This window comes from Vulpes vulpes, chromosome 11 (genome assembly GCF_048418805.1).
Source record: "Vulpes vulpes isolate BD-2025 chromosome 11, VulVul3, whole genome shotgun sequence".
Lineage (NCBI taxonomy): Eukaryota > Metazoa > Chordata > Mammalia > Carnivora > Canidae > Vulpes > Vulpes vulpes.
Window position 1 is genome coordinate 54,168,389 of NC_132790.1, and position 268,536 is coordinate 54,436,924.

The 268,536-nt window shown below is 40.6% G+C and overlaps 3 protein-coding genes and 3 pseudogenes across 10 annotated transcripts; 5 read left to right on the forward strand and 1 right to left on the reverse strand.

The window, feature by feature from the left end:
• Window positions 1-17,171: 17,171 nt before the first annotated feature.
• On the forward strand, window positions 17,172-68,975 carry UBP1 (upstream binding protein 1). 3 transcript variants are annotated; one of them, XM_026016386.2, is made up of 16 exons: window positions 17,172-17,518; window positions 31,780-31,931; window positions 40,615-40,691; window positions 46,364-46,469; window positions 47,144-47,250; window positions 48,762-48,914; window positions 49,016-49,126; window positions 49,560-49,667; window positions 54,511-54,614; window positions 56,510-56,564; window positions 56,842-56,935; window positions 59,715-59,805; window positions 60,568-60,683; window positions 62,556-62,698; window positions 63,408-63,459; window positions 65,920-68,975. In XM_026016386.2, exons 1-16 carry the CDS (start codon window positions 17,406-17,408, stop codon window positions 65,955-65,957), a joined length of 1,620 nt encoding a protein of 539 aa, XP_025872171.1. In that variant the 5' UTR covers window positions 17,172-17,405; the 3' UTR covers window positions 65,958-68,975. The 3 variants fall into 3 exon arrangements, with proteins under 3 accessions (XP_025872171.1, XP_025872172.1, XP_025872174.1); XM_026016387.2 differs by lacking the exon at window positions 49,560-49,667 and having other exon boundaries at window positions 17,185-17,518; XM_026016389.2 differs by lacking the exon at window positions 31,780-31,931 and having other exon boundaries at window positions 17,219-17,518.
• A 15-nt stretch (window positions 68,976-68,990) lies between these two features.
• Window positions 68,991-176,538, reverse strand: FBXL2 (F-box and leucine rich repeat protein 2). 6 transcript variants are annotated; one of them, XM_072726349.1, is made up of 17 exons: window positions 176,386-176,505; window positions 154,612-154,673; window positions 154,379-154,472; window positions 143,685-143,758; window positions 109,528-109,582; window positions 108,955-109,029; window positions 104,587-104,681; window positions 97,366-97,434; window positions 97,170-97,265; window positions 96,823-96,949; window positions 96,617-96,691; window positions 94,757-94,887; window positions 93,193-93,253; window positions 92,385-92,429; window positions 91,780-91,836; window positions 70,615-70,827; window positions 68,991-69,952 (listed from the first exon to the last, which is right to left on the reverse strand). In XM_072726349.1, exons 1-17 carry the CDS (start codon window positions 176,386-176,388, stop codon window positions 69,845-69,847), a joined length of 1,440 nt encoding a protein of 479 aa, XP_072582450.1. In that variant the 5' UTR covers window positions 176,389-176,505; the 3' UTR covers window positions 68,991-69,844. The 6 variants fall into 6 exon arrangements, with proteins under 6 accessions (XP_072582450.1, XP_025872176.1, XP_072582449.1 ...); XM_026016391.2 differs by lacking the exon at window positions 143,685-143,758 and having other exon boundaries at window positions 97,170-97,284; window positions 176,386-176,513; XM_072726348.1 differs by lacking the exons at window positions 143,685-143,758; window positions 154,379-154,472 and having other exon boundaries at window positions 97,170-97,284; window positions 176,386-176,538.
• LOC112933229 (eukaryotic translation initiation factor 1 pseudogene) lies at window positions 138,175-138,533 on the forward strand (annotated as a pseudogene).
• A 10,024-nt stretch (window positions 176,539-186,562) lies between the features above and the next one.
• On the forward strand, window positions 186,563-187,390 carry LOC112933237 (aminoacyl tRNA synthase complex-interacting multifunctional protein 2 pseudogene; annotated as a pseudogene).
• A 4,697-nt stretch (window positions 187,391-192,087) lies between these two features.
• On the forward strand, window positions 192,088-196,400 carry LOC112933256 (epithelial splicing regulatory protein 1 pseudogene; annotated as a pseudogene).
• Window positions 196,401-207,932: 11,532 nt separating this feature from the next.
• SUSD5 (sushi domain containing 5) lies at window positions 207,933-260,914 on the forward strand. Its single transcript, XM_072726342.1, has 5 exons — window positions 207,933-208,098; window positions 215,859-216,036; window positions 221,574-221,692; window positions 240,283-240,471; window positions 258,979-260,914. Exons 1-5 carry the CDS (start codon window positions 208,008-208,010, stop codon window positions 260,280-260,282), a joined length of 1,881 nt encoding a protein of 626 aa, XP_072582443.1. The 5' UTR covers window positions 207,933-208,007; the 3' UTR covers window positions 260,283-260,914.
• The last annotated feature ends 7,622 nt before the right edge of the window (window positions 260,915-268,536 follow it).

A 268,536-nucleotide genomic window follows, 5' to 3' on the forward strand; every position in this document is an offset into this window, starting at 1 on the left:
GGAAAAACTCTTTTCCCCTAAAGGTCAGGAACGAGACAAGGATGTCCCCTCTCACCACTTTTATTCAACATAGTACTGGAAGTCCTAACCATGGCAGTCAGACAACAAAAAGAATCAAAAGAATACAAATCAGTAAGGAAAAAGTAAAACTTTCACTATTTGCAGATGACATGATACTACATATACAGAACCTAAAAGACTCCACCCCAAAACTGCTACAACTGATAAACAAATTCAGTAATGTCACAGGATGCAAAATCATGTACAGAAATCTGTGCATTTCTATCCACCAATAATGAAGCAGCAGAAAAAGAAATTAAGAAAACAATCCTATTTACAATTGCACCAAAAATGATAAGATACCTAGGAATAAACCTAGCCAAAGAGGTAAAAGATACATACTCTGAAAACTAAAGAAGACTATGAAAGAAATTGAAGATGGCACAAAGAAATGGAAAGACATTCCATACTCGTGGATTAGAAGAACAAACATTTTTAAAGCAATCTACAGGTTTAGTGCAATCCCTATCAAAATGCCAATTAGCATTTTTCCAGAGCTAGAACAAACAATCCTAAAATGTATATAGAACCTTTACAAAAGACCCCAAATAGACAAAGCAATCTTGAAAAAGAAAAGCAAACCTGGAGGCATCACTATTCCAGACTTCAAGTAATATTACAAAGCTATAGTGATCAACACAGTGTGGTACTGGCACAAAAATAGGCACATAGATCAATAGAGCTGAATGGAAAATTCAGAAATAAACCCATAATTATACGGTCAATTAACTTTCAACAAAGCAGGAAAGAATATCCAATGGGAAAGAGTCTCTTCAGCAAATGGTGTTAGAGAAACTAGACCACTTCCTTAAACCATATACAAAAATAAATTCAAACTGGCTTAAAGACCTAAATGTGGACCGCCTGGGTGGTTCAGTCAGTTGGGCTTCGGGCTTTGGCTCAGGTCATGATCCTGGGGTCCTGTTATTGAGCCCATGTGGGCCTCCCTGTTCATTGGGGAGCCTGCTTCTCCCTTTCCCTCTGCCTACCCCCCCCCTCATGCTCTCTCTCTAATGAATAAATAATAATAATAATAATAATAATAATAATAATAATTTAACATTGGCTATAGCAACATCTTTCTAGATATGTCTCCTGAGGCAATGGAAACAAAAGCAAAAATAAACTATTGGGACCACATCAAAATAAAAATCTGCACAGCAAAGGAAACAATCACCAAAACTAAAAGACAACATACAGAATGGGAGAAGATATTTGCACTACTGAGTGTTTACCCAGAGAATACAAAAACACTAATTCAAAGGAATACATACATCCCATGTACAGCAGCATTGTTTACAATAGCCACATTATGGAAGCAGTCCAAGTATCCATCAATTGATGAAGAAAAGGTGCCATACATATACAATGGAATATTATTTAGCCATAAAAAAGAATGAAAGCTTGCCATTTGCAGCCACATGGATGGAGCTAGAAAGTATAATGCTACGTGAAATAAGTCAGAAAAGAGAAATACCATGTGATTTCACTCATCTGTGGAATTCAAGAAACAAAACAAGCAAAGGGGAAACAGTAAGAGAGAGAGAGAGAGAGAGAGAGACAAATTTAATCATAGAGAACAAACTCATTGTTACCAGAGGGGAGGTCAGTGAGGAGTTTGGTGAAATAGGTGATGCAGATCAAAGAGGCCACTTGCTGTGATGAGCACCGGGTATGTATGGAAGGGTTGAATCAGGTGTATATTATACACCTGAAACCAATATAACAGTATATGTTAACTAACTGGAATTTCAATAAAAAATATAAATTTACCTATCTCTATTGTAAGCAATAGAGATTGCTTAAGTAAACTTTAAAAAAAATCTCTTTAAAAAAAAAGGGAGCTCTACTATTTTTTTAATATTTTATTTTTTTTAAAGTAATCTCCACACTCAACATGGAGCTTGAACTCACACCTCTGAGATCAAGGGTCTTCATGCTCTACCGACTGAGCCATCCAGGTGCCCCAGGAAGAGCTTACTTTTAAAACCAAAAAAATTCAAGAAATCTTGGGTATGACTTCTTTCGGTAGTTTTATTTCAAAAGTTTTATTCTTTCCTTATTAAGTTATAATATTGAGTTAGCTCTCCTAACTGAACAAATCACTTGGGTGCCCCCAGCTGGCCACCATTATACAATTTAGTCTAATTTAGCTGGAGCAAGGGATACCAGTGGAGGAAGGACCCCAGATGGAGTATTAGATATCCTTAGGTATGTATTCTAAGATAAAACCTAATTGAATTAGAGTTCAAGACTTATGCAGAAGAATAACGTGATTAAAATCAACATCACAAACATGACTTAATGATCATTCAATGAGGTCACAATATAACAGTGATTAGAACTCTGTTCACCACCTGATTGCTGTGAATGGCTACACGCGAAGGTCAGGTAGATGATATATATCATGCTGTCTGTGTATACATACGGAGTCTATATTAGAACAGAGCAGGAGGTCTGACAATGTGCGCTCCATCTAGATACATGGAAGATGAGCAGTGAAGTCAGACCACTGCCACCGTCGAAGACTAGAGCACCGAAGGCCATCACTTGCGGGATGTCAGGCTAGGCCTAATAATCAGGCAGGATTTCATGGAGACCCCACAGCCATCTCATGTGATGGGTGCTATTATTCCCGCTGTTCTGGAGATGAGGAAGTGAAGCTTTGAAGGATTAAGTAACTCGCCCAAGTGGTGGAAATAGTGATTTTTACATGAGCAGTCTCACGGCATAATCTGTTCTCTGAACCACACTGCGGCTCTACTTCTCTCGGAAAGGTGAGGAAAGCTGTGAGCGAGGTGCTAGTAGTCAGCATCACAGCAAAATGGACCCTCGTAACCTCTTTTAAGTGTAATTTCAGTAACGTTCAGTACAGTCACATTGCTGTATGACAGATCTCTAGAACTCCATCTTGCAAGACTGAAATTCTGTACCCATCAAAGACTAACCCCCCCTCCACCAGCCCTTGGCATCCACCTCCCCACTTTCTACTTCTGTGATTCTGATCATTTTACATATGTCATAAGAGTGGGAATCATAGAGTATTGTCCTTTCGTGCCTGGCTTATTCACTTAACATAAGGTCCTCGAGGTTCATCTATTTGGTAGCATGCAACAAGGTTTCCTTCTTTATGAAGGCTGAATAATATTCCATTGTATGAATATACCACGTTTCTTCATCCATTCATCTGTCAATGGACAGTGGGTTGCTTCTACCTCTTGCCTATGATAATGCTACACAGTCTTTTTTAAAAACCATTTATGCATTTCTAGCACTGTTCACAATAATTGGAACATAGCAATACTATTATAGCAAGTCTCTTTTTTTTAACATTTTATTTATTTATTTATTTATTCCTGAGAGACACAGAGAGAACCAGAGACGTAGAGGGAGAAGCAGACTCCCCATAGGGAGCCCAATGTGGGACTCAATCCCCAAACCGGGATCATGCCTTGAGCCAAAGGCAGATGCTCAACCGCTGAGCCACCCAGGCATCCCATATTATAGGAAGTCTTACTATTTGTTTTATAAATGAATACACAAAAGAATTAGTTCAGGGAATCTTTAGAATATCCAAATCTCTTAAAAACAATAAGTCATTGTGAGCATTTTCACATTCAGAGTTTTACTGGTGTTTTACATTTTAGTTTGAAAAATATATATTTGAAAAATATATAAATATATATGAAAATACATAATAAATACTGTATACTGATTGTTCTTTCTTGCGAGTCAAGACAAAACCTCTTGTGAAGTTTTGTGCTCAGCACATGAGATCTGTTAACTCTTCATTCCAATCCTATGGGTTGGGTATTATCATCATCCTCAATTGACAGAAGACACTGAGACATGGAGAAATTAATTGATTTGCCCAAGGTCTTGTAGCTCATAAGCTTGCAACTAAGTTTCAAACCAAGATTATCTGAGGCCAGAGATAGAAAACTCAATCCCTGTGCTAGAAGTGTTCTAGTTATTGTACATGAACATTTGTAAGGTTCTACCCCAACTTTGTGACTATTGGCACCCTTTAAGATCTAAAAAAAAAAAAAAAAAAACAAAAACAAAAAAACAGGGCAGCCCCGGTGGCGCAGCGGTTTGGCGTTGCCTGCAGCCTGGGGTGTGATCCTGGAGACCTGGGATCAAGTCCCACATCGGGCTCCCTGCATGGAGCCTGCTTCTCCCTCTGCCTGTGTCTCTGCCTCTCTCTCTGTGTCTATGAATAAATAAATAAAATCTTTTAAAAAAATAAATAAAATAAAAAACAAACAAAAAACTATGGCATTTTAAAACTGTTGTTTATATATTTTGAATAACTGGGGCAAAAAAAAAATAACTGGGGCATAAAAAACACTGAGTTTCTAAAAATGCACATATCTAACCTAGGGAAGTAATCAAAATAAGTAAAAATAATAGTCATAGTAGTTAAGAAGAGGATCCAATTTCCATATCCTTTATCATACTGGAAGCACTGATAAAATGATAACACAAACATTTGTCTTGGAGATGCCTAATAACCCAAAGTGTGCTAGGTGTGGCAGCAGGAGCTCCAGCTCTCCCGTCTCACAGACACTAATAATTCTGATTACATCACCTTTTCCAATTGTCCTGCCTCCCTTTGCTTGCCTGTCTTCAAACCTGGATGGTGAAGAGAGGTCTCTTGAAGACACCATTCAACAGCCTGAAGGAGGAGTAGCCAGCCCTGACTGGAACGCAGGAATAGCAGGCTCCCAGTGGAACATCTCCAAAGGGGGAGAACAGAAAGAAAGGGGGACAAAAGAAGAGGACTCACCTGATGAGTGCATATATTGAAGGGATTTTCTCAGATTTGGGGAAGGAATTAATGTGGGTAACTTGACAAGCACATAGAAAGCAAAGTGTGTATCACAATATATTATGTCTTTATCTGTCAATAATATTTAGACATAATGATATGGAAGTTGACTTAATCAAAGAACTGTGACAATTTTGATGAGGCAGGAGGCATACAGATCATTGGATCGTCATCTGCCATTGTAAAAAGTAGATACTACCTAGAAACGAGTACGGAAAGAAATTGATGAAGTTTGGAAGTGGCTGGTTTGGAAAGTACCAATCTCCTGAGAAGGGAGACTGGAGCAGGGGACTGAATTTTGTTATAAACTCAGCAGCATTAGTGGCTGTTTTCAGATATGTACGTTTACCACTTTGATTTTCTTTAAAAATACATAAATTACACCAGCACTTACAGATGTGTTCTGTTCATGGTGACAAAAACAGTAACAAAAAAAAAAGGAAAAGAAGAAAGAAAGAGAAAGGAAGAAAGAAGAAAGAAAGAAAGAAAGAAAGAAAGAAAGAAAGAAAGAAAGAAAGAAAGAAAGAAAGAAAGCAGGCAGCCCTGGTGGCTCAGTGGTTTGGCGCCGCCTTCAGTCCAGGGCGTGATCCTGGAGACCCGGGATCAAGTCCCACATCAGGTTCCCTGCATGGAGCCTGCTCCTCCCTCTGCCTACATCTCTGCCTCTCTCTCTCTCTGTGTGTGTGTCTCTCATGAACAAATGAAAGAAAGAAAGAAAGAAAGAAAGAAAGAAAGAAAGAAAGAAAGAAAGAAAGAAAGAAAGAAAGAAAGAAAGAAAAGAGAATGTGTGCATAACATAGGATTTTAAAGTTTGGGGAAAACAAAGAATACATTCCAGATTGCAAACTGGGATGTGAAGGTAGGGGATTCACCTGAGGAAGAGAGAAGAAAGAGGATTTGTGATGTGACATATGATTTCATTTGTGGAAATTTAATGTTTGTTTCATGAAAGTCTTACCTCTACAAAAAAAAATAATAATAATAATAAGTTTTCCAGTCTTTCCCACTGCTTCCTTGGCCCAGTGTACCTTTTCTCCTACCTCCACATTTAAACCAGCATTTTTATATGACAAACACAGTCTTTGGAGCATGCTCTTTGGCAAAGGAAAGTGGTATTTCAGTTCAGAAAACCCCTTAGCACATCAATGATCCGTGGGTAATTGGGGCAGATTGATTCCCATTTTTCTAGGTCTCCAGATCTAAGCTTTTATTTATTTATTTATTTTTAGCTCTCTCTCTCTTTTTAAAGATTTTATTTATTTATTCATGAGAGACAGAGAGAGGCAGAGGCACAGGCAGAGGGAGAAGCAGGCTCCATGCAGGGAGCCCAATGTGGGACTCAATCCCAGGACCCCAGGATCACGACCTGGGCCGAAAGCAGAAGCTCAACTGCTGAGCCACCCAGGCTTCCCAGACCTAAGCTTATAACATCTTTTCTGCAAGAGAAAACTTCTTACTTTTTCTGTTTTTAATATCATATGACATGTTGCTATTCTGTGGATCAATCATGAACATCATTCAGACCTACTGCATTTGTAACAAACTCTCCAGGTGACTCATATGATTTGTGACTCATATGCACGTTCATATGTGAGAAGCACTGATGGAGAGGTGTTTTGTGGTAAACAACACTGATGTTATTTATGTTGTATAGTCCTTTTACTTTAGCAATTGTTAAGCAATTTATGGACTCCACTTTGAATGCTTTCCAGTTAGCAGCTATTTCTTTTCATGACACATTCTCATAGGAAATCTATTAACAAATTTATTAACTACAATACTGGGAATTCCAGGACTACATCACCAAGATCACACAGCTTCTGGCAACAAAAGGTACACTGTATCATGGTGAAATAACAAGTAGCCTGATTCAAGTTACCAAATGTATTGTTTGAGCAATAAATACTACAACAGAAATGTAATTCAATTCTATTTTAAAAAGTGCTGGAGCACCTGGGCAGCTCAGCCGGGCAAGCATCCATCTGCCTTTGGCTCAGGTCCTGATCCCAGGGTCCTGGGATTGAGACCCACATTGGGCTCTCTGCAGGGAGCCTGCTTCTCCCTCTGACTATGTCTCTGCTTCTTTCTATGTGTCTCTCATGAATAAATAAGTAAAATCTTTAAAAAATCATTTATTGGCTCACTTGGGTGACTCAGTTGGTTAAGCATCTGACTCTTGGTTTCATTTCACGTCACCGTCTCAGGGTCCTGGGATCCAGCCACCACATCAGGGTCTGTGCTTAACAAGGAGTCTGCTTGAGATCCTCTCCCTCTCTCGCTCTCTCTCAAATAAATAAATACATTTTTTTAAAAAAAATCACTTATTCGGGAACCCTGGGTGGCGCAGCGGTTTGGCGCCTGCCTTTGGCCCAGGGCGCGATCCTGGAGACCCGGGATCGAATCCCACGTCGGGCTCCCGGTGCATGGAGCCTGCTTCTCCCTCTGCCTGTGTCTCTGCCCCTCTCTCTCTCTGTGTGTGACTATCATAAATAAATAAATTAAAAAAATCACTTATTCAACAAGTACTTGTGATGTAGGAAAGATGTTGGGGTATGGAGCCAAAAGCCAAGAAAGAATTCTTGAGACATCTTTGGTGCAAAAAAAGGTGCTTTTAAAGCATGAGGGCAGAAAGAGCTGCGCTGGGGTCATGAGGAGTGGCCCATTATATACTTTCCAGTTGGGAGGGGGTCAGGAACAGCATAAGCCCCCCCAGGTATTTTGGAAACAAGGTTTCCAGGACCTTGAGGGGGCTAGCTATTGTTAGGAAAAGGTCACTTATTACTGTATAACAAAACCTGAGTCATGAGACCCTTCAGATGTATATCGGTAGGCCATGTGCTTGGAGGATGATCGCCAAAATGCATCTTGGGGAGGGGAGAGATAAAGGAAGTTTCCAAATGAATTTTTATATGTTGAAGTAGACTTACAGGATCCTGGGGATCTATTGCCTTTTGCCCTTAGCAAAGTATTAACATTAAGGCAGCTGAGTCCCTAAAGGAAGGTCACTCTGCTTATTTCAAGGACTTCCAATGGGTTCTAAGTAGTATGGAAATTTAATTTTTCTTTTGCCCCTGCTTCCCACATCACTTGGATGCCCATTCAAATGTCAGACACCATTCGAGGCACTAGGAATATCCTACTGAAAAAAAGCAGACAAAATCTCTTTCCTCGTGGAACTTACATTCTAGTCAAAGAGAAAAGATAAATAAGAAAAATGTAGCATACCTGAGATAATGACAAGGACTAAGGACAAAAAATCAAGGAAGGAGGATTTTAAAAGATGAGGATATGATAGAATCTTACAAAGACTGGCCAGGGAAGCCCTCCCTGAGAAGGGTGTGGCGCAGAGGTGAAGGAAGTGGATTGTGTTGGCAGCAGAACGGCTCCCAAACACGTCTGCGTCCTTAGTCCCGGGACTGTGGACATCTTACCCTACGTGGCAAAAGGAACTTCCAGGTGTTATTAATTTAAGGGCCTTGCGATGGGAAGCTTAGCCTGGGTTAGCCAGGTGGGCCCAATGTCATCACAGCGTCCTTCTAAGTGGAAGAGGGAGGCGGGAGGGTCAGGTGAGGAGGAGGCTGCCGGGGAAGCAGGGGTCCGAGCAGTGTGGGAACCCAGGAACGCAAGCTGCCTCCAGAGACTGGACAAGGCAAGGCAACAGGTTCTTCCCTAGATCCTCCAAAAGGAATGCAGCCTGCTGACAGCTCCACTTTAGTCCAGTGAAGTTGATTTTGGACATGTGACCTCCAGAACTGTGAGATAATACTTTTTTGTTGCTGTAATCCACCCGGTGGTTGGTTAGAGTGCGCTGGGAAGCTCAGACACCGAGTCAGGCTGCGGTGGTGCCCGAATGTGACCGCTTTAGCAAACGTCCTCCAAAGCACGGTGGCTTCATGAAACCAACATGCACTCCTCATTTACAGGACAGCCTGATGCAGGAGGGCCAGGTACTCTGCTCCCAGGGCCCCATCAGTGGCTCCCCCTCAACCTGGGCCTCACAGTTGGTTGAATCTTGGATTTGAAAAAAAGCTGTAATAAACAATTTAGGGACAAATGGAGAGATTTGGAAATGAAATGATCATTATATAATGTTACTGAATTTCTTTAGTTGAATCATTAAATTTCTTGATATAATAATGACATTAGAATCATGATGGATTGTTTCCGTTCTCTTAGAATACATTGTAAATAGGGTGCCTGTGTGTCTCAGTGGGTTAAGTGTGTGACTCTTGATTTCAGCTCAGGCCCTGATTTCAGGGTCGTGGGGTCCAGCCCTTCATCGGGCCTCGCATCGGGCCCCACATCGGGCTCCTTGCTCAGTGGGAAGTCTGCTTTTGCTTCTCCCTCTGCCCCTCCTTCTGCCTGCTGGCGATATTCTCTCCCCCCCCCCCCTCTCTCTCTCTTGCTCAAATAATAAAATCTTAAAAAAATACATTGTGAAGAATTTAGGCATGGGTTATCAGGAAAGCTGCAACTTAATCACATGATTAAACAGACAAATGAACAGAAGTAGAGAAATTAGCAAGAGTGAAATATATGACTAAATATATAGCTGATCGTTTTCTTTTAGCTTTTCTGTACGTTTACAAAAACATAGTTGAAACAAATTACCTTTCTTGGAGAAGCACTTTATTTTTATTTCTTAAAGATTTTATTTATTTGAGAGAGACAGACTGAGCGAACAAGAGACAGAACACAGGCGAGGAGGGAGCGATGAAGAGAGGGGGAGAGAGAAGCAGACTCCCCGCTGAGCAGGGAGCCCGACAACAGGGGCTGGATCCCGGGACCCCAGGACCAAGACCTGAGCCAAAGGCAGATGCCCAACTGGCTGAGCTACCCAAGGCTCCGAGAAGCATAATTTTATATTAAATGTGCTTAGGAGAAAAAAAATTACCTGTTCTGTTTTCAAGATAAAGGGCATTTGGAAGCATACTTGAATTTTCTGGTCTATAGTTCTCCAGAGTCAAACTTGTCTCAGTTATTGCTGAGTGAAATATCTAAAAAACTCCCAAGTGGCTCAGAGTATTGGTAAATGACTATAAGCTGGAGACTGTCCACATTTGCATATGGTCAAGTAACATTTTGTCCTTTGTCGGATTTTATGACACTGTCAAAAACACCATGAATGATGACAGCAAGGGCACTGGCACATGAAATGTCTGTCCTTGAGCTGCCTGCTTATCCAGGACCTGGTAGTCCACTCCTTCTTGTTGATGAGGTGGGTCAGAGGTTACACACAATAGCAAACACAGGATGCTTACTCTGAACCAGGACAAGTTCTAAGCTAGACAACATATTAACTTATTTAATTCTCACAACTCCATGAGGGAGATAAACTATTATCTCCATTTATAGATGGGGAAACTGAGGTAATGTCCTAGATCACACACTCCTAATTGGCAGAGATAGAATTTGAATCCAGGCAATTTAGCTACAGAATCTAACTCCTATCTATATTCAAAAGAGTATATGGCCTATATTTGTGGTCACATAGTTTATACGATGTTCACATTCTTTTGGACACCATTCCAGTTCTCAAAATCTGAATGCAGGGCATTCTCCCCATGCACACAGAGCCAGGAAGGTAATATTCTCATTTTAAAAGCAAAGAGACTTTTATCAAATCCCACCTAACGGTGTTGTTATCCACCAACCTCAGACTGAGCCTATTTGTTAACTGTTTCAGGGACAAATTTTGCTGGTGTTAAGTCCAGTTGACTTGAAGCTTTTCAAAGATCCTGCTGCCTGACTGTATGTGCTGTTTACAAGAATAGCCACAATTTTCCATTCCATCTCCCATTTCTCTCAAAGAGAAAATCTGAAAAATATGCATTTTATAATGGTGAAGCATTTTAAGAACCACCAGACAAAAAGCATCTTTGCTCCTTGAGCATTTACACCAAATAATTTTTGTGATTTTGTGCCTCCTTTCACCAAGAGATGGAGTCTGTTTCTCCACCCCCTGGGGCTAGACTGGTTTTGTGACTTGCTTTGGTCAAGAGATTTCAGCAGAGGTGATGGCATTCCAGTGCTGGATTAGGGTTTCCTGTTGTCTCTCAGAACCCATCCAACCACCATGAAAACAAGGCAGGGCTAGTCTGCAGGAGAGTGGAGACCATGTAGTGTGACTCAAGCAAACTCAGATGTCCTGGGGAAACCCCAGACATATGAGAAAGCCAGCCAAGATCAGCAGAACCATCGCTGGCTACGGATGCATGAGGAAGCCTAGCTGGGCTCAGAAGAACTGCACAACTGAGCCCAGCAAAAGTTCTGATACACAGAATCAAGAACTAAAGGAAGCCTGGGTGGCTCAGCAGTTGAGCATCTGCCTTTGACTCAGGGCCTGATCCCAGGGTCTGGGATCTAGTCCCACATCAGGCTCCTGCAGAGAGCCTGCTTCTCTCTCTCTCATGAATGAATAAATAAAATCTTTAAATAAATAAATGGGTGTTGTTTTAGATCACAACATTTTGAATGTCAAAAAGTTAATTGACCTTCTGGCTCACTGGATACTTAGCACTGGCTTTCCCAAAACTTCAACATGCCTCGGAGGCATCCCTAGTACTCTGCTGTCTTAGTCTTTTCAGGCTGCTGTAACAACAAACAGCAGACTGGTGGCTTTTAAACAATAGCAATTTGTTTTTCATGGCTCTGGAGGCCGGAAGTCTGAGATCTGGGTGCCAGCATGATCAGGTGGGTCTTCCTCCAGGGTGCAGACTTCACAGTATATCCTCACATGGCAGAGGGGGAGTGGGAGAGCTCTGTGGGTCTTTCTTTGTAAGAGCACTAATCCCATTCTTGGGGGCATAGCCCCTCCCAAAGGCCCCACCTCCTCCAATACTATCACCTTGGGGAGGGGGTAGATTTCAGCGTCTGAATTTTGAAGAGACACAAGCATTCAGACGCTGGCACCCATGAACATCTTAACAAAGACAGAATCTGAAAGGGGCGCCTGGGTGGCCCACTGGTTGAGCGTCTGCCTTCAGCTCAGGTCATGATCGTTGAGTCTCGGGATCAAGTCCTGAATCAGGCTCCTCACAGGGAGCCTGCTTCTCCCTCTATCTGTGTCTCTGCCCCTCTCTCTCTCTCTCTCTCTCTCTCTCTCTCTCTCTCTCTGTCTCTCATGAATAAATAAACTATTTAAAAAAAAATCTGAAAGGATACATATTTTGAAATAGTTAAGCAGCCAAGAGCCATCACGCAGAAAGTGTGTTTGCTACTTCTTAGCATTTGAAAATTTTATCATTTATCACTGATTTTTCTTAAGGAAAAACTAATTGCTGTGCAGAAGTCCAAGCAGGTAGGTCTTTTTATTCCCAGCAGTCAAACGTGAACACTTCTAAAAGACTTGATTTGCTCCATCAAGAGCTTGTTCTTCCTGTTTCCCAGCTGTATCTTCCTGTTCATTAGCTGTTACTAAGTATTGAGTGGATAAAACCTGTGTAAGGAGAGCAGTTGTTCCTTTGATCCCCAGGGTCACATTTAATTGGGAGAAAATGGTAGGTATGGGATCATTGACCATGGCTATAGCAGCCTTTCTGTTGAGAGCTGATCAGCTGCTTTCACAATTTTGCAAAACAGCAAGAACTGTGTTCTTCAGATGCTGCTAATCTTTGCCCATTACTGGCAATATAAAATTCGAGTGACCAGGTTTTAGATTGTGTTGCAGGAGGCAGCTCTTAGTTGCTGTCTTCAATGAAAGTTTCTCTGTGCATGTATCTCAAACGGATGTATTCCAACTTGCATATTCTTTGGAGTACGAATGCCATTTTCACCATACTTTGATTTATTTGCAGGAACTTATTTTTTTTTTTTAAGACTTATTTATTTGAGAGACAGAGAACATGAGCAGAGGGAGAGGGAGAAGCAGACTCCCTACAGACCTGGGAGCCAGACTTAGGGCTCTATCCCAGGACTGTGGGATTATGACCTGAACTGAAGGCAGATACTTAATTGACTGAGCCACCCAGGTAAGCCAGCAACTTTAAATGTGTTAGGGAAACACAGCTTTTATTCATGATCTAAGTCCTAAATAGTTTTTTCCCCTGTTCTTTTGATTTTGCTTATGGTGGTTTACTATAGAGAAATATTTTTGTTTACTATGTTTCTTTACTATTAAGAAATATGTTGTCAAGTGCATCAATCTCTTAAAATTTCTGGATTTTGTATCATAGTTACAGATGCCTTTTCCTGAGTTTCTAAAGTTATTCTCCCACGTTTTCTTTTTTTTTTCCCATGTTTTCTTCTAGTGTTTTATAATTTTTTTTAAAAGATTTTATTTATTTATTCATGAGAGACAGAGAGAGAGAGGCAGAGACAAAGGCAGAGGGAGAAGCAGGCCCCATGCAGGGAGCCCGATGTGGGACTTGATCCCGGGTCTCCAGGATCATGCCCTGAGCCAAAGGCAGGCGCTCAACCCCTGAGCCACCTAGGCATCCCTATAATTTTGTTTTTAAACATTTTTAAAGAAAAAGAAATTTGAGCCATTTGGAATTTATTCTGGTATAAGCTTTTTCAGGTCCTTTAAAGTTGATCCCCAAACCAGTTATTGAATAGTCCATTTTCTTTCACTGATTTGAGACTCAAATTTACTCAATGACAATTATTTATTGCATAATAAATTTCCATATGCATATTGATCTGTTCCTGGATTTTTCATTCTCTTCCTTTGTTCATTCATTCATCAATGCATACTGGTTTTAAATATTTAGGTTTTATAATGTTTTAATATCTAAACTTAAAAAACTTTTGACTATTTTTGCTCATTTACTTTTCCATGTTAGTCTTAGAATCATTTTGTCCAATTAAAAAAATTCTGTTAGTATTTTTATTGGAATCACATTAAATTTACTGCTTAGGTTAAGCGGAACCATTATAATACTCGATGTAGTATTTATGTTCAGTGTTTTTTTATGTTCATTTTGAGAATTTAAAAATTTTACTTATATGGTTCTTGACATTTCCTATTAGTTTTGAGGCATTTTTATCTTCTTAAATCCTGTTACAAATTGATCCTTTTCTTTCATTATATCCTCAAAACTCTTTTATAAAACTATTGATCTATGAATATTCATGCTCTATGTCACTGTTATTAAATTTTTACTTGTTTTCCATGAGATCTTCATGTATATGAACATATAATCTATAAGTAGTGACAACTTTCACCTCCTTTTCCCACTTTTATATCTCTAGTCTCTTTTTCTGACTTGTGTTGTTTAGTGCCTTCAAAACCTATTAAGTATAATAATGAACATTACTGTTCTGGATAAAAATCTGTCAAGTTCTTTGATATTCATCCTTCAAAAGATAAGAGACAAATTATCTTCTTGAATGGAGGCTAGCTGGAGTGACTTGCTTCTGTGGAATAGCAATAAAGTGGAAGGGATAATGTATGACTTTGGAGAACAGGTCATAAAAGGTGGCTTCCTTTCTCTATCTTGGTTTATTTACTGTGAGGGGAGAGGTGCCAGATTCATGTTTTGAGGACATGCAGGCATTGAGGCTTCTGCCAACAGTCGTCCAAGTGAGCTAGAAAATAGATCCTCCTGCTTCGGTTAAGCCCTCAGATAACTGCAGCTCCAGCTGATATCTTGACTGTAACCAAGAAATAAGAAATCGGAACCAGAACAACAGAGCCAAGCTGCCCCCCAGATAGGTGTTAGTAACGTTTTTTGTTCATTGGAGCAGATTATAAGATAAATTTTTTTTAAATTTTTATTTATTTATGATAGTCACACCACAGAGAGAGAGAGAAAGAGAGAGAGAGAGAGAGAGAGAGAGAGAGAGAGAGAGAGAGAGGCAGAGACACAGGCAGAGGGAGAAGCAGGCTCCATGCACCGGGAGCCGATCCCGGGATCACGCCCTGGGCCAAAGGCAGGCTCTAAACCGCTGCGCCACCCAGGGCGATTCACAGAAAACCCATGAAGCTTAGAAGTGAATTGTATCAGTTTGGCCTGAAAAGGACAACTCGAATACCACCTGAAGAGAGTACTTCAGACCCCTGCACAACAATGGTTAGGAAACGGCTCAGATAACTACTGAGTTGTAAATATAGGCTAGTTTTTAAGGCACTGGAAGGATAACCCAGAGGGCAGAATCAAGAGTCCAGTGGATGGAGACAAGGACCACTGGGTATTCCCAGAAAGTACGACGAAGTTCTAAGCAAGGAACTGTCAACATTTACCGAACTGGATTTCAGAATGTCAATGCTCTAGCGACTGCTGTGTGCCTTCTGTTCCCCTTTGAAGAAAAATGTCTACAGAGTAAGTTTCCTGTGCCTCTCCCATGATGGCGTGTGAAGTATGAGGTAGTGGTTGGGGTAGATCACTTGTCTCTTTAACTCACAGATCTTCATACAGAGGAGCCACTTAATGCACACCCAGGGACCTGCATCCAAAGAGCCTCATCTGTTCCAGGACCTCACAAAATCCTGAACCTCAATGTTGTAACGGGATGAGAACTTTGCAGGGGCCTGGGAGGAGGTGAGTGCTTACTGCATGTGGAAAAGGGTATACCACCTTTGTGGCCAGAGGATGGATTTCGGTTGTTTTTATTTAGCTCTCTTCCCATCAGTATGATTCTATGGCGGCTACACTAATACAGAATAAAGAGTGTGTCAGTTCCCGCTCCCAGGCCTTCAGTGTTAAGAGAAAAAATATTCAGTTGTTAAAATGGTGAAGGCAGACTTTACTCAGGACCGTCACAACAGGTATTAAGGACCATACCGACAGAGTTTTGCAGTGGAGATTAGGCTCAACTCCAGGCAGAGCAGGGCTAAGTGAGGGTTTGGGGCCAGGAGCAGGTTGGGGTGAGCGGATATAAAGTTACTATGAAGACATTACCAGGAGGGAAGGCAGGGAGGTTCTGGCAGGAACGACCTAACAGGACTCTCTAAAGGCCCCACCTGGGAGGCGGCAGGGGCCAGGGGGCCTGAGATAAGGACCGAGAGGGTCTTGCTAGGGCTGCTTTACAATCAGGGCACAGACCGGCCGAGGGGGTGTGGTCAAGCAAAGAATCTTTGTCCTTAAGCCACTGATTTCCACTTCCCGTCGTGAGACGCTTGCTTCAGAGGCAGCGGCCACGCCGAGCGGACGTCAGGAGCACGCAGAGGCCGGGGCGCGGCAGCGGCCCCAACCCCCCGAGGCCCAGCCCGTGCCACGTGAGCGGGGAAGCCCGTAGGATGACGTTAGCCCAGCCCTGCCACTCCACCCACAGGGGGGCCCTGAGCGAGGGTCACCCGGCTAAGCCCAGCGAACCTCCAGAACCACGAGCGACAACCATAACCCGAGTGCGAGCTACTCCTGCGACCGAGGCACGAAGTCAACTCGGGCTTGCCATCCTGTTCACTGCAATCTGCAACTGGGAGACTTCCGGAGCCCTCTTAGCAGCGCTGATTGGCTGACATGCACGTCAATCAGGGTTTTCTACCCAATAGGCTTTTCAGTCCCCAGGCACCTATCCCGCCCCAACCCCCCACTCTCTCCGAAGTAGTCTGGGCAAAACGCAGAGACTACCCGGAAAGACCACAGAGGAGCAAGGCACCTCCAGGAGAGGTTTCGGGGGCTTCCTCCGGCGCGGGCCAATGAACTCTTTCTTCCGGCAGCCAATTCCGTTATCGAGACCGCCCAAGAGGAAGGACGTTTTGATTGGCTGTTCGGTACAGACGCACAGAGACTCACGGGAGCCTCGACCAAGCCCTTGCCATTGTTGTCCAGTTGGCCTGTCAATCAGCCCGCCTCTCTGGGTGGGCGGAACTGGACGGCCCGCGGGCCCCGCCTCTTCCGGGGCTGGCGTGCGGAGCTGGCGTGCGGGGGCGGGGGCTGCGGGAGCCGCGGGGGCGGGGCGCGCTGCTCGGCGGGGACGCTCGGGGGTGCAGCGCCAGGCGTGCTCCCGAAGCGGAGCCGGGCGGACCCGGGCGGGGCGGGGCGGGGCGGGGCGAGGGCAGACCGCGCGGGGCGGGGCGGGGCCGGGGCGGGGCCGGGGCGGGGCCGGAGGAGGCGGAAGCGGGAGAGAGCTCGGGCCGCAGCCATATAGGAGCCAGCGTCCCGGCCGGCGGAGCGGCGGCGGCGGCGGGGTTGGCCCGGGCGGCGGGGCGGGCGGGCCGAGGGCCGGGGTCGAGACCGGGGGTCGGGTGACGGGCGGGCCGAGCTCCCGCCCCATCGCAGAGCCGGGGAGGATGCGGCCGGGGGCTCCGGGGCGGGGCGGGCGGCCGCGGCTGCAGCGCTAGCGGCGCAGGGGGTGGGCGGCGGCGGCATGAGGCGCGGGGCCGGCGCCCGCGGGAGGGAGGCGCTGCCGGCGGCCCGGCCGCTCCCGCTGCAGCTGCTCGCCGGGCTCGCCGTGCCCTGCGTGCGGGGCCCCGGTCGCTCTGGTCCCGGCCGCCGCCCGGGCCGCCCGTGGTGACCGTCCGCCGCGCCGCCCGACGCTTCACCCGCGCCCTCCCTCAGGGCGCGCCCGCGGAGCTTCGGCCCCATCGCCTGCTCGCGGAGGCCGCGCCGGGCGGCGGCGAGGCCGGAAGATGGCCTGGGTCCTCAAGATGGACGAGGTGATCGAGTCCGGGCTGGTGCACGACTTCGACGCCAGCCTCTCGGGCATCGGGCAGGAGCTGGGCGCCGGCGCCTACAGCATGAGGTACTGGGGCCCCGTGGGAAGGGCCTGCACGACTTCCCGGCCGCGGGGTGCGGGCCGCGTGGCCTCTGCCCAGCCGGGTGGCGGGCGTGCGCGGGCGGCCCCGGGAGCTGCGCCTCGGGGCTTATTTCTGCGGAGGAGCAGGCCGGCAGCTGGGGGAAGGGGCTTCCTTTCCTTGCGGGCGGGCGGCTGGCTGCTCGGAGCTGGCGTACGCGGCACGAAGCAGTGGAACTGGTGCTGGGCAAGCACTCTCCAAGGTTTCGGTTATCAGTTCCTATTCTCTTCTACATTGTAGTCTTTCCTGGTGGCAAATTTTAATCACTTGCTGTTACAATAGTAATTCTTTCATAAGTGAAAGTAGACGCCGGGGAATAAAAGCACCTTAGTGATTGATGCTTTTTGATGGTTTCAAAGTAAAGGTTTTCATTTTGGGGACCATCCTCCTGAGCCATTTTTTTTTTTCCTTTTTGAAAAGGGCTTTAAGATGCAGCGATTGCACAACAAACACTAGTTTGTTTAGTCCCTGCTGCCTGTACCAGCAGCCATTCATTTTGTTTAATTTTGAAGGTTGAAACAGATCGGAGCTTAGTCTCTGGCCTTTATCCTAGAGAATGCTGTGTTGTGTTTTGTGTTTAACTTCTATCAGTTCGGTGGTTCTTTGTTTTTGTTTTTAGCAGCGTTATTGAAATATAGCTAATGCACTGTAAGTTCATTTTTATCAAAGTGTACAGTTCCATGGTTTGGCAGTTTTCTGTTGAGATTTTCTGACTGTTCTTTAAATGATGCCTGATGTCTCTGAAGTGCTGTCCGGTCTCCCAGTAGCTTACATACATTTCACTGCAGCTCTGAGGGAGGCTGGAGCATACCTGTCCTGAAGAGAACTTCACCGTCAGGGCAGGCCTGGGCAGTGGGGGCTGCACCCTGCAGACTCAGCTTTTATAGCTTGCAGGGAAAGCCATGGGCAATCAAGAACTCTCAGAAAGGACGAGGTGTTTCTTAGAGTGTGGAAGTGTGTGGAGGTCACCGGACTCTGGCCCTGATAAGGTATGCGCTCCTCTCCCTGAACTTGGCACTTGCTCTCCGCGGTTGTGCAGCTTGAGGGCTTCGGACGAGCTGTCTTATTTTCTAGAACAACCATCTCAGTTGAAGAAATTGATCTATTGAAAGTCATAGGGTCACCCCACATAGCACTAGAAACCGTGATTTCCCTAGTGTAAAACAGGCCTGAAGAGCCGTGCTGCTCCTTGAGACCAGGTAAGGCGCATGAAGGGAATTGAGTATTTTCAACTCAAAGGTTGCTTCGCACTTCTCAGTTATGGTAAAATGAAAGTTTGCTGCCAAGAACTTCGCTTATTACGGTTATTTTGAGCTTTTACTTTTTTCCTAGAGTTTTATTTAAGTGACTCAGCCAGCTAATGAACTTTTGTCTTTGGTTTATTCTATGAAAAGGAAAGAAAATCATGATTTTAACCTTTCTCTGACCTTGTTCTTAAAATAATGCCTGACATCTTAATGATTATGGGTCTTTTACAACACTTCCCATGGGGAAACTTTCCATTGAATGTTTCGTGTTATTGCTTACATGGTGTGTCATTTAATCTAAAATTTCAGGTATTTTTGAAGGCAATTAGTAGTTTATAAGGAGTTTTTGTTTGTTTTTTAAATATTGAATTGGATCCTCAAAACTGAGGAGCTGATGAGAGTACTTGCCTCTTGCAAATTCAGGGCCCTTATGTGAAATTCAAACTTGGGCAGTACCAAATTGGACTTGACATGGACTAAGTCTGAAGAATGCTTTAGGCTGTTGCCGGCCTCCTTGGATTGAACTGCCCCGGCCTGGGCCTGGAGCCCTGAGAAGGCTGGATCCTAGGAGTGCCTAATACCTATTTTCTGCATGGGCAGAAAATGGGAATCAAATGGGAAGTAAGGCTATTGATGCTTATCTTTCTCTTTGATTTGTTCTCTCTTAAGTTCAAGAAGTAAACTGAGGTGCTAAATTTGAAATTATTGGAAAAGTGACTTCTTAAATGAAAAGGTGCCTACAAAGTAAACTTTTTTTTTTTTTTTTTGAGTCCAAAGTGAAATATGCTTACTATATTTGCTCCCTGGATGGCTTAAACCATCTATTTTTAAGGACTTTTAAAGAAATCATTTCCTCAGATTTGGGGGAAGATGGCTTGTAAGAAAGATGGTTTTTCTTTCAGTAGTCTGACTTAATTTTAAAAACTGCATCAGGGCACCTGGCTGCTTCTGTCTCTAGAGCATGCAGCTCTTGATCTCAGGGTCGTGAGTTCAAGCCCCGTGTTAGGCACAGAACCTACCTTAGAAAAAAATCTATTTGCATTAAACAATGCTGGCTGATGGTATTGGGGTATGTGGTGGCAAATTTCTGATATTATCTTTGCTTCTTCCCGTCCTCTTTGTGCTCTTGGCTCTTTCATTTTCTCTGTCTCTGTCTCTATCTTTCTCTTTCTCCGCCCCCCCCCCCCACCCCTTTTCGTCCCTCCCCTCTTCTGTGTGTATTGCTGTATCACGTTTGTATGTGAGATATGAGCTGCTGGAGATTCTGTTTGAAATGAGGCAGGTCGGGCAGCGCAGGTGGCGCAGCGGTTTAGCGCCGCCTTCGGCCTGGGCTGTGATCCTGGAGACTCGCCCGCGATCAAGTCCCACGTCCCACGTCGGGTTTCCTGCATGGAGCCTGCTTCTCCCTCTGCCTGTGTCTGTCTGTCTCTCTCTCTCTCTCACACACGAATAAACAAATAAAATCTTAAAAAAAAAAAAAAAGAAATGAGGTAGGTTATAAACAATCTTCTCAAGATTCTAGAAATGGATGAAGAGACCTTAGGAACTTCTAAACCGATCTTTTTCTTTTAAGTGAGTAAACTGAAGCCCATAGATGTTACAGTGCGAGTCCCGGTGACCTGTTAGTGGCACTACCATTCCAAATGAAGGCTAAGCTTCCCCTCACTGAAGGAAGGCTGAAACCCATTGTAACCTGAAATCTGGGTCATTGATGTTTTTTGAAGTGACAACCAAATGACCTTTAGAAAGTAGCTCATTAAAACTCTTTGAGAGGGTCTTTTGGGCCCTTGTTAATTTTTTTTTCCATCTTACTATTCACATGAAATGTATAATCTGTAGCAATTTAATTTTAAGGACTTAGGAAATAATGTGACCACTTTAGATTACACATAAAATTTTTAATTGTTACCTTACAGAGGGCATTGGTCTTGTTGTCAAGTAGACTGGGGAGACCTTGGGTCGTGAGGCTCTTGACCCAGCTTGTCCAAAAGATGTCACTGGAGGCTCTTGATCTCATCAGGAGAAAGACTTCAAGGACAGACACAACACAGCAGTACAAGTAGGAAAGTTTGTTAAAACAGAAGTATGCTCTCAAGATTGGGAATGCTGGTGGGCTCCAGGGAGAGTGGCACCCACTAGATCTGGGTTTCTATCCACACCCAGCATGGAGCCCAACACTGGGCTTGAATTCACAAGCCTAAGCTTAAGACCTGAGCTGAGATCAAGAGTTGGATGCTTAACCAACTGAGCCACCCAAGTGCCCCTGGTTTTCAGTCTTAACAGCTGTTAACAAGAGGTTGGAATATTCACTACTTGAGGCAGGGATTTCTTGGAAGCCAAGCCTTCTCTCCCATATTTGGTCAGGGGTTTCTTGTCCTGGCACTGGTAGGGAGGAGATTTAGAATGCTAATGTAGTATAATGAAGGAATAATGTGAACCTTGGCCTACTTTGTCAGCCATCTTGGGCCTGTCTGGTTTGATCCGGTTTCTTGTGGTTTTTGTTTTGGAGTGCTGCCAGGACAAACCTCTGACTTCCTCTTGGTTGGCTGAGACTTCCTCTGTGCTGGCCTCCAGGCATCCTATTAGAACCTAACTAACTGTCACAGTTCTTTTCTGGGAAATGATAGGCTCACTTTGTTCATTTTTGAGGAAATTTCTGCCCTATACCCAGATCTGAATAATCATAGTTTGCTAGTTTTTCTTTCAAGTTAAAATGATATTCTGTGAGAGAAACTGCTCAGTCGGCCTGCAGATCAAATAAATGGTGGCATAAAAGCTTTCCTTGAGACAACCATTGCACTTTGGTGTGCCTCAGAAATACATTACACATACCCAAGAGCCAACATATACTAAAATTAATAATTTTTATGCAGTGACTACCAGTGCCTTGATTTTGCTACCATTTGGTGCCACTCTCTTGGTTCATGCTAAGGCACCAGCAGTTTTAATCACCTTTGGTTGCATGCAAATGTCATCAAAATGAAAAGCAAATAATGTTAGTATTCTGAAAATAGGTTTGACCTCTCAAGCCTCCTGAAAGAGTCTGTTTCCTCAGGATTCCACAGATCATACTTTTGAGAATCTCTGGTTTAATGTATGCCTACAGTTTAAATACTTAAAATGTTTCCCTCTAAATTAAAGCAAACCCATTATTAGAGCTCAGAGAAGTTAAGTAGCCTGCCAGAGTGTCACTCAACAAATGGTGGAGTTAGTAGGATTTGAAACTCCAGAGCTGGGGTATGGCTTCTACTTCTTTCCATTGTGCTCTTTGGCTGCCTACCGATTAATAATTGAGAGGTCTTCTCAAGATAATAGAGCAAGATCTTTCTGGATAGGAGGAAAATCAGCCAAGAAGGCTATATATATATTTTTTCTTTTTATTTATTTATTTATTTATTTATTTTTTCTTTTTTTTTTTTTTAATTAATTTTTATTGGTGTTCAATTTACCAACATACAGAAAAACACCCAGTGCTCATCCCGTCAAGTGTCCACCTCAGTGCCCGTCACCCATTCCCCTCCAACACCCGCCCTCCTCCCCCCTTCCACCACCCCTAGTTCGTTTCCCCGAGTTAGGAGTCTTTATGTTCTGTCTCCCTTCCTGATATTTCCCAACATTTCTTCTCCCTTCCTTTATATTCCCTTTCACTATTATTTATATTCCCCAAATGAATGAGAACATACACTGCTTGTCCTTCTCCGATTGACTTATTTCACTCAGCATAATACCCTCCAGTTCCATCCACGTTGAAGCAAATGGTGGGTATTTGTCGTTTCTAATCGCTGAGTTATATTTTTTCTTTATCTTGTATCATGTCTTTTTTTTTTTTTTCCCTCCAGGACTTTGCTGAACTTCATAGTTCTAATAATTTGTAGGATCTTAGACTTTCTAGTTACACAACTTCTTTATTTTTTTTTTTAATTTAATTTTATTTATTTATGATAGGCACACAGTGAGAGAGAGAGAGAAGCAGAGACATAGGCAGAGGGAGAAGCAGGCTCCATGCACCGGGAGCCTGACGTGGGATTCGATCCCAAGTCTCCAGGATCGCACCCTGGGCCAAAGGCAGGCGCCAAACCGCTGCACCACCCAGGGATCCCTACACAACTTCTTTAAATAATGGTAGATTTGTTTCTTCCTGATGACCTTTACATTTCATTTTCTTGCCTTAGTATGTCAGCTAGGGCTTCACAGCAGTGTTATTTAGAACCACTAAACACTTGAGTTTTTAGTCTTACTGACTTTAGAGAATGTTCCCAGAGTTTCATAAATAGGTTACCTTTACGAAACTCTGGTCCTCAATTTTCTTTTCTTGCAAACCTATTACTCACTTTTTTTAAACATCAAGGCTGTATCAGTTTCAAGTGAGTTGAATACTTTCTCTTTCTATGGGCTGAAAGCTTTATTTATGTATTTATGTATGTATGTATGTAGGCTCTGTGCCCAACATGGGGCTTGAACTCCTAACTCTGCATTCAAGAGTTGTGTGCTCTACAGTCAGGTTCCCCTAAGTGTTTTTTAATGAGATGAGACTTACCTATTTGTCCAAATTTTGTAAAGCTCACTTGGAATCTAGCCTGGATTTGGTGACTTTTTTTTTTTTGCACAAGTAGATATTTGCCCCTGTAATTGATTTAATGGACATAGGAATATTCTGAATTTATGAATGTTAGTTGGTTGTGGTAATTTTAATTTTCATAGAAAATTGTCTGCTCTAAGTTTTTAGATATTTTTTAAAAAAGATCTCTACAGTATTTGTGATTATTCCCTTCTTTTGTATGACTTGTGTCTTTTCTTTCTTTTGTGACCTCTTTGAGAGGTCATTTTCAATGCTTTACAAGAAGCCAAATGTTGGCTTTTTCTTTTCTGTTGCGTTTTCTATTTTACTTTTGTGGTTATTTTCTTCGTTTTCTTTGCTTGCTCTTGTTATTTTCCAACTTCATTGGTTGATGTTTTTTCCTCCTTAGTTTTTGGTGTTTTCTAATAGATGCATTTAAGGCTATATATTTGTCTAAGTCTTGTAGGATTTGAAGGCAACACCTTTTTCTTTGTTCAGTTCTGTTGTTTTCTTTTTTCTTTTCTTTGTTGTTGTAGTTCCTCCTATGTCCTGGATGCTAGCCTTTGGTTATATAAAGAAGTCAGAAATACCTCACCTCCATGACTTGCCTTTCCGTTCTCTCAGGTGGCTTTTGAATGTTCTTGATTTTGATGTGGTCAAACAGAATAATCTTCTCACTTATACCCTTTCCTTCCTGTGAGGATATAAGATATTCTTACAATCTTTTCTGAAGATTAGTTACTTTAATCTCATATCTAAGTTAACAATCTATATGGAATAATTTTTTTCTTTTGTTTTTGGTATGGTATGAAGTAGGAGGCCAGTTGTACTTTTCCCTGCTTGACAAGACTTTTTACTCGAACCTCTTCACAATGCCATTCTGTTCTAAATCAATTGTCCAGAAATGTGGTGTTGTGTTTCCAGATTCTGTATTCTGTCCTTGTGTTCCTGGGGAATGCTCAACTAGATCATGCTTTGTCATTATATTCTTGGATTTGGTTTGTTAATACTTAATTTGGGATTTTTACCTCTATGTTTGTGGTTTAAACAAACTTTTAATTTTCTTTTTTAGTTCTGTTCATAGCTAGTTTTGACTTCAAAATTACAGTAGGCTCATAAAATGAATTAGAAAGTGTTTCTTCTCTTTCTTTTCTGTTGAAGACTTTCTGCAAAACTGCCTTTGAAAGTTTGATAGAACTTGCCTATAAAACCATTCTAGGGCAGGAATTTTCTTTGGGGGAAAATTTTTAACTACAATATCAGTCTTTGTAAGATTATTTTAAAATGATTTTTGTGTCTTGAATTTTTTTTTTTTTTTTAAGTTTTAACTTTTTAAAAGTTATCTCTACACCTAGTTCAGGGCTCGAATATACAATCCCAAGATCAAGAGTCACATGCTCCACCAACTGAGCTAGCCAGGGTGCCCTTGTGTCTTGAAGAAAGTTTTGATAAGTTATCTTTCCAGGAAATTGTTCATCTATCCATATTTTCAAACGTATTGGCATGAAGTTGCTAGAGATATTCTCATCTTTTTAGGTTTTTTTTTTTTTTTTTTTTTTTAAGGTTTTACTTATTTGAGAGAGTGGAGAGAAAGAATGGAAATGTGGGGGTAGGGGCAGAGGGAGAGGGAGAATCAGACTCCCCACTGAGCAGGGAGCCTCATTTGGGGCTCTATCCCAGGACCCAGGGATCATGATCTGAGCAGAAGGCAGATGCTTAACCAACTGAGCCACCCCGGTGCCCTGCACCTCCTCAGTTCTTCGCCATCTCCCCTTTCTTACCAATTCCTAACCCGCTTTCACCTTGCCCTCTGGAATCCTCAGTCTGCCGTTACATAGATTGAATTGTGTCCCCCAAAAAGAATATATTGGAAGTCCTAACCTTCAGCACCTCAGAATGTGACCTTATTTGGAAATAAGGTCTTTATAGAGATTATGAGTTAAAATGATATAATGAGAATAGGCACTGATGTCTTTATAAAAAGAGGACATTCGGGCACAGGGGGAAGACTTAAGTCAAGACACATGGAGGGGTGTGGGGAGGTGGGAAGCTGGCCATGTGATTGGAGGGCTGTGTCTGCAAGCCTTGGAAGGCAGCTCACTTCACCAAAAGCTGGGAGAGAGGCCGGGGGCAGAACATGCACACAGCCCTTGAAGGGAACCAGCTCTGCCAGCACTGGTATTTCAGACTTCTGGCCTTCAGAGCTGAGAGGCAGTGCATTTTCTGTTGTTTGAAGCCACCCCGGTTGTGACAGGCTGAAGAAACTGACACAGGCAACTTTGTCTCATAATGATGTCTTCACCTTGTTCTTTTGGAAAGCTGGCAGTCCTCTCAGTATATACCTTTACCCTGAAGCCCTTGCAAGCAGTGGTAGTTTATTTCCACAGGCCACTGCCCTGAACAGTAGGGAAGGATCCTTCTTACTTACTTTCAAGCTATGCTCCCTTTCTCCTTCCTTGTAAGACCCCTCCCCCACAACTTTGAATTTCATATTACCAAATAGCCAATCAGTCGCCCGGTTATTGCAGTCATCTTAGTGATTTCTGGATCAGACCTCATTATTTTAAAAATTTTAGGTCCTGGTCCGTTGTCACCATCTGACACTACTACTTGATTCTTGGTGATTTCAGAAGATATTTAAACGGGCCTTCAGTAGCCTGACATTTCTGTTCCTTGTATCTTTTTTACAGTAGTGTTATCTTCAGCTATTCAGTCCTGTGGTCATATGTTAGACCTTGACATTTCCAATCATAGAGCCACATATATAATCTCAAATTCAGAGTTAACTATCACCTTCTACCCTTTGAGCTCACTTCCACAGTCCCTTCTTTCTCCTGTCATTTGGCCCCTGTTTTGCTTTATTTCTTTTTTAAAGATTTATTTATTTATTTATTTATTTATTTATTTATTTATTTATTTATTATTTAGAGAGAGAGAATGAGCTGGGGGAGGGGCAGAGGGAAAGAAGCAGACTCCCCACTGATTGCATAGCCTGATTCAGGGCTCCATCTCCCCACCCTGAGATCTTGACCTGAGCTAAAATCAAGAGTCAGACACTTAACTGAGCCACCCAGGTGCTCCATCACCCTCTTGAACACCTCTTTTTTTTTTTTTTTTTTTTTTAATCTTCAGCCAGTTTTAATTTCCATGGTCAATCGCTGTATTGTTTCCTTGCATATATCCTGGTCTCTCTTGCCCCCTCTTGCTTTATTCACTCTCTCATCTTTTTTATTTTAGCAAAACTGTAACCCTGGTTAAACGTGACCCTTCACCTACCTTAACCCACCTAAGCAGCTGAATGCGGTCTAGAAAAGCATTGAATGCCTCTTGCCTGAAATTCACAGCCTCAACATTCAAGTATATCCTTCAGTGGCTGTGCCCTGTTGTTCCCATAGTGGCCTCATCTACTGCTCCCCACCCCCAGCACTGGAGGACCCCAGGACTCCTCTTTGGAATTCTGGCCAGTTTTTCCCCAAGCCTGCTTTTCATTCATTGAGTCCCTTTCTTGGTACTTCCTTCCACAGACTGTACTGGCTGAGATGTTTTTCTTGATGAATTTAGGGGTGGATATCTTATATTTATCCTGTTTTGGTTATTTGGCTTCTTGAACCAATGGATTGGTATGCTTTATCACTTCTGGAACTTGCTCAGCCTTTATCTCAATAAAAATATTGCCTCCACAATATCTTTCCCTCTTATGGGGTTTCAATTCCATGTAAAATGTTCTCACTTTGTCCTTTCTCTTTTGCATTTTCCATTATTTCCCTCTCTGCTGCCTTTTGAATAACTTCTTTTTTACGTATATTCCAGTCTCCTTATTTACTCTACTCTGCATTTCTATCTGAGCTACTATTAAAGCTAAGTTCTTAATTTTAACAATTTTATTTTCCAGTTCTAAAAGTTCTGTTTGTTCCTTCTCAGCTTTGTTGGCCCTTAAAATTTCCTCTTCCTTACAGATCTTTTTGGGCTAGTCTTTTATTTCTTTATAAAGTTAATAAGCATAATTTTATAGTATGAGTCCTAATCTAGCATCTGAATTTTTTGAGGGTATCAGTCTGTATCCAATTAGGAAAATAGAAACTGTTTAGATCTTTCAAGCAGAGAAAGATGTGATGAAGTATTTGAATGCAAAAGTGCTAGAAGGATTTGAGGGGTGAGGAGGCTTGTTACCTGGTTGCCCCTGGGCTAGCTGCTGGAGGCATGGCTGCTGCTGCCCAGAAATTTCCTGTAGCTGCAATCTGCAGTTTCCTGCTTCTGTCTTTTCCGACTCCCTTTTAATTTCCCACCAGCACTTCCCTTGTACAATTTAGCTAGCCTCCAGCTGGCAAGAAGTCTTGTTATGTAGTTTCAGACATTGAACCCTCTGCAACAGAGGCAGAAAAGAACTGAATACCAACAGACAGATCTGGAACTGGGAGTATGCCATCTGTTGTTTTTGCTGTTGGTTCTTGCTCCCAGAGTCTTGTTTGTCTTTGTGTGCCTGGTTATTTTTGGGTACTGGCATTTCAAAATTACTTGTAATAATTTGAAGCCTTGAGAAGCTTTTCATTTGCTTGTCAGATCCCTGGGAGCTCTACCTGTCGGGCATATGGTATTACAAAAACAACTGAATACTAGAACTTTCTTCAGGTTCAGCCCAGCAGAAATGATGATCTTAAATTACCTAGACACCTGGTTTTTCATTTTAGCAATAATTGATTATTAGTGCTGCAGTTGGTTTATTGGTTCAGCAGGCATTTGAGACCCTTTGTGATAAATGCTGGGGTAAGTCAGTGAAGTGAAATAAATTTGGGGCATTGGTTATATACTTCTGGGTGATACAAACTTAAGTCCTGTGTGCTGTGGGGAGGTTATGAGCTTTGTGGGTAGATAGAGCAGCACAAGGGAATTGGGAACATGGATGAGAGGACTGCATTTGTCATGCTGTCTCTGTGAAGGTGATGTTTAAATGAAGTGAACAAGATGGACGTCAGAAGAATAGAGTTAAACCCAGTGCCAGGGCAGATGCCTTGAAAAATGCAGGATGGGAGGCTGATGTGGGGGACAAGGACAGTGAGGGCAAGTAGTGGGAAGAAGAACAGAATGAGTGGGGCCTGGAAGGGATCCTAGGAGAAGGTGATCGGAGGGAGAGTTCAGAGGAATGAACTGATCTGGCTTCTGTTTGAGGAGGGTCACTGACTGCTGTGTTGATTGGAATATATTTTCTCGTGAAGTACAAAAGTAATTGGAATTTCAATAGCAATGATCTTTTTTTTAAGATCTTATTTTTAAGTAATCTCTACACCTGACTTGGGGCTCAGACTTAACAACCCAGAGATCAAGAGTTGCATGCTCTACTGACAGAGCCAGTCAGGCACCTCTTTTTCTTGTCCTTTAAATGCTTACATATATATGACATAAGAATATATATGTTTTCATCTACTGTGAAACCATTTTTGACTGTTGTTTTTCATGAAGAGAGCTGTTCTAAGTCTTAAAGTACCATTTTATTTTATATTATTTTTAAGATTTTATTTATGTGGAGGGGAGGGAGAGAGCACAAGCAGAGGAAGAGGGAGACGTAGACTCCTCACTCAGTGGGGAGCCTGATGAGGGGCTTGATCCCAGGGCCGTGAGATCATGACCTGAGCCCAAAGGCAGATGCTTAACTAACTGAGCCACTAGGCACTGCTTAAACTACCATTTTAAAGTCACCTAAGAAAAAATAAAAAATAAAGTCACCTAAGAAGTTTCTATATCTGTCACAGGGTTTTATACATATGCCACCTAGGTGACCTCTAGGTTGTAGTGCTGAGAAGAGCTCTAGAGGAGGGTTGGGCACCGTCGCTGACTGTGTGTTTATACTTGTTTTAGTAGCGTTTGAGTTTCCAAGTATAAAGAGAACTAGTGGGTCATTAATCTGAATAATCAGTCCGGTGCTTTAATAGAGTATATTCAGGGAGGAGGGAATGCAATGCATGCTTTCTCTCTCATCTCATTCATTTCAACATTTTGTTTTAAATTGATTAATTCAAATGGGCTAGCCAAATATCTTAGTTAATGGTTTTGTAGAAATAAAAAAGGAAAATAAGTAATTCAGACAAACCCTTGGTCTTCGTGTTGATGTAGTATTCATTTAGATTTATTTATTATTATTTTAAAAGGTTTTATTTATTTATTAGAGCAAGAAAGAGCATAAGTAGGGGGTGGGGAGAGGGAGAAGGAGGCTCCCTCCCCACTGGGCAGAGAGCCTGATATGGGGCTCAATCCTACACCCCAGGATCATGACCTGAGCCGAAGGCAGATGCTTAACTGAGCCACCCAAGTGCCACTGGATATATATATTTATTTTTAAAGATTTTATTTATTTATTCATGAGAGACACAGAATGAGAGAGACAGACAGAGGCAGAGGGAGAAGCAGATTCCCTGCAGGGAGCCTGATGTGGGACTCGATCCCAGGACCCCAGGATCTCGACACCAGCCAAAGGCAGATGCTAAACTGCTGAGCCACCCAGGCATCCCTGGATATATTTTTTAAAAGATTTATTTATTTATTTATTCATTTTAGAATGATCAAGTGAGCAAGCATGGGGAGGGGGGGTGGCAGAGAGAGAAAATGTGGAGCAGACTCCCTGCTGACATAAGGTTCAGTCTCTGCTGAGATGACCTGAGACAAAATCAAGAGTCAGTTGCTTAATCACCTGAGCCACCTAGGCACCCCTCATTTGGATACTTTGTTATTTTACTTTTTATTGAGGAATGAACATAGAAACATTATCAAGACACAGATGTAAGGCCAGTGATTTATCTCAAAAACAAATACCGAGGGCAGCCCAGGTGGCTCAGTGGTTTAGCGCCACCTTCAGCCCAGGGCCTGATCCTGGGGACCTGGGATCGAGTCCCACATCAGGGGGACTGCATGGAACCTGCATGGAACCTGCTTCTCCCTCTGCCTGTGTCTCTGCCTCTCTCTCTGTCTTTCATGAATAAATAAATAAAATCTTAAAAATAAAAAAACAAATACCAATAAACTCATACATGGGAAAGTAAAAAGGTATAGCTGCTTTTGGAAAGCTGTTTGGCAATTCCTCAAAAAGTTAAATAGAGTAACCATATAACTTAGCAGTTCTACTCCTAGGTTTATATCCAAGGAAATTAAACACATGTCTACACAAAAAATAAGCAAGTGTTCATAGCAGCATTATTTATGGTAGCTAAAAAATGGAGATAACCCAGATGTCCCACAGTGGATAATCAGAATGCAATGTGTCCATACATAAGGGAATATCATTCACCTCCAAAAAGGAATAATGAAGTGCTAATAATGTTACAACAGGAGTGGACCTTGAAAACTTATTAGGTAAAAGAAGCCAGTCTCAAAAGGCCAGGTGATTCTATTTGCGTTACATGTTCAGAATAGGCAAATGCATAGAGACAAAGTAGATCACTGCCAGGACTAGGGGTAGGGTCAGGGGATACGGCTGAGGAGTGATTGCTAATGGGTATGAGAGTTCTGTTTGAGGTGATGAGAATCTTCTTGGATTAGATAGTTGTGGTAACTGCACAACTTTGTTCATATACCCAAACCCATTGAATTATACACTTTAAAAGGGTGAATTTTTCTGGAATATAAATTATATTCTCAGTTGTTTTTGTTACAAAACAAAATAAACACATCCATGTATGTTTGGGTTAACAGACAGTATAGACAATGCCCCAGAAGATCTCCCCCCACCATCCGCCCTCCCAGTCGGGGTTAAAAAAAATAGCAGCTGTTTCTACTGCTACTCTGTTTGCTGCTCAGAAGAAGCCATTGTTTTAGACTAAGCAAGAAGCTTTATGCTCTCTGCGTTTGCCAGGCTTTGCAGGGCACTTTTTGTAAAGTACCATTTTAATCAAATGCTTCTTTTTGACTTTATGGTACCAATGTGACCACCTTTCAAAACAGGTAGCTATGCACTCTTGACTTGCTCTTTTTTTAAGGTATATATATATTAGATCTTTTGCTTAATCAGTAGCATGGACTTTATTAAGTATTAAATACTTCTTTATCTGCCTCATCATAGCTGCTCCGCCCTTTTTCCCCATAGTCACACTAGAGGTATGGGTTATTAATACTATCTTTAGGGGAGCTAGAAAACATTAATAGTTCTTTTATTCTCCATGATGTTTTTGAGCTTAAATTTTATTTTATTTATTTATTTATTTATTTATTTATTTATTTATTTATTGCTTATAATCTTTACATCCAACATGGGGCTCGAACTCACAACCTCGAGTTCAAGAGTTGCACACTCCACTGACTTGAGACAGCCAGGCACCCCGAGCTTAAGTTTTAAAAGAAACTACCCTTATGTGTTTTTATATGCTTTTAAATATTTTAAACTCAAAGTAAGGTCAGTGTTGATTCTTTTGCCTTTCAGCGATGTCTTGGCATTGCCCATTTTTAAGCAGGAAGATTCCAGCCTTCCATTGGATGGTGAGACTAAACACCCACCCTTTCAGTATGTGATGTGTGCTGCAACCTCGCCAGCAGTAAAATTGCATGATGAGACACTCACTTACTTGAACCAAGGTGAGTATGGCTGTGTCATTTTTTTTTTAAGATTTTATTTATTTATTCATGAGAGATAAAGAGAAGCAGAGACATAGGCAGAGGAAGGAACTGGCGCCCCCCCCCCCCCCCCACAAGGGAACCAAATGTGGGACTGGATCCCGGGGCTCCGAGATCACACCCTGAGCTGAAGGCAGATGCTCAACCACTGAGCCGCCCAGGTGTCCCACCTGTGTCATGTTTTGATGTAAGAATTGAGACGTAGCTGGAGCATTTTGGCAGCTTAGTTTACGGGTTATAATTTGAAATTAGGTTATTTTTCTTAAATTTGGCCACTTTAGTTAACAAAACTTAATAAGCATTTACTGTCAATCAACAAAGTAATAGTTTGTGGAAACTGATTTGCATGAAGAGGGTCCATGGAACAAGATTTTTTTTCCTAAAGATTTTATTTATTTGAGAGAGAGAGAAAGAGAGTGTGTACAGGCATACACAAGATGAGGAAGGGGAGGAGCAGGCTTCCCACCAAACAGGGAGCCTGATGAAGCAGGGGCTTGAGCTAAAGGCAGCCACTTGATAGAATGAGACACCCAGGTGCTTCAGTGAAACAAGATTTCTTACAGGGTTTCTCAGACAAAATCCAAAGGAGAAGCAAGTAAGAAAGGATGTCAGTTATTTTTAGGAAGATTGGTTTTAATATGGAACTTGAGAATGAATCAGAAATCCAGTTAGCAAGGAACCTGGGTCTCAGGCTGAAGCAGGTTTGTGCTGAAAATAGACAAGCTGCATCAAGACGGTTGTGGCTAAAATAAACCGTGTTAGGTTTTGTCTACACTTTATGTCTATATATGTGTAGATTTTTTCTGTACTTTATGAGAATAGGATGTTTTGGCGATATGAAAATGAGAGCTGGCAGTGTGGAAAATAGAGATGGAGAATTTACTGTTGGAAATGAGAAGAGATTTTTTTTTTTGAGGTGCTCTTAGCAGTTTGGGCATAGGCCAATGTGACTGACCAAACCAGAAATACTTTGTTATATAGCTATAAATTTGTTGGACACACATAGTGAAAGCATATTGCACCCTTATATTTTAAAATAATCTGAATTTTTATTCTTATAGTACATTCTCTCAATGTAGAAAGATTGGGAGATATGCCAAGAGCTAAAGCTGGAAATTGACTACGGTTGCATTCCCACATGATAACTAATTTATGTTTTAGGTGTATTTTCCTATGTGTATATCTACTTTATTTCAACAAAATTGGAATTAACATCTGTTCACTTAAGAGCGTATTGTGATTATTCTTCTGTTAAATAGATCTTTAATTCCTTGAACTTTTGGAAAGAGCTATGGATTTTAGACTTGTGATTAGTTTTCTGAAATGTGGAAGGATAACTTATTATAGCTTTTCATTTAATATATAAATTTCAGATCTGGGCAGCCCAGGTGGCTCAGCAGTTTAGTGCCTGCCTTCGGCCCAGGGCATGATCCTAGAGTCCTGGGATTGAGTTCCGCGTTGGGCTCCCTGCATGGAGCCTGCTTCTCCCTTTGCCTCTCTCTCTCTCTTTCTCTCTCTCTGTGTCTCTCATGAATAAATAAATAAAATCTTAAAAAAAAAAATTCAAATCTGTGAGGTTTTACTTCAGGTTATTCTACCATAGCACCTATACAATACCCTAACCTTGTCAACATTGTTGGGTAGGCGTTCTGTGTCCTATTTGAAAGAACCTGAAGTTTGTAGGCCAAGACTTGTTTTAGATTTTAAAATATCTGAAGAAACAGTGTAGGGGCATGGATATTCACTGTAGCATAATTTCTAATGACAAGGAAATAACTTGCATTTCTCTTACTTAGGGCAGTTCTGTTATATGCATACCATGGGATAAATGAATGCACACACACACACACACACACGCTGTTTAAAGGAACGTGTTGGAGATATCTGTCCTTTGGCCTGGGGAAACACCCATAACTTATCACTGTTACTAAACTGGAAAAAGATATCTAATATTGGTAAAAGTTGCAGTCTACTATCTGTAGTAATGATGTATTAGACTGACGTTTGCTTAGTTCTTATGTATGAAGCATTATACTAAGTACTATACATGTGTTATATAGTTTCCACAGTAACTCTAGGAGAAGTTCAGGGGTACCTGGTGGGCTCAGTTGGTAAAACATGTGACTCTTTTTTTTTTTTCTTTTTCCGAGAGAGAGAGAGAGAGAGAGAGAGAGAGAGAGAGAGAGAGAATGCATGCAAGGTTGGGGGAGAAGGAGAGGAGGAGAGAATCCTAAGCAGGCTCCACATCTAGCACAAAGCCCTACAGGGGACTGATCTCATGACCCTGAGATCATGACCTGAGCCAAAATCAAGAGTTGAATGCTTAACAACTGACTACACAGGTGCCCCTGAGATAAAACATGTGACTCTTGATCTTGGGGTCATGAGTTCAGGCTTATTTAAAAAAAAAATCCATCTTACAGATTTATAAAATAGCTGACAGCAGTTGATTAACTTGCTCAGTTCATACTGAGCTTGGTCAAGCTTAGATTTGACAAAAAATTATTGATGCATATAGTAGTGTGCGCAAGTCTTAAGTGTGTAGCGCAGTGGATTTTTACATATATCATTCCCTCGAAACTACTATGTCCAGTATTTCTAGCACACCAGCAAGCTCCCTTGTATTCCCCTCCCAGATAATACTCGAAATTGACTGTAATTAGTATAAGTGCCGGTGATTTTGTTGCACTTGACTCTGGTCATTGCAGTATTAATGATGAATCTTTTCATCATTAAAAGATGAATCTTTTCATCATTTCTTTGTCTTTTAAGAAAAAAGTGGAAAAGTAAACTGCAAATGGAGAAATATTTTTTAATTTTTTTTTTTTATTTATTTATGATAGGCACACAGTGAGAGAGAGAGAGAGGCAGAGACACAGGCAGAGGGAGAAGCAGGCTCCATGCAGGGAGCCCGATGCAGGACTCGATCCTGGGTCTCCAGGACCATGCCCTGGGCCGAAGGCAGGCGCCAAATAGCTGAGCCACCCAGGGATCCCCAAACCTTTATTATAATACAGGAGTATCAAATATATGTATTACAATGTCTATAGTTCTTTCACAGACTTGGCTCCTAGCATTTTTCACTTTGACAAAGGTTCTGGACCCATGGTTTTTCATGAATCCACTAAAATTCTTTTCAGTAAGGCGTGGTTCCATAGCTCTCTCTAGAGCCAGGCAAGGTTTGGCCTGGGTGAGATGTGGGTTGAGTGTCTTTCATCCCACCTCTTAAGCTGCAGAAGCAAACAGATCCAGGCTCATTCAGCATGGTGTCTTCAGGTGATGGGACTCCCTTTTCAAAGGGAACATTCTCAGGAGTGCATATGTAGTTTTGATTAGAAACTAGAAACTTTTCCTGTAGTACATAATATAAAGAGAATCGGGTTAAGTATGGAAAATAATGAGATTTGATTAATTTTATCCAGGAATTCCAGCAAAACCCCACGAATATTTTTTCAGCTGGAGTGACATATCATGTCATGTCAAGTTCTTGTGAAGTATACCTCTGTGACACCATTTTAGTATTGATGGTTGGACTAAGTATTGACAAAATTTATTGCCTATGTTTTTAGGAATCCAATTGTCATTCACTTTTAAGGCTTATGAATCCATTTTCTTGCATTTATTCTAGCACATGAATGAACTGTAGTTCATTTTAGTTCTAGATGAACTCTTCATCTCCACCAAAGAAAATGACTTAACATGGCAGTATTGCCTTGTGTATTTAAAAAGGACACACCCTATAAAAAGGGATTAGACAGGGCTTTGGAGGTGTCATTGTCAGCATGAATTCTTACTCTTTTTTTAACTCACATGTGAGTTTATCTGCATTCATTTTAGTACATGAAGGAAAGTTGGAAATGATTAATGAAAGCACAGTTACCCCATTTTATGATTATATGATAACTTTGGAGGGATTAATTATCCATGCAGTTAACTTACTTAGATTATTGACCATACCACACTTTTTATAGATAAAGATTTAAACCCAGAGTGTTCTGATTCCACATCTAGTTTTCTTAACTACCAAATCTCTTTACTGGAGTAGTTCCAGTGTTTTCTAAGTTTTTAGTTAATTGTCACCATTTAAAACTTGACAGTTTAAATGGAGGATTATATACATGGTTCAAACTTTGAAAGGAATGAATAAATAAAGTCTTCTTTCCTTGTCTCCCAGTTATCAATTTCTGCTTGCCTCAGGCAGCCACTGAATTAGAACCATTTATAAACACCTAAGACAATTCTAATCATGTGTTATGACAGTCTTTGTGTAACAAAACTATTATACAGTTAATATTTTATTAAATTTATTCTAGTAAACTTGTTCACGTGATGGGTGAATTGTGTGCTTAAGTGTGGTTGTGGTGAATGTGATGGTCTTGTCACTCAAGGATGAAGTTTAAAAGAGAAGTTAAACTTAGTGTGTCTATAGTAAGGCCCGGTAGATGCTGTCATACATGGTTGCTGATTAAATAGCACTGCCTAGGCTATAAATTCCCCTGTTGCGCATTGGATGTCCTTAAGCACATTCTTCACATATCTTTTGGTTTCTTTAAGTGTTTCACCTGGGTACAATGAGTAGTGATCTAAATGTATCCTGTGTCTTTTCTACATGTGATGGGGTGTGAGGTGGAAAGGGCCATGGTGAGTAGTGGCTATCTGTGGTCTCTGGAATGGGGCTGCTTTTGTGTGGATCCCATTCCGTCACTTGCTGGCCTAGGCAAATTTCTTAATTGAATACTCCCCACATAAGTTAGTTGAGAATTAAGTTGAATTAATGTGTATAATGCACTTACAAGCCAGGCAGCACATAGAAAGTACAACATGAGCCTTGCTGCTGTTACTGTCATTTATAACTAAGTAGCTTGAATGGTTTCTGTGCTGGAAGACCAACTATTTAGACCTTGGTCGCTGTGTTAGTTTCTTGTTGCAGTTGGATAAGCAGTTTTTACAAATGGCTAGAACCCAACTTGGACTCCATACCTGTGTAACAACTCAGGAAGTTTGCAGGTTTGTTGTAAAGTATGTTGTTATAATCTTTTATTTTTTATATCATTTTTTGCACACACGCAGTATAGGAGGGGGCAGAGGGAGAGGCAGAAGCAGACTCTGCACTGAGCAGGGAGCAACATGGGGGGCCTCAATCCCAGGATCCTGAGATGGTGACCTGAGCCAAAGGCAGATGCTTAACCGACTGAGCCACCCAGACGCCCCACGGAGCCTTTTTTAAAAACAAACAAAACTTACCTTGATTTGAGAAAAATAAAAATCTAATATAGGAGCTTTAATGCTTTATAGGTGCTTTAATACAGGAGCAACAAATCCTAAGATGTGTTTGTGGAAACAGATTGAACTTTATATTGAGCACAGAAGTATCCTTGTTAGGTTGACTAGAAAACATAATACAAAGGAAGATAGGAACATTGAGATTTCGTCCTTTATTTGATTTTTTTTCGATCCTGAGAATTTAGAGATTTTGAGGATCATAAGATAATGCTGGTGGGACGAGTGGTCGTCGTCGTCCTCTTCCCCTCCCCCACCCCCAGGGGCAGGTTGCTGTACATCTCTTCCACTTCCCATCCCCCTGGCTGCACTTCTTTGAGTTACTGTCTATCCCAGAGAAGTCTCTTGACCCTCTTCTCTTTTTTCTGCACTCACTCTTTACATGATTGTGTCTTTAAATAGCCGTATCTAACAGCTGTACCTGAAAAGTCCTCTGTTAATCTCTCCAATCGACGTTTTTTTCCTCTTCACTCCAGATTTGTACATCAACTTGATTATCAATTTGGATGGTAGATATCTAAGACTTAATGTATTCAGTTGTGCTCTTGATTTTCTCTCCAGGTCTACTCCTGGTGGTCTTCATTATGTTCAGGACCTTCTGTGGCCAAAATTTGGAATAACCTTCAATTCTTCCCGCCCCCCCCCCCCCCCCCCCCTCAAATTGCACATCTGATACACCAGCAGATGCTTAGGCTCTTCCTTCAAAATAATCTCCAGTGACAATTTCTTACAGTCTCCACTCCTCCTGTTGTATTTGAGTGACTGTTTCAGACTGAGGGAGTTATGCTAACCTGATAAGTGAAAATTGATTTCAGTATGATTTTAATTTGCATTTCTCTGATGGAGATTAGATGTCCTTTAATATGTTTAAGAGTTGTTGGCATTTCCTTCTTTTGTGAACCACACATTCGTGTCATTTGTTCATTTTACTTCTTGTAGGGATGTTGGACATTAGTTTGTGATTTTGTAGAAGTTCTTTATGGATTAGGGAGATTAGCCTTTTGTGTCTAATATGAGTTGCAGATATTCCCCCTCTTGCATTTTTCCTGTTTGTGTTGACTAGCAGGAATCCACGAGTCAAAGAATATAGTATTTAATTTTAAAAAATACTTATTCATATGCTTTAAAATTTATTTTATTTTCTGAGTTTAGATCCATTGTTTATGTTGCAAATTTAACTTTTTAAAAATATCTTTTGGCATAGTATTATTTAGTGATAATCTCTCTCATTTTGTTGAATGACTTAAGGACTCTTCCTTAGTAACATACTCTATATAATGATTTTCCTTCACCAGCTTTGGAGTGGTTTGGTTGTATTTTGTGGCCATATGACCTAGTACCGTTTGTATATTTACCGTTTGTAAACCCCACTGGAGTATGGATGGATCATAAAGATCCTCAACTTCATTTGGTGCTAGAAGCACTCCTTTAATTACTTTTGATTTTCTCCATATCAAGTTATACTGTCATTTTTATTACTTATGGTAGGTAATCCAGAAATCATTTTTGTGGTTTGGAGTACCTTCTTAACTTTTGGCAGCAGCATATTTTCCTAATTACATAGCTGGTGTGTGAATATCTGTTTGTGTTTTCTTATGGACACTAAATGAACACTGAGAGAATGTGAGTTGGGCTCATTGGTCACAAGGAGGAAGGCTCTAGGATTAAAATTTGGTCTTCGCTCACACAAAATATGGTACACAGTGTTCATAATATCACTACTCATGGTAGCCAAGAAGGAGAAACAATCCAGATGTCCATCAGCTGATGAATGGATGAACAAGTTGTAGTATGTTTGTGCAGTGAAATAATATTTGCAACAAAAAGGAATGAAGTATAGACATAGCTTGTGGATGCTGCAGGTTCTGTTTCAGACCACCACAGTAAATACTGCAGAAAAGTGAGTGAGTTTTTTGGTGTCCCAGTGCATATAAAAGTTACTGTGACACCATCCTGTAGTCTATTGTATCATTAATGTCTAAGAAAACATGTATATACTTTAGTTAAAAAAATACTTTATTGCTAAAAACTGGGTTATAATGACTGTTCACAGTTCACCATAACAAAATAATGATGAAAAAGTTAGAAATCTTATGAGAATTACAAAATGTGACATAGAGACACAAAGTGAGCAGATGCTTTTGGAAGAAAGGCCCCATTTAGACTCATTTGATGTGGGATTGTCACATATAAGCCTTCACTTATAAAACTCACAATATCTGCAAAGTGTGATAAAGCGGAACGCAACAAAAGGAGATCTGCCTCTGGTAATACCTGCTACAACATGGGAGAACCTTAAAAATATGTTTTAGTTAAAGAAGCCAGTTAATCACATGTTGTGTGGTTACATTTGTATCAAATGTGTGAAGTAGGCAAGTTGCTAGACAAAGAAAGTAGATTGATGAATGGTTGACGGGGGCTGGAATGGATGAGGATGGGGAGTGATTGCTAAGGTAGACTTTTCCTTTTGGGGCCATGAAATCATCTAAAATTGGTAGTGGTGATGGTTACACAATTCTGAATATACTAAAAACTAGTTAATCATATACTTTAAAAGGGTGAGTTTTATTGTATCTAAGTTTTATCTCAATAACACTGATCAAGATTTGTTCTTGGGTTATGCAGGTATGCAGAATAAAAATTTAGTCTGGGGGCGCTTGGGTGGCTCAGCGGTTGAGCATCTGGCTCAGCGGTTGATGCCTTTGGCTCAGGGTATGATTCCTGAGTCCCAGGATGGAGTCCCGCATCAGGCTCCCTGCATGGAGCCTGCTTCTCCTCCCTCTTCCTGTGTCTCTGCCTCTCTCTGTGTGTGTCTCTCATGAATAAATAGATAAAATCTTAAAAAAAAAAAATCTCTCTCTCTAAAAAAAAAAAAAAAAAGTATGGGAGTATAGCAAATGAAAGTAATGCCAGAGAAACTCCTCAGTCTTCTGTGATTGTGCAAGAAGGAAAGGATGGTGGTATTTGCAGGGAAGAGAAAGATCAATCTGAATTTAATTCTCTAGTTGAGAGACAGTTGAATATTTTCTTTCAAAGATTTTATTACTTGAGAGAGAGCATGCATGTGTGCATACATGCAAGTGGTGGGGAAGAGCAGAGGGGGAGAGTGAGAGAATCCTAAGCAGACCCTGAACTGAGCATGGAGTCTAACACAAGACTCCATCCCATGACCCTGAGGTGGTCATGACCTGAGCCAAAATCAACAGTAAACCTACTGACTAACCTAATCACTTAACGTACTGAGCCAGCCACCCACATGCCCTGGGAGACTATTGAATTTTTTATGTTAAACAGAGTGATGTTCTTTATATGGATTGTTAATGATACACAATTTCTTTACCATCAAATAATTTCTTTAAAATAGGTCAGTCTTATGAAATTCGGATGCTGGATAATCGGAAAATGGGAGATATGCCTGAGATCACTGGAAAATTGGTAAAGGTAAGGATGATCCGTCATAATTCCTAACAGATACTGCAATGCTTAAAAAACAGTTTTGCTGTAAAAGTTTTGGGGGTTTTTTGCACAAGAGTTATTTACAAATTATTTAATTTCACTTTAAAAAGTAATAGCTGTATTGAAACTCGTAACTTTTATTTTTTTTAAAGATTTTATTTATTTATTCATGAGAGACAGAGAGAAAGAGAGGCAGAGACACAGGCAGAGGGAGAAGTAGGCTCCTTGCAAGGAGCCTGTTGTGGGACTCAATCCCGGGAACGGGATCACACCCTGAGTCAAAGGCAGACGCTCAACTGCTGAGCCACCCAGGCATCTCTGAAACTCTTAACTTTTTGAGCTATATTTTGTTTACTTATCTGTAAAACAGAAATGGTAGCAGTTATTGGGTGAAGTAAATGTGAAAGCCCTTTGGAAGCTAAGGTACTGTAGTTGTGGCTATGGGGGGAAAAAACCTACCACCACAACAAAGGCTTAAGGTTTTCTTTAAAAAGATAATGTGGGGGGTAATGTAAGTGTTAATATGAAACTCTTCAAAACCCTTTTATTTTACCTCTTATAATTTCTCTAAGTAAAATTCAAACTCTGTTCACTCTATTGATGTATTTGAAGGCAGTCATTCCAAGTATAGAAGGTGTGGCCCACCGCTTTTAGACTATATCGTCAGAACCATTTCTGCCCCCTCCAGTGTCATGCAGGGTGGGTCCTCTAGCCTCTACTTGTCACTCACCACGGTGTATTATAAATTCCATAGTATTACAAGGCAAGACTTCTAGAATAAGCTTAAGTGGAGGAAGGCAGAACTTTAGTTTGTCTAAGTGTTAGCAAGAGAAAAGCAGACATGAGTTCTCTTGATGCTTCCCTCTTCCTACAGAGAGGCATGTAGGGGCCTGGGTACTGCTGGGCCCTCAGTATGGAGAGGCATTCCATTGGAAAGACTCCCCTCTGTGGATCTGCCTTTTTAGAGGGTGAGTACAGGAAAGGCAGCCTTCACAGGGGAGTGGATACTAATATAAGGCTAACAAATTTGGTGTGTCTGGGAAAGCCAGTTGCCCAGCACCCAGAGGCCTGAGAGTCTTTGGGATGTTTTAGTGTTCTTCCCACTCCTGGGGGCAGGAAGCCTCCCCATCCTGTGAGAGGTTGAGGGAAAGATAGGGGCTTGCTCTCCACCGATCAGTGTCTTGCCAACTTGGAGTGAGCTCCCAGACTTCTTCTGACTCCTGGGACTCGCATCTTACCCAGAACAGAGGGGGAGAGATTATTTGCCCATTCTCACATTTGCCATTTGTTCTTTGAGTCTGTTGTGTCTGTGCTCAATTGATGGATTTGGTCATTTCCCTGGAGGGTAAGTCAGATGATTTTATTTTTTTTCATTCTCTCCATTGGCATTCTGACCTGTAGTGAATACTGACTGAGCTTACCGTTTTAAAAAGCCATCATCCTTCAGAGTGAGCAGACCCTACTTGGATTGGCTGTTCTCTGCTGGGCAGATAGCTACAGTCTAGTCAAGGGCCAGACTTAACAGCTCTCATTTTCCAGTGTGTAGGAAGCTTATTGTCAGGCCATTGGGCACCCTGACACCCCTTTAGACAGATCTGCCAATTGTGTCACACTTAATGTCTAACCAATAGAGGTTCCTGGGTGGCTCAGTGGTTGGGCTTCTGCCTTCCCCTCAGATCACGATCCCAGGGTCCAGGGATCGAGTCCTGCACTGGGCTCCCTGCTTAGCCAGGAGCCTCCTTCTCCCTCTCCCTCTGCCTGCTGTACCCCCTGCTTGTGTGTGTGCACACGTGCGCTCGCTCTCTATCAAATAAAATCCTTATATAAAGTAAAAAATAAAATCCAACCAGTATACATATTTTGAAGATGTGGGTGAACCCTTCTGTTTCTGTGAAAGTTGTATTTGGTGACTATTAGATGTGGTTTTGTTCTTTTTTAAATCAGTATAGAAGTATAGAAAAATTGTTTAAATTGTAGATTTCTCTGTAAATTGGAGTAAGACATTATGTGCCCCATATTGAGACCCTTAAAACTGGATCCAAAAATGTTAGAACACCACTGAAAAACTACTTCTATGCTAAAATTCAAACATAACCCAGAAGTAGAATGGTATGATGCATCCATATGTGTCTATCATGTGGTCGTTTATGATAAACTCTACATGTGTATCATTGATGCACATGAAAGTTCTCCCACCAACTTCCACAAGAATCGTCAGTTTGTCATGCTTGTTTTATCTCTTCCCGCTTGGGCTTTTTTTTCTTTTTTTCTCTCCCTCCCTTCCTTCCTTCTCTCCTTGCTAGACTATAGAATTTACTAACTCATAATTTTATTTTCTCTTTTAAACAGTAATTTTAACTAAGCTTATCATTTCATCATAGCTGTTCAGCATTCTGAGCAAAATAAAACAAACTTTGGCATGTGGATCAAATTCCAAATTTAGTTTTCAGTCAAAGCACTAGAGAAAGTCCCTTTGGAAGCTGTGAAGATAAGCTGGTTTTTCCCTGTAAAATAGGTGGTAAATTTAGAAATAACTCTACTAGAGGAGACTTAATGTTTAAAATACTTTTGGTAAGCTAGCTAAAAATATCTGTCAGAGTAACTTGGAATGGTAGGATTAATTAAGTTGTTGCATGACTGCTTTTTAAGTTCAGCTTCCTTGGACTTAGTTCCAAATTAAAATACATTAAAAACACTTAATATACAAAATTAATGCAAGTTAAGAAATTACAGCAAAAATGAGTCTGCATCATGAGATAGTGAACTGTTGACAGTAGAGAAACCATCCACCTATAAGCACAGAGTGGATATTTTGTTGACATTAAACCAGGATTCGTCTTTGGAAGCATCAGTTTCCTTAAACAGCTACGGATTGGAAAGGTTAATTTTTAAAAGGTCTTAAATCGGTTTTATCTTCCACTTGATAAAGCCCCTTTTCTGGTACTTGGTGGCTGTGCCAGAACACATCCAATTAAGTCTTGAGAGCTGGTCCAGGATTCAGAGCTACAGTCTGCTACAGCCAAAGACTGCAGGGTGAATTTCTTAAAAATTACATCCTTTTTTACCAAGAAGATCCCCAAAATATTCCATAGCAGTCTGTTATCTAATTCCTGGCCCCATGATCTTTGACTCTGCTACTGTGGGGGAGTCTGGGGAGCAAATGCTGGAGTGTCAGCGATGCTTTGGAACTCGCTGAGCATGCTTACTGTACTCAGTGAGGTGCTTATTCTGTTCGTCATATTGGTAGGGCCCTTTAGCTGTTGCTGGTTGTCTAGGTGTCTGAGTTAATGACTTTTTTTTTTCTCTTCCAATTGCATTTAAGAACATTTCTTATATATATTGCCACTTCTTAAGTATGGTTCTCCTTTCATATTCCTTACTTAGTCTGATCTAGAACGGGGTTTAGTAAAGCTCTCAAATGATACCCACATTCTCATACTGTTTCCATCTGAACTTGTGGATTCAGTCTGGGTCTTACTAAATATGGAAGAATCAAAATCATGACATTTCAGTGCTGCACTTTATTCTGAGTTCAGTGTGTTGGTAAGTGTGACCCAGGGGCCAATGCTAGCCTGTGTACCTTCCCCGTGAGGTTTTTGCTGCCAGTGGGTGGCAGCATGACATGGGTGTTGGTGGACTGCCTGGGCAGGCCCTGTTCACGTGGGTGCAGGTGGAGGAAGGCAGATGGACATGAATCAGAGCAGCAACTGTGCCTCTCTAGATTTCTACTTTGGTCCTGATGACTGACTTGGCCTCTTTTTAAACTACAGTTGACCCTTGAACAACACAGGTTTGAATGATATGGTTCCATTTACAGACAGTTTTTTTCAGTAAATAAGGTATAGTACTGTAAATGTATTTTATGATTTTCTTAGTAACCATTTCCTTTTCTCTAGCTTTATTGTAAGAATATGGTATATAATATATAACATACTAAATTATGTTCTTCAATTGTTGATGTTATCACTAAAGTATCTATCTAGTCAACAGTAAGCTGTTAAGTAGTTAAGTTTTGGGGGGATCAAAAGTTATATATGGATTTTTGTGTGGGAATTCACTCCTAATCTCCATCCTGTCAAGGGTCAACTGTATTTCAAATTAAGATATAGCTACTTTTAAATAGTTTGCTTCAAAATACTTATCTACTATGTTTTGAACAGTACTTGGTGGATAGGGAAGGCAGGCACACTAAAATAGTATTTGTATGTATTGCTAACAAATTATTTCCTATTTATACCAGAGCATCTGTTAGAAATACGATTATCTTATTGCATCATGAGAAAGTTATCTATAAATGTGTCACAATCATGAATTAGTGCAAATGTGGTATCTGAAGGCATTTGGATGACCTGTTTTCCTGTTCCTGGAATGGAACAATAGTTGGCACCCCAAACCTGTGGGAGGCGAAGGAGGGATGGGTGGAGAACAGAGAGCTGGCCTAGAGATTGTGGAGTAAAGTCTTCCCTGGGAACAAACCATCCTGTTTGGATAAAGTTTACCTGTAGGTTTTTTTTTTTTCCTTTCCCTTGCTTACCTCAGATAACCTCTTGCAAGTGAAATTGTAGAGATGACTTTTGCATATATGTTGTTCTTCCCTTTTTTTTTTTTTCCAGATTCCCCTACCTGTTCCTTGACAATCCTTTTGTTTTTTCATTTCATTAAAATATAGTTAACATGCCATGTTATTGGTTTCAGCTACAATATAATGATTCAGCATTTCTATATATTAGTACTCATCCTTGACTGTCTTTAAAGAAGTTCAGTTATCAACTATTATTTTTATTTTATTTTATTTTTTATTTTTTTATTTATTTTTATAAAGATTTATTCAGGAGAGACACACAGAGAGAGGTAGAGAGACACAGGCAGAGGGAGAAGCAGGCTCCACGCAAGGGAGCCCGACATAGGACTTGATCCCACGTCTCCAGGATCCCACCCCGGGCTGCAGGCGGCACCAAACTGCTGCGCCACCAGGGCTGCCCTCAACTATTATTTTAAATGAACAGTTTTACCACTGTACCTTGGTTTCTCTGTTTCTGTTTATACTGCCCTTTCATTTTAGTAATTCCTGTGTGCATCTGATGTTTTCTTCATAGAAATGGAGTTCTTGCTCACTGATTTTATGGGCATGTACTTTAACTTTGAATTGCACTATCAGATTTTAAATAAAAATTTTCCCTAAGTAACCATTTTATTTGCACCTTTTATTTCCGAGTTACAAATGTTGCACCAAATAATTATAATCCAGATATTATTCCAAGAAAGCAGTTCACTTAGAAAGTGTTTAAAGGGGGATCCCTGGATGGCTCAGCGGTTTAGCACCTGCCTTTGGCCCAGGGAACGATCTTGGAGTCCCGGGATCGAGTCCCATGTCAGGCTCCAGGCATGGATCCTGCTTCTCTCTCTGCCTGTGTCTCTGCCTCTCCCTCTCTCTCTCTCTCTCTCTCTCTCTCTTTCTGTGTGTGTGTCTATCATGAATAAATAAATAAATCTTTAAAAAAGTAATAGAAAGTTGTTTAAAGCAGGGTTTTTGTTTGTTTGTTTTTCGTTTTTTTGGCATGCTCCTCTATTAGAGGTTAATACATAACAAGTGAAAATGCTTCCGCATGTTAGCTGGAACAGTTTAAAAGTACTCATTTTCCCTACTTGTTCCATAGAGCATCATAAGAGTTGTATTCCATGACAGACGGCTACAATATACGGAGCATCAGCAGCTTGAAGGCTGGAAGTGGAATCGTCCAGGAGACAGACTTCTTGATTTAGGTACGAGTGGCTGTCAAAAGAGAGATGAAGGCAGTTGTTTAGGTGTGCCTGGTGGGTATGGAAGGCGCCATGTATATATACCTGCACCATGTATAATTGTGTGGAGAGAGTTTTGGTGTTAGCAGATCCTGTGTGCCTTGAGTTGTTCTATGGTTTAGAAATGAAGTGGGCTTTTAGTGCTAAAAGAACCTAAGCAAAGAATTTGGGGTTTAAAATCATTTATTTAATTCTCAATTGGCTCCATCCATTATATGTTGAATAAAATGAGGTAGAAACCATGGTGAAAGGGATGCCTGGGTGGCTCGTGGTTGAGCATCTGCCTTTGGCGCAGGGCGTGATCCCAGGGTCCTGGGATCAAGTCTTGCATCGGGCTCCCCTCAAGGAGCCTGCTGCTCCCTCTGCCTGTGTCTCTGCTTCTCTCTCTGTGTGCCTCTCATGAATAAATAAATAAAATCTTAAAGAAAAGAAACCACCAGCCATCCTGGGAGAAAGTCTGATAGGCATTAGGTGGGTTTCAGTGTTAGCACCTGTTGAGCCGTTGACAGGGAAAGCATTGAAGGGAAAGGTTCTGTGTGGAGCTGTAATAGCTTCATTTGAACATAATTATAGTAAGTTGTAAGCTTTTTAGTTACTCGTAGTGAATGAGTTTCTATGTAACTTTTTTTAAAATACAGATATCCCAATGTCTGTGGGAATAATTGACACAAGGACTAATCCAAGCCAGTTAAATGCGGTTGAATTTCTGTGGGACCCTGCAAAGCGCACGTCTGCTTTCATTCAGGTTTGGAGTTTTTATGTTATTAGAAGCATGCTAGCTGAGGCATTTAGAAGGCCATAGATGAGATTGAATTCTTGACACATGAATGTATCTTCTTTAAGTGCTTGTTTGTAAGCTCTTTTGTAATGTTTTCTATTTTACATACTTTTAAACTTAAATATGTATATGCTGTTAAATTGGACTTAATCTACTGACTCATTTATAGACTAACATATATAAAGACAGTCTGGTATGTAAAGCATTATTCAAATGTTACTTTTACCATTGATAGTGACAGTAATCAAAACTTTTATTGTTCATTATATACGTTTCTCTTGAACTTAAAAGCTGCTGTTTAAAATAGAATGGGAGTGGGGTACCTGGCTGGCTCAGTCTGTAGGATGTACGAATCTGATCCCTGGGTCGTAAGTTCAAACTCCACATTGGATGTAGAGTTTACTTAACAAAATAGAATAAAAGGGTGGGATTGAGAAAAGTGTACAGTTTCAAGATTTTCTCTCTAGTATAATTTAAAGACATTCTAATATTGAAAATTTCAAACCCCACAAAAGTAAGTAAGAGAATAATAATGATGAATCCTCAGGGTACCCATCATCTGGCTTCAGCAGTTAGTAGTAGTTTCCCTTGTTTTAGTTATTGATGGAATACTTTAAAGCGACTCCCAGGCATTTAATTTCACCTATAAATACTCAGTTTATATCTCTAAGAGATGAATTTTTAAAAAAACAATGTATGTAAAATGCAATCAGTAGTAGTTTTTATAGCTTGTATACAAGAAGGTAATCTTTATGTAGAAAGGGAAATTGCTTAATTGTTAATCAGCATAAGTCTGATTTGTGTGAACTGTAAAGAATATTTGTTTTTTAAGTATCTGTAGTATTTTGTGATTCTTGTGGTTTAGCAAATACTACCAATAATCACTAGGGGCATGGTACACGTTAGTTGACATCATGCTGGGATTGGGAGAGGGGCAGAAGTGGTGGGAAATGAGCGTTGTCCTCAGTGAACTTTGAAGGTTGACAGAAGAGTTTGGATTGATCCAAGCAGGGTGAATGGTGGCCCTGCTCCAGGCGGTCTCACAGCTGGTGTGTGTAGACACAGCAGTAAGCTGCTGGGCTGGCTAGAGTCCAGGTGGTGACAGAAGAGGGCAGACAACAGAAGCTCTCAGCAGTGAGGTGTTGGATGCTGTGGACTGAGCCAGGGAGTCCGGATCTGAGAGCATCATTCAGTCTGGAGTGGAGGGTAGGAGATGTACCTATGATCCAAACAAGTCCTGCATTAGATGAGGAGAGGCACTGGACTGGGGGAGAGCTCATTGCTAGAATGGTCAGAAAGGCCCAGTTGGATTTGTGAAAGCCGTACGGAAAAAATTCATGACAGCCATCTGGCTAATATGCAGGAGTTTGAAAGGATCTTGAATTTATGGCAGTGGAGGACATCTGAGAAGGAGCAAAATAGAAGGAGACTCAGCGGACGGTCCGTTGGGTCCCCTTTCAGCTTGAGTTGTTTTTCAGGTACACTGCATCAGCACAGAATTTACCCCAAGGAAGCACGGTGGTGAGAAGGGAGTGCCTTTCAGGATTCAGGTTGATACCTTTAAGCAGAATGAGAATGGAGAATACACGGATCATCTACACTCAGCTAGCTGCCAAATCAAAGTGTTTAAGGTGAGCCATAGAAACAAGGCTTTTAGTTACTGAAGCCCAGTTTTGCTTGGAAGTTGTCCATCTTCAGCCCAGTGGATGAAATCATCTGCTTTGTTTTCAAGCCTAAAGGTGCGGATAGGAAACAAAAAACCGACCGAGAGAAGATGGAGAAGAGAACGGCTCACGAGAAGGAAAAGTATCAGCCGTCCTATGACACCACCATCCTCACAGAGGTAGCGCACAATAGCGTTTGGTATCCGAGGAGGAGAGCGGTTTGCATATCAGCACTCTCTAAGGAGGAGTTGCGCTGTAGCGGGGTCGGGAAGGTGGGGTGGTAGAATGTTCTTGATGAAATTTGTGGGGAAAGGATTTTACTTAAATTTGGGGGTTTTAATAGATTAAGTTTCCTGGGTGGGGTTGAATGAAGATGCTGAAATCCCAATCAGGTCTCAGAAACAGACCTTCAAAACCTTGAAGTTGGTGAGAGATGAAGTCGGGACCTAGAATGTCTGACTTTTTTCACTGCTGGGGTTTTGCATTTTCTTTAACTTTGAATCCTGCTAGTCATACGTTTGTTTAATTGGACTGCAGAGACATAAAACAGGGTATTAGATCTTTCTTTGTATAATGAAAAGACATTGATCCCAATCTTTGGTGTTTGTCCAGATGAGGCTTGAGCCTATAATTGAAGATGCAGTTGAACATGAGCAGAAAAAGTCCAGCAAGCGGACTTTGCCAGCAGACTACGGTGATTCTCTGGCAAAGCGAGGCAGTGTAAGGGACTTCTGCTTCTCTTTTCATTGTGCAAGAAACCTTGTGCAGTGTTAGATATAGGATCAACTTCCACAGAAAAGTAAAGCCAAATTTGTTTTTGATGTCCTTGTCTTGATTTAATTTGCTTTTGTTTAGACTTCCTGCTTTCTGTTTGTTCCTCACTGAGGAAAATTTCCTAAATCTAACACTTTAAAACAAAGTTGACCATATTGGGTGGTTTTGGAGGGAGAAACGACACCCAGAAATGTGTTCCCTCCCCGTCTCCTTCCCCTTCTCCCTCCCTTCCTCTCTTTCCTTGGCACACACACTTCCTTCAAGAGCACTGAAATTAATTAAAAATACTTTCTTTAGTAAAATAGTTATCATTTTTGTGTAATTAAAGAAAAGTTTTGCTTTCTCATGTGTATAACTGATAAGAAAATTTCATGGATATTTAGAGAAATGATGGCAGCGAGCTTGACATTAACATGCAATACTTTGTGTCACAATTCCCTGCATGTAGTATAAGAGTGTGTGTCTGTGCTTTTAAAAGCCTGTTTGGCAGCACTGGTAGAAACCTTCGCATCAGTGTTTCCTCTTGGTTCCTGCAGTATGATCTAACGCTTCAGGCCAGTCTAGCGCACCTCACTACCCTCAGACCTGGTCCACCGAGCATGCAGTCAGTGGTTTTGGCTTCATCAGCTTCAGTGCAGCAGATCCTTATTTTATGACCCAGTTCTTCATTGAACAGTCTAGGAAGGTTTATTCTGTCCTTTAATCTTAGATCACCATGTCCCTACAATAAATGTAAACACAGAGCATTCTATAATTTTTTAAAGTAACCGTCATCATATATATCAATGGCCACTCTCTCCATCAAGGCAGTGTTTATGCTATCAAGGTGCCAGACAGGGATTTTCACTCTTACACATCTGTGTGATTCTCTGGAGGTTCTGCAAGTCACCGGCACTATCACAGGAACCTCATTTCCAAATTAAAGCACTGCATGAAAATAGGCAAGAACCATGCACATGTAGTCATCTGGATGGATGGGGAGCACACAGGATGCATTTTCTTTAACTGAGCTCTCTGGTTGTGTGGAACAACTGTCTGCTCCTTCCCGGGAATGCCCCCTCCAGTTTTATGTTTTTAATCTTCTCGTTTCCCAGCTGAAGACTCACAAATGGCTCTTGGTAAACTTTTCTGGGAGATCCTGGTAACTCAAATCAGTTTTCCTCTCTTGTTAGAAACTATTTAATTAAAAGGAATGGGTTCTGATAATTCATAAATTAAATAAATCTGTTATAATCCAGAGCTTATCTGGAGATGGTAGAATTGTTGGTAAATCATTAATGATTCTTAACTCAAGCCTAAAGTATGCAAAACGTCAGCAGTTCCCTGGCCTGGGATTTCACATCTTCCTGGAGCGTGTTGCTTACTGCCCTGGGCTGTGTTTGGTTTGGTAAGATACTTCTAGGGGGTGGTTAAAGCTCCTTTTTGAAACCTGTCTGAAAACAAAGTACAGATTAATACCTTAAAAAAGTCCACAGCATTTCCTCTATTTCTGTAAGTGTCTACAAAGAAAGGCCAGCGTTGCTCACAGCTCTTGGATAGTGACAGTGGCTTTCTTTAGGATGGGAGGTGAGGTTCACCTGTTAAAAGGTGCTATGAAATGGTCCCAACTGCATGGAGGCCCTGCTTTTGGTTCCGAAGAGCTGCTACCTGACAAACCCGTTAAGGATCTGCTAGCCTCTGTCTCCGAGCTGTATTTTACTGGCTCACAAGGGGGCCGCTATTGTCTACAGTCTAGGGTGGGTTGGCATTTTCCAATCTTAAGGGGGAGGGATTTTGTTCACATGCAGCAGAACGGTGCCCACATAAGTCCAAGCCAGCTGTTGCTGGAGCCATCACAAATTACAGACTCAGCACAGTGTAGCATTGCTCACATTGAAGACAGGGAGGCTGGGAGGCATGACAGGGTAGTAGAAACATTGTGAAAGTCTTCTTCAATCTGTCCTTGCCCTCCTGGGTGGAGACTGGAAGAGGCACCTGTGAGACGTGTGTAGGGGGGCCATTTCAGAACCTGCCACCCATTATTCCCTAGGAGCTGAGGCCTCCCAGGAGGACCAGTTTGGTGTTCAGTGAGTAGTCCTATTTATTGGACAAGTTTTAGATGTCAGCTGTTAGCAGCTGTGCTTTTCTACTGTTAAAGGAATCTCGGTGTATGCAAGTGAAATAGGTGTGTATATGGAGGTTCTGTACATTTGGTGGCTCTGCCATATTACTGTGCCGTGTTAACTTGAAGCCTTTTGATGGCTTCGTTTCCTCAGATAGCTGGTAGTGTTAACAGAGCAGATGTGGAGGGGGCCTGATATTATAAGGTTTAGCTCACTCAGATGTGCAAGTTAGGCTGCGTTGTAGTATTTTGTTTCGGTGGGGGATGATGTAGTAAGAAAATCATCTTCCAGCCAGTGGAGATGATGGTGAACATGTGACACCCAGAAAGCTATTAGATCTACCGGTTGGGTTCCTCAGATCGCACAAGCTAAGGAGGTACTGTTTTGTAAGATGAAGAGAGAAACAAGGCCCTAGTTTAAAAGGAGGAAGTACTACTGAAAGATCCTTTCTAGTGAAATTGGTATGTGTGCAGTGAGTTCACCAGTGCTATCCAGCTAGAGTAGATTGCTCTTTAAGAAAGTTGGTAGTTGAAACAACTCTAGTCACTTTTCCCATTTTTAAGGGGGCACATAATGGGTGGTTGTAAAGAATGGGAAGAGCTTGGGATTTCTATTTTATTTTCCTTCTGTCCATACTTCTGTTGGATGTCAGACATGTTGTAAGCACCTGTAACCATCGAGGAGACTAGTTTCTGCCCTCACAGTGCTTCACAGTTTCTTAGCTCATTCACACTGGGGTCTAGACCCTTCTATACTCAAAATAATTTTGAAAAAGTATATACTCCCTTACATATTTTGAGGTTGACATGAAACTTTTCATCATGAATGTAAACAGTTGCAAAGAAGACCATTTTCTTTCCCACTGCCTATAAATAATTTCATCCCAATATGACATACTTTTATGCCAAAAAACCCTTTTTTAAAAAAGATTTATTTATTTATTTATTTGAGAGAGAGAGACAATGCATGGGCAAGCAAGTGGGGGAAGGGGTCGGGGGGTAGAAGGAGAGAGGTGGGGGGAAAGAAGCAGATTGCCTGCTGAGTGCAGAGCCCAGCATGGGGTTCAATCTCATGACCCTGAAATCATGACCTGAGGTGAAATCAAAAGTCAGATGCAAAACTTAACTGAGCCACCCAGGTGCCCCTGCTTGAAAATCTTTAAATGATCACCCTAGTTACTTCTTTATGACAAACTTACAGAAATTTAAAATTTCCTCTGACCATAAGGCTCATTAGTCAGTTGAGATTTTTTTTTTTTAAAGTAAACTCTATAATCAACATGGGGCTTAAACTCATGATCCCAAGATCAAGCGTCACGTGCTCTGCTGACTGAGCCAGCGGGGCAGGTGTCCCAAGAAATTGAAAACTACTTATTGTGGTACCAGTTTATCAAAACAGCAAATCATATACATTTTGATAAATAGTTGTTAAAAGTAGAAATGTTATTGGAAATATATCAAGAATGAGGGTAGTAGTATGCACTCAAATTCTAGATGTTTTTGTAGGTAAGAGAAACTTGTTTAGATGTGCTTATTTTTTGTTGAGCTGTGTCATTCAAGTCTTGGAATTCCTTTTGAGTTATCTGCACAAGATCCCAGTGACCTATTTTTGTACAAACTGGTAGATCATTTCAGTCTGTCAGCTGACAGCAGGTCTCCTGAAGTTTTTGAAGGCAGGAAGTTTGAAGACACTCAGAAATGTTTGGGGGTATATATATTTTTGTTTATCCTAGTATCTTTGAACGGTCTTTTGCTTGGTTTGGGGAGTCTTCTCTGCCCTGTCCCTGGTGAGGTATGACAACTTTTTTGTATAAAACGGGAGAAGAGTGATTTCTGAAGGGTGCCTTGGAACTGTGGCCATCCTCACAGACTCACTCTAGATGGAACGTGAGGGAGGTGGACTCGCACTGTGTGTGGCTCAGGTTGAAAGGCTTGTACTTGGTTGCCCTGGCCGGCTCAGCCCGCTCAGCATGCTTTTGACTCTAGCTTCTTCACGTTTCCTGATGATAATAGTCAATGCGTCTTTGTATCTTTGTTCTACATTTGGTCGGAATGGTACCTGAAGTTAAAAACACCCTAGCTCACCATGCCCCTTTGAGAAACTGTAAATAATAAACCTGTGCAGATGGGTGGAAAGACATGAACAGCACGAAACATATTGATGTATGTTGATGCCAGGCCTGCCTCACTTTGCTTAGGGATTATTAATCTTAGAGGAATCAAGGAATCAGTTGGGTACTGGTGAGGCTGCTCCTTGGGTGAGAGGGCAAAGGCGAGCTAATGGGACAGAGCCACCATCCTGGTCACCGTTGGTCTCATGTCACCTGTGAACCCATTCCTGCCTCTGCTGTTCTAAACCTTGATAGGTGCCTGCTGCAGAACTCCTAAAGAGGAGAGTGAAAGTTCTTGAAAGCCAGTGGTGCAGATGTGTACATTAAAAATGCCTGCATACATTTTTGCTGTTCTTACCACTTCAGGTTTCCCTGAGGCTAATCAGTGTGTAGATGCAGGTGGCAGGTAAAGGCGCACAGAAGTAAATTTGCTATGTTTCTGTGAGGTTGCTTGATTGTCAGGTGTCTTGTGTTTGATAACCTTGCATTTGGCCAGACTAGAGAGTGACTTAGAAAAATATTTCTTCTATACACTTTTAAAACCATCTCATTAATTTGTTTTTGTTTCTGCCCTCAGTGTTCTCCATGGCCCGATACCCCCACAGCCTACGTGAATAGCAGCCCTTCCACGGCGCCCGCCTTCACGTCCCCACAGCAGGGCACTTGCAGCGTCCCTGACAGGTACCGCTTCGTGCCGCCGCTCCCCCGGGCCTGGCCATGCCAGGCTCCTGTGCTGTTCTTGTGCTCAGCTTCCAGCATCTCCTTTGCTGAGGTTTCCAGTCCTCAGTGTGAAAGGAGAAGACTTTTCTTTGCCCGCCAGCCATTTTGCTCTTATAAGGCCCTTTGTGCCTCACACATTCACAGCTGTGGAAATTGTAGAAAAGGAGGTGTTTTTAAGATACATCCTTTGTGAGAGAAAACATGAGTGGAGTCTGTGGGTGGAAAAGGGCAGTGAGTTGTTACAGTGCACTGTGATGTGGATGTGTTCAGGTTGCGTTCGAAGTATGCACCATATCAAACGAGAGCCGTTTTCTGCCCCACAACCCCCACAACACATGATTGATTGATTTAGGTAAGTCTTTAAATTTAAAGGAAAGGCTTTCAGTTTCTAAAAGTGCTGTGGCTTGAGAAATGGTGATGGTGGACTTGTTCTCTTTTGTTCTGCGGCTCTGATTGGCATCTGTGTAGCCCAGGGGCTCCGGGTGGGGGCCGGGGTCCTGTGGGGGCCGTGCGGTGCTGGGAGGGGGGGCCTTCCTGGGGCTTTTCTGAAAGGCCCAAGCAGGTCACCTCAGAAGTTCCCTGCAGTCAGGAAGTTTCCAGCTGGGAAGGAAGGCTTCTCTTTCTTACACTTAGCATCCTGTCTTGGTCAGCCCTGGCTGCCGTGACTGGGGCTGTAGAGCAACAGAAACTTGCTTCTTGCTATCGTGGAACTGGACATGTGAGGTCAGGGTAGGTTCTGGTGAGGGCCCCCTGGGTTGAAGATGCCGCCTGGGTCCTCACACGGTGGAGCGGACACCCCATCTCCGAGCGGCTCCGCCTCGTCACGCTGTCAGGTCGGGGGGGACAAGGTTGGTCAGCATGCATTTGGAGGGCACACAGGAATTCAGTCTGTAACAGAGTCTGATAAGAAAAACAAAAACCTGCTTTTCCCTGTGGAGATGAAGAGACTGGTAGGCAGTTCATCTGGTAGATGTTGGTACTTTACGAGGAGCAGGTGCTTGGACTCTGGTCCGGGAGACCAGGCCCTGGCACGTGCCCTCTGGGGGCGCCACTAGTCTCACAGCACAGGCTGGGATGTCTCGGGCGACGCTTATGACCCCAGAAGCGGGCTGTGGGCCCGCACTGTGTGGGAGCTGTGCTCCATGAGTGACACACACCCTCCTGTCCCAGAGGGTCAGGAAGGACAATCACCGGTCAGATCATAACTTAAGTCATTGAAGTACAGGTGCTAAGAAAGGAGTCTGAGCCCAGGACCAGGAAGGTGCCATGCTCCCCCATGGAGTTACCTTAAAAACTCAAGGGGGGGTGGCACCCTTTGTTCCTTTTGTTGCCCTGGATTTCCCCCTCTTTTATCATGGGTACATGTATTATTTAAAGGGATCTCACTTTCCATTTTTACTTAGGACCCTTTGTTAGAGCTCCTTATTTTCTTTCTTTCTTTCTTTTTTTTTAAGAGCTCCTTATTTTCTTAAAGTGTGTGTATGTGGCATTTTACTGTTAACTGTTTATCTTGATTCTTGTATTTTTCCTTACTAAAATGAATGAGTATCCATCATTTTCCTGGCACCCCTGGAGATAATTGGAATTCTTTTTTAATTGCAATTAAAACTTGCAATTCTTACTACACCTGCTGGAGAAGGAGTCACAAATCAAACAGTCATTTTCTTTGCCCTCACTCCCTTGACCAGGGGTGCCAGCATTCTTAAATCACAAATTTATACTCTCTGTCCTCCGATACTATGTTAAATTTACCCAGTTTGATAGCTTTTAAATCTTGATTTAAATATGTGTGTATATGTATACATATATATGTATATATGAAATAATTCTCTTTTCCTTCCCTCCATTCTCCCCAGCAATTCTTCTTCCCCAAATCATCAGGGAGATGGAGTTTCACAGGCCTGCAGTGAAGTAAGTATGTTCTCCCTGAAGCTGCCTGAAGCTCTAAGGGGCCTGCATTTGTAAGGCTCTTCCAGAGATCCAAGGCATTGTTGGGTCCCTGAGTAGTCAGACCTGTCTTCCTCTTGGGTGTTTTTTTTTACTTTAAACTTGGAGGATTTCTGTGTTTTGTGTGAATATTGTTCTTCATAACATGCCAGCCACTTGGGGTTTGGTTTTTTGGGGTTTTTTTGTTTTTGTACGTTTGAATAGTTTCTTGTGTTTCTGTTCAATTTTTCTTTGTTAATAGCAACTTCAGCCTTCAGCCACGATCCAGGAAACACAACAATGGCTGCTCAAAAACAGATTCTCTTCATACACAAGACTGTTTTCCAATTTTTCAGGTATGTTTGTGTTCGTGTTTGTGTACATGTGTGTTTTGTACTTGTTTCTGAACTTTTATTAACCTTAATTTTTAAAAAAATTGAAGTAATTATGGATTCATAAGAGGTTGTCAAAACACTTAGCAGGAAGTCCTATGTACCTGTTCTCCAGTTTCACCTGGTGGTAACATACCATGTGTCCCTCTTACACGAGGAAACTGACGTCAGTACGATCTACTGATTCACCAATTTAATGTACCTTCATTTTTGTACAGGTATATATAGTTCTATGCAATTTTTCTCATTTTATTCATTTTATTTTAACGTAATTTTTTGCTTTACAGTATGTTGCAAAGATAGTACAGAGATGTTTTGTGTACCCTTCACTCAGTTTCTCATATAATTGTTGTATCGTATCAAAACTGGGAAATAGACATTGGTGCAAAGTGTGTATATAGTTCTGTGTCATTTTATCACATGTATGGATTCGTATCACCACCACCAAAGTTAAGATACAGAATTATGCCATCACCACCTTTATACTACCCTGCTCCTTCCCCACCATACCTACTCCCTGGCAATCATTAATCTGTGTTCTGTCTCTTGGATTTTGTCATTTTGAGAATGTCAGATATATGGAATTACATAGTATGTGACCTTTTGAGGTTGGCTTTTTTCCCCCTCAACATAATGCCCTTGAGTCCATCCGAGTGATAATGTTTATCAATAGTTCTGTTTTATTGCTGGTGGAGTATGTGGTATGAATCTACTCAGGTATGGTGTTTGTATACTTAAGTTTTTTCTTGCAGAGTTAGCTAAGGGAGTATGTGGAATTTTTAAAAAAGATTTTATTTACTTATATAAGAGAAAGAGTTGGGGAAGGAGCAGAGAGAAAGAATATCCAAGCAGACTCCTGCCAAGTGTGGAGCCTGACTCGGGGCTTGATCTCACAACCCATGAGATCAAGTTGAAACCAGACATCAGATGCTTAATTGACTGAGCCACCCTGGTGCCCCTGTTGATGGAATTTTAAAAGGGACCAAGCAAGCTGCTTGCAGTGGTGCTGTAAGAAACCTGTTGAGAGGGACAGAGATAGAAACACCATGTGGGACAGAAGCAGCATTTCCCAAGTATATTTGGCTGTAGGACCCTTTGCCTAACACAGCCTGGCTAAACACCCCCTGAGAATTGCCAGGCCACAGTAAACTGGTAGTGAGCTTGCCTGGCCCGCAGTGCTGTCGGGCCAGGGAAATGCAGTGTGAGCCTTTGAAGAGGACAGAACTATGTGCACACATCTGACCTAGGGGTAAGTTTGATTTCACAAAGGACACAGTTTCTTATTCTGTCAGCCATTTATTGTGACGTTGTGCAATGAGTAGTCATTCCCTGTGTAGCTCTTTGTCTCTTCAGAATTAAAGTACTGGATAAAAGTGTTGCTAGCTTATAGCCACATTTTTATATGATTGTATTTTTATCTGGAAAATTGAAAATCTAAAAATTTCAGTGTGTAGGCAAGATGCATGTTCAACCCTCACAGGAAAGACACGGGAAGAGCAGAGCTATGAAGAGCTCTGGCGGTGGGAGCTGAGGGAGGTCCTGTTAGATGAGTCTGTGTTTCTGTCTGGAAAATGTGGAGCTGGCCTCTTGCATTTCTCGCTTGCAGGAGGTCCCAGCAGTAGAATGGGGAGGGGGCAGGGAGGCTGCCGCCCTGAACCTCTAGGCACTCACCTTCACAAAAGGTTGTGTGCAGGTCAAGGAGATGCACACACACATCTCTGGCCACAGCTCTGGGCCCTGGGGGAGATAGCCAGTCTTTGCTTCCCCAGCTCTGAAAACCGTCACCTTGAGTGTCTGCTTGATGGTGGTGGGCTTTCCTGGTCTTTTCTTTTACAAGTAGGAAGTCAGTAGGTTCTCCCCTGCAAGCCTTCAATCAAAAATAGAAAGATAACCCCATTATCTTGTTACATACCTAGTGGGTATTTATTACATGGAAGTCCTGTCATAATCCCAGACGGTACTTGAACTGTACCAGTAAACCACATCATGAGTGTTAATGAAGGGAAAGAGGAGATTATGGACACAATGAAGCATAAAAAGTAGGAAAGTGGGATGAACTTCATGTATCCAACCCCAGCCTTTGGTCAGTCTTGCTCTCTACCGTTCCCTCTCCTGCTTTTCTGTTGTATTTTAAAGCACATCCTAGTTACCAAGCGCTTACACTTAGCAGCGATTTGTGGGGGCAATCTTAAGGTGATATGCAGTTCTGTGTCATGCCTTCCCTTTCATATTAAAACTGGCTGCTGTGACAGAGTTATGTTGCAGAACGTTTACATGTTGAAGTGTAAAGAGGCCTGGTCCCAGCTCTGCTACCAACTTGGGCGAGTCCCCAAAACTCTAGACTTCCATATCCTCTTTTTGTAAACTAAAACATTATTATTGTGATCTCAAGGTTAAATGTCTGGGGTCAGATTTATGTTTATCCACACAACCTCCAGCCAGCCAAGACAAGGTGAAGTCATGTACTGGGAACAGGCAGTCCAGTAGGCCCCGCTCGCCATTCTGATTGACCTTCCTCTGGGCTTCTGAGCTCCTCCTCAGTACATAACATGGGAGTGCCAGCATGGGGGTGGGGGGAGGCTCTGTGGGTGCTCTTGTGTTTTGCGTGTATGAGCGTACATATGGGAGACCGTGATGGTTTTGAGGGACGGTTCACTGTGTGAAGACAGATGCTGTACAGCAGCCAGTTTTGCTTGTTCTTTTTCCATCTCTTTGAGAAGAATCTCTTTCTACTGTTCTCCAGGTGCCGACTTATTAAAACTGACAAAGGAAGATTTAGTACAAATTTGTGGTGCAGCCGATGGAATTCGGCTCTATAATTCACTGAAGTCAAGGTAAAATACTGTGTTTTAAAAGGAACCATTTGCTCGAGAAATTAGGTTGTACCTTTGTGTGGGGAATTGGGGCAGAATGTGTAACCGTGCTAGGTTGGCGTGCGCCTGTGCACTTGGGGCATGGCGGCATTGTGCTCACAAGAAGACTGTTTTGTGTGCACCTTCAGGGCAGGCCCAGATATGATGCAGGCACTGATGAGGGCAGAGGTAGACTGTAAGACTAGGAATGCACATGGGCAGTACTGATTTCTTGAAGACGACTGGGTTTGTTGCCAAGAAAACAAACTCCTCATTTAAGTGAGCGATACAAATCTCTGGTTTTTCAAGGTCATGTGACTACTACTAAACAGTTGTTAAAAATGTAAACTTCTAATTGTGAATGAAAATGATGGAATTGTAAACTTTTCTGGCTTTTAAGATCCATTTATTATCATTGCTATTTCTAGACTTGTGGTGTGAGAATTCCATTAAAATTGAATCTTACTAACTTTAAATTGCTGACTTAATCTTGAAACTTAAATTTACCAGCATCTGACAGACCCTCTCAATGGTTTAGAGTCTGGATCATCAGATTAGACCACCTGTGATAGTTGGTGTGAGGTGTGTGTTTTTATATTTTTATTAGTCAATTATTTTGTGTAATGAAATAATACTGTAAAGTTCTTTTAAGGAAATAGAACTTAGAGTCCTGTAGTTGTCATCTGTACCTACTGTGGGGCTGCATTCTCCCCTCAGCTCACATGTGGTGTCTTCTGATTGCAGGTCGGTCAGGCCCCGCTTAACCATCTATGTCTGCCAGGAGCAGCCGAGCAGCTCACCACTGCAAGGGCAGCAGCCTGCAGGCAGTGGAGGTGACAGTGGCAGCGGGACACCCTATGGTGGGTACCGACTCAGAGGCAGCAGCAGGGAGGCCGGGAGCCGGGCTCGGAAGGGCTGTCACCGCATGGGGACTGCTGAGTGGCTTGGGTGGGAGTATGGCCAGTGTTGAGGGTGGCCTGAGGGGCCATGGGGCTGGGCCGAGGCATTGGGGGAGAGGGATCTACTGCCTTTCTCGCTTCCCCCACCACACTGAATCTCCTTTGTCCGTGGCCCTTTGTGCCAGATATAGCTAACAAGGTGGAAGTAGCCTGAATGCTTTTTGGGAGTTTTGCTGGCTTTAATTCCCCACTTATATCTCAAAATTACTGAAATGATGAATATAAGATTGCCGTGTGCCAGGAAAGCAGGAGCGTTTTTGTTTTGTTTTGTTTTCCATTTTACAGACTGGGGGCACAAACTTAAAATATCACATGTGCAGAGATTGGTGCGTTTAACAGCACTGAGTGTGCAGCCTTGACTTGACAGGCAGCTGGCCAGCCCTGGGAGCAGTGTGCGGAGGGCGCCACATCCCAGGGGCACCACACGCACACTCCATGCCTATCCGTCTGCAGGTTGGGAGGGCTGCTCGGCCTATGGACTCTCCTTATTCTGTAATAGAGTGTTGGGTTAGGGCAGAGACAGGCCCTGGCCCTTCTGTCCTCTAAATATGGCCCTGAAAAAGAAAAGCAATCATGCTTTTCAAGGATGTGTTTCCTCATCTGGGAAGTTGAGTGTGTGGTAATAATATCTCCTTCTTCCCATATTCTGAAACAAAATAAGGGCAACACACTCAGAACTTTCCAGAGAGATGTGTTAAGGAATTAACAGAAACAGCCATTTACTCTAATTTTGGGGAAAGCTCTGTTCAGAATCACTTTGTGTTTGATAAATCCCAGGGAAAGCATCACTCTTGTGAGCTTTTCCATGTGGTGTCATTTTGACTTTAAAAGCTGTGAATCTTAAGACCAAGGATACAGAGGCTTAGTATGAAATGATAAAATCCTAAAGGAGCTCTCCGTGTGTCATCAAAATGTCATATATCATTTATATCTATGCAATCAGGGTCAGGCCTGATGGGCCTCAGAAGGTGTTTGAGGAGGAGTGTAGGAAATGTTGACCAATAGCCCTAGATCAAGGGTTTCCACAAACTTCCGTAAAAAGGCCAAGTAGGAAATGCCTTGACTTTATGGCCCCATAGGGGCTCTTTCCCACCAGCTCTGCCTTTGTGCTGCCAGAAGCACCAAGACTATGTAGTGATGGGTGTGGCCATGTTCTGATAAGATTCTGCTCGAAAGGAATGAGTGAGGGATCCCTGGGTGGCTCAGTGGTTTAGCTCCTGCCTCTGGCCCAGGGCGTGATCCTGGAGACCCGGGATCGAGTCTCACATCGGGCTCCCTGCATGGAGCCTGCTTCTCCCTCTGCCTGTGTCCCTGTCTCTCGCTCCCTCTCTGTCTGTCTCTCATGAATAAATGAATAAAATCTTTAAAAAAAAAAAAAAAAAAGGAACGAGTGAGGCTAGGGTTTGGCTCACACAAGCTGTAGTTTGGGGACTCCACACTAGAGCAGCTCTGTGTCTCACCGTAATTGTAGTTCCACATTCTGAGCTTCTCAGGATGTGTACTCAGCAGAGGTTTCCATTACTCTAAGCACTCAAGAGACCACTCTTGTTTGGGGAAGCCAGGTTCTAGCACTGATGATCTGCTCGCTGGCTGGCTTGAGTCTGTCACTGAGCAGGACCTATAAAGAGCTGTGCTCACTGTGGATGCAACAGATGACACCTGCTGTTAAGTTAAATGTTCCAGAAACACCAGCCCCTAGGTGCACCGTGCTGCAACTTGTGGAACACAGATCAAAGACTATTGCTAAAATTCTATTCTCATGTTTTATTTCAGTTTATCATGCAATCTACTTGGAAGAAATGGTTGCTTCAGAAGTTGCTCGAAAACTTGCAATGGTGTTTAATATTCCTTTCCACCAGATTAACCAGGTCTACAGACAGGGGCCCACTGGTATTCACATTCTCGTTAGCGATCAGGTAACGTAAACTGGCGTGCCATCTCTTGTCTCTACCACACTGGCATTTACTTTCTGTTGTTAAAGGACTGTGAGAAAATTCTGTGATCTCTTGTGCAAGTGCTCTTGAGAATCAGTTTTAAAGAGCTGGGATCAAACTTGTAATAATCTGTAACCAAGAGTTTTGGATATCCTAGTGATACAAGGACTCCCAGCTCTGTGGCTCAGCCCCTCTGCTCTCCACCCTCCCTTAGAACTCACCCAGAAGCTTTGGGCTTAGCAGGGCTTTGGCCCATTTTATGTAGGGAGGTGTTGGGGTGTATTTTCCTTTTGTGCACTGTTCGATGACTGATTTAGGAAAGTGTTAAGGTTATTGTTCCCCCAGTGCTCAGCGACAAGCAGGTAACAGTAGAGGAGCGCTCACGTCAAGGCTTTGTGTTGAGCCTGGGGGGGGGCCTGGTAGGCTGGGGGCTGGGTGGGAAGGGTGTGCTGTTGCACTGCCTCAGACCAGGCACAGGCAAGCCTGGTCAGCACATGGCCCTGCCAGCACAGCAGGTGGAAATGCGTACTACCTCACACTGCTTTTACCAGACTGTTTTGACCATGGAGTTCTGTACTTGTGCAACAGTATGTAGATGATGACATTTTCCTGTGGTTGCTAATTCAACTGTTTTCTGATCAGCTCAGAAAAAAGTTGGATCTTAATTGTGTTATTTGCTTTATCCTTCTAGATGGTTCAGAACTTTCAAGATGAGAGTTGTTTTTTATTCTTCACAGTAAAAGGTATTTTGCATGACTGCATGTGTCTTGAAATGCTGGAATCATGAAAGTGTGTGCCTGAAATCAACAGTCATCCTGTGTGTTTACTTTTGAAAATGCTGGCTTTATTGTTTTAAGAAGAGTTTGAAAAATGGACTGAGAATATTTCTAGTGGTTGTAATAGAAACTAACTAGCAAATAAGGAAGTGGAATCAGTCTTAGATTATTGAGGGGGAAACTCAATTCAGCCACCATTTCACTGGGCACCACCTTGTGTCAGACAGCTTTTGGTGCTAGAAAGGTCTGGAACAGAACTCCATGAAACTCCTAGTGGGGAAAGCAGAGCAGAATTGACCACCAGATGCATATAATTAAAAATCTTTTAAGTGCCATGGAAGAGTGGGAAAGTGGAGGTGCTTGTGTATAAGGGGGAGTTGGGTAGAGGGATGTGGTGTGGATGGTAAGGCCTCAGAGGAGGTGTCAATAATGCTGAGACCCGGAGAATGAGGGGAGCCACCCACCTGGGGAACACTCCAAGGGTGCGAAGGAAAGAGCTGGGCTGCTGTGCAGAGCCAAGCGAAGTCTGTGTCACTGCCACGTGGTGGTATGAAGGGCACATGGAGCAAGATGGAGTCACAGTGAGAGGTATGGTCTGGTGTGCAGGACCTGGGCACAATGGTAGTTTAGATTTTATTTGAAATGCCCTGGGTTGGGATGCCTGGGTGGCTCAGTGGTTGAGTGTCTGCCTTCGGCTCAGGTCATGATCCCAGGGTCCTGGGATGGAGTCCTGCATCGGGCTCCCTGCAGGGAGCCTGCTTCTCCCTCGGCCTATGTCTCTGCCTTTCTCTCTGTCTCTCTCATGAATAAATACAATCTTTAAAAAAAAAAAAAAAAAAAAAAGAGAAATACATTGGGAAGTCAGTGAAGTTGTTTAAACCAAGGAGTGATGTGATTAGGTTTTTCTTTCAGTCTTACAACTCTGTGAGAATGGGGGAAAGCTGGAGGCAGGAGAGGTCACCCGGGTATGACACATTTATGGGCAGGGCCCTGCTGGGCTCCACAGTTAGGAGGTGGTGGTGACTCTTGTAAGAGCAGCTGGGCAGATGGTATTTGCAGAAGAGAGGCAGGAATGGTTGTGGGGGAGCAGTCAACAGTTCCATTTTAGGTGTGCTTGGAAAGGTCAAGTTGGCAGGGAATTGTCCCCATCTGCAGCTGGTGGGAAAGGCCTGGACTTAAGATGCAGTAGCTCCAAGCTGTGGAAATCATTTAGAGAAAGAATATGGAAGGAGGTTCCAGCTAGAGGGTTAATGGAGGGATTTTTTTTTAAAGGACTTATTTATTTAGCCACTTATTTATTAGAATGAGAAAGTGAGTGAGAGCACAAGCAAGGGAGAAGGGTAGAGGAAGAGAGGGAAGCAGACTCCTCGATGAGCTGGGACCCTGATGTGGGACTTGATCTCAGTACACTGGGATCATGACCTGAGCTGAAGGCAGACGCTTCACTAAGCCACCAATGGAAGGATTTTTAAATGCAAAATTATTATATGAGAAGAGACTTTAAAAGTCTGGTGGGCTAACATCTGAATCCGGTCCTAGTACGAAAGCTGTACCTTGAAGAACAAGTCCTGTGTCCCCTTTTCCTAGATGTCATTCTTGAAGGGAGCAGTGTAAAATAGCACCCATGTTATGGCTTTGCTTGCGCCCGGTGCCTCGAGGTTGCCATCTCATTATCTGCAGGGTTGCTTTTCTTGAGCTGTTCACTTCATCTTTCACTGCCACAGCATCTTGGGCTTAGTGCTCCTCTCAGTGTTTTGTTGTCAAAGCAGTACAGCTTTTACTCTGCAAAACTCAAATGATGTAAACAAGGAAATTCATCCTGTAATTGTATGGTTGTGTTGCTGATGTCAGACATCACAGGACATCCCCTACGATCTCAGTACACTGTTTTTCAGGCTCCTGTCCTTGTGAAAAAATTTCTTTTGTTTCTTGATGAATGCCTGTACTGTTCCTAGCCATTCTGATTAACACTGGGCCATCAGACAAAAGTAGTGATATTTTCAAAATATTTCAGATCTGCCTCTGAGGAGCTACAAAATTATTTCCAGAAAAGATGGACGGAAGCACTCAGTTTGTGTTGTGTGGAGGTGGCTGTCCCGTGGGCTGCACGGCGTCCTCACTGCTCTGCCCCCAGCTCCCCGCCCCCTGCTCAAATCATTTTGGCCACTTGTCTTGAGTCCCGTACCCCCCAGAGGTGACAGGGAGCATGGGTGCAGGGTGCTGATGGGCATATGGGCCCAACATCAGAAAGTAAAATATCTCAACAGGGACTGTGTTGTACATGCTCTTTTTCTCTAGAATTATTTAAAGGGAACTTGAGTTGGGAAGGGAAACTGTAGCTTTCTGGCAGTTTTCAGTTTAATAGCCTTGAATGTCTTAAGCCTGACTGAAAGAATTGTGTGTAACATCTCTTTCCTTTTCCTGCAGCTGAGAACGGCGATGGTATCCACATAGTTTTGAAGTGATGTCTTACTTAGTCTGAACTATATTCAGTACCAAATAAAGTCACGCTTAAAAGTGTGTGAAGACTGAATCCAAGAAGTCTTGGGATTGGATTTTACCGTATGAAATGTTTCATATTGAAAACACAAGATGACCTTTCTAATGAGCTGTATGAGAGGCGAATCTCCTCACTGTCACTGCCACAGCCAAGCATCCTCGTGAGAGTGAGCACGTTGGGACAGCATGCGTGCAGCTCTGGGGGCCACATGCAGGCAGCGCTGCCTGCTTCCCTGGCAGAGGCCAGTAGATACAGTTCCTAGAAGCAGCCTTTGCTGTCTTTTTACACTGTATGCGGTTTGGAAATGAATGTAAAAACGTACTGTGGGCATTTACCTTCTGTGCCAGTTTGGCTCTTATTGCCTGAACCTTATGCTGATCCAGGGTGGGGGTGGGAACAGTGGTGTCGTGGACTCAGCACAGAATCTGTCTGCAGATGTGATGTGCCCATACCATGATCAGTGGTCAGGTAAGAGGCCTGGCACCTTCTCAGAACAAATCATGTCTAAGCGTGTGTGTGACGGGCTCGTGCCAGAGCGGGGAAGATCCAAGCCAGGAAGGCGGGCTTGAAACAAACTGCATTATCAAGAGTACCTTGGTGAGAGGATCAGTGTAAATCCTAATAGGTACAAAGACTTTTGTGTTTTTGCTTTGTCAAGATTTATTGAAAAACCTTTTGCTTCTGCTTCCATTTTTAGCATTTTGTTTCTGATTTTCATTTTTGAAGCCCCATTGCTTTTGAAACTCATGTGGTGTTCCTCCCTTTCTCTGTCCTCCCCACCATGCACTGTCCTGTTCTGAAATGTTTTTAAAGCCCTTCCCCAGACAGTGGAAACCGGTGACCTTGGTAGGGGGGAAAGTATGGTAGTTTCTGACTTGCTGTGAAGGGGTCTTTGAGTTACCAACAAGTAGAAATTATTCATGGCAAACGAGATGTCATAAATGAAACACTAAATTGTACTGTAAAATTTCACCACACTTCTGAAATATTGAGCTTTAGTACAATCATGGGTAAACATTTTGGTGATTAAGAGGCTTTTTAATACACAACATAATAGCTTCTTTTCCATAAAAAGGTGCCTCTTCCACAAAACCAAATGCTTGTCTGCCAGTGCACTTCTCAAAGGGAGTCCATGGCTTTTGCTGTTTTCCTCTGTCGCTTCTCCCGGCCCCAAGCCTTCCCCACACGCCCCAGCAAGCATCTCTGAGGCCTGTGGTATAGGAGACCGGTTTTTTAAACTTCAGTTCCACTCTGACTGTAGCATCTCTGACCACTGACCAGCTGTCTTGGTTCTGAATGTGTTCCTTGATTCTTATCTTTGTTCAGGCAGGAATAGGAATGAGTAATTTGGGCTTTGAAATCTCTCCCAGAAGACAAACTACTTTGATGGGAAAAAGCTTTGACATTTTTGTGTTTTATTTGTAGAGGGGGTTATTGGATACAGAGGAGCCTGGTCTCATACATTTTTATCTTCAGTCTGAAAAAATCTGTAATTCTGTAGACCCTGAAGCGGGGGAACTTTTCTTTCTGCCATCTCCCTTTGCTTTCATATGAACACCTCTTCTGTACCAATCATTTGGAAAAGAAGTGAGCATATCTCTTATTTTAGAGTTTTGCTTGTCTGTTTAGCATTCCTTTTTGAGTCTCAACATATATGGAACAATAAATGTCATTTAATGCTGTGTGCTATTTTGAATTCCTCATCAGGTTTTAGAAGTGGGGTCAAGAACACTTAAAAGCTCATCGAACTTGAAATTATACCAAGCAGCATTGAACATTAGTCTGTCCCAGCAAAGCAGGTTAAATTATGGCACCAGCAAATTTGCTATTTTTTTTAATAGTAGGATGTATACATTTCAGTATAATAAATGTTTTCTGATTGTTTTGCAAACTCGTGTCTCATTTAAAATCCCAGTTCCTGACGGTGTCACCTCAAGCCCTAGAATCGAGGGGGTTCCATGTGTGTGTGCTGAGCACACCCAAGTCTACATGTTTTAAGAGGTGAGGCCTATGTGTTGCATTCTTTTCGGTTTGTTTTCTCAAAGCTGATGATGGAGCTGAGGACAGATTATTCCATGAACTATTCCTTGCCTACAGAGGAAGCCACCTTGCTTTTCTCATTTGAGAAACCTCATCTGTGCTGTTCCCTTCTTCTAATGAAGTCAAAGGTCATTGAGGAGTGAGTCCACCAACTCTGATATGGTTGTGTCCTGGCTCAAAAGAGATGGTATAGAAAGCCCTGGTCATAGAAATTTTTAAGAGAGACTATAATTTACTGAAGCAAGTGTGTGTTTTATGCTTTTTATTTAAATAGCTTCCTACATCAGTCACGCCCCCACGCAGAGTGGTGTCAATGTATATCAAAATTGTCGCTGTGGTATAAAAGCACACATGCTAGACTGGGCAATACTGGAGGACATCGTCCGGCCCTGACTCCATCAGGGCCTGGATGCTCATTCTGATAGTCTTGTTAAATTAACTTAAGGGGTCGTGTGTGCACCTGCCTTCTCTTCCATTGTAACCTGATTGCTCCTAAACGGCCCGTGTAAAGGAAGCCCTGCCAGTTGTGGGAAAATAACCATCTCGGCTTGTTCCACTCCAGCTCCCCGTGAGCTCTGTGCTGGTTGTTAGGAAGGGTCAGCTGCCGTGAACACTGAAGTTCACAATGTGAGAGTGGTGATGGGTTCCTAATCTTAATAAATACTACACATGTGAACAGCACAGAATGGAAACCAGAGCTAATCCGATTTTAGATAATACTAAAAGGTCTGAATTTGGAAAATGGTTTTGCTCAGATTTGTCTGCCATTAAAATTATAGCAATAAAACCCTCTGACTTAAGCATTGCAATGGTTTATTCATTTTTATGAGTCTAAAAGGTGCCAACGCTTTACTGATCTGAGTTTTAAGTGTGTACAATTTTTGAATAGTTCTGGTGTAACTTGATTTCTAAGATTTTAAAATAAACTTGGAAAAAAATCACACCCATTCTACATGCATCCATTCATTATTTTTAATTGATTATATATATTATAGATAACTTAAGCCTTAATTCTATTTCCTTAAGGTCCCCCAAATTTTGTGAGAGATGACATGATTAGCTTTTCTCCTACAACAAAAATGCACCCTGCTGTAGCGCATGCCACAGCTTATTTCCAGTCAGGCAACACAGCCTCTGAGTTGTGTTTGTTTAGTTTCTGGTCCCCAAAAGTGTAGATGACAAGCTGACAGAAACAGAAAGGTGAAGACCCTGCTCCACCCAGTTCCGAGTCATCATTTCTTTGGTGTCTCATGGAAATCTACTAACTTGCCTCCCACCTAAGTCTACATATAAAACTCTCAGGCATCACGAATTTGCAGTACAGGTCACTTTGAGAAAGTTTTGCTGTTTCATCAAGTGGAAAAAGTCCTGCTAATCAAAATAAAATCAATGTGAATTAAAGTAGGCCACTGGCTTAAGTATCAGGTAGAAAAAATCAACAGCTTATTTTTTCTGCTCGATTTGTGCTAACACTGATGGTCTATTGAGGAATGCTGACAAAGCCAACAGCAGAACTTCTGTACCTAAGAAGGCACCCACCTCTTAGATTCAGGTCTCTTGCATGTTCCAGGCGGCACTGAGACCACTCTTGCCATGTGCTGACAGACACAAGGCTTTGATTTGATTGCATCGTGGTAGACTAAAGGTGAAAACTATCACCAGTTACTGCAGTTCCTACTGAAGTCTTTTACCTGTAAATGTCTTTCCCAGTGGAGAACCAAGAGATTTGGGTGAAGGTGGAGCAGGTGGGGAAGACGGGTCTTCTCTGGAGGAAGAAACACCTCATTGTGCCTTGGGCTCAGGCAGCTGTCGTCAGAGGATGACACAGCACCTACAAAGTCGCTGGCCACTTCCTCCCACTGTGGTCGGAGGAGTGACAGGAGCAAAATAGGCGTGGACTTTGACGTGAGGGAGCTGAGCCTGGAAGCAGAGGACAGATGAGGAGTGCGGAGTAGTCATCAAGAGGCTACGCTGAGGATTAGAGGGACAATCCCAGACAGGCCTACAGTTCTCCATGTAGAATCCACTCTACTTGATGCTCAGGCAGAGTTCACATAGCATTTCTAGTGTAGGCCAGAGCTGCCCCTGTTGACATACATATCCCCTAAAGCAACACCTGAAGAGAGGTGAACAGAGTATCTGCCCAGGGTCAGTCACTAGTCCTGCGCCCTGAGCGGAATCCTCACAGCCACAGCCCCTGGGCCAGCTCTGGGACATGAACGCAAAGCTGCCTCAACTTAAAGCATACTCAAGGAGACTAGGGGAACTGCCTGGGGGGAGAAAACCCTTTATTTAAGGCCTCTTCTCTGGAAGTTAACCAGGACCGTGGTCTCCTTCCCACTGGTGATGACTATGTCCCTTTCCTTACAAGAGTTCTGATCCCCAGACTGTGGCACCTCTGCCCCACACCCATTCTGGAAGTTGAATCTGCCAGGAGGGAGACCTAATAAGGAAATCTGGAATAAGACACTTGCATAGCGTCAGTTTGTATCACTATAGGCTTAAGAGAAAATGTGGAAGCTGGATTCTTGATGTATTCATGGCTTAAAAACTGCAGGAAGTGTAGCCCCGTGCCCGCTTACCCGCATGCGCTTGATGCCTGCGCGGGTAACCTGCTGGCAGTCGTACAGCTCCAGGCGCTCCAGGCCGCGGCAGTTCTCCAGGTGCTCCAGGGCCACGTCGGTGATGAGGAGACAGTTGTCCAGTTCCAGTACCCGCAGCCTCTCGTGACCGCAGGTGCTGTTGCTCAGGTGCAGGATCCCGTCATCAGTGATGAGCTCACAGTGAGACAGACTCTGGAACAGGGAGACATGCGTGGATATCTGTGAGACCTGCTCTCTCCCAGGCTCCAGGCCTGTGAGAAGCGCACATGCTGGGCGGAGCAGAGTCCTACAGTAACTGCTGACCACAGGAGGATTAAACACCAAACCTTGGGGTGCTCTGGCCATGGGTTTGCTGCAGCTCTTGGTGACTGACTTCTCTCATTTTTACAATTACGTAAAAATGGAAATCAAACTGCAGGTCACAATACAGTTGAAGAGAACAACATGAGAGGATCCTGAACCTTCCATAAACACCCTGATTCTACAGCTACATAAAGGACAGCCTACTCAAAAAAACCCCAAAAACCCCAAAAAACTAAAAACTGGCTGGCTCCACATTGAATGAGAGAAGGCCCATGTCATGGTGGGTAGGAGATGTTGGGACACAATCCTGCCATAAGTCCCACTCCCAATGCGGAGACCCACAGCTGGGAGGGAGGGAACTCAAAACCTGGAGTTTTTCCCTGAGTAATAAAGGCCTTGAACCCCACATTGGGCATCCTGGCCCTTAAGATCTGTACTTGAGAGACCCTTAAAACATCTAGCTTTGAAAACCAATGGATGTAAACCATGACACCCACAAGACTAGGGATCCCAGAAACAGCTCTTAAAGGGCTCACACACTTGGACTCACCCATCTCAGGGCCCGCATGGAAGTGGCCCATTGAGGGGTGCCTGGACTTTGTGTGGGAGAGGTCCATTTACTTGTCTCAGAGCACTAGCCTGAGGGTCAGGTATCTGATTTGACACATTTAGGGGCATGCTGGGGTACTCTAGGTATGGGGGCTAGGGGGCATTCATCTTTACACTCCTATCTTGCTCCAACTGGAGGATGCTTTTTAAAAAATATATAGGCTTTTTTCTTTTTCTACTTTTCTTTCTTGGTAGGCACCATCTCTACACTCTCCCTCCACTATCACTCCATAGCCAGTAGGCACCAACTTTTCACTCTCCCTCTGCAGTGCTTCAGAACACCGTTATCTCTCAGGAAGGAACTTTTACAAGTGCCCAGTGCCCTGTTTTTACATCTGGTACCGTGATTTTTGCAGCTGCTGCTAGAGGACACCTCTATATCTCCTGGCTCTGGGGGCCAGGAGATGGGACTTATGCTGGTGGGCCTCACAGGACCATAACCAACAGAGAGAGAGTGGTTAAATGTCCAGTATTCCCAGGGCACAGCAAGAGATAACAGGCCCAGCAATTGACTCTGTAAAAGAGGCCTAATAGCTTATCATCATAGCTGCAGCCTGAGGGGCAGGCTTCTAATTAAACACAGCAAAGGGCTGACTATCCTCACTGGAGACCTCGGAGGGCACCAGGATCTCTTGGAGGGGAGCTTTTATATGCTTCTGGTGCCCCAGTCTTTGGGGCCTGCCTTTCAGGGATGCTCTTGGATCAACCTGGCTCTGAGGGGATCCTGGACTCACCTTGTCCCATAAATACCCTATTTTATAGCTATAATAGATGAAAAAAAGTGGAGATAGCATAAGGGATTTATGGGACAACATCAAGTGGACTAAGATTCATATAAAAGTTAAAGAGAATCTTGAAGTCAGCAAGACAAAAACAACTTCTGTACAAGGGAACCCCCATTAGACTATCAGATTTTTCCACAGAAACTTCAGGACAGAAGGGAGTGACGTGATACTGAAGGAAAAACTACTTACAACCAAGAATACTCTAACTAGCAATATTATCATTCAGAACTGGAAATAGGGTTTTCCAGACAAGTTAAAGCTAAAGATGTTAATCATTTTGCTAAACCAGCTTTACAAGAAATATTAAAGGGACTCTGGGGGATCCCTGGGTGGCGCAGCAGTTTGGCGCCTGCCTTTGGCCCAGGGCGCGATCCTGGAGACCCGGGATTGAATCCCACGTCAGGCTCCCGGTGCATGGGGCCTGCTTCTCCCTCTGCCTGTGTCTCTGCCTCTCTCTCTCTCTGTGTGACTATCATAAAAAAAAAAAAAAAAGGGACTCTGTCACGATGAAAAGACAGGGCACTAATTAATAAAACTTGTGCAAACATAAATCTTACTGGTTAAGGTAAATATATCGTAAAAGTGTAATGGATTAATCATATTCAGTATGAAGACTGGAAGCCAAAAGGAGTAAAAAAAAATAATAATAATAACAACAAAACCCCAAACTACAAACAAGGGATACACAAGATAAAAAGATGTAACATCAAAAACGGAGGAGGGAGGGAAGAGTAAAAATACAGAGCTTTAGAATGTATTCAAACTTAAGCTATTATCATAAAATAGACTGTGACAAATATATGTAAGCCTCATGGTAACCACAAAGTAAAAATCTATAGTAGATATATGAAAGATAAAAATAAAAGAATCTAAGTGTACCACTAAAAGTCATTAAACTACAAAGGAAGAGAATAAAGGAACAGAAAGGAACTACAAAACAGTCAGAAAACAACGAACATAATGTCAGTAAGTACATAACTATCCATAATTACTTTAAATGTAAAATGGACTAAATTCTCCAATCAAAAGACAGAGCTGGGGCTCTTGGGTGCTTCAGTCAATTAAGCATCTGCCTTTGGCTCAGGTCATGACCCCAGGGTCCTGGGATAGAACCCTACCTTGGGCTCCCTGTTCGGTGGGGAGCCTGTTTCTCCTCCCTGCTTGTGCTCTCTCTCACTATCTCTTGCTCTTCCTCTCTCAAATAAATAAAATCTTAAAAAAAAAAAAAGTGCTCAGTGAATTAAAAAAAAGGACTCATTATATGTTACCTATAAGAGACTCACTTTAGGTGTAAGGACCACACAGATTGAAAGTGAAGGGATGGAAAAAGCCCATGCAAAGAAAAACCTAAAGAAAGTTGGAGGTAGCCACAGTCACATCAGACAAAATATATTTTAAAACAGACTATAATAACAAAGGACGTTACATAATGATAAAGGGGTCAATCCAACAAGCGTATAAACATTGGTAAATATTTATAACCCAACATAGGAGCACCTAAATATATAAAGCATATATTAACAGACCTAAAGTAAGTAATTAGCAATACAATAATGGTAGAGGGCTTTAATACCCACTTACACTTACTTAATGATATAGATAGAACATCCAGACAAAGTCAGTAAGGAAACATAAGCTGTACATAGCATATTGGAACAGATGGACTTCACAGATATATACAGAACATTCTATACAAAAGCAAAATACACATTGTTCTCAAGTGCACATGGAATGTTCTCCAAAACAAATCATATCTTAGAATACATAAGAAATCTTAATACATTTAAGAAGTGTAAAATCATATCAAACATTTTTTTCTGACCACAATACTATGAAAGTAGAAATAATTACAAGAAGAAAAATGGAAAATTCACAAATACACGGATATTTAACATGTTACTGAGCTACCACTGAATGAGTCAAAAGAGAAATATAAAAAAAATCTTGAGACAAAAGAAAATGGAAATGTAATATACCAAAATTTATGGGATGCAGCAAAAGCAGTTCTAAGGCAATAGTTCATAACAACAAGGGCATACTTCAAGGAATGAGAAAAGTCAAACCACCTAACTTCACACCTTAAGGAACTAAAGAAAGATGACAAAGCCCAAAATTAGTAGAAGGAAGGAAATAAAGATCAGAGAGGACATGAATGAAAGAGACTAAAAAGACAATAGAAAAGATCAATGGACTTAAGATCTGGTTCTCCGAAAAGATAAGCAAAATTGACAAACCTTTAGTGAGAAGAAAAAAGAGAGGGCTCAAGTACATAAAATCAGAAATGAAAAAAGAGATGTTAACAACTGATACCACAGAAATACAATGGATCGTTAAGAGACTACTAAGAATGAAGGCCAATAAATTGGACACGCTAGAAGAAACAGATAAGTTCCTAGAAACAAAGACCAACCAAAACTGAATCATGAAGAAACAGAAAATCTGAGCATACTGATTACTGGTAAGGAGATTGAATCTGTAATCAAAAACTTCCCAACGAAGAGAATTCGAGGACCAGATGGCTTCATTTATGAATTCTACCAAATACTTAAAGAAGAATTAATGCCAACTGTCCTCAAACTCTTTAAAAAAACAGGAAGGAATATTTCCAAACTCATCTTACACGGCAAGCATTATCCTGATACTAAGACTAGACCAAGACACTACAAGAAAAGAAAATTACAGACCAACATCTCTGATAAACACAGGTGCAAAAACTCTCAACAAAATATTACCAAACTGAATTCAACAGTACATCAAAAGAATCCTACACCACAGTCAAGTGGAATTTTTATTTCAGGGATGCAAAGATGGTTCAACATTTCAAATCAATCAATCAATCAATCAATTATACAGCATATAAGCAAAGTGAAGGATAGAAATCACATGATCATCTAAATAGATGCACTAATAGAATCTGACAAAATTCAACAACCATTTATGATTTTAAAAAAACCCAACACATCAACAAAGTGGGTAAAGAAGGGACATACCTCAACATAATAAAGACTGTATAAGACAAGCTCAAGTTCACAGCTAACATCATACTCAATGGTGAAAAGCTGAAAATTCTCCTTTAAGAAAACCCTAAATACTCCACCAAAAAACCATTAGAACTAATAAAAAAAATTCAGTGAAGTCTCAGGATACAAAATTAACACACAGAAACCAGTTTCATTTTTTTTAAAGATTTTATTTATTTATTCATAGAGTCAGAGAGAGAGAGAGGCAGAGACACAGGCAGAAGGAGAAGCAGGCATCATACAGAGAGCCCGATGTGGGATTCGATCCAGGGTCCCCAGGATCACACCCTGGGCGGCAGGCGGCGCTAAACCACTGCACCACCGGGGCTGCCCAGAAACCAGTTTCATTGTTATACACGAATAATGGGCTATCAGAAAGACAAAATAAGAGGCACCTGGGTGGCTCAGTCAGCTAAGCATCCAACTGTTGATTTCAGCTCAGGTCATGGTTTCAGGAACGAGCCCTATGTTGGGCTCCCTGCTCAGTGGGGAGTTTTCTTGAGATTCCCCCTCACTCCCTCCCTCTGCCCCTATCCCTACTCATATTTGCTCTCTCTCTAAAAAAATAAAGAGAGAGAGAGAGGGAGAGAAATTAAGAAAACAATCTCCTTTACAATTGCATCAAAAAGAAAAGCCTAGAAACAAATTTAACCAAGGAGGTATAAAAGACCTGTACTGTGAAAACTGTAAGATATTGGTGAAAGACATTTAATGACACAAATGGAAAGATACTTTGTGTTCATAGATCAGAAAAATTCAAATTGTAAAGAATGTCCATACTACTCAAAGCAATCTACAGATTCAAGCAATCTTTATCAAAATTCCAGTTGAAATATTTTTAAAAAAATATAGAACAATCCTAAAATTTGTATGGAACTATAAAAAAAGACCTTTATTAGCCAGAGCAATATTGAGAAAGAACAAAAGCTGAAATTCATTACACTCCCTGGTTTCAACCCATATTACAAATAATGGTATAGTAATAAAAATAGTATAGTATTGGCATTAAAAATAGACACACAGATCAATGGAACAGAAGAACCCAAAAATAAGCCACACATAATTCATCAATTAATGTATGACAAAGGAGCCAAGAATATGCAGTGAATATGCAGCCAAGAAGACACTCCAGTAGTGCTGGGAAAATGAGAGCCACATGCAAAAGAATGAAAGTGGACTCCTATCTTATAGGATATACAAAATTAACTTGAATTAAAGACTTAATGGAAGAACTAAGACCATAAAACTCCTAGAAGAAAACATAGGCAATAAGCTCATTGCCATTGGTTTTGGTAATAATTTTTTTGGAATGAATACCAAAAGCAAAGGCAACAAAGATAAAAATAAATGGGACTACATCAAACTAAAAGCTATTGCGTAGCAAAGGAAACCACTCACCAAATGAAAAGGCAAGAATGGGAGAAAATATTTGCAAAACATATATCTGATAAGGGGCTAATATCTAAAATATATAAATAACATGTACAACTTAGTAGCAAAAAAAAAAAAGTCTGATTAAAAAGTGGCCAAAGGGCCCAAGTAGACATTTTTCCAAATAAGACATCCAGATGGCTAACAGACACATGGAAAGATGCTCAACATCGTTAATCATCAGGGAAATGCAAATCAAAACCACAATGAGATAGATACCACCTCACATCTGCAGAATGGCTATTATCAAAAAGGAAAGAAATGACTGATGTCAAAGACATGGAGAAAAAGGAACCCCTGTGCACCACTGATGGGAATGTAAATTGGTGCAGCCACCATGGAAAACAATATGGAGGTTCCTCAAAAAATTAAAAACAGAACTACCATAATCCAGCACTTCCACTTCTGGGTATTTATCTGGAAAAAATGAAAACATTAATTTGAAAACGTATCTGAACTCCCATGTTCATTGCTGCATTATTCATAATAGCCAAGACAGGGAAACAACCTACGTGTCCACCAGTGGATAAATGGGTAGTGAAAACATGAATACACACACACACACACACACACACACACACAAATACACACACCCATACCCAGAGTGGAATATTATCCTGCCATAAAAAAATAATGAAATCTTGCCATTTGTGACAATATCAATGGACCTTGAGAGTATTATGCTAAGTGAAGTAAATCAGACACAGAAAGATACCATATGTTGTCACTTATATGTGGAATTAAAAAAAACAAGCAACCAAGTTCATACAGAGAATACATCCTGAAACCAATATTACACTGTATGTTAACTAACTAGAATTTATTTATTTTTATTTTACTTTTTTTAGATTTTATTCATTCATCTGACAGCACAAGCAGGGGAGTGGCAGGCAGAGAGAGAGAGAAGGACGCCCCCTGCTGAGCAGGGAGCCATCCAGGTGCCCCAACTAACTGAATTTAAATAAAAACTTGAAACATAAAAAAAGGGGCACCTGGGTGGCTCAACCGGTCGAGCATCTGCCTTTGGCTCAGGTCATGATCCCAAGATCCTGGGATGGAGTGAGTCCCACATGGGGCTTCCTGCTCAGTGGGAAGCCTGCTTCTCCTTCTCTGCTTCTGCTCTCTCCGCTATCTCAGTCTCTCTCCCTCTTTCAAATAAATAAAATATTTTTTAAAAAACATTAAAAAAAAGTGGTAGTTGTCAGAGGTGGGGTGGGAGTGAGTAGATGTAAAGGGTGAAGGGAGTTAAAATGGAAAAATTTCCAATCGTTAAATAATAAGTCATAGGGATATAATGAGAGAAAATCTTAAAAGTTCTCATCCTAAGGGAAAAAAATTGTGAACAGTATGACAGTGGTTAACTAAACTCATTCATGTTGATCATTTTGGCATATATACAAATATCAAATCATTTTGTACACCTGATACATGTATTTTTCTCAAGTATACCTCCATTGAAAAAAGAAAGAGAGCGCACCTGGGTGGCTCAGTGTGTTAAGCATCTGCCTTCAGCTTGGGTGTTGATCCCAGGGTCCCGGGATCGAGCCCAGTTTTGGGCTCCCTGCTCAGCAGGGAGTCTACCTCTCCCTCTCCTTCTGCCTCTCCTCCCAGCTTGTGCTCTGTCTCAAATAAATAAAATCTTTTAAAAAAATGAATTTAAAAAAAACCCAACTGGTGGTACCCAGGACTCTCTGAGTAGCAGTAATTCTGGAAAATTCAAACTTCAGTGCTCACAAGGCTTGGGAATGAAGGAGTCAATGTGTGGAAGTGCCCATCAAGACAGAGTTAAATGGGTCTTAACAGACACCTGGGCAGATCAAGCACTCACACTGATGACTTTCCTGTAGAATTCTGGGTGGTCTGCCTAATAAGCAGGGTTCTCCATGCCCCAGAGGCAGGTGCTCTAAGAATTCAGTTCAGTAATGAGCAAAAGAATAATAGGTTGTGCTTACTGCCCTCAGTTAGGGACAGGTGGGCAGCAGGGTGCTGGAAGAAAAGTCAACTGTTGGATATTAGATTACAGTGTGGACTAAAACACTAATATTGTAGATTATTCGCTATTCTGGTGATCAAGGAATGGAATCAAAGCCCACTCCTGTCTTAGCATGGCAACCAGTAAGCTGCTGTGTCATTTTTATTAAATTATTATTAATTTGTTCATTTATAATTAAAGACATTTTTAACATTAAAAAAAATATTGCAGGGGAAATTTCAGTTTACTCCATTCAGTGCAGTTTGATAGCCCACTTCTCCACTTGAGGGGAGGCAAGTGCAATGACTTCTGATGCCCATGTCATTTAGAAATTGTGCAAAGAGCCTTGACTCAGAGGCATAGTGAACACTTTTGATGGTTATAATTAAATAGACCTTGAACAATGTGATCTGACATTACAGACTTCTCTTGGGTATAAACAGTAAAGATTGCAGAATGTAATAAATTCAGATTAATATTATATAGCCAAATGGCATTTTTAAAAAGATTTATTTATTTTAGAGAGAGAAAGTGCACACAAGTTGGGGGAGGGGCAGTGGAAGAAGAAAAGAATCCCAAGCAGACTCCACTATCAGCGCAGGGCCCGATACAGCACTCAATCCCAGGACCCTGAGATCACCATCTGAGCCAAAACCAAGAGCTGGACATTCAAATGAGCCACCCAGGTGCCCCACAAATGGTATCTCCGTATTTTAAGTTCTTCATATCAGTCTTTTCAGACCTGATGTTTTCTCCAAATGCATATAAAATATAATATTCACCCCACGATAAAAGCTCAGAGGCAAAAAGTTGTACATCAAAGTCCCATTATTCATTTGTTACTTCAAACATATGAGCTCTCACTCTGTGCCAGGCCCTATGTTGCAATGGTAAGTAAAAACATACTTCTCTGCACTGGTGGAGACGAGGGTCTAGAAATAGCATCACTATTAAACAGAAGCTAAGGTAAGTGCTCTGAGAACACATGGCAGTAGGAGGTGACCTGAGGAAAAGAACACTAAATTGATATCTGAAGGACTAGGAGCCAAGAAGGAAGAAGAGTGTGAAGAGTGTGTTGTGTGCGACACTGCAGGCAGCAGAAGAATGGCAAGTACTGCGCATGGGAAGAAAGAAGTATCTAGATGAATGGAATTGTAGAGCTGGGAGCCAGATCACAGCTGTGCAGGCCATGTAAAGAAGTTTTACTTTGATTCTAAGGTTTTTTGGAAAAGTTTTAAGGAGAATGTGATAATTTATTTTTCAAAGAGACCATCATGTATTTTTACATACCCACCAGAATGGCTAAAATGAAAAAGATGGAAAATCTGTCATTGGTGAGGATGTGGAGCAACTGGAACTCTCCTGCATTGCAGAAGGATTTGGATATTTCTGACTGGAATGCATATATGTGTTCACCGTAAGACAGAACAATACTGGTTCTAATACCCTCAAACTGGAAACTACTTAAATGATCAATACTAGCAAGGATAATTAAATCATAGTGTGCCCATTCTATACAATGATGAGAATGAACATTGTTCACTTATATGCAAGAATATGGATATATTTCACAAATATAATAGTGAAGAATCCAGACACAGAAGAGTAAATATGATAATTCCATTCATATGGAATGGAATTCCATCATACAGTTTATATAGTACAGTTTACATCATACAATTAGATAATAAAGTACAAAACAAGGGCAAAACTAATCTAGGGTTAGGGGTGGAAGTCACTCCCCTTGGTGGTGGGGAGGGGGAGGTATTAGTGACCAGAAGGGGGCAACAGAAGGGCTGTCTGGAGTCCAGTAATGTTGATTTTTCATCATTCAACTTATGCAAATGCATTGATATATACACCTATACTGAGTGCTCTTTCTTGCATGTATGCTTTTAGTAAAAAATTAAAATTGAAAAGATTAACCATCCTGGAGTGCCTGGCTAGCTCAGTGAGAAGAGCATGTGACCCTTGGTCATGAATTTGAGCCCCACATTGGGTGTAGAAGTTACTTAAAAATAATTAATTTTTTAAAAAAGAAAAAAAGGTAAGTCATCCCGACTGCCAGATTATTCAGGATGTAAATGTGGATATACAGTCGAGCAAATAGAAGACTACTGTAATCTTTAAGGCAAGGAAATGCCTGCCAGTTTGGACGTGATGAGTTCTGGTGGAGGAGACAAATAAGTATCCACTTACTTGTGGTGTGAGGTATTTTTGCAAAGTGAAAAAAAAAAAAAGGCAAGAAAGACTGATACTGGATACAAGAAATAGGCAGCTGAGTACAAATTAGAGGGAAGGGAACATAGAATGAGAGAAATTCTGTCGGACCTTAATGCTTGAACGCTTCCTCTTTGAGCTCTTTTTTTTTTGAGCAACATGGGAAATACTTCCTTTCTCCTGAATCCAAACATGCCATATGATCTATGTGAAACAGTATTTATATGATCGATTACTCCTGTTCACTTGCTTTTAGCTTTAGAACTGATTTATGGATAAAGCCAGAAAGCTTTTCAGGAGGCTGTTTAAATCAAGAAATAGAATTAGGGGCACCTGGGTGGCACAGTTGGTTGGGTGTCCAGCTGTTGGTTTCAGCTAAGGTCATGATCTCAGGGTTGTGAGATCCAGTCCATGTCAGGCTCTGTGCTCAGTATGGAATCTGCCTGGGAATCTCGCTCCCTCTCCCTCTGCAGTTCCCTCCCTCTCTCTTTCTCATTCTCTCAAATAAATAGATCTTTTTAAAAAATAGAATTTGAAAAGAAATTAACTAAAAAATTTTAAAAAGAAATAGAATTTGATTATTTATAATAAAGTACAACCAGAAACAAAGTGTGTATGTATACATATTATTTACATATACACATATATGGATAGGCACACATATACACCATGCAGATTAGAAGAAGTTCAAGATGATATAAGATATATAAGATATAACAACTTTGTTGTTTTAATACAGGGGAACTGAGGAATCAAAAAGTTAATGGTTGCATCTGGGACCAAAGGGATAGATGCTCTCATATTAATTGAAAAGCTTCTATACTGGCATATGCATATATTTATATAATTTACATTTTATTTTTAAAGATTTTATGTATTATTTATATGACAGAGAGAGAGAGCACAAGCAGGCAGAGCAGCAGGCAGAGGGAGAGGATGAGGTAGAAGCAGGCTCCCCACCAAGCAGAAAGCCTGTGGCCCCATCCCAGGACCCCAGGATCATGACTTGAGCAGAAGGCAGACACTTAACTGATTGAGACACCCAGGCGTGCCAAGTATTTATATAATTTAAAAACTAGTTTAATTTAAGGATAATCAGAGGGGCTCTTGACATGTTCCCCAGGATCAATGGAAAATCTGCCAACACAGTTTACTCAGCAGAGGGGCCTTTTAGTTTATGCTAATAAAGGGCCAATGGTCAAAGCCATCTGGGTTAGGCCACTCACTATACATTATTTCCTTTATGCTTCAGAGCATCCCTGCAGAGCAGGTATGCTCTCCACTTTACAGATGAGGAAACTGAGGTTCAAAGAAGTTGGGATGTGCCCATTATAATAAGCTCAGGGTAGCCTTAATAAGCCTCTCCCCCTGTCCTGTCTTATCTCGTCCACCCACAGTATCCTGCAGATTTAAGACTGTTCATGGTAGGTGTGTTAAGAGGAAGGAATATTCTAGAAAAACAAGTTTACCACTGATAGGCATTATCTATCCACAGGCTAATTGGGAGTGTCATATTCTGCAAGTGAATAGCTTATCCTATCATTCCTGAGAAAGCAGTAGCAGCCAGGGGTGGTAGGGGTGAATATGCACAGCAGGAAGTGTAACTACTATTACTACTACTACTACTATTTATCTATTTATTTTTTATATTTTATTTATTCATTCATGATAGACACAGAGAGAGAGAGGCAGAGACAGGCAGTGGGAGAAGCAGGCTCCATGCAGGGAGCCTGATGCAGAACTTGATCCCAGGACCCCAGGATCATGCTCTGGGCCCAAGGCAGGCACTAAGCCCCTGAGCCACCCAGGGATCCCTGTGTAACTACTTTTATTTTTTATATATATATATTTTTTGTAACTACTTTTAAATGCAAAACAGCAGGTGTCTTTTGCTAGAAGGAGGGGGAGAGTAGGGGAGAAAATCTCTCAATCTCACACAGAATTTCTCCAGAAGAAAGAGACATTAGCCACAGACACTATCCCTGAGGGCGCAGGTTGGGAAACAGGGTAACTGGGGGATTTTAGATGAGTGGGATTTTTCTCTTGTATTTTTGGCACTTAAAAAGCTTTGGGCAGCCCAGGTGGCTCAGCAGTTTAGCGCCACCTTCAGCCCAGGGTGTGATCCTGGAGACCCAGGATTGAGTCCCACGTCGGGCTCCCGGCATGGAGCCTGCTTCATTCTCTCTAAGTAAATCTTTTTTTTAAAAAAAAAAAAAGCTTTAATTTTTTCTTCTGAATTTTATCAAATGCTTTTTTTTTTGCATTAATTGCTGTGATCACTAATTTTTCTTCTACCCAGCCCGTTAACATGGTGGATTATACTGATCCATTTTCAAATATTAAACTAGACTTGTGTCCCTGGAAAAAACCCTGCATGGTCAGGGTAATTATTTTTTATATTGCTGAATTCTATTTGCTAATATTTTAAGGGCATTTACTTCTATGTTTATGAGGGATACTAGTCTATAGTTTTGTCTCTTGGTACTACTATTGCCTGTCTTTTTTTTTTTTTAAAGATTTATTTATTTTAGAGAGAGAGAAAGCAAACTCGGAGTGGGGGTGCAGAGGGAGAGAAAGAGACAATCTTAGGCAGACTCTGCTGAGTGCGGAGCCCAACAGGGGGGTTGATCTCATGACCCTGAGATCAGGACCTGAAGGGAAACCAAGAGTCGGATACTTAACCACCTGCGCCACCCAGGTGCCCCTGTTGCCTGGCTTTTATATCAGGTATTACTGGCCTCGAAATGGGTTGTGAACTATTCTGTCATTTATTTTCTGGAAGAAACTGTTCAGAATTGACTTCAGTGTTTGGTAGGATTCTTCAGTGAGATCATCTGGACTGGGATATTTCTTTTTTGACAGTTTAAAAATTATGAATTCAATTACTTTAGTACCTACAAGGCTATTGAAATGACCTCTTAAAATGAATGCGCTGTCTTGCTTTGCCTTTTCAATGTACTAGGGGAAGTGGTCAAACTGATTTCTGTGGAGGTGTTTCTAATACTCCCTCATCATCCTGTAAGGTCTTCAGGGCCTGTAGTGATGGCCTGGGTCTCAGTCTGTTTGTGCTGCTGTAACAAAATGCTACAGACAAGCGTATACACCCCAGAAATTTCTCCCTCGCAGTTTGGAGACAGGAAATCTCTGATGACAGTGCAGTGCAGGCAGATCTGATGTGGTGGCTGGAGACAAGCCCCTTCCCAGTTCACAGCCAGTGTCTTCTGGCTGTATACTCCTCAAGTGGTGGACGCAGTGAGGGATCCATCTGGAGGCTCTTTTAGAAGAGCATTTTAGCTCATCCATGAATGAGCTCTTAGCCTAATCACCTCCCCAAGATCCTAAGACCATCCCTGTTGGGGGGTAAGATTCAACATATGAATTTTGGGGGGACACATACAGACTATAGCACTTCTGTTTCATTCTCATTAATTGTGTGGTAATATCATCTCTTCATCAGTCTTGCTAGGGGTCTGTTTCAAAGAACCAGCTTTTTGTTTTGCTGATTTTTTTCTATTGTTTTTTACTTTTTATTTTCATTGATTTCTACTATTATTTTTAGTATATTCTTACTTTTCCTTATTTTGCTTTTTTCTGGTTTCATCTAGGCCAGAGTTTAAGATTATTGAGACTTTCCTTATTTGTTTTAAAGTTTATTTGTTTTATTTAAGTACTGTCTACACCCAACATGAGTGTTCATATAAGCTTGAACTCAGGTGCTTTACTGACTGAGCCAAAAAGACACCCCAAGACATTCCTTATTTTAATGTAATCATTTAGTGCCACAAATTTCCCTTTTAGCACTGCTTTACTACATCCAACATATTTTAATTTTTTAAAAAGATTTTATTTAATTAATTAATTTTATTTATTTGATATATAGAGAGAGCATAAGCAGGGAGAGCAGGTGGCAGAGGGAGAAGCAGGCTCCCTGCTGAGCAGAGAGCCCAATGTGGGACTCAGTCCCAGGGCCCTGGGATCATGACCTGAGCTGAAGGTAGATGCTTAACCTCCTGAGCCACCCAAGTGCCCTATTTTGATATGTTCTAGCTTTTTTTCATTTAGTTTAACTGTTAAAAAATTTCCCTTGGGGTGCTGTTTTCTAGTGTGGCTGCACCAGTTTGCATTCTCATAGTGGTTTTAAGTTTTATATACTTGCTGATTTTCTGTCTGGTTGTTCCATCAATTGTTGAGAGTAGAATACTAATGTGTCCAACTATAATTGTGGATTTTCCGGTTCTAACAGTTTTTGCTTCACATAATTTGCAACTCTGTTATTTGGTATATATATGTTAAAGATGGCATTGTCTTCTTTTTAAAAATATTTTATTTATTTATTTGAGAGAGGGAGGAGAGCATGAACTGGGGGAGGGGCAGAGAGAGAAGCAGACTCCCTGCTGAGCAGGGAGCCTGACTCGGGGCTCCATCCCAGGACCCTGAGATCATGGCCTGAGCTGAAGGCAGACGCTTAACCAACTGAACCACCCAGACACTCCTCTATTTTCTATTTTAAAATTTATATCTGCTTTATTTTTTGTTATTTATTCCTTTCTGTTAACTTTGGGCTTGGTTTTTTTCCTTTATAGCTCTAGAAGTGTAAAGTTAGATTGTTTTAGATCTAGTCATATAGTTGGGTCATGGTTTTTTATCCATTTAGCACCTCAATGTCTTTTGATTGGGGAATTTAATCCATTTACATTTAGAGTGATTATTGACAGGGAAGGACTTATTGCTATTTTTTAAGCTAAGGAAGTTCGCTTACAGCAGATATAGGAGGATGACATGATAGTACTCAGACTTGTTTGTTCTCACCCCTTTTCTTCCACTTCTACTAGGCTGCTAGGGAGTGTCCTATGATTCAGAAGTATGTTTGTGTGAGTGCGTGTGTATGTGTGTATATTCCACATCTTGGGCATTGCTCCCTACCAAAACCCAGGGACTTAATGGAATTTGAACTGAAATGTTAATAAGAAATTAAAAAATTCAAGCCACTTGTCTGTTAAAATTAGGATAGGCCATGACCTGAGAAATCTGGATATTCTCCTCTTCCCCAGGGCCCAGAATCTTCCCCTGAGATCTGTTCCAACAATAAGAACTCTTTTCCTCCCCCTTTTCTCTCTGAGTTTGGTGATGTGAAACTGAAGGAGCTGGTCAGGCTGCCTTGACAAGGTTGCTTGATACCATAGGTAAGGAGAACTTGGGGAGTTTAGGATTCCTGATTGCAGAAACTCCTCACCTGCTCCTTCAGCCAAAAAAGCAGCTTCTCATGTAAGATCCTAGCATGGCCAGGGAACTGCTGGCAGTCTCCCGAAAAGGGCTGCACTCCTTGGGACCTGAGCACCACAGTTGTAGGGATCATTACTCACATAACAGTTTCTGTGCCTGACTCTCTCAGATTTGGGCTGGCTTGTTCACATCTTACTTTATTCCAAAAGAGGATTGGAAGTGGCTTCTCCTGGCTAAGCCTTGTGCAAGATGCTGTTGGTAGAAGAAAGAGGAAAGATCTTGACTCTGTCTTCCGGGAATTGATAGTCTAAATCACAATCCTAGACTACCCCTAAAATTACTACTTAGGAAAGCTTCCTTGGCTAATAGTGCAACTACTAAAAAAAAAATCAAGGCTAGAGATAAGACTAAAAAGCCAACAGACAATTTAAAATGCAATTAAAACAAATATTTAGCTAACCCAAAAAGAAGATGGGAAAGGAGGAGCAGAGAATAGAAAGCAAAAGGGAGAAAATACCCAACTGCATCAATATTACACTAAATATAAATGTCTAAACATTTTGATTAAAAGAGAATTTATCAGACTGGATAAAAGCAAGACAGCCTTTATATACAAAAACATAGATTAATTGAAAGAAAATGATATGTCCTGCAAAAATAAGCATAAAAAGAATGATCTTAATATCAGATAAAGTAGACTTCAGGACAAAGTTTTGAATCAATGATAAGAAGAACATTTAATAATAATAAAAATGTCAAGTCTTCCAGAAGATACAGTAATTATAAATTTGTATGCACTCAAATCAGAGGATAAGATGTTAGTGAGGATAAGAAAAGTCTGAGCCATAGGAGGCTACTCTGAACTGGATATGAGGTTTAAGTCCCAACACCTTGTTCAGGATTTGTGGGTTTCCATGTGTGCATGGAGTTGTTCTACTTATAAAGTTTTAGGAATGGTCTAATGAGTTTGGTGAATCTCAACATTCTAACTTGAGACAATTAGAAGAAATGAATAAACCAGGGTCTCCAGTTTGGGAGCAAAATATGGGCCAGGTTACTTTTAGGTATGCCACAGAACACTGGCCTTCAGACTGTGAGCCCCTATCTCAGCTTCTCACTGTCAGCCTGGTAAGCCTCACAGAGACAGTTGATTGGAACAGGTCTACCCTCTTTAGTGGGGGCCATGACGCTCTGGTCCTGCTTCCCATTCAGCCTCATATCCTTTCCTTCCTCACTCTGAAATCCAGACATGGCTTCTGTCAATCTAAGAATATGTGCTGTTTTCTCCATAAAAAAGGCTTGTAAGCCCTTCTCTACTGTACTCTTGCTACCGCTTCAAGACTGGCTCAGCAGCTGAGAGTTAAACAGAATGACAGCTAAGTGAAGAAGGTGAATCTTGGGGATCCCTGGGTGGCTCAGTGGTTTGGTGCCTGCCTTTGGCCCAGGTCGCGATCCTGGAGTCCCAGGATTGAGTCCCATGTCGGGCTCCCTGCATGGAGCCTGCTTTTCCTCTGCCTGTGTCTCCTGCCTCTCTCTCTCTCTCTCTATGTCTATCATGAGTAAATAAATAAATTTTAAAAATCTAGTTCATTAAAAAAAAAAAAAGAAGGTGAATCTTGAGGATCAAGGAAATGAGTTAATAATTGACCACACAGGGGATCCCTGGGTGGCTCAGCAGTTTAGTGCCTGCCTTTGGCCCAGGGCGCGATCCTGGAGTCCTGGGATCAAGTCCCATGTTGGGCTCCCGGCATGGAGCCTGCTTCTCCCTCCTCCTGTGTCTCTGCCTCTCTCTCTCTCTCTCTCTCTCTCTCTCTCTCTCTGTCTATAATAAATAAATAAATAAATAAATAAATAAATAAATAAATAAATAAATCTTAAAAAAAAAAAATTGACCACACAATTTAGGCTGAGTGGGGAGGAGAAAGGGACATCAAATGGGAATTGACAATGATAAGATGGTATGCTTAAAGGGACCCATTTAGATTCAATTTTGGTTGCAGCTGGGTGACACAAAGAGTGACCGGGAAAGACAAGAGATGCTGGTCAGACCGTGGGGTGTGACACTGAGACATAAACAACACACATTCTATTTCACATTGTTATTTTCCAAAGTGTTCAATATCTCATTTTAAAATGGATGAAATAGTCATCTAAATGTTACCAAGTCTTGTTACCCCTATTTTCCCTCTTGTGTCCCAGTTGAGTAGTGGTTTGATAACAAGATTGTTTCATATCATCAAGAGCAGCTTTCCACCAGTTGAGTAACTTGTATACTTGCATTCTGAAAGGACAGTGACTCACTAGACACCTGATGGCCTTGGCCTCCTATGCAACATCACTGAGCTTTGATAAATCAGGATGAAAGATAAAACTCTATAGCAATGAAGACAGTAATGGGGATTTCCTTTTTGGCTATATTCCTTATTCTTTAATATAATAAATTCCTAAAATTATTCTTGGATAGCTTCTAGGACAAATGAGTTGCATAAGATTTTTAAAAGCTCCCCAAAACTGTCTCTGATGTTAAAAAGGAAATCAGAAAACAAAGCAAGTTTCAAAATCAACAGAACTTGCTGATGACACATCCTACAAGTTAAAAACTGGTGTATGAGAAAGGATCCTTAACCTCCTCTGATCAAATTTCATGATGCTATAGATCCTTCCAGGTCCTACTCTGTGTTCTTTTGAATCTGGAATTCCCCTTGTTTGAAAATATCTAATGACTTTTTTTTTTAATCTAATGACTTTTCAAATAAACATGATTAGTTTTCCTTTTCAAATAGCCATCTGCATTTTGTTTAAGTGTGTGTACAAGGCCTCACTTCCCTTGGGGATCATCGAGTGACTCCTAGACAGGGCAGTGTGTGCACACAATTACCTCTTGTCTGAAGGACAACCTCGGAAACTGCAGTGTTGGGAACTGAGGTGCAGTGATCACCTGGCTTTGGCCTGGTGGTCACTTCCCTCATTCCTATATGCTTGCAGATCTCTAGTAAAACATAAAAGCCATACTTCGCAATTCTGAATCTACAGAGTCCTTCCCCCAACTATAGTTGCCTCTTCTGATCTCTGTAGGCTGGGGTAGGAGTCCCTGCTGGGGACCCCAGAGTAGCCTGTTTGTGGCTCTGTCACAGGCAATACTCTCTGAGTCTCTCATAATAAGGTGAGCTGCCTTGTGATGGGGAATGGGCTACTCCTGGGCTGCCGCCTGACTCAGCATGAGGCCTATAGAGGAGAGATGTGCAGGCATCACCTGACACACTCATGGCCTACCATCCTACATCCTCCAAGAGCTGCCATCATATGCAAGCTACAAGCTACTGCACATCTGCTCTGTCAGAACTGCTGCAGTAGACATGTACTTACAACAAAACCTGCACTCTAACCTGCCCTGAGCTTGACCTGAGGGTTGAGAGGCATTGCTATTACTGTCCATCATCAGAGTGCCTAGTGCTCCTGGAGTACAGTACCCCTGAAACAAGGATCCAGACCACTTCTCTGAAATTTCAGAATGAGGATAAACTTGGTCTCTCCTGTTGAACTGTCTTTTTATTCCCCAGTGCCGAGAATAGTGGCTGGTTTGTGAGAGTCTGGAGGTGATAGTAATGAGATGGGTGTGGAATAGATGTAATCTGGGTCACTTCCTTTTTGTCTTGGCTCTTAGACATCTTCAAAGCTAAGTTTAGATTCCAACTGTCATTGTTTCCCTGTTTTTTCTGCTAATAATTCTTTCTGGTTTTTATTTTGGCTCTTATCTTGGCATTTTGGCTTTATTATACTTATCTTTCATTCTAAGTCCTGTTTCTAGAAGTAGCTTGTATAAGTACAAGGGACATGATGGAGAAGATTTTCAGTCACCAGTATCCCTGCTGGGGAAAACACCCTGTATTGTTAGACGTTCCCTGACAAGTTACCAGTGGAGCCTGCACTACTGAGGAGATAGCAGCAGGGCAGGAGGCAGAGAGCTAGTGGGAGGCCCTGCTCAGTGCAACTCCTCCTGGGGCCCCTCCATCCGGATTCAAGATTTCTTGTAAATGCTGATGAAGAGCTGGGAGTCTAAGTCTAGGTTATCTCAGGGTAGGGCAGAGAGAACCTTTGAGCAGCAGAAAGGAGGGGTTAAAGGAAATAATAAAGTACCAGGGCTCCTAAATTTCCCATCTCTGAAAGGTTGGGGGTCAAGGGGCAAAGGGTGGTGAGGATAAAGGGAGAGTATCTTCAGTACAGGTTCTGTTAATTATAAAACTGTATCTGAACTAATTTGGGAGTAAAGACAGCACTACAAAATAGTAGAGGGAAACAATTTAGTTAGAGAGTTTGAAGATTTATTTTATTTTTTAAAACAAGTCTTTTCTTTTTTTTTAAAGATTTATTTATTTATTTATTTATTTATTTATTTATTTATTTATTGAGAGAAGAGCGAGCACGCACATATGCAAGTTGTGGGGAGGGGCAGAGGGATAGAAACCCCAAACAGACTCCCTGCTGAGTGTGGAGACCACCTCAGGGCTTGATCCCACAACCCATGAGACCATGACCTCAGCGAAAACAAACTGTCCAATGTTCAACCAAGGAAACACCCAGGTGCCCCTAGTCAGAGTTTGGATACAGGTAGGTTCCTGACTAATCTCTGAAATCTGACTTCAAACTCTTAACAAAAAAAAGTTCCAGAGCTGTCCAGGGCCCAGTTGTACTTGTGCCTAAGACAGAAAGTATCCAGAGGAAATGTACAAATTAGGAAAATTGGTGGGGTCAGTACCTTAAACCCAAATGGAGCTTTAATGGTGTTATAAAATTCTGGCTCCCACAGAGAGAGCAAGATTCAAGACAACAGAGAAAGCCAGCTTAAGAAAAAGTCTGTTGTGTGTCTCAGGGCAGCAGAAAGACCAGAGCCCATGGAGGCCAAAAAATCTGGGGCCTCCAAACAGTTGTGTGACTTTGGGCAAGTTTAATTGCTCTGAGCCTCAGGGTCTTCACTGATAAAATGGAGATGTCCAGAGTCGTACATCACAGGGCTGTGGATGGAATAAAATGAGACAATGTATCTAGTGGGCATAGTAGCACAGTTCATGTGGACTTGCCCAAAGGATGGGGATTCCATCCTTCCTCCAGGCTCACACTGAGCAGGGAGCCTAATGTAGGTCTCGATCTCAGGACCCTGGGTCATGAACTGAGGAGATGCTTAACCCACTGAGCCACCCAGGCACCCCAGGATCTTTTAATATATTTTAATTCTTCTTCCCCCATAGATAGATATAAGCAGGTATGGAATGAAATTTGACACAAGGATGGCCTCAATCTTTTGTCTCGATTTTATCATTGTAACATGCTAAGTTTCACTCTCCCTGAGATAATGAACATGAATGGAGTAGTAAGGACATGGGTTTCTACGACAGGTTCACATCCTAAAATGAAAGCAGTAACATTTAGATAATCTACCTCCCAAATTAGCCCAACTAGCAGACCTCTGAAACCAAGAATGATGATACCTTTACAGAAAGGAAAACCAAACAGATTCTTACTGTGGTGGGAGAGTTCTTTCATCTCTAAAAGGTGAATAATGTCACCAAAAACTCAGACTCACCAAGGCTTGCAGTTTAGGACAGTGAACGGAGAGCTGGATGAGTGTGCTGTCGGTTATCTGGAGAGAAACATGCTGTGTCAGTGTGGCTTCCACACCAGAACTTAATACCTAATTTTGGTTTCTCCTGAACATGAGAATCAAAAAGTGTAAAACAGAATTAAAAACTCATCTCAAGTACACTCAGGCTGGGATCTCCTCTCTTCACCAACAATTTCAATTTCTATAGACACAAAGCTGTGCTTTAGTCTCTCCTCTGGTGGCCCAAGGACAGAGGACAAAGAGGGAGTCCCCCAGGATTCTCCTCTGTAGTCACCTCATCACTGTACTTACAAACCTATTTCTCCCTTCAATTCTGTGAAATACATATTTTTTTAATGTTTGGCAAAAAATGGAGCCACCCTGACTTCTAAACTGTAGCTCTGGTGGCTAAGAATAGCCCAAAGTTCATGCATCCCATTGCCATGGCCCTCATGGGTTCCCAATTCCTAACCCACACACTGGGGTGAGGAGGGTTCAGACAACAGCCAGCTGGGGTCTCTGGCTGTGCCTGTTTGTCTCTCAGGACTGAGGGGCAGCCCTGCAGGGCTTGTCAGGTGGGTACTTACCAGGATGCATTCTTCAAGATCCATCTTCTCCAGGTCATGGCAATTCTGGAAAAGTCCGTAAGACATCCCCCACCATGTGGTCAGTGGTCAGGGCAACACTGGTGGCTTGCCCTATCTGAGTACTGGCCCCGAATCCTTGTTCTCTTCCATTAAGGAGTGTGACCCAGTGAGCCAGCACTTCTGAGAAGGTGCCTTTTGAATCATATTCACTTTGAAAATGGGAATGTGGCCACCCTGGGCTTCATTTCCTTTTCTCACCTGGAAAGGTAGAGCCACCTTCCCAGTGGCTTATGGGTATCATCCTCTAAATTTAGCCATAGAATAGGCTTGGGAAGGCATGGGGTAGAGTGCTCAAGCACAGTGTGGACAGGTGAGGGTTAGGGTAGGAGGAAGAGTATATCACCATCCCCATGGGTTCCCAGCAACAGGCCAGAGAGACCCCCATGATGGTTAGTGTCTAAAGGGTGATGTGGAAGGAGCAGAGGCACAGCACAATTCAGTTAGGGGAAGCTACTGACAGGCTGCATCAGGGTTTATATGAGGAAGGGCATGTCCTGCCAGGGAAGAAGTTCCTCTCATTGTGGTCCCACCTGACCAAGTGAGAGTGCTCTAGACCTGCTCCAGAACCCCCTAGAGGACCACTTTCCCTTTTTGGGGAAAATGGGAAAATGTACCCTGAGCAATCTACTTCATATCTGTCCTTTCTGAAGGTACACACATTTTTGCACATTCCAAACCACAGCAAGTTATTTTGAAATGGGGGATGTAAATTATAGTTTGGTTCTGTTTTTTGAAACCTCTGCCTTACCCGAGCTAAAAGTGTAAAGCCTGCATCAGTCAAATGGGAACATCGGGCAGCCTCCAAAATCCTGGGATATAGGGTGCATGGGAGGAAAAGGTAGTGACTGATTAACAATAGAAACACATATTTTAAGATGCACACAATTGAGTTTATTCTGCTCTCTGACACATGTTTGCTTCTGGAACAGCCCTGAGGACTGTAAATGCAAATGCTGTCCTACTGGATAGATGAGGGGAAGCAGGCTTAGGGAGAAATGTGGCCTGCCTTAAGTCCCAAGGTTCCAGCTCAAATTCAGGTAGTGAACCCAGGAATCTTACCATAATATCAGGACATTGCTGCTGCTATTGCTTTTAAATATTACTCCAATATTTGTTTTTTAAACACAATTAAAATGAACTTTTACTCAACAAAGTTATCTTGATATATAAACTGCATTTAGTGAAATTCCCAGTTACCCTAATAGAAACTTTAAAAATTTGCAGCAAGTGAAAAACATGAGTTAATTCTCAATGCCCATGCTTAATGGGGATAGAGTAATAAATAACATTTTAAAGTTAAGTATGCCCTTGTAGCAGTAATTTTAACCACATTTCTGACCAGTTTTGATCACCCATATTCCTTCTACAATTCAGAAATATCAAAATTGTTTAGAATTGTCCCTAATGCAATAGTAAGAAAAATGGGCAAAAGACACCAACAGACAATCCTTAAAAGATATAAAACTGGTGTAAGCATGAGAAACGGATCAGTTTCACTGATGAGTAAACAACAAAATAAGTATCTTTTTTTTTTCAATATGTATCTTTTTTTAGCCTTTTGTACAGGGGTTAAGTCTCAAGTTCAAACACTACTTTTACTTCCTACTCATTATATGGCCCAAGATACATTATGTGATTTTCTTTGAGTCCCAATCTCTCCTCTGCAAAACAAGTGAGAATAATAGTGCATATCTCCTATAGATGTGGTAAGGATTAACTGAGATAATGCTTATAAAAGTGCCCAACACAGAGCCTGGAATATAAATGAGTTCAACTGATGTTAATTATGATTATTACCTTGTTGCCATTATCAAAGTTTTAATATTCATAATATTACTGGAGAAAATCAATATTTATTTGTTACAACAGAACTTCTTTCTCCTGGGGAAGGTGATAAATAAGGTTACTGTGATTCCCTCCCCCCTTCTGTCCATTTAGCATCTGGTGTAGGGGAGAATCTGGTGACATTTGGACGTAAGGTTGTCATTCTGACACTATCAGATCACTCTGATGTCAAAGTTATAACAGGATGAGGCAAATCAAGTGGGCACATGTGTAAAGTCCACCAAGAAATTACAGTTCAGGTTCCTTGATGGTGGACAGTTTGGTACCCTCCTGTATACCCCTAAATAACCTGGATTACATATTGTTCCACCACAACCCATCTAGCAAAAGCCAGCAATAACACAATCCCACTGCCACCTCCATCACTACCTATCCACCTGCTGGCAAACCTCTCCCTTCCTGCAGGAAGACTTCCTGGTCAGTCCTGCCAAGCTCTGAGCTACAAAGCAAAAGCATGGTGCACTCACTGAAGTCTCGGGCAGTTCAAAGCCAGGGCTGTGAGAGAGGCGTCTGTGAGGTTACTGCAGCCAGAAAGGCAGAGGGCCTGAAGCCGATGGCAGCCCCTGCATATCTGCACCACACCTTCATCTGTAATGCGCTAGGGAAAGCCAAAATAGGAAAGAACATCAGAAGGCACCAACAATACTGAAATGAGAGCAGCAGAAAAATGGAATCTACTGCTGATCTGTTAAGTTGCCAAATACTAGCATTTTATCCTAACAGTTTAAATAAAACAAAATGAAGTACAGAGTTGACATGTATTTGTTACCTCTGTACAGCTTTAAAATATTCTAGCATTACCAATAGAGAATGACATTTTTAAAAAAGATTTCTTTATTTTAGAGAGAGTGTGTGTGTGTGCGCGCAAGCAGGAGGACAGGCAAAGGGAAGGGTGAAAGAGAATCTTCAAGCAGACTCTCTACTGAATGTGGAGCTGAACATGGGATTCAATCTCAAGAGCCCAAGATCATGACCTAAACTGAAATCAAGAGTCAGATGCTCAATCAACTGAGCAACCCAGGTGCCTCCCAGGAATGAAATTTAAAAATTCCATTCCCCTCTCTAGCATTCATTTGATTTTTTTTTTCAGGAAGAATTAATAAACTTATGTTAAAGACCAGATTAAATAAAGAGCTCATAAGATTTGCCTAGTTAAAAAAAAAAAGTTTAAGAAACAAAACAAAACAAAACAAAACAAAACAAAAAAAGATTTGCCTAGTTAAGTGATATAATAATTTTTGGTTGAATTTCTACAGATTAATGTTTTAAATATCTACCATATAAACCACATATGTATATATTTATAAATATTTCCTCAAATGTTTTAGAAAATAGCGTATGAAATAAATCACTAAATTATTGATAAATAACTTGCATATTTATTTTTTTAAGATTTATTTATCCATTTTAAAGACAGAGAGTGTGAGGAAGGAGGGTTAGAGGGGGAGAATCTTAAAGCAGACCTGCAGAAGGCCCAATCTTACAACTTGTGAGATCACGACCCATGACATCACAACCTGAGCCAAAACAAAGAGTTGGATGCTTAACTGACTGAGCTACCCAGGTATCCCTGGCTTGCACACTTATATTCTACTTTAAGCCATCTGCCGGTTCCTTCCTTCATGTAATGCAAGATCCTAATATTGCACAGTGCCCATAAAGTCATTATTTGTCCAGAAGACAGTTTCTGTTCTATCTCCCACCATCAAGGATTCTAAAGACTTAAATGATTCATTTACTGAATACCAACTGCAAGGAATTTCTTTTATATTTCTCAAAATTTATGCTCCCTTTGAGAAACCCAGGAGAATGTAGTAAGCGCTCTTCAAGAATCAACACTGACAATGGCCATGAGGATGGAACAAGTGTTTTTCACATGCTAATGCCAAAATGAAAATTGCATCTTGCTCTTGCTTTATTTTTAAAAGCATTTTCACATCTATCATTTCATTTTATCCACTGAGATATGAGAGGTGTCATTATCCCCAGTTTATAAGTTAAAAAAAAAAAAAAGACATTAAGAACTTACCATGAATTTGTTCAGGTTACTGACTAGTTCACAGCATTCCTGATATCTTAAAATAAATCGCAATGTCAATCTATATTATTTTTAGAGGAAAATGTTAGTGGCTTTGTATTGGCCATTTTGTTTAGACTGTTATTCTTTCATCTTGTGGCAAACTAACAGATCATATGAGGACATAGAATAAGAAAAAAAAAAAGGGTGTGGCGACCATCCCACCTGCCTGGGTACTTCAAAGTGGGCCTACAGCAGACTCAGGGAGCTTGGGACAGGAGGATGCTCCCAGGTAAAGCACGTTACTTACTGAGCAGGACTGTAAGTTGAGGCTCACAAGTTCATGGCAGTAATTCTGAATGTGTTTCAGAGCTTCATCTTCTAACTGAGTGGACAGAGAGGGATGGAACCAGGTGAGGGAATAGTGAAGAACCAAAAAAAATGCAACAGCAAGTTCTCTAATGAAGTGCCCACCCCTCCTGTTAGATAAACACACCTTAATAGACCCCTCGGTACCTGTGTGCAGCCCCTTAGGAGTAGAGCTTTTAGGCCTCGACAACCTCGCACCAGTGCCTCAATGCCATCCTTTGTGATTTGGTCACACCAAGAGAGATTCAGGTACTCCAGGTTTCGGCAGCCCTCACTGAAAGAATAAGAAACAAGACCATACATGTGCAATCTATCCTACAGGTAGTGTATTACCAAGTTTGAGTTTGGTAAATCAAAAAAAAAAATTAAGGGGAGAGAAAACCTCTGTGACCTGAGTCACCTATTTCTTATTCCAATGGGATCATTAGAAAGGTTTTTAGACATACCAGGATACTCATAGGCTTAAGTGTTTCATCTGACAACGGTACTCTTACCTGATCCCCTTTAAGGAGCTGTTTGTAATGGACACACAGGAGGTCAGATCTAGATGTTTCAGCTTGGAACAGAATCTGCTAAGGCTATAACACGTGCTGGAAAAAAGCAGACACACTAAAGGTATTTTCAACCATGTTTCTCTCCCCTCACTCTTCCTGTGGCCAATTAGTTACCAAACTAATTCTCATTCCTTACCTGTCAGTGATTTTGGTGCACCCATTGAGGTTTAAATGTTCAATGTTTCGGCAGTTCTGTGCAAAGGTCCTAAAAAGAAAAAACATTTAAAAACTCGCAGTCAGCCGCTAGAGGGCATGTGTCACCATTCACATTTAGAACAGAGCTCAAACTTTTAAATTTTATTTTACTGTGGAAAGAAGACTTAACATGAGATTCACTCCCAACAAATTTAAAGTGTACAATATGTTATTGTTGACTAAGGTACTGGTGCTCCTCAAATTTTAATGTGACATGAAACAGCTGGGGTTTTTGTCACAGTGCAGATTCTAATGGTATACCTTGACAAACTGATGGTCTCATTTCTAAGAAATTCCCAAGTGATGCCAGTGCTGCTACTTTGGGAACTATACTTTGAGAAGCAAAGCCCAAGACCCACTACATATCAGTCATAATTCTCCTTCAACCCACACCTTGGTGAACATCTGAGAATGGAGGCATGGCTCTTTGTTCTTTCTTCTCTATAGAAAAATCAGTTGGAAGCAAAGGGATTGAATCTTTTTTATACTGTGCCATGCTGTCATTTGGTTATTCAAGGGTCTTCCTGAAGAAATTATCTTTGGCCATTGACAGGATCAGTAGTTGATTGGTATGAATAATCATCCACTTACTGGTGAGGATACTGAGTTATGAAGGGCAACTTCCTCAATGATTTGTGGGTTGGTAGAAAGGCCAAAAGTGGAAAATTAAATATCTCTTATTCACTACTTATTCCTTAACATGTTCAATAAGGACTGGCAAGTCATCCACATTTTCCTGAAATACTGTTTCAATGTATTTATAGTGTTGAGACCTGATTCTTCCATGCAGTACCCAAATGTCTCCAAAACCTGGCTTCAAACCAGATGTCACTCTTATCTGCTCCTTGAGCAGTTGGTGCTATGGAACTAACCTGGAGCCTTGTGGAATCCCTGAGTTGAAGATATGGAGCCAAAATCTGACCAAGGTGATTTAGAGTTATCAGAGAAGAGTACTGGGGCACAGAGAAATTCAGAGGGTTCCCCTCAAGAATTCAGTAGAGTACTAATCAGAGCATGCATCCTGGGTAACTATCCAAAGCCAGGGAGAGAATCATCAAAAAGCACAGAAGGAACAACAGCCAGAGCTCACCCAGAGCCAAAAGTGTCAATTCCCATAAGCCAATAGTGAAAAATGTCTTAATTTGTGGGGCACTGGGTAGAGCACTGAAAAGTATACAGGTGTACAATTAGTCCTCAACTAAACATGCCTTTGGTCCAACTTAACAACTTAAAAAAAGAAAAAAGATCTTAAAGGAAGTATGTCCAAATAACGATGTCCAGAATAAAATTCAAGAATATTTATAGGAATACAAAAATATTCTGCACTTAAAATAAAATTCACAATGTCTGGCACTGAGCAAAAAAACTGGTATGCATTCAAAGAAGGAAAATACATCCTTTTTTTTCTTTTTTCTCCTTCTTGATTGCCTAAGAAAAATCAAAGTTGACCCAAAACTGATACATATATTAGAAATAGTAGACAAAGATATTATATGTTATTATAACTATGTTCTATAGAATATAGTTCTATGGAGCTACATAAAGATTAAACATTATGTTTACTAAATGTGTTATGTAGAGACATCAAGGCTATTTTTAGAGATCCAAATTAAACTTTCAGAAAATGGCTAAAATAAATATTTTCTGGATGGGAGTCATAGAAGATTAGACATTATGGTAGAAAAGATTGGAGAATTTGAAGACATGGCAATAGAAACTATCCAAAACGAAACATGGAAAGAAAATGAAGGGGAAAAAAAAAGAACAGAGCATGAGCTGTGGGATAGCTTCAAGTAATCAAATATACAAGTGGGAGTTCTCAAGGAACAGGAGATTGGGCAGGGGTGGGGTAGGATATCTGAAGAAGTAATGGCCAAAATTTTTCCAAAGTTTATGAAAGCTATAAACCTATAAATCCAATAAACTTGTGTTTATCCAAGGGATAGAAGGCAGGTTTAACATTCAAAAATCAACCAGTGTAATTCAGCATGCTAACTAAATTAAAAAAAAAAACAACAACAACATACAATCATCCAAAAGAAAAGATGCAGGAAAAGCATTGACAAGGACGCCTGGGTGGCTCAGCAGTTGAGCTTCCACCTTTGGCTCAGGGCATGATCCCGGGTCCAGGAATCAAGTCCTGCATCAGGCTCCCTGAAGGAACCTGTTTCTCCTTCTTCCTATGTCTCTGCCTTTCTGTCTCTCATGAATAAATAAATAAGATCTTTAAAAAAAAAAAAAGCCTTTAACAATATCTAACACTCATTCTCAATTTAAAAAAAACAAACAAACAACCCTCCACAAACTAGAAATACAAGAAAATTTTCCCAATTTGATGCCTATCAACAACAACAAAAATCTATAGCTAACATCATATTTGGATGCTCTCCCCTTAAGCCTAAGAACTGGCTAGGATGTCTATTCACCATTTCTATTTAACCATTTCTATTCAACACTGTAGTAGAGATTCTAGTCAGTGCAATAAATTAAGAATAAGAAAAGGACTAATTGAAAAGAAAGAAGAAGAGCTATTTTTACTTATAGGTGACATGATTCTGCTGAAAATCCAAAGTAATTAAAAAAACCTACTAAAACCAAGTCTACCAAGGTTGGAGGATAAAAGATCAATGTACAAAAATCAATAATATTTCTGTTTACTAACAATGAACAATCAAAAATTGAAATAAAAAATATCACTTATAATAACATTTCATAACATTTAGGGATAAATATGACAAAAGAGGTACACAATTATACTACTGATAACTGTAAAATATACTGAGAGAAATTTTAACACATCGAAATATATGGAGAGATACTATGTTCATGAGTTGGGAGACTTGATATTGTTGTCAATTCTCCCTAAATTGATCTATGGATTCAATATCATCCTAAATCAAGATCCTAGCAAGATTTTTGTAGAAATTGACAAGCTGATTCTATAATTTATCTGAAAATGCCTGGGGTGCCTGGGTGGCTCAACTGGTTAAAGCTTCTGCCTTCAGCTCAGGTCACAATCCCAGGATTCTGAGATCGAGCCCGGCATGAGGGCTCCCTGCTCAGCGGGAAACCTGCTTCTCCCTCTCCCTCTGCTGCTCCCCACTGCTGTGCTCTCTTACTCTGTTAAATAAATAAATAAAATCTTTTAAAAATTTTTAAAAAAAGAAATGCAATGGATCTAGAATAGCCGTAACAACTTTGGAAAGAAGAATGAAGTTGGAGGACTTATACTAGTTGATTTAAAAACTTATAAAGCTGCACTTAATCAAGACAATGTGGTTAGGTATAAAGACAGACAAATAGAGCAATGAAAAATATAGAGAGTACAAAAACAGTTCTACAATTATTTGGACAACTGATTTTCATCAAAGACGCAAAAGCAATTCAGTGGAGAAAGAGTGCTTATTTCAACATACAGTGCTAGAACAATCATACATCATATGCAAAAAAATGAATTTCAATCTATACCTCATACCATATATAAAAATCAACTCAAAATGGATGATCATAAATCTAAACTACAAAACTTCTAGAAACACAGGAGAAAATCATTATGACTCTATGTTAGTCAAAGATCTCACACATCACCAAAAGCATGATCTCACACATCACCAAAAGCACTTCATTAAAATGAAAAACTTCTCTTCAAAAGACAGTTAAGAGAATAAAAGGATGAGCCACAGACTGCAAGAAAACATTTACAAAACATAAGTCTGATCAAGGACCTGTATGCAGAATCTCACTCTCAAAATTCAATGGTAAGATAAAAACCAATCTAATAAAAAAACAGGCAACTCCCCCACAATTGAACAGACATTTCAGCAAAGAAAATATGTGGATAGCAAAAGTACATAAAAAGATACTCAACAGCATTAATCATTAGAAACACAAATTAAAACCCCAATGAGATACTACTGCACGTATCTATTAGAAAAGCTAAAATAAAAAAGACTGACCTACCAAGTGTTGACAAGGATGTGGAAGAACTAGAAGTACCATAAACTTCTGGTGGGAATATATAGTGATATAATCCTTTTGGGTAAAAGCTTGAAAAATTTAAAAAATTAAACACACACCTAGCCATTCCACTCCTAGGTATTTGCCCAAGAGAAATGAAAACGTATGACATACAAAATCTTGTACACAAATGTTCATAGCACTTTTATATTTAGTGGCTGCAAACTGGCAAGAATCCAAAGGAGAAATGAATAATTTTGTAGTATAACCATAAAATGGATTCAGCAATAAAAAAGAATGAACTAGGGGACGCCTCAGTAGCTCAGTGGTTGAGCGTCCGTCTGCCTTTGGTTCAGGTCATGGTCCCGGAGTCCTGAGATCGAGTCCCACATCGGGCTCTGGCATGGAACCTGCTTCTCGCTCTGCCTCTCTCTCTCTCTCTCTCTGTCTGTCTCTCATGCATAAATAAAATCTTAAGAAAAAAAAAAGAATGAACTATTGATACACACAACAACATGGATGGATCTCAAAACAATTATACAAGTGAAAGAGGCCAGGCAAAAAGGAGTACAGTGTGTGTTTGTGTGTGTGTGTGTGTATAATTATATATAGGTTTTTAAAAATTTAAATTAACCAATAATGACAGAACGAGATCAATGGTTGCCTAGCAATGCGGCAGGGACAGGGTAGGAAGAAGGGGTTATAAAGGCACATGAGGAAGCTTTTACAGGTCTAAGTTCATTATCTTATCAGACTGTACACTTTAAATGCATAGTTTATTGTATCTCAATTAGATCTCAATAAAGCTGTTAACAATCCATAGGACTTCATATATAATGATACAGCAAGAGTTACAGAGAATACACATGTAAGATCCATTAGTACTGGGATTTTTTTTTTTTAAGATTTTATTTCTTGGGGATCCCTGGGTGGCGCAGCGGTTTAGCACCTGCCTTTGGCCCAGGGCGCGATCCTGGACACCCAGGATCGAATCCCACATCGGGCTCCCGGTGCATGGAGCCTGCTTCTCCCTCTGCCTATGTCTCTGCCTCTCTCTCTCTCTCTCTCTCTGTGTGACTATCATAAATAAATAAATAATTTTTAAAAAAGATTTTATTTCTTTATTCATGAGAGACACACAAAGAGAGGCAGAGACATAGGCGGAGGGAGAAGTAGGCTCCCTGCAGAGAACCTGATGAGGAACTCGATCTCAGGGCCCTGGGATCACGACCTGAGCCAAAGGCAGCCGCTCAACCACTGCACCACCCAGGTGCCCCTAGTACTGGGATTTTAATCTATTTTGATTACTACTGTATCTCCATTCCCTAGATCAGTACCTGGTGTAGTAGGGCTCAATAAATATTTGCAAATGAATAGCCTCCCTCTAACCAAAACAACAATATACAAGTGGGGCAGAGTAGAGGCTGGCTTTAGGTGATTACAATAAACAACTGGAAGGATAACAAAATTCCTTCTGAGTCATATACTAGAATTATGCTTATCATTATTTCTCACAGTAATCTGATCTCACATATTAAAAACGTATAAGATAATGAGGCACCTGGGTGGCTCAGTCGTTTAGTGTATGTCTTCTGATTGTATGTTCTGTAGTGTATGTCTCAGGTCATGATCTCAGGGTTCTGAGACTGAGCCCCACATCAGACTCCAAACTGCTGAGGGTGGAGGCTGCTGAAGATTCTCTCTTTCTCTCCCTCCTCTCCGCTCCTCCCCTGCTTTCTCACATGCATGCATTCTCTCTCTAAAAAAAGTGTGTAAGATATTAACGTAGATTTCTACAATAAAAATTACAGTAAACCACTAACATTCTTAGCCTCAGGATAGTTTTGCTAGTACATATGGCTTTATTCTAATTGCCAAGATAAGAATATATTTCTTTGATATTCCTCATTGACAATCCATATCTTCACATTTATTTTAGTTTTTTAGTTTTTAATGGAACCACTATTTTTTTAATGGAACCACTATTAAACTTATGTTCTCTTTTATAAGTTATCTTAGGATCATTTAAGCTTTTTTATTAAAATAGAATCAATCTATTCCATCAGTTTACAAAGCTTTTGAAGTAGCATAAAATTTAGTCTGATGATCTGAATTTCTTGATTAAAAAAAAAAAAAACTTTGTTCCATAACATTTATAAGGAGTGTTTTGATCCTTAAAATATGTTATGAATCAATTTTCTTGGCAATGGTATAGCAGATGTTTCACTTACAAATTCCACTATCTGTAATCACTATGTATTGCACATTTCTACTGGCAGTTGCAATTGATATACACAGTGGTGATGCTTAGGTCTGCAGGAGACAAAGTCTGTCCCAGGGTTCTAGGGGGGCACTGTGTGTTCTAATTTAGACAACCTCAAGAAATAGTAGAGGCCACAAGGATGAGAATATAAAGGTTTTAATTATGTCTTGTCTCTAGAAAAGCACATATCCTTAGCAGTGTATTGATAACATTTCCAATAAATAATGGCTATCCAGTAAGAGGTGGGCAAGCATTTGTTTGGATAGGATACAAGTGGATAATTTCATACCAGTATGAGTAAGCAAAATTCCAGGTGTGCTAAGGAAGTTTTTGGAAGAATTATTTTGTTAAGTCATATAATATATAAAAAAACACTCTTTTTTTAAAAAAAAATTTTTTTTTAAATTATTATTTATTTATGATAGTCACACAGAGAGACAGAGAGAGAGGCAGAGACACAGGCAGAGGGAGAAGCAGGCTCCATGCACCGGGAGCCCGACGTGGGATTCGATCCCGGGTCTCCAGGATTGTGCCCTGGGCCAAAGGCAGGCGCCAAACCGCTGTGCCACCCAGGGATCCCCAAGACAGTCACTCTTATGAGAATGAAACTAGGAAGATCAGAAAGTGGAGAAGGAAACAGAGGAGTAAACCATTATTATGCACCAGGCACTTCATATGTGTTGTTTCATGCAGGAACTATAGCTGCCTTCACTTTGTAGAAGAGAGCTGACACTTGGGAGAGGTGAAATAATTTGTCCTAAAGTTGTATCCCTAACCCAGGCCTACTGACTCCCAAGTCATGGTTCTGTCACTTCTCTATGTAAATTACAATAGAGAGAATTTAACAGAAGAAAAGCACATAATATCTTGGTTTATTTTTGCTGATGTCAAGTCAGCTACAAAGCTGCTATGACAAAGTGAGTCACTGTGGATTCAACTTACTTCAAGGAGGAATCTCCAACACCAATGCAGCCTCGCAAGCTGAGCTTCCTCAGGAATCCACCACATCGCTTTGAGATATTTTCCACCACTCGACCCTTAAGTAAAAAAAGTTAGGAAAAAATCTTATTTTCCATGCTGCTTATCTAACAGCATACTAACCTGAAATTTAGAAATTGAATATATTTTTCCAGGTTAAAAGAAGCTATTTTGGAACATTCTTCCAATATCCCACTCTGTTCCTACTATATAAAAGAGCTGCAAGCACCGAAAAATGTTTTCAATTTAGGCATTAGGTATTAAAAAAACTCTAGTGCACTATAATTTGGAAGTTTCAATCCTGGAGCTAGGCCTTTTCTACCCAGAACTCAGAGCTACTTCACCAATTACAAGGTTTTCTGAGGTCAGCTGTGGGAACGCTGGCTGTTGAGCAGCAATCTAAAACGATATTACTCAAAAAAAGAAAGAAAGAAAAGAAATTCCCTTTTAGCTTAACATTACCACTCTAAAAGTTTGAAAATGTATCATAAACGCTCCTCCTCAACCTCCTTAGCAATCCCCTACTTAAACACATTTGCTTTGAAATAGGAACGTAGGCTGGATACTGGCAAATACATTAAAGGAAAAAAATGAACATTAATTAAGTACTTTCACTTTTTCAGGCACGATTTTTAACACCTTCTGAACATCAAAGACTTTAGCTCTTCTTTTTGTGTGTGTGGTTGTACACTGGATACTTGTATCACATTAGGTCGAATTGTGATCTTGTTATTGTCTTTATTTGGAGATTAAATATGTATGGGTGCTAAATTGACATGAACTTTTGATCATTAATCTTATGTGTCAATTTGACTGGGCCACAGGGTTCACAAACTTTTGAATCTGTGAGAGTATTTCTGGATAAGATTAGCATTTGAATCAGTAGAGAGGCCTCCCTAGTGTGGGTGGGACTCATCCAATCAATTAAAGACTTAATAGAGTAAAAAAGGTTGAGTAAGAGGGAACTCCCCCCTACTTGACTGCTTGAGCTGAGACAATGGTCTTTTCTGGTCTCTGGACTGGGACCGAAACATCAGCTCTTCTTAGGTCTGGAACCTATTAACTTTCAGATTGGAATTTACCCCACTGGCTGGTTCACAGGTCAGACTGGAGCTACACATCAGCTCTCCTGGGTCTCCAGCTTCCTGAATGCATATCTTGGGACTTCTTGGCCTCCACAATCACATGACCCAATTCCTTATAATTAATCTACGTATTTGTATATATACATGCCCTATTGTTTCTCTGGAGAATCCTGACTAATACAGACTGGATCCATACCTTCATTTTGCAAATAAAGAAATTAAATGATTAAATTGCCAAGGTTACACTTAGTAAGTAGTAGAGTTAAGGTTTTAACAGGTTTATTTGATTCAAAAGGCTGCACAACTACTATCTCCACAAGGGAGGAAATATGAAAAAGGGCCATGCTGGTCTTTAAAAAAACACTATTATCCCCACTTTATAAAACAGCAATCTTGGCACTGAACTGTGAGCACTAAAAATACAGTAGGACACATCAAACCACAGGATCACAGGAACAGGGCTCACACGTATCATTACCTGGCCAACATCTTAAGATGAAAATCTAAACTCTGATATTGCTAGCAGCTTTATTTGTGCTTTCTTGAGTATTACTAAGTTAAGACATTTTTGTCATTAGGGAGAAAAAAAGACTATGACTTGCAAGTCCAAGATAAATATTTAAGTACAGAATAAAACAACACAAAGGTCTCCACAGCAATGTCTACAAATGGAGGACACAACATATTTTTCTCCATTTCAAGTCAGTCACATTTATATAAGCTTTCTATTCTTTCTTTGGAGTAAAAGTTTTTGTACTGAGATTTAAAAAAAAATTACATTCAGTATTTTCTGCTCCACTGTTTCCAGCTAAGAGGAAAAATGGGCAAACCGTCTCCAAATGCAAAGTTTAAGTCAATTATCCATTTAGATAATATGTTGTAGATGGGGATTTGGAAATAAAGGCTTTAGAAAAAAAATAAGGCCTAAATGGAGGGACTTTTGGAGTTATAACTTTTAGATTAACATGTTACTTGGTTATTTCTAATTTTTGGCTGGGTGGGATCTTTAGTAACCATGAAGACACAAAAAACGTCCAACTTTTAAAGGCCTGGTAAATGCTTAAATATCACAGAAATAACACCCTGGGAAGAATCATTCTCAAGGAAAGAATCATTCTCAAGGAAAATCATTCTCATGATGCACACTTGTCATCTGGATGCTTTATTCTACCTTTTCTCTGAAACAGTCACATAACCCATTTTATTCAGGGTACCAACTGTCTCTTCTTATTAGATGAATGACCTTGGGTAAGCTATTAAAATTTTTTATGCCTCAGTTTCTTCAATATGGTGTTTTTGAGAAGATTAATTGATTATATGTAACTTGCTTAAACAGTGCGAGGCACAGAGTAAATACTGTTAGTATATTAGTCCTGAACCTTGGTATATTCTTTCTTCTCTCAACATATCCATAAATCATCATTTTCATCCTGAAGAAATAATCTGAGATGCTCAAATTATTCCATAGGTGAATATCCAATGGGTCCTATTTAGAGAATATAGGGGTTCCAACACTTGGTTCATAATCCAATCTGGATTCAAGTAGTCAGCCCAAAAGGGCAACTAACTAGTCTTAGACTAGACTAGACTAACATGGTGCCAGCTATTTTAAGTTCTCACATGTAATTCTTTACACAACTGGTGACCTGTACACTAGTGTCTCCTTTAGTGGAAGTGCTCTTAAGTATTTCTACACTGTCCGCTGTCAGCTGAGATTCTGTACAAGGTTGTGCTGTTTACTTGAACTAGTATTCTTTAAAATCTGAATTGGAAAGTTTCCAATATGCCTTCCAAAAAGTTGTACAGTTTGGAAAAATCATGAAAGAAAACTGAGGGGACAGTAAGAACCACAAAAAATAAAAGATAATTTGCAAAAATTTTAAAAAACAATGACTCTCCTTTGGTGAGCAGAAATGACTACAACTTTTGGAATTTAATGTGCTTGTCAAAATCACTAAGTAAACACAATGAGCAAAGCTCTATGAAGAGGAGTCACACATCAGCATGTTTCGGTAGGACCTTGTTGCAATCACTGCTAGTAAGCCTGGATAGAACATCAAAAGACTCCTAATCCAGGGACTACAGTCCAAAACAGGAACTGAGAGTATCTTCCCAGGCTGGGGGTGACTCTTCCAAACTCAGAGCACCACAGTACAGGAGGAGTCCCAGAGTGAAAACTCGTGCTCAACCCCACTGCTGCAGCTGCTCTGCTCCACTGCCGTGAGACGGATCAGAGACTCTCCAGCTAGTAACCCATAGAAGGACGGAAGGGCCTCCACAATGGACCCTTAGTTCTCCTAGGTAACACCAGGTGAAGTAACTTGCAGGGAACTGTTCGGGCTCATCTCAGTGTTAAGCATGATGATTTCTTGATCCATTAAAAAAAGACACAAAACATACATTTTGGCAAAAACACATGATGAAAATGCTATGTGAGAAACTGAATTAAAATACAGCTCCATGACTGTAACTGAGTTGGCTAAATTAGAAATGAGTAAGGTTTTCCTAATATTGGGTTGATACACTTCAGAACCTCCACACCCCTAAAACAGTATCTAGATAATTATTAAGTACAATGAAGATTACTTCCTTCTTTCTTTTTGGTTATAAATTGGTATTTAATCTACAAGTTGTCTTAAAATAAACTTTTCTCACTTGGTCAGGCCTACCACTCTTACATGGAGATATTCACATATTCCCAGATAAATACATGAGAATCCTGGAATTATAAAAGGCTTTAAGGATTATTTTGCTTCTTTATTTTATAGACAATAAAACTGAAGCACTGAGAGATTATATGGCTTAGGTGGTTGAGCTGGAGTGATATCTCAAATCTTCAGCTTTACTCCTGGACCACGCTTCTGCCATTTCTCTATTCTTGATGCTGAATTAGAATTCTCAGTGGATCTTTCAGATCAATAAATATTTGTCAGGAGTCTCCTAAGATTTAAGCACTGAACATACCTAATGATGCAGGTATGGGGCAATAAAAAGCTGAGCAGTAATACTAAGGTTATAAACATGAAGAAGGAGGAAAAGTAGTCTGTCACTGATATGGAGCCAAAGCAAAATACAAGCAGATTTTTGGTCTTGATGTACACAGATACCTTCCAGGTTTTTTTCTTCTCTATTACACCTTGACACCTTCATATTAAATCTAAATGCAGCAAAAGAAAAAGGCAAGAAAGAGTGACCATTTTACTGATCTTTTTAAAAAAGTCTTTTGTCTAAAATAAAGCTAACTTACCTCTACATCTGTTTGAAAGTTAAAAAGGTCTATTCTTTGCCAGTTGCTTCCATCCAGGGCTAAGATGTTCCAGGCCTGGAGTGGGGAGGTACAGGAGGAGAGGTGGGGGTGAAACGGATACACTAAGTTAGACTGTTAATGGAAATCGTGATTCAACCTTTGTATTTCCCAAATTTTAGTCTTGATATACATTAAGTGGACTATCAAATATAGAATTATAGTAACTCCATGTTAGGTTAAATATAAAAGATGTTATTTAAAGTTCACTGCTTGTGGCACTTCAGTGGCTCAGTCGGTTAAGCATCCAACTCTTGATTTTGGCTCAGATTATGATCTTGGGGTCATGGGATTGAGCCCTGCGCTGGCTCTGCACTAGACATGGAGTCTACTTAAAATTCTCTCTCTTCTCCTTGTGTCCTGCTGCCCCTCCCCCATTTATGCATAAGCATGTGTGCACACTCTCTTAAAAAAATTAAATTAAAAAAATAAAGGTAACTGCCTGTTTGAACTAAAACTCATTCTCATTATAATAAAACTCAATATTGATTGACAAAAATCTGGTTAATACTCTACCTTGGAAATCTGTGCACATCGGCACAAAGTTACTATATCCAAGAAGGAAAATATTCTAGGAAGAAAGGGGAAAAACAAAAAAATGAGATGATATTAACATTTTAGGATATTTACAAACTTGAAAGATAAAATCTAATATGCCATCTGCATATATCACAAGTTTTTTCAAGATTCTTCAGTTTGCAATACACAAGCTCATTATAATTTTTACATCACTACTGTGAAATATTAAATATTCACATGTTCCAAAGCTGTTTTAGACACACTACAAAAATCCCCTTAAAACAAAATCCATTAAACTTTTAAGTCCCTTGTTCTAAGACCTGGACATGAGATAGCAGATCGTAACTTGTCCTATTCAAAAACCAACTGTCTAATCTCCTACACACTAAGCCTCAGGAAAGCTAAATCCTTCTAATTCTCATGTCCCTAACACACAGTACAAACCCCCTCTTCTGGTAGTAGATGTACCAAACAGGCTCAGATGCCTGAGCCTCCTTTAACACAGCCAAGAAGGACTCAATGATAAAACCCATTTGGTTTTGATGTATTTGTTCACAGGGCAGAAAGATGGAGCCCATTCATTGGTAAGTTCTATAGTGACCAGTTATAATTGAATTGAAGCCAAGAACCACAGAAGATGGGAAAGATGGGGAAAAAGAAAAGCAGAGAAGTAAACAAAAACCTAGTTGACATCAGCAGTGCTCCTAGAGGAAGCAGTAGCTGTCAGCATGGGTCTGAGTGAGGTCCCAACACTGGCAGTGGAGATGAGTTGCTGATGATAGCACAGTGGCAAATAGCTGCCATGTGTCTCAGTGCTGTGTAGCAATAGCTGCAAATAAAGAACAGCTTTTCTGTGAGAAAAAAGGTGAGTGAGGATAAGGTGAGGAACAATATAGGATCTGAATCCATATAGTCCTGGGAGATAAATGAGAGTTTGTGTCTGTGTGTAGAAGGGGGAGAAGGTAAGATAGCAAACAGCTACCTATAAAGTTCTTCAAAGTACTTCAAAGGTAACAATCAGTGGTGAGTTAAAAAATCCATGGGCTTAGGGAAGGATAACAGATCCATAAAACACCAGAGCATTGTAACCTACAATAATGTATACACAAGTAGCACCACAAGACTAGTGATGCTACAGATACTACTCTACAATATAGGCTCCAATAATTTTCTTGTGAAAAGCAAATGATGGAAGCATAAGGGCTGCATTGATCTTAAAAGACTCAGTGGAACTTTGTATATAGGAAAATGCTGGTGGCTGAAAATATGCACTAAAGTATATGCTAAACATATTTCAGGGTGTCTGCAAACACCTACGTTGCCTCTATGGAAATACTTCTTGCCCACCCATAGGCCTTTCTTCCTTAACATCCATGTTCTATACCATATGACCATTTCACAATGAGCCACAACTCATCACTAGCTCTCCAGAAGACCAAGGACCAGATAGAGAAATGCATATGGTAGAGTATTTCATGCCAGGGTTGGGTTCTAAACCTACAAACCTAGGTGAAAAATGAGTTAGATAAGTTTTCCTTGAGAATCTCTTAAGACTGTACTACCTTGGAGACCACATTCTATCACCTCTTAGAACAATTGCACTGATATTGATAAAAATAGCTAACTTTGATTATGTATTTACTATGTGCTAGCCACAGTTTGTTAGTCATTTAATTATCTCAACACTGTTATAAGATGCTAATATTATCTCTGTTTTTTGGAGAATGACATGGAGCACAGAAAGATTAAGTAACCTGCCCAGTCCACACAGATAGGAAGAGCTGGGATTTGAACCCACATAGGCTGGCTTGAGAGCCCAAGCCTATGACTACTATCATATACAGCCTCAGAAAGTTTAACACAGATGTTCTTCCCTCAGGATTGGACTAAATGCTATTTCTTCAACTGAAGAGCAGATGAAGTAATTGTGCTTAGTGAGCATGCCGTATGGAAATCACCTATCTTTGAATGCAAGGATCACACTAACTGAAGCAAAATGCTCACACATCCAGATACACATGAGAACCAACAGCTGGAACACAAGTTTACATTTTTCATCTCATGGTTACTACCAAATTTTATGGTTACTGAATGAAAAAGTAGATTGCCTTTGGTGTTTACATTATTTTCCCTCTTCCTATCACCCCATGAATATATGTAGTTGTATTTGCACAAGTTAAATAGGCATGATAGAACTCCAAAGTGCCAAACTGCATCCTAAGCCAAATTCCTGAATCATGTTTCAGTGGATAAAATAAATGCCTTAAATGACAGAGTGTGGGATACTGACAATAGAAACAGAGATAACTAGAAGAGTTAGAGTCCTGGGAAATTGAGTTCTGGCCTTTCCAAAGCATCTTTATTTTTTTTTTTCTTTCTTTTCTTGGAAATTGCTTCCTACCTCAAATGTGATAACTTCACCCTTCATTAGGAAAGCACTGCAGTGTACAAATTGGTTATAAAGAAATATATACAGGGGTATACCGGAGTGGATGTGCTTCTAGACTTTGTATTCTAGTCTACTGGTCTGTTTTCTACCTTTATGCCATGAGGCTGTTTTAATTATGAAGCTTTATTAAGTCTTGATGTCTGGTAATGTAAGTCCTTCAATTTTGTTCTTCTTCAAGATTACCTTGGCTATTCTTGGTTCTTAGAATTTCCACTTACATTTTAGAATCAGCATGTCAATTTTCACAAGAACTTTATGAAATTTTTACTGAGATTACACTGCATTTATAGAAACTTCGGGGAGAATTGAAATCTTCACAATATAGTCTTCCAATCCAGAAACATGATATATTCCATTATTTACTTAGGATGTCTTTAATTTCTCATAGTAATTTTTGCAGTTTTCCATATAGCTACTCTTCTCATCTTTAGATTCCACCACCCACAGTTATTGAAAGTGTTACTATTAAAAAGGAATTTTTAAATGTCATTTTCTGTTTTGTTTTTTTTTTAAGTAATCTTTATGCCCAAAGTGGGGCTTGAGCTCATGACCCCAAGATTAAGAGTCACATGCTCTACCAACTGAATCAGCCAGGTACCCCTTCAATATCTTTTTCTAATTGTTAATATACATAGTTAATTTCCACATATTTAGCTTATATCCAGTAGCCTTTCCAAATTCATTACTAAATCCTAAAGATTTTCTTTTTTTTTTTTTTTAGTACTTTATTTGAGAGAGAGAGAGAGAGAGAGCAAGGAAGAGAGCACAAGCATAAACAAGGGGGAGGAACAGAGGGAGAGTGAGAATCAGGCTCTCCACTGAGCAGGGAGCCCAACATGAGGCTTGATCTCAGGACCCTAGGATCATGACTTGAGCCAAAGGCAGACAATTAACCAACTGAGCCACCCAGATGCCCCAATTCTAATGATTTTCTACATAGAGAAACAATTCATTTGATTTTTCTTCCTTTACAATACTTTTAATTTCTTTTTCTTGCCTTATTGAAGTGGCTATGATCTTCTCTAGTGTACTAATGGTAATGAAAGACAGCTTTTTCTCATTGTTATTTCAGAGAGAAAGCTGTCACTTTTTAATCACCAATCATGATATTCACTATAGGGATTTTCCCCCTACCTTTTCAACCTTTAAGTTTTTTTTGTTATACCCTGTAAAAGGTCTGTTTTGTCATGCTTGACTTAAACATCTAACATTCACTTCTCTCCCAAGCATTTATTAAAAGTAAGAGCACATGGAATTCCCATATATTACCCCTGTACTTGACACACATAGTTTCCCCTATTATTAACATTTTGCATTAGTGTCACACATTTGTTAAAATTGATACTGATACATTATTAACTAAAGTCTGCAGTTTAGGTTAAAGTTCACTCTTTGTACTGTACAATTAATTCTATGGGTTTTGACAGATGGATGATGACATGTGTCCAACATTACATTATACAGGATAGTTCATCAGCCTAAAAATTACCTGACTCACCTGTTCATCCCTTCCCTCCTTCAGATGAAGCCCAGTTAACCACTGGTCTTTTTAATGTTTCCACAGTTTTGCCTTTTTCAGGATGTCATAATTGGAATCATATAGTATGTGCCTGTTCAGATTAGTACCTTCACTTAGCAATATGCATTTAAGGTTCTTCTATGTCTTTTAGTGGCAAGATAGCTTACTATTTTTTATTCCTGTATAATATTGAACAATATTGAAACTGATGTACCAGTTTATCCATTCATCTACTTTAGGCCATCTTACTTGTTTTCAGTTTTGGATGATTATGAATAATTCTGCTGTAATCATTTGTATGCAAGTTTTTGTGTGGGTACATTTCTACTCAGTTAGAAAAATACCTAGGGGTGGAATTGATAGATCATGTAACCTTGTGTTTAGCTTTGTAAGAAGCCGCCAAACTGTCTTCCAAAGTGCCTATACCATTTTGAATCTCCAGCAATGAACGAGAGTTCCTGTTGCTCTGAATCTTGTCAATGTTTGGTATTGCTAGATTTTTAAATTTTAGCCATTCTAAATAGGTGTACAGTGATATCTCATTGCTTAGTTTTCAAATCCTTAAGGACATAAATACTTCTTCTTTGGTGAAGTATCTAAATATTTTACCCATTTTTAAATTGGTTTGTTTTCTTGCATATTTTGAACATCAGTCATATGACTTTGGCAAATATTTTCTCCAAGTCTGTGTTTTGTCTTTTCATTCCCTTAACAGTCTTTTTTACAGAAGTTTTTGATTTTAATAAAGTCCAACTTATCAATTTTCTCTTTGATGGGTCATGCTTTATTGTATCTAAAACTTCATTACCAAGCCCAAGGCTACCTACATTTTCTCATTTTCTCCTATGCTTCTTCCAGAAGTTTTATTTTATTTTTTTTCCAGAAGTTTTATAGTTTTGTATTTGCCATACAAGTCTATGATCCATTTTGAGTTGATTTTTGTGAAAGATGTAAGGTCTGTGTTTACTGCCTTTGCATTAGATGTCCAATTATTCCAACACCATTTGTTGAAAAAGATACTCTCTCCATTAAATTTCTTTTTTTTTTCTGGGGTGCCTCGGTGGCTCAGTTAAGCATCTGACTCTTGATTCGGCCCAGGTCATAGTCTCAGTGTCATGGAATCAAGCCCCATGTCAGGTTCCATGCTTGGGGGGAGTCTGCTTGAGATTCTCTCTCCCTCTGCCCCTCTGTATGCTTGCTGCTCATACATGCTTGCTCACTCTCTAAAATAAATAAATAAAAATTTAAATTGCTTTTGCTCCTTTGTCAAAGATCAGTTCACTTTGTGCGGTTCTATTTCTGGGATCTTTATGGTGTTCAACTATTTTCTATTTGTCTTTTCTTTCACCAACAACACATTGACATGATTATTGTGGCATTAAGTAGTGTCACTCCTCCAGTTTTGATCTTTAGTACTGAACTGGCTTTTCTGAGTCTTCTGACTTTAGAATGAGCTTTTGATATCCACAAAATAACTTGGTGGTATTTTGATTGGGATTGTGTTGATTCTACAGATCAACTTGGGAAAAATGAGTATTTTAATGACACTGAGTCCTTTTTTTTTTTTTTTTGTATATTTTTTATTGGAGTTCAATTTGCCAACATATAGCATAACACCCAGTGCTCATTCCATCAAGTGCCCCTCAGGGCCCATCACCCAGTCACCCCATCCCTCCACCCACCTCTCTTTCACCACCCCTTGTATGTTTCCCAGAGTTAGGTGTCTCTCATGTTCTGTCACCCTCACTGATATTTCCCACTCATTTTCCCTCCTTTCCCTTTTATTCCCTTTCACTATTTTTTATATTCCCCAAATGAATGAGACCACATAATGTCTGCCCTTCTCTGACTGACTTCACTCAGCATAATACCCAACAATGAGTCCTTCTATCCAGTAATGTATAGCATGTCTCCATTTATTTAGATTTTGATTTTTTCATTGGAGTTTAGGAGTTTCCACCATATAGATCCTGTACAAATTATGCTAAATTTATACCTAAGTATTTCACTTTTTATGCTAATGTAAATGGTAATTGCTTTTCACTTCAATATCTAGTTGTTCACTAATGGCACTTAGGAAAGCAAGGACCTTTTTTACATATTAACCTTATAGTCTACTAACTTGCTGTAATTACTTGTTAAATACAGAAATATTTTGTCACTTTTTTTGGATTTTCTCCAGAAACAATCACATTTCATCTACAAACATAACCAGTTTTATTTCTTCCTTCCCAATGTATACCATTGCTTTCCTTTTCTTATTTAATTGGATTAGCTAGGACTTCTGGTACTATGAGGAATAGGAGTGGTAAGAGTAGTCATTCTTATTTCTGATCTTGGGAAAAAAAGAATCGAGTTTCTCGCCACTAAGTATAGTGTTAGCTGAAGAGTTTTTATAGATATTTATTTTCTTTCTATTTTTTTAAAGTAAGCTCTAGGCCCAACATGGGGCTTGAACTCATGAATTCAAGATCAAGAGTCTCATGCTTGAGCCAGCCAGGTGGACTATTTTTTTGTAGATATTCTCGATCAAGTTGAGAAGTTCTCCTCTATTCTTGGTTTGATGAAGGTTTCTGTTATGGTGGACATTAGAATTTGTCAAATGCTTTTTCTGCATGATGACCCTATAATTTCTTCTTCTTTAAACAACTGATGTGATGATGGATTACATTAATTTTGGAATGAAGCATCCTTGCATACCTGAAATAAATCCCACTTGGTTATATTATTCTTTTCATATATTGTTAAATTTGGTTTGCTAATATATTGTTGAAGATTTTGCATCTATGTTTACAAGATATATTGTTCTGTAGTTTTTCCTTTCTATATTGTCTTTATCAGGTTTTGGTATGAAGATAAAGCTGTCTTCACAGAATGAGTTACGAAGTCTTCTGCTTTTATCTTTTGGATGACATAAAGAATTGGTATCATTTCAGGGTACTTGGGTGGCTCAGTTGGGTAAGCATATGACTTCAACTCAGGTCATGATCTCAGGGTCCTGGGATCAAGTCCTGCATCAGGCTGTCTATTCAGCAGGGAGTATGCTTGTCCCTCTCCTTCTGCTCCTCCACCTACTTGTGCTCTCTTTCTCTCTCAAATAAAATCTTTTTTAAAAAAATAATTAGTATCATTTATTTCCTAAATGTTTGTAGAATTCACCAATGTAACCATCTGGGTCTGGTGCTTTCTATTTGGGAAGGTTATTAATAATTGATGTAATGAATTTAATAGGTATATATCCATTCAGTTTATCTATTTCTCCTTGTGTGAGAGTTAGTAGTTTTGTCTTTTGAAGAAATGGTCCATTTCATTTAAGTGACCAAATTTATGGACATATAGTTCATAATATCCCTTTATTATCCTTTTAATATTCATGAAATCAGTAGTGATGATCCCTCCTCCATTTCTGATAGTACTAATTTGTATCTTCTCTCTTTCATTCTTGGTTAATCTGGCCAGAGGTTTATCAATTTTGTTGATTTCTGCTCCATTTTTTGTTAGGTCCTTTCTTTTGCTTACTTTAGGCTTCAATTGATCCTCTTTCTCTAGTTTCCAAAAGTGGAAACTCAGATTATTGTGCTTAATTACACTGATTTTCAAACATACAAATAAATCCTGTATTTCTAAAATAAACCCACTGGTTATAATTATTCAGATTTTCATATACTGCTGGATTTGGCTTACTAGTTTTGTTAAGGATTTTTACATCTATAGTCATGACAAATATTGGCCTGTAATTTTCCTTTCTTCTAACATCCCCATTCAGTTTGGTATTAGGGTTACATTGACCTCATAAAACTGTCTCTATACTTTGAAAGAGTCTGTAAGACTGGTATTGTATCTTTCTATAAATGTTTGGAAAAACTCCAAGAAAAGCTTTCTGGGCTTGTTCTCTGCAGGAAAATTTTATTTATAAATTCTATTTACAGATAAATCCAGTGCTTCTTGGCCTTTTGGCTAATGTCAAGAGTAGTAACAGATAACTCCAGATTTTTAATTTCTTATGGTTTTTAAAAGCTGTGTTTTTCAAGGAATTTTCCCATTTAATCTGATTTCAAACGGTTGTTAAATGCATTCCATAATTATCTCCATACTACTTCTAAAAATTAGAAATGTCCCTTTTTTGTGATAATTTCCTTTTCTGTTTTTGTTTCCTTTATCAGTCAAGCTAGAGAGTTATCAATTTAAGTAATAAAAATTATCTTTGTTTATTTCTCTAGTTCATTAATCTATGCTCTTCATCAATTCCTTCATTATAGTTTCTTTGAATTTGCTGTGTTTTTTCAGTTACTTGAGCTGGAACTTTTGATCACATTCATCCCTTCTTTTCTAATGCATGCATTTAAAGCATTTTCCCCTACACATCATCCCACAAATTTTTATATGTCATACTTTCATTATTTAGCTTGAAATACTTTATGATTTCCATTGTCATAACATCTTGATCCACAGATTTAGAAATTTGTAGCTTGAGACACCTAGGTGGCTCAGTGGTTGAGTGTCTGCCTTCCGCTCAGGGCGTGATGGAGTCCCACAGGGGATTTCCTGTGAGGAGCCTGCTTCTCTCTCTCTGCCTATGTCTCTCATGAATAAATGAATAAAATATTTTTTTAAAGAAATTTGTAGCTTAATTTTTGTTGTTATTGATTTCTAGTTTAGTTCTACTGTGGTAAGACAACATATTCTTAGCTAATTTCAGTTCTCTGAAATTCGCTGAATTTACTTTATGGCTCAACATATCTATTTTTTTTAAAAGATTTTATTTATTTATTTATTCATGAAAGACACACACACACAGAGAAAGAGAGGCAGAGACACAGGCAGAGGGAGAGGCAGGCTCCATGCAGGGAGCCCAATGTGGGACTTGATCGCAGCACTCCAGGATCACATGCCCTGAGCTAAAGGCAGATGCTCAACTGCTGAGACACCCAGGTGTCCCAACATATAATCTATTTTGATAAATGTTTCATGTGCATTTCAGAAGAATGTGTGTTCTAAAGTTACTGAATGTAGTGTTCTATTATATGTCTAGTTGGTTAAGTGTGGTTCAAATCTCCTATATCCTAATTTTTTTGTCTGATTAGTCTATCAGTTCCTTACTGTAAGTCTATCAGGGGTACGTTAAAGCTCTACATATAATTATGGATTTGTCTATTTTTCCCTTTAGTTTTGCTTTATATATTTTCAACTTATTTTATTAGGCTCATCAAAACTTAAGATTCCTATTGTCCAACTGACCCTTTATTGTGAAGAAATATCTTTGTGTCTAACATACATCTTGCCTTAAGGTCTGCTTTGTCAACGCTAACATAGTCGCAACAGCTTTTAATGTTCCCAACTTTTACCTTCAATCAAATTGTGTCTCTTGTTATTTTTAAAACTCCAGTTTAACATGGTTTGTCTTTAAACAGGAGTGTTAAGGTCATTTAACACTTAATCATGGATATAGCTTAAATCTACCATCCTGGCATTTGCTGTCCATTTTCCCCAACTGCTCCTTATTCCTTTACTCTCCTTTTAAGAATTCTTTAAAATAGCTAAAATGATATTTATGTCTTTGGTGGTTGCTATGAATACAGCACATCCCTATTTCAGTGTAGCTTCAATTAATATTATCCCTCCACAGGCACAATCACAGTATACTCTCATTTAATCTTTTTTCTTCTGTGTTTATGTTGTCATATATTTTTGACATATATTATAAACCAAACAATATAGTGTTATGCTTTTTGCTTAAAACAATTATCTTTTAAATAATTTTTAACAGGTAAAAGGTATTCTATATTTACCTACATACTTACCATTTATGTGTTCTTCATTCTTTCCTGTACATGATTTTCAGCAACCTACGGCCTTAAGAACTTGCATTAGCAATTCTATAGTAATGGGGATGTCAGTTTTTGTTTACCAGAAAATGCTTTTATTTATTTATTTTTAAAGATAATTTTGTAGGGTGTGTGGTGCAGTTGGTTAAGCATCCGACTCTTGGCTTCAGGTCAGGTTGTGATCTCAGGGCTGTGAGATCAAGCCCCATGTTATGCCCCATGGTCAGCACAGAGTCTGCATAGGACTCTCTCTCTCTGCTCCCACCCCCCACACTCTCTCTCTCTAAAATAAATATTTTTAAAAAAAAGATAAAGAGGGGCTGCACCCTGGTACCTTTGGTAGCCGCAGCTCGGGAGCGCAATTCCAGCAGCACAGACCCGGGATCCCAAGGTGCTGGGGGACACAGCCTAAGATCCTGCGTTCCCCCCAGACAGGTGGAGGCGGGGAGGGCACAGGACAGCGAGGACTCTCTAGCCAGGTGCCCCCAAGCTATGCAGGTCAGCGCCCACCCACCCGCAGGCCAGTGCGAATTGGGAGACTGTGGTAGTTACTGCGGGAGCTGACTCCAGAGCTGGAGAGCTGGACACGGCCAGTGTTGTTGTCCCTCCTGGTGTCACCCTGTGCCTGGGATGGAGTAGGGCCATCAGGGAACAGGGGCCTCATAGGATAAACAGCTCCCATTGAGCCGTGCACCTGGCAGGGGGCAGGGCAGGTCCCCCAGGTGCACACACCTGAGAATCAGCACAGCAGGCCCCTCCCCCAGAAGACCAGCTGGAAGGAAAGGGGAAGAGCAAGTTCTTGACCAACCAGTGCTGGAAAACTCCAGGGGAAGTCGAGGGATTTATGGTATATAGAACCAGAGGATACCCCTCCTTGTTTTCTTTTTTCTTCTGTTTTCCAGTACAACTCGTTTTTAGCCACTCTGCACTGAGAAAAATGACTAGAAAGAACTCACCACAAAGGAAAGAGTCAGAAACACTACTCTCTGCCACAAAGTTATGGAATTTGGATTACAATTCAGTGTCAGAAAACCAATTCAGAAGCACAATTATAAAGGTACTGGTGGCTCTGGAAAAAAGCATAAAGGATTCAAGAGACTTCATGACTGCAGAATTTAGATCTAAAAAAAAAAAAGAATTTAGATCTAATCTGGCCGAAATTAAAAATCAATTAAATGAGATGCAATCCAAACTGGAGGTCCTAATGACGAGGGTTAATGAAGTAGAAGAAAGACTGAGTGACATAGAAGACAGGTTGATGGCAAGGAAGGAAGCTGAAGAAAAAAGAGGAAAACAATTAAAAGACCATGAGGAAAGGTTAAGGGAAATAAGTGACAGCCTCAGAAGGAAAAAATCTACATTTAATTGGTGTTCCAGAGGGCACTGAAAGGGACAGAGGACCAGAAAGCATATTTGAATAAATCATAGCTGAGAACCTCCCTAACTTGGGGAGGGAAACAAGCATTCAGATCCAGGAGATAGAGAGATTCCCGCCCCCCTAAAATCAATAAAAACTGTTTAACACCTAGACATTTAATAATGAAACCTGCAAATTCCAAGGATAAAGAGAAAATCCTTAAAGGAGTAAGAGACAAGAGATCCTTAACTTATATGGGGAGAAATATTAGATTAACAGAAGAGACCTGGCAGGCCAGAAAGGGCTGGCAGGATATATTCAGGGTCCTAATGAGAAGAACATGCAGCCAAGAATATTCTATCCAGCAAGGCTCTCATTCGGAATAGAAGGAGAGATAAAGAGCTTCCAAGATAGGCAGAAACTGAAAGAACATGTGACTACCAAACCAGCTCTGGAAGAAATGTTAAGGGGGGACTCTGTAAAAGAAAGAGGAAGCCCAAAGAAATAAGACACAAAAACAGGGACTGAATAGGTATTATGATGACACTAAATTCATATCTTTCAATAGTAACTCTGAATGTGAATGGGCTTAATGGTCCCATCAAAAGATGCAGGGTTTCAGACTGGATAAAAAAGCAAGACCCATCTATTTGCTGTCTACAAGAGACTCATTTTAGACCTAAGGACACCTACAGCCTGAAAATGAAAGGTCGGAGAACCATTTAGCATTCAAATGGTCCTCAAAAGAAAGCAGGGGTAGCCATCCTCATATCAGATAAATTAAAGTTTATCCCAAAGACTGCAGTAAGAGATGAAGAGGGACACTCTATCATACTTAAAGGATCTATCCAATGAGAGGACGTAACAATCATGAATATTTATGCTCCTAATGTGGGAGCTGCCAAGTATATCAATCAATTAATAACCAAAGTAAAGACATACTTGGATAATACTGGGAGACGTCAACCCGGCACTTTCTGCAAATGACCAATCTTCTAAGCACAACATCTCCAAGAAACAAGAGCTTTAAATGATACACTGGACCAGATGGATTTCACCAGAAAATGCTTTTTTTTTTTTTAAAGATAATTTTGTAGGGTGTGTGGGTGGTGCAGTTGGTTAAGAATCCGACTCTTGAAAAAAAAAAAAAAAAAGAATCCGACTCTTGGCTTCAGGTCATAGTTACAGAACTTGACTTCCAGACGCAACCAAATACACATTCTTCTCAAGTGCACATAGAACTTTCTCCAGAATAGACCACATACTGGGTCACAAATCAGGTCTTAATGGATACCAAAAGATTGAGATCGTCCCCTGAATATTTTCAGACCATAATGCTTTGAAACTTGAACTCCATCACAAGAGGAAATTTGGAAGAAATTCAAACACGTGGAGGTTAAAGAGCATCCTGCTAAAAGATGAAAGGGTCAACCAGGAAATTAGAGAAGAATTAAAAAGATTCATGGAAACCAATGAGAATGAAGATACAACCATTCAAAATCTTTGGGATACAGCAAAAGCAGTTCTGAGAGGGAAATACATCACAATACAAGCATCCCTCAAAAAACTGGAAAAAAACCTCAAATACACAAGCTAACCTTGCACCTAAAGGAACTGGAGAAAGAACAGCAAATGAAACCTACACCCAGCAGAAGAAGAGAGTAAGTAAAGATTCGAGCAGAACTCAATGAAATAGAGACCAAGGGAACTGTAGAACAGATCAACAAAACCAGGAGTTGGTTCTTTGAAAGAATTAGTAAGATAGACAAACCATTAGCCAGCCTTATTAAAAACAAAAGGGAAAAGACTCTAATTAATAAAATCATGAGTGAAAAAGGAGAGATCACCACCAATACCAAGGAAATACAAACGATTTTAAAAACATATTATGAGCAGCTATGTGCCATTAAATTAGGCAATCTAGAAGAAATGGACGCATTTCTGGAAAACCACAAACTACCAAAACTGGAACAGGAAGAAATAGAAAGCCTGAACAAGCCAATAACCCGGGAGGAAATTGAAGCAGTCAACAAAAACCTCCCAAGACACAAAAGTCCAGGACCAGATGGATTCCCAGGGGAATTCTATCAAATGTTTAAAGAAAAAACAATGCCTATTCTACTAAAGGTGTTCTGAAAGACAGAAAAGGATGGAATACTTCCAAACTCATTCTATGAGGCCAGCATCACCTTAATTCCAAAACCAGACAAACACCCCACCAAAAAGGAGAATTTTTGACCAATAGCCCTGAAGAACACAGATGCAAAAATTCTAAACGAGATATTAGCCAATAGGATCGAACAGTACATTACGAAGATTATTCACCATGACCAAGTGGGATTTATTCCCAGGATGCAAGGCTGGTTCAACACTCATTAAGCAATCAATGTGATAGATCATATCAACAAGAGAAAAAACAAGAACCATATGATCCTCTCACTAGATGCAGAGAAAGCATCTGACAAAATACAGCATCCATTCCTGATCAAAACTCTCCAGAGTGTAGGGATAGAGGGAACATTCCTCACCGTCTTAAAAGACATTTATGAAAAGCCCACAGCAAATATCATTCTCAATGGGGAAGCACTGGGAGCCCTTCCCCTAAGATCAGGAACACGACAGGGATGTCCACTTTCACCACTGCTATTCAACATAGTACTAGAAGTCCTGGCCTCAAAAATCAGGCAACAAAAAAGAAATGAAAGACATTCAAATTGGCAAAGAAGTCAAACTCTCCTTCTTTGCAGATGACATGATACTGTACATAGAAAACCCAAAAGTCTCCACCCCAAGATTGCTAGAACTCATACAGCAATTAGGCATTGTTGCAGGATACAAAATCAATGCCTAGAAATCAGTGACATTTCTATACACTAACAATGAGACTGAAGAAAGAGAAATTAAGGAGTTAATCCCATTTACAATTGTACCCAAAAGCATAAGATCCCTAGGAATAAACCTAACCAAAGAGGTAAAGGATCTATACCCTAAAAACTATAGAACACTTCTGAAAGAAATTGAGGAAGACACAAAGAGCTGGAAAAACATTCCATGCTCATGGATTGGCAGAATTAATATTGTGAAAATGTCAATGCTACCCAGGGCAATTTACACATTTAATGCAATCCCTATCAAAATACCATGGACTTCCTTCACAGAATTGGAACAAATCATCTTAATATTTGTGTGGAATCAGAAAAGACCCCGAATAGCCAGGGGAATACTGAAAAAGAAAACCAGAGTCAGGGTTATCACAATACCAGATTTCAGGTTGTACTACAAAGCTGTGATCAAGACAGTGTGGTACTGGCACAAAAACAGATAGATCAATGGAACAGAAGAGAGAATCCAGAAATGGGGCCCTCAATTCTATGGTCAACTAATATTTGACAAAGCAGGAAAGACTATCCACTGGAAAAAGGACAGTTTCTTCAATAAATGGTGCTGGGAAAAGTGGACAGCCCCGTGCAGAAGAATGAAACTAGACCATTCTCTTACACCATACACAAAGATAAACTCAAAATGGTTGAAAGATCTAAATGTAGACAAGAATCCATCAAAATCCTAGAAGAGAACACAGGCAACACCCTTTTTGAACTTGGCCACAGCAACTTCTTGCAAGATACATATATGAAGGCAAGGGAAACAAAAGCAAAAATGAATTATTGGGACTTAATCAAGATAAAAAGCTTATGCACAGCAAAAGAAACAGTCAACAAAACTTAAAAGACAGCCTATAGAATAGGAGAAGATATTTGCAAATGATGTATCAGACAAAGGGCTAGTATCCAAAATCTATAAAGAACTTATTAAACTCAACAGCAAAGAAACAAACAATCCAATCATGAAATGGGCAAAAGACATGAACAGAAATGTCACAGAGGAAGACATAGACATGGCCAACAAGCACATGAGAAAATGTTCCACATTACTGGCCATCAGGGAAACACAAATCAAAACCACAATGAGATACCACCTCACACCAGTGAGAATGGGGAAAATTAACAAGGCAGGGAACAACCAATGTTGGAGAGGATGTGGAGAAAGGGGAACCCTCTTGCACTGTTGGTGGGAATGTGAACTGGTGCAGCCACTCTGGAAAACTGTGTGGAGGTTCCTCAAAGAGTTAAAAATAGACCTGCCCTACGACCCAGCAATTGCACTGCTGGGGATGTACCCCAAAGATACAGATGCAGTGAAACGCCAGGACACCTGCACCCCAATGTTTATAGCAGCAATGTCCTTAATAGCGAATCTGTGGAAGGAGCATCGGTGTCCAACGAAAGATGAATGGATAAATATGTGGTCTATGTATACAATGGAATATTACTCAGCCATTAGAAATGACAAATACCAACCATTTGCTCCAACATGGATGGAATTGGAGGGTATTATGTTGAGTGAAGTAAAGGACAAACATCAGAAAAGGACAAACATTATATGGTCTCATTCATTTGGGGAATATAAAAAATACTGAATGGGAATAAAGGGGAAAGGAGAGAAAATGAGTGAGAAATATCAGAGAGGGTGACAGAACATGAGAGACTCCTAACTATGGGAAACCAACAAGGGGTGGTGGAAAGGGAGGTGGGCGGGGTGTTAGGGTGACTGGGTGACGGACATGGAGGGGGGCACTTGACAGGATGAGCACTGGGTGTTATGCTATATGTTGGCAAATTGAACTTCAATAAAAAATACAAAAATAAAAGATAAAGATAATTTTACTGGATATATAATTTTGAGGCTTTTTTTCTTTCTGTACTTTAAAGATGCCATTCCATGGTCTTTGTTTTTAATTATTTCTTACAAGAAGTCAATGAAATTCATATTATTGCCATATATATATATCAATATGAATTTCATTGACTTCTAATATAATATGAATTATATATATATAAATATATATAATATATATATCTTCATATTTCTTTTTCTTCAGATAAATATATTTATCATATTTCTCTTTATCTTCAGATATATATATATATATATATGTATATATATATATATATATCTTCAGAGATTTCTTTATCTTCAGTTTTCAGTAATTTGACCATAGAGTACTTAGGTGCTATTTTCCATTGTATTTATTCATTTGGCATTCACTAAACTTCCTGAATCTGGAGACCGTCCTCAGATTTGGAAAATTTGAGGCTGTTTCTTTAAGCTTTTTTATGTCCCATTCTTTCTCTGGACCTCCAATTACATGTGTGTTATTACATTTGATATTATTTTGCTCTTTTCTTTCTTTATGTCACTTTGGATAACTTCTATTAACCTACCTTGAAAGTTCATTGATCCTATCTTTTGCAGTGCCTAATTTGCTGAAAAGCATAACCAATTTTTAAAAAAAGTTTTAGTACTGTATTTTTCAATTCTAGAAATTCGATTTCTTTTTTCAGAATTTCTGCATCTCCTGAGATAACCCACCTTTTCACTCATTATAGCCATCTTTTTTCTGTATATTCTTTAACATGTTTATGATTTAAAAAATTTTTAAAAACTCATTAATGTATGGTTGACATACAATATAATCCAGTATTTAGGTGTACAGCATAATGATTCAACAATTCTATATGTTATGCTCAGTGCATTATTACAGTATTATTGACTATATTCCTTACACTGTACTTTTCATCTCCATGACTTATAACTGAGAGTTTGTACTTCTTAATTCCCTTCATCTGTTACACCCACCCCTCCAACTCCCTTCCCTCTGGCAACTACCAGCTTGTTTTCTGCACTTATGATTCTTTTTTTATTTTTTATTTATTTGAGAGAGAAAGAGCTCTAGAGAATGGAGTGGGGAGCGGCAGAGGCAGAGAGAGAATCCCAAGCAGACTCTGTGCAGAGTGTGGAACCTAACACAGAGCTTGATCTCAGGACCCAGACATCACGATCTGAGCCAAAACCAAAAGCCAGGCACTTAACTGACTGTGCCACCCAGGCGCCCTTCTGTACTTATGATTCTGTTTCTATTTTTGTTTGCTCATTTGTTTAACAGATCCCCATATTAGTGAAATGATATGATATTTGTCTTTGACTTACTTCACTTAGCATGATACCCTCTAGGTCCATCCACAGCATCATACATGGCTAGATCTCATTGTTTTTTATGGCTGAGTAACTTTCCAGTGTGTGTGTACACCTACAAACATCTTTATCCATTCATTTATCAATGAGTACTTAGGTTGCTTCCATAACTTGCTCATTGTAAATAATGATGCAATGAACACAGAGGTACATATATATTTTAAAATTAGCATTTTCTTAAGGTAAATACACAGTAGTGGAATTACTAAATTACATATTTCCATTTTTAATATTTTGAGGAAACTCCATATTGTTTTCCACAGTGATTGTACTAATTTATACCACAGCAACAGTATATGATTCTTTCTCCACATCATTGCCAATACTTGTTACTTCTTGTCTTTTTGATAATAGCCATTTTGACAGTTGTAAGGTGGTATTCCATTGTGCTTTTGACTTGTATTTCCCTGATGACTAAAGACATTGAGCATTTTTTCATGTATCTGTTGGTCATTTGTATGTCTTCTTTAAAGAAATATCTATTCAGGTCTTCACCCATTTTTAAATCAGATTATTTGGGTTTTGAGTATTGAGTTGTAGGAGTTCTTTATATATTAGCCCCTTATCAATATCATTTCCATATATATTATCCTATTTGGTAGGTTGTTTTTTCATTCTGTTGGTTTCCTTTGCTGTGCAAAAGCTTTTTATTTTGGTATCGTCCCAAGAGTTTATTTTGCTTTTGTTTCCCTTTCCTGTTAAGATACATCAATGATCTTTAATGTTTTGTAATAGCTGCTTTATTTTGTAAAAGATTTTATTTATTTATGAAAGAGAGAGAGAGGAGAGAGGGAGGGGGAGAGAGAGAGAGAATGAGAAAGAGAGAGATCTACAAGCAGGAGGGAGAGGCAGAGGAAGAAGCAAGCTCCTTATTGAGGAGGGGGCTGATACAGGACTCATCCAAAGACCCTGGGATCATGACCTGAGCCAAAGGCAGATGCTTAACTAATTGAACCACCCAGATAAACCTGTAATAGTTGTTTTAAAGTCCTAATATACTAATTTGCATAACTGGGTCATCTAAAAGTCTGCTTACATTGACTATTTTCTCTTGTTCATGGGTCACATTTTTTTGCTTACTTGTGTGTCTCATAATTTTAGGCTGTATTCCAGACATTGTGGCTAAAATAGTAAAGACTGTCCTATCATTTTGGCTTATTTCCCAGAAAGTGCAAGCCATTTCCTCGATCTGATCATTCAAAATCCTTCTTGAGTTGAGTTCAAGTTGGGTCACAGCTAAAATTAAATTTCGCTTGTGTTTGGCTCAATCTCCAGTCTCCTGAGCCATACATAATATTAAAAAAAATCTTATCAGCGTATGATCTAGAAGGGGTTAAACTGCAATTTCAGTTAGCTCTGGTTTGCCTTTGGATTTCAGTCTGGCAAATATTCTGAATCCCATCATTGCAAGAATGATGGTCTGGACAATATCTCCCTGCTTACAAGTCTCTTCTCTATCCCTTCCTTCTTGACAAAACTTGGAAGGTCCAGGGAGGAGTGGAGAGGAACTAACAGGGAAGAACTGCTAGACCAAATTATTTGTCCTTGCATTTGAGTCTCCAAAGCATGGCCTTGTGTATAAAGCAGGCCTATCTGTACCACGATGAGGCACCAGTGGGTATAGAAGCTGCTGTGGTTCTGCTCACTACAAAGGGTTTGCCTCTCTGAGAAATTCAGTTCGTTCAGACCTCCCTTTGTCCACTGTTCTTTGCTTGCCCTATAGAAAGTATGACTTTTAAATTTTGTGTGTAATTTTTCTTGTGATTACCATCAGAGCAAAAGTCTTTTGTGTCCTTCCTAAACAAATGCAGAAGCCTCTATAAGTTAATCAACATGTCTCCCTCAAAATTTTAAATCACTTTAATTCTGATCACCATCTTCCCATCATCCAACTGAAACCATCGACAACTGTTCTTGCTGTCATTGCTTCCATAAAATCTTCCATGTTAGTTATTATCAATATTTTCTTTTTCTAGAGTCAATACTAAATAATATTTACCCACGTGGTTGCATTTTGTTTACCAGTTTGTTTCTCACACATCCTTTCTGAAATCAAACTGACAGGTGTGTTCTAAAAGTTGGAAGTTTTTAACTGTGACCTTAAAAATTGAGGTAAGGTTCACAAAACAAAACCACTTTAAAGCATACAATTCAGTGACATTCAGTTCATGCACAATTTGCACACCACTACCTTCATCTAATTTCAAAATATTTTCATTACCCCAGAAGAAAACACCATGTCTTTAAGCAGCCATTCTCTATTCCCCACTTCCTCTTAGCCTCTGGCAACTACCAACCCACTTTCTATCTCTGTGGATTTATCTATTTTGGATACTTCATATAAATGAAAACATATAATATGTGGTCTTTTAGGTGTGGCTTCATTTCTTAGCAAAATGTTTTTGAAGCTTATCCAAGTTGTAGAATATATCAATACTTCTTTCTTTTTTATGGCTGAATAATACCCTATTGTATGTGTATACGACAATTTATTCATTCATCATCAGTGGAACATTGTGTTGTTTCCACATTTTGGCTTTTGTAAATAATGACACTATGAATATTCATGTATAAGTATTTGAGTTTCCAATTCTTTTGGGTATATATCTAGGAGTGGAATGTCTGGGTCATGTGGTAATTCTAATTTTTTGAAAAACTGCTACAAACTGTTTTCTACAGTGGCTACACTGTTTTATGAAGGCTTTACTTTTTAGAATGATAATTTAGGTAGGTAAAGAATTCTAGGTTTACATTTCCATTGGCACATGAGAAATATTTTTCTACTCTTTGCTTCTATTGTTGCTGATGAGAGAGAGATCTACTGTCAATTTAATTGCCAATCCTTTTAATTTTTTGCAAGATGAGTAATTTTACTCGTCTTGCTGATTTACTTAAGACATTTGTCTCTGAAGTTCTGTTGTTTCATTTGCCTAGGTACAAATTTATCTTTGTTGATCCTGTTCAGGGCCCACTGCACTACTTCAATTTGAGGATTTATATCTTTCTTCCATTCTCAAACATTTTCAGCACTATTGCTACAAATATCACCCCTTCCAATATTTTCTCTATATTCTTTGTCTATAACTTCCTTTACACATATGTTGAATCATCTAATCCCACCTTTTGGGTTCCTTAATCTTTTCTATATTTCTCTTTCTATGTTAAACTATGTTGAATTTCCCATCTCTATTTTCCAGTTTCCTAGTTTCTTTTTCAGCTTGATCTAATGACTGTTTAATCCATTTACTCTACCTTACAGTCATTCATTTCCTTAGGTAACTTATGATATTTGACCACGACCTCATTTTCATCTGATTATTGATGTGTGGAAAACTCATGCATCTTGGTTTGTGAAATGTCCCTAATGAAATTGTTTAACATTTGATTCTGTCAAGTTCTCAAAGGTTTCATCTTTCCAGCATCAATTTAATATTAATTTCTAAGTTTGAATTTTGAATCCCCCACACAGGAAATTAGATTTCCCAAGAAAGACCTTTTCCCCCAGAACCCTAAGCAGAAGCAAGGTCTTTTGCATCTTACATGGTGCAGGGAACCTTTCCACAGTCTCTAAATTCCTCTCTAGGTACATTTGAGGCCTCATCTCCGTTCCCTGGTGGCATTAAAATCCTGGGCATTAGTTATTATAGACAATCTGATAGCTGATTTGCTAACCACTGCCAGTTATTAGTACACTAAGATTATTTCTATCTTGAACTATGTATTTGATTTTTAAATTTTATTATAACCACTGTTTCTCCTTGTGTTCTTAACTAGCTCAATTACGAGGTTACAGGATGTTCCTTTGCTTTGATAACAAATAACAGCATGGTATACAGAATGCTCTAGGAGTAGAATGTCAGCTACTCTTCATTTCCATTACTATAGCAAAGAAAATTAGGTACATTAGCTAGTTGACTTTTTATTAGACACATGCCCTATAGTGATGAATAATCTGTTAAACTGGAAGTTTGTGCTCTGCTGACAAGAATAAAAATTATATGCCTTATCTTTTATAGTCAGATATATGAAGATGTGTGAAGATTTTTTGTCTATTTCATAGATTATAAGACTAACATATTCTGGAGACAATTTTTGTTGACTGGGAAACAATAAGGTATAGAAGGAAGAATATGAAATTTGAAGTTAAAAGCCTTGAAATCTCAGATCCACACAGACCCTTTAAACTCCAAATCTCATGTTTTGTTTTTTAAGATCTTTTTATTTATTCATTTGAGAGAGAGAGAGACACACAGAGAGAACACAAGCAGAGGGAGAGGCAGAGGAAGAGCGGGAAGCAGACTCGCTGCTGAGCTGGGAGCCCAATGTGGGGCTCAATTCTAGGACCTGGAAATCATGACTCAAGCCAAAGGCAGATGCCCAACCATCTGGACCACCTAGGTGCCCCCAAATCTCATGTTTTTAAACAACTGTGGAATCTTGATTAACTCACTCAACCTCTGTGCCTAAGATTTTTTATTAAAACTGTTCCTTCTACTTAAAAAAGATTATTTTGAGTATCACGTGATTATGAAATTGCTACACATATACTCAGTTCTTTTTTTCCCCCCAACAATAATCATTAATAAGTCTTAGACTGAATGGCTGATGTACATTGAGAATTTTTAAAAATTGGATGAAAAAAAATATCAACAGAAGCAGAACCTTAACAGGCCTTTAGCAAAGTGTGGGGAACTTTAAGTTATCACATGAATGTCAGTTATTCTGTCAAGAATTGCTGTGGATGGAGAGTGGTAATAAGACCCAGAATCTGACATTTGGCATTTCTATATTTATACACCTCCTTCATACCCTTAGAACAACTAGGATAACAAAAAGTGATGCCAAGCCCTCTGTATATTCTTCAAAGAACTACCTACTTAGAATAATGCCTCCAAAGTTGAAAATATGGGTTTCATTTTTTATGTAAATGAATAGTCTCTGAAGTGTGGATATAGAAGAAAAATTTTTTTCTAAAGACCACTAATCCTGTTCTCATATACTAAGGCAGATGAGTGAACAGAAAACAATTATGTTCAAATATTAAACATTTGAGATTTCAGAGCATTGGTTTAGTGATATTATCTTAGAGAGAGAAAGAGAAAAAAAAAATAAAAGCTCTAAAAGAGTTAACCACTTCAGAAATGTTTCCAAAAGCATAGATGCTATTTACACTTTTTACCTCAAAGTATGAGAGCTGAAGCATATTAACAGCAGATTTATCATTTTCTTTACTCACCTTTTTTATTGTCCTTGCTAAAGTTATTAGGCTTTTTAATTTAAAATATAACAAAGAAAAGACGACAGAAAGAAAATTACTCCATAATAGCAAAACTAGTTTCACATAAATGTAGTCTCTTTTTGACCCTCCATATTTTCAAGGGAAGTTAAAACTAAGTTGTTAATATTTGCAATCATTACATTTTCTGCTAAAGAAAAGAACTTTTATGGTTAAATTTCAATTATTCAATTACTATATGATGAATAAAGATTTCATCATAAATATTGAGCACTAAATAGTAACTAAAATAAAACATACCCTCTCTCTCTGTGTCTTTCATGGATAAATAAATAAAATCTTAAAACAAAAACCCACAAAAAAAGAAGTTAGTCAGCTTTTAACTAAAGTTATTTTTTAAAAGATTTTATTTAATTTTAATTTTTAAAAATTTTATTAAATTCTTAATTTTAATTCCAGTATATTTAACATACAGTGTTATGTTAGTTTCAGGTGTACAATATAGTGACTCAACAATTCTATACATTACTTAGTGCTCACCATGGTAAGTACACTATTTAATCCCCATTATCTATCTCACCAATCCTCCCACCTTAAAAAACATTTTAACAGGAAGAGTGTAATCAAAGATCAGTGACTTCATGAAAATGCAAGACACTTAACCAATGATAAATCTACTTCTGCCATAATGCTAGTTACCTTAAAGAATCCATAAATGAGTTTCTAAAAGAAATATCTGACTTTTAAAATATAAGTCAACTGAATGATAAAACAGGTAAAACTTCTGAAGGTTAGAGCATTGCATCATAGAGCTGGAGAAGGGAGATTTGCAAAGTCAACACTGGAAAGAAAATCCTGGTAGAATATATTATTAAGATTGAATCAAATTACAATAAAAGATGAAGAAAGTAACTGAATTTTAATAAAAGTAATTTGAGAAATTAACAGTAAACTTAGCAAAGTGGTGACTCAAAAAGGTTGGAACACAACAAATGGGAATAGTTCTGAATAAGAAGTGAGAAACAAAATATTTATAAAGATCAGAGATACCTAACCCTAAGAGACAGCCAAGGGGAGATGCAGTTAACAAAGTGGTTAGGCACATGAATAAAAACTAATCAGGAGACAAGTCAAGAAAAGAATAAAATGTAGCTTTCCTTCATATCTGTCAAACTTATTACAAATCTTTTTATTAGGAATATTTTGATACATACAAAAGAATATATGACACTTTGTAGTCCCTAATAATTAAAGTATATGATTCACCACTGAAACTTAAAAACTAGAACATTACCAGAATCACAGCATCTACTTTATATTCTTCCTTATTTCTTTTCTCTCCCTCTCAACCAATAAGTATGTTCATAATTTCTGCTTTTTGTTCCCTTCAGAGTTTTACTGCAATGTATACATTCCTAAAATGCAGCTTTTGATTTTGAATCTTAAAAAAAATAGTACATGTTGTAGTCTTTTGAAACTAGCTTTTTTCCCACTAGCATCATAACACTAAGATTTATCTGTGCCATTGTGAGATTTTCATATATTTCATCATGTTTATACTTCACATTATACATTTTAGCACATTTTATCATTTACATTAATAATATTCCATATTCCAGTGAATATTTGGTTGTTTCTAGTATTTATGCTATTACAAATAGTGGTGCTATGAACATTTTAAGATTTTTATTTATTTGAGAGAGAGAGAAGGAGAGAGCATGAGTAGGGGGAGAGGAAGAAGGGGAAGGAGAGGGATGATCAGACTTCATGCTGAGAGTGGAGCCCGATGTGGGGCTCAATCTCATGACTCTGAGATCATGACCCAAGCCAAAATCAAGAGTTGGATGCTCAACCACCTGAGCCACCCAGGCACCCCTGAACGCTTTTATACATGTCACCTGATTTATGTTTGCAAGAGCTTCCTTAGGGTATACTCAAAAGTTGTAGTGCTGGGTCAATGCCAATGTTCAATTTTATAGGAAAGTGACAATTGTTTCCCAGGTACACACCTATATTTCATTTCTTAGCTTCCCTTGCAGGAACAAGTAGCCACATAACTAAGAGCTAGCCATGGGAAGGGGGCTAGCTGGAGGGAAACCATGGTTGAAAATAGCAGCAGTTCCTTCAAACAAGTTTTTAATAACTGTAGAGAGCAGGGCTTCCTTGATGACTCAACATACCATTCCCAATATTATTAGATGAACAGTATGTAAACTTCTATTGTGTTTTAGACATTGGGTGATTATTGGATTCATATGCCACATTAGCTTATTCTACACTAATAAAGAAAGAGACACATTCATTTGAGGAATATAAAAAATAGTGAAAGGGAATAAAGGGGAAAGGAGAGAAAATGAGTGGGAAATATCAGAGAGGGTGACAGAACATCAGAGACTCCTAACTCTGGGAAACGAACAAGGGGTAGTGGAAGGGGAGGTGGGTGGGGGGATGGGGTGAATGGCTGACAGACACGGAGGGGGGCGCTTGACGGGATGAGCACTGGGTGTTATGCTATATGTTGGCAAATCAAACTCCAATAAAAAATATAAAAATAAATAAAAATTTAAATAAAAGACACCTTGAAGTGGGGTGCTTCCAGAACAAAAGTCTAAAATATGTGAGATCTGCTTAATGGCTGACAGCACAGGAACAGAGCTGGTAACTGTGATATTATTGCCTGTGATAATATCACAGTATGTAGATATACACAGTATGTAGATATAACCTAGAGAAGAGGCTAGAAAGTGCCAAAAGGTTAGTGACTAATGGCTTATTGATGTATTTAGCAAGGCATTACAAGAAAGTAAGCTACTCAGGATAAAACTGGTTAGCTTGCAAGCAGAAAAAAGGAGAGAGAGAGAGCACAGAAACTGAAGGCCTTGGACTGTTGAAAAAGCCAATTATGTCTAAATATTACTTTCCAAAATTTGAAAGTACCTTGAGCTACAAGAGATTACTTGAAATTCTCTGTTAAATATATTAACTAAGCCCTGTAGCAAAGACTAGATTAAAGTTGCTTCCTTTCTTTCCAAGCCTATTATTGTTTTATTGTTGCAGATACCACTGAGAAAGAGAAGCACAGAGGCAAAAAGTAAAATACAGGAGTCCTGAGGCTGTAGTCTAGGAAATATCTGTGGGTGGGTTAAGGCACAGCGAACTAACTAGAATCAAATCAGAAAACTAGGGACTTCTTAAATTCTGTCAAGTCCATCCAAGATCTTGGCCTAAAATATCCCAATTATAAACTCATCCTCAGGTCTCCAAAGCTGCACAGGTAAGAAATGACTGTGAGACAGGAAGAGACCCCAAGATATCCCACTTCGGGAGAGTTATGGAAGACGAAAAACCTTCCAGAGGTTGGAGTTAAGGTCACCAAAACCAGTGGCAAAAGAATTCTTCACAGAAAACAGAGTAGGAACTTCCCCTACTGCCAGCACAAGGGGGACTTCTTAATGCTGGCCTAGCAGAATCCCATCATTGCTATAGAACAGTAACTACTGTGTCTTGCAATCCTCCCCTTCTCAAATTTTGTTTATTGCAGTCACCCTGTCCCTGATCCTGAACAAGGAGAGGGGCAGTAGTTGGAAAAAGGTAACAAAATCATGAAGCAACACATGTAGATATGATGGAGAGGACTGTATATTAGCCAGAGATCCTACACTTGGAGCTGGATGCAGTGAATGGATGGGATTGGTTCATCTCTTGGGGATGAGGTGTGTTCTCTGTGGAAATAAAGATCACCAATATGGTAATCTGGTAACCAGAAAGGCAGACTATGGCATAAGTAGCTAGTTGCTCACAAAGTGTCATGTTTTTCTCTTTTCCTAGGCATACGCCTAATTATGTGCCCAGGAAGAATAGGGCTATGTGGATTTTAGAGAACAGCTAGCTGAGTCTGCTTCTTTTACAGCAGTCAGGTGGGGCTATGTGGCTGGATTATTATCAAGTTAAATGTGAGGCCATGATATGTGTCACTTGCACACAGGAATTTCCCAGCATGCTCCTCCATGCAATTATCTAAATTTTACTATAGATTACCATGTGTCATTAATATTATGCGTCATCAGTACTTTTCCCCTAAAATTGTGTAACATAAAAATTTTTCAAAAGGATTTAAAAATATACGGCAGATAAATGTTAACCAAAACAAAGCACAGTCATGCTATTATTATTAGACAAGACAAATGTCAAGATAAAAATATAAATGTGAATGGAGATAACAGCTATATAACAATAAAATATTTACTTCACCATGAGAATGTAACAATTTAAAAATGCATCTCTGTGTAATAATACTGCCTCAAAAGATGTAAAGCAACAAACTGACAGAATTACATGGAGAATTATACAAATAACCATTACAATTGTACATTTTGACATATTTCTCTTTGTTACTGACAGGTCAAGGAGGCAAAAATCAACAAAGGTTAGACCACTTAAACAATCTTAAGCTAATCCACCTATATGACATTCTAACATCTGACAAAGCACATATTCTTTTAATGCACACATAAAACAAATGTTGAAAAATACAGACCATGTTCTCTAACCATAAAGAAATCTAGTATGATGTAAATAAAAAAGGGTAAAGTTAAAATTATTATATATTTGGAAATTAAGAAACTTCTAAATAATATATGGGGGATTCTGGGAAGATGGTAGGGATATAGCTTTTGAATTGTTACAAATCCTCAAAAACAACAACTACATAGCAAAAGCAATACAAAAAAAAATATTTAAAACAAAACTACATGAACAAAACAACACTGTTAAGAAAATGAAAAGATCAACCACAGACTGGGAGAGAATATTTGCAAAACATATATCTGATAAAGGATTAGTATCCCCAATATATATGAAAATTTTCAAAACTTAAGAAACAAACAATCTAACTTATTTATTTATTTTAGAGAAAGAGAGAGCAGTCTGTGCCAGCCAGGAGAAGAGAGAAGAAAAGGGAGAGGGAGAGGGAAAGAGAGAATCCCAAGCTGACTCTGTGCTGAGTGTGGAGCCAGATGTGGAACTCAATCTCACAATCCTGAGATCATGACCCTGAGACCATGACCTGAGCCAAAACCAAGAGTCAGATGCTCAACTTATTGAGCCACCTAAGTGCCCCACAACCTAATTTAAAATGCACAAAATATTTGAACAGACAATTCACTAAAGAAAATATATAGATGCCAAATAAGGCACAAAGAGATATTCAGCAATTCATAAGTGAAATGCAATTAATTGTAATAACTTTACAAATGTAAAAATTATCCTAACAACTTTGGACAGATGGTAACTAGACTTATAGTGGGGATCATTTCCTAAAGTATAAAAATACCGAATTACCATGATGTATACCTGAAATTACTAGGATATTGTGTCTTTATACCTCAATTTTTTACCAAAAAGGAAAAAGAAAGAATTTTAACAGGAAAAAAAAAAAGATAGCACCCCTCAAAGTATGTTCAGTTTCAGAGACCCATGACAATCATCTCAGACTCCTTTAAGGATTCCACAGGTCAAAAGTATTCTCAATATGAAGATGTTATTTACCTTTTCTGTATTAATACTTCCATTGATGGTGCAAAAGAAATGGTAGGTAAAATTGGTGGCACAATTTATTTGTAGCACAAATAAAGGCAGTGGGATGAACTGTACTTAGAGTCATTTTGGCTTTCAATGCCAGGCCCTCAGTGTTTAATAATAATAATAATAATGGGGGGTACCTGGGTGATAGTGGTTGAGCATCTGCCTTTGGCTCAGGGTGTGATCCCGGGGTCCTGGGATTGAGTCCCACATCAGGCTCCCTGTAGGGAGCCTGCTTCTCCCTCTGCCTTGTCTCTGCCTCTATCTGTCTCTCATGAATAAATAAATAAAATCTTTAAAAGTAATAATAATAAAACCCCAAAAGTTTCACTTAAGAATGTCCTGGACAAAGCAGAAACAAATGATTTTTTTTATTGAATCTTGACTTTTGAGCACACATCTTTTGAATTTCTGTGTGACAAAATGGTAAGTACACATAAAAGGTTTCAAACAGTTTTTGATCCCAATCACTGAGTCATTGAGGACTCAGCAGCCTCCTCTACTGAGCCCCCTCACTGCACAACACCTCACCCAACCACTGCCCTGCTGCCACCTTCTCCCACAAAGAAAAAGGAATCATACTGTATGTCCACTATCAAGAACCTCCACTCTTTCCACCCCCACTTTGCTGATGCAAGTGAAAGCGGTTATCTGCTTCTTGCTGGCACTGAGGATTATATCCATTTAAGAATTCAACAGAGAAGTGGGAGGAAGACCCTTACTACTGTCCAAAGTCTCAAGGATGATTACAATAAAAAGCTAGAGAAGGCATTTAAGAAGAAATTTGCCTGCAATGGTACTGTAATTGAGCATTCAGGATATGGAGAATTTAGCTAAAGGGTCACCAGCACAAGAACATAGGCCAGTTCCTCAAAGAGACAGGATTGGCTAAGGATGACCAGTTGAAGCTTCATAGGTTTAAAAAAGTGCCTTTGGCTCTCTGAAGCTTAAGTGAGGATTTCCAGGCAATGAGTAGAATTTCCTTACTTTCCCTTGTCACAAGTTTAAAAACCTCACAGCTTATATAATGAAACCATTTGGGCTCTGCTGTAACTCTTCCATGCAATAAACTGAAAAGAGCCAAAAGAAAAAGTTTCAAATGGTGTCTTAGGGAAAAATCAATTGTTTGAGCTGTAAACTAGTCACTTTTTTTCAACTAGTCATTTTTTCTTTTTCGCTAAACTGCTGAGCTACCGGGGCTGCCCCTAAGTCATTTTTTCTTAATGAAATATTTTAACATGAAAAAAACAACTGACATATATTATGGTAATTCAGACTAAAGTACATAAAGACATTTTCTAAAAAATGAAGTGAGCCTGCCACTTCAAGGAAAATTGTGCCAATGATAAAATTCAAGCTTTTGATTAAAAATTAGAATTTTTAAAAACTTGTACTGCCTACTGTGAATTGTCAGTGTCCCAAATATTTTTTCTCTTTTAAGATTTTTATTTACTTATTTGAGAGAGAGAGAGAGAGAGAGAGTGAGCACAAGCAGGGGGAGGGGCAGAGGGATATGGAGAAGAAGGCTCCCACTGAGCAGGGAGCCAGATGAGGGATTCCATCCCAGTACCCTGGGATCACAACCTGAGCTAATGACAAACATTTAATCGAGTGAGCCACCCAGGCACCCCCAGATCTTTTATTTTAAATAAAGATTTTATTTACTTATTTATGGAGAGAGAGAGAAAAAAAGAACATGCACATGAGCAAGCAGGGGCAGGGCAGAGGGTGAAGGTGCCAGAGAATCTCAAGCAGACTCCAAGCTGAGTGCAGAGCTGATGTGAGGCTCTCATGACCCTGAGAATAGGACCGAAGCTGAAATCAAGAGTGCAAGGATCAACTGAGCCACACAGGTGACCCTGTCAGTGTCCCAAATCTTGATATTTTCCAAATGATAAATTAATGTTTCAAAATGCATGCTGAATAAGGAAAAGATCTATTCAAATTATAAAGACAAATGGAGTTTACCTTTGTACAGTATAAAAGTTGATTGCCATAGTTTTTAAATTCCATTTGCAACTACTCTTTAAGAAACTGTCACCTATTAAGTTTAGATGTCAAATCAAAATATCCACCATTAGATGAATAGGCTATTAAAGTATTCTTCTGGGCAGCCCGGGTGGCTCAGCAGTTTAGTGCCGCCTTCAGCCAGGGTGTGATCCTGGAGACCTAGGATCGAGTCCCACATTGGGCTCCCTGCATGGAGCCTGCTTCTCCCTCTGTCTGTGTTCCTGCCTCTTTATCTCTCTGTGTCTCTCATGAATAAATAAATAAAATCTTTAAAAATAAATAAAATATTCTTCCCTTTTCCAACTACATATACAAAGCTTTATGGTAGAAGCAAATGAAATAACATTTAAGATAATCAGGAAAAGAAAATGTAAAGAATGACGTTTATATCCAGCAAAACTGGTTTTCAAGTATAAAGGGCACAAACTGGTATCCACATACAAGACCTTAGAGAATACTGTTCCCATGAACTCTTCCTAAAGAATGAATCTTCTGGAGAACAAGCACCAGACAACAAAATGACTACATAGACATCAAATAGAGACTAGTGTGAGCATTATTCATAAGCTCAAATGAGAGTTTAAAAGGAGGGGGTACAATATATGATGGCTATACACCTGACAATGTAGATTTAGTACAGTCATTTGAAAGCAGGAGTGAGGAGAAAGAGAGAACATATGCAAAAAAGTCACGTTTTCAGTAATTACCCTGATAAAAACTATATTAGTATTGTTATTCTGAGGCTATAGTGTCTGTGTTGTGAATAAAGCAAATGAGCGAATATAGGAATACTCTAATTCTATAATCTCCTATGTCAGAACCAGGATTATTAGTATGAAAGAAAGGAGATACAGATGTTCAGACTGATGAAGTGATAACTTAAAATCCTGAATTTGCATCAGATATATCAGTATGAAATCATGAGTTTCTCATCTCTCTATATATGTTCACTATTTTGAAAAGGCCTAGATATACCTCTAGTAACCAGACTGTGGTCCTGAAATATCCTTTCCCATAAAAAGAAACCAATGCTTCTTCAAAAAATGGCTGATTCCAGGTCTAGGGCAGGGAATATATGAGATAAATCTAATACATCTGTATATGTGTCAAGAAGGCAACTATCAAAACTACTAGGGTCATGTAAAAGGACTGAGGAGTCAAAGATAAGATCATCTGAATTTCAATAAAAGTAATAATAGCAATGAGTTGAAAACCATTAAACAAGTTTAAATTAATACATTTATAATACTTGTAAAAAAAATCTAAGTCCCCTTCAGAAGATGGTAAGAAACCAACTAATTTTTAAGTAATTTCAGACTTATTTGAAAGTTGCAAACTTATAGAAGTTTGAAAGTTTCAAACTTACAGGAAAGTTTCTCATTCTTTTTCTACATATACATACATATATATATATATATATATATACATACATACACACACACAAACACACACATATACATACACATATATGTATATGGAGAAAATATATATAATGTTATAAAATACGTTACATTAATTAAACAGGGAGGCTATTAGACTGACTCTGATGCTGTGGCAGCCTACTTAAGCAACTAAAAATCTAAGCTTTTAAATGCCCCAAAATTACAAAATCAGAACACTAAGGACAACCAATCACAAAGGGCAAATGAGGTTTTAAGATATATCCAATTAGATCACTTCTTGTCTTTGCTTTTCCACCTTCTCTCTGAAAGCCTTTCCCCTGGCTCTGACTGGTAGAGCACTCTCAGCTACTCCTGGTTCAGCACTCCCCCACCCCAATCCAACGGAATCTTGCTTAGATAAACTCTTACAATTTTTAATATACCTCAGCCTATCTTTTAACAAATATCATATATACATACATATATGTAATTGTCTCTGAAATATTTGAGAGTAAGCTTCAGACATGATGTTCATTTGCCTCTAAATACTCAAGTATCTCCTAATAACAAGGACATTCTTGTTCAAAGACACAGTACAGTTATCAAAATAAGGACAGTAACAGAGTACTATCATTTAGTCTATAGATTTTATTCAAAATGTGCCAACTATGCCATTAACGGCCTTAAAACAAAAGAAAAACATTTTTCTTCTGGCCACAGGGCCACATATTACAGTTAGCTGTCTTCTTTCCTTAGTCTCTTTGAATCTAGAACACTCAACCTTTCTTTATCTTTTTTTTTTTATTTTGATATTTTTGAAGCATATAAGCCAGTTACTTTATTGTATTTCCCTCTGTGTGTCCAATATTTCCTCACAATTAGATTCAAGTTATTAATTTCTGTCAGGAATGCCACAGAAATAATATTGTGGTCCTCTTGTTCATCACATCAGGAGGCACATGGTGTCCATTTGTCCTGTTATTGGTGATGTTAATTGTGATTATTTGATTAAAATGATGTCTACCTGATTGCCTCATTATAAAATTACTATTTTTCCCTTAATTAATAGATTTTTGGGATGCCTGGGTGGCTCAGTGGTTGAGCATCTGCCTTCGGCCCAGGGCATGATCCTGGGGTCGCAGGATTGCGTCCCGCATTGGGCTCCCTGCATGAAGCCTGCTTCTCCCTCTACCTGTGTCTCTGCCTCTCTTTCTCTCTGTGTTTCTCATGAATAAATAAATTAAAAAATCTTTTAAAAGAAATAAAGATTTCTGTGGAAGATTATTTGAAACTATGCAAATATTTTGTTTTCCAAATGTCACACCTTCCCATACCTCACTTCCAAAAGCTGGCAAATAAACAGAAAGAATGAGGCATTTATCCTACTTTTTAATGTAAACTGTAATACTTTATAATCAAGTAGAAATGAAGATAAATAGCTCTTTATAGAAGTATGCTAACAAATAAATGAAAGAAGAATCAGAATATCAATTTGCAGCTCCAATATGTCAAATGATCTAAGCAATAAGCATCTATAGATGCTAACATCCCCCATTAAAAAAGAAAACCAGACATATTGTAACCTCTGATGAAAGAATATCACATAAAAATCTTACCAAAGGGAGAACCTGAGTCTGATCAAGCCTCTGGAGCCAGCTATCAATTTCCAATAAATATAGTTGATAAAGGAAACATGCTGAAATTGTACCATGAGGATGCAGTTAGCAAAATCTGACTGTGGGAACTTCTGAAAGTCAAATAACCCAAATTCTTTTAAAAGCATATGTATGGAACAGAAAGAGATGAACAGGGGACCTGTTAATTATCAGACTTAAAAAGATTTTTAATTTTTAGTAGGCAAGACAACAAACTATATAATGTCTAAGGATGTACATTTGGATGATAAATCTAAAAATGAAATACAATAATAACTATAAAAATCAAAATAGTGGTTACTTCTGGAGAAGGGAGAAACGGTTGTGATTTGGATGGGATATGACATGGAGGCTCCTGAAAAAATTGGGAATAGAACTACCATATGATCTAGGAATTCCAACTCTGGGCATATAACGAAAGAAAATGAAAACAGGATACTGAAGAGATACATGTACTCCCATGTTTATTGCAGCATTATTCACAACAGCCAAGATATGGAAACAACCTGAATGACCATCAACTGATGGATGGATAAAGAAGATGGTGTGTGTGTGTGTGTATGTATGTGTATGTGTATTAGTTACCCATGAAAAAGAAGGAAATCCTGCCATTTGCAACAACATAGATGGATGCTGAGGACATTATGCTGAGATAAGTCAGACAGAAAAAGACAAATATCATATGATATCACTTATTGAACTCATAAAAACAAAGAGTAAAATAATTACCAGGGGTAAGAGGTAGGGGAATGAAAGAGGTTGTTTCAGGGTACAAATTTGTAACTAGTAGATAAATGAGTCCTGGAGATCTATAATGATAATAAGCAACAATATTGTAGTATAAAATCAAACCTGCTAAGAGACCAGATCTTAATTATTCCCACCACAAAAAAGAACTGATAATTACATTATGTGATAGAGGTGCTAGCTAAAACTATAATGACAATCACACTGCAATATATAAACTACCAAATCAAACGTGTTGTATATTTTAAACTAACACAATGTAATATGTCAAATATATTTCAATAAGAAAATTTGTTACAACCTTTGGAAAGCAATGGTTTTGTCATAAGCTGTAAAATGTTCTCTTTCTTTGATCAGTAATTCCACTTCAGGAAGCTGTCATGAAACAGTTTAACAAAAGAAGAAAAAATGTAAAGTGGTTATTTGAACTTTATCTACAGTTATAAAAAAAGCAATAAAAAGGTTAAGTAAATCATTCCTTATGCACTCTATGGAATATTAAGCAGCCATTGAAGTGGTAATTATGAAGATTATGTGCTGATAGGGGAGGGTAATCATAAAATGTTAGGTAGAGGAAAGCTCAGAGGAAAATGATTATATTCCATGCACTTCCAACTAAGTGCAAATAAATATACACATGGGCCAAGAGTAGAAGGAAACTAAATTGTGCAAGATTCCCCAAATACAGTATAATTTTTTCAAGTGCTGTTTCCTCTGCTTGGAATATTCTCACACACATATACACTCATATACCCACCCACACAAGACACATACATACACACAGGCACATGTTCACATATACATTCATATACACACACAAGCATACCCACCCAATACATATATGTGTACAGATAAGTACATGTTTACAAATACATACACATATGCTAATGTGCATGGCTATGAATTGAACCAGATAGTCCCAAAATTCAAATATTAAAGTCTTAAACCCAAGTGCCTCAGAGTGACTGCATATGGAGACAAGATATTTAAAGATATAATTAAAGTAAAATGAAGTCATTAGAGCGGGCTCTAATCCAGTATGACTTATCTCCTCATAATAAGAGATTAAAACACAGACAGCTATAGAAGGAAGATCATGTGAGGACACAGGGAAAAGATGGCCATCTACGAAGCCAAGGAAAGATGTCTTTGAAGAAACCAACCATGCTGACACCCCGTTCTTGCACTTCTAGCCTCCAGAACTGTGAGAAAATAAATTTATTTTAAAGCCAAAATAATAATAGTAACAACTATAATAAGAAGAACCAAATAATAAGAAGAACCAAAAGGTGTTCTTTAAAAGCACTGACAAAATCGGTAAATTTTCAGTAAAATTGACTTTAAAAAATGGGGTGAGCACTTAAACATAAATTAATGATATTTCAAATGAAAATAAGTACACGACAGCACATACTTCAGAGTTAAAAAATAAAAATAAAACTATCAAAACTGGCTAAAATAAAAAACACAAACAACAAATGTTGGTGAGGATGCAGAGAAAAATGAACCCTCAATGCACTATAGCTGGGAATGCAGACTGGTGCAGACACTGTGGAAAACGTTATGGTGGTTCCTCAAAAAATTAAAAATAGAATTGCCATATGATCCAGTAATTCCACTACTGGGTATCGACTTAAAGAAAATTAAAACACTAACTTGAGGGATGTCTGGGTGGCTCAGTGGTTGAGTGTTTGCCTTCAGCTCAGGGCGTGGTCCTGGAGTTCCAGGATGGAGTCCCACATCAGGCTCCCTGCATGGAGCCTGCTTCTCCCTCTGCCTATATCTCTGCTTCTCAGTCTCTGTGTCTCTCATGAATAAATAAATAAAATCTAAAAAAAAAAAAAAAACACTAACTTGAAAACATATATACACTCCTATGTTTACTGCAGCATTATTTACAATAGCCAAAGTATGTAAGTAACCTAAGTATCCATTGATAGATGAATGGATAAAGAATGTGTATGTACACAAACACACACACACACACACACACACACACACTGGAATATTATTCAGCCATAAAAAGGAATGCTAGTTATAACAATATGGATGGACAGAGAGGGTAAATACTAAGTGAAATAAGTCAGAGAAAGACAAATATATGATTTCACTCACATGTGTAATTTAAGAAATAAAAGGACAAACAAAGAAAAAAGAGACAAACAAAAAACCAGACTCAAATACAGAGAAAAAACTGGTGGTTGCCAGAGAGGAGGGATGTGGGGTCATGGGTAAAAGAAAGGAAATGAAGAGTACACTTATCTTGATAAGCACAGAGAAACATATAGGATTGTCGAATTATATTGTATACCTGAAACTAATATAGCACTAATGTATGTTAATATTTGAATAATAAATAAATAAAATAAGACACAGTGGGGTAGAATATCCTTTAAGGAAAAAAAAAACTACCAAGACAACAAATTTTAAAACCCAGACAAAATGGACAAATTCCTAGAGAAATGAAATTACCAAAGTGACTCAAGAAAAAATAGAAAGCTTGAAGAATCCTACTCATATCAAATTAGTTAAAAACCTTCCCACGGAGAAAATTGCAGGCTCAGACAATTTTAGAATTTTAGTTCCATCAAACTTTAAAAGAACAATTAAACCAAAACACATGGGCTATTTCAGAGAGCAGGAAAAGACTGAATACTCCACAACTCAATTCCACATACTTAAATTAATTCCAAAATCAGATAAAAACAATGAGAAATAAATTTAAAGGCCCTAGTTACTCAAAAATACAGATGTCTTCTGTGTGTACTGGCACACAGAAAATTAATGAATGGAAGAGAATAAAGACTATATATCTATTAAAGAGCAGAATATATAATGGGGTAATGACATTCTTCTGAGTAAAGGAAGGACCATTTAACAAATGATTCTGAAAAAAATTGATAATCCACAAGGAAAAAAAATAAAAATGATTCTATCTCATAAATAAAGACCCACACCAGAGTGATTAGAAACTGAAATATCAAAAACAAAATTTTTAAACTTTTAGAAGAAAATACACACGAATATATCTGTCCTCAAGGTAAGTCATACATGTTATTGCAAATGGCAAGATTTCCCTTTTTTTATGGCTGAATAATATTGCCCTATGTATATACACCACATTTTCTTTATCCATTCATTTATAACAACTCAGGTTGCTTCCATATCTTGGCTATTATAAGTAAAACTGTAGTAAACATGGGGTGCATATATCTTTTCAAGTCATTTTCATTTTCTTCAGATCAATACCCAGAAGTGAAATTGCTGGATCATATGATAGTTCTATTTTTAATTTTTTGAGGAACCTCCACACTGTTTTCCACAGTGGCTTCACCACTTTACATTCCCACCAACAGTGTACAGGGGTTCTTTTTTCTCCACATCCTCACCAACACCAACACTCACATATCATTTCTTGTCTTTTTGATACAAACCATTCTGACAGATGTGAGGTGATATTTCATTGTGTTTTGTATCTGCATTTCCATGATGGTTAGAGATGTGAGCACCTTCTCATGTACATGTTGGCTGTATGTATGTCTTGGGAAAAAACTCTAGCCAGGAAAGAAAAGACTGACATATTTGACTTTATAAAAGGTACTTGGTTCATCAAACTATGCCTTAAAGAATGAGAAAAAAAAACTTATAAATTGGAACAAAGCACCTGTCAGAAAACATTAAGCTCAGTACAAAGGTTGTACTGAGAATATAAGGAGCTCAATAGAATTCAAATTATATTACAAAGATATGGTAATCAGAACAGTATGGCATCAGCATAAAAACAGACACATGATCAATGGAACAGACTAGATAGCCCAAATATACCCATGCATACATGGTCGATTAATTTACAACAAAGGAGCCAAGAATACACAATGTAGAAACAACCGTCTCTTCAATAAGTAGTGCTGGGAAAACTGGAAAGCCACGTTTAAAGAATGAAATTGGACGACTATTTATACCACAAACAAAAACAATGAAAATGGATTAAAGATGTGAATGTAAGATTTGAAACCGTAAAAACTCCTAGAAAAAAAAAATATAGTCAAGAGGCTTCCTGACAATGGTCTTAACAATGATTTTTTGGATTTGACATCAACAGCAAAAATAAGCAAAAAAGGCAACAAGAGCAAAAAAACCGAATAGGACTACATCAAACTAAAAAGCTTCTGCATAGCAAAGGAAACAACACAATGAAAGGCAATCTACTGAATGGTAGAAGATATTTGTAAATTATATATGTGAAAAAGTTAATATCAAAAATATAAAAAGAACTTATTCAACTCAATAGCAGAAACAACACAATGAAAGGCAATCTACTGAATGGTAGAAGATATTTGTAAATTATATATGTGAAAAAGTTAATATCAAAAATATAAAAAGAACTTATTCAACTCAAAACACAAAATCGATCCAAACAATCCAATTAAAAAAATGGGCAGATGATCTAAATAGACATTCTTCCCAAGACATACATACGGCCAACATGTACATGAGAAGGTGCTCACATCTCTAACCATCATGGAAATGCAGATACAAAACACAATGAAATATCACCTCACATCTGTCAGAATGGTTTGTATCAAAAAGACAAGAAATGATATGTGAGTGTTGGTGTTGGTGAGGATGTGGAGAAAAAAGAACCCCTGTACACTGTTGGTGGGAATGTAAAGTGGTGAAGCCACTGTGGAAAACAGTGTGGAGGTTCCTCAAAAAATTAAAAATAGAACTATCATATGATCCAGCAATTTCACTTCTGGGTATTGATCTGAAGAAAATGAAAATGACTTGAAAAGATATATGCACCCCATGTTTATTACAGTTTTACTTATAATTATAAGCCAAGATATGGAAGCAACCTGAGTTGTTATAAATGAATAGATCAAGAAATGTGGTGTATATACATAGGGCAGTATTATTCAGCCATAAAAAAAGGGAAATCTTGCCATTTGCAATAACATGTATGACTCAGAGGGCATCATGGTAAATGAAGTCACACAGAGAAAGACATACTGTATGATCTCACTTATATGTGGAATCCAAAACAAAAACTGAGCTCATAGATATAGAGAATAGATTTGTGGTTGCCAGAGGTGGGAGGCAAACAGGTGGGCAAAAGGAGTGAGTGAGGTCAAAAGCTACAAACTCCTGTTATAAATAAGTCATGAGGATGTAACATACAGCATGGCGACTATAGTTAATAATACTGCATTGCATATTTGAAAATTGCTAAGCAAGTAGATCTTAAAAATTCTTATCACAAGAAAAAATTTTGTAACTATGTATGGTGATGGATGTTAACTAGACCTATTGTGATGTTCATTTCACAATATATACAAATATCAATTCATTTTACCATATACCTAAAACTAATGTAATGCTATATGTCAAATGCATATATACATTATTTTAAAGTTAGATTTACTGTGTTATGATACATAAAATCCAGGTCAAACACCAGAAGTTACAAAATGCTTACAGAATCTATAGGCATACTCAGGAGGGAGAAAACATAGCCTTGAACTTGGGGAAAGCCTTAGGTTGAACTAAGTGAAAGTGGGGTAAAGCAAAAAAGACATTTTCAAGAAGTAAAATGAACCCAGGAGAGAGCAAATTAGAGAACGACACTTTCAGAGACTGGAACTAATTCAGAACTGCCAGAAGTAACAAGGAAGTTGGAAAAGAATGAGAAATGGGACAGAATAAGAGTTAATAAGTATACATTTCTGGGAGAATAATTTAGGTCATAACAATTTAAATGCACTTTACACTAAAGGTAATAGGAAAGGCTTGAGGCGGGAAAGAGGCAGAATCAGTAAGATAAAGATAAGATAAAGAAATAAAACAGAAAATTTTAATAATCTCAGTGAATAAAATATGAGTTTTAATCATTAAAACCCCAAATTGCCCTCTTGTAAAGATTATTAAATTGGGACACTATTTGGCAAATTGGATGAAGAAAAAAATACAGAAGATATAGTATTAAAAACAAGAAGAAAATAAAACCAACAGCAAATCCAAAGGCATCATTAGACTTTTAATGTATAAGCATTACTCCAACCCAGGCAAAGGAAAATTTACTTCTGCCATGATTTGGACTTAGATGCCAACCCTAAAATAGTACATAATAGTATACAGAGGTAATGAAAAGGCCTTTAAGCTTCTGCATCTGATTTCTACACACAATAATTCAGTGGTGTACTGCCTCATGCAAGACAAGAAAAAATGATAAAGATGAACAAACAAAAAAAATTCTTTAACAAGAAAGAAAAATCTGCACAGATACTTTAACTTGATTTTGCAGTATGCATCCCCCAAAAGAGCATCTTACCTATTAGGCTGCCTTGGAATACACATAAGGCATCACAGACAGCAGGAGGTAGACGCACCAGTCCTTGAAAAAATCCATGGAATACTGAAACCAACCAGCAGGTAAGAACACCCACTCAATGCTACACCAAACAGGAATGAGCCCTTCACTGCATGGCTCCCCAAGGTCCCACAATTACACATAAGCACTGGGCTGTAACTTAATGATTGCAACAAAAACCACAATTATTGGGGATCCCCGAGTGGCTTAGCAGTTACGCACCTGCCTTCCACCCAGGGCATGATCCTGGAGTCCTGGGATCAAGTCCTGGAATCAAGTCCTGGGATCGAGTTCCACTTTGGCCTCCCTGCATGGAGCCTGCTTCTCCCTCTGCCTGTGTCTCTGTCTCTCTCTCTCTCTGTCTCTCTCTCTCTCATGAATAAATAAATAAAATCTTAAAAAAAGGAAAAGATTCTCTCTCTCCCTCTCCCTGTGCCCCTCCCTCTGTTCTAAACACACACACACACACATACACAATTATTTTCACTCATGGAATTGGTTTATGATTTTAAAAGAAGGAAAATTTGAAAATTTTTGCACTAATCATTTCATAATTTTCCCTAGCAAACTAGTGAAACTGCCAAATATATGTAACTGTATAGTTGATTTCATTTGCCCGAATTATTAGGCTCAGCTTTCCTGTTGAGGGCAATCAAACCTTCCCTTCACCAAGCCAACAAATACTATTAATACTTAATTCCATCATGTATCCACATAAATTTTACATGGAGAGAGAATGACCCAAATAATGATGATTTAAGGTTTTATAAATGTGTCTAATAAGAGGTTTCTTTCATTATTATTTATTACCAACAAGAGCTTTGTACTCTCTGAATGTTTTAAAATACTTACTACATGCAGCACTCCCTATCTCCTATGAGGTAGTTTACATGTGTCTTCATTACATCATCAACATCTGAAGACAACCATGATAGAAATAAAACCTAAGGTCAAAAAGTTAATATCAAAATTTACAGTCTTGGGTCACCTGGGTGGCTCAGTGGTTGGCCGTCTGCCTTCCGCCCAGGGTGTGATCCTGGAGTCCGAGATCAAGTCCCACATCGGGCTCCCTGCATGGAGCCTACTTCTCCCTCTGCCTGTGTCTCTGCCTCCTTCTCTCTGTGTCTCTCATGAATAAATAAATAGAATCTTTAAAATAAATAAAATTTACAGTCTGAGTTTTAGGCCAATACTCAGTTCACCTAAGATTTATTTTCTTTAAAAAGGAATGGGTCTTTGTAAGGAACTACATTTTTTATAATATGATATAATCATCAGTTGTCATCACAGCTCCATTATTAGCCTGCCTAAGCCCTAAAAGTTGTCAGTTAAATAACATTTGGTAGTGCACAATTTCCAGTGAGACTGAATTAGACCAGAGCGATGAAATCAAGCACTGGGTTACATTAACTTATTAACCAGGTTCTTTACTGAGATTGTTAGTACTACTAGTATATGCTGAGATCCCTATCAGCACAGCTTGCTTTTATCAGTTGTTTGCATTAAAACTGACTACATTGTCAAGTAGCATTTAATAAGTAATTCAGGTGTCCCAAACTGATCTTCATTAATAACAACAGAAGCTAACATTTATTTAGCATTCATTAAGTGCCATGCACTCTAACAGCCAGCATAACCCCGTTCAGTAAGAACTATCACTATCCCCATTTTATAGAGGTAAATCACTTTAGGGTCACACAAGTGGTAAACAGGGGAGCTGAAATCTCAAACAACTCTGGCCCCAAAAGTAATACAATAACAATGAGGATATATAAGGACAACCCAACTCCCTAACAGATATATAGTTTTCAACAAAGTAAAGATTCCGATTGTTATAAGCATTACATAACTGACTCCCTAGGGAGAGTAAAATTACAAGCTATTGAATTGTGTGAACATAAAGGGTAAAGAGAACTGGAGTACCCTTAATTTATGAAAGAAAGATGTGTAGAAAAAGCAAAATTGTGAAAACTTATTAAGCAAAAAACTTAAAGTGGGATGGTAGATGGAAACTGTAAACAGGGGATCTCTGGGTGGCTCAGCGGTTTAGCGCCTGCCTTTGGCCCAGGGCGCGATCTTGGAGTCCCGGGATCGAGTCCCACATCGGGCTCCTGGCATGGAGCCTGCTTCTCCCTCCTCCTGTGTCTCTGCCTCTCTCTCTCTCTCTGTCTATCATAAATAAATAAATATATAAAATAAAAATCTAAAAAAAAAAAAAAAAGAAAAAGAAAGAAACTGTAAACAATATTGGGTAGTCCTAAAACTAGAAATAAGATGATCAGATGAAAAACCAGAGATTTTTCTGAGTGGATTCAAAATGATATGAAGAGATGAAAAGAAACATGCAATTCCAGGTTGTGCTCATTAATAGTTCAAAAGGGGAAGCTGAGGCTTTGCTTGATGTAATCAGTAACGGGACCTAGCAGAGAATTTAAGAGGGTCCCTGGTAACAGATGTAGTAAAAAAAAAAAAAAAAAAAAAAAAAAGGCAAAGATAAGATGACCTGGCTGCAAGTAAATAAGATAATCATTAAGTCAAATAATTCAACTCTACTGATGAAATAAGACCGAAGGTAAATAGGAGGAATACAACAAGAACAGAAAGTTTGCACTGTCACAGAGAAGTCTATAGTATGAAGTAAAAACGTAAACGTAGGACAGACACAAAGCAAAATAATCAAGACTTAAGCTCCATGAAGGATGATAAAGATGGCTACTTTGGCTCAAACCCTTCTTCAAAATTTTGCTCAGAAAGCAAAAGCAAAGGGCAGAGCTACTATTATTGAAAACATAAAGTATGAGAGTAAAATGGCAGAGATGATTTAAAGGCAAACAAACATTAAAATACCATGGGCAGCTGGAGTTAATTTTGAGGCTCACAAGTCAAAGAAGACCTGTAGCAGCAGTACTTTAAAATTTAAATTCCGCTCACAAACTCCAAAATAAGAGAAGTGGGAATGCAAACCTATGAATAGACATATTTTGAACATTTGGTCTCAAATGGCAATTCTTTTTGAAAATTGATCTATGTATGAGCCTTGTGGTATGATTCAAAACCTGTAACTGCAGGATTCACACAGCTGGGTCTATCATGAATCCTTAAAAGAACTAAAATTTCTAAAATAGCAGTTCAGAAATCACACTAGCACAAAAAGTGATATAACACCTCCCCCCTTTTTTGTCAGCACACAGAAACTGTTCCAAGGCTGAGAACAGTGTCAAAGCTAATCCTACAAAAGGGGACAATATTAAGTTAGTAGCTCTGAGTCGCAGATAGCAGTATTATTTATGGGAAGAGTGGAGTTTAATCACACCCCAGTGCTGAATGACTAATAATGGTAGATCCTCCAGAGTAAGAATGACATGTTCATGTTACAGCTTGATATCTATTGTAGAGACATCAAATGTTCCGACCAAGAATGAACCACTGCACAACTCCAGAGAACACCGCACACTTTGTCATCTGTTGTGGATGGCATCCCCTCCAATTGTGCAGTAACAGACTGCCCATCCTAACCCAGCCATATGGGTTCTAACTGCTCTCTATGCTTGATCAAGACCTCCTAGGTTTATATGAAAAACATAGTATTCCTTTCCTGTTACCACTTTCTTAACTTTAAAAGGATCTAAAGGCCAAAGAATATTCTCTCTTATCCAAATAAGTATTTGTTTTACTGAAATATTGTTGCTGTATTTTTCATACGATCCTGTCATGACATAATTTTCTTTTTAATTAACTGAGTAAAATGAGTTTATGGCAACAATATCAAACAATACCTGATGACTAATGGGACACCTCTGAAGCCCCTCAAATGTGATCACTACCACAAAGAAGCTAAGGGAATGGAGTCATCTGGTCAATTACTTACTGTATGTCAGCCATTTCCCAAAACTTTTTCCATAGAATGTGGAATTAATATGGGATATTAATTAATATGGAATATTAAAAGGGTTCCATGGTCAGTAAGTTTGAATTGTCACAACTATCCATCTGGGAGTATCACCATGCAAACTAGCCTATCGAGGTCTTGAGAAGTCATGCAGTATAGAAATTGGTTTCATTATCCCAGTGCTTCCCATCATTATTTGATCACAAAAATTGTATTTTGTTTGGTTTTGCAGAATATCAGTGATATGAGAAGAGTTTGGGAAATGCCACGCAAAGATTGCCATGTATACATGTATTAATTACTTGTAAATAATTAAAATCTAACATCCAAAACTAAAATTGGATTTCTCTGATGATTGCAGAGTACTAGAAGAAACTGTAGTGTCTCAGGATCAACAAACATTGGTTGATAGGTTTATTTGGTAAAATGACAAGCAAGATACTATTTACTGTATATTCAGTGATGCCAGAAACACAGGACAAAAATCATGTTTTATAGTACTCACTGCCACTGAGCAGATAATTCTCACAAAATGGATAAAAATATATCAATATTTAGACTGAGCATTTCAACTTCTCAGTAAGAACATATAACTGTACTTATTTTAAAAGTGATTTATCAGAAAACATCTAAATGTCTGGGACTTCAGGAGCTCAATATCCTGTTATTGACTACATTGAGAATATCTACTGATACCAAAACAATGGCACCTACTGTAGATTATTACAATACTTACCACATTACAAAAAGAATCCAGACCAATGCTATGTACATACTTAGTACATTCTGGATTAGACCAAGTAAAATTTAACAACAAGCTGAACAGCATTCTATAAAACAAAAACAAAAAGTCAGTTAGGCTAATTCTGTCTGTTTTTCTATGCTATGGACTCATAGTGAGAAAGAAGATTGTCTTGGAACATGATGACTGAATCAAATCTGAATTCAATAGAGTTTATCTACTTTTACCTTAAGAGAAGTTCTTTGGGTAACTTTTTGTTAATAAGGCCTTCATCATTATTTGAGAAAACCTAAAAGAAAAAAAACAAGGACATTGTTAAAGTGTTCCTCAACTTAAAAAAAAAAGTTACATGATCATAACACCCCCAATTACTGTCCTACATATATGATACTAATTTCATTAAGCCACCACAATATTGAAGTGGTGGATTTAATGGATATAAAAAGAGTTCATACCCCATCACCCTTTCATAAAAATGCAACACATCAATTTCTATGCTACAGTGTATTAGAAGTTCTAGTTAAGGCCATTAGGCCAGAAAAATAAATGGCATCCTGATTGGAAAGGAAGAAGTAAACTGCTTCTATTCACAGATAACTTGATTCTGTATATAGAAAATTCTCAAGAAATCCATAAAAAAACATTAGAAGTATCAAAGAATTCAGCGACATAATATACAAATATGTAATAAATTTATCTGAAAATAAATTGTATTTCTGTACATTAGCAATGAACAACCTGAAAATAAAATTAAAACAATCTCATTCATGGGGCACTTGAGTGGCTCAGCCACTTGAAAAACCGACTCTTGATTTCAGTTCAGGTCATGATCTTGGGGTCCTGGGATCGAGCTCTGTGTCAGCAGGAAGTCTGCTTGGAGATTCTCTCTTTCCCTCTCCCCCTGTCTCTCCCCTATTTTCATTCTCTGTCTCCCTAAGATAAATAAATAAATCTTTTTAAAAAATCTTATTTACAACATAACAAAAAGAATAAAATATTTAGGAATAAATTTAAAGAAATGTAAGACATATATTGAGAACTCACACAAAAAATTTTTTGAAAGAAACTAAAGAAAACAAATTGAAACATATTTCATGTCCACAAATTTGAAGATTTAAGAGTATTAAGTTAGCAACATTTCTCACACTAATCCACAGATTTAGTGGAAATCTCCATCAAAATCCCAGGTGTCTTTTATTTTTAATTTAAGAGTTGATCCTAAAACTCATATGGAAATGCAAGGGTCTCCAAAGAACCAAAATAATCTTGACAAGAAAAACAAAGTTGGAGGACTCATACTTCCTGACTTCAAAACAGTAAGTTACAGTAATTGAAACATTATGATACTGGCATAGGATAGAAATATAGATCAATGGAATAGAATAATCCAGAAATAAACCCTTATATTTATAAGCAATCAATTTTGGGCAAGCACTAAGATAATTCAATGGGGGGAAAATAGTATTTCAACAAACGGTGTCAGGACAATTGGATGCCTACATGCAAAACAATAAAGCTGTATCCTTACCTCTCATTACTTTAAAAAATTAACTCAATATGGATCAAAGATCTAAAAAAAATATGAGTTAAAACTATACCCTTTAAAAGAAAACATAACCATAAACCTTGGTGATCTTGGATTGTGTAATGGTTTTGGAGCTGACACCAAAAGTACAAGTAACCAAAGAAAAAATGAATTGGTTTCATTAAAATTAAAAGCCTTTGTGCTTCATAGGACATCATCAAGAAAGTGAAAAGAAAATCCATAAAATAGGAAAAAATATTTGCAAATTGCATATCTGATAAGAGAATTATATCCAGAATACATAAAGAACTCTCACAATTCAACAAACAGAAAAATAAACCAGTTAAAAAATGAGCATGAGATCTGAGTAGACATTTCTGTAAAGATGATACGCAAACAGCCAATAAGCACATAAAAATAAGTTCAACATAATTAGTCATTAGGAAAGGGCAAATCAAAATCACAATGAGATATTCCACAGCCACACGGATGGCTAAAATAAAAAGATAATAATAGCGACACTGTGGAGAAATTGGAATCCTCATACACTGGAGATTAAAATGGTGCAACCACTTTGGTAACAGTCTAGTAGTTAAACATAGAACTACCATATAAATTAGCAATTCCAACCATAGGTAGTACCTAAGAGAATTTTAAAAAAGTGTCCAAACAAAAACTTGCACATGAATGTTCACACTATCACTCCTAATGGCCAAAAAAGTGGACACAATCCAAATGTTCACCAGCTGATGAATGGATAATCAAAATGTGGTATATTCATACTTTGGAAAATTCAGCAATGTAAAGGAATGGAAATGGATATAACAGAAATGGCCTTGAAAGTATTACACTATATAAAAGACACATATAAAAGGCCACATATTGTATGATTCCATTGACATTAAACATCCAGAAAAGGCAAATCCATCAAGAGAGAACATAGATTAGTGGTCACCTAAGACTAGATGATAGCAGATGGGTATGGAGTTTCTTTTTAGAGTTATAAAAATGTTCTTGAATTAGATGTGATGAAGACACAACTTGGAGAATATACTAAAACACACTGGATTGTACATTTTAAATGGATGAAATCACAGGATATGTGTAATACCTCTATCTATTTCTAGATTTTATTTTTAAGTAATCGCTACACTTGATATGAGTCTGGAACTCATAACCTTAAGATCAAGAGTTACTCCACCAACTGAGCCAGTCAGGTGTCCCTGTAATACCTCAATTTTAAAAACAGGTTTAAAAACCCAGATATATCCTAACCCATCAAAGCAAACTGCAGAAATGGAAAGAATGCTGTAAAAAGTATGCTACATTCATTTTTAAAGTACTTTCAATGATTACGTTTAGTAGTGTGATTGCTGACAAAACTGGCTTCATCTTTGGCCCTCCATCTTGTTCTCCCCTCTGGTGTAGAGATGGTGCTACCCTAGAAAACTAGTAGACAGCCTGCTCGGGCACACAGGTGGTACCACTTAAGGGACCTAGTACAGATCCTCTAGTACCAGATGGTATCACTTTAGATAACTACCTTGTGACCACACCACCATACCCCTTGTACTATAAAAGTGTGGGTCAAGGTCCAAGCTGGATGGAGAATGTGGTGTAGTACCCTGGATCCTCCATCTACCTGCTAGCCCAATACCCTGTCAGTAAATGACTGAATAAAACTCTGTATTAATGGTATGGAGTAGATTGCTTCATTTTTCAGTGTTAAAGTGCCTTCTCAATCTGGAGGATGTATTACTGACCCTCCTCTACCTTTTAACAGTGAGATACTAACATTTATTAAGTGTCTGTTGTATCCCAAACTCCACTTAGCACTGTGTTCATTAGATAATTTACCTTTTTCTAGTTCCTTGAAATGTAAGGTTAGGTTATTGATTTGAGGGATTTTTTCCTCAAGATTTTATTTGAGAGAAAGAACAAGAGAGCATTAGTTGTAGGAACAGGCAGGAGAGGAAGAAGCAGACTCCCTGCTGATCAGGAAGCCTGACATGGGGCCCTGAGATCTTGATCCAAGCCAAAGGCAGACGCTTAAACGACTGAGCCACACAGGTGCCCCAGATCTTTCTTCTTTTTACTGTAGGCATTTACAATAAACTTTCCTCTGATCGCTGCTTTCACTGCATCCCATGAGTTTTGATATGTTGTGTTTTCAATGCCATTTGCCTCAAATTATTTTCCTTTTTTTTTTAAGATTTTATTTATTTATTCATAAGAGACAGAGAGAGGCAGAGACACAGGCAGAGGGAGAAGCAGGTTCCATGCAGGAGTTCGATGTGGGACTTGATCCCGTACTCCGGGATCACATCCTGAGCCACCCGGGCATCCCGCCTCTAATTATTTTCTGATATCCTTTTTAATTCTTCTTTCACCCACTGGTTATTTAAGAGTGTGCCATTTAATTTCCAAGTATTTGTAAAGTCTCCAGTTTTCTTTCTGTTTGTTTTTTCAATCTCTGGCTTCATTCTATTGTGATAAGAGAAGATACTCTATGTGAGGTCAATCTTTTGAAATTTATTAAACTATATTTTGTGGCCTAACATAAGGTCTACCCTAGAAAACAGGACAGGTTCCAGAGGAACAGCAATAGGTTCCATGGGCATTTGAGAAGAATACGAATTCTGCTATTGTTCAGTGGAGTGTTCTATACATCTCCAGTAGGTCTATTTGGTTTATACTGTTGTTCAAGTCTTCTGTTTCCTTATTGAACTGCTAACTGCCATGTTACTGAAAGTATGGTATTGAGGGTGGTGGTGAATGACATCATGACAATCTTCACATGCCTCAATAGCTGTCAGAAGGATAGGCTTATTTTCCGTTAAAAAGATCAGTAAATCAAAATTACAAGATTGCAACTCAACATAAGGAAGAACTGGATAGCAATCAGAATAGCCTATACTAGAATGTTTTACTCTTTAAAGTGATGATGCTCCATCCACAGTGCTCCTATAGAGATGACAGAACCAGAAACGTTGAAGAAAAAAATCCCTTCTTTCAGTGGGAGGTTTGAATAGAAAGCCCCTAAGAACCAAATTTAATTTACTGCATCTATCATCCAGGTTCTGCTATGTACTTCTCTGTCACGTTGGATACATCATTTAATTTTCCTATGCCATGATTTCCTCTTTTGTAAAATGGGAATAATGGATAACGCTACCACAAGGCTTGCTGTGAATTAAATGAATTCGAATATGTAAAATGCCTATAGCAGTCTTGGCAAATAGTGAGTGCTCAACAAATAATAGTTATGATGATGATTGTGAAATCTCTATTATTGAACTGTTTCCTTTTTAATTCTGTCAGTTTGCTGTACATATTTTGGGGCTCTGTTGTTTGGTGCATGTATGTTTATAATTATTATAACTTCTTCAGAAATTGGCCATTTATCAAAATATAATGACCATCTTTGTTTACTGTTTTAACTCAGAAGTATATTTTGTATGATATTGGTAGTATTTGCATAAAAAATCTTTTCCTGTCTTTTTACTTTTAGCCTATTTATCTTTAGTCTATCAGAGGTCTCTTATAGACAGCACATAATTGGATCATGGGTTTTGAGGGTTTTAATCCATTCTGCCAGTCTGTATTAACTTGGTAAGCTTAATAGTTTTACATTTAAAGTGATTACTAATAAGGACTTACTTTTGCCATTTTGCTATTCTTGTAAACTGAAGTATATCATTAGATGAATTTCAATTAGGTCAAGTTAGTTGGTAGTGATGTACACATCTTTTATATCCTTACTGATTATTTTTTTACCCAAAAATTCAATTAGTAAGACGTGTTGCTATTTAAAACTACTGATTGTACATTTGTTTCTTTCTCCCTTTGGTCTAGTTTTGTTTCATATATTTCGAAGCTTTGTAGTTAGGTACATAAACATTTAAGATTGTTATTTATTTTCAATGAATTAACCCTTACAGCATTATGAAATGTCTTACTTTCTAGAAATTATCCTTTTTCCAAAATCTACTTTGACTGATATTAACATGGCAACACCAGCAGCAAAGGCAGATGTTAGAGTGAAATTTTGCTACAAATTATTGTATTAAGCAAAAAGGTTCAAATAAAATTATAAAGAACCCAGAAAAAGAAGAAACTTAGCTGAATTTTAGTAGACAAAGGGAACAAAGAAAAATCAGAAATAAAATAGAGACCAGAAAAATAATAACACTGAAAGTAATGACCAGTTTTCCAAAAAAATGGAAACTGCCAATGCTTTAATCACATAACCAAAAGAGAGACACCCAAAACAGGATAAATACAGGAAAAAAAAAAAAAAAGGTCTCTCTATATATAGACTGATATAAGTATTGCTACTCTACCTTTCTTTTGACATTCATGTATATGATAAATATTTCTCTCCACCCTCTCACTTTCAATCTGCAGGTATCTTTAGGTTTATAATGAGTCTCTCGTAGGTAGCATATAGATAAGTCTTGGGGGTTTTTTCGTATCTATTCAGACACGCTATGTATTTTGATTGAAGCATTTAGTCCATTTATATTCAAAGTAATTATTGATAGATATATATTTATTGCCATTTTATTACTTGTTTTGTTGTTGTTTCTAGAGATTTTCTCTGATCCTTTCCTGTCTTTGTTACTTCCGGTCTCTCCTTTTCACTCAAAGAGTCCCCTTTAATATTTCTTGCAGGGCTGATTTATTGGTCATGAACTCCTTTAGTTTTTGTTTAGGAAACTCTTTATCTCTCCTTTTATTCTGAAAGATCGCCATGCTGGACAGAGTATTCTTGGCTGTAGGTTCTTCCCATTCAGCACTTTGAATATATCATGCCACTCACTCCCTTCTGGCTTGCCAAGTTTCTGTTGAGAAATCTCCAGCTAGCCTTATGGGTTTTCCCTTGTGGATTAAGGACATTTCTCTTAATGCTTTTAAGATTTTCTTTTATCACTGTATATTGAAAATTTAATTACAATAGGTCTTGGTCAAAACTAAGGCACTAATGCTTGCTTTTGTTGACTTTGATGGGTGTTCTCCTTACTTCTGGATCTGGATGTCTGTTTCCTTCCTCAGATTAGGGAAGTTTTCTGCTATTTCTTGACATAAATTCTCTGCTCTTTTCTCTTTCTTCTTCTGGGACTTTTTTTTTTTTTTTTAAGTAATCTCTACACCCAACATGGGTCTCAAACTCACAACCCCAAGATCAAGAGTCACATGCTTGGGGCTCCTGGGTGGTTCAGTCAGTTAAGCGACTGCCTTTGGCTCAGGTCATGATCCCAGGGTCCTGGGTTTGAGCCCTGCATCAGGCTCCCTGCTCCATGGGAGCCTGCTTCTTTCTTCCTCTGTCTGCTGCTCCTTCTGCTTGTGTGCTCACTCTCTGTCAGAAAGTAAATAAAATCTTTAAAATACAAAAAAAAAAAAAAAAAAAAAAAAAAGAGTCACATGCTTCACTGAATGGGCCAGTTCTGGGACTCCTATGTATGACTGTTAACACATTTGATGGAGTCACTAAGTTCTCTATTCTTGTTTTGCATAATTCTTTCTCTCTTTTGTTCAGCTTCATTACTTTCCATTATTGTGTTCTCTAGGTCACTAGTTCATTCCTCTTGCTTCTTCCAGGCTGCTGTTCATTGCATCAAGCCTGTTCCCAATCTCATTTATTGCATTCTTTATCTCAAATTCTTTGTTAACTCTTTTATCTCTATAGTTTCCATAAGGTCTAACTAATGTCTTCTATTCCTTTCTTAAGCCCAGTGAGTATCCTTATGATTGTTGCTTTAAATTCTCCATCAGGCATGTTATTTATATCACTTTTGCTGATTTCTCTGGCAGATGCCTTATCTTTTTCTTTCCTTTAGGATAAATTCCTCCCATCTTGGCATTTCGTATAAATCTCTGCCTTCTTCTGTTGGAAAAGTCCATTTTATCTTCTCCTGAAAGTAATGGCCTTACAAAGAAGAGGTCATATACTGTTCAGGGCCTGGCACTTCAGCAAGTAACTGCTGTTGTGTTTTGGCTGCCCTGTCCTTCAGGCCAGTTGTCTACAGAGGCTCTCCTTGCCTGCTCTAGGCAGTGTTTGGTCCCTGGCCTGAATGTGGTAAGCTTTAACTAGGTGTGCTCTGGTCTGCTTGTTAAATGACACCTGATGCTACTTCTACTTCAACTGAAGCCATGCAGAACTCTCTGGTGGAGATGTGGTATGGGTAGGGGTTTGTACTGGTCTTCTGGGGGAGGGATCTGCCATGCTGGGACTGAGGCAAGCTTGAATGAGAAGGGTAGTCCTGCCGGGGTTCTGGGGTTGAGGGTGGGGATGGGGCTTGTTGTAAGCAAGTTAGTCAGCCAGTGTTGACACTGCTGGTGACCCTGTTTATGAGGTGCGGGGAGGGAAATGATGCCAGCCAGTTCCCCTGTTCCTGGAGAGGAATCTCTGTGAATGTTGCCTCCCAGGAACATTCTCTAAGATAAGTGAATAATCTCCCCGCTGTGTATCCCAGGTGTTCTTCAGATCACTATTTTCACACTGTCTGTCTCCAGGTTGTTTGCCTGCCTTCTCTCCTGGAGCAAGGCAGTGCCCACACTGCTTATTCCAGGCGAGCCCACTGACCTTTAAAACTCCAGGCTTTAAGCCCTGTTGGTTGCAAGAACTCACTAAATTCAGCTGCTCTCATTTTCCAGGCCAGTGCCCTTGGGGAAATGTTCTCTTTGTGCATTCCCCTGTATGTTCCTCTCTTTCTTATCCTTCTCTAAGACCACAGCTCCCTGCCCTCCACAGTACCTGTGATCCACTTCTCCCTTAAACCATGTATCTGTACTTCCTACTTTCTTTGACGTAGCCTCTTCTCTTCTTTCAGTTGTGGAGTTTGTTCTGTCAGTCTTCAGGCCAATTTCTGGGGTATTTAGGACAATTTGATAGTTACCTAGCTGGGTTCATGGGACAAGACAAGCCTAGGGTCTTTGACCCTTTTCAGTAATATTTAAGAGTCATAGCATTCAATTAAAAAAAGTCTTTTTTTAAAAGAATTTATTTATGCATTCATGAGAGACACAGAGAGAGAGAGAGAGAGAGAGAGAGAGAGGGGTCAGAGAGAAGCAGGCTCCCTGCTGTGAGTCCAATGCGGGACTTGATCCCAGGACCCCGGGATCACTACCTGAGCCACAGGCACACACAACCATGGAGCCACCCAGGCATCCCTAAAAATAACTTTTTTAAAATTATTTTTTATTTATTTTTTATTTATTCAGAGAGAGAGAGAGAGAGAGAGAGAGGCAGAGACACAGGCGGAGGGAGAAGCAGGCACCATGCAGAGAGCCCAATGTGGGACTCGATCCCGGGTCTCCAGGATCACGCCCTGGGCTGCAGGCGGCGCTAAACGGCTGAGCCACCCGGGCTGCCCCCTAAAAATAACTATTAAAGAAAAAGTATTCTTGTCTTTTAAACAAATGTTAGTTTCAGGTGTAAAATGTAGTGATTTGGCAATTACTTACAAAAGCTTACCACAATCAGTGTAGTTAACTTTAATGTAATTATATATACTGTAGTTACAAATACACACACATATTCATACATATACATATACATATATCACATCCTTATTGTTTATTTTAGTTCCAGTATAGTTTCTGTATTAGTTTCAGCTGTACAATTTAGTGGTTCAATAATTCCATACATTACTTAGTGCTCATCATGTAAAGTGTACTCTTGAATTCCCATCACCTATTTCACTCATCCCCCATCTATCTTCCCTCTGGTAACCATCGTTTTGTTTTCTATAGTTAAGAGTCTGTATCTTAGGGTGCCTGGGTGACTCAGTCAGTTAAGCATCTGACTTCCTGCTCATCATGAACTCAGGGTTTTAGGACTGAGCCCTATGTCAGGTTCCCTGCTCTGTGGGGAGTCTGTTTGTCCCTCTCCCTGTGCCCCTCCCCCTGATTATGCTTTCTCACTCTCAAATAAATAAAATCTTTTTTTTTAAAGAGTCTGTTTCTTGCTTGTCTCTCTTTTTTCCTTTGTTCATTTGTTTCTTAAATTCCACTTGAGTAAAATCATCATGTGGTATTTATCTTTAAAACATCTGTGGTATTTATCTTAAAATAAGGCAAAATAAGCCTTATTTTGCTTAGCATAATACTCTCTAATTCCATCCATGTTGTTGCAAATGGCAAGATTTCACTCTTCTTATGGCTGAATAATATTCCACTATGTAAGATATATATCACATCTTTTTTATCCATTCATCTATTGATGGACACTTGGTGTGCCTTTGTATTTAAAGTGTTTTTTATAGACAGCACATAGTTGGGCCATGCTATTTTATACAGTTTGACAATTGCTAACTTTTAACTGGAGTGTATGCTCTACTTATATTTTTTTCCTACTTATATTTAAATGTAATTCTTGATATGATTCATTTTGTCTACCATCTTGATATTATCTACCATTTGTCCTGTCTATTCTTTCTTTGTTCCTGCTTTCATAACTTATTTTTGATAAAGCAATATTATTCAATTTCCTTTAATGACCTTATAGCTGTGGCTGTTTGTATTCTTTTTTAACATTTGCTCTAGTGATTACAGAGTGCATCTTTAACTTATCACAAACTTAATTTCTTTTTGTTTTGCATTTCTAGTCATATATTCTACTTCTTATACTAAGTATCCGATAATACATTGCTATTTTTTTCTTTACACAGCCATAATCTTTTGATCTTATATTTTAATCCTCTAATTTTCCTAGTATAATTCATTTCTTCCTTCAGATCTGAGTTACTTTTATTATCACTTCCCTTCACCAAAATACTTATTTTAATGTTTCTTATTGTATAGGTCTGCTATAGACAAACTGTCTTTATTTTTCTTTTCTACCTCCTTTATAAAAATCTTTGATTTCCAGCAATTTGACTATGACTTGCCTAAGTTTAGACTTCTTTATATTCATCTGGCTTGGGTTTGGTGTTCAGTCTATTGTTAAGCCCATCGAATGAATACTTAATTTCTGATATATTTTTCATTTCTAGCATTCTAAACTGGTTCTTTTTATAGTTTTCCATCTTCCTGCTAGTATCTTCTGTTCACCATGTTCAACATCTAGACCATCACTGACTCTGTTTTTTTTATCACATGTAAAAATTTGTTTCTTTGCATACTTCAAAATTATTATTTCATGTCAGACACTGTGTGTAAAGAACATTCATTTACAAAGTTCAATGAAACTAAGAGTTATTTCTTTGAAAAAATAAATAATGCATAAATGTTCACCAGGGATTTTGGCTTGTAATTTTCTTTTTTTTTTTTTAAGATTTTATTTATTTATTCATGAGAGACACAGAGAGAGGCAGAGACATAGGCAGAGGGAGAAGCAAACTCCCTGTAGTGAGCCTGATGCAGAACTCGATCCCAGGACCTTGGGATCATGACCTGAGCCAAAGGCAGATGCTCAACCACTGAGCCACCCAGGCATGCCAGCTTGTAATTTTCTTGTGGGGGATCCCTGGGTGGCGCAGCGGTTTAGCGCCTGCCTTTGGCCCAGGGCGCGATCCTGGAGACCCGGGATCGAATCCCACGTCGGGCTCCCGGTGCATGGAGCCTGCTTCTCCCTCTGCCTATGTCTCTGCCTCTCTCTCTCTCTCTCTCTGTGTGTGTGTGACTATCATAAATAAATAAAAATTAAAAAAAAATTTCTTGTGGTATCCTTGTCTGGTTTTGGTAGCAGGGTAACTCTGGCTTTGTAAAATGAGTTTAGAAATGTTCTCCTATTTTTTAGCAGAACGTAAGAAGGATTGATATTAATTATTTAATATCAGATAGAATTCACCAATGAAGCCATCTGGTCCTGGACTTATGTTTGTTGGGAAATATTTTAGTCACACTCATCAGGAAAAAAAAGGATGCAAATAAAATCAGAAATGAAAGATGTTGCAACTGATACCACAGAAATACAAAGAAATATGAGACTACTATTAAAAACTAAGGAGCCTTGGTGTCCATCAAAAGATGAATGGATAAAGAAGATGTGGTTTATGTATACAATGGAATATTAGCCATTAGAAATGACAAATACCCACCATTTGCTTCAACGTGGATGGAACTGGAGGGTATTACGCTGAGTGAAATAAGTCAATCGGAGAAGGACACACATTATATGGTCTCATTCATTTGGGGAATATAAAAAATAGTGAAAGGGAATAAAGGGGAAAGGAGAAAAAATGAGTGGGAAATATCATGGAGGGAGACAGAACATGAGAGACTCCTAACTTTGGGAAACGAACTAGGGGTGGTGGAAGGGGAGGAGGGTGGCGGAGGGTGAATGGGTGACGGGCACTGAGGGGGGAACTTGACGGGATGAGCACTGGGTGTTATTCTGTATGTTGGCAAATTGAACACCAATAAAAAATAAATTTATTATTAAAAAAAAAACTACATGCCAGGGCAGCCCAGGTGGCTCAGTGGTTTAGTGCCGCCTTCAGCCCAGGGTGTGATCCTGGAGACCCGGGATCAAGTACCACATCAGGCTCCCTGCATGGAGCCTGCTTCTCCCTCTGCCTGTGTCTGTTCCTCTCTCTCTCTCTCTCTCTCTCTCTCTCTCTCTCTCTATCTCTCATGAATAAATAAATAAAAACTAAAAAAAAAAAAAAAAACTACATGCCAGGGTTGCCTGGTGGCTCAGTGGTTGAGTGTCTGCCTTTTGTTCAGGGTGTGATCCTGGGGTCCAGGGATTGAGTCCCTCATCAGGCTCCTTGTGAAGAATCTGCTTCTCCCTCTGCCAATGTCTCTGCCTCTGCCTCTCTCATGAATAAATAAATAAAATCTTTAAAAAAATTTTTTAAATAAAATCATGTCAAACATTCTTTCCAGTCACAGTGGTATTAAACTAGAAAAGAAAAAAAAATGGAAAAAATGCAAATACTTGGAGGCTAAGCAACATACTACCAAACAATCAATAGGTCAAAAATGAATCAAAGAGGAAATAAAAAAGTATATATAAAGACAAATAAAAGATATCAGTGGTTCAAAACCTTAGAGATGCAACAAAAGCAGTTATTAAGAAGAAAGCTCTTATAGTGATATAGGCCTGCCTGAAGAAACAAGAAAAATCTCCAAAAAATCTAACCTTATACCTAAAAGAACTAGAAAAGAACCTAGCCCAAAGTTAGTAGAAAAAAGGAAATAATAAAGATCGGAACAGAAATAAATGAAAGAGATTTAAAAATAGAAAAAAAATCAAGGAAACTCAGAGCTGATTCTTTGAAAAGATAAGTTCGATAAACCTTTAATCAGACATATCAATGAGAAAGAGGAACCAGTAAACTACATCAAAAATGAAAGAAGAAAAGTTACAACCCACACCTCACAACTACGAAGAATGAGAGAAACTATAAAAAGTGAGAAAATGTGAGAAACTATAAAAAGTTACATGTCAACAAACTTGAAAACTTATAAAAAATGAATAAATTTCTAGAAATATACAAACTTTCTAGACTAAATAAGGAAGACATAAAAAATATGAACAGAATAACTACTAGTAATGAAATTGAATCAATAATCAAAAAACCTCCAACAAACCAAAGCCCAGGACCAGATGGCTTCCCAGGTGAATTCTACCAAATACTTTTTTTTTTTTCCTACCAAATACTTAAAGAATAGTTATTACTTATTTTTTTCAAGCTATTTCAAAAAGCATCAGAGGAAGGAATGCTTCTTAATTCATTCTACAAAGCCAATTCATTCTACAAAGCCATTCTACACTGATACCAAAAACACAACAAAAAAGTATGATGAACTTTGATATAATGTTCTGATGAACACAGATATAATAGTCTTCAACAAAATATCTGCAAACTGAATTTAAAAATACACCACAAGGATCATATACCATAATCAAGTGGAGTTTATTCCAGAGATTCAAGGATGGTTCAATATCTGCAAATCAATGTGAAACACCATACTAACAAAATAAAGCATAAAGTCATATGATCATCTCAATAGATGCAGGAAAAGCATGTGACAAAATTCAACATCAATTCATGATCAAAACTCTCAACAAAGTAAGTTTAGAGGGAACACAAACATAACAAAGATCATATATGACACACCCGGAGCTAATATCTTACTCAATAGTGAAAAGCTGAAAGCTTTTCCTTTAAGATCAGAAACAAGACAACAAAGTCAACCTTCACCACTTTTATTCAACATAGTACTGGAGACAAAAAATAAAAGACATCCGAATTGGAAAAAAAGAAGTAAAACTGTCCCTATTTGCAGATGACATTGTACTATACATAGAAAACCCTAAAGATTCCACCAAAACACCATTAGAATAAATGAATTCAATAAAGTTTCAATTTGGTAAAGGATACAAAATCAATCCAGAAATCAGTTGTGTTTCTATATTACTAATAACAACTAGCAAAAAAAAAAAAAAAAAAAAAAAAAAAAAAAAAAAAAAAAAAAAAACTAGCAAAAGGAGAAGAAAAAAATCCCATTTACAACTACATCAAAGATAATAAAATACCTAGGAATATATTTACCAAGGAGGTTAAAGACCTATATTCTGAAAACTGTTAAGACAGAAGTGAAAGGGCCCAAAGAGCCAAAATAATCTTGAGAAAGAAGAACAAAACTGCAGATATTACAATCCCAGCTTTCAAACTATGCTACAGATAAAGTAATCAAAACACTATGGTACTGGCACAAAAACAAACACATAGATCAATAGGACAGACTAGGGAACTTAGAAATAAACTCACGCATATCTGATCAATTAATCCATGACAAAGGAGCAGAGAATATACAATGAGGATAGGACTGTCTCTTCAATAGGTGATGTTGGTAAAACTGCACAGCCATGTTCAAAAGAATGAAACTGGACCATTATTTTACACCAGTCACAAATATTAACTGAAAATGGATTAAAGGCTTGAATGTAAGACCTGAAACCATAACACTCCTACAAAACAGGCAGTAAGCTCCCTGACGATAGCTTGGAGACAATTTGTTGGGTTTGACACCAAAAACAAAAGCAACAAATGCAAAAATAAACAGTGGAACTATATCAAACTACAAAAAAAAAAAAAAAAAAAAAAGCTGCTGCACACCAAAGGAAATCATCACTAAAATGAACCTACTATAGGGTAGAAAATATTTGCAAATCATCTATCTGATTATAGGTTAATATCTTTAAAAATACAATAAACTCATACAACTCAATAACAAAAAATCTAACTTAAAAAAATGGGCAGAAGATCTAAATAAACATTTTTCCAAAGAAGATACATAGATGGCCAACATGTACATGAAAAGGTAATCAACAATAGTAATCATCAGGAAAATACAAGTCAAAATCATGATGAGATCACCTCACACCTGTCAGAATGGCTATTATCAAAAAAACAAAGAGTAACAATTGTTGGCAAGGATGTGGAGAAAAGGGAACCTTGTACGCTGTTGGTGAGAATGCAAACTGGTGCAGTCACTATAGAAAACAATATGGAGGTTCTTCAAAATAGAACTACCCTATGATGCAGATTCTCCATTTATCTGAAGAAAACAAAAACATAACTTGAAAAGATAGCTGCACTCCTATGTTCACTGCAGCATTATTTATAATAGCCAAGATATGGAAAAACCTAATGGATGAATGGATAAAGAAATTATGGTATATTTATGATGGAAGCCATAAAAGGGAGTCTTGCCATTTGTAACAACATGAATCTAGAGGGTATAAATCCTGCTATTTACACTAAGTGAAATAAGTCACATAGAGAAAAACAAATATCCTATGATCTCATGTATATGTGAAATTTAAAAAAAACCCAAACACCTGACCTCACAGATACAGAGAACAGCTTATGGTTACTGGGGGTGTGGGTGTAGGGGTGGGCAAAGTAGGTGAAAGGGGTCAAAAGGTACAAACTTTCAGTTAGAAAATAAGTCGTGGGATGTAACACAGTGACTATAGTAATACTGTACTGCATATATTTGAAAGTTGTTAAGAGAATAGATCTTAAAAGTTCTCATCACAAAAAGAAAATATAACTTGTATGGCAACAGATATTAACTATGCCTATTGTCATTTCTCATATATACATATACATATATCGTCAGTGTTTCTGAATCATTATATTATACACCTGGAACTAACAATGCTATATATCAATACTTGAATTAAAAAAAAAACAACAGTAATTTACCTTCACAAAGGGCAGTTCCTTCTTTAATTAGTTTGCTTAGGGTACAGATGGGGAGGTAAAGGGGACTGAACCCTTTTAATCTATGGTTGAGATGAGTTTGAGGTTTGTTTTAGCATTTATTAGATTCAGTTCAAGATTGGGTTAAAATCATTTTAGGGTAAGATCAGAACCTTCAGGAGAAGTCAGGATCTGAATAGTGGGGAAACTTAAAGATCTCTTAGCTGCTTGCTTTCTGAACTCAAGAGATTTTTCTTTATTTTGCATTCTTGCTGCCAGCTAGGGAACTATTTTTGCTCTCCAGTATACTAGAACCCTCCACTGCTTGTGCCTTAAGATCTCTCTCCTCTGCTGCTCTGACTCCACCTTCTGAAAGGCTGTTGCCTTGTCCTCAGTGAAAACCTGGAGCCATGGAGGGACATTCACCAGCTCTCCTGCCACGCCCTCAGCCTTGGTAGCCCTACTTTATACTTGGTAAAAACCCCTAGAGCCTCAGAGAGATTTTGGTTAACTATCCAGCCCTGCCTCTAGCGTTTAGCAGACTCCACCCACCTCAGGATCATTCTTATCTCTCTTTCCCTGACCCCAGTCTCCAGCATACTCTATCCTTAAACTCAGTGAAGGCCCATGGGAAAGAAGTGGCAGGTGGGTGCAGCCTTATTCTGTGGCTGGGACTCTTCAAAATTCCAAATTGTCATGCCAGCCCACATGTAGTCAATAAAAGTTTGGCTGGTTTCTCTTTCCTGGTCTATAGCAGATTCTTCTTCCTCCTGCTGTCCCATCACGGATTGAAGTATCTATCTGTCTCCTTTTTTCTGGGAATGCTCATTATGTTCTGGAATTTATTTCATTTAGACTGCTTTGTGCCCTTGGCTCTCTAGTTTTAGAGAACTAACATTTTGTAGTTTCTCCGCTTTTCTCTTTGATAACAGTGGAAACAACTAACTTTTGCAACTTTCAACATTCTCACAGAAAGTAGGAGTCTTTCTTATCCTTTTTGATGATAGAAAACAGACTTAAAGCAGATAAATAACTTGTACAAGGTTTAGAATTTAAAAAAAAAAACATAGAAAGTGTAATTTATACTTATATTTCCTGACTCCAATTCTAGGGTTCTTTGTACTGCACAACAGGTAGTAAAAACGCTATTTGTACAAGTCATTTATCCTCTTGGTATTTCTAGTTTGTAAACTGAAGAAATTGTGCTAGAGAAACTCAGAAATCTCCTTTAAATCTAATACTTCAAGATACAATGAAGTTTGTGTTTCTAAAATATACACTATCACAGTTCCTGAAAGCCTAATTGTGTCTTTAGATTTTTACATGTCTAATGAGCATCACAAATTTATCAAATTCAAAACTAACTCCTGCTTTATCTGTATGCTAAACTTACTGCTCCTCTGGTCTTTTTTTTTTTTTTTTTTTTTTGAGAGAGAGAGAGAGATTGCATAAGCAGCAGGGAGAGGGAGAAGCAGACTCCCTACTGAGCCGGGAGCCCAATCCTAACTAAGATCCTTGGGATCATGACCTGAGCCAAAGGCAGACACTTTACCCAACTGAGCCATTCAGGTGCTCCCTCCCCTGGTCTTCATCACAGTAGATGACAACTCCTTCCTATCAAATCAGGCTCAAATCATGGAAACCATCCTTGATTTCCTTTTCTATTCCACAACGAATCCATCAACTAATCCTATGGATTACTGCAATAATGTCTTACCTGGAATCCTCTTGTCCTCTCTCCCCTCACTCTTAGCCTAAATGCATTTTCCACAGAAAAGATAGAATGGTCTATTTAAAAGTCTTATTATGTCATTCTTCTTCTTAAACCCTGCTAATCACTTCCGCCTCCCACAAAGGGAAAGACAAAGTCCTTTAAATGGCTTATAAATCCTTTGTGATTTGGCCCACTTTGATCTTACCTCCTACTATGCACCCGTCTTACTACACTCCAACTACACTGGTTTCCTTGCTGTTCCTCCAACACACTAGGCATGATCTTGCTTCTGGACCTTTGCATTTGGGTCCTCTCCTGAAATAGCCTCTTCTCAAATGTCATATCAGAGAGACTTTCCCTGCCACTCTATATAAAAAGCAACTGCTTCCTCCTCTCATCCACTCTCCCATCCTGCCCTAGAACTTCTTTTCTCTCTCACTCAGCTTTACTTTTCTCCAAAGCACTTTCACAACCACATCTGTATGTTTATTATGTCTTCCTGTCACCACAATGTAAGCTCCATGATGACAGAGCCTTGCCTGTGTCATTGTTGGATACCCACTGCCCACAAGAGTGACTAGCACATAGTAGCACACAATAAATATTTGCTGGATAGAAAAATCATAGGACAGAAAATTTAATGGAGGGAAGCCTGGGTAAGTCAGTGGTTAAGCCTGCCTTTGGCGCAGGGTATGATCCTGGGATCCAGGATCAAGTCCAGCATCAGGCTCCCACAGAGAGCCTGCTTCTCCCTCTGACTGTATCTCTGCCTCTGTCTCTGTGTCTGTGTCTTTCATGAATAAATAAATCTTAAAAAAAAAGAAGGAAAGAAAGAAAAGAAGAAAGAAAGAAAGAAAGAAAGAAAGAAAGAAAGAAAGAAAGAAAGAAAGAAAGAAAGAAAGAAAGAAAAAGGAAGGAAGGAAGGAAGGAAGGAAGGAAGGAAGGAAGGAAGGAAGGAAGGAAATTTAATGGAAGGACAATTAGACAATTATAGGGGCAGCACTGAGAACTCAAAACGCCAGATTTGAACCTCGATTCTGACTCCACAAAAACTTTCCCAACAACTGCCGTTATGCTTTTAGATCCCTTTCATAGCCACCCCAGTGCTGGAGGTGGTAGGAGCAGACCCCACCCAGGGTAGAGGTGACACATAAAGTGAGGCAGGGAAGGCAAAGGTGAAAGTGTAGCACAGCTGGCCATATCTGAGCTTTGGCTGTCTACACGGTTAAGGGGATGGGGGAGGAAGCCAAGTAAATCCTGCAGGATGTCATTAAACAACATCATAACAGAGAGTCTGTTATAAAATAAAAAAGCTTACTGGCTCAGCTGATAAAACACTGAGACTCTTAATCTTGGCAAAGTACATTCATGCCAAGCACTGGGAACAATCTTTAGTTTGGAAAGAAGCCATAATATAATGATGGCTAAGATGCCAGACTTTAGAGACAGACTGCCTGAGTTCAAATCCAGGCTCTGCCACTCACTATGTGGCCTTGGACAGATGTGGCCTTGGACAGATAGACCTCATCAATCTAGGCCTGCTAAATGGGTATAATAATGTCACTCTCAGAGGTATGTGAAAGTATTAAATGAGATAAATGTAAAATAATCAGCCTAAAACTGGACACTGTAGAAGGGCTCTATGAAAAAGTTATTGTTACAGTTACTACAAATTATGCTCCATCCCCACCCCAGTGCAAACCAGAGGGAGACCGATATTGGTAATAGAAGGAAAATGCATTCTTCTCATTATCTATTAACACAGATCTCATTATATAAGCATATTAGCTCTCTTACTACACCATGGGATGGCAAAGAGACCAAAACTGTCTGTAAATCTTGGGTATATTTTATTTTAAAGTTTTCCCCCACCTTGTGCTTCCCAACACCTCTCAGAAGTCCTGACCAGTGATAAACGCAGAAAGAGAAGTGTCAAAATAAGACAAAGTCCAAGTGAATGAATTCAAGTGGGAAAACAGTAATGACACACTATTTTCTTTTCAAGGGGGAAAAAAACTGCCTCACAAGCTAAAGTATTAGGCAATAGCAAAAACATGACACCAGGTATCCTAATGTATATTTTTAACCATATGAATCCAATTGCTGTCTTTTTGAAACAATTTTAGAATATGCAACTAAAATATATGTAAAAATTACTACTAGGAAAAATCTTAGAAAATATAATTTTATTTTTTAAAATATATTCATCCTCCAAGTCTAAATGGCTTTATGTAAAGCACTAGTCTTTGTGATTGACAAAAAGCATGTGTCAATTCCTAAATGCAAAGTGAAACGACAGGAGAAACTTTCAATGCTATCACAGCCATGAATGTGAGCCCCAATCCAATAATCTGTCTTCATTAATTCCTCTTCATTACATCTTTGTGAAAAATGGTAGGAGAGAAAGCTAGGCATGCGTACTCTGTTCTGTAGCATCTAGCTCAGTGCCAGGAATAAAAAGTAAAATACAAGTATTCATAAGTGCTCAAAAATACTAAAATCCAAGAGAACAAATTTCCTAATATATACCTGGCATATATATTGGAGAACACATACTGATACACTATACATTAGAGTATAATCCAGCGTAAGCAGGTTTTGAGACAATCTGCCTGGTTTTGAAATCTTGCTTAATTTATCAACTGGGGTGACCTGGGCAAGTTATTCTACCCTTCTATGCCTCAATTTTCTCATCTCTAAAATGGGGAAATGGCATCTTCCTCATAGGGTTGTTGTGATGGTTAAATAAGACACAAAAAGTGCTTGGAATGTACATAATACATCTCAGAATGTACATAATAAATGCCGGCTGTCATTTTAGAAGCAATAGAAACAAGTGGCTTAATTGAAGAAATTTTCATTGAGACATAGTTAAGCAGAGTTCCAAATTCATGTGCAAAGTCATTCATATCAACTGCTAAAGCTGTATGCTTAGATTCAAGCATTTAATGAATGGTAATGTTGCAATCTCAAATACAGTTCCAGGGATTTACACAGGCAGCTTCCTCATTGCCCCTCCCATATCAACCACTCCCCACCTTTGGAGCCCAGCCATCAGCTCATCATAAAATCAAACCCTTCCATGAGCGAAATCCTTAATGCTTAAAAATAGACAAAATGCAAAAAAAGTTTCTAAGTTTAGCAAAGCACCTACCAGTACACAAGCATAGCAGAATGCTTTTAAAATAAATCAAACTCTAAAATGCCCAAAGTGAATCAAGATGGGCCATGGGTCAGGATGGTCAGGATGGAAGGGGAGAAGAAAAGGAAAATGGGCAACAGGAGGATTTCAGAGAGCTGTGAAAATTTAATTCCCAAGTATTCTTCCTTTGTCCTTGCTGTAATTGTCAGAGCTTTTTTCACACATAACATATAAAAGGCACTGCCATATTCACGACACTCAGACTTTTGTAAAATTCATTTTCTGAAACTCTTGCTGGTTCCACTCATTTGTCACTGAAAAGGAATTCGGAATTAAAAAGAAACATACACGAAATAAAGACCACACTTCTGTTATTTGTGGGTAATGTTTTTTTCCCCCTACTGTCAAAAGGCCACGCATCTGGCAGCTGTTTTCTCAGAGCCAATGATAGACACAGACCAGCCAGCCACCCTGTCTCCTACATGCCTCTCCCGGTTGTTGAGGCGGTCAGGGCTCCCAGTGCTAGGTTTTTTCTGCGGGCCAAGCGGCACGAGGGGAGCCGCCTGCCTGCTGGCTTACTAGCACCTCCACTAGCCCTGTAGACACCCTCAACTACTGATGGTTCAAACTGCCCCTTAAACCCAGGATGTCCTTCCTGGCCACGCCAAGCCCCGGTCACACACAGGTGTGTGCCGAGGACGGAGCCGCGCGCCGCCCGCCCTCCGCGCCCTGCAGGCCTCGGGCCAGCACACCTCCGGCTAAGCACCGCCCGCACCCGTCTAGGCAGGCCCACGCCGCCTCCGCCGAGGCTTCCCGGCAGGTTCTCCTGACGAGCTCAACGGGGCGGGTGGGACGCCTCGTCGCTCCCGAGTTCACCGAGTAGAAGTCGCGATGGAAGGCGTTTACCACGTACCAATTACTCGCTACGCCTCGAGGGGTCGCGCACAGGTAAACACCTCCAGCTTAGAGCCCCCGTTTTCTAAAGAGGGAAAAGGCACAACTGCATATTTAAATGTCCCCTGTCAGCACGACGAATTCTAAAGAAATACATATTATGTATCATGTTATTTACACATAATTGCGTAGCAACAAGACAGTACACGGGCTGCGATAGTGTCGATATGAATATGTAAAAAAAATAGGAAACACCACACCCTCCCCGGGCGGCTTCCCTGGCTGGCGTCACGCCGCCCGGCGGCCCCAGCGGGTCCCGGCCGAGGCCCAGGGCCTAACCGGCGGGCGACCCGCGTGGCGGGCGCTCGGGGTCCCGCGGGGCTCCCCCCGCCCCGCCCCGCCCCGCCCGGCAGCCCCGCAGCCCCGCAGGCCGCGGCCCGGCCTCCCCGCGACCCCGGTGCCGCCCGCCGCCACCCAGCAGCGGCCTGCGGGGCTCGGCCGGGCGGGGCGGGGCCGGGCGCGGCGGGGCGGGGCGGCCCGACCCGCGGGCCCCAGACTCACCATGGCCGTAGAGCCGCCCGCGCGCCCACAGCCCCGAGTCACAAGGCGCCGGCTACGCCCGTTGTCCTGGTGACGCCAGCGGGGCGCCCCGCCCCGTTCCCAAGGTGGGCTCCGAGCCGGCCATTGGCGGCGGCGAGCACGTGACGCCGGGGCGGGGCCGCTGCCGGTTGCTGGGCGGGGCCTCCTCCGGCGCACGCGGTCTGCGGACGTCGTCGCCTCGCCCCGGTCACCTCGACGTCCCTCACCTGCGGGTGACCCAGCCGCGGGCTGCTCAGCCGAAAAACGGGCCTTGGTGGGTTTACTTTATTTAGGAAATAGATTACAAGGTAATACGTGGCCATTAGAGGGGTTTCAAACCAACCGCAGCGAGAGTTAAGAAGAATAAAGCCGCACGAAATGCCCGCAGGTAACCGCGGCTGGTGATTGGTCGGCTCTCAGCGGGGCGGATGTCGTAGTACCTTGTCTTAACGGAAGCAAACCATGCGCGCTTTGATGACCTCACAATTAAAGACTGTCTTTGCCTGCCAGTCCATGGAAGAGCATCGTGTGTGTGTGTGTGTGTGTGTGTGTGTGTGTGTGTGTTGCAATTGGTTAAATCAGTTGGCAAGGTGTTGGTTGAAGGGAACTTAAATGTCCTCAAATCCAGCCCATTGAACCTGTAGAGACTTGATCCACAGCCGACCTGACATCTCCCTTGGAATGTCTGACACGTATCTCAAACGTAACGTAGCCCAAATAAGACTTTTGATTTTTTTTAAGATCTTATTTATTTATTTATTTATGAGAGACACAGAGAGAAACAGTGACATAGGCAGAGGGAGAAGCAGGCTTCCTTGCGGGGAACCCGATGCAGGACTCGATCTCGAGCCCCCGGGATCACAACCTAGGCCGAAGGCAGACATTCAACGACCGAGCAACCCAGGCTCCCTAAAATCAAATCCCATTTTTATTTAAACGTTATACTCACTCTCCAGTTTTCCTCATCACAGCAAAAGTTCCCACTTTCTCTTTGCTGGTTCAGGACAAAAACCTAGGAATCATCCTTGAGTCTCTCCTATCCCCATATCCTACATTATTCCTTAAATAAATCCCGAATCTATCCTTTTGTCACCGTCTCCACCTCACAGTCACCATTATCTCTTGCCTAAGTTAGTCTCCATGCCACCTGTCTTCTCTCCTATAGTCTACACAACAGCAGTATTTCAGTGGCTTCTTGTGGCACTTAGGAAGAAGACCCAGACTCCCCCGGACAGAGGTCTCGTCTGCCGCACTAACTTCATCTCCCACCTCTCTTCCCTCATCCACTACACACTAACCATGCTGTATTTCCTGAGGTTCCTCATACCTGTTGAACACTTTCCTACTTAAGAGCCTCCACAACAACTGCTTCCTTTTTTTAGAATGCCTTTCTTCCAGAACTTCATACTGCCCATTTCTTCACTTGAAATAGGCCACTTATCTCCTCAAATGTTGCCTTCACTGATCATTCAATTTGAAATATCTCACCCCAGTTACTCTTTCTCACCACAGTCTTTATGACTTCTCTTATAACTGTCCTGTTTTCAAATGCCTAATACCCCTTGAAATTATCTTTTACAATTTTTTGATATATTAATTACTGCCTGCCTCTTCACCCTGGAATGCAAGTTATCTATCTTGTTCCCTCTCTGCGTTCCTACTGTTTAGAACAGTTCCTGGTTATAGTGGGATGTTCAATACTGATGATTGATTGAATAAAAGAACATATGTTCTCAGCCTGGATGGTCAATCTGAAGACACAAATATAAGAATATGACCTGTTGGGCGACTGGTGGCTCAATCAGTTAGGTGTCTGCCTTCAGCTCAGGTCATGATCCCAGGGTCCTGGGGTTAAGCCCCACATGGGGCTCCCTGCTCTGTGAGGAGCCTGCTTCTCCCTCTCCCTCTGCCTGCCACTCCACCTGTTTGTGCTCTCTCTCTCTCTGTGTCAAATACATAAATAAAATCTTTAAAAAAAAATGTCTTGTCAAAGCAGGAGTGTGATAGAAGAAAAGCTACTGACAAGTTTTATCTATTTTAATATGAAATAGACATGTAAATAGTAAAATATAAATGTACAGTTTTTAAAAAGTGAATACCTAAGTAAATACTACCTAGTTCAAGAAATAGAACATTGCCAAAAACCCTGAAGAATTCATGTGTCCTTTCCCAATATTAACCCCACCTTTTCCAAGTGACAACTACGTTGATAATTATTAAAACCACTTTTGCTCTTTTTAATATAATTTTTATAATTCATTAATTTTCATTTTTATAAAGTATTCCATTGAATGTATACACAAGAATATATCCATTCCACTGCTAATGGGCATTTGGGTTGTTTGCATCATTATAAAACAATGCAGTTGTGAGCATTCTTCTTGTGCATGTGAGTACTCATTTCTCTAGATGAGGGTTTCATGGAAATTTTGATATTTAGGGACAGAGAATTTTGTTGTAGGTGGTGGGGGAACAGGGCAAGGGGGAAGTATTCTATATTTTGTAGGGTGCTTAGCAGCATCCATCACTTTACCCACCAGCTGCTAGTGGCATGGCTTCAGTTGTGAAAACCAAAAATGTCTCTGGGCATTTCTATATGTTACTGGAGAAGCAAAATTGCCCCAGTCGAATCACTGATCTGTGGTAAATAACAAGCAATAGAATTCCTGGTTTGTATCTTTAGATTTACCACATAGTGCCAAACTGTTTTCCAAAATGCTTGCAAGAGAAGTGACATGGAATTAATAGAATAGAGAGCTCCAAGAATGGGACCAGTTGCAAAACTGGTCTTCCCAGCAAGAATTCTGCTAGCATAAACAGACACAATCAACTTTTTTAGAACTCTGGAACCTAGTCAAATACCTGTGTCAACCAGTGAGTGCTTAATGAGGAAAGATGCAACTGAGTTTTGGTAGGAGACATTGTGTGGTTTTTGCTTACCTGCCTACCATCCTTTATTCCCCAAATCAACAGCAGCCTTGTGGACAATGGCCCATCCCTGGCACAATGTATTGGCACCAGGGAAAGCAATATGAGCCTTATTCTAAAAAATTGTAGTCATGCATTTGACTTGTCTAGTGGCTCCTTGAGGGACCATAGCAGAGACTGAACTTTATTTTGCCTGCCTCAGGTTAGAGTGGCTTTCTGAGTGGCACCTGATGGAAGCATTAAAGATATATGCTATCCATTGCTGCCTAGGGCAAGGAATTAAGGATGAGGCAAATAGCAGACAGGCCCAAAAGCAGGGTATGAGGAGGCTGAGGAGGAAGATTCTTAAAGGAACAAGAGCAGTGAAGGACTACTATGTACACTGAGGATCTGGAATGCAATGTGCATTCCCTGGGGGCAGACACATACTCAGAAAAGGCCTGAAAGGACCTTTCATCTCTGGCTGATCTTTGGGTGCCACTTAAGTAGGAAGTGAAGGTTAAGGTAGAGTTGTAGTCAGCTTGGCTTAGGATTGAAGGAGTACGCTAGCCCAGAGCCAGTATGTAAAGACCAAGGGTTTGTTTGTTTCTTTTTTCATTTTGTCTCCAGGCATTTAAGGAAATATATTCTGTTCCCTAGCTGACTGCTGAGATAACAGAACAGAAGCTTCAGTGAGCATACAAAAAAAGTAGTTTGGAAATGGACAATTGCAACCTTCAACAATCAACACCAGATAGCCCTATGGAGAGGGAGAGAATCTATAGAGATGGTGAGTATGTTTGTTGTTTAGAACTAGAGGAGGAATGTGCACAGTACAAAGATGATACCCAGGGCAGCCCTGGTGGCTCAGTGGTTTAGCGCTGCCTTCAGTCCAGGGCATTATCCTGGAGACCCAGGATCGAGTCCCACGTCAGTCTCCCTTTGTGGAGCCTGCTCTCCTCCCTCTGCCTGTGTCTTTGCCTCTGTGTGTGTGTATGTGTCTCATGAATAAATAAATAAAATCTTAAAAAAAAGATGATACCCAAAGGGTATGAGGTTTCATTTTGAAGTGATGAAAATGTTCTAAAAAAGTGGTGATAGTTGCACACATCTGTGATTATACTAAAAACCATTTACTTGTATAGTTTAAATTAGTGAAATGCATGGTATGTGAATGTATCTCAAAAAAAGATTTTTTAAGCTCTTTTGTAGGCTGGTACACATTCTTAACTTTAATATATTCTTGGAAAAAAAATAATATATTCTTGGTTAATTTATCTTTGTGTCAATATGAAATATCTCTCTTTATCTCTCTTGGTCCTGAACTTTTCCCTTTGAATCCCCTTTACTTTTTGCTTGTACTTTATTGATGTATTGTATTGTGTAAACATAAAATATATTTAAGATGTACAACTTTAAGATTTGGTACATGTATACACTGTGAAGGAATCATCACAGTCAAGTAAATTAACATATGCATCACCTCACGTAGCTACCATTTTCTTTTCTGTGTGTGTGTATGTGTATGTTGAGAACACGTAAGATCTTCCCTCTTAGCAAATTTTAAGTATATATTACTGTTAACTATAATCACATTGTTGTACATTAGATCTCCAGAACTTATTCATCTTGAAAAACTGAAACCTTGTACCCCTTGACCAACATCTCTCCATTTCCCTCTACCCCCAGCCCCTGCTAACCATCATTCTACTTTCTGCCTTTATATGTTTGACTATTTATGTATTCCACATACAAGTGAGATCATACAGTATTTGTTTTTCTGCATCTGGTTTCTTTTTATTAGCACAGTGCCCTCCAGGTTAATCCACATTTTCATAAACGGCAATATTTCCTTCTTTTTATTTATTTTTTATGTTAAGATCTACTTGTTTATTTATATAGAGACAGAGACAGAGAGCAGAATGGGGGAAGGGGCAGAGGGAGACAATCCCAAGCAGACTACACACTGAGCCCAACACAGGACTCAATTTCATGACTCTGAGATGAAATCAAGAGTTGGATGTCTCAGCTGACTAAGCCACCCAGGTACTCAAAGATTACCTTCTTTTTAAAGACCAAATAATGCTCCATTGTGTGATGTATATAGATTTTCCTAGCCTAAAAGTATGAATGTATTTATATGTGAATGGGTTCTTGTGACTAGCTTCTTCAATTTGATACATTTTCAAGATTCATCCAAGTTGTACCATGTATCAGTACTTCATTCCTTTTTATGGCCAAGTAACATTCCACTGAATGGATATACCACTTTGTGCTTATCCATTTCTCCATCAACAGACACTGTAATAGCATTGTATGATGAGAGACAGTAGCCACACTTGTGGCAAGAATAGCACAGATGTGTCTAATCTCTATGTTGCATACCTGAAACTAATGTAACATTGTGTGTCAACTATACATCCATTAAAAAAAAAAAAAAAGGCTTGGGGCACCTGGGTGGCTCAGTCCACTAAGCATGGGACTTTTGATCTCAGCTCAGGTCTTCATCTCAGGGTTGTGAGTTCAAGCCTTGCATAGGGCTCCACACTGGGCATGGAGCCTACTTTAAAAAAAAAAAAAAAAAAAACAAGACTGAACTCTAATGTAAACTACAGACTTTAGCTAATAATGTATTGGGTCACCAGGCATAACAAATGTACCACAGTAACACAGGATGTTAATAATGGAAACTGAGGGGATAGCATGGAGTCGGGTGGGGGCAGACAGGATATATGCAAACTCTGTACTGTCTGTTCAACTTTTTCTTTCTTTCTTTCTTTCTTTCTTTCTTTCTTTCTTTCTTTCTTTCTTTCTTTCTTTCTTTCTTTTGAGAGGGAGAGGGGTGATGGGAGTAGAAGGAAAGGGAGAGAGGATCCCAAGCAGGCTCCATGCCCAGCTTAGAGCCAGATATGGGGATCAAACCCACAACCCTGAGATCATGGCCTGAGCTGAAATCGAGTCAGATGCTTAGCTGACTGAGCCGCCCAGGCAACCCTTAATTTTTCTGTAAATCTAAATCAGCTCTAAAAAATGCCTATTAATTTGAAAAAAAAAACTATAAAAGCAGAAATTTATCACAGTGAGATAAATAGAGTTGAATAGAACCAGAATGTGGTTTTTGAGAAGATTAGTAAAACAGATAACTCCTGATAATACTGATCAAGTCAAAAAGGGAGAAGGTACATGTAAAAACATTAAGGACATTGTATGGGAAAAACAATACATAATACTAAGAATAATTTTGCACCAATAAATTTGAAAACTCAGATGAAAATAGTCATTTTTCTATAAAGTTGTAAATTTCAAAAATAAATTGTATGTCAAAAACAAAAAGTAAATGAACTATAGAAAACATAAAAAGACAACTAATCACATGAGAAATGGAAAGCTCTGGGAAACTTCCCAAATGTATCAAACAATGTTGCAAACAAGTTTTGTAAAAACTTTAGGGAACAGAAAAATGCTCTTACATGAAAGATTCCAGAGTGCAGAAAACATGGAAAACTAATTTTGTGACTTTGGAATAATCTTGTCACAAAAATTAGACATGTATAGACAGCAAAACAATAACAACTAAACAGAAGGCAATCTCACACACATTGATGTGAAAATCCTCAATATTAATATTAGCACATCAATTCCAGCAAAGTAATAAATCACTAATGATAATCAAGCTTTCATCACAGAATGCAAAAATGATTTGGCTGGCTTTCTGCACATGCTCACTAGCCATTTGCAAAAGCCTTATGCTCACCGCCCTCAGGGGTGCACATAGAGAGATAGCCATAGGGTGATGGTGTGGAGGGGGGAGGTACATGGAGATGGAGGTAGGGGAAAGGGAGGATACCCACAGGCCAGTTGGGGGGATCCACAAGCAAGTCATCCCCAGCAATTTGTGGGGAGGCTTCCTAGTGGAGTCCACAAAGCAGCCAGGAGGATCTGTGTCTCTTTGATGCTGTGGAGTGCCCTGGCTGTTGTTCTGCTAGCCCTTCCTTGTTCCCCACCCCACCCCACCCCACCAAGTTGTGGAGCACACCTCTGTATTCCGGAAGGAGCAAGAAAGGAATGGATCTCTTTAGCAGCCTCCCATAAGCTGAGAAAGCCAAGTGCTCACTCACATGTTCTCACTCTGTGCCATGGGAGAAATCACCGGCTGAGCAGGTTTCTCTTGGCACTGAGCTGTGCCACCTTGGGGTAGGTGTGAGTGATACAGGTAAAGTGAAGCTGTTCCTCTTACCTCTTCAATGCATTAACTTTTTTTTTCTCCAGCAGTGCTGGACTCCTGGACATCCATAGAGGCACTCTCATCTGTGGCTGATAGCCAAATTTTTGTTCTTTGGGGGAAGATAATAGAAACTCCTATTCCAACACAGTTCAGATGTCACTCTCCATCATCTCTTTCTGGGATTCCTATTACACACATAGTGGGACTTCTCAGTCTAGTCTCCATAGGAGTCTATAAATGATTTGTCTTTCTCCCATTCTATTTTCTACCTTTTATCTTATTGTGCTGTGTGCCAAAAGATATTCTCAGTTTGATGTTTAGTTCTCTAATTACTCTCTGGCCACGTCCAATCTTTTATTCAACCCATCTATTTGGATTTTTACAAATTCCAACAGATATGTGTTTGCATTTTCATATTTTGAAAATATGTGTTGTATATTCAAAATCTTTTTTAGTTTTTTTCTCACAGCTGACTATTCATATTGCATAATGATTTAAGAAATGTTTTATTTTGAAATGATTTTTAGACTTATTGAAGGGTTGCAAAGATAAGACAGAGTTGTTATCTTTCCCTTTAATAATGCTGCCATCTTACATAACCATGGTGCAATTAGCAAAACTAAGAAATTATTACCTCTACCATACTATTAACTGAATTGCAACTTTATTCAGATTTCACCAGTTTTCCATTAATGTCTTTTTTCTGTTCCAGCATCAAATCCAGGAACTGACATTGAATTTAGTTGTTCTGCATTGTCAGTGTCAGTTCCTCAGTCCTCTCTAGTCTTTCAGATTTTATTTCAGAGGGAAAGACTTGCGTGAGTGCAAGTACCTATGGGGAGTGGGGTGGGATGAGAGGGAGGCAGGGATAGCAGGGGAAGCAGACTCCCTGCTAAGCACAGAGCCTTAGGTGGGGCTGGACCTCCTGACGTGGAGATCATGACCTGAGCCAAAACCAAGAGTTGGTCACCCAAACGACTAAGCCACTCAGGTGCCCCTTATAACCTTAATACCTTTTGAAGGGTACTGATCAGGTGTTTTTCAGAACATTCCTTGATTTGTGTTTGTCTGATACTTTCTTATGATTAGATTAAGGCCACAGATTTGGGGGAAGAATATAACAGAGGCTATTATTCCTCCTCAGTGCATGGCACAAGAGAGTACACATGTCTGGAAGTCTTATTTGGGGTGATATTAACATTGATCATTTGGTTAAGGTGGTATTGGTAAGAAAGAGTTGTCCCTTCTCAGTTTATTTATTCAATTTAATTATTTGCTATTATTAGCCATTTGATGCCTTTAAGTAGACATTACCAAATTTTATGCAAATTTTAAATTGTCCCTACTTTCAGAAAGAGACTTATCTAATTTATTTCACCATTACCAGAAGTTCTTTATCTATAACATACCTACCTATCTATATTTATGCCTCTGATATCTATTTTTGTTTCTATCTCTGAGACATGAACAGGAAATATTTAAGGGAATTTTCACTTCTAATAACCTTAACCAAACAATCAGTGTTAACATCACCCCAAATAAATAGGCATAGGTATTATTATTGTCTAGAATGTATTTCAGTTTTTTACATGAATGATATCGTAATGTGCAATCAGATTTGTTTTCTCAACAATTATGTCTTGGGCTCCTATATTAGAACATACAGTTCTTCCTCATTCTTTTTTGAATAATACCACCAAACTCAGAATGATGGATAGGTAGGGTTAGGGTAAGGGTTTGCTTTTTTATATGGTTAGTAGCCCAAGGGTACTTTGGATTTTATATAACATTTTGATTTTCTTATTATGTGAATGAATTTGTTTTGAGTTGCATAATCAAACATTTGAAACATGAGTGTTATGTTGGTTAAAAAGGCATTTTGGAGTAAGAACAGAAAACCTTTAGGTAAGAGAGTGTCACTTTGCCAGACAACTTCTTTGGCATTTGGGATTATTTTTAGCATAGTGTGTTAATTTTTTAAAAGTAATCTCTACACCCATTGTGGGGGTTGAATTTACAATCATGAGACCAAATCTTTTTTTAAAGATTTTATTTATTCATGAGAGACACACAGAGAGAGGCAAATACATAGGTAGAAGGAGAAGCAGGCTCCCTGCAGGAGCCCGATGTGGGACTCAATGCCAGGACCCCGGGATCATGATCTGATCCCAATGCACACACTCAACCGCTGAGCCACCCAGGCGCCCCACCATACCTTCTCTCTACCAATTTTCCACTATTTTCAATTTATGAGGAGTCTCAAAAAACAGAAGTGGCCTTATTAAGGAAGGAATGTCAAGGGGTCAAGGGAAATTTGGTAGTTGCTAGTAGAGCGTGGCCAGCATCCTGCCTCAGTTTCCCTCCCAATACCCCCCACCCCCCACCTCCATCTAGTGTCTTTGAATGTGGTATGAGGGGAGCTCTGGGGCTAAGCTGTGGCCCTCGAGGTGCTTCCGCAGCATGACAGTCTGAGCCAGCCTGGACGCCCTGGTTTCCTCTGTGGCTGGTCAGCATGGTGCCCCAACTGGTGACTCTGAGGTGGTGACAGCCAAGGTGGTGGCTGCTGTGGATTGTCCCGCCCCCTGCAGCCTGAGGTGGGCACTGCAGTGACGAGGTGCTCAGTCCAGGGAGAGGTCCGCCAGGTTCTGGGCACACTGCTGCAGGTAGTCGAAGTCAGGCACGGGGAAGGGCATACGGGACCACTTCTTGGCCTGGACTCTCCCTCGGGGTGTCTCTAGAAGCATGCTGCGGACTTTGAGCGCCGGCAGCTTCACTGACTTGTAGATCATTTGCAGGCCCCAGGCCTCCCCACAGTTCCTGCAGTGAATAAAAGTGCAACACTCAGTGCATGTCCCAGCCCCATGCTTGGAAGCTTGGGAGTGGGAGTGGGGCAGAGAATGGGGAAGGAAAGAGCAGATAGGAGGTGATACTGAATGACTTCACATTCACCTGTGATGTCCTTTGCCCAAGCCAGAAGAAAGCAAAGGGGAAAGGGCTGCAGGGTAGATGATTTATTTTCACTTGAACATGGAAGGGAAGTCTCACACTCCCCCTTCCCCTTCTCAGGGGGAGTGTATCTTAATCAGCACCCCCTTCTCCATCCACCCTGCTGGGAGGAGCGACTCAGCTAACCCAGTCCTCTTACCGTCCTCCCTTGAAGAGGGTTTGGCAAAGGGGACAAAGGACGGAGCCACACCAGGCAGAGGTCTGAAGCCCTGGAATGGAGGGAATGAGGCGCACACACACTCTGCAGTCAAGAGCGTACCAGAAAACCTCCTCAAGTGCTTTGGCGAGCAGACTAAAAACCAACCCCGTCAAGAATATCAGCTGGGTTTTACTCTGATTTAGAAAAATGTGCTGAAGACTCAGATGAAGTTCAGTGTCCAAACAATGTGTCCCATCGAAGGAGAAGGGAACATTGCACGTTTTTTGTTCTCTCTGTTTGGCCAGAAGCAGAATGCTATAAATTTGACCCTCATAGATATCCGGGTAGATATAGCTATCTTTCAGCTGAAAGAGGGAAGCAGTAAAGAAAAAGCTGCTGTGTTCCGCTTCATGAACTCTGCTCTTGGGAAGAGCCCCTGGCTTGTTGGGAATGAACTCACTGTGGCAGATGTTGTGTTATGGTCTGTGCTCCAGCAGACGGGAGGCTGCAACGTGACAGTGCCAGCCAATGTGCAGAAGTGGATGAGGGCATGTGAGAACCTGGCCCCTTTCAACACTGCCCTCAAGCTCCTTAAGTGAAGTTTAATAACTGTAAAAGGTTGACTTCGAGAATGGTGCTGTTTCACGTGTATTGTGGGTAAAGGAACTTGTACTAAAATCGGTCTATCTGGGCCAGTTGCCTAGAATCAATAAAGGCATCAAATAAATAAATAAATAAATACATAAATACATAAATACATAAATAAATAAATAAATAAATAAATAAATAAATAAATAAATAAAATAAAAGTGAAGTAACAGTTCAACCCAGTCCCTATCTGAGTTACCGACTTCCCAAGGACTTTGTAGACCTGTCTACTGGGGACGATGCTCACAAACTCATAGATTTTCTTAAACTGAAAAGAAATCAGCAAGAGGATGACTGATTAGAGCGCAGAGTTAAGTCTGAGGTAAAGAGGAAACCACCTTGGTGTCAGGAGGCTGTTCTGAGCTCACAACTTCCTGTACCCCACTCGGGTTGGGGTGGGAGGCAGCGTGAAATCAATAGCTTTTTATATCCATGTATATTAAGCTGGAAAAAAATGGAAGGACTTTGCTACTTGTAAAAATAAATAATAAGTAGATCTTAAATATAGGAAAAAAAAATTGGTGCATGCTCCACCAATTGAGCCAGCCAAGGCACCCCTAACACAGTGTTTATAGTAACTTTTACTCTGTAGCATTTCAAAAGATCCCATTCCTCCATTTTTTCTCAGTAATTTGGTCAATATCACCAGCCAGTCAAGCCATATAATCTGTTCACTGAGAACAGAATCTTCCTCTGAATATGGAGTCATTCTTTCCATCCATTTTTCTCTTTGGCTTCTGTAGGCACACATTGTGCATTTTTGTGGGACCTGGAAGCTGAAGTTGAGTGTTGTTGTTTTTTTTTAATTTTTCAGATGAATGAAGTTCCTTAAAAACCAAGTCCAAATAGCTACAGAACAATTCTTTTATTTTTTCATTTACTCATACACAGACTATTTGCAGGGCCCTATTAAAAGTCAGTGGACAAGAAAATATGCTATCAATATATAATATAATGAAAAAACAGTGGGCTTTTAATTATTCTTCCAAGACTATTCCTACCCTTTTTAATAAATTAAAGCAAGGTTGGCCACCTTTTTATGATGGCATAGTAGAAAGTAAACAGGACGTGACTAGCAATCCACAATGCAGATTATGCAAGTCTTCTCAGGGCAGGGATGTTTTTCTGCAGGGTTTAATCAGACATTAATTCAATGTCTGGTGGGGCTATATGCCTATATAGCATCTCCTATGGGCTCTGGCTACCCTCTCTTGATCCCAATCCAGCTTCATCCCTAGACTTTGGCTAACAACTTTCTCCAACTCACAGGTCCCTTGAGACTGCTTCTTGACTTCTTGTTTCCCCATCACTTATTTATTGAATGAGTGAATGAATGAGTGAATGGATGAACGAAGTTAAGCATATTGCTCACAGTCACAGTATTTCCAAGTGGCAGAACCCTTTTGTTTCTCTGCTATCCACTGTAGTAAACAAAAGAGAAACAAAATTAATCTGCCTCCTTTTGCTGACTACCTGTCTGGGTCCAAGTCAATTCTAGCTAAGTGCCTGGAAAATTGTCTTGTGTATTTTCCTGTAGTGATGCCTGGCAGGCTCGGTCAGTAGAGCATGTGACTCTTGATTTCAAAGTTGTGAGTTCAAGCCCCGCATTGGGCATGGAGCCTACTTTAAAAAAAAAAGTCTATACTGTTATTTAAGGATGACTTAACCTAATTATTGCTGATTAACTCAGCAATGAGTGGTTTTATGTTCCAATACATATTAGAAAGAAAATATTTGCACAAAGCTTGATACATATCTTTAGACAGTAAACTGAAGCTCCAGAATGAATAAAAAATATTTAAAGTAGATGAGTTGGTATTTTGAACAAAGGTAATATGTGGATTGTGATGAACGCACATGTTTATTTTTACCTCCCACTATTCCTTTGAACATTATTTAATGAAGATATTCATCCCTGTCCCTCAACTCCCAGTGGGTCCATGGCTTATTTTCCACTTTAAAGTAAAGTCCCACCACCACTTACATTTACAAATACAGGTTTGTTTTTTTAAGAAATTGGCACTAGACACTTAAAAAAATGCACAGCTTTGCTTGGCATTAAGTTTCCACCTATTTGGGTTCCCATGTCCCTGTGGATGTATCTGTTTTGGGATCTCTTACAGCTCTTTTCTCAGTCTTTGGATGTTTACAGAAACCTCTGTCTTCCTTTTGAAGTATCTTTGCCTTACCAGATAGCCTTGCATGACAGGACCAAAACAACCCTATGCAGACTCTTTCCATTAGGGCCCACATTTGGTCCCAAGCTTGACAACTTTTGGAAGCGTGGAGGTAGAGCCCCCAGCTTGGCCAACAGGAAGCATTCTTTTTTTTTAAATTTATTTATTTATTCATGAGAGACACACACACACACACACACAGAGGCAGAGACACAGGCAGAGGGAGAAGCAGGCTCCATGCAGGGAACCCAACATGGGACTCGATCCCGGGTCTCCAGGATCACACCCCGGGCTGCAGGCGGCGCTAAACCACTGCGCCACCGGGGCTGCCCAACAGGAAGCATTCTAAACACAAAGAACAACTATGTATAAGGAAAGAGGCATTGGACCCAAATAAAATAATGGAATTCTGCTTAGCAGGCACCTCTCCATTTTGGGGGCTTATAGAGCAACAAATGGTGAGCAACAGAATAATTAACCTAACAATAGGTTTGATGACAGTCTGAGGGGTATCTAGTTTTCTGATGGCCAGGCATCTTGGGCCCTTCTATCAACGCTATTTCTTGAAGGTAGTGTTAAAATATGTATGTCTTTGCTAAACTTCGGTAAAAAGCCAAAATCAACATATGGTCTAAGACTAGAGATATTTAACATGTCACACCATTAGGCCAGATTTTCCCTGTCTTGTCACCATGTTTCATGTATATGATGACCATTCTTCTGGAATTAAAGATTTGGGTGCATAGCTTGACAACGACATTTATATTAATGGGTACAACAGGACTCTATTATCTAAAGGAGATCTAGGAATGAACAGTTCCCAGATTAGTAGTCATCTTGTTTAATGGCTGAGAGTTGCACTGGAAATTGAGTAGGGTGTACTCTGTTTTCCCAGAGCAAAAGGATGTAGTTCAGCAGTTCCTCTGTTATCTTAAAGGAAGTAAGGATCTTGACATTAGACATGGTAAAAGACTGGAGTGTACTTATTGTTGTCCTTGCTCAATTCACCTACCTTTTATTGGGCACCTATTCTGTGCCATGTACTGAGCTGGAAGCTGCAGATGTAAAGGAAGACACAGCCTTTGCCCTTAAGTGGTTTACAGAGCAAGGCAATATGCTAAGGTACCATGCATGTAGAAATTATTATGGGTAGTCATTTTATGTGTAGAAAGATTTGTGATTTATCAAGTAATTCCAATTTCAAAAACCCTAAATGTGAGGTAGCATTAATCCCTCCATTTTATAGGTAAAGAAACTGAGACCAGAGATGCAAAGTTATGTCTCCATGATGGATATTAAGTTGCAAAAGTCAAATTTAAACTCAGTTCTGCTGACTACCTTTCCAAAGTCGTCCCTCTTAGTAGCATCTGTATTTCAACAAGGATCAAAGTGTTCCATGAAAGCTTCAGGACTCAAACCAGGGACTTTTGGAGATATTTGGGAGATTGGAGCACAGCTCCCCCCACCCCCCCGCCACCAGGGGCCCATGACAAGCCAGCACAGCAGTAACTTGTGACATGTCCCCAGAAGTAAGCCTTATTCTAAGGGGTAGTACTGCAGCCCCACTCCTCGGCTGCCCCGAATGGCCTTCCTGTCAAGTCCAAAGCCTGCCTTCCTCTAGGGCCAAGGCTTCTGAATTGCTTTCTGCGGGTTCATTCCTACCTTTCATTAGATTAGGTGCAAGCACTCTGAGTAAACAAAATAAAAATTCTCTAGCACCAGCAGCCCACTGCTAACAGCTACTCTGGATGATTTTCTTTTAGTTAATAATTCATTTGCAAAAAAAAAAAAAAAAAGAGGGGCTTGGCAGGGACTTGGCTTCAGCTACAAATCAACTTCAGACCCCAGAGGAACTTGAAAGAACTACTAGTGCCCACAATGGCTCTTCAGTGCAGCTTGTGTTTATTCAGGACCAGCCCACAACCTCCATAGCCCTAAAGGCAGCCTGCATGTAAATGCTACATTGTGCAGTGATTTTTTGATTATGTGGCTTCAGGCTGGTGGTAGATGATTTGTGAGACTGCTTCAGATCCATCACACTTGAAATTTTACATTTGCTGGTATCTATTGCTTTTGAAGCTCATTCATTCATCCTTCCATTCATCAAAGGTTAATTAAATGCCTACTGTGCTAGGCACTGTATTAGCTACCAGAGATAGGGAGACATAAAAGGCCATGGTCATTGCCCTAAAGAGAAGATGCTAAGAAGAGACCCATGTAATCCCCTGGCAAGTTCCTTATTATACTGAGAGCATTCCCATAACATTTGCCGTGCACTCTTCTTGGGATCCTTTGATGAGTTAACAACAGATTGCTCTTTATGATTAACATCATACACATAACATCATTAAACATAGATTGAGAAACTACTATGAACCCGGTACTTCTCAAGGCAGCAGAGATAACAACACAGAAAAGGCATAGACTGTCCTCAGACTAGTGGGAGAGATAGATCTGCCAAATAATTGTTGCATTAAAGAGCCATAATTACTTAGAGACAACTGTTCAGGCTACAGTGGAAGCAGGAGAGAGTCATCAGTGGAAAGACTGGACTAAGTTACAAAGAGGACTTCACAAAGGCGATGTTGCTGGTAATGAATCAAGAAAGATGAGCAGGTGTTCATCCAGGTGGACCATGGGAAACGGAGTGTCCCCAATACCATGGAAAGTACCTCACTCATTCTTTTACCAGACGTTTATTGAGTACCTCTTATGTGGCAGGCATGGAATTGGGGCTGTACTAGACACTGGTGATAAAGAGGATGGTAAGACCCCCTGGAAACTTATTCTCCAGAGAAAGGGATAGACCCATCAATACATAATTACAGCACAGTGACTTAAGCTGTTACAGTTACAAGGTGTTCATGAGGTTACTTATGGTTTCCTTCTCACATCTGGACATAGACTGTCAACATTAGAGTCTGACTTTCTAGAACATAATCCTAATTTAATAAGAAGAAATGCTTACAGGGTTTATAAAAGGTAAGAGTAGAGATTTGAGAATCAAATATACAGTTTTGACAAGCTAGCTGTATGACCTTGGGTAATTTGCATAACCTACATAGAAAAAAGTGAATATGTTCTCATTTGCAACCTGACTATGGAGTTCTTATAAGGATTAGAGATAGCACATGCATTACAATGCTTGGTTATCATAGGTGATCAATAAAAGCAATTACTTCTTAGTGCACATATAGCATTGAGAAATGAATTTCTAGTACCTAAGTGATACACTAAGTTTATTTAGGACAATCATTACTCATTACTTCACTGTTAAGAAAACTATGATCAATATTTGGCCTTCTGACTCTATCTGCCCAGGAGAAACCTGGACATAACAAGATATAAATGAGGCCAGTAGGCTAATTAAATTTTAAAATCTTTAGTGGTTATTCCAAGAGATCCTGTTGAATGATGTAGGCCATTAGAGTCCTTGGTCAGATTTTTAAACAGAAAAACAACTTCCCCTACAACCATTAGATAACAAGTTGGACAGTATAGACAGTATAAACTAGTCTATGGATTATCTACGGATTTGAGCATAGCCAAGCATTTTTTTAAATGCATGAATCTGAAATGAACCAAAGCAAAATATTTTGAATAGAAACAATGAGACTCTCAGGGACGGCCTAAGCTCACTCCATTTCTTAAATACAAATTTAATGACACAGAATGTTTAGGAGTAGTGTGTATGTATGTAATGGTAGGAAACTAGGGGAGGAGGGGATCTGAAAAGGGGATGGGTTTGGGGGTAGGAGAGAGTTGAGGAGACCAGGGAGGGGGGGAAAGAAGAACAAAACAAGGTGACCACAGAAGATGGCAGAGTGACCAATAGGACCACCTCACCGTTTCCCAACCCCCCTCTCCCCCTCCCCACCTATCATCAAGGCATCTCCAGATTACTTGGTGGTGCTTTTTGGGATCACTGCTGGGGCCACCGGGGCCAAGCTGGGCTCGGATGAGAAAGAGCTGATCCTGCTCTTATGAAAAGTCGTGGATCTGGCCAAAAAGTAGGTGGGACAGTTGCACAAAGTACTAGTCAGACCGGATCAGCTGGAGCTGATGGAGGACTATAAAGATGAGACCAAGATCAATGCAGAAAGTCTGTCCTCCTCCCCGCAGCTGGACCAAGCCCTCCGACAGTTTAACCAGTCAGTAAGCAACAAACTGAATATTGGGGTTGGAACCTCCTTCTGTCTCTGTACTGACGGACAGCTTCATGTCCGGCAAATCCTGCATCCTGAGGCTTCCAAGAAGAATGTATTATTGCCTGAATGCTTCTATTCCTTTTTTGACCTTCAAAAAGAATTCAAGAAGTGTTGCCCTGGCTCGCCTGACATTGATAAACTGGATGTTGCAGCAATGACAGAGTGTTTAAACTTTGAGAAGAATAGTTTGGTCTCCCGGTATGGAGCCTTTCAGGTTGAAGATTTGGGGAATATAATTTTAGCAATGATTTCAGAGCCTTATAATCACATGTTTTCAGATCCAGAGAGAGTAAATTACAAATTTTAAAGTGGCACTTGCAGCAAGATGGAATTTATTGATAACAACACCATTGTCTGGGCGCGAGGTCTACCGTAGCAGTCTTCAGATCAAGATATTGCAAGATTCTTCAAAGGACTCAGTATTGCCAAGGGAGGTGCAGCACTTTGTCTGAATGCCCAGGGTCAAAGGAACGGAGAAGCTCTGGTGAGGTTTGTAAGTGAGGAACACAGGGACCTAGCATTACAGAGGCACAAATATCACATGGGGACCCGGTACATTGAAGTTTACAAAGCAACAGGTGAAGATTTTCTTTAAATTGCTGGTGGTGGGATCCCTGGGTGGCGCAGCGGTTTGGCGCCTGCCTTTGGCCCAGGGCGCGATCCTGGAGACCGGGGATCGAATCCCACATCGGGCTCCCGGTGCATGGAGCCTGCTTCTCCCTCTGCCTGTGTCTCTGCCCCTCTCTCTCTCTCTCTCTCTCTCTGTGACTATCATAAATAAATTAATTAATTAAAAAAATAAATAAATTGCTGGTGGTAGGAATATTAGCCATTAGAAACAACAAATACCCACCATTTGCTTTGACGTGGATGGAACTGGAGGGTATTATGTTGAGTGAAATAAGTCAATCGGAGAAGGACAAACATTATATGGTCTCATTCATTTGGGGAATATAAAAAATAGTGAAAGGGAATAAAGGGGAAAGGAGAAAAAATGAGTGGGAAATATCAGGGAGGGAGACAGAACATGAGAGATTCCTAACTCTGGGAAACAAACTAGGGGTGATGGAAGGGGAGGTGGGCGGGGGGTGGGGATGACTGGGTGATGGGCACTGAGGGGGGCACTTGATGGGATGAACACTGGGTGTTATTCTATATGTTGGCAAATTGAACACCAATATAAAATAAATTTATATATATAAATAAATAAATATTAAACATGGATAACATGGAAAAAAAATTGCTGGTGGTAGTGGATCCCTGGGTGGCTCAGCGGTTTGGTGCCTGCCTTTGGCCCAGGGCATGCTCCTGGAGTCCTGGGATCGAGTCCCACATCAGGCTTCCTGCATGGAGCCTGCTTCTTCCTCTGCCTGTGTCTCTGCCTCTCTCTCTCTCTGTGTCTCTCATGAATAAATAAATAAAATCTTTTTTAAAAAAATTGCTGGTGGTACATCTAATGAGGTAGCCCAATTTCTCTCCAAGGAAAATCAAGTCATTGTTTGCATGCGGGGCTCCTGTTCACGGCCACAGCAGATGACGTGGTGGCCTTCTTTGGACAGCATTGCCCCATCACTGGGGGGAAGGAAGACATCCTCTTTGTTACCTATCCAGATGGTAGGCCAACAGGGGGTGCCTTTGTCCTCTTTGCCTGTGAAGAATATGCACAGAATGCATTGAGGAAGCACAAGACTTGTTGGGTAAAAGATACATTGAACTCTTCAGGAGCACAGCAGCTAAAATCCAGCAAGTGCTGAACCGATTCTCTTTGGCCCCTCTTATTGCACTTCCAACCCCCGCCCCCCGTTATTCCAATATTACCTAAGCAATTCGTGCCCCCTATGAATTTTAAGAGACTGTATATGCCTTTGTGGCCTTCCCTATGTGGCCACCATTGAGGACATCCTGGACTTCCTGGGGAGTTTTCTACAGGTATTTGAACGCATGGGGTGCACATGGTATTGAATCACCAGGGCCGCCCATCAGGAGATGCCTTTATCCAAATGAAGTTTGCGGACAGAGCATTTATGGCTGCACAGAAGTGTCATTAAAAAAACCATGAAGGACAGATATGTTGAAGTCTTTCAGTGTTCAGCTGAGATGAACTTTGTATTAAAGGGGGGCACTTTAAATCGAAATGGCTATCCCCACGGCCATGTAAGTTACCATGCCTGTTTCCTCCCTCCTCATTTCCAGCTCCTGCAGCAGTCATTCCTATGGAAGCTGCCATTTATCAGCCCTCCGTGCTTTTGAATCTTTGGGCGCTACAGCCCTCCACCGCGTACTACCCAGCGGGCACCCAGCTATTCATGAACTACACTGCGTGCTATCCCAGCTCCCCAGGTTTGCCCACTAGTCTTGGCTACTTCCCTACAGCTGCTAATCTTAGCGGTGTCCCTCCACAGCCTGGCACAGTGGTCAGAATGCAGGGCCTGGCCTACAATACTGGAGTTAAGGAAATTCTTAACTTCTTCAAGGTTACCAGTATGCAGCCAATGATGGACTTGTACACACAAATGACCAGGCCAGGACTCTACCCAAAGAATGAGTTTGTATTTAAGGGCCCCAGCAGTTAGACCATCCTCAGAAAAGAAGTGTTTGAAAGATGTGTGGTGATCCCGAAACTGTCAGATATGACAACTTCTAGCAATGTCAGGGGAAGTTTGTCTACACTCAGACTGCAGTATTTTCAGCAAACATGATTGGACAGTGGGCTTTTGCCCTATCTTTGGGTAGAGTAAAAAATTTGAGCCAGTAAAGCCAAATCCTTGTAGCAAGCAGCACGCCTGGCTCCTTGCTGGTTGCAGACAGGCATTTAAAATGTGAATTTGAAATCGGGTGGACGCCATTACTTCCAGCTAACATGGCATCATGCATCTTTCCTAAGTTTTAAGTCTTGGACAAAAAATATTAGTGTCTACCATCTCCATCAGGAACTCTGTCGTGGAATCTTCCTTTGTGTGTTTCCATTGTTCGTTCTCCATCTCCCGGTCTTCTGCACAAGTGTGCCCTCTTACTAAGTCTTGAATTCAAGAGGGCAGCCCCGGTGGCCCAGTAGTTTAGTGCCACCTTTGGCCCAGGTGTGATCCTGGAGACCTGGGATGGAGTCCCACATCCGGCTCCCTGCATGGAGCCTGCTTGTCCCTCTGCCTGTGTCTCTGCCTCTCTCTCTCTGTGTCTGTCATGAATAAATAAATAAAATCTTTAAAATAAAATAAGTCATTCAAGAATAAGGTCTTGGTATCTTTAAGTCAAAAACTTAAGAAATAAAATGAATATTTTCCCACTGCCTTGGCCTTCATGATGTTTTGCAGTTAAGCCAATGAAACTTGACTTTTAACACGCTTTGGGATAAATCAGAAGATCTTGCGCACCCACCACCAAACATTCATAGCTTAAAAGTTGCATCTTTTTCCTCATCATGTACCAGTTTGTAAATAAGAATGAACTAGGTGCCAAAATGCGAAAACAAAAATGAGGCAGCTATGTGTAGTTAGCCATTTCTAGTTTATTTTTTTTTTATATTTTTATTTAGTTATTCATGAGAGACACACAGAGAGGCAGAGACACAGGCAGAGGGAGAAGCAGGCTCCATGCAGGGGGCCCAACGTGGGATTCAATCTCCGGACTCCAGGATCACGCCCTGGGCCAAAGGCAAGCGCCAAACCGATGAGCCACCCAGGGATCCCTCATTTCTAGTTTAAACTGTAAGGAACATTGTGGCTTCGTAAGTATTATTTTATATTGTACTTTTCCCATTACTGATGATTTGGACTTTAATAAGAGAAATCCCATTTTTAATATTGTAAAATGAGACTATTTGAACAGTGTATTCTAGAAAGCAATATACTAACTGAAGTGAATGCTTGTATATATTTAGAGCCTTAAACCTTTCTCTCTAATGCCTTAACTGTCAAATAATTAAAACTTTTAAAAGCATAGGATTATAGTCAGCATGCTGGACTGAGAGGTAAACACTGAAGCGGTTAGAGCAGCTATTGATGCTGTCAGTGTTTAGCACTATATGTTTAGCTACAAAAGTGCAATATTAGACACTGGCTAGCTAGTCCTGCTGCTTCGCGTAACTCCAAAGAGGAAAATATGATTTGATTAAATGTACATGCGTTTCTTAAGTTCCTCCTGCTGTCCTTAGTGTTTGGATGCAATGCCCTGCAGATTTATGTGGCTGCTATTTTTATTTTCTTTGCATTACTTTGATTAACATCTTGAATGTTCCCTCTTCACCTGACCAGCAATAGCCCTTTAACTGCAGTAGGAAAAAAAACACCAGAAAACCATTTTGCGTGAAGATTGGTGACAACTGGCACTTAAGATCAGAAAAAGAGTTGTTTATACCAGATGCTTTAAGATGCTGTCTGCCCAAAGCTCTGAAAGACTTTAAGATAGGAAGTAATACTTTACCACAATACCACTGAGTTTTCGTAGAATTGTTACATTTGATAATAAAAACCTGCCTGTTTAATCTCAAAAAAAAAAAAAAAAAAAAGTTCTGAGCAAGAGGTGGCCACAGGATGAGTGCTGGGAGGGCAGGTAGCTAAGACATTAATGTTTTTTTTTTTTTTTAACTTTTTATCTTTAGAAATTCGATTTTTTTAAACTGGGGCAAACACCCCACACTAACTCCCTCCCTTCACCCTCCTGGGGGCAGGAGTCCCCAGGCCTTCCTTCCTGTCTTTGGTCCTGAGGAAGGCACTTGGCCACTACGGGCCACAAGGCTTTTGCCCCCATGAGACCCCTGCCCCAGAGTGGGAGCTCTCCCTCACTTCCCCAGGGAACACTGGCAGAGACTTTGAGCTCTGGGAAATAGGGGGTCACATGCTTTCTCTATCCTTTGGGAATTTTTTTCATATGAATAAAAGTGGATTTCAGGGGAAAAAAAAGAATAGGGAAGTCTAATACTCCATTTTAAGTTGTTTGCATTTACACAAAAGTACACTTTCACTTTTCTAAATCTTTTGATCAAAGACTATTTGGTAGGTAAAGCCTTAAGTGAATAGTTTTGGTAAATGTAAAGAAAAAGGTATACCAACATGAAGTCCACATTTGAGTGGATACTAAAAGGACAGTCACAGTAGAACCAGAAGTGGGGGCAGGAATTCAAAACCCAGGTCTCAGAAATTTTCGAAACCTTTGGGTGGACTTTGGACTTTTCACAGAAACTTGTCTTTGTTAAATGAACATGTGTTAAGTTTATTACTTGCAGAATAGGTATTTGGTGTGCCTCAAGGGGGCATGCAGAAAGATCAAGGGAGTGCAGAGGAAGAGCATTCTGGGGGTTATTTTTCTCCCATATTTACTATCTCTGTCTTTTCACTATAGTTATTGGGAGATTTCTCAGTTTAATCTTCAAACCCATCTATTGAGTTTTCCATTTCTGATCTTAAACTTTAATTCCTAAGAAATCTTTTTTTTTCTCTAAATATTCCTTTTGAAGGGGAGGGGTTGCTAAAAAGAAAATCTAGCCAAGTAAATGCATAAAGATCTAATTGGCTTTATTAAATGATTCATAAATGATTCATGAAGGCAGCATCTTACCTCATTGAGGAACTCTCAGGAGTTGTACAAAATGGAAGGTTATTGTAGGAAGAAGGATGGGGCAAGAAGTTAATAGCAAAAGAAAAGAAAGGATTGTTTCAGGCTAGGTCACCTTTCCTTAGGGGAAAGACAATGGGTCTTCTAAAGTGGATTACCTCATCTTCTTTTGAGGGGATGGAGAGAGTGCCCGTGATAGATTCCTCATAGATGCTGATCAGAAAATTCCTGATTGACCAATTGAGACTACATTTTGGAGGAAGTTGAAACTGTAATTAGGTATTAAGTGCAGATTTGGTGACTTAAGTGATGCCATTTGGGGCCTGTGGCCTTCTTTTCAACAGGGTACAATGCCCGTTCAACATTTTTTAATGCTGTATAATCTCCACGAGAGCAGTAAGGTTATTGTGTTGAAGTTTTCTTTTCCCTGCATTGTCTCTGTCTTTTCCGAGTTTTTTGTTCTTATTTCTCATTTCTTTAGGCCTCTATCATCTTACAGGTTTTCGTAAGATACCTAGTGATCCTGCATTGTCCACCTTCCAACAGATGAGGTTATTAAGGGATGTGTGCTATGACACCTACACACAAGGACCCATCTAAGTCATGACACAACTGGGTTTTTTTTTAAGATTTATTTATTTATTTATGATAGACATAGAGAGAGAGAAAGAGGCAGAGACACAGGAGGAGGGAGAAGCAGGCTCCATGCCAGGAGCCCAACGTGGGACTCGATCCCGGGACTCCAGGATCGCGCCCTGGGCCAAAGGCAGGCGCTAAACCGCTGAGCCACCCAGGGATCCCCGACAACTCCGTTTTCTATTTAGATGGTCCCATAACTTACATGATATCTCCAGGCACACATGCCCCAGGAATCCCTAGATTATAAGTTTGTTTAACATAGGCAATCCTAGACAACCGGGTATATCCTTCTAAAAGCATTCCAAGGATAAGACTCTCCCACTAGCAACACCATCAATTTGTTTGCTAGGAGGTCTGTCATTAAATGTTTATAAAGCTATTTAAGTGGCTCACCTTCTTTCTTTCCTTGTGTCTCCTAGATAATGAAGAGGAAGAATTATAGACCTATTGCTTAGCCAATTACTTTGCTGCATTTACAGTGTGCTAGGACATCTCATTTAATCATAGTGAGAACCATAAGGCATTGGTATGATTATCCCCATTTAACAAACAAGGATATGAAACCCAGCACTTAAATTATCTCTCCTAGGTCATGACATCTGGTAAAATCAGGAGGCCCTCACATGGCTAACCTCAATTTCTTCTTCCCATTGTGATTCCTAGGATAAAATCCCCTAGCCAAACAACCCTCCTTCTCACGGGGACCAGTCATAGTTTCTGCTTTTCACTGAGTAGCAGGCTCCAGTTCTCCACCAGCCTGAGGAAATTATTCAAACAGGACAATCACATCCTCCCAGAGGAACCAGAGGTCACCTGACATTCTTGTTATTTAAAGCCTATGTCACTTAGCCCCTACTTGCTCACTCTGTTCCCAAGTGCCAACCCCTATGTGGCCCTAAATGGCATGCAGTGTCCTTCTTCCCTACCCTGTGAGTATAAGTGACTACTAAACTGCTGTCAGTCTAATCTGTCTAGTGTTGGGTGTCATGTGTTTGACCATCCTCATAACCCCAGAGAGAAAAAACAAGAAAATTAGATAATGAATCCAGGAGACCCAGAATGTTAAATGTAGGAAATCCAAAAGAAGAAATCCGACAGAGGGAGGAAACATCAAATAGATAATAAGATAATACAAGTTAGGGATGGAGATAAGACTGATGTTGTTTAAGGGTATAAACTTGCAACAAGTAGTGAATAAGCCACAGTGATCTAATGCACTTTATAAATAATATAGACAACAATATTGTGCCATAATTATGGAATGTGATTGAATACAAAGGCAATAATATTACAATGTATAAATGTATCAAAATGACATTTGTACCCCTTAAATTTATACAAATTACGTATATACAAATATATATGTCAAATATATTCAATAGTGAATAAATAAATAATCCAAGCAAGTTTTTCAGGCCTATAGGATATCATAGCTTGTGTGAAATTATGGATCATACAGGCATCATAATGTATTCAAGAATTCTAGTGATCCCTGGGTGGCGCAGCGGTTTAGCGCCTGCCTTTGGCCCGGGGCGTGATCCTGGAGACCCAGGATCGAATCCCACATCGGGATCCCGGTGCATGGAGCCTGCTTCTCCCTCTGCCTATGTTTCTGCCTCTCTCTCTCTCTCTCTCTCTCTGTGTGACTATCATAAATAAATAAAAATTAAAAAAAAAGAATTCTAGAAACATCCAGAGGTTTCTTAATTTAGTGTAGATATTTTTATCACCAGAATTTGTATATAATCACTAGAAAAAAAATTATAGCCTTTAAATAATGTCAAATGTTTCTCCTTTGACAGAATGAGCCTCCAAAAAGTTTATATTGATTTCATGTATACAGTTGATAAAAAAAAAAATTGGACCACTATTGGAGTAGACTGATTTTCTACTTAAAGTACCTGATAACACTGTGTGAAGCTGGCATCATTTACCATTGATGGAATCAATGTACGTGCACAAGAAAACTTGAAATAAAATGAAATTAATTTAAAAGTCATTTGAATTGAAAAATCATGTTTCATGGAATGATATGTAAATGGATATCATACATGTTAAATGCTGCCCTCAAACTTTTAGAATGATTGCTGATGCCTCTTTAGTAGATTCACATATTCTGATTTTCATTTTGTCAGAGATATTCCTCGGGTCCATGATGAGTGGTAAATACTGACAAATATTTTGGGCAACTTAACATGTTCGTTACTAACTGCCTTGATAAATGGAAATACAGTACTTGATTTTCCACTAAATATGCATTTCCTTTCTTAATTCATTGCTACCAAAAGGATTTACTGCAAAATAGTTACTAAAAATAACTAATAACTAATAACTAGATTTGCACTGTATAATAAATGATCATTCTAAGTAGTAAGAGCATTCAAAGTATACACTAACTGCTCCAGGTTCAAATTATCCAGTCCCTATTTTGTGCACATATTTCCATAAATCTAACCTATCATGTCTTACTTTTCCTACTGACCTTCTGACTGGTGGCCTCATGCATCTCAGGTCACTGAAAATCACCTAATTAAGTGGCTGACAGGAGGTTTGAATACTTTTCCTACCATAATCACAGGCTCTATGGAGTGAGTTGTCCCAAGCCACTTGGGACTGAGCATACTTGATTATATAATTGCTTGGTTTGCATACTGTCCTTAAAAGTGAGAAATTGGTTACATGGCATTAGGAGAAGATCAGGGAAAATGAGATAGTTCACTAGATAGCTTTCATGTTTAATCATTTTTCAAGTGAGAACTACACATGCATCTCACACACTATTAGATGAGAACATTCACAAACCAGAAGTACAGGATTGAGGACTACCATTCTGACTTAATGTTAATTCTACTATTAATAATATTTCTTCAGAACAAAAAAATATTTCTTCAGAAAATGAAAAATCTGGGTCAAATATGAAATTGGATGGGATACTGGGACAACAGCTGTAAACAACAGGTATGAACTGGTATGTCTGGTCATTCAGTGTTTCCCATTTGCCAGAGCAAAAGCCAGAAGAGTTTGGAAAATATTAGTGGCTCATCTTCAAGATAAACAAGTGTTGATACCTGTTCTTCCTGGAATGTTGTCATTACTAGAATAAATCAACACAGGCTTTCATACCTGTTTGGTAGTTATTGGCCAAGTAAATGGTTCATTTGGAGAGACTAGAAGTAGAACAGTGGTTACCAGGGGCTGAGAGGCTGAAGAAATGGGATTTATTGTTTAATGGGTACAAAGCTTCTGTTAGGGATGCTGAAAAATTTCTGGAGATGAATGGCGGTGATGGTTGTACAACAACATGAATGTACCAAATGTCACAGATTATACTTACGATAATGATTAAAGTGATAGGTTTTGTGTTAAGTATATTTTACCACAATGAAAAAAAAAAGTAGCAAAAGGAAATTCTCCCAATGGATAGAACTTTGGTTTTCATGGCCTTGTTCATGAATCTGCACAGATCTATGGATAATGCCTAAAATAATTGGTCAGAGACTTGAAAAGTTCAAGACTGGAAGACTGATAACAATGTTATCAGCATGGACCTCTTGGAATTAGAAGCCTGTGATATATGCAGCCCATGCCCCCCAGAGGCATTCAGTGGAGAGGATGCCCTTAATAATCAGGTGGAACTTGGAGAATGGGACCCACACTCCAGTTGTCAGGTACCTCTTCTCCAGCCACATCTGTACTTCTATAATGGAAGCAGATATGTAGGGATGATGGCAGCAGAGATGGAGGCCATGCAATAGTGGAATAATACAAACATCTTCTTAGATTTGATCTGATTACCACCACTGCTGAGTGTCCAATGTGCCAACAGCAGAAGCCACCAAGAGTCCCCATACAGCATCATTTCCTAGTAGACCCCTCCTGTTGGGTATGTGGGGAAAGGTTATTTGTATTGGATCCTTTTCTCACAGTCACAGTTATTTGTTCTCATTGTAATAGATCCTTATTCTAGATATATTACCTTCCTTGCCTTCTTTGCTTCTACTAGCATGACTACCATGGACTCATAGAATGCTTCATCGATTGCCATAGAATCATGCATTACATCATCTGGAACCAAGAAACTGATTTTGCAGCAAAGGCAGTAGGGCAGTAGAGTGCATTAGTTTTACTTCATGCCTTATTACCCGGAAGCAGGTGGCTTGATAGGTGAGGTCACACCTGGTGACAACACCTTGAGAGCTTAGGGCATTTACCCAGCATACAGATGTGTCTTAAACCAGCAGCCAATACATGGTGTCATTTCTCTTATAGACAGAATCCACTGCCTAAAAACCAAGGAGCAGAAGTGGGAATGACCTCCTTCCCATTTTACCTAATAACCCACCTCCCAAAGTTTTGGATACCATCCCCACAATCTTTAGATTGGTGAACTGAAAGGTTTGGGTGGGCAAAGGGCATGGAGACCTACTTTCACCAGTAAATACACAGCCATATGCTAGTAACTTGGAAGCAAAGATTGCTCTCCAGCAAACAGAGAAGGTCACCGTACTGGCTGGTGATTGATCCTGATTACCAAGGAAAATTGGGTAGCTGCTACATAATAAGGTATGGATGACAATGTCCAGATCCCAGGGAACTCCCGTGTCCAGTGACAATAGCAAGAAACCATGGCAAACTAATAAAGATAGATTCTTAGTATGAGTTAAAGTTTCCCACCAGTAAAAAAAAAAAAGTCATGTAGGTCAAGATGCTCATAGAATGGAAGGGGGAACATTGCCATGATTATCGAATAAGGCCTCATGACCAGTTATGGAAATGGGCCTCTAGCATGCATGTGTTATTGTTACTTACTTCTTCCCTTTGCCTTTTGTGTGAAATAGCACTCATGTGAAAATAACCACGGATGGTGGTTAGTATTACAGTTAAGCTCCAAGTGAGAATATGATTGAATCAACATACAGAACCTGATAGGACATTATGTTTCCCCCGTTTTGTTTTGAATTCTCTTCATCATGTGAAAGAAAGAATAGATGGACTATGTGGTTGTTTTTCAATGGTCTTTCCAGCTCCATTTCCTGCCCTTCTCTGACCAACTCTGTACCTTGAGAGGATGATCTCTAAGGACTCTGGCACCTGTGCTCCTTTGCCCTGCAGCTATCAAGTGGCTCAGCCAATAGGAGGCATAAGGAGGAATCTGAGGAGTAAAAGGAAAAAATGTTAGGGTATTTCTTCCCCATTCCCTTCCTACCAGATAAGCAGCAGCGATTTTTGTTCCTTTATGTATAACTAACATTCCTTTCAGGAAACTTCTTTCCTGTCCGTGGCTCTTGCTGAGTTTTGGTAACACCTCACCTTCCCTCCTATCTTCAGACCTCAAGTTGTGATGGCTTCCTACTCTTGACAGTCCCAAGATCTTTACTGTTTCTTATTGGTTCTCTCAACCCTGCCCACATCTCTATATGTGGTCTTTTTATTGACCTTTCTTCTATTAAGCCAATTTATTCTTTAGGGAAAATTCTGAAGTATTTGCTATTAAGGCATAAATAACATTCAAAGGAATGCACAGATTTGAAGCATAAGTTCAGTGGGGTCTAACGAATGTATACTCACATGTGATCACCATTCTCATCAAAACATAGAACATTCCCATTACGTCAGAAGTTCCTTTGTGTTTCTGCCCTGTCAAAGGTAAGCATAGTATTTACTGTCACCACAGATTAGTTTTGCCCCTGTTGAGCTTCATATGAATGGAATCATAAAGTATAAACTCTTTTGTATAAGGCGTCTTTCACTCGGCAACCACATTATTGAGTGTATCAGTTCATTCCTTTGATTGCTAAATAGCATTCCATTGTGTGACTATGACACAGTTTGTGTTTCTATTCATCTGTGGATGATGTTTGGGTTGCTTCCAATTTTAACTATTGTGACAAAGCTGCTATGAAATTTGCATACAAATCTTGTTTTGGAGGTGAGTTTTATTTCTTTTGGATATACATCTAGAAGTGGAATCCTCTATCATAGGAGAGATGTAGGTTTAACTTTATATGAAAGTGCCAAGCAGTTTTCTAAATCGGCTGTACCAAACCTTTAGAGCGTGCCGTCTCTAATTAGGACAGGCCAAGACAGATATGAAAAAAGACAAACTTTAAAATGTCATTAGGAGGAACCCTGGGTGGCGCAGCGGTTTAGCGCCTGCCTTTGGCCCAGGGCGCGATCCTGGAGACCCGGGATCGAATCCCACGTCGGGGTCCCGGTGCATGAAGCCTGCTTCTCCCTCTGCCTATGTCTCTGCCTCTGTGTGTGTGTGTGTGTGTGTGTGTGACTATCATAAATAAATAAAAATTAAAAAAATAAAATAAAGTGTCATTAGGATTAGACAGTAATAGTCAATTGATTATATTTTAAATACAGTGGCACAGACTGTGAGGGAGTGAGTCAGTAGATCCTGCAGGTGCCTCCTGCCCCTCCCCTTCCTTCTCAGCAATAATCAGGCTTTAAAAGGTCCCCTCCAACCCAGACATGTGAAGTCTCACTCCCTAGGCTGCCAGCTAGCTGTTAGAAGAGAAGTAGATAAGTAAATTAATTTACACTTACATGTGAATGGTTGTCATGCCTCATTGCACTTTAATGCCCCAGAGTATTTGTATTTTAAAAGTAAAGCGGTTTGTTTGTTTTAAGGTATGGGTAGGATGGGGCAGAGGGAGACTGTGTGTGTGAGAGAGAGAGAGAGAGAGAGAGAGAGAGAGAGAGAGGGAATCTTAAGCAGATTATGCTCAACACAGAGCCCAAGGCAGGGCTCAATCTCACAACCCTGAGATCATGACCCAAACTGAAATCAGAAGTCTGATACTTAACGGAATGACCACCCAGATGCCCCCTAAAAGCAAAGTTTTAATTCACAAAGGGATTAATCGCTTTGGAATAATAATTCCAAGGCTATAGCCTTGTCGTTGACATTTGGAACAAGGAAAGGAGAGATCTTTTCAGTACACTTCAAAAACTTTATAAGCTGAAAAATGAGACCTATAGTATATCAGATGTGGGTTCAAACTCCAGCTTTTACCTTAAAAAAGAAAGTAGGTAGTCTTTTCCGGTCTGTGTCCTACTTCGTTGTCTTGGGGACAAGTGTTTGTTCCTTTTATTTTAGCATCAATCACTTGTTCTTCTTCCTTAAGTATGTGTCTTAAGTTTGAGCCTGTTTGTGGCAGCCCCCCACAGGGTCAGGCACTCACCACGGATCTGCTGACCAGTACGTGAAGGTGGAAGGGGCTTATAAACTGTACGATGTTGCCAGCACCCCGGTTATGAGACTGATCTTTATGCCTCCAGCAGTGAAGAATGCAAACCCACCTTCCCCTACTGAACTATGCTACTGCTATGAACCGGGCAGGGGTGAGCTGAGCTGAAAAAAAGGAACCGATTCAGAGCAGGGGCTCCTGCGCAGAATCCAGTGGGACACTTTAGAAGGTGGATTCCCAGCCCAGACCAACAGAATCCGAATTTCGGGCCGTCTCCAGGTCCAGGGAGCCCTGCCTGGGGAGGCCTGAAAACCGGGACAACCCCACGTGGGCGCTGTGGGTGTGGAGACACACGGGCGTACCTGGGGGGTCGTGCGGCCGCGTCCTGGAGATGCCCCTTCCCGGGGGCTTCCGGCCGCACCTCTCGGAGCTGCCACGAGTGAGGTCGCGAGTCAGGGTCCTCCTCTTCTCACAGCCGTTCCTCCCCCGTGGGAGGACGCCAGCTGCAGTCCGGAGGCGGAGGACCGGAGGAGGCAGCGGCGGGAACCGTCCTCCGAGGGCCCGGCCTCTGGGCTGCGTCACCCTCCGCCGGGGGTCCCGCGGCGGCTCTGCTCTCCCCGCCTCCCCGCGCGCTCGCCCTCCGCCCCGCCGGCGCCCCGGGAGCTCGCGGCGGCGCGGCCGAGGCGGGACCGAGGCCTCCAGGTGCCCGGCGCGGGGCGGAGCCGGGTCCAGCGCCTCCCCGGCGCCGCGAACCAGACCCCCGCGAGCTCGGGCCCCGCGCGCGGCTCCAGGCGCCCGGCCTCGGGAGCGGCGCGCTCCTCGGTCCGGCGGGGCAGAGCGCAGGGCGCAGGGCGCACGGCCGAGGGCGCACCGCGCAGGGCCGCGCTCCAGCCCGCCGCGGGGACCATGGCTGCCGGGGGCCGCGGACCCCGCGCCCAGCTGTGGGCGGCGGCGCTGCTCCTGCTCGTTCTGCCGCGCGGCCCGGTGCGGGCGGACGGTGAGTGTGCGCGGGGCCGGGGTGGCGCGCGGCGTAGGGGGGGACAGCGGCGCCCGCGGGGCCCCCGGGGCCCAGCCCGGTCCCTCGCCCGGCCCATCGCGTCTCCGCTAGCCCCGGGCCCCCACCCCGGCCCCCGAGCCCGGCCCCCGAGCCCCGGAGAAAGCCTGCGCGATGGTCCGGCAGCCCGCCGGCTCCCCGACGGTCCTGAAAGGTCTTCACGGGCGAGTCACGTCTGGGGGCCTAGAACCTCCTCTGCAGAGACACCACTCCCCACGTGTATTACGCGTACTCCTGGCGGCAAGGCACAGACGACTCCCTCGGTGGTTTGGCCTGGTCCAAAAATATCTGAAAGATGAGTGGAAATCAACTAGGCAAACGGGAGAGCAGTGTCTTGGGAGGAAAGAGCATGTGCAAAGGCCCTGGGAGTGGCAGGGAAAATGGGATAAACGATAGAGTGGCTGGAACCACTCTGTGAGAGTGTAAGGCAAAAGGCTGGAGAAGGAGATAAGAAACAGATCACTCCAGGTGATGAGAATTGACCCGCTTTTTTCGTCTTTTGTTTCTTGAACCCGAATTCAGCTTTCAGTACTTCCCTTAAGTTGGCAGAATCAGAGCCTTGTATCCGCTAAGTTTCAAAAGCTAATTCAGCTGTATTCAACAAAACCCCGTTGACTTAGTGGAGAAGGATCTGAAAGAAAAGAAACCAGCAGTTCTCACATCCGTGAGCAGTTTCTAGAAAATCCAAGCTTAGGACAAACTAAATTGATGAAGGAGAAAAACGCTCACCTGAAAAATGAGACCTATAGTATATCAGATGTGGGTTCAAACTCCAGCTTTTACCTTAAAAAAGAAAGTAGGTAGTCTTTTCCGGTCTGTGTCCTACTTCGTTGTCTTGGGGACAAGTGTTTGTTCCTTTTATTTTAGCATCAATCACTTGTTCTTCTTCCTTAAGTATGTGTCTTAAGTTTGAGAGTTCTTAAGTTTGTATATTTTTAAGTGGTCATTGATTTTTAGTAAGTAATGTCAGATGAAATCAGAAGACTCCACAAAAAGAAGCATGTTGGTTAGGGAAAGGGGGAAAGTAAGACAAAAACTTCCAGATACTATCTTAGAGTCTTTGGTGCTTTTTATCCTAAATGCCGCTTGAAAAACTCTTTGCTCCTAATTAAGGATAAATATCTTCAGAGTGTTAGAGAAGAAAACATTCTTAACTTTGAAGGCTCCTTGTGATAACTGTTCATATCTTAATTGAGATGTGATTCATAAAATTTGCCATTTAAAAATTTACGATTCAGTGGTTTTAGTATTTTAGTAGATTCATTATGTTGTTCAGCCATCACCACAATCTAACTCCTGAAAATTTCTATCTCCGAAATGAAATCCCATACCTATTAGCAGTTAATCCGCTGTTCATATTTTACTGTAGTATTTTTTTTGCCTGACATTGAATCATGAAAATTGAGCTGATTTAAAGAATACAAGTAGAATAAATTGGAGCTAGTATTAACTTTTGAACAATGAATAGTATTGTACCAACCTAATTCCTTTTAAAGATATATCTCTGCAATCCATGAGGCTTTCGAGTTTCACCCTACTGTAACCGCTTAAATGGAATGCCAAATGGATATGGATCAATATTTTGCACCTATCTGGCTTGATGCGGGTCATAGAAAAATGGAGGCAGAAATATCACTGGAGAAGGAAAGAGTAACAGTGGCACCAGAGCTTGTTTTCTTGTTGCCCCTTGCCAGAAATGCCTCCATTTCTCCTTTCTCCTTTCTTTCCTTCTCTCCCGTTCCCCAATTATGGGTACACTTGCTTTCAAGAAACTCCATTTGCTAAGTTCCAAGTTTTATAATAGAGCCATTGAAGAATTAGAACCTATAGTATGAAAGGATTCTTTTCTTTTCCAAATATATGTTTAACTACCATCACTTTCCACATTTAGTTACTTACATTCTACAGTGATGGAAGGAAGAAGAAGAAATGTTCCGCTAAACTGTGATGTGTTATAGATGTTTGAAGAGAGACTTGGAGTTATTAAAAACTCTATGGACCTATTAAAAAATAAGTCAATGAGACAAATTCAAATGAAAAACATTTAGCTTATGTTTGATTAATAAGATATGCATCTCGTATGTAAAAGAGATCTGCTACTGTATTTTTTCTACTGTATCTTTAAAATACTTTTGAAACTGAAAAATGTTCACATTAACTGAATGCAGATTAACTGTGTTACAGGAAAGGATTCGTTAATTCAACAGATAATTTATTGAGCATCTATTGTAAGTTAGGTGCAGGCCTTGCTATTGGGGATAGAATGGTGAGGAGAAATAAGTTCTTGCCAACAGGGAGCTTAAAATCCAATGGGTTAGAGAGTCAGTAGGCAAATCGTTACATGAATGAAACGTGAAGTTGCAATTTTGATAGATGATGAGATTAAAGGGCAGAGGTACTATGAGAGCATATGCTAGGAAATTTTGATTTGGTTAGGAGGATCTGAGGAGGAAAAGCGAGTGTCTGTGTAGAGAATAGCATATACAAAAAAACCGCGAGCAAGGAAAATGAGCCATATGATAAGAGACAGAGTGGCTGGAGCCAAGAGTCTGAAGTGGAAGTGGTTTGAAATTATGCTAGAGAAATTGGGGTGGGGGGATCCCTGGGTGGCGCAGCGGTTTAGCTCCTGCCTTTGGCCCAGGGCGCGATCCTGGAGACCCGGGATCGAATCCCACATCGGGCTCCCAGTGCATGGAGCCTGCTTCTCCCTCTGCCTATGTCTCTGCCTCTCTCTCTCTCTCTCTGTGACTATCATAAATAAATAAAAGTTAACAAAAAATTTAAAAAAAAAAAAGAAATTGGGGTGGGTGCAATGAGGTGGGTCCTCATAGACAAAAGTTTTGTTTTAATCCAGAAAAGAGAAGGAAACCATTGGATGATTTCTGGTTATAGAGTGACTGATAATATTTGCATTTTGAAAAGATCACCCTGATTAATCCAGAAAAGAGAAGGAAACCATTGGATGATTTCTGGTTATAGAGTGACTGATAATATTTGCATTTTGAAAAGATCACCCTGATTGTGATGAAGGGAGAATGGATGGGACCTGGGCAAGACTAGATGTAGAGAGACCATATAGGATGCCATTTTAGTTGTGTGGATGAGAGATGGCAGAGGTATAGAGGTGGATGGGGTGAATGCAAAGTGTCTGGACTGAAGAGAAAAATGTGAGCAATCTATATAAGTATAGTCTTTGAAACCTTATGCATGTATAGAATCCTAGGGAAAGGTTTCACGGTGAGAAGAGATGACCTAGAACTGAGCCTGGAGTGAAGGAAACAGATTTAGGATTATGGGTTACTGACTGTGTCCATGAGACATATTGGCCTATAATTTTCATTTCTTATAATATTCTTGTCAGATATTGACATCAGGATTGTGATGATTTCTTCTTTCTTTTTTAAGATTTGTTTATTTATTTTAGAGAGAGAGAGAGAGGGCAGGGGGAGGGATAGGAGGAGGGCGTCTCAACTGTTTCTCTGAAAAGGTTGCTGCAAGGTGAGCTGTTTTGCTTTGTCTCATTTAGTGTTTGGTAATGAGGTCATATGTGTTTGAAGTTTTTCTCTTGGGGAGATTTTAAATGATGAATATAATTTCTTCAGTAGATAAAGAGATATTCAGATTTTCATACTTATTTTGGGTAAGTTTTGCTAAGTTTGCTTTTTATGAAGTTTGTCCATTTCATCTAAGTTGTCATAGGTACTGGCAGATGTAACATAAAATCTGTTATCTTTTCAGTGTCCATGGGGTCTGTAGTGATGTCCCTTTTCATTCTTGATATTGGTAATTTGTATTTTCTCTCTTTTTGTCTTGATCAATTTTGCTAGGTATTTATCAACTTTATCATTCTTTAGAAAGAAGCAACTTTGGCTTTATTTTCTCTATTGTATATCTGTTCTCCATTTCATTGATTTTTATTCTATCTTTGTTATTTCCTTCCTTCTACTTCTTTAGAAGCCTTAATTTTATGTTCTTCTTTCTGTGTTTTTAAGATAGAAAATTAGATCATTGATTATCAACCGTTCTTCTTTTGTAATATGAGCATTTGAGGCTATAAATGTCCCTTAAATACTAATTTAGTTTCTCTACCAGTTTTTGTCATTCACATAAAAATGTTTTATTTCAATTGTGGTTTCTTCTTTGAACCTATGCTTTATTTAGAAGTATATTTTGTAATTTCCATGCACAAGGGGCTTTTCCTAATTATTACTTTGCTGTTGAGACATTATACACTGGTTAGGATCAGTGCCTGGTTTTATATGCCAGCTGTGTGATCTTAGACAAATCACTAATACTAAATCTTAACTATAACATAGGGATAACTTATAACATAGGGATAACTACATCATAGAGTTGTTATAAGAACTGATTTAATGAATATTATTTGTAAAGCAATTTAAATAATACCTGGCCTATGGGTAAACACTGTATAAGTATTTGATAAATAAATCAAGTGATTTTAAGTTGCATTGTGGCTTAAAAATATGCTTTGTATGATTTGAGTCTTCAAATGTTTTTTTGATTTGTCTTGTATTTGATGAATTTTGCGAATGTCCTGTGTGTGTTTAAAATGAATATGTAAGGGATCCCTGGGTGGCTCAGCGGTTTAGCACCTGCCTTTGGCCCAGGGCACGATCCTGGAGTCTCAGGATCGAGACCCGCATCAGGCTCCCGGAATGGAGCCTGCTTCTCCCTCCTCCTGTGTCTCTGCCTCTCTCTCTCTATGTCTATCATAAATAAATAAATCTTTTAAAAAAATGAATATGTATTCTATAGTTTGCAAATACTGTGCATTGGTCCTTATGTCAAGTGTGTTAATTTTGTTGCTTAAATCCTCTATATTCTTTCCAATTTTTTCCTGTTTTATCAATTACTGAGAAGGATAGTGCTTGAAATTATTATCAGCACTGTGGATTTTTTCCAATTCTCCCCATAGTTTTGTTAATATTACCTTCTCACAGTCTAGAGTTGTTTATTTAAGTGTTTAATTTTTTTTTAATATTACTCATGAAATAACTATCATCATAACAGAACCTGTCCTTCTCTACTGATGCCTTTTTTAATAACAGCTTTATTGAAATATGATTCATACGCCGTACAATTCGCCCATTTAAAGTGTGTGATTCATTGGTCTTTAGTATACTCACAGAGTTATGAATCACTATGTACAATTTTAGAACATCTTTTTGCCCCAAAATAAACCCTATGCCCGTTAGCATTTACTCCTTTTTTCTCCTCAACCCCCCAAGCCCTCGACAACTACATTCTGTCTCTATGAATTTTCCTGTTTTGGACATTTCATGTAAATGGAATCATACAGTATGTGGGCTTTTGAAACTGGCTTCTTTCACTTAGCATAATGTTTTTATCCATTTGCAGCATGTATCCACACTTCATTTCATTTCACTGCCAAATAACATTCCACTGTATGAATATTTGTATCATACTTTGTTGACCCATTCATCAGTTGATGGTCATTGGGTGGATTCTACTTTTTGACCATTATAAACACAATTTTACAATTATGAACTTAAGTTATTTATTACAAACAAATGCTGCTATGAATATTCATACAGAAGTTTTTATATAAACATATATTTTCAGTTCTCTTGGGTATTCACCTAAGAGTGTGATTGCTGGGTCATATAATAACTCTATGAGAAACTGCTATTAACTGAAAAACTGCTAAATGGTTTTCCAAGGCAGCTACATTCTTTTACATTTCTACCAGCTGTGTTTTAGGGTTCCATTTTCTCCACATCCTTCCCATCACTTATGTCAAAATATGTCTTTTTGATGGTAGCCATCCTAGTGGATATGAAGTAATATCCCATTGTGGTTTTGTTTTACATTTTTCTGTTGGCTAATAATGTTGAACATCTTTTCATGTGCTCATTGGCCATTTCTTTAAAGATGTCTATTCAGATCCCTTTTCTAAAAAAAATTATTTGAGACAGAAAGAGCACAAGCAGGGAGGAGATGGAGAGGGAGAGGGAGAAGCCAACTCCCTGCTGAGCAGGGAACCTGACACAGGCTCGATCCCAGAACCTCGGGATCATGACCTGAGCCAAAGGCAGAGGCTTAACTGACTGAGCCACCCCATCATCGCCTTTGAAAAAATATTTGCGTGGGATCTCCTGAAGCATAAGATGAAGGTTTTTTTTTTTCTCCAGACAAGATTTATGTTTGTTCCTACCAGGTGTCTTAGATAAATGTCAATCTCAAGCCACTTTAAGCTAAATTCATGGCTTACAGTATTTTTGAGGCCAATTTTTGTTAGGACTGCCATTCCCAATGAGGATTAACACTTGGGTTCCTAGCACCAAGATAACTCTTCCAACAATCCCTTGTGAATGAGGGGAGAGGATATTTTTTATCCTTGTTCTTGCTTATCCTGAGAGTTTAACCCTTCAGGGTCCAAGCTTTGTGTGTTTATGTGTGCATGCAATGGCGGTGGAGGGGGCAGGAGAGGTCTATCACACACCTCTTAAGCCTTGGGCTTTGACTTATCCCTCTTGCTCAGGAGCTTGGCCGTCAATACCTTAGTTAAATTTCATAATATTTTTTTTCCAGATAGGCCAATGCTATTAATACAAAAGTGTCTGGGGGCATATGCTTCTCCAGGCAAGGCCATCAAGTACTATTGTTCAGGTTGTGTACTGCACATTCGCACCAAGTCTAAGGGAGGACCATTTACCTACAGAGCTGTTCGTTGTGAAACATTTTTGTGTTTTTCTTGTAACTTTGGTTGCGAGGCTGAGGAATTGTTATATTTCTTATAGTTATTTTTCAGTTAATAAACAGTTGAAGTATTTTGCAGTTGATAGCAGTTGAAGTGATTCTAATTAAATTATTATATTATGATAATTTTGCTACTGGACAGAAATGAAGTATCTCATTCTGACTGGGCTTTTTTCTCCCCTGCCTTTACCTTAAACTTGGTCAGGTTATCTAAGGCATTTCTTCATCTCTACAGGAGGCTGCTAGGGACCATGGTGCTCCCCTCCTCCACTGTGATTTTCTTACCTAAAGCTCTCTTTTGCTTTCAGCCTCAGCTTCTACTGCTGCCTGAATTCATGTTCCCATTCCACTCATCTGTCACACATTTTTTGAGGCCTGCTACATGCCCATATATTGATATAGTGCAGGAAGCCACGGTGCACCTGACATGGCCTCACTACCTCGCCCCATCCAGGAGAAATGGCAGCAGGCACAAATGAACTCATTGTGGGAAGGGCCTGATAATGTCCTGAGACAATAGGACAGAGAGAAGGGAATGGAGGAGAGCTGTGTGTGGGGTCACTCTAGGGCTGGGGCAGGCAGAAGAAGGGAGAGCTGAGACGTAAGTCAGTGCCCCAGACACCAACTGACCCAACTCAGGGGAGCCTAGGACACTGAGCCTTACCACATGATGTTTGTAAAATAGCTTTGAGAAAGGAAGATTTGAAGGGCTTATCCAGATAAACATGCCAGGGCAGATGGTAAATTTTTTTTAAAAAGAAGGCAGGAGCAAAACACAGATTAAAACACCAAAGTTATTGTCATCATCTAGTCCCAGGGATGAGTGCAGTGGGGTATGTGCTGAGCTCAGATCTTCAGGCAAGCGGGAAACTCCAGTTCTGACAGGTGTCTGCCACCAGACAGTGAGGTTTAATTCCCATGGCCCCTGGAGTAAGCCTGTGTTCATGCTTGTCCCCACACAGGGAAGCTGTTTGTGCTGGAGTCTCAGAATGGCTCTCATGGCCTAGAACTGGAGGTGGCTCGGCTTTCCTGCAGGAGCAGGGGAGCTCACCTGGTGTCTGCGGAAGAGCTGCGGAGGGTGGTCCAGGATTGTGCCTTTGCAGTGTGCACCACGGGCTGGTTGGCGGATGGCACCCTGGGGTAAGTTAGGTGTGCTGGGGAAAGTTCTCCTTCCCATTTGCCCCTGCTACCCTACCAGGGCTCCTAAGGGAGCTCAGTAATTGTATTATTGAGGTGCCAGCATAAGCAGAGGGCAATAGGCAGTGGCTTCCAGCACATTTGTGTTTTGAGTTCTCAAATAAAAACATTTTTGTGGAGTTCTGTCACAGTTTTTCTCCCCTTTGTTATTTTGAATTTCCTTTTTAAGTTACAAAAATAATACATGCTTGTAAAAAATTTTCAAATAATGCAGATACATATAAAGCTGAAAGTGAGTTTCTCTCTTTTTCCCCACCTCAGCTAGTACATATTCTTTATCTCTTTTTTTCTCTGTGGATATTCAGCTACATCCATATGAATAGGAGAATGGTATGGCCACAGATTCTTTCACATTACTCCCATTGAAAGGTGGGGTCTGTATCCTCTCTCTGTGAATTAGGGATAGCTTCCATTGCCTTGGCCAGTAGAACACAGCAGGCCTGATACCATGTATCTTCTGGGGTTAGATTGGAAAAATCCGTGCCCAGATTTCTGGGACACTTACTTTTGAGATATCATGTAAGACATCTGTCTATCCTGAGCGGGCCATGGCATGAGGAAGCTCAGGCCATGGGGAGTTGCCCTGCAAGGGTATCCCCACCAGTAGCCCCCACCGGCATCCCAGGGCATAGCCAGCATTAGCTGCTAGAAATGTGAGTGAAGGTGCCTGTACGTGATTCTTGCCCCCAGATGTTGAGTTCTCACCAGCCTATGAGTCTTCCCAGCTCAGGCCCTAGACATCAGAGAGTAGAGACCAGCCATACACACTGCGCCCTGAGTTCCTGACCTAAGGAATTCTTGTAGAGAAGTGATTCTTGGCCAGCTGGGAGAAAACTACCCATTAGTTCTGCTGTTTCTTTAGTCATACTCAGAAAAGGCAGGAGCCATTCCACTGTCTCCTTCATGCCACAGGAATGTGAAAGAGCAAAATGGGCTCCAACCACTTTGGCTGATAATAACCTTGAAGATGGACTGGCCAATGGCCATAGAAAACACACACAACCAGGCTGACTTCCATCTCCAGTGTTGCCACATGTGAAGCAGCAGCTGAATAAAGAGGACAACCAGGCTACATCTGAAGATTTTCAGTGACTCTGGAACCATGACCCTCTCTGCCTGACATTTTACGACCAGGTTCCTGAACGGACAAAATAGTCCTATGCACACAGTGTAGTCAAACGTGGATACTTCTCATAACTCTGTTATTATAATTGCATCAGATAACCAGCGTATTCAGGAATTCGGAAGAGTCAGCTTGGGACCAGGTTTCTGTCTCTCAGGTCTTCAGAAAGGCCCACCCTCTCTGGGTTTGCTGTAAAGTGTTAGGACATATTAGTGTTAGGACATATTAGTAGATGTCTACATTGCTGAGATGATATTCATTGTAGCAAACATCCTTATTTGATATATTTACCACACAACATATTAAAAATAAAACTATTTTAATATTTCTGGAACCAAGAAGTATCTGATCATCACTATATACATTTCATTGTGGGTCTTTCTTACACAGCCATCCCCCCTCCACAGTGAAAACCAATTATTATATGAATGGTACATCTTGCAATTGATGGCATAGCAAACATATAGTAGATCTGATCTATATGTCTATGAATTTATGTTGAGTGTACACAAAAATCCAGAGAAGGATGGAGGCCTAGAGTGGTAAACACAGAATTGGGAGCCACTTGCCTCCTAGAAGCTTTTGCGATTCCCTAAAGGATGACTGAAAAAACAGTAGCAATATAGATAGCCTAATAGGACTAGGACAGAGATTTGAATTCAGGTTTTGTGTAGGCAAAACCTACACACGGCCTGCAGAGTCCTTTGCTTTGGGCTGGGACGTTACAGGGCTATAGCCCAGGAGTGAGAGTAAACTAGAAGTATATAGGCCCTCATAGGAGCTGTAGCATAGCTTAAAATCCTCAGGACCCATGAATGTGGATTGAGATGATACTGGAGCTCCTGTGTTCCAGATAGCTTCAGAACTGATTATTAAAATACTCTCTAGAAGAGGATAATGTTATCCTAGGCAATTTATTTCCACAAAAAAACTTTTAGAAAAGAGAGGATTTGTCACACAATATAAAATAACCAATACACAGGGAAATAAGAAAACCAGAATAAAGATAGTGGATAGAAACTCTAAATATCAGCATTGGTAGACTTTAACTTTTTCAAATGTTCAAAGATACAGAAAACAATAAGGAGAATTTTGGCCAAAGACTGAAACTATGAAAAAAACTGTATGGAATCTCTAGAAGTGAAACATACAATAACTAAAATTAAGAGGATAATGGATGGATCTAATCTTTTAAAAATCTTTTTAAAAACACATTTTAAGTATGTTAATACATAGTATTTTAAGTATTTTTAAGTTGTACTGTTGAAGAGGGTAAAAGTAATATTAAATATTAATAAGTCATAACCACTAAAAGAATAGTAAGAGAATATATAACTTCCAGACCAATATGAAAAAGAGAATGCCAAAAAGAAAAAAAAAAATCAAACAATCAAAAGAGGGGAAAGACAAGAGAGAAAGAAAGGATGTACAGAACTAATAGAAAGACGGCGGATTTTTTTTTTTTTTATGATAGTCACAGAGAGAGAGAGAGGCAGAGACACAGGCAGAGGGAGAAGCAGGCTCCGCACACCGGGAGCCCGACGTGGGATTCAATCCCGGGTCTCCAGGATCGCGCCCTGGGCCAAAGGCAGGCGCCAAACCGCTGCGCCACCCAGGGATCCCAAGACGGCAGATTTTAATTCAAAGAGCTATGGTTAAATTAGATTAAAATAAATAAGATGCTCCCTTTAGAAAACAATAATTTTAAAAAATCCTACTACTTGCAGTTTGCCAAAGATAGCCCTAAATAAGTTTTGGGACAAACATAAGTTATGGTTTGTTAAGTAGCACGGATGTATAACTGAATGACATTAAAACTATAACATACTCAAACTCATAAGATGCTGCTAAAGCTGAACCTAGGGATTTCTATACACCAACCATGAGACTGAAGAAAGAGAAATTAAGGAGTCAATCCCATTTACAATTGCACCCAAAAGCATAAGATACCTAGGAATAAACCTAACCAAAGAGGTGAAGGATCTATACCCTGAAAACTACAGAACACTTCTGAAAGAAATTGAGGAAGACACAAAGAGATGGAAAAATATTCCATGCTCATGGATTAGCAGAATTAATATTGTGAAAATGTCAATGTTGCCCAGAGCAATTTACACGTTTAATGCAATCTCTATCAAAATACCATGGACTTTCTTCAGAGAGTTAGAACAAATTATTTTAAGATTTGTGTGGAATCAGAAAAGACCCCGAATAGCCAGGGGAATTTTAAAAAAGAAAACCATAGCGGGGGGCATCACAATGCCAGATTTCAGGTTGTACTACAAAGCTGTGGTCATCAAGACAGTGTGGTCCTGGCACAAAAACAGACACATAGATCAATGGAACAGAATAGAGAACCCAGAAATGGACCCTGAACTTTATGGTCAACTAATATTTGATAAAGGAGGAAAGACTATCCATTGGAAGAAAGACAGTCTCTTCAATAAATGGTGCTGGGCAAATTGGACATCCACATGCAGAAGAATGAAACTAGACCAGTCTCTTTCACCATACACAAAGATAAACTCAAAATGGACGAAAGATCTAAATGTGAGACAAGATTCCATCAAAATCCTAGAGGAGATCACAGGCAACACCCTTTTTGAACTCAGCCACAGTAACTTCTTGCAAGATACATCCACGAAGGCAAAAGAAACAAAAGCAAAAATGAACTATTGGGACTTTATCAAGATAAGAAGCTTCTGCACAGCAAAGGATACAGTCAACAAAACTAAAAGACAACCTACAGAATGGGAGAAGATATTTGCAAATGACGTATCAGATAAAGGGCTAGTTTCCAAGATCTATAAAGAACTTATTAAACTCAACACCAAAGAAACAAACAATCCAATCATGAAATGGGCAAAAGACATGAACAGAAATCTCACAGAGGAAGACATAGACATGGCCAACATGCACATGAGAAAATGCTCTGCATCACTTGCCATCAGGGAAATACAAATCAAAACCACAATGAGATACCACCTCACACCAGTGAGAATGGGGAAAATTAACAAGGCAGGAAACCACAAATGTTGGAGAGGATGGGGAGAAAAGGGAACCCTCGTACACTGTTGGTGGGAATGTGAACTGGTGCAGCCACTCTGGAAAACTGTGTGGAGGTTCCTCAAAGAGTTAAAAATAGACCTGCCCTACGACCCAGCAATTGCACTGTTGGGGATTTACCCCAAAGATTCAGATGCAATGAAATGCCGGGCACCTGCACCCCAATGTTTCTAGCAGCAATGTCCACAATAGCCAAACTGTGGAAGGAGCCTCGGTGTCCATCGAAAGATGAATGGATAAAGAAGATGTGGTCTGTGTATACAATGGAATATTCCTCAGCCATTAGAAACGACAAATACCCACCATTTGCTTTGACATGGATAGAACTGGAGGGTATTATGCTGAGTGATATAAGTCAATCGGAGAAGGACAATCATTATATGGTCTCATTCATTTGGGGAATATAAATAATAGTGAAAGGGAATATAAGGGAAGGGAGAGGAAATGTGTGGGAAATATCAGAAAGGGAGACAGAACATAAAGACTCCTAACTCTGGGAAACGAACTAGGGGTGGTGGAAGGGGAGGAGGGCGGGGGGTGGGGGTGAATGGGTGACGGGCACTGAGGGGGGCACTTGACGGGATGAGCACTGGGTGTTATTCTGTATGTTGGTAAATTGAACACCAATAAAAAATAAATTTATTTTAAAAAAAATAAAATAAAGCTGAACCTAGAGGGAAATGTAAGATAGACATTTAGGTGCTGGTGATAGAAAAGAGAAAAGGCTAAAGGTTTCTGAACTAAGTAATGATCCATTTTAAGAAATATAAAAAAGGAACATGGGTTGCCTGGGTGGCTCAGCAGTTGAGCATCTGCCATTCTGCTCAGGTCATGATCCCAGGGTCCTAGGATCGAGTCCTGCATCAGGTTCCCCGCAAGGAGCCTGCTTCTCCCTCTGCCTATGTCTCTGCCACTGTCTCTGTGTCTCATGAATAAATAAATAAGTAAAATATTTTTACAAATATTAAAAAGAACAGAAAAAAATAGACCCTTGCAAGAAGAAAGGAACTGATAAGAAGAGCAGCATTTTGTGAAATAAACACACACTGGAAAAGGTCAACAATGCACTGCTTCTAACTCTTGAACTGATATGTGTGGCCTCAACTGAAGCATCATCTGTGTCTTCCTGATTATAGGGCTCTGTTTGGGGAGAGTACTTCCCTATGGATGGTTTCAGCCAAAGATCCTAACTCAGGAAAATCTCTGCTGACTCAGAACTGACAGCAGAAAAGAACTGTTCTTTCCTATCTTCCATTGGTCCTCCTAGCAGTGTCTTCTTTGTCTGTTTCAGGACAACCGTGTGTAGCAAGGAGAGTGATGAACAGCAAATCACGAGAGCCGTTGATGTGAGAATTGAAGGCAACCCAGTTCCCGGTGGCACATACAATGCACTTTGTATTAAGGATGAAGGTTAGTGCCAGAGCCTTTGCAAAGGTTCTGGAGGTTGCGCATGGTGGCCCCGTCTTAGGTTGCATTCTCCAGAAACAGACCTTGGAATGAGGAGATCTTCCAAAGAAAAGCCAATAGGGCAGTGGGGTAGTGGGCAGAGAAAGGAAGCAGACTGAGTGGTGGTGCAGTACTAAGCAAAGTCCACAGTGACGGTGAGGTGGTGCAGTTCTAAACGAAGTCCACAGTGACAGTGAGGACAAATCTTGGCTCAGTCCTACAGGAGATCTTTGGAGACAGTGTAGGTCACCAGTTTTTCTGTCCAGAGGTGAGAGAGCAGGGGTATTTATACCACTGCACTGTTAGTCATTGATCAGGGGCCAATGTCAGGGAGATGTATATTCCCAGGCACTTCTGGTTTATGTGTGCTGGCAAAGGATTCTAGTAGCCTGAGTGCCACCCTCCAGCAAAGATGCACAGACGCCTACCAGGAACCCCTGTGCATGGAAATGGCAAAGGTATCTAGGCAATATGGGGCAAACCCTTGACAGCATCTCCTACAGTTGCTGATACAGCCTGTCCTGCAGTCTTTCTTCATGGTGGGTGGCACATTAACAAGGGGAAAAAAATCATTTTTCCCCAAAAGGAAACTTACAGGATTTAAGAAACTTCTAGGAAGGGGAATTCAGCTTCCCTGTGGTAAATCAGCCCAGTGGCAAGAAGAAAGCCATAAAGGAGTCTCCAGGTCAGCATTTCATATGCATTGAAATCAGTATACCATCCTCATCAGAAACACATGCTGTTGAAAGGGAATGTCCATACAAATGGAAAGAAAGCCAGCTGCTTACTCTTCAGGCCTAGAAATCAGCCTAAGTACTCCTTGGCTGTATACTGGTCTCTTCTGGGAAGTTTTAAGAAATACTGATTCCTGGGTGCCAGTCCTAAAGATTCAGATATAAATGTTCTGGGCATTAGGTTTTGTTTGTTTGTTTGTTTGTTTGTTTGTTTTTTGCATTAGGGTTTTTTAAAGCTCATTAGTGATCTTAACACATAGCCCAGTTTGAAAACTACTTTTTAATGTAGAGTTTCCCAAACCTCTCTGATGATGAGAAATACCAAATGAACTTGTAAGAAATACCCTCAGGCTGCATCCTAGAGGCATCCAATCCTAATCTCTGGGGAAGAGGTCAGAAGAGTTGGGAAATGAGGGAGTCTGGTGAACCCCAAGGCCTTGGCTGGTGCTTGTTAGATGCTTATCAGTGACAGGCTTCTCTGCTCCTGTGGCGTTTTCCTCCAGAAAGGCTTCATTTTCTCATTGCTATGGAAGAGTGTGTTGAGAAAGTCTCCTGGTATCTACCCCGTCAAGCTACTGAATGATGTGGCCTTGCTCTGTAAGGCTTCGGGAGAATAATATCCATGGTTTGTTTTCCAAAACCACGTAAGTTAATTAAAATGATCCTTTGAGTCCCAGACATAGGCAAAATTCAGACCTGAGAGAGAAAGGACAGAGCCAGAGGGAAAAGAACATGATCTTATTTCTTCAGTGATTTCAATGAATATGTGGGGTTTCTGAGTCTTCATTTTCCCTGATAAACAAGAGGTATCAGTTAGCTTTCACCATGTAACATATGTAACATAGTGGCTTAAAACAACTGTTTATTTAGTTCACTTTTTTTGGATCAGCAGTTTGTGTTTTTCTGCTGGTCTTGGCTGGACTCATTACAGAGTCTATAGGCCGCTGCTGTCTAGGTGGCCTTGCTTCTGGGAGTTGGTGGCTATTGGCCAGGGTGCTGAGGGTCACCGAGCTATATGTTCATCATCATCCAACAAGATAGCCTGGGCTTTCCACCTCACAGGCCTTGAGACAGGTTATGTCCACACAAGTGTGTGCCCCTTTTGCCCTCAATTATAGTGCATGAAGCCAGAGGTTGGAAACATTTATTCATATTCTATAGGGCACCAAGCTCAAAGCCATGATAGCAACTCCAGAATTGAGTTTTTGCAAAACTTATATAATGTGCCTTCTGATATACTGCACTCAGAGGAACTCAACTTCAATTCAGTGGTACTTCTGCCAAAAATGCATAACTTGAATCTACTCAGGGGGAAATATGAGCCAAACTCAATTTGAGAAACATTCTACAAAATGGCTTTAAAAAATATCTAGGATGAGAAAGGCAAAGTGACTCTTCTAGATTAAAATAGACCAAAAGACTTGATAATAAAATACAAAATGTGATTCATGATTGGGGATTGTATCCCCAACCAGAAAAAAAATAACAATAGTTGATAAAATCTGAATGTGGATTATGAATTAGATAATAGTGTAATAACTGTACTACAGGCCTGTAAGAAATTATCTTTGTTCTTGGAAATGTGTACCAAGGTGTTCGGGATGAGGAGACATTGTATCTACAACTCACTATCGAATGGTTCAGAAAAGAATTACAAAAAAAAATAAAAAATAAAAATAAATAAAAAAAAAAGAAAAGAATTACAGGTATAGATATAGGTGTATACATATTTGTCTCTGTATAAATAGATATCTATATTATCCATCTATCGCGCGCGAGAGAGAGATGAGTGATAAAGCAAATGGGCAAAATGAAAACACATTGGTGAATCTGGATAAATGGTTTTATGGGAAATCCTTATTCTCACAACCTTTCTGAAATTTTGAAATTATATAAAAATGAAAAATTTCCAACAAAGAACGGTCTATGTACTGCTCCAAAAACAGCAATAAGAACAATAGGAAAAACAAAAACAGTCTGAATCGTGGGAACCAACATGGGAAGCCAGTTCATGACAGCTGCTCACCTATATGAGGAGCAATGCCATGTGTGGCTCATTAGAGTCAAAGTGCTCCAGGGCCCTGCCTCCAAGAGCAGCTTGTGTGAGCCTCCAGTGGCCTCCCCTCACCTCCACCTCAATGGAGATGAGTTCATATGGGGAAGACTGGAATCTTGGTCCTACAGGCCTGATTTATGAGGAGGCTTCAGATGAGCCATGAAGAGGACTCAGGTATGCATACCGAGAGGAGATTTGGGTTGGAGGGCTGTTCTCTCTCGAACATTCTGGAAAAGCAGGATGGATTCCCCAAAGTCACACAGAGAGAGTGAGTCCCTGTTCAGTGCTGCCTTTCATCCTTTGGAAAGAGCTTGTAAACCACTCCCATACAGCCCTCCGCCCACCTCAGAGGAGAGTTGCTTTTCCTCAGTGGAGCCTTTGTTGACAGCACCGTCAACAAGGGACATCTGTGTGCTGAAGGAGGGTGTAGGTGAAGTGTGGCTCAGCGTGCGTGCCTGTGCAGGATCATCTCCTCAGGTCGCCTGAACTCTGTACTGCTGTTTCTCTTTGGCAAGATGGGAAGAATGTAGCGCGTTAACTCCAAAAATGGCAGGCTTGTGCCTCGTAAAGAACCCAGAAGGAAAACAGAGCCTGTGGAATATCCAGGCAGCTTCCTTCCTGTGTTTCTCTTTTGAAATAAAGCTCATCACGAATGTAGACTTTTCTCATTTTCCTTCCAGTATTTTTGTTTCACTGACAGTGAATTTCCAGCCCTGTGGTGATCTCACTTAAACTAATAAGTGAAGTTATTTTTAACCAACTAGATGCTGATGAAATAAGTTGCCTCCACTTGTGTTCTCTGGCTTTGCTTCTCTTGGTGGCTTGTCTATGGGGTCAACTGCATGGGGTCTGGAGTCTCCTCTTGCCTTCTCCCTGTGGCACCCCCAAGGCTCCATGTCAAGTATGCTTCTGTTCCTCCTTGGGCCTGGCTGCGCTTCCCACCAGCCCACCTCACTGAGTGCCACTTTCCCTGCATACTTTACTGTTGCCTGTATTTCCCTAAAAACAGAAAAGGAATTATTCCCTTCTTTTGTGTCATCAACTAGAGAGCCGGATGCTCACCTTTTTGAGAGCAAAAAGACTTGTGACTTGTGGTGCTTGAGAGAGAGAGAGAGGAAGGACCCATGGCCACCCTCAAGGAGTTGGTGATGATATATAAGAATAAGTGAGAAATGAATGTGGGTGCTTGAGAGAGAGAGAGAGGAAGGACCCATGGCCACCCTCAAGGAGTTGGTGATGATATATAAGAATAAGTGAGAAATGAATGTGTTCCCATGACACAAAGGAAGGAGGGTAATTAGGGAGATTCCTGAGGTGGGCGCCGTTGAGGTAGAATTGAAAGGAGCCTATTTTGAAGGGATAACAGTTAGGGAAGGGAAGAGAAGACATTGCAGACAGAGAGAACAGGTGGGGCAACAGCTTGAAGCATAGGTCCCAGTGGTTCCAGGGAGACTAGCTCTGGGAGAGCCATTGTACTAGTGCTTCAGGGAGTGAATTGGGTTCAGTACACCCCTGGGGGCCCAAGTAGCAGCGGGGCAGGACTGAGGTCCCCACAGCAGGTAAGCAGTGATGCCCCCTCCTCTGCCACTCACATCCCCAGACCTAGACAGCATCAGATCTTGCTTTCCCAAGACTGAGGTCTTCCATTCCAAAAACTTAGGCTAGAACAGTCCTGATGCCCAGCCAGTTCCCAGGGATGGTAGGTGTCTGGGCAGCCAGAGAAATTGTGCCAGTGGGTTCTTAACCCCTGGGGTAGATAACTGTGATCTTTGTGACCTGGGGCTATAGGCACCAGCAATCTGACAGACTTCTCTGCTTCCTTGCTACTCAGAAGAGCTGCAGCTGCACTCAGAACCCATTGGTGCATGTAGGGAGACTGTGGCTGTGTGCATTGTGAGGAGGAGCCCAAAGTCTTGCCTCACAGACACACACGTGAGCTCCCAGAGCTGAGCACTCCAGTGGCAACTTTGCTCTCGGGGTTCTTGGAGGCACTTAACTGTGCACTGTTCCATAGCAGCCTCTAGACCAGTCAGAGTCACTTAGTGACCATCTGTCATTAGGTCTCCCAGAGTGTCCTGGAGAAAGTTCTGGAGAAAGAGAACCTAGAGCAAGGTGTACTCCAAGGGGAGCAAAGGCTACATGAACACTTACAGGATATCATCAGAAGGGTTTATAATACGTCTCTCAATCCTCCAGCAGCTTGTACAGGCCTACACAGTGACAAACCACCTAAAGCCATAGTTAGCAGTGATTCAAATGCAGGTCTTTCTTAGTCCAAAGCCCAGGTTTTCTGCTCTGTCACCCAGTATACACAGGAACTAGCAACCTCTTTGGCCTTCCACAGGGGCAGATGCTGCCCAGGCAGCCAGCATGGCATTGAGGAGCAGCAGTAGGTGGGCAGCCCTCCTCCTGGAACCACATCTCTGTCTAATGTCTGCTTGGGGTCTCTGATTTCCAGTTGCACTTCTGTTTATGCTTGAAAAGGATGAATAATGTAGATTCCCTGCCCTTCATGTCTCATCTTTCATTAGTGAAGAAGAGCAGAGAGAAACTTCGGGGCAGGGCGAGGATCCTGTGTGCCCAAGGGAACATGCAGGGCTACCGGGTTGGCTCAGGGGAGGTGGGCCTGGGCTGCCCCTCAGTGCAGCCAGGATCCCATTGACTGTGATGGAGAGTTTTGACTCAAGTACATTCCCTCTTTGGGAACCTGTAATCAAAGCCACCAGGATTTCTGATTCACATGCAACACGGTTGCAGAGCTGCTTTCTTCTTTCTCCTGGGCACCTCCCTTTGTGCATCAAGGCCTGCCCTGCCTTGGTTTACTCAATAGTAAGATCATTTAAAGGCCTGCCTTCCCAGATGTGGGGATTCAAATCCACACACCTAGCTCTCCAAGTGTGACTTTTGGGCAACTCATCAACTTACACACATTTGGACTTTTCCTCTTAACACTTCCCTTCAATAAGGCACACATGAGCATTCCCCTCTGTTGGTAGAGGCTAAGAGTTTCAGGTGTACTTTACAGATAAAAATGTTTCCGTTTTTAAATTTTTAAAAATACTTTAAAAATTATTTTTAAGTAATATCTATACCTAATGTGGGGCTTAAACTTACAGCCCCAAGATAGAGAGTTGTACACTCCACAGACCGAGCCAGCCTGGCGCTCATAGAAAAGTGTTTAATGGAAGGAGCAGCACTCATGCATGACTTCACACTTAGGAGGGCCTGGTTTGACACAGCTGTGCCAAGGAAGGGGTGGGTAGCTGGGGGGGCCACACAGGCCTTGGAGCAGAGTCAGAACTGCCTGAACTACCTCTTATACCCAAATTGTGAATGTAATCGCCTTGCGGCAGTGGAAAGTGCTGATCTAGGGGAAGAGATATTTTCACTATCTACTTTCAACACTACTGTACTGAGTGATCTATCACAAAGAGAGAGAGGGGAGGAAGGAAGGGGAAAAGTAGGTGGGAAAGGGAGAAGGGAAGGAAGAAATAGCAGATAGAATGGAGTGAGACCTCTGACATGGAAAATCTTCCAATACATATTACACAGGTCTCAGAATATGTATAGTGTGACCTAATTTATGTTGTTAAAAAATATATATGTATACTTTGTGCAGGAAAGCACTTAGTGTGTTTGAGAAACAGTGTACCTAGATTGTTCAAGTGACAGAGGTCAGGGCTGGAGAGGTGGGGAAAAGAGCTGGCTATGCAAGGGTAAAAACATTGGGCTGAGTTTTAAGGGGAAATGGGAAACCTTTGCAAGGTTTTCAGCTGGGAGCAAAAATTTCTGAAGATCGTTTTGGCTGCTAGTATGCAGTCCGACAGGAGATCGGGAACCTTCAAACTGTGCAAAGTGCTCTGAGCCCTCTGTTTATGACAAGAAAGTTAATCGAGCACAAAGCTAAACCATTTTGTATTCAAGGGAGACAGCACATTGAACATGGTGGTGCACAGTGGTTAGACCTATGGGCCCTGTACCCAGATCCTTGGGTTCAAATCTTGGCTCAATCATTTAACTGCCTTGGGAATAATATAAGAACTCATGACATAGAGATGTCAAGAGGACAGAATAGGCCAAGCAAGTACATCACTTATCCCAGGGCCTGGCACAGAGTAAAACCTAGCAAGTACAAGCCGTGACTGTCTTGTAGCTAGCTGCACACAAACTCTAACAGTACAGTGTGATAGTGCATGGTTTCTTCACCTTGATGTCACACTATTTCCAATAAAGGAACCCATAATTTCTTTTGGAAACACTGAGCAAAATTTAATATGCATATGCCATATAGCCAAGCAATTCCATGCTGAGCTATTGACCCAAGAGAAACATGACCACACAGAAAATGAGTTTACAAATATGCCTAGCAGCTTTATCATAAAAGCCAAAAACCGGAAGCAACCCAAATGTCCATCAGCTGGGGAATGGATAAAAAAATTATGGTGCATCCATATCATCGGTTATTATTTGGTGATGAAAAGAATGAAATATTAGGACAGGTAAAACATGGATGACTAACATTAAGCTAACCTAAAAAGCCAAACATAAAATGTTATATACTATATTATTCCATTTGAATGAAATTCTAGAAAAGGCAAAACTACCAGTGAAAGAATATAGAACAGTGGTTGCTTGGTTTGGGGTTTCAGAGGGTGTCCAAGGCCAGGATTAAGGAGGAAATGTTTGGGAGAGCTATCCTATACCTTAATTGTGGTGGTGCTTACACAGTTGTATACATTTACCAAAAATTATTAAGCTGTACACTTAGAATTGCCAAGTTTTTTTTTAAGATTTTATTTATTCATGAGAGACACACAGAGGCAGAAACACAGGCAGAGGAAGAAGCAGGCTTCCCGCTGGGGGCCTGATGTGAGACTTGATCCCAGGATCCTGGGCTCACACCCTAAGCCAAAGGCAGACACTCAACCACTGAGCCACCCAGGTGCCCATTGGCAAGTTTTATTTATGTAAATAATACTTAATATAACAAAAAAGAGAACAAGAAAAAATACTGAATAGCTTTAGAATTCCAAAATTCTTTTTTCCAGAGCATCCTGCATATAGTATCTCACTTAATTCTCAAAGCAGTACTGTAGGGAGGGTATTATTCTATTTATCCAGGTGATGCAACTGAAGAACAGAGAGATTTGGCCATTGTCTTTGGTCACACAGCTCCTAGGAGGTGCATACAGGAGCTCTTACCCAAGCATACTCCTATCCCTGTTCTTCCAAGATCCTCTGTGCAGGAGGTCCCAAGAGCCAATCTAGCCTGATACATCCATCTCCACCATTTAGCCTGAGGTTGCAACTCTAATCTGGACTTAGCATATGCCTCAAATTTTTTACCTCAGGAAGAGAATATTAAGAGCTAACACCCATTTAACACCCACTGTGTTACCTGAGTTCACTCATTTAACATAACAACCCCGCAGGAAGTACTATTGTTATTCTTATTTTATTTTTTATAAATTTATTTTTTATTGGTGTTCAATTTGCCAGCATATAGAATAACACCCAGTGCTCATCCTGTCAAGTGCCCCCCTCAGTGCCCATCACCCAGTCACCCCCACCCCCCGCCCACCTCCCCTTCCACCACCCCTAGTTCGTTTCCCAGAGTTAGGAGTCTCTCATGTTCTGTCTCCCTTTCTGATATTTCCCACTTATTTTTTCTCCTTTCCCCTTTATTCCCTTTCACTATTTTTTATATTCCCCAAATGAATGAGACCATATAATGTTTGTCCTTCTCCGATTGACTTATTTCACTCAGCATAATACCCTCTTTTACAGATGTGGAAACTGAGGCCTGGCAAGGTTAAGTAACTTGCCAAAATCACTCAACTAGCAGGTAGGGGAGCAAGGAGTCAAACCCAGACACGAAAAGATTTTGTTTTCTGAAGCATTTTGCTTTTTACCTTCAAAGAGCTCATCTTCCCTGGGGACTGCTGTTCCAGCTGGGAAGTGTGGCACTCATATTAGGTGGCCCTGCCTGCCAGTTTGCCTGGGGAAAGTTTGTGTTTATGCTTGTTGTCCCACTGTAATTATTAACAGGGCTCCCTCTCATTTTTGTAAGTGCCTTAATATGGATAATAAATTGTATGGTCACCCTAGCTATTATCAGTACAGGCTTGAATTAGAAGAAAATTCTCCCTGGGAACTCCTTTTACCAAAAAGGGGAGTGTGCATGAAGGGTAGAATGGCTCTGTGTGGATCTGGGCTTTACCCCACTCACCACAGAGGCTCATTGTTGTTGGAGCCCAGATAATCTGACAGATTCAGCAATGCTGCCCATGCCCATGGTTATTAAACTGGTTATTTGCTACTCTCAACTAGCCAAAGCCTGACCCCAAGAGTCCCTCAGCAATTGCTCCGTGTTCCAACTCTACTGGCTTTTTTCACCTTTTTCCGCCTAGCCTCTCTCACTGACCACTGCTGCCATACGAACAGTGGGAAACACGGGCCTCTATCTGTCTGATCTTGTATGAACCACTTTGTTTTGCCCTTCTTCATGGCCGCAGACAGCATTCAGCTCCCGTTTAGCCATCGGGCGCTCGCTGACATCTGGTTAGAGGGAACTGGGCATTCAAGTACCATCATTACTTGAGGAACGGTTCCAAAGACCATCAGTCTCTGTTTGCTTGGGAAGTGGAACTCTTCTTCTTCTTCTTCTTTTTTTTTTTTTTACAGGTACTTGTTTTATTTTTTAAAAAAGATGTTATTTATTTGAGAGAGAGCAATGTTGTGCCCAAGATTACGTATCCGAGTAACCACCAAGGAGCGACACCGATGCAAGCACGCTTTTACAAGCTCAAGCTTGGGTCCAAGTATACCCGACCCAGCGGAGCAGGGACTTGGACCTTGAGGTTAAGAGGCGCAGCAGTTTTGTAGGGGCCCGTGGCCAGTGAGATTGTAACACACACAGAAAGTTGCATAGTCATGTCGGTCCACATGCAGGTGGCCAACTGAATTACAATTTACCCTATAGTGACTGTTTGAACTAGCCTATCACTCTGGTCAGAATTGGCACAGATTTGGCGGGCAAAAGGTGGGGATTTACATTCTTTGGCGGTTAGGGGTTCCGCATTCCTATATGAGCGGGTTTCCAGTAAGGGTGTGCTCAGTGGCTTGACTAGGGTGGGGGAGTACCTTGAGCAATAAGCAGGTCATGTGGGGGTGATACATGAGATGGCGGGTGCAGCACAAAATGGAGTTAGTCCTGCTCTGCTTGTTCAGGGGTAGGGGATTTTTGTTAAATTCCTTGGGTCCCACAGCAATAAAGAGCATGAGTGGGGGGAGAGGCAGATGGAACAGGAGAGGCAGACTCCCTGCTGAGCTGGGAGCCTGATGTGGGGCTTGATCTCAGGATCCTAGGATCATAATCTGAGCTGAAGGGAGATGCTTGACTGAGCCACCCAGTCACCCCTGGAACTCATTTTTATTTATGTCCCCAGTAAGTTCCAGGCATATAGTGGAACTAGGCAAGACATAAGGTCATTTAATTCTGTTAAAAACCATAGGAAATAGGTGTCACTAAAAGGTCATTTAATTCTGTTAAAAACCATAGGACAAGGGTGCCCATGTGCATTTTTTAATATATTCTCTAATTATAAACATGAATAGGTGGTCACTGTCATAGAAAGTCTAAAGAAAATTCACATCATTTATAATCAGTCTACCCTGAGATAAGTACTTAAGCATCAGCCCTGGTTACCCTGCATTTTTATTTAGTTCACCAAATTGGGGTTTTCTGGACAATATATAGGTCTGTGTTTGTTTGTTTGTTTTTCACTCATTAATATACATCTTCCCATGACACTGCATATGCCCCAAAGGATGACTTTTTAATGGCTGTTATGACAATGCATTATATGAACACACCATAAATTAGACATTTTCCTTTCATTAGACATTTTGGTAGTTCTATGGTTTTCATTTCAGTATTATTTATTATACCATGATTGAACATCCTCATACATCAGTTTCTCTGCCCATCTTTAATTATTTCAGGCTCTTTTTATAGTTATAATTTATTGAGAACTGTGTGTCAGAAATTGCACTAAGACCTTGTCTGCTAAGACCTTGTGCCGCACAGACATGGTCACCTGCCTACACGACAACAGTCTCCTCCCCCTTCCTTCAACAGAACCATCCCCCCCCCACCCTGCCGGCCAGGAGCCTGTTGCTAGAATTTACCAGCACACCATTTGTCAGCTGGGGGAATAAGCAAGCAAGAAAGAATGACCAAGAAACACAAAAAATGTCAACATGTCAAAAGAGAGGGAATTACTTTAAGCAGTCAGAGCAAATGAAACAGTTTGAAACTGTTTAGAAAATAATTCATATTCTCATTGAGCAGCTCCTCCATATCCCATTAGGTACCATCCCATCTTTCTCCTCTCCTTCATGGCCCTAAAATTCCTCTACGTTCATCGTCTTCATGATCTCACTTCCCATCACTCTGCCCACTGCTTCCTGGCTTCTGTCCTATCATGGAAGTGACACCGTTCACCAAGGGTACTGGTAGCTTCCCTGTGGATGACTGCAGAGGCTGCGTCTCAGCCTGCATTTTGCTTGCTCTTTCTGCAGCCTTAAGTACCTGACCATGCCTTGCTCCTTGAAGCATGTTTTCCCTTGACTTCCTTTGGGTTTTCTTTGTATCTGTCTGGCTGAGTGGTAACCCTGGTAAACTCTTCATTCTCTGCTCACCTCCTGGGTTCTCACCTGGGCCTCATCTCTCCTTACTTAACATTTCAGTAAAAAAAAAAAAAAAACATTTCAGTAGCTTCAATTCTCATCTAAATGCTCATTAATCCCAGATCATTCTCTTAAGCCTAGACCTCTCCACTAAGCCCCAGATTCCATACATGCAACTGCTTATGGGTGCTTCTCTTAGAACCTCAAACTCCACTGGTCCTGCCCTGTGCTCACCCCCCTTATCCTGCTTACCACCCCCACACACACACACTCACCCCATCCTCTCCTTTACTCCCAGAACTTTTCAATGGTAAATTCTGCAAAAACTTTCCTTCTCAGCGTCTCCCAGACCCATCTGGGTCTTGCCATCTATACCTCACTTCAGTTCCCGCCCTACTCTCCTGGGTATCTCAAATGGCCTCCTGACTGGCTCTTCAGTTTCCAGGATATTTCCTCAATCCGTTCTCTACCCTGCAGCAGTGCTCCTTGTAAGGTGCCAAGGGGATTGTGTTATTTCCTGTTTTTAATTGTACCCCCTTCTCCACTGGACAAATTCCAGACTTCCTGGTTCACAAAGGCCTTCCATAAACTCATCCCTGCCTGCCTACCTTGTACTTTATACTTCAGTTTTACTAACTTCTTGCCATTCCTCAACTCAGGAGGAATGATATCAAACATATTTGATATCAAAACACATTTTAAAGCTATAATAAACAAAATCACTTGGCACTGTAGAGAAACACAAATAGATAAACATGTCGATATGAAAGGCCGGAAGCACCAAAACAGACCCAGTGTGCCTAAGTATAAGTCTGTAGTGAGGTGGTGAGACTTCCAGTCAGTGGGAGAAGGTTGGGTAGATTGATAGTACTGTGATTGGTTAGGAATTTGGGAAGCTAAGCAATTCACTCTTGTACTGATATATGGAAATCTCTTGTAGATTGATAAGGTAAAGACCGTAATAGAGAAATACTTTTAAGAAATACAATGGTCAATAAATATTCAACTCTTTTTACCAATTCAAAGATATGCATGTTAGTATAAGAAGTCACTTTTTGGTTCATAAAATTGTCAAAGTTTACAAAGATGGTAGTCCCCGGTGTACTGAGAAGAAATGGGCAAGTTTATATACCACTGAAGGGTATAGACTGTTAAAACACTCATATTCAACTTGGCACAACCTATCAGAAGCTTCAAAAATACATATGCCCTTTCACCCATCAATTCTATTTTGAGTATTTTATTCTAAGGAAATTATCATGGGTAAGGACAAAAGTATGTTACTAAGATGTTCATTGCTTAGTAAGGGAAATTGGAAACAATGTTAATATCTAATAGGAGAGTCCATATGGCAAGTCCATACAAATGGGATAATATATAGTCATTTACAAGTAAATTCAAGTAATACAAATATTTGGGGTGCCTGGGTGGTGGCTCAGTCAGTTAAATGTCTAACTCTTGATTTCAGCTCAGGTCATGATCTTAGGGCTGTGAAACGGAGCTCTGTGTCGGCTCTGTGCTGGGCATGGAGCCTGCTTAAGATTCTCGCTCTTCCTTTCTAAAAACAACAACAATAAATAGTACAAATATTTGTTGATGGGGAAAAATATCATAATATTATGTTAATGAAAAGCTACAAAAGAAAACAGTTATATCATCACGTGGCAAAATACCATGTGTGCGCAAAACTGAAAACAAAACCCATATTAACAATGGTTATCATTGGTGAAATTCAAGGAGAATTTTTATTTTTCCTGTGGTATTCTTTTCCCTGAGAAATACCTATATGGATAATTTTAAAACTTTAACCATGAAAATTTCCAAACAACCACAAAAGTAGCAAGAATAGTATCACAAATCCTTATCTGGCTGCCACACAGCTTCAAGGTCAATATTTTGCCAATTTGACTTTATCTATTTTCTCCAGTGTTTTTCCCCACTGAGATTTTTTTCTATTGAGATATTTTAAGGCAAATGCTGGATATCACAAATCTCATTTTATTCTAGAACATTTAAAAAATTATTTTCTACCAGGGGAAACTCGGGAACTGATATCACATAGATTCCATGTGACAGTAATTGATTTAAATGTATTGATTGATATAGAATTTAACTGCATATAAACTTGCCCACACACTTGCAGTACTCCCCGCTTAGAAAGTCTGCAAGTTAGAAACCACTCCCCTAAGGCACTGGTCCTTGTCAAATTCAGTTCCCCTTGGGAGAGGTTGTGAATAGTTTTTACTCATTTATACTTCATGCTGAATAAGTTGCAGTTTTTCTGAAGGGGAGATATTTTTTAAATTAACTTATTTTGTGGGGTATGATTTATACCAACAAAATGCACAGATCTTATGATTGATAAGTTTTGACAAATGTGTACACCTGTGTAATCAACACCAAGTCAAGATACAGAACATTTCCTTCACCCCATAAAGTTCCCTGGAGCCTATTTCCAAAGATTCACTGCCCCTCCTCATTCCAGCAGAACCAAAGCAATCTCTGTTCTGATTCCCATCACCATATATCAGTTTTGCCTGTTTTTGAGGGTAGGTTTTTATCTAGAGGACTAGTTATCCAAGAATGGTCCCTGGACAAGTAGTGTTAACATCACCTGGGAACTTGTTATAAATGCAAATTCTTGGGCCCTAACTATGACCAACTACTGAGTTAGAAACTCAAAAACACAGCAGTCTCTGTGAGAAGGGGTGTGTATGTGTTACAAGCCTTTGGGTAATTCTGATCATGTTCAAGTTTGAGGAACACTGATATGGAAAGCCTGGGAACTAACAATAAAGTTGGACAGAAGAGAGAGGGCAGTGCCAATTGTATATGGGGTGAGTAGGGTGGTAGGGAGCTGGGCAGGTGTACACTAAAGACAGCTTCTTCACATAGCTTAGAAAACACCAAAAGGAAGGAAGCAAGGTCAAGCATTTGTGTCAGGATTTCTGCATCTTGGTTTTGCAAAGTAATTGTGAGAGGCTATAAGTTTAAGACTTTTCAAAAGAAAAGCATCAACTTTTATATGAGTTCTAAATCCTGTGGAAACTGGTTATCAGAAGCTGTGGTTGGCAAATGAGTTGTTTATCAATACTATTTTAGGGACAAGATCTTTTATAAAATCTCTTTTCTTTGAAGGGAAAATAATAGAAATTGCTCTTTATGTTCAAATGGCTGAAACCCACCTTTAGGTTCTGAGAAATTCCCAAACCACAGTTCCTAGCTGCAGAATAATTGAGAAGTAGCAGTAAAGGCTGCCCAAATGTAAGTTTCTAAGCTTACATCCTATTCTAAAGAGAATAGGATCTAGGTATATAGCCAGCTTTTTTTCAGAGCTCCCTTGTGAGGTTTAAGATGGGAAGGTTAATGAAAGGAATTAATTCAAGTTGGGCCTGGACATAAGTGGTGCTTTTGGCATGCACTTGGTTGTGTTAACACATACAACTGTTGTCCTAGAGTTTCTGAAATCACACCACCTAAGAAGCAGCGTGTTTCCTGTCTTGAACATTTGTGGGAAATTCAGAACTATATGGTCTGCGTACGCAGACTCTCAGGAGTATGATTGTGGTTTTCCCAAGCTAGATTCTAGCCTGTACCATTCTAGAAATTAACTCCGAGGGAGAAGATCCCATGAATCTGGTAGGATGTGAATTTGGCCTGAAGTTCCCCTTTATGCTCTCCGAGAACAGTTACTCTGCTCCTGGATTTTCATTGCAAGGAGTTGGTATTGTGTCCTACAGATAGAGCTGTGTGAGACTCATAGTATTTACTGGTCCTTTGATAGTGAATGTTTGATGAAGAGCCTCCAGTTTCCTAGAATTAAGTCCTGGTAAGAGGACAGAAATTGGGGTGTCCAGCACGAGTCCTAGCCAGCCAAGGAAGATGGAGAGAGAGATGGAGGCCGTCGCCCCTAGGTGCTAGCTGAAACTCGGCCAGCCTTGCTTGACTGAGGAGTTGGTCCATTCTTCTCAGGATGCCCTGCTCAGACTGAGTGATGATGAGACTCTGCTCAGCGGGGGGACCCCTGGATTTGTGGCAACTTTCAGATGGCTGCCTGGCCCTACTTGCCCCATAAATGAAACAAACACTTGATCTCCTGGGCAACACAGCCAAGACAGTTTGGGTTAAAATGCAGCACTCTGTGCCAGCATCCTTAAAAGGCAACCACACCATTTTCATTCCAAATCTCTTGTTCTCTTAAAGAACATGCATAGCAATGACTCTCGTTGAGAAAGTGCTACCAAAATTACAAGCTGACAGGCCACTCAGGGTGGCTTAAAACACAAGTTCTGTCTTCTGTCTTCATCTTTTCTTAGCTTAAGTAATATGCTTCTTCTTAGGTGATTTGACTGCATACGGACTAAAAGCTTTCCTTTCCAACATAAAACTAGAAGAGGAAATTCAAAATAAAAACTATCTCCTTTATTTAAAAAATACAATAAAAAGCCTCACCACATCACTTTAATGCAGCAATTCCACTTCTAGGAGTTTATCTTAATAAAGTATGTACCAAAATGTACATATGAGCCGTTCATTTTGTAGCATTGTTTATCATAGTGAAACCTTAGAATCAACAAAATGTCTACGTAGTGACTAAATAATGTGCTATGGAATCGCCTTTCAAAAAATGGTACTATGTAGAAAAAGCTCTAGAACATTGGGGGGAAACAGACTTCTAGTTTTTAGCCCAGTGTGTAAGGAAAGAAATTAAATCAATAATTAATAACCTTGCCAAACACCAAACCCAGATGAGTTCACTAGAGATTCTACCAAACATTTAAGGAAGAAATTATACCAGTTGTTAAGACAATCTCTTCCAGAAGTTAGAAGCAGAGGGAATACTTCCTAACACATTCTGTGAGGCCAGCATTACCCTCAAACCAAAATGAGACAAGTCACTACAAATAAAACTACAGACCAATATCTAATAAATATAAATGTAAAAATCCTCAACAAAACATTAGCAATTTGAAAATAGTAATACATGAAAAAGAATTATACATCAGAACTGAGTGGGATTTAGCCCAGATATTCAAAAATTAATGAATATAACCCATGGCATCAACAGGCTAAAGAAGAAAAAGCATGTGATCATATTGATAGATGCAGAAAAACATTTGAAAAAAAACCAATGTTCGTTCGTGATCAAACTTAGCAAACTAGGAACAGAAGACCACACAGTTCTTTAACTGTGTAAAGAACATCTACCAGAAACCTGCAGCTAGCGTCGAACTTAATGGTGGGACATTTGAAGCTTTCCCACTAAGATCTATACTTTAAATGGTATACATTTAGGTCACTACCTGAGAGGATGCAGTAGGGAGGCGCTTCAGGCCACAGCTGGAGCGTCCACTGCCCACCTTGAGGCGCAAGTCTGACCTTTGGCTCAGGCCCCAGCTCTGTGACCATTAACCTCTTCCCCCAGCTAATACCAGTGAGAGTGTTACTCCACATGCCTGGGCTCTGTGTTAGGGTCAGCCCCACAGAGCTCTGAATCCAAGGGTCTCACATGAGCTACACCCCAGGGTTCCTAATCAATGCAGAAGCAGGAAAGCTTGGATTCCCTCCCCCCTCACCTTAGTCAGCTCCCTTGCTGACTGAAGTGTTGGGTTTTTCATAAGCAATTTGCAGGTTTACTATTTATTTATTTATTTATTTAGTATTAATACAAACCAGTCTACATTCATTCCTAAAAGGCTTATTTCCAGCAAATAAATAAAAATATGTACCAGTAAAAAAACATTCTCATAGGAGAACTAGAACTTAACAGGACATCTGGGTGGCTCAGTGGTTGAGCATCTGCCTTCAGCTCCGTCATGTTCCCGGGTCCTGGGATTGAGGACCCATCGGGATCCCCACAGGGAGCCTGCTTCTCCCTTTGCCTGTGTCTCTGCCTCCTCTGTGTGTCTTTCATGAATAAATAAATAAATAAAAGAACAGGGGTGCTAAAAGGAAACCTGGGCCCCAAAAGTGACTCTTGGGGCCAGCGTGAGGGCAAAGCATTGACAGAGGTTCCAGGGATTAGGCACAGGCTCTTCTCCGTCTTCACATCTAAGCATGGCACTCACCCACAGAGGGAGCCCAAATGTAAACTGCAGACTTGGGGTGATAATGAGGTGTCAATGTAGGTTTGAAGATTGTGACAGAGGTGCCAATGTGGTGTGAAATGTTGCTAATTGGACAGACTGTGCATGTATGGTGACAGGGGATGTATAGGAACTCTGTACTTTCTACTCAATTGTGCTATGAACTGCTCTAAAAACTAGGTTTTTTAAAAAGCAGGTATCAGTAATACCTGTGTATGTGGTTTTTAACATAAATAAGATCATGTCATATTCATACCTGTCTATTCCTACCTAACTGTGCATGTATGTTAGTGTCTGTCTATACCTGTATCTGTATTTACTTGTATAGACCAAACTGGTAACAGTGTCACTGTCAGAATTGTGGCCGGGGAAAGGGAGAGGCACCTTTTGCTGCACTTTACAATCTGTAGCATTTTAGCTTTTTAAAAAATATTTTAAAAGATTTTATTTATTTATTAATGAAAGAAACAGAGAGAGAGGCAGAGACACAGGCAGAGGGAGAATCAGGCTTCCTGCAAGGAGCCCGATGCGGCGCTTGATCCCAGGACCCAGGATCATGACCTGAGCTGAAGGCAGATGTTCAACCACTGAACCACCAAGGTGTCCCACACTTAGCTTTTTGACAGAGTACCTGTTCACTTAGGTAAGTAAGACAAAAAGGAGCTTGCTGCTAGGCATATGTTTCTGGGTCTTCCTTTCAAGGAGACATTAGAGGGTAATGTTGCCTGGCAATTTCAAAATATAAAGTTGTAGCACTTTGTAGCACATGTATTCATTAGACAAGTATCTTTCCGAGTGCCCCCTTTGTGCCGGGCATTTGTCCAGGCTCTGGGGATGCCAGGGTGAAGAGGAAATAGCCCCTGTGATCCCAGCTCAGGGTATAGGCAGGACCCAGGGAGGGGAGAATTGCTTTTAACCTTATTTTCTCCCAGGCTGCAAAAGTTCCTCCATAGTTTGGGAAAGCTCACTGTGACTCCTTTTCCTCAGATAAGCCGTGTGGAGACCCACCTTCGTTCCCACACACCATCCTGCAGGGCCGCACAGGCCTGGAGATGGGAGACGAGCTGCTGTATGTGTGCGCCCCGGGCCATGTCACGGGCCACCACGAAACCGCCTTCACCCTGCTGTGCAACAGCTGTGGGGAGTGGTACGGCCTGGTGCAGGCCTGCGGGAAAGGTAAGCTGCCCGCCGGCTCCGGCCCGGCGCCCACACACTGTGAGCAGAGCCACTCTATTTGTGCTGGATGGGTTGGGGTGGGCTCTTCTCCACAGAGATCCCTTTGAAAGAGGCTTTTAGACCTTTCCCCTGAGTTCTGGACCTGGCAACATCTCCACTTGACTTGAGGTTAACTTTCTAAATAAGTTAGAAATCTGATCAAGATGTGGTACCATGAAAAAAAAAAAAAAAAAAAAGATGTGGTACCACGAAATAATGCCTGTGGTAAAAAATGACCCCAGATCGGTAGACAGGGCCAGGAGGACTGGTCATGAACATGGGATGCAATCTGGGCTTCCCTGTATGGTGAATCTTGTCACAGGGCATAACCCTTGCAGGGACCTCACTGGCTTTGCTATGGTATGTGACAGGAGCTTTTGGCTCTGGGGGTGGGGGGTGGGGGTGGGACCAGGCTTGGAAACCAGGGTGTGCCCACAACAACACGAGTAAGTCCTGCTCCCTGGCCCCTGAGGCAAGGAGAATACTCTAAGACTGCTGTGTGGCCTGGCTCTGCTGACCAGAGCTGCCTGTCGCTGCCCTGATGCCTTGCTCTCGTTCCTGGCCTACAGCTCCTGCCAGTCACGTGAACCTAGATATTTAGTTGAGACTAAAAAGACTCCAGGTGAGCATTGAGCATCAGAAACCTGATCTTCTTCCCCTAGATGTCCTCACTCCATTATTGTCATACCTGGAGGTCACAGGCTTCTTCATCCTACCTCAGCCCAGTCTCTTGGGGATTTTCCCAGTAGCAGAAATCACTGTCCTCAGCCACAGCCTGACCTGGCCTCCCCATTCCTGACGTGGGCTTATGGCTTCATGCCAGACTCTGAATTGTTCCCTGACCTCATAGGGCTGCTCTTACCCCAAGACTCCTTCAGAGACCACTTCCTGACCACCACCCCCGAGATATCTGGGGACCAAGCAGAGGCTGGCTCCATGGAGGGGAATGACTCCAGCACCACAGTGTGAGTGAATTTATTGGACAGTCAGTCCCTGGAACGTCCTGCAGATCCCACAGGGGAACCATGACAAGAGTAGGGTGCTGTCTTGTCTGAGAAACTTATCCATGTCGTCACCTAAGCTGCGGTTTGTTGTCTTCACTGCTATTTACTAAATGTGAATACAGCACCATTTATTTCTCCAACATGCTGGTGGACATTTGGCTTGTTTTCATTTGGTGGTCATCACAAGCTACACTGCCATGATTGTTCTCATCCAAGTCGTTGAGTTCACATGTGAACATCTTTCTGCTGGTTCCTGGGAGTGGATTCACTGCCCGTGGGGTAGGTGTGTCTTCAGCATGAGTAGATTCTGCTAGAGAGTTTTCTAAAGTGTTCCAACCACTTTACTTTCTTGTCTGAGAGTTCTTGTTGTTCAGCATCCTCACCAGCCTTCAGAATTGGGAGACTCTTACCTTTTTGCCAATCTGGTGACTATCCTTTGTTGACTTAGTTGTAATACTCATTTGTCTGGTTGAGCACTTGCCACATGTTAAACAGGCACTTGCATTTCCTCTGTAAAATGTCTATCCAAGTCTTCTGCCCATTTTTCTAAATGATTCAAATTATTTACATAATGTAGGATTTCTTTTTACATAAACTTTCATAATATGTTGCAAATATTTTCTCTCATTCTGTGGCTTATCTTTCTCCTCTTGGAGGATCTTTTAATGAATAGGGTTTTTTCTTTTTAATTGTTTATTTCACTACTTCTCAAACTCTCTGTGGACCATTAAAAGTTGTTTTCTAGTATTAGCAGATTGATACTTTAGCAAAATACAGTAAAAATAAATTAATATAAAGCTAAAATAGGGGTATCTGTGTGGCTTAGTCGGTTAAACACCTGACTCTTGGTTTTAGCTCAGATCATGACCTTCAGGTCTTGAGATGGAGCCCTGACTTGGGTTCCACTCTCAATGAGGAGTCTGCTTAAGACTCTCTCCCTCAGGGCGCCTGGGTGGCTTAGTTAGTCAAGCATCTGCCTTCTACTCAGGTCATGATCCCAGGGTCCTGAGATCAAGCCCCACATCCCCTGGGATGGAGCCCTAAATCAGGCTCCCTACTCAGCGGGAGTCTGCTTCTCCCTCTGCCCCTCCCTGGGCTCATGCTCTCTCTCTCTCTCTGTCTCTCTCACACATGGTCTCTTTCTCTCTCTCAAATAAATAAATAAATAAAATCTTATTTAAAAAGCTAAAATAAAGATATTTCAAATACAAATACTAGTTTTGTTAAATTAAATAAACATAAAATTCCCTGCCAAATTATTATGAAAACTTCTAAAAACATCCTCTCAGTGTATCTATGTGCCTTGTTGCAGACTAACAACAAAAGTTACAAGTGGACAAGTGCTAGAAGCATTTATTGAGCAATCTTCCAGCACTTTTCCTCATCATTATAACATCACTGTTGTTTTGTGGCAGGCAGGAGCTCCTTGCCAATACTGATCATTCACCTGCAGGGAGGAATCAGGCATAAGACCAGAGCTTGCTGTTTGTTAAGTGTGTCACCTCAAAACAGACCCATGCCCACCCTGAGATTGATAACGAGCTGGCTTTATTTCTGGTGAACTTCAAGCCTGGCCATCTCAGGAGCCACGCCCACCAGCCAAATGGGCTGTTTACAGGCCCAGTCTAACGAGAACTAAATGCAGGTTTTGTGTGTCTGCAGTGGTGTTTATCTTCTCAGGGAAAGGCAGAGCTGTTAGAGCTTTCAGCTCTTGGACAGGAATTCTGGTTTCTGGACTTGGCTGAGTATACAAACGGTTACCGTATTCGATGCCCTGTAGATTAAACGTTTAAACTAGCTGTGTCATTATAAGGAGTGTGTATGTGTTACAAGACTGTCTTCACCTGGGATTTTATTCCCTTTTGCACATTTTATTAAAAGATCTTATTTATTTATTCATAGCAGACACACAGAGAGAGGCAGAGAGACACAGGCAGAGGGAGAGCCTGAAGGGAGCCTGATGTGGGACTAGATCCTGGGACCCCAGGGTCACACCCTGAGCCGAAAGCAGATGCTCAACCACTCAGCCACCCAAGTGTCCCTGCACATTTATTTTTATAGTGAACATCCACTTTTGTGATGAGGGAACTGCTTCCATTGGAGAAGAGTCATCTTGGGAGAGTGGGCCACAGAGGGTTTGGAGCTGGCCCCAGGCGGGTTTGGATAACAGCTCTTCCTTGGGGCTGATTGGCCACTCCACATGCCTTTCTATGGCAGGACCCAGGTGCTATGTGTACAAACTGGAGCAAACCTGCCCCAACACCAATGGCAATTCTGTAAACGAGGTGCCTCAAAGGAGACAGAAGCAGTAGATGATGCAGTGGAAGGAATGGCTGGGAAGCAAGGTGAAATTTTAAAGGAAGCGTGCATTTCCAGTTGGTGGAAATGCTCAATCATATGAAAGGCTGCAGACATCTGCCTTGGCTTCACAGCATGTGAAGGTTCTGGTGGCCTTGTATTTTCAGTGTGAACCTGGGGAGTGGAGTGCTGTGAGTAGCTTAATGTGTTGAAACGAGGAAGAGGATGGGGAGCAGACAATTCATTCTCAAATTTCTGGGGCTCATGAAGAAGACTAGGCAGAGACACAGGGCACAGCTGGAAGAGGATCAGGGGACCACAGAGATTGTGTGGCTTTGTTTTGTTTGCTTGCTTGCTCTTGTTATCTGAAGGTGGAAGAGACTTCAGTCTATGTAAAGCAACAATGGGAAGGCTTCAGAAAAGAAGGGAAAATGAACTATTTTCTTGACTTCCCTGAGTCTTACTTGGCTCATATGAAACCATGGATACTAGTTTCACGAATTCCACTGTGGGCTTCCTGCAGGTGCCTCATGTAGGATGGGACCTGTGACATGAATGGGCTCAAGGAGTGTTATTCTTTCCTTTTTACCTTCATTCTGGTCTAGGAGAGCATTCAGGCCCCCTCGTTGATGGGATCTAAGGGGCTCTGTGCATGACTCTGTCTCCCTCCCTGCTTCCTTGTAGGTTGTTGACTCTAGTGCCTATTACAACAAGTAGCCAAAGGCATTCTCCGACTTATAACTCTCTGTTCCTTGAGTGAGAAGTTGGTCTTTGCCAGCAGATGTCTCAGGTTCTGGAGACCAGAAGCTGGAGTCACAGCTGCCTCACTCCTCCAGGGATTGCTTGACTCTCTGTACTGGGGCCTGGCTACTCACCCTCCTTCCCTCAGGCCCTCAGGATGTGGGACTTCCCTACCCTTACTGCACAATATTTTTTCATTTCCTTGTGAGCTACTGGCGCCTACTCCAAACCCCCTGGTAGAACCTGCCCCTACATGTTGCCTCAGGAGCTCCTCTGCTGAGGTCATGACAGGGTCTCTGTCCCTAATTTCCCCTCTTGACCTCTGCAGGCCCAGAGAGCCTCAAGGCATGGGTTCCTTGGACGTTAAGACTTAAAAGAACTCCGGGATCTGATGAGTTTGGTATCTGAGATTCTGGAGGCTTAGAGGGGTCAAGACTACTATGAGGACTATTCTGTTCAAAGTTGGCATTGTATAGATATTTGAAGATTGGCTGAACATAATCGGTCAGATTCTCTAGGAGCAGAGCCTATTCAGATGGTATTCAGATGTGGTTTATTGAGGGAAGAAGCAGATAGGGAAGCAGGATAGGTGAGGGGAGGATAGGCTGTGACCTCAGTGGCATTCTCCCTTTGCCTGATCCCATGAATTGTGCCACAGGGTGGGTCCCACTTGGAAGCAAAGAGGCCAGCCCTGAGTTCCTCCATATGCATCTGTCATTGGTTGGTGGGGCTAAGTGGCAGGGTGTGCATGTGGCACCCAAGTGAGGCTCCCATTCTACCAAAGGCACCTCTCCAGAGAAGGGGATAGCTGTAAACCATTGGCTGCCAATGCTTACAGCAGCTGGGGGAGGGGTGCAATGGCTTGGGAAAGGGGACACGGAGAGGACATAAACAGCACCCACTACTCCAGTGGAGAACACAGTTCTTTAGTAGACCAATTCTGGAGAGCAGCAGTTGTTTTTTAATCCATTAGTAAGTTAGGGACTGGCCTGGATGAGCTTGCTGAAATTTAAAATTTGTTATGATGAGCAAGAATGAACCCTTGGGGTGCCTGGGTGGCTCAGTCAGTTAGGCATCTCCCTTTGGCTTCAGGTCATGATCTCGGGGTCCTGGGATTGAGCCCTGAGTCTGGCTCTTTGCTCAGCGGGGAGTGTGCTTCTCCCTCTGCCCCTCCCTTCTGCTCATGCATGGGTTCTCACCCTCTCTCTCTCTCTCTAATGAATGAATGAGTGAATGAACCCTAGGGGCATGTACACCTGGGTGGGTGGAGTTGGGTGATGCAGGAAGGTGCCTGGCTCACATGCTGCCTAGCTTGTGTGTTCACTGCAGTTAAGATCCAGCCTCAAGTGGTGGTAGCAAGCTCTCTCCCCTAAGTACAGTGACTTTGTCCTTGACCATCAACTTAAATTGGTGAGGACTTATTTGACTTCCATATTTTCCCTCTGCATGTGGTATCTCTCTAGCTTTGGTTCCTAGAGACCAGGTCTGGATCCAGCCATTCAGCCCTCCATTCTATTGCCCAAAACCACACATTTTGGTTTCTCTTCCCACTAGGCAGCAGAAAATATCTGTCATACCTCTCTAATGTTCTCAGTATCTAGCTATAATTGGTTGTTGCCCTAATTACAGAAAAATCTGGAAGCCTTGCTCCCTAAGTATGTATGCAGCAGACTAACATGCTAGGTTTGCTTTCCTTTGAGCTTGTTAGTATGCCGAGTCCCATGTCCATCTTCAAGACTATGTTTTCTCTCTGGTCACCTGTATTCTACAAACAGTCTCGACCTCCCAGCCCTCCAAGAGGCCACCCCTGGCCCTGTGCCCCCAGTGATGGTACCCATGGAGCCTCACTTGTGACTTTCCCAAGGAGCCCCTGGCTCCCTGGGCACACTCACTGCCCTGGCCACACGCTGCCTTCACCACCTGTGTGTGCTCCTGATGTCAGCACTCAGTGGTCAGTGGCCTCTGCTGCAGTGCCAGGCACAGCTAGCTGTTCATCCCATCTTTGTGATTGGCTTGGGAGAGAACAGCTGCTGCAGAGGAACATAGGGCAGGTGACCCAGGAAATGAAAGACTCATAGACTTCTTCTGTGATTTGGCCCTTGTCTCTCCTTTAAAACTTGCCCTGACAAAGGGCATCCGCCAAGTGTTGAGATAGGCTCCGAAAGACTTTAAGACTTTCCACCCCACGCTCCATGGGTTCTATTTATACTTTCTGGTCTAGAATGTCAGGAAAGTGAGTGATACCCAGTTTGACCTCACCCTACCAGCCCCCACCCTCCTACCTCTGAGTCTGACAACAAATAGACAGCTTCTCTTCTTCCCTTCCCTGGCCTGACACAGCTGTAGAAACAAGTTAGGCACTGAGCTGTCAGAAAGGCACTGACAGGCACTGAGCTGTCAGAAAACCAAATACTTGCTCCATGCCATCTCTGTCCTGAGAGCAATTTTTTTTGTTGCTTTTGTCTACTTTCTTCAACAACTTGATTGAGGTCTACTTTGCGTACAGGGAAGTGCCCCTTGCAACTACAAAAATCTCTGAGTTGTCACAGGTTTAAACAACCATGAAACCACCACCACAACCAAACTAGAGAACATTTCCATGAGAGGTGTTTGACACATATTGTCTCCTTTAATCTGCACCAAGCTGAGGGCAGAAATGCCTACCTTTAAATTGTAGATAGGAAAACAGAGGTAGAGAGAAGTGCAGTAACTCACCTGCGTCACAGAGCCAAGAGGCAGCGGGGCCAGAATATAAAAGCAGGCACTTTTGCTGTCTCGTTCCAACATCTGTTTCTTCTGTGTGCTTCCTCCAGGGGCCTGTGAAGCCCAAGGAGAGCAAAGCAACTGGGCAGTGCAAGACCCCCATGAACTAGTTATTCTCAGTGTTCCTTTGCTCTTTAATCTCACTTCTAAAGCCCTCTCTTTGTTTTTCTTAAGTTAACATCAATTTCTGTTTGTCTTCGTGTTTTGGATTGAACTTCCTTCACAGGATAAAGCATGAGAACTGCAATGATTTAGAATTTCCTTGTCAGTATTGCCATATTTGTTCAGAGGTTCATTGAATCAGTGGTTATTTCTGGCTCCTCTGGTTGTCTTTTTCAGAATTACTATTTTTAAAGACTATGTAGCCAAGACTAGAGGGAAAAGGTATGTGTGGACTTCTGGAAATGCAACAATGTGGAAGGAGATGGAAAGTGGCAAGCCTCCTCCTTTTACTTGAGTCCTCTCCATCTGTGCTCTTCTGTTTTCCTGAAGTAACAGTGAAAAATAAACACCCGGGGATGACCTGATTTTTTTCCCATGAAGTTTACATTTTCTGGACTTGTTGGTTTCATCAGAAGGCCCCATGTTGTGTTAGCACAGATCTCAGGGAGAGCGTGGGAGAGGGGAGAAGGCAAGAAGGAGGGCTGGATGATTAAGGAGGGTGTGGACACAGGAAAGCAGAGGGGAGGTGAGAGAACCAGCACCTTAGCAGGCACAGAGCTGGGCATTTTGAGCTTGTGGGCAGAACTTAATGTGGGGTTGAAATTCAATGAATAACAAACTTTACTCTTAACTCACGAGAAGAAAAACAGGCGTGGGATAATTTTCCAGGGGTAGACTATTGGTAAACAGTTGGTGTTCTTGTCCCTATTTCACAGGTTTGAGAAAACTGTGACATGGTGAAAACCTGTTTCTGAGTTGGGATATTGGCCTGAGAACCTGGGGAGACAGGAAGCACTTGGTCTGAGGCCTCAAGCTGCCCAGGGATGCTCTAGGCTCAGGGGGCTCTGAAGGCAGAACCTAAACACACACACACACACACACACACACACACACACACACACACACCTCATGCTGTCACACTGATCATAAGAGTCCAGTCAAGGGAGGTCCACCCACAGCCACAGTGGACTGACCTTTCCCAAATCCCTAGCTCTAACATTCTACATGAGACTTGTGATTCCTGCGAGACAAGGAGAGGAGTGGGGTGAGGGGAGAAGACATGGCTTGGGTACTGCCCATATTCTATGTGCTTGTTGACCTCATGATATATTTAATTAAGCTCATGGAGTAGGTTATATAGGAAAAGAAATGCAGCAGACATTGATTATGCCCAGTGCTGGAACTAGGAGCTCCTTCCCTATTCTCTGCTACTGTCACTAATCAAATAATGCCCTGCTTGATGGACTTCCAGACCGAGTCAAGCTTTCTCAGAATGGGCTCCTACCATTCACTAATTCACCTTGTCACTGACTCATTTGTACACTCAGCAAATGTTTAGAGAGTGTCTGCTAGGTGCCAGGCAGCATGATGTGTGCAGGGTATGCAAAGGCAGAGTTCCTTGTTCTCAGGGTTCATGGGCTGGGAGGGGCTGGGCATGCTGTGCTGTAAGAGTAGGGTGGTTGTACCCAGTGCATGGATGCATGCTGCTGCCGTCATTCCCGTGCATAACACATGATTCCCAAACAAGATCATTTAAGGTTTAAGTCTCAAGCACCATCAAGGTCTACATTGGAGTTACCCTGTCCATGTTAGGATGAGAAGTGTCTCCCAAATATCCCTAGCCAATCCCCATTCATAAATACCTTTCATTTTACCAACGAGAGCCCATTTCTAATATGTACCATCATAGTTACTAGGCCGCTAATTTTGCCAACAGCCGTTTCAGATATTCAGGGCACTAATTAGCCTACCTGTGATTTTGAGCAAGACACAGATAATAGAGGTACTTACCGTAGGCACATCTAGAGGGTGAGTTTCCCAGTGAGAATGCTAACTGCACACTCCTGGACTATGAATTCTTAGTTGGAATGTCAGCAGCAACTGTTTACAGCTTAATGTAAGTGACACATGCATAACATCAAACAATGTTTTCTCAAATATTTCAAAGTACCAGCATCTTAAGAAGAATGAATGCCTACTGTATTTATGTTGAGTGACAACCTAACAACGTGTAATATTGTTGATTTATATGGAAAACACTCCTAGTGTTACCTTCCAGTCATTGCTTTCCTAAGAATATCCAGACTTCATGATCATAAGCTATGTTTTCCCTATTTAAACTTTATTCAGTGGAAGCATGAAGGATGTACTCTTATGTACGGCATCCTTTGTCCAACATTATGTCTGTGAGACACACCCATGTTGTTCCATGAAGCTGTAGTTCATTCTTCTTCCTTGCTGTGGAATATTCCATGCTACTGTTGATGAACATTTTTGTTGTCTCAGGTTTAGGGCTATTATTAATTACATTCATTTAATAAATAAATAAACGGATCACGAATTCCTGGGATAAACCTAACCTGATGTGATATATTATCCTTTTAATATAATACTTAATTATTCAGCCTATCAATACAAATATATTACTAGTTTCTATTTGTCAATATTTTATTTATGATTTTTGCATCTATGTTTAGTGAGAATGGTCTGCAAAACTACTTTCTTGTCATGTCCTTGCCAGGGTTTGGTACCATGGTTACAGCAGATGTATAAAATAAGTTGGGAAGTATTTCCTCTCTTTCTGCTCTCTGGGAAGAGTTTGTGTAAGATTGGAATTATACTCCTGAATATTTGATAGAATTCATTGACAAAGCCACATGTGCCTAGTTTTCTGTGTGTAGTGAGATTCAATTTCATGAATAGTTAATGGCATATAAAACGTTTCTATTCTTGTGGCATTTCTGATGAGCTTCTTCTAGGATTTTATCTATTTCATCAGAATTTTTTATTTGGGCCACCTGGCTGGCTCCGTCAGAGGAGCATGTGACTCTTGATCTCAGGGTCATGAATTTGACCTCCATGTTGGGTATAGATATTACTAAAAGAAAGTAAATAAACTTAAAAAAATAAACTTAAAAAAAGAATTGGGGAGGGCATAAATTTATTATAATCTCTCCAAATATCTGAAAGATCTTTGGGGATGCTTCTCTTTATTCCTGATGTTTTCATTTGTGTCCTCTCTAAATGTTTCTGAAGTAGTCTTGCTAGGGTCTTATCAATGTTTTGAGCTATCAATCAGTAGTTCTTTTCCAAGAACGAGATTTTGGCTACATTGATCCTTTATTGCATGTTTGGTTTTTATTTTATTAATATCTGTTCTTTTTTAAATCTCCATTTATTTATTTATTTATTTATTTACTTACTTACTTACTTACTTACTTACTTACTTACTTACTTATTTGAGTAGGCTCCATGCCTGGTGTGGAGCCCAGCACAGGATTTGAACTCACAATCCTGAGATTAAGACCTGAAATACGATCAAGAATTGGGGCTTAACTGACTGAGCCATCTAGGTGGCCCTCCTTCCTTTACTTTCTTTGTGTTTATCTTATTCTTTCTTACCCAGCTTTCTGAAATCAATGTGATATTTAGTCTTTTCTTTTTTAACATAGATATAAAGCTATAACTTCCCCTGTTAGCACAGTGTTTGCTACTTCCTACAAGTTTAGGTATGTCACTTTTCATTATCATTCAGTTAGAATATTTTCTAGTTTCCATTGTAATTTCTCCTTTGACCCATGAGTTATTTAGAAATATTTTGCTTAATATCTATGCAATACAGGCATTTCCTAGTAATTTTTTGTCTAATTTCACTATGGCTGGAGAACTTAATCCTTTAAAGTTTGTTGACATTGTATTTATGTTCAACTTTGTAAAAGTATTCTATGTGTGTTTGAAAAGAATGGATGTAATCTATATATTTCAAGTAGACCACATTTATTAGTTAAGCATGTTTTCCAGATATATATTCTTAGCTGTTTGTCTCCTTGCTCTTATTGTTAGTGATAGAGGTATTTATGATCTATGATTTATGATACTATGATCATGGATTTATGTGGGGGTTTTTTTAGTTCACATATTTTTAGGTTCATGTATTCTGAAGCTCTGTTAAGTACATATTTAAAAGTTAATATCTTCCTGGTAATTGAAACATTTATCTTTATGAAATGACCTTCCTTATCTCTAGTATTGCTTTTTTGGCTTAAAGTCTTCTTTGCTGGTTTGTCTTTCCATAGTATATATTTTTTCATTACTTTTACTTTCACCTCTCTATACGGTTCTATTTAAAGTATATCTCTTGGGGCACCTAGGTGGCTCAGTTTGGTGTCTGCCTTTGGCTCAGATCATGATCTTGGAGTCCTGGGATTGAGCCCCACTTTGGGCTCAGTGGTGAGTCTGCTTCTCCCTCTCCTTCTGCCCCTCCCCTTCCCTTCTTCCCCCTGCTCATGCTCACAAACACTCTCTCTCTCAAATAAAATCTTTTTTATTTTTTTTTATTTTTTAAAATTTTATTCATCCATTCATGAGAGAGATAGAGAGGCAGAGACATAGGCAGAGGGAAAAACAGGCTCCTCGGTGGGGAGCGTGATGCGACGCTCGATCCCAGAACCCTAGGATCATGACTTGAGCTGAAGGCAAACACTCAACAACTGAGCAACCAAGTGCCCCTGTTCTGTAAATTCTTTCTTCTAAGTTAGGTTCTTTGCCTTTTACATGCATCTTCCTTTCATCCAGAAGAGGGAATGGTCGCTAGAAGGGGATGACTCAGCTGAAGGCATATGTAGTTTTACTTTTGTTTTTCTGTTTGCTTTAAAATATCTGGGCTCTGCTTTGTCTTCAGAAAGGTTAAATGCCCTATGTTGAGATTTACTTCACCTGCACAAGGTGAAGAAGTCCCAGTGTTTTGGATTCCATCAAGAACCATCAGCCCTGCTGGTTACTGGTCTGTTTCTCTCCATCTGCTTGGCTTCTGCCTGGGATTTGCTGACTCTTCAGTACAGTTTTTGGAGGGTGAGGACGGCTACCCTTCTCTAATCTGCCCTTCTCTACTCTGCTCCAGAATCTTCTGTTTCTCCTCTGATAACTAGATTTTGAAACTTGTTGCAAAATATTATGTCCTTTTCCATGCATGGTGGTTATTTGTAAAAACTTTTCCTGATGTTTAATACAGTTTCTGCATTTAAAAAAATTCATATTCATCAAGCCCAGTTGTATGTGTGTGTATGGCGTGCTTGCACACACCCACGCACATACTTTAAAAAATGTGGTGTTTCCTCATTTTGAAAGGTATAGGGAAGAGAAAATATGTGATGCTGTTTCAGCTGGGTCACTTGAATATTTTAAAGCATGGCATATAATCCACCCTAATAAAAAAGTAATCTTTGTTTATGCCCCTGGTGATATACTTAAGTGGTCTGGAGTGTTAGCAATGAGGTAAAAGAAATACACTGAGCACACTTGGGTGGCTCAGTGGTTGTGTGCCTTCAGCTCAGGTCGTGATCCTGGGGTCCTGAAATCGAGTTCTGCATTGGGCTTCTCCCTCTGCCTATGTCTCGGCCTCTCTCTCTGTGTCTCTTATGAATAAATAAATAAAATCTTTCAAAGAAAAAAAAGAAAGAAAGAAATACTCTGAGGTACTGGAAGATTTTGAGAATCCCTCACTCATACTTTTTAGCTGCTGCCTGTTTGGGTTGAGTTCTACTTACCCATGTGCCACATCAGTCTTGGCCTCTGCTAGGGCTGTAAGGAGATGGCCGTGAGAACCATGAGAGAACACTCACACCCTACTACCTGCCTGCACGCTGGCCTCTGCCAGGAAGAGTTTTCTGGCAAAACTCTGCAAATATTGGTTCCTTTAGCCCTTATACCCAATGGTCAGTGAGCAACAGCTGATGACCTGAAAGAAAATAAATGCAGTGCCAGAATTTAACCAGAAATGATAAGAACTTCCATGGAATGAAACAGAACCATTTGTGGGCTCTCAACAGTTTGGTGTCTTAGGGCTGCAATGAAGCAACAAAGAAATACTCCCTAGTAAAATAATGTGTGGTAAGAGGCCCTCCATTGCAGATCGTGCATGAGGTAATAGGCTGTGATTTCAAGTGGGGAAAAGCTTCTTGAGGAGAAATGGTCTTGGAGAGACCTGCTTCCTGCCTTTCCCCATCATGAAAGGGGGCTGTGTTCTAGCTGAGAACACAGGCGTATTCATCCCCAACAGCAGAACCTCTGGGAGACAACTGGCATATGTATATTGTTTTACAAACATATTAATTTTTTCCGCAACGCCATAAAATACATTCTATTAAAAAAATAAAAAACAAGTTGGGTACAGCAGATTTGAGGCAAAAATTGACCTGTCAGCTGTGTGCTATGCTGAATTTCTTTGCATTAGGACTAACTTTTGGTGGAGAGGGCTCACTTCCCTGCCTCATGAAGATGAATCTGCTAGCAGTGGGGAGGGAGTTTTCCTAGGGCATTCTCTTACTGCAGTCAGGGCAGGGGTACCAAGGGGAGGCTGGGAGGAGAATAGGTGTTCTCACAGGCTGGGCTGTGGACTGGCTGGCTCATCTGTGAGTGCAAGATGTGTGTGTGTGTGTGTGGTATCGCACTCCCGTGTATATGTCTGTATTCAAGTATTGCTTCAATGGTGGCATCTCTCAGAGGTGTTATAAGAGTCTATGAATATATGTAATTAATTCCTCAGAAATCGGAAATGAGCCCAAAGTACCCTTGTGTTTTGGGCACTGTGCCCCTGAACTAGATCTTAGCTCTGAGCAGTTGTGAGGCAGGGATCCCGAGATTCCTGAGGTCTGAGTAGATGTTCCTCCCTGTTTCTCCCAGGGCCAGTGTTTCACTCACTCAAGAATACCTACAAGAATACTCATTACGGGCTGGCTGCTGTTCTGCTCCAGGGGTCCCTGTCCTTGAGCCAGCTCATGGCTAGTGTATTCGTTTTTTCTGTATAATAAACTACCCCCCGGAAGGAATGGCTTAAACAACCTTCATTTATTTGGGTGCAGCTTTCGTGCAAGCAGTTTGGGTTGGGCTTAGCCAGCTCGTCCTTCTGGCCTTGGCTGGGCTCACTCCGATGAATGTGGTCAGCTCCCAGGCTGACGGGAGCTGGCTGGTTTAGCATGGGTTCAGTTGGGACAGTTTGCCTCTCCTCCACATGGCCTCTCATCCCTCAGTAGGCTATCCCAGGCTTGTTCTGCTGGCAGCTAGCAGGGTGCAGAGAAAGAGAGAGAGAGAGAGAGTGCACATGCAAGGTTTTCACTGTACTCCGGGCCAAAGCAAGTATAGGCCAGTCCCAATCTGAGACCTGGAAAAAGAGGCACCCTTCTCGAAGGGAAGAGCTACACAATCACATTGCAGAAGGCCTTTATGCAGGAAAGATGGAGGATTGTGGGTTTTGTGATCACCTTTCCACAGCAGTCAGTACATACACGTTCAAGCCAACAGTAGAACTGCAGGGAGGTCAGAGATTTAAGTCACGGCTTTCTTAAATGTCCAGCTGGATCCCATATGACTTGTTTGGGTAAATTTTAGAGAAACATTTTGTCCTAGCGGCTTTTGTTTCATTTTGTTGTGTTTTTAAGAAAAGATGGTACTTAAATGCAAAACCCAGTCTTTATCCGGCAGGATGGGTGAGAATGTGTGCATACAAAAGCTTTGCCATGAAACCTGGAAAGTCTCCAGACCTTGGAATTCTGCCCCCTATGCTCCATGAGGGCAGGAACTGCGTGTCCTGTTCCCCAGTGACTCAGAGCCCTTGCAGTGTCAGATAAATAGTCAGTGCACTCAGTGAAGCCCGTTGAGTGGTGGAGTAGGTGACTGCACTACTTGGAATGGCAGTGCAACAGAGAATGAGGCATTACGACACAAAAGTGAGTGGGCCAGCCTGCCCAAACCCTAGGGGCCTGTGTCGGAATTCTGTAATGCTCCTAAGAATGGTCCAGCCACCGATCTGGTTTCTGTCTAGGGATTGTGAACGGGACATCATAGGGGGTGGAAGGGTCTCCTGAAATAATCACCAGGCTATCTTTTTCCTTCTTTCTTTTTTTTTTTTAAGATTTAATTTTTTTTAAGGTTTTATTTGTTTATTCATGAGAGAGACACACTGAGAGAGGCAGAGACATAGGCAGAGGAAGAAGCAGACTCCCTGCAGGAACCCCGATGTGGGACTCAATCCCAGACTCCAGGATCACGCCCTGAGCCGAAGGCAAACGCTCAACCACTGAGCCACCCAGGCATCCCTAAGTTTTAATTTTTAGGTAACCTCTACACCCAACATGAGGCTCAAACTCACAACCGTGAGATCAAGAGTCACATGCTCTATTGACTGAGCCAGCCAGGTGCCCCTTGGCTATCATTTTCGAAGTGTAAAATATGACATGCATTTTACATTTATCAGAGATGTCTGTTTGTTATCTGCCATTTTTGCATTTTTGACTGAAGACACAAGTAAAGTGAATGGGCTTAAATATTAGGAACCGGTCAGAAAGAACTTTTAAATGTATTTGTAACTCTCAAGTCATTAAGGAAGCAAAATCTGGAGTCTTGTAAGAAATAAGCCAAATGCCCACTAATCCAGTTTCAGAGCCTTAGTTCTGGAGCTCCTTGCATTTATGCTTTCCAAGTTGCAAAGAGAAATGGGAAAAGACTGCTAAGATCTATTTCTTCCCACAGAACACTTCTCACACCAACAGCCAATTCTCCATCTCTGGACACCAGCTGGGTGTCCTGTCATTTAATTCAATGCTAACAGTTACTACTCAGAGTTAGTGCAGACCCCATAGATTAAGCACTCAGCCCCACAGACTGCCCCCACTTCAGACCCCAGTTCTACATCCTGAGCCTCCTATAATTCTGATCAACCAGCTCTAAATTGGGGACTCTCACAACCATCCTCTCAGACTCAGTAATTTGCTAGAAAGACTCACAGAACTCAGGAGAGTACTTAACTTACATTTACCAATTTATTTTTTTTTAATTTTTTTTTTTTTTATTTATGATAGAGAGAGAGAGAGAGGCAGAGACACAGGCAGAGGGAGAAGCAGGCTCCATGCGCTGGGAGCCTGATGTGGGATTCGATCCCGGGTCTCCAGGATCGCGCTCTGGGCCAAAGGCAGGCACCAAACCGCTGCGCCACCCAGGGATCCCACATTTACCAATTTATTATAGAGGATATTATGAAGAGTACAGATGAACAATTGGATATAGAGATATAAAGGGCAAGGTCTGGAAAGATCCCCAAGTACAAGAGCAACTGTCCCATGAAATTGGGGTGAGCTCCCCTGCCAGCACATGGATGCATTCATCAACCTAGAAGCTCTTTGAGCCCTGTAGTTTAGGGGGTTTATGGAGATTTTGTTATTGAGGCACGATTGATTCAACCATGGCCTTTGGTGATTGACTCTCCCTCCAACCTCCTTCTCCCTCCTCCGAGGTCAGAGTCTGGGGCTGATCAATTGATTAGTTCCTCTGGCAGCCAACCATCTGGATGCTGTCTAGGGGGTCACATGATTAGCATAAATTCAGGTAAGGCTGAAAGGAGTTTGTTACGAATAACAAAAGATATTCTTATCACTCCTAGTGCTTAGGAAATTCCAATGGTTTTAGGAGCTCTGTACCAGGAACCAGAGGCAAAGACTAAACATATATTTCTTATTATATATCAAAATCCTAGGGAGCCTTTCTATTTTAATAATTAAGTATGACTTCCATCCATTGAGAATGGGGAAATCCCAGTGGGGCTGCTCTTTTCCCAGAACACAGCTCCTTGAGCCTTCCTGACCTACTGTCTTTAAATTTTGGTGTCCTAACTGTGGGGCTCTTTGTTTATTCTCACTCAACAGGATTTAGGACATTTCACAGCATAGTCTCAAGCTATCTTACAAAGAGCAAATCTGTTTCAAAAGATATTTTTTTCTTTTTTCTTTTTTCTTTTTTTTTGACAAGGACAGAGAGGGAGCTAGCACAAGCGGGAAGGGGGGTGGGTAGCAGAGGGAGAGGGAGAACCAGGCTCCCTGCTGATCAGGGAACCCAAGGTAAGGCTTGATCCTAGGACCTTGGGATCATGACCTGAGCCAAAGGCAGAGGCTTAACCGACTGAGCCACCCAGGAACCCCTAAAAGATGCATTTTTAATTAAATGTGACATACATATACATCATAAGGGAATAGATCAATTAATTATCATTTAAGAAACAAAGAAATTGGCCACCACACAGGTCAAGTAGAATGTTGGCAGGATCTCCAAAGCTCTGCTTGTCCCCAGACTTAGTCATTACCCCTTCTCTCTATTCACCAACCTGACCTTTAACATCATAGATTAGCTTTGCCTAGTTTTGCGCTTTATGTAAATAGAATCACACAAAGTGTGTTCTTTTTTCCAAAGTGTGTTCTTTTATGTCTGGCTTCTTTTGCTCAACATTATGGCTGTGAGATGTGTTGCTATCCTTGTCAGAAGCAATGAGTGGTTCATTTTCATTAAGGTACAGGTATTCCTTATACAAATATGCTGTGATTTATGTCAGTTCTGCAGTTAATGAACATTTGAATCATTTCCAGGTTTTGATTATTATGAACATTCTGTGCATGTCCTTTGGTGCCCAAATACTAAACATCATCAGTTAACATTAGGTCTTGTCATCAGTTAACTGATAATATCAGTTAACTCTAATTAATGGCTTAATTTTAGCCATTGTGGTATGATGGCATGACATGTTTTTATGGCTGTAGTTAGCATTTCTCTATTACTAAGGATGTTGACTACCTATACTCATGTTTAATGACCGCTTAGATGTCTTTTTTGTGATGTGCCAATTTCAAGTATCTTGCCAACTTTTCGATGGCTTGTCTGCTTATTTAGTATTGATTTGTAGGAGTTCTTTATAAATTCTGGATATAGAGCCTTTGGAAATTGTGTCACAAACATCTTCAAGTCTGTGGCTTGCATTTTAACTCTCTTTATGGTAGCTTTTGATAAACAGAAGTTCCTAAAGTTAATGTAATCCAATTATGTATCCTTGTGTCATTACCACAGTCTTAAAAGTAACTCGGTTTTAGAGTAAATCTTGAAATTTTTTAGATTTCAAGAAATCTTCTTGGTTCTTTGCATTTGCATAAATTTTAGCATCAGTTTGTCAATGCCTTAGATTTTTATTAAGGTTGTTTTAAATCTGTGGTCAGTTTGTACAGAGTTGACAGCTTAACAGTTGTGAGCCTTCCATTACATGACCATGTGTGTCCCTTCATTTAGTGAGGTCTTTAATTTTGCTTGGCAATATTTTGTATCATTCCATGTTCAAATCTTGCATATCTTTTGTTAGCTTTATTCCTAGGTGTTTGACTTTTTTTAATGCTATGGCAAATGGTGTCTTTTAAAATTTTTATATCTGTGTATTGCTGGTATATAGAAATACAGTTGATATTTTACATCGATGATAGACCCAGTGTCCTTGAGAAACCCATATATTAATTGTAACAGTTTTTATGTAGATTCTTTGGGTTTGTCTGTGATACACAGTCATATCTTCTATAAATGACAGCTTTATGTCATCTTTTCCAGTCCTGATGCTCTTTATTTCCTTTTCTTATATTCTACTCTGCTGGCTCTGTGACCTCGGACCTAATGAGGTTTTTTCCTTCTCTCTTTCCAGATGTGGCTGAGGCACATATTGACTATGAAGATAATTTCCCTGATGACCGATCTGTGTCATTCAGAGAGCTCACGGAGGACTCCCAGACAAAGGCAGAGGAGGACAAAGGTCCAGGAGAGGTATCTGAGGACACTCCAAAACAGGACCATCTGGTCTCCATTTCTGTGGGGAGAAAAAACATAGCCCAGGATACAGCCTTTGTGCCAACTACAGGCTTGTCCATCACAGGAAGCAGTGTCACCACAGACGTGCCAGGATCCCAACTAAACCAGAAATACTTGTTCTGGTTTCCTCCTGAGAACTTCCACAAGCCTGAGCAGGAGAAGGAGATGAATGATGGCACCAAAAAGCAGTTTCCAGCTAGAGATAACCACAGTAGCCTAACACCAGCTCCAAGTGGACCTGAAGCCAAGGTGATCTATAGCAGCACTGATGGGCACACGGGGCCATTGGTGGGCAGGACTGCCAGCAGGAGAGGGGACCCAATGGTGAGCAGCAGTGATGAGTCCTGGTTAGATGGCTACCCTGTGACTGATGGGGCTTGGAGGAAGATAGAGGCAGAAGAGGAGGAAGAGGAAGAAGATGGGGATAAGGGAGATGGGTCAGTAGGGGTGGAAGAAATGGTTCTAGTTACTTCTAATCAGCCCATTCCTGTAGAAGTTAAGAAGCCCAGGAATACCACCTTCACACCAAGTGAGGACATGACCCGTAGTTCAGTTCTTCCATCTCAAACACTAGATATAGAAGCTTTGGCTCTCAGACCAAAAAATGTATCTGAGACTGAGAGTCCCAGCAAGGGAGATGATGACTTGACCAAGTACCAGTCAACCGTGGCTTGGAGGTTTGCCACAGAGAAGTCTCCTGTGGCCACCCTACCCTATGAACTCACCAGCGCTACCCTGGAGACAGTAACAACTGCTGTCCAGCAGATGCTGAATCACATTGCCTCAACTGTCATGGCAGCCACGCAAACTCCAGTGGAAACTGTTACTCCTGAGGCCCAGGATAGTTTCCCATACCTGCTGTCTGAGGACTTCTTGGGACAGGAAAGCCCTGGCCCAGGTGCAAATGAGGAGCTTCTTCCAACTGTGGAACCATGTATAGGGGATGGGTGTCCCAGCCTCAGCAGAGGCCCTGTCATTGCTACCATTGTCACCGTCCTGTGTCTGCTGCTGCTCCTGGCAGGTGTGGGGGCAGTGTGGGGCCACCGTAAGTGCCAGCACAAGAGCTCTGTGTACAAGTTGAACATTGGCCAGCGGCAGACTCGGCACTACCACCAGCAGATTGAGATGGAGAAGGTCTAGCCACCTTCAGAGCAGGCTCTCCCAAAGCCACTTAGGAGGAAATAAACTGTGCCATGTCTCATTGATAAACACTGATAATTCACTAGAGCATGAAACAGGTGGAGTAGGGCTTGTCTTTATTTTTCTCAGGTCTTTGTTCTATAGGCCAAGAAGTGTCTCTGGAGGCACCCAGTAGGATAAGAAGGCTTTGGTGGCATCATCACACACATCAATATCTCCTTAACCAACTGCTCTGGACTGTATTGTGCTAATCCCAGACCTGTGCTCAGGCCCTCGTTCCAGTGTGAGTTCAAAACTCACCTCTCACTTCATCTTCTTTTCCTTGTTTTAAGAAAAAAAAAAAAAATGAATGACTGCACAACCTGAAATTTTTAGAAAAAGTGTGATAAACTGAGCATTTGAGAGCAGTGTTATTTAGGATGTAGATATTTAATTGTTGGGGGTGGGACACAGCAAAATAAGGGGTTATTTCCTTTTAATGTTGTGATGTTGTAAGGGCAAATGAACCAAGAACCAGGGCATAATCTAGAAGTTTTGGGGTTTCTTTTTATTTCCTTTTTATTTTTTTAAAGATTTTATTTATTTATTTATTTTTTTGAGAGAGGGAGAGGGAAAAGCAGGCTCCCCACTGAGCAGAGAGCCTGACATGGGACTCAATCCCAGGACCCTGAGATCATGACCTGAGCCAAAGGCAGATGTTCAATTGACTGAGCCACCCAGTGACCCTTGAGGTTTCTTTTTAATAGTTAAAATTGGAGGGGAAAAAAAAGAAATTGGAAAGAATTTAGGACTGATGTCTTGTTGGGGGCGGGAGGGAGGTGAGGAGTAGCAGCACATATCCACCTTTGTTCCCTCCATTTTGTAGGACAGACTATTGTTTTTCTAAAAACATGCGGTTAGTTTTGGGGGTGCCTAAGTGTCTCAGTCAGTTGAGCATCTGACTCTTTCGGCTCAAGTCATGGTCTCAGGGTCCTGGGATCGAGCCCCATATCACATCGGGTTCCATGTTCAGCAGCGGGTCTGCTTGAGGATTTTTATCTCTCTTCCTCTCAAATGAATAAATAAGCACATGCTCGCTCACTCTCTCTCTCAAATGAATAAATAAATCTTTTAAAAAATAAAACTAAAACATGGTTAGTTTTGTACCAGTAAGCAGCATTTTCTTTTAGAAGCAGTGGGCTACTTGTCCTTGACCAGTCTGTGCCTAACAATGTCATAGAATTTTTTGTTAAACTAACAAAACTCAGTACTTGGTTTCCTCTTTCATGATTAATCATTTTTTTGAACCCAAGTAAGAGGGAATGACATGGGAGGAAAATAAAGTTGTAGGAGGGCCAAGGACTGGGATATCAAGCATGGGCACCTAGTCAATGAGAAAGCAGAGGAATTAAAAAGGAATATGAAATGCTATGTGCTGACCTCTTCTGTACTCTTGTGGCAACTGGGAGCTCCATGGAAACAGCATGAATTCAGGATGGACTCCTCCTGACTACTGAACAACCCATCTCATAGCATCTGGATCCTCTTATGATGGCTCAGCATGCACTGTTTACAACCGTGGTTCTCAGAGCATGGTCCTCAGACCAGCAATCAACTCACCATGAAGCAGAAGTCCTGGGGGCAGGGCTGAGCCATCCGTGTTTTAAGGAGTCCTCCAGGTGATTCCAAAGCACACTTTATAATATAAATGTAATATAAACTGTGAGCTTTGAACCAGCGGAGGCCCTAGAGGCACAGAGGATGATGAGTAACACCTGTGGCTTGCCTTGCACTAAGTCAGGCATCGCTACACGCACCTGTGGCAGCACTGGAAGCTGCCGAAGTGCCATCTCCACTGGCCTCATATGCATTGGCACAGAAATGAAACACATGATTATTTTTATAATATGAGTCATCTTCTTGGAAGTAGTCTTCAGTGGTAAAAAGTGATGAAGCCCGTACATTGATTTTAAGACACTAAGTGTCTAAAGTGGTTTTATGTGGCATGAGAGAGATCCTGATCTTCACAACTGAAAAATTGGTAATGGTGTTTTACCTAAGGAAAAAGGAATTCGCACAACACATTTTCCACCCTGCCACCTCTCCTCTTCTCGGTACAAGCTTTGGAAAAATCATAGGCTTAGTAGCTATAAAGGCAGTGCAGCAAAATCAAAGACCCTACTCCCATTATGGGGTAAAATGAAGGCCTGAAGCTACCAGGTAGAATATCTGTGGGTCAGATGAAATCTAGAGTAAGACTGAAACACTTTCTGCATGTAGCCAAAGCAAAACACTACAGAATAAGTGCCAGAGACTATATATTTATAAATTAGATTCTTTTCTAATCTATTACAAGATAACTTCTATTTTTAACTATATAAAATAACCTCCATCTCAACATTGGGATTGTGTTACTCGACTATTATTATGTAATAATCCAAGAACACTGACTTAATACCAATACAAAAATAGGTAATGATAATACAAATGTATTAATAAATTTATTACAGATGCATTAATACATGTATTATTTCATAGACATGAACTACATGAAAACAAACCCAACACATCAGTTTTTAAGTTTTTATTGGTTTGCTTCCATCTAAATTAATGTATAACATTAATCTAAAATCAGCAAGCCACCAAAGCCAGATCTAAAAATGCATATGGAAGGGGAATGATTAAAACATTGTAAACCTAAATTATATGTTATTATGCATGTCTTGAGACTGGTAAACGTTTAATGTTAATGAAAATTGAGGGTCGTGTGGTCCATTAACACAAAGCTTCTGAGATCTTTAAAATAAATATTTCCCCAAACAGTTGCTGAATGTATCTTGTATCTGGGTTACATCATGATGGTTTAAAAAAAAAAGTTTCTCTAGTAATCTCAAAAATTGTGTGTTCATATTTGCTCCAAGACCACCCTCTCGGAGTCTCAGCCCTGTTCGCTCTTGCAGCAGGATTTCAGGGATGTCTGCGGAGCTCCTGCCCCTCCTCCTGCCTCCCTCCCTCTTCCTCCCCTCAACCAAAGACCATACCCTTCACTCTGACAAAAGGCCCAGGTTCAATTGTCAGTGTGGCTCCTGGGCTAGGGGCACAGGCAGGACTTGGCAGCTTGCTAGGAATGCAGAATCCCAGGCCCCTCCCAGACCTGCTGACTCAGACTCTGCTTTTAATAGAGTGCTGGGTACTGGGTGTGCCAGGGACGTGCAAGAAGTAGAGCCCAGGGCTGATTATCCTCCTCCTGATCAGACACTCAGAGGGATGATTCAAGAGAGACGTAGAGACTAGTCATAAAAGTGTGGGCACGGTTAACAGAAACAGTGAGGGGTGCAGGGCTGTTAGGGGACCAGAAAGAGAGCTTCACGACAAAAACCTCTGGCCTCAAGCAGAACACAGCCACCATCCAAGTGTAGCCTGAAGGAAGCAGGGTCCTCCCTGCAATCTCTTGCCAGCACATCCCAGTGGCAACCCCAAAACCAAAGGTTAGGGAGCCCAGGCAGTGTCGACCATAAGGGCCAAGCCCCTGGGGCCCAGGACAGGCTGTAAAAGAAATCTGGAGAGACAAATGGAGCAATCAAGCTCAGAGAACATCAGCACCGATCCCATCTGCCTGATGTCCCCTTATACTTCTGTGACCACCAGGAGGCCGTCCATGCCTCCCCTGTTACTCAATGTCATGGACACAGTTGTGCCCCACCCGGATCCCCTTCACTCTGCACGTGAACCCATCCTCCAGCTACCCTGCATGGTGGCTGCTAAAATGCTCAAAAATGCCTTCTCATCCAGAGGATTGCCTTCAGCCCCATGGGAGTTCCTCACCCAGGAGTAAGAGCCACCTGTACCCCCCAGGGCAGCCTGGAGCTATGACTGGCACGGGCATACCTGAGGCCTGCCTCCCTGCCTCCGGGTGGGACAGTTCTGGGTAGAATCTGAGCTCCTGAGTTCCCATGGGATCAGGCTAAGGCTGGTCTCCCTCACACCCCAATTCAGAGCATTTCATGCCCACACCAGGCTTCGAAAGCTCTGATCCCCTGCATCTCCACGCCTCCTCATGCCCTGCTTCTCCGCTGCATCCTGGGGATTCTTGGGCCAGTTCCAACACCATGTCCGTGTCCCCTACCTGTCCTCACACGGCTGCTGTTTGAACTCTCCACGCCTCCCTGCCCTCACTGCTCCCTCACTCCTTGCACCTGCTTCCTCTGCTCTTTGTCTCCTTTCTGGCCCTTCAGTGACATGCACAGAGCACGGAAGCTGTTAGCGGTCATCCTTGATGGTGTTTTGGTCCTTGTTTGATCACTTCTCAGATGTTGGCAGCAAGGGACCAGCTCTTTAGATCAAAAGTAAGCCCTGGATCCCAAATGTTTTTCCAAGTGGAACCCAGATCTCCTCTAAAAGAACCTTCCTGGGAAGAGGAATGAGCCCCTATCTCCTGAAAAGGTGCTCAGCCCGTGAGGCTAGCAAGGATCCCCCTCTGCTGAGGAAGATCCCAGAGTCCTCGGAATAAGGGTTCTGCTTTGCTGGATAGCTGTTAGAAATCTCAGGGACCTGAGAAAACAGAGCTCCTTACAACGGCATCCTCAAATGACTGGGTGTGGCTCAGGCTCACCCAGTAGACAAAACAGTAGAAAATAAGCAAAATAAAACGTTTAATGTGATTTTCTTTAAAAAAAAAATCTTTGTTTTCAATAACTTTCCAAATTCTTATTTCCTGTAAGAGTGAGATTACATACTGCCCTGGCCGAGGGAGGGGAGGGCAGAGAGACATTGGCAACAGTGTTTATAGTCTGGCCTCCTCAAAACCAAGTGATCCTGTACCTCTTGGCCAAATTGCTTACTTCCTTCTTATTCTTTTCTTATAAAGTGGGCCACCAGCATCCTACTGCATTGGCTCCAAGAGAATAGTGAGCCAACACATTCATTCAGCAAGTCACCAAAGCCAGATATTTGGGGAGAGGCCCCTGGGGGGCAGGATTGGTGCTGGGGGTCAACTGCTCCCACACCTGGCCTGGAGGTGGAGGGAGAAGCACCCAAGTGTGGAACAAACCACACTGCTCCTGACAGGAGTGGGTCAGGCAAGGCGAAGCTGGCTGTCGCGATGTCCTCCATCTCGGGGAGACACTGCAGGGACAGGGTGGGGAACAGCCCTGCCCCTGGCTGCCGGCACAGTAAGTCCTATGCACAAAACCTTTGGCTGAGGCTTATTTGAGGTTCCTTTCTCGCCCCCCCCCAAACCTTGTATATAGCTTAAACTCTCCACACTAGGTCATTCAAGCCTGCAGTCACCAGAAAAAAGAAGTCGCTGTTCGAAGGATGGCAGATGATCAAGAGCGCAGACAGCTGTGATGAAGGATTAGTTGTGGGTTTTTCTCAGGGCCTCGCTACAAACTGGGTAGCAGTTCCATGTGCAAACACTATTAAATGAGAATGTTTTTTCTGGCACCAACCCACCTTTCCCCCCACAGTTTCAGTATTGAATTAAAAAAAAAAAAAAAAAACAACAACCCTGAAGTAGCTTAGGTTTACAGCTCACATTTAAAACTTAAAAACATTATTTCCATAAATGTTGGCAGAACCCAGCCACTGTTTATTCCACCAGGAGTCATAATAAACCCTTCCCCATTGACAATCTAACAGATCATTTTCTGTTTGCCACTGAGTTTGGTTCAATAAAATGTTTGTTCTCCTAAATTTCCCTGAGTAAGAACTCCTAAAAGCCTCATTTCCTACGGCAGCCTTCGTGGCCAGCATGCCCAGCAGCTCTCCTGGGTCCCAGGGGTGGGCATAACAGGTTAGGGCCATCATTAGAGTGGCTCGAAGCTCAGAGGTCAAGGTACATCGTTGAATATGGTATGAGAGACATTTCAATTAGTCCCTTTTAAACCTGTGTCTATACAGGCCTCCCTCAGTGCTCCACTGCTAGTGTAGACACTGAACATTCCTGGGGTCACAGTGGGCAGCCCTTCCCAGAGGATGCCACCTCCCTGGGCTACCCACATGGCAAGGTGACTGGACAGATGGCCCCATCCCCGTGGGGGGTCACCTCCCTGCTGCTCTCCATGGAGATGAGTCGAAGGACACCTAAGGCTAGGTCTGGAAACTTCTACAAAGCTTAAAAATGTGTTTGTTTTTTGTTTTTTGTTTTTCAAAAGACAGGCCCAACTAATGCTGAACCCATGAAGTCTCAATCCAGGAATTTTCTAGGCTCTTCCAAGAAACACACTCAGGGAGGTGCTGGGTTGAGGTTGTTGAATGTTGTCTGCGTACTGGGTTTCATAGTAGGTTTGGAGGAATTGGCCCACCTTTTTTTTTTTTTTTTTTTTAAAGATTGGTTTGGTTTCCTTTGGAATAAAAAGATTAGTAACCCAGTCCCATAGCTTCCAATCCAAGCAAAGTGCTGACAATGTTGACCATACTGCTCCCAGGGCTTCTTCCTCAGGGGCATTGCCAGGATCAGGGCGGAGGTGCTTTTCAACAACCCTGCCACCCCTGTAAAGAGGCATCAAGTTCAGTGAGTAAATAAGGACCCCTTCTACCACCACCACCACTCAACCATGTGTGGAGCAACATCATCCACAAAGAGCTCAGCCCAGGCTCAAGGAAGAGGACCAAATGGAAGGTCTGCAGGGCACAAAGAAGTGGAGGGGATCAGACCACCCAACCCAGCCTGGTCCCATGTTGGTGTCCTTGGCTGTTCTCACACAGCTGGGAGGGACAGCTGTAGCCAGGAGCTCCCTGCTGAGTTAAATGGCTGCCAGGTGTACCATCTCCATGGACTTGGGTATCTGGGCCAGGGTGGCCACTCACTGGGTTCCTCTCTACTGTAGAGACCTGCCCTATGACCCTCCTCCCTGCTGGTGGAGCGGAGAGCAGGGCAAGGGAAGGAGAAGGATCCCGTGACCATGGGTGGAAGCCAGTAGGATCTGAGTCATGCCCTGACTGGGAGCTGCTGTGGACACAAGTGTGGCCACCACAATGCCAATCACACTGACTCCTTGGCCATATGGCCCCTGGGAGGGTAGACTCTGTAGGTAGGGCAAGACAGTAGTAGCTTATTGTCAGTGCCCCAGAAGAACATGACAGGAGGATTCTTGTGCAGGTAAAAGAGGAGGTGCTCTAAAGAGAAAGGGATGGGGAGCAGAATGGTGCAGAAGGAGGAACAGAAGGGTGTTCCCAGGAATAGAAGGGCATTCCCAGAGCTTAGACTAGTGAGATGGGGTGGTGGGAGGAGGGGGAAGAAGCCTGGGAAACCAAAAATATATGAGTTTGCCACCCCCAATTACCATCATATTAATGACCCCCAAATTCTATCTCCCTTCATTCCTTTCCATGCCTGTAAGAGAAGTCCGTCTCCCAAAAGCTGTCCTAGTCCCCTCAGCCTCCTTCCCCAGACGAAGTGGCTTATTGGAGGAGGAAACAAGGTTGAAAAAAGAGAACTCACATTCCCAAACACCACTTTCCTGGGTTTTCTCCGACCTCAACGGTGGCTCCTTCTAGTCTCTTTGGTAGGTTTCTCATTTCCCAGAGAGCCCCAGAGCTCTGACCTTGACCCTCTTCTCTTGCTTCTTAAAACACACATTCCATCTAGGTGACCCCATCCAGACACATGGCTTTACACACAATGTACATGCTGATGATCCAGCAGGGGGTGGGGAGAGACATGACGTAGAATTCCCTCCCAGACCCCCTTCACAGAACTAGGACCCACATCCCCATCTCAGTCCCTCACTGTGTCTATCCCCTGCCAATGGTCCACAGTCCTTCTGTCCTTTTGCCGGAGAATTGCCAATTATCAAGCTACTTGCCTTCCAAGGTCCACCCCTGCCCCCCAAGAGACAATCACTAGCTGACTAATGGTGGCCTTCACAGATTTCTTCTGAATGTGCCCTCGCAATAAACCACACTTGGATCCCTGTTTCAGGCTCTGTTGAAGACTTGATCTGAGAATGCTCTCAAATTTTATTTGCAGCCTGAACCTCCCATCCCAGCCTCAGAGAGCCTGCTTGACACCAAATTCCTATGACCCGCAACCAACTTCCCTACACTCAGTAAATGGCAACTCCATCCTTCCAGCTACTCTGGCCAAAAACCTTGAGGTCACCATTAACCCCTTTCTCTTATGCTCCACACCCAATTGTCACCAAATCCTACTAGCTCTGCTTTCAAAACAAGCCTACCATTTGACCACTTCTCACCATCTCCATTGTGATGGCTCAGGTTCAAGCCAACACTTCCTTTGCCTGCTATCCCTGCTTCCGCCCTTGCTCACAAT

What these genes read in the sequence shown, in the direction of transcription:
- UBP1 (XM_026016386.2), top strand. Translation starts at nt 17,406, where the DNA reads ATGGCCTGGGTCCTCAAGATGGACGAGGTGATCGAGTCCGGGCTGGTG. An exon ending in GCCGGCGCCTACAGCATGAG is followed by an intron (nt 17,519 to 31,779) that starts GTACTGGGGCCC and finishes TTTGCCTTTCAG; the next exon opens with CGATGTCTTGGCATTGCCCA. An exon ending in TGGCAGCGGGACACCCTATG is followed by an intron (nt 60,684 to 62,555) that starts GTGGGTACCGAC and finishes GTTTTATTTCAG; the next exon opens with TTTATCATGCAATCTACTTG.
- FBXL2 (XM_072726349.1), bottom strand. An exon ending in CCCAAAGAACTTCTCTTAAG is followed by an intron (nt 154,473 to 154,611) that starts GTAAAAGTAGAT and finishes TTTGTTTTATAG; the next exon opens with AATGCTGTTCAGCTTGTTGT. An exon ending in GTTGGAGATTCCTCCTTGAA is followed by an intron (nt 97,435 to 104,586) that starts GTAAGTTGAATC and finishes TTTTCTTTTTAG; the next exon opens with GACCTTTGCACAGAACTGCC.
- SUSD5 (XM_072726342.1), top strand. Translation starts at nt 208,008, where the DNA reads ATGGCTGCCGGGGGCCGCGGACCCCGCGCCCAGCTGTGGGCGGCGGCG. An exon ending in TTGGCGGATGGCACCCTGGG is followed by an intron (nt 216,037 to 221,573) that starts GTAAGTTAGGTG and finishes TGTCTGTTTCAG; the next exon opens with GACAACCGTGTGTAGCAAGG. An exon ending in ACTTTGTATTAAGGATGAAG is followed by an intron (nt 221,693 to 240,282) that starts GTTAGTGCCAGA and finishes CCTTTTCCTCAG; the next exon opens with ATAAGCCGTGTGGAGACCCA.